We start from the raw sequence: 288,358 nt of genomic DNA on the forward strand, positions 1-288,358 counted from the left end.
CTAAAGATTTGCGTTAGTGGTTTAAGTTTCAGCGACCCCTTCATGTGATTGAAGTCCATCTACAGAGTGAGTGAATTATAAATTTAGTAACAAATTACTACATTTCTCAGTATGAAAAAAAAGTTGTATCAGATGAATGTTCATTGCACAACGAGCATCCAGTTATGCAAGCTATAAAGCTTGGATACTTGTAAAATAGATCAGATATTTAATATTTTCTAAATTTTTCTTATTTCTTACCAAAGAAGGAATTGAGATTAAGTAATTAACGTATCCACACAAAATTAACTCTTAAATTAATTTAAAATCATAAATTCAAAGTCAAAATCAAGTTAATTGAAATTATAAGAACTAAAATGAAACAAGGGTACAAATATATGAACTAGTAGCATAATTTGCCCTATAATATAATTCTATAAGTCATAAGAAACGATAAAAAAAAATTCAATATATCTGGCCATACCAATAGCTTATTTTCTTTTAAAAAATTGCTATGTCATGGTATTGGTATATGTATTCATGCTTCATAGAATGTAAGCCTAAAAAATGAGAGAGCGATAGTACCCATGTGTTGTCCATCTTGTTGGTTATATATCCGCTTTTCCTGACTTGCTTCTCCAATGTTTCCTCTTCTGCATTCCCTTCTTCATGCTCCTCTATCCTACCACAGGCATTCAAGGGCAAGACCAAGTTCTGAAAAAAACAAACCAAAAAAAAAACCTAATTAGGGCAGGCAGAAGTGGTGCATTTTAATGACTTGAACCACCAGTGCAAATATCAGATTTAGCTTCTCACGCTTGATGAAAATATCTGCTGAAAGTCGGAGGCGGACGAGGTCCATGATCGACACAAGAACTCCATGGCATGAGCGGGGATCTTTGAAGCATCCGGGGACTGGTTATAAATTGAAGGAAATGGCTTGCTCTCCACAGTTGAGTTCTTCAAAGCTCTACTCAAACATCTGTTGTCCCACTTCCCATTCTAATGAAAATTCGATTGCAAGAAATTAACAATTAGAAAAGCAAATGTGAAAAATACAGATTTCAATCTACACATTTTATATGCAATACTCACTGTATTAGGTAATTTATGCTGATTTTTAAACGACACTCCTCTTGATTTCAGTTCTGGTACTTCCTCCATGTATGCTTCCATTGTTCCTGCAACATGACACTCTTTCTTTGAGATACTCATTTTGTTTGGTTTCACATTCATAATCTGTTGACGAAAATAAACAGAAAAAAAATATATTTTCACCTCAAAAAAAGAGAATATCATATCAAAATGATGATTTTTTTTTTCCCATTATATTCACCAAACTAGTTTTTAGTTTTTTTTTTTTTTTTAATAGGATTATGAAAACAAAACCAATAAACTAAAATTAGGTTAACACATAGAAAATGAAAATAAAGAAAAGTCACATACCCCTATTCGGATAAATTCTGAGGATCTTCTTGGCCAAGTTTTGGTGAAGTTGATTTGATTAGTTTTGAAACCACTTACTGCAACAAGGATAGAGAAAGCAGTTAATCGTGTCTCAATATCTCATGACCTAACTATGGGTGAATTTTTTATTTTCTTTTTTGTCAAACACAAAGATTATAGAAAGGTTTGATGCCTAAAAAGGGTAATCTAAAGTGTAGCTTTTGAGAAAAGAGGCAAAATTATTTTATTGTGCTGCACAAGAAAATGGGGAACTAAAGCACAAAATCTCCACTTTTTAGTGATCTCGGACCCCTAACTACTTAGCAGAGTGAAGTTGGAAAGGAAAATCTAATGAAGAAAACAATTTCTTAAAAGGGACAGCATATATTTATGGAAGAATGATTTTGGAAAGCATATAATCCAAATTTTTCTGATTGAAGGTGGCGACTAGGTGAACAGACTGAGTTTTGGAAATTAAATTTTTTGGTCTCTAAAAATAAAAATTGTCAAAAAGATATTTAGGAACCAATTTTTATCGTCATGAGGATAATCACTAAAAGGTCGTCCTGAAAAGTCAAAAACAATGCTTTTATATAGCGACAAAATTTTGAAAATGTCACTAATAAATAAATTTTTAGAGGCAAAATAATTTGGTCTCCAAATGATTTATTTTTTTAGACAAAAAATTTGGTCCTAAAAAGATAATAATTCATCACTGATATTCAATTTTAATTACTGAAAATATAATGACATTTTCTGAAATAAAAATATTTAATTTCTAAAAAATAATTTTATCCCTAAATTTTGATCTCCGAAACTTTATTTTTTTTTTTTAGTGAAAAAACCTACCCGAATTACAAAGCTGTTGTCCTGGGCGATTCTCCAGCATATGCTTTTAAAATTTTGGTAAAAAAACTTTCTAAAAGTGGAAGGCATGTGGAGCAAGTCCCACAAAAATAAAATATTGTTTACATTGTGTTATTATTATTAGTTTGGTAATACTCGTACTATTCTCATAGAAAACACTTCTTTTTGGGGCAAGAACTTCAACATCTTGGAGGAATAAGAAACACGCAAGGACAACTAAACAATGATTCTTGATAAAAGTATAATAATCTTGGAAGTACTGACACGCAAACGGAAAATGTATACAAAATTATGTGACGACGTTGTTAGTTTATCATTTTAAACAAAACTCCTCCAAGACACATTTTAATTTTAGAGTGGTGATTAAGACCTCTAATAATAGAGCTCTAATAAGAGTACTAGTGACGTGGCAACTTGAAAAAATAAAAAAAGCAAAGGCCAAAACATCAAATCACACACTGGGACCCACAGATTAGAGCTCTTCTAGAGCTCACAATTTAGAGGTCTAAAACATTTTTCTTAATTTTAATATTGCAACTGATATATTATCTTGGTGAATGATTCTGTATAAAAATTATGGAAGAATAGTATTTTTCTAATCCTAATCTTAAATGATTCTTAATAAATTATAATACTCTTCGAACTACTCTCCTCGTCCTTCAATAAGACGGAAGAATTAGAATTGGGAAATTTAAAGATTTATATTTTAGGATTTCGGAACTCCTAGGGATCACATTAACCAATCTTCTGCATAGTACATGTATATGATCAGGCCACTTGCATTGGGATCTAAGCATCCAATATGAAGTTGTTAGTCAACAATTTTGATGTATTGGAGGCCGGTTTATAACATAAACCATTAGCAAAACCAGTTTGTTTATTAAGAACTTTTTTGATTGCTTTTAATTTGAATTTGGGCAAAAGTGTGAAATTTCACAACAAAAAACAGCTTGTACCACACACATTGCTGTCACTGAATTCTTTGTTTTGTTGGTGAGAAAAGAAGAAGAAAAATAGCATGACCCATACTACTGAAGAAATAAAAAATCAATCTAGTGAATTCATTACATTATCATATGCATATCCTAAAAGTTTCTTCTAGCTTGAATAGGATCATCATCCACAGTATGCCTGTGATCTCATGTCTCCTTTGTTATCGACATCTCTCTCTCTCTGTCTCTCTCTCATTCCCTTAGCCCGCGGCGTCGGTCTGCTGTTGGCAGGATGACGTGTAGTGGTCCAGGATTCCTTCAAGATCAACTTTAGCAACTCCCTCCGCTATCCTAAAATGTCCAATCTTAATTTTTGTCAAGACTCTCTAGTCCCTCCTTTTTTCCGTAGTGTCATGAATCAATCTTGTATGACCTATAAACTTGAATTTTTTTTTTAATTTTTTAAAATTATTATTAGTTTAGCATATAATTGGCATGTTTGAGTGATTTTCTATGTATTGGCATGTTATTCAATCTTGAGTTTGGAGCACCAAAGGCCTTCTGAAACTCCAAACACAGCACCACTGCCTTTTGTAGCATTGTGGCTTCTTGACACAATTCTATGTGACAACGCCATCCAATTGAGTTATTATTTGCTTCGAGATTATTGACTTTTTTTCTTTTTCTTTTTCTTTTTCTTTTTTCCTCTCGTTTTGAATATAAAAAAAATGATTAATTGTGTGATACATAAATAAATCGGATTGAATCTCACATCTGGCTGTGCCAAGTCCGCCATATTGGATCAATTAAAATCAGATTATGTGGCACATGGGGTGAAACCAAAACCATGGGCGTGGAATTTTTAGTCCAGTTTGGTTGGGGGAGAAATAATTAATTAGTTTTTCACTCTCTCTTCCATGGAGTTGTTGCTGTTAGATAATGTCTCAATGGGACCACATAATTAAATGTGGTGTTATCATTTATAAGAAGTCTACAATTTAAGTGATTCAATTTAGTTAATAGGCTTAAGGGTATATGTGTTATGGACCTAATGTGTAGATACTAGTTGTATAATTTCTATTTTTATGAGGGGCAGAAATAGAAATTAAAACATATTGGTTAAAGTTAGTTTTCATTCCTTTTGAACTTCCACAACCTTTCAGTTTTGAAAACCAATAAATAGAAATTAAAACCAATAATGGTTAAAGTTGGTTTTCATTCCTTTTGAACTTCCACAACCTTTCAGTTTTGAAAACCAATTACAACCTTTAAAAGGTTATGGTCCCTATTCCTTCCCAAGTGGAAAAATAAGAACACTGCCATTTTTTTTTCTAAATCCTCTCAAGAAGAAACATAAGGCACCAAAGGGGAAAGGATTAGAAGGCAATAACATAATCAATAACAAAGAGTTCATTGATAATCACGCTTCCGTTTAACCGTTCATCAATGGATTCAGGTATGTCATTTTGTCTTGATTTCTTGATAATACACATGGTAAATGATCCAAAGTGTAAGGTTTATGTTCTGAAATCTATGTTTACAATTGGTATCAGAGCATGCATATCATGTGTCTTATCAGAATTGATATGCTTTATTCATTTTATTTAGTTTCCTGGAATCAGATTCTGAATTTTCTTATGGATGTAAATTCTGTTTTTCCCTGTTTTGTTCTGTGAAAATGGCAATCTGTTTTCTGGAATTGTAAAACGATTCGGTGGGCAGTTTTTTTTTTTTCTCTCAAATGGATGAACATCATGTATTTATATATATATCGATATATCTTGCGATTTGATCGGTTTAATTTGAACATCATAAAAAAAAAAAAAACTATTTTTTTTTGGACCCGTCAATTCTATTTATATATGTATATATATAATTGGAATTGCTGCAGATTATATAACATATACGGGGTCACAAATTTAGAAATCTTTAAATTTAATGTAATTTCATACAACGTCTACAGAAATTTAATTTTCTAACATTCTCAATATAAGTCAATTCAAACAAGATGTCATAAAAGTGATCTCTCTTGTCTAGATTGTTTTATATGGAATGTTTTGAAATTCATATCTGTGTATCTCATGCGGGTATTTATCGGTCCAAAGACATGATTAAGACTTGGCAGAATTACACACACATTTTGTGGTGATAAACATGTGCCAATTGTCAAGAAAACCTAATGTGAATAATAAATCCATCAAAAGATAGATTTGTTATTTGACATAACTTATTGTCAATGTTTGATCATTACAACAAGAATACCACTTACAGTTAATATCACTACCCAAAGGCTTGGTATTAATGTTGTGCTAGGTATCTTGAGATGTTGTCATTAAATTAATTTATTTAGAGATTATCTGTTTGGTAATTTAATGTGAACATGAGGTAATTGCAACATTTTTTGAGGATGTTGAGTTTGGGGGGAGAAATCCAGTTAGAGACATTGTCTTTGAGGAGGAAGCAGGAGTAATCTCACTTCCTACTACTACTTTTGACCAATCACAGGTTCCTATACTTGTCATTGCTCGAGAAGTAATTTCGGATCCTCAACCAGACAATGTTGCTCAAGATAATATAGTTCAAACCCCCATTCAAGATGAGGTAATTGTTCCTGAGGAACAAACTCTACAACCTCAACCTCAAGAATCTGTGTCATTAAGGCGATCCACCAGAGAAAGGAGATTTGCATTTTCAGATGATTATATTGCATATCTCCAAGAACATGAGGTAGAAAATGGAATGTCGAAAGATGATCCAATCAACTTTCGTCAAGCCATGGAAAGTTCCAACTCTCATAAGTGGAGAGTGGACAGATTTCCATAGAGTACATTGGGACAAACTCCATGATACCGGATCCACTTATGAAGGGACTACCACCCAAGGTCTTTCATGAGCACACTGCTTAGATGGGTGTTGTTCTATTTGAGAACATTCTGGTTTAGTGGGAGTTTGTATTTATATTACTGCTTTATGTCAGCCTTGAGTTTTATCTATGTAATTAGATTAATTTCTGCAGAAATGAAATATTCAGTTTATTACGCTCTATTACGTATTGTGAAGTATTGATCTCAATAAAGTTAAGTAGGATCAGTTGGAAGTAGGCATGTATGGATCACATCACATGTAATTTCCATGCTACGTATCCATGATTGATCTATGTCATTTAGTTGTATTAGTATACGTGACCATTGGTGGGTCGAGTTACGATTGATGTAACGAAGACCGCTTTGATCCTATATTAATATAGTTAATGGACAAGATTGTTTGGATACCCTCAAGTTATGATAACAAATTTCTGAGCTCACTAAAGTTAAGCACATTTTTCAGGATACATATGTGGTCCAGTGGGAGATTGTTAGATAATGTCTCAATGGGACCACATAATTAAATGTGGTGTTATCATTTATAAGAAGCCTACAATTTAAGTGATTCAATTTAGTTAATAGGCTTAAGGGTATATGTGTTATGGACCTAATGTGTAGATACTAGTTGTATAATTTCTATTTCTATGAGGGGCAGAAATAGAAATTAAAACATATTAGTTAAAGTTGGTTTTCATTCCTTTTGAACTTCCACAACCTTTTAGTTTTGGAAACCAATAAATAGAAATTAAAACCAATAATGGTTAAAGTTAGTTTTCATTCCTTTTGAACTTCCACAACCTTTCAGTTTTGAAAACCAATTACAACCTTTAAAAGGTTATGGTCCCTATTCCTTCCCAAGTGGAAAAATAAGAACACTGCCATTTTTTTTTCTAAATCCTCTCAAGGAGAAACATAAGGCACCAAAGGGGAAAAGATTAGAAGGCAATAACATAATCAATAACAAAGAGTTCATTGATAATCACGCTTCCGTTTAACCGTTCATCAATGGATTCAGGTATGTCATTTTGTCTTGATTTCTTGATAATACACATGGTAAATGATCCAAAGTGTAAGGTTTATGTTCTGAAATTTATGTTTACAGTTGCATGATAAGATTTTTTTTAAATTAATTTTATTCTCAAATATAAAAGGAAAAGTGCAAGCCAAGCTCTACATTTCACCAGCTTAAGACATCCCATTAGTCCAATAATATTAACTAGAATATGAACATAATTTGACTCTGTATTTGCTTCAAAAATAAATTTAAGAAACTAGTTTTTATGTTTATTTTATTGACTTCTTATTTTTATTTTCAATAAGCATATATGACAATTTTTCGTCTCATTAATATGATTACACTTTTATTAAAATTTCACTTTAATTTTTATATTTTAACTAAAATTTCACTTTAATCCCTTTACTTTTAATTTAAGTTGGCTTTATTAGCATTAGATAACAAAAGGATAATATTGTAATTTGCCTTAAAATATAAGAGATTGAGTGTTACAATTGAAACTGAATAGACGAAAGTGAAATTTTGATAAAAATCTAAAAGTATTAAATGTAATTTACCCTAAAAAATAATAAAAGGCAATTCACGTGGAGCTGCCTATTTTTACTACTATTATTTATTTCTCCATGGTAGTAGGGGCCACAATAATAATTTTTATGTATACACAAACTTATAATGACATGTATTATAATGATAAAAGATAGAGGGGAAAGAGAAGAGAAAAACCAAAAAAAAAAAACTAGTGAAGGTTTGTTGAAAGCGATGAAGCGGGTTCGTGGTGGAAGAGAAGGGAGAGGAAACAAAAATATAAATAAGGGCACTTTGGTGAAAAGTTCAAAATTAGATTTTCTTTGTCCAAAGATTCAGTGTTGATTTTCTTTGTTCATAAGAACAGATTTAGAGGAAATAACCAAAATACCCTTTTATATATATACATGTAAACACGGTTTGACATTCAAACCTTACAACCTGAATGATCAAACATTATTCTCTCGCTCTCTCTCTCTCTCTCTCTTCATCTCTGACTACACCACCACTATCTCCAAGAGCACCACCATCGTTCCGACATCACTCTGCCCCCCTCTCTCCTCATCCATTCTCACTCTCCTCTGCTACTTTCTTTCATGCCCACAATCTGGTCGATGTGATCCTCAGCTTCAAGAGAACGACATCACAGTGATTCTAAATCTATTTCTATGTGACGAGAACATAGAGTTGATAGCCTTGTCTAGAGCAATCATACCTCTCATGAGCAGAGACGGAACTAAGAGAAAACTATCGGGGGTCATGGCCCCCTATTTCTATGAAAAATATGATTTGTCATAGCATTTGGAAAATATATCTCATTTTATACATGAAATGGCCCCCAATATATAAAAAAAATACATATTTCATTTTTCTCCTATCTTGTACTCTCTTTTTATTTTGCACCAAAAAAACTTCATCTTATTAGAAATTACTTCTATGGTATTTGAATTTTTTTGTGTATATACATAATTTATATATCATATTGTACATACATGTGTGCATATACATATGGTGAAAATTTTTTATTTGTCTTTTGGCCCCTCCAGTGATGAAATCTTGGTTCCGTCCCTGCTCATGAGAGCTCTCAAGGTTGGAACATCAACAGAAAAAGAGAACCCGGCTTGTGCTCTACTTCGCCTATCACAAATCGAAGAGAACAAGATTGCAATTGGATAGTCAGAAGCGATTCCTCTACTTGTTTTCCTCCACTCTGTATCGCCGTACGTCTATCGCCGTGAATCTACAATCTCCGGTCTTTGTGGAGGTTGCTGTAGCAACAGACGAAGGTGATATGGAAGTTGTTCTTGTTGATGTGGTTGAGATCATCCATATCCATATCCAAATCAGGCTCTGTTAATTCTGTCGTCTCCGAACACTGAGTTATATTTCTTTTAAAAAGTCAATTATTCTTTTTATTCTTCCTCTTCAATCACCTCAACTTTGTCCATGATCTTTGTTCTCTGTGATAAAGATTTGGGTTTGTGCATGATCTTTGTTCACCGATGCCACTTACACATTTTACTTGAGAGACTCTGTGTGTATGTTTTGTTTCAATAGATAAAAGTCTAAATTTGAATTTGTTTGTGTTTTGTTTCATGTTGTTACTGATATATATATATATATATATATAAAGAAAGATATAGATAGATATATAAGAAGCTGTGATGATAGTGATTTTTCTTTGGGTTAGATATGGATATGTGGAGATTCAGATCAGATCTTTATTTTTAAGTTGTTGATTGTTGTTGTTGATGATAATAATGATGATGATGATGATGATGATGATGATATAAATGTATATGTGATTGTTGTTGTTGATGATGATGAACAGGTAGAAAAAATAGATAAGATCTATGTGTTTTGAATTTAAACAGATAGAGAGAAAAAAATTGAACAGATAATCAATAAAAAGTCAACAAATAAAAAAAATCAATAGATAAATTAAGGGTTAAAATTGGAAAGAACATGTCATTTCCAAAACAATAAAAGGATTTATCACCAAACTATTTCACAAATGGTAAATCTCTTAGCAACAAAAAATATTTACTGGACCTAATGTCTTATACACTCCTTAAATTATATTTAACACCAATTTATTCTATAAGTAAATTTGTAAAAATAATGATGTACAAATAAAATTTATATGCAAAAAGTATATATAATAATTTGGTGATTCTATCACTTTAAAATCAAAATTCATTGAGATGCTTCTTAATAAATGTCATTGACATTATTTTGGTGAATGATTCTGTATAATTTTTTTAATAGAATATAATTTTTCATTTGTGAATAATAAGATATGGTTATTAATATTTTTTAAAATTTAATTGCTAACGTGAGTAAGGGTAATTAGTCGATCTAAGAAGAGAAGCTAAGAAATTAAGTGGGTGTTTGGCATAGATGTAAAACGGATTTCTAGAGCCCATAAAGTCGTTCCATAAAAAACGAATAGGTATGTCTATAAAAATCTAGACTTAATTGTGCATTAAAAGGTGACAAAAACACAACGTTTTTCCATATTATGGTTGCCTCCAGAAACAATAGAAATGTACTGTGCTCATTAAATGTTAATGGGGCTATTAAGGAAGATCCTTAAGAATTAAGAGCAGAAGTTTTACAGCATTTTAGGAACCATTTCACTAAAACATAGTTCAGAAGGCTAAGCTTATTTGGTTCTTTTAAGTCTATTGGGGATGATGAGATTAGGGATGCATTACAAGCTGAGTTCACAGAAGCAGAAATTGTAGCAGCAATCAAAACCTGTGATGGAAGTAAGGCTCCAGGATCTGATGGCTTCAATCTGATGATTTTTCAAAAGTGTTGGCAGACAATTAAAGGTGATGTATTTCAATTCATGAAGGAGTTTCATCAAAACTCTAAGCTGGCTCATGGGATTAATAGTTCTTTTGTTACTTTAATACCTAAAAATGATAATCCTTCTTGCCTTGATGAATATAGGCCTATAAGTCTCATAGGCTCTCTGTTCAAAATTCTTGCAAAGATATTATCAAATAGGATCAAGCAAGTGATACCTATGATTATTAGCGAGTCTTAATTAGCATTCAGATGGGGGAAGAAATATGTTGGATAGAGTATTAATTGCCAATGAAATTGTTGATGGGTGGAAAAAGAATTAGATAAAAGGTTTTGTCTTAAAACTTAACTTTGAGAAAGTCCATGACTCAATTAATTGGGAGTTTATTTTCTCTATGTTGTCAAATTTTGGGATTGGCTCTAAATGGATCAGTTGGATGAAAGAGTGTATATCTTCAGCCAATATCTCTATTTTGGTTAATGGATCACCAGCATCTGAGTTCAGACCCCAGAGAGGGCTTAGATAGGGTGATCCATTATCATCATTGCTCTTTAACATTGTAGTTGAGGGTTTAAACATTTTGTTGGGCAAAGCTTTGCATATGAGGCTAATTAGAGGGGCAACTATTAGATCAAATGATATAAAGATAACTCACCTACAGTTTGCAGATGACACAATATTGTTTTGTGAGGCAGAATGGGAGGAGGTTGTAACCATCCAAAGGATCTTGAGATGTTTTGAAATATTGTCAGGGCTAAAGATTAATTACCTGTAACACCTCACTTCCAGGTTGTTAAATACAATAAAATAGCCAAAAAAATATACAAGTTTTACTCCCAAAAATAATAACTACAAAATTGTCTCCAAATTGTACTGTATTCTCCAAAATATTCTATAGTACATTTATCTCCGAAATAAACAATATTAAAACTATCTCCAAATTTAATAATTACAGTGGTGGGTCCCAAATCTCTATATTAATAAATCTTTCTAATCTCAATTTTGATCTCCGCTAAAATCTGCTCCGCACCTGAAAAATAAATTAATTCAGGAAATATACAATACGACAAGAATACAAGGTTTGGATACAAAATAAATTAACAAAAATCTAATAATTTATGACATTAAATCAACCATACAATAATCAAGCATTTATCAAATTGCACAACAAATCAACCAGATATATGATAATTTATCTAGGACCAAATACCCGGTCCTACTCAGTATATGACCAGTGAACAAATTCATTTATTCACCCACCTCACCCAAACTCCACGCTTATCCGGGCATATTGGTGTAAACAAATTAACAAGATTCACTCGATCTATATACGGAGTATTTCTATGTCATTCAGTCAAACAAATCACCATTTTAACACAGAAATATTTGTAGAGAATTTTACCGAATGATCAAAATATCAACAATTCGACAACAAATGATTTTACAAAATCTATTAATAACCACAATAATCAAGTAGATTACAAATTGAGGATAATTAAAAATAAAGAAATCTTTGCAAAGAAATTTAAATAGAGCATATTGTATACAACCCGAATTTACCTTAAAATAATTAACTCCGTCACCATAAATCTAAAATTGCTCCATAGATCTCCAAAATTAACTCTGATTAAACTTTTAAGCAATAAAGTATGTATGATTTAATAAAATCTATAACTCTCAATTTTTTATTTTTTTTTATTTTATAATATACTCATTTTCCCTCTAAACACTCCCATATCTAAAATTAATATTTCTACTCTACACAATTTATGAGGGGGGAGAGTTGATGCAGAGAATGAATGAAGAAAAAGAAGGAAAAGGAGCTCCCCTCACTCTGTTCGTTTATAGAGGAAATAAAGGAGAGAAAGAAGATTAAAAAATTAAAAATAAATGAATAGATGAAATGATGGAATGGTGGGTTTGGTGTGACTGGTCAGGGAAACTGTGGGTTGTTGCCCATGGTTTGTTTTTTTTTTTAATTTTTTATTTATTTATTTTTTCTCCACGCGATGGGGAAATTTAGAAATTCATTATTAAATGAGAATAAATAACAATGAGACAGATATAAAAGAGATGTGATAAATACAAATAAATACTTTTATTTTTAGATTTCTATCTAAAAATCTCACCACTAAATTATTATAATAAACCACCAATATCACTCACTAAATATTAATACTTCAAAATACGGGATGTTACATTACCATAAAAGTGTGGTCAATGGAATTGGGATCAATGATGATCTTACTGAAGAGTTTGTTGTTAAACTGAATTGTTTGCGTCAAAAATTGCCACTCAAATTTTTGGGACTGCCTTTGGGAGCTAATCCAAGGAGAAAAAGGACTTGGCAACCAATGATTGATAAATGCAAACAAAAATTGGCTTCTTAGAAAAGGAGATTCTTATCATTTGCAGGTAGGCTGACATTGATAAAGTCTGTGTTATCATCTTTAACCAGTATACTACTTATCTTTGTTTAAGATGCCAAAAGGGTTGCAAACGAGCTTGAAAAAATTCAATCTAGATTCTTATGGGGAGGTGATGAGCATAGAAGGAAAATTCACTTGGTTAAATGTGGGGAGATCACTCAAAGTAAAAGTCAAGGAGATTTAGGAATTAGAAAGGTTAGATTTTTGAATAACTGTCTTTTGTTGAAATGGTGGTGGAGATTTGGAACTAAAGATAATGCACTTTGGAAACAAGTGATATGTAGTAAATATAGAGAGGTTGGAAGGGGATGGAGGCCATTACCTATTGAAAATAACAAGTTGTCTATGATCTGGAGAGATATAGTGGGTGTTGTTGGCTTATGTCCTGAGCTGGTGGATTTTTTCAAAAGTAACATAGTTCTTAACATTGGTGATAGGAGGAGAACAAAGTTCTAGACTGACATTTGGGTAGGAAATACTTGCTTAAAAGATGAATTTCCCAGATTAAATTTTGTATCTTTGGACAAATCTGAAACTGTGGAAGTGGTGAGGAGCAGGGGAATTGGTATTGAAGAATGGAGGTTTAACTTCAGAAGAGCTCTGTTTTAGTAGGAAGTGGAGGAGTTGAGGAGGAAGAATATGATTTTACTCAATACACCAGTGCTTAGGCTTGGTAGGTTGGATAGTATAAGATGGAATGCAGACAAATCTGGTTTAGTCACTATTGTCTCTACCTATAAATGGAATGTGCTATCTTCTAAGGATATTAGCAAAGTAGCTGGGTTCATTTCGAAGAATGTGGCTCCACCAAAGGCTCAGTTGTTTGGTTGGTTATCATGGAAAGGAAGGATTAAGACACCCTGCTATCTTCAAAGAATTGGTGTTCTTAGTGGTGGGTCAAATGCAAATTGTTTTTTCTATAATAATGATTAGGAGAGTGTCAATCATGTGTTATTGTTCTGCCCTTTTACCTAGACGATTTGGTCTAAAATTATTGATTGGTGAGGAGTAATATGGGCAATGCCTGGGTCTATAGATAACCTTTTTCTTCGGTGAGCTGGTACTAAGCTTAAAAAACCAGGAGATGGTGATCTGGAAAATTATTCTTTTGGCAGTACTCTGGTCCATTTGGAGGCAGAGAAATGACAGTATCTTTAATGGCTCACTGGTGAACTTTGAAGAGTTATGTGATGTTATCAAGATTAGGATTGCAATGTGGATCAGATCTTCTTGCCCCTCTTTGAATTGCTCTGTGAATGATATTGTGTATAACCTGTAGCAAGTGAAGTTCTGCATCAAGGGCTGATTTGGTTTGCAGATTGCAATATTGTGTTATCGCATGATGTGGTATTGGTGATAGGCTGTTGTGTGGTTTTTTTTTCGTTTTGTTTTTTCTCCTTGGTGTTGTGTTGGTTTCTCACCAACTTTTTGTGGTTGTGCTAGCAGATGATTGGGCGTTCTCCTTGGTGCCAACCTAGTTGGGATTGGGGTAGTTTGCTTTGATACTCTTTGCACTTCCACCGCTTTATTAATGTAATCTCATATGAAATGTATATTTTTGTCATCAATAAAAAAAATTTGCTAATCACACAAAATATATATATATATATATATATATATATATTTTGTTTGGTGGGATTGTTAGAATGGGCTACAACTACAAGTACACTTTGTCAAAGTCCATTCTCTATCAAATAACTTTTGATAGCTTTTCAATCCACTTACGCAACAAATTTTCATCTTTTAAAAATAAAAATAAAAATTCTTGATTTTAACACAAGCCATCACAAATCAAAATCTTCAATTATACATCAAAACCTCTAATTTCAAGACATCGCCATAAAATAAAATTCAGAGTTTCAGCACATCAAAATTCCTAAATTTAGTACAAATAATCACAAATTAAAATCACTGATTGTAATCAATCAAAATATATAATTTTTAGCACAAATAAATTGTAATATAAAAATTTCAAAATGAGGGGCATGCCACGCCTTTAATAATAACTCTGTCATTGGTTCATCTAATCTAATAGCTAACTAATTTGATAAGACAATCTCCATGGAAGAATGTAATTTTCAAATAATCCATGCCAAATTTTCCAACGCTATTATTTATTTTTCACTAATTAGAGTATAAAAAAGAAATACTCTTTATTTTACCTAACTACTTAACTACTTTTTTATTTATGTGCTCCAATACTGCTATTTATTTTATCTATTTATCTACACAAATAATCTAAAAAGTCTCTTAAGACTCTCCAAATGTAGCTAACTTGAATTTTTTAGGAAAACTTACGTATAGGTCCTAATAGGTGGATTTATTATCCAATAGGTACTATGATAATTAATGGTATTTTCATCAAACTCTATTAAAAAAGTCACTAATTGTTAATTTTCAGCAACAGCTTAAAAATTGTCACAAAAAAGTCATTAATTATAAGTTTTAGTGACAGTTAAAAAAAATCGTCACAAAAAAAAATGTTAATAATTTTTAACTTTCAGCGACAGTTTGAAAAATTTGTCACAGAAAAACGTCACTAATTGTAAGTTTTAGTGACAATTTATAAAAATCGTAACAAAAAAACCAGTAATTGTTAATTTTTAGCGACACATGCAAAAAATCATCACAAAAAAAATTATTTTTAGCAATAATTTACAATGACTTAGTTTCAATAGGACTCGATAGAAATTAAGTCCGACTATTAGGACCTATTGGTAGTTTACCTAATATTTTTTATTAAAAATAGGTAGTGTGGTAACTAGCCTGTTGAAGGAGATAAAATAAAACGATGCTAACAATAATAGCTAGCAAGCCTATTTTAAAGAGTCCGTTAGAAGTTTTTGAATGCACAAATTTAATTTTTTTCATTCATCATATCCATTATCAACTTTGTATCTTATAGAAAACTTTGTATGTAACGCCCTCAAAATAAACCCATAAATCATCCAACAATAGCATGCTTAGACACGAGAAAATAAAGCGTAAATATATTCCATCAGAGTAATCATTACAAAATGTATTACATGTTGACAACAAAAGTAAATGCTCTATGGGCTTACAACTTTACAAGCCAACACTTGGTTACAAAAAAAGAGTACTAACTCTATACAAAGAAAGCCCTTGGCTTGATATACATGTAATACATCAAAAGAAAACGAAACAACAAAAACAGTCTGTCTGTCTCTAACCTCCCAAGCTATGTCTTTGGAGGTGGCATGCTACTTGTACCTGAAAATGATGTCCCATAAAGGGTGAGCCACAGCCCAGTAGAAATATACTAAACCAACTATAAACAATGACTAAAATAATAGCATTCAATAGATGGTCGATACTTGTATTCCAACGTATGGCGTATTACCGTTTCACGGCAATCATTGTAACAACCCTCATACTGTTTACTGATTAATGACCGATTGATCACCGATTACTGTTAAACGAGACTGATAATTGAACTGATTAAAAGTGCTGAACTGACTGACTGAAATTGGAAACTGAATTGATGGAGTATATGTTAGTTAAATTACATCCTATCTGTTTGATTGTATGAATATCTGTTCATGCTTATATGTTTAAACTGCTAATTGAAGGCCTTATCGGCGGCCGAATCCGGAATTGGTCAGTGTTATATGATCCTCATAATTAATGTAATTTTATGGTATAATTATCTGAAATTTGATTAGGTATGATTAAATTAGATTAAATAATGAGTTAATTGCAGAGTTGACTTATTTACCGTTTCGCCACTTAGTGGCCACCACTTCACACCTCTTGAGCCTTATTACACTCCACGTGCTTGATCAAAACAAACTCTTCTTCTCCCATTCTTGCACTCAACCGACCCAAGAGGAGAGTTAGAGAGAGAGAGAATTGTTCTAGAGAATTGGCTTGAAAGGCTTGAAGAGATCATAGGAGATTTGCCTAATTGGACTCCTAAACCTTGAATACAAGCTCTAGGTAAGGATTTTATCTTCTCATTCTTGTGTTTGAACTGGTTCTTGTATGGTTCATGTCTAGTTGTAGAGCTAAGTCATGAATTGGTCCATTAATGGTGAACTGAAGCTCAATCTTTGCATGCATGTTTGTATTGTAGATGTTTGAGTTGTTTTCATGGCAAAAGGTTACATGCATGTTCATAATCATGTTTAAGTCCATGATTTCACCATGTTTTGAAAAAGAATTGGCTCCTGAGAGCATCAATTGAAGCTTAAGTGTTGCATGCATGTAAATATATTGAAGTTTTGAGGTGGTAGTTCACCATACCTCACATGCATGTCCATCTTTTGAATATACTCCATGAGTTCATCTTGTTTTTGAAGGCTTGAGCTCTTTTGAAACAGCATTAAAGCTTTGAAAACGATTTAAGATCATGCATGTCATGTTTGAAGATTGTTCTTGAAAATGATTTGAAATTGGTTTGAAATTGGGTTTGAATTAAACACCCTTGGGCTTTGATTTCTTAAAAATTGAGCTTTGAAACATGATATCCTATGTGTTTTTAAGTGTTTTCCAGAAAATGGGCCCAAGAGGATTGGTTTTGATGCTTTTGAGCTTGGTTTTAGACCTGGAGATCGAATCTGGGATTTCCAGATTTCAGTCGTCCGCTCGAGCGGGGGAAGTGCCGCTCGAGCGGGAAAATCGAGCTTCCAGCATCTTGCACTGTTTTACAGTCCGCTCGAGCGGAGGATTGGGCGCTCGAGCGGAGTCATGTCTCAAGCTCGAGCGGGCGTCGAGCGGGGATTTCACCCATCTAGTACCTTTACAGTACGCTCGAGCGGGAAAGTTTGCGCTCGAGCGAGTACCTTTGTTTGCCTGTACGCTCGAGCGGGGAAACCTGAGCTCGAGCGGGACTCTGTTTTTCTGAAAATCCTGAAAATGCTTTTAAATGTGCATTTTTGCATCCTCATCCCATCCTAGGTATTCTTAGGCCTAGTTTAAGGCATTTAGATGAGGATATCGTTGTAGAACACACCAAGGCAAATTAGGGATTAAGTTATGATATTTCCCAACTGTGTAGCTTAGTGTGTGTTCAACCTGTGAACTGTGTAGGGTTGGCAACTGGGGAGACACGCTCTAGCATACTGTAGCCCAGAACTCTATGAGTAACAATTGTGTAAAGATATGTTCAACTGATATCTTTTGAATACTGAACTGAACTGTTTACTGAACTGGTATTATTTACTGAATGAATGTATGTCCTTTATTTCTGAACTGTACTGTGGCATCCTTAGTACTTACTGTTTACTGTTACTGTTACTGCGACAGAATTCTCTGTCGGTTCCCTCGTGGAACCACTACTGTTTACTGACTGATGGCCATCATTACTGTTCGGTCTTTTAAGACCTACTGTTACTGTTATGCTAATGGATGTACCACATATGACTGTTTACTGTACTGAACAACTGAAATACTGATTGAATTGAACTGTTTTCATCACTGTAAGGACATTCATTCTAAACCCCTTTACGCATTATGTTATTCACTGGGCTTTAGCTCACTGCTCATATATATATGTAGGTGTACAGGAACCAGATCGGAGCTAGGAGCGTCAGGGTAACTCCAGTTTTGTCAAGCCAGCCTTTGTGCCTCACTGCGAGGTTCCGAGTTGCCATGCTATGGCTTGGGGGTGTTTTGTTTGTTTTCCCCCGTCTGTCTCCATACTGTTTGGACTACTGTACTGTATAGACTGACTGTTTATCGTACTGCTATCAAGGGATTAGGTCCCCGTACTGTGTGACTGTAAATTTTGTATAGACCGTACTGTTTTGTACAGACAGAATGTTTCTGTACTGTTATGTAGGGTTGAGTCCCTAGTTTGAATGGATGACAATATTGTACATACTGTTCTGTACTGTTTATGTATGAATGCATGAAAAATCTTTTTGGCATACAGACTGTCACAGCTCAATGGACATTATTTATTTACTGTATTGGCTTCCGCCAGGCCCTGTACTCTGTTTTACTGTATTACTGTTAAGCAGGCCTTCGGTAATCTCGGATTACTGGCCGGTTACGGTGCTAAACCCATAGGGCCGAGTTTGGGTCGTGACAGAGTGGTATCAGAGCGATACTTATCACGAGTTATACCGCACCCACGTGTCCAAATGAGCTATAGGGTGTCCTAGAAAAGTTATTAGGGCATCTCATGAACTTGAAAAGTGTGTGGTTATGTTATGACTGAAGATCTGCTAATGTGTTAAACTGGTAAACAAATGACTGCTTATGTTTAAAACTGTTATAACTGCTTATAGTGAAATGGACAATGCAAATGAACCTGAGTCCTCATCTACTGAGGCAAGAATGGAAAGAATGGAAAGAATGATCGAACTGATAACTGCTAGACTTGAACAACAACAGAACCAACCGCCCCCACCTCCTCCTCCTCCGGTTCAGCCGGAACCTAATGTGAATGTGAATGATGGGGATATAATTGCTCTCACCCATAAATTCAGCAAGATGAAACCGCCATCCTTTCAGGGAGGCCTCGAACCGTTAAAGGCTGAAGCTTGGGTGCTTGAAACAGAAAAACTATTTGAAGTGTTTCCGTGCTCAGAAGCAAATAAAGTATTGTTAGCTACCTTCACCCTACAAGAAGAGGCTAGAAGGTGGTGGATGTTGATCCGCGACGCAAATACTGTTATGACATGGGCTCAGTTCAAGGAGTCGTTCTTTGAAAAGTATTTCCCTCAGTGTGTTAGGGATAGGAAAGTGACTGAATTTGAACAGTTGAAGCAGGGCACAATGTCCGTTGCAGAATATGAAACCAAATTTACTGAACTTGCCCGTTATGCACCGCATATGGTGGATACTGAGTATAAGAAGGCCAGAAAATTTGAAGGTGGCCTTAATGTGGCAATACTTGACCGGATAAATGTTTTGAAATTACCGACTTTTGTGGGTGTTCTTGACCGGGCATTGATGGCCGAGTCGAACATTGCAGCGGTGAAACAATCTGAAACACCAACAACTGAATGGCATGGAAAAAGGCAGGGTTTCAAATTCAAGAAAGGCAAGCACAACCCAACCAATAAGAAACAGAACACGGGATCAATGACTAGCCCCAGCCAAGGGAGTGGGTTCATTCCACCCTGCTCTGTATGTGGCAACAGGCACAAAGGGGTTTGTCACAAATTATCTGGAGCCTGTTTCAGGTGTGGCAAGGTGGGCCACATGGTTAAAGATTGCCCTTCTACTCCTCAAGGCAATAGCAAAGCTGCAGCCAGCGGCGCAGCATCAAATGCTCCACCAAAGCCTAACCCTAAAGCTGCCGGGAAAGAGCCTGTGAGGCAAGGCCGAGTGTTCGCACTAGTACCGGGAGACGTGCAAAATACTGAGACCGTTGTGTCAGGTATCCTCTCTATCTGTACACAAAATGCATATGTATTGATTGATTCGGGGTCTACACATTCTTATGTATCGCATGCTTTCTCACGGAAATTGAATAGACCCTTAGAACCTATGAACTATCTGCTAGCCGTATCATCACCTGTAGGGGGATCCATGACATGTTCTTATATGTACCCCGCATGTGAAATTATTGTTGGGGATATGCATCTGTTTATTGATTTACTGCCATTGAACATTGATCATTTTGACGTAATATTGGGGATGGATTGGTTACAAAAATATCATGCCACCATTGACTGTGTAACCAAGCAAGTTGTTTTCCGTCCACCTGGTTTACCTGAATTTGTGTTTAATGGGAGTGGAGTAGTACCTCCTCCGTACTTGATTTCGTCTGTGAAAGCTGTAAAATTGATTAGAAAGGGCTGTAAGGGATATTTGTGTTCCATACTGACTGTATCTACTGATGATAATGCTAATGTGAACTGTATTCCTATAGTCAGAGAATTCCCAGATGTTTTTCCAGATAATCTTCCAGGGGATTTGACTGACAGGGAGATTGAATTTACTGTTGATGTGATTCCCGGAACACAGCCGGTTTCTAAGGCGCCTTACAGAATGGCCCCAACTGAACTGAAAGAATTGAAAGTGCAACTGCAGGAACTGTTGGATAAGAAGTTTATCAGACCTAGCACTTCGCCATGGGGTGCGCCTGTTTTGTTTGTAAAGAAGAAAGATGGCTCACTGAGACTGTGCATTGACTACCGTGAACTGAATAAGGTAACTGTAAAGAACAAATACCCATTACCGCGTATTGATGACCTGTTTGATCAGTTACAGGGTGCTAAAGTATTTTCCAAGATTGATCTCAGATCCGGATACCATCAGTTGAAGGTTAAACCGGAAGACATTGATAAAACTGCTTTTAGAACAAGGTATGGACACTACGAATTTTTGGTTATGCCTTTTGGAGTCACGAATGCCCCTGCTGCTTTTATGGACCTCATGAACAGAATTTTTAAACCATACCTTGATGACTTTATTGTTGTATTTATCGATGACATATTGATTTACTCCAAAAGTATAGAACAGCATGAACATCATCTGAGACTTGCCCTACAAACCTTAAGAGAACAGAAACTGTATGCTAAACTGTCTAAATGTGAATTTTGGCTTGACCATGTTATGTTTCTGGGGCATGTTGTTAGCAAAAATGGAATTTCTGTTGATCCGCAGAAAATTGAAGCTGTAGTGAACTGGCCTAGACCGACCAATGTGACTGAAGTCCGAAGCTTTTTGGGATTGGCTGGATATTACAGAAGATTTGTCAAGGATTTCTCCAAAATTGCCCTACCATTGACTCAGTTAACTCAGAAGGGGACATCATTTGACTGGACTGACCAAAGAGAATCTGCTTTTCAGGAGTTGAAAACTCGATTAGTGACTGCACCAGTTCTTACCTTACCTTCAGGTACGGATGGTTATACTGTATTTAGTGATGCTTCTCATAAGGGTCTGGGGTGTGTTTTAATGCAGAATGGGAGAGTTATTGCTTATGCTTCCCGACAGTTGAGACCACATGAAAAGAACTACCCGACCCATGATCTGGAACTTGCTGCAGTAGTATTTGCACTGAAAATCTGGCGTCACTATCTGTACGGGGTGACATGTGAAGTATACACCGACCACAAGAGTTTAAAGTATTTCTTCACACAGAAAGAACTGAACATGAGACAGCGGAGATGGCTGGAACTGATTAAAGACTATGACCTACAAATTTTGTACCATCCGGGAAAAGCCAATACCGTTGCCGATGCATTGAGCCGGAAATCGATTGGAAACTTAGCCTGTTTGCTTACAGGACAGAAAGAGTTGCTTTGTGACCTTGAAAAATCTGAAATTGAAATTGTTTTACGAGAACAAGGTGGAACCTTAGCTGCTATTTCTGCTCAACCGGCACTGATTGAAGAGATTAAAGAGAAACAGCAACTGGATGACTTCTTGAAGAAGATCATCGAAGGAAGAGAATCTAAACCGAGACCGGGATTCAAATTTGAGAACAATGTACTGAAATTTCATGAAAGACTGTGTGTACCAAATGATACTGAACTGAAAAGAAGAGTTCTGCAAGAAGGCCACAATTCAAAATTGTCTATCCACCCGGGGAATACGAAAATGTACCAAGATCTGAAACAGAATTTCTGGTGGCCGGGAATGAAGAAAGAAATTGCTGATTTTGTATCCAAATGTCTTCATTGCCAACAGGTCAAAGCTGAACATCAACGACCTGCCGGACTATTGCAACCCCTACCCATACCAGAGTGGAAATGGGAGCATATCACGATGGATTTTATCGTTGGATTACCTCGCTCCAGAAAAGGTATGGATTCCATTTGGGTTATTGTTGATAGACTAACCAAATCTGCTCACTTCTTACCTGTCAAGACGATTTATAATGCGGACAAATTGGCTGTCATCTATATTGATGAAATTGTTAGACTGCATGGAGTGTCTGTGTCTATTGTTTCTGACAGGGATTCGAAGTTTACATCGAGGTTTTGGCAAAGCCTACAGACGGCACTGGGTACTGAACTGAGACTGAGTAGTGCCTATCATCCTCAGACAGATGGACAGTCAGAAAGGACCATCCAAACTCTGGAGGATTTACTGAGAATGTGTGTCCTTGATTTTCAGGGAGACTGGGAAAGTCATCTGCCATTAGTTGAATTCGCCTACAACAATAGCTACCATTCGAGTATTGGTATGGCGCCTTTTGAGGCATTGTATGGCAGAAAATGTAGATCTCCAATTTGCTGGGCAGAAGTTGGAGATGGGCCTTTGCTTGAGCCCGAGATTGTGTATGAAACAACTGAAAAAGTGAAACTGATACAGCAAAGACTGAAAACTGCACAGAGTAGACAGAAAAGTTATGCAGATGTCAGAAGACGGGACAGAGAGTATGAAGTGGGTGATCACGTTTTTGTGAAAGTGACACCAATGAAAGGCCAGACTCGTTTTGGAGTCAAAGGCAAGTTAGCACCGAGATACGTCGGACCATATGAGATCATTGAGAAAATCAATCCGGTGGCGTATCAAGTTGCGCTCCCTCCTGAAATGGAGCATATGCATAACGTCTTCCACATCTCTATGTTGAGAGACTATCTTCGGGATCCTTTCCATGTAATAGAGCCTACTCGTGTAGTGCTGAGTGATGACTACACTTACGAGGAACGGCCTATACAGATTGTTAACAGACGGATCAAGAAACTGAGAAACAAAGAGATCCCGCTAGTGAAAGTTGACTGGCAGAACCATGGTGGTGTGTATGCCACTTGGGAAAGGGAAGATGACATGGCCAAAAGATATCCTGAACTGTTTCCACTGAATCCTGTTTTCTTCCAGAATGAAGGTAACTCGAGTTTAGAGGACTAAACTCTTTATAAGGAGGGGAGACTGTAACAACCCTCATACTGTTTACTGATTAATGACCGATTGATCACCGATTACTGTTAAACGAGACTGATAATTGAACTGATTAAAAGTGCTGAACTGACTGACTGAAATTGGAAACTGAATTGATGGAGTATATGTTAGTTAAATTACATCCTATCTGTTTGATTGTATGAATATCTGTTCATGCTTATATGTTTAAACTGCTAATTGAAGGCCTTATCGGCGGCCGAATCCGGAATTGGTCAGTGTTATATGATCCTCATAATTAATGTAATTTTATGGTATAATTATCTGAAATTTGATTAGGTATGATTAAATTAGATTAAATAATGAGTTAATTGCAGAGTTGACTTATTTACCGTTTCGCCACTTAGTGGCCACCACTTCACACCTCTTGAGCCTTATTACACTCCACGTGCTTGATCAAAACAAACTCTTCTTCTCCCATTCTTGCACTCAACCGACCCAAGAGGAGAGTTAGAGAGAGAGAGAATTGTTCTAGAGAATTGGCTTGAAAGGCTTGAAGAGATCATAGGAGATTTGCCTAATTGGACTCCTAAACCTTGAATACAAGCTCTAGGTAAGGATTTTATCTTCTCATTCTTGTGTTTGAACTGGTTCTTGTATGGTTCATGTCTAGTTGTAGAGCTAAGTCATGAATTGGTCCATTAATGGTGAACTGAAGCTCAATCTTTGCATGCATGTTTGTATTGTAGATGTTTGAGTTGTTTTCATGGCAAAAGGTTACATGCATGTTCATAATCATGTTTAAGTCCATGATTTCACCATGTTTTGAAAAAGAATTGGCTCCTGAGAGCATCAATTGAAGCTTAAGTGTTGCATGCATGTAAATATATTGAAGTTTTGAGGTGGTAGTTCACCATACCTCACATGCATGTCCATCTTTTGAATATACTCCATGAGTTCATCTTGTTTTTGAAGGCTTGAGCTCTTTTGAAACAGCATTAAAGCTTTGAAAACGATTTAAGATCATGCATGTCATGTTTGAAGATTGTTCTTGAAAATGATTTGAAATTGGTTTGAAATTGGGTTTGAATTAAACACCCTTGGGCTTTGATTTCTTAAAAATTGAGCTTTGAAACATGATATCCTATGTGTTTTTAAGTGTTTTCCAGAAAATGGGCCCAAGAGGATTGGTTTTGATGCTTTTGAGCTTGGTTTTAGACCTGGAGATCGAATCTGGGATTTCCAGATTTCAGTCGTCCGCTCGAGCGGGGGAAGTGCCGCTCGAGCGGGAAAATCGAGCTTCCAGCATCTTGCACTGTTTTACAGTCCGCTCGAGCGGAGGATTGGGCGCTCGAGCGGAGTCATGTCTCAAGCTCGAGCGGGCGTCGAGCGGGGATTTCACCCATCTAGTACCTTTACAGTACGCTCGAGCGGGAAAGTTTGCGCTCGAGCGAGTACCTTTGTTTGCCTGTACGCTCGAGCGGGGAAACCTGAGCTCGAGCGGGACTCTGTTTTTCTGAAAATCCTGAAAATGCTTTTAAATGTGCATTTTTGCATCCTCATCCCATCCTAGGTATTCTTAGGCCTAGTTTAAGGCATTTAGATGAGGATATCGTTGTAGAACACACCAAGGCAAATTAGGGATTAAGTTATGATATTTCCCAACTGTGTAGCTTAGTGTGTGTTCAACCTGTGAACTGTGTAGGGTTGGCAACTGGGGAGACACGCTCTAGCATACTGTAGCCCAGAACTCTATGAGTAACAATTGTGTAAAGATATGTTCAACTGATATCTTTTGAATACTGAACTGAACTGTTTACTGAACTGGTATTATTTACTGAATGAATGTATGTCCTTTATTTCTGAACTGTACTGTGGCATCCTTAGTACTTACTGTTTACTGTTACTGTTACTGCGACAGAATTCTCTGTCGGTTCCCTCGTGGAACCACTACTGTTTACTGACTGATGGCCATCATTACTGTTCGGTCTTTTAAGACCTACTGTTACTGTTATGCTAATGGATGTACCACATATGACTGTTTACTGTACTGAACAACTGAAATACTGATTGAATTGAACTGTTTTCATCACTGTAAGGACATTCATTCTAAACCCCTTTACGCATTATGTTATTCACTGGGCTTTAGCTCACTGCTCATATATATATGTAGGTGTACAGGCACCAGATCGGAGCTAGGAGCGTCAGGGTAACTCCAGTTTTGTCAAGCCAGCCTTTGTGCCTCACTGCGAGGTTCCGAGTTGCCATGCTATGGCTTGGGGGTGTTTTGTTTGTTTTCCCCCGTCTGTCTCCATACTGTTTGGACTACTGTACTGTATAGACTGACTGTTTATCGTACTGCTATCAAGGGATTAGGTCCCCGTACTGTGTGACTGTAAATTTTGTATAGACCGTACTGTTTTGTACAGACGGAATGTTTCTGTACTGTTATGTAGGGTTGAGTCCCTAGTTTGAATGGATGACAATATTGTACATACTGTTCTGTACTGTTTATGTATGAATGCATGAAAAATCTTTTTGGCATACAGACTGTCACAGCTCAATGGACATTATTTATTTACTGTATTGGCTTCCGCCAGGCCCTGTACTCTGTTTTACTGTATTACTGTTAAGCAGGCCTTCAGTAATCTCGGATTACTGGCCGGTTACGGTGCTAAACCCATAGGGCCGGGTTTGGGTCGTGACAATCATGCCCATGGCACACTTCAGTTTCCATTTCTTATTCAACTTTGAGTTTGAAAGCAAGGCTTAGAATCTAGCCAAATGACTTAATGAGATTAAGGCTCATCTTTAAACACTTTCGAAATTCATGATGGATACACATTTTGGTGTTGTATCAATAACACATAGAAACAATTCTATACTTCACAATTGATAACGATATACATTTTAGTGCTATATCAAATCAATTCAAACACTTCCATAATCCACACTTGATACACATTGTAGTGATGTATCAATGTCACACGTAATCCGGTTTAGAGGTCTATCCCCTATCTTCCCCTAAACCGTGAAGTACATCCCCTATCTCCTCCCACACACAATGTATATAAACATAGATCATATACACAATCAATCAATACATAAAGTTAATGTATTATTCCAACCTCTATACTCGATAGCATACTCAATCGATTAGTTTTAGTTCGCCTAATCATCATACATTGTCTACAACAATCAAGACTATTCTCCACCGATAGCCCAAAGCAGTTATTTCTAAACAGAAAATAAATGCACCAAATGGATAAAATATCAACATTTCAACTAGGTGAGTGATAAATGATCCAACTACACCCTTTAATCCCATATGATCCCAATTTCAACATTTTCAATCCAACTTCTCATCTCTCAAAATTAATTTCACACATTAATTCATCAATGTAATTAGGGCATTTCCCATAATTAACAAAACAACCCTAAGGTTCCATTTCTATCAATAACCCAACATTTATCTCATTTCTCCATGCTAAACATGCAAATAGGCTTATATAAATAAAACTCCATCTTTTGTAAAATTACACAAAGACCCAAACTTTCTCAAAATTACCTAACAATCTCCAACATATTAAAATGTTAAAATTTAAAGACAAAGCTCATAAGGAGGAGTAGGATATCCCTACCTCGAAGTTAGAGCTCAAATGGAGAAGAAGACCAAAACCAAGGTGTTCCAAACTCCAAACTTTTCGGATCAAAACGATGCCCTCGACGATCAACACGCTTTTTACAAAGGCCGAAGGATAGGAGAACACTCTAACTAGATCAAACCCTAGAGAGAAGGGAAATCCTAGAGAGAGAGGCTCTGAAGAGTGTTTTTAGAAAGTAAGTGAGAGAGAGTGAATGTAAAAAGTGATTCAAAAATACCCAGCTGCCCATTGATATACGACACTTCCGCTCGAGCGGGAAATAGAACGCTCAAGCGTCAAACACAAAAATCTGGACACGCACGAGCGCAAGAAGGCCCGCTCGAGCTCCAAGACACAAGAATAAAATACATCCGCTCGAGCGCAAAAACGAGTCCGCTCGAGCATAGATTTCCCCCTCCCAAAACTTTCACAGACAAAGCACTACCCGCTCGAGCGCGACCCGCTCGAGCGTAGGAAACCCGCTCGAGCGTGAAAAACACACCTACAAAAGTTTTGCAAGGACACGAGATACTGGGAGTGTGTAAATCCCGCTCGAGCGCAAAAAGGCCCGCTCGAGCGGACAACCAAAAACCAAACTCCGCTCGAACTCAGAATGATCTGCTCGAGCGTAACACCAAAAACCTGGGCAACTATACTTGAGACCAAAACTCAACCCACCTGTTCAGAACACGCCCAACACATCCTATAACTCAAATACAAAGTACGAAAGGATGTAAATAAGATATAAACAACTGCCAACATCCACGGAACCAAGTCCGGATCACTGTACAACAAGGGGTAAAAACCCGGAATCGCTATATTGTACATATGAATGTATGGTAAAGTTTAGTAAGTAAAATTAAGGACATACAACAATAATTACAAAGCTCAAATGTAATTTACTTTAACTCTAAAATTACAATGTTTTAAGTAATGCTAGGTTCTTGGAGAGAATACCATGTGGCATTGTGACTATTCCATAAATTTTTTGGCGAATTTACAATCCAGTGGCACATTCATAAAATAATTACACATACATGGAAGATTTTATAATTTTAATTATAATATTTATCACTAATCTGTAATTATTTTTTTTTAAAAAAAATACATTAAATTGTAATATCTCCAAATTTGTTTATCATGTGGTATGGTTAAATTCATATGAGATTCATTACATTAAGAATTAATATTCATCTTTCTTGATATTTGGAAAACATATTCTATAAGTTTGATACCATTATGTTAGGCTATTTTAATATTTTAATTCAAATAGCATTTAACTCTCTTTTTATGAGTAATTTGTTAGTTATACGAATGAAAAAGTAATATTGTCATATTTTTTAAACTGAAATGTATATTTTACTTTGTTTATTTATGTGACTTCACATCATCTACATTAATTTTAGTCCTTTTAACCTTGATGAAAGAGAAATCGGTATAATTATGCTAAATTGAGACATGAAATATGGGATCGGAAGCAAGGACAACACAATGGTTCACAGCCACCTAATTCGTTGATAGTGGGAAAGCAGGTAGTGGCGGAGCCAGAAATTTAACATAGAGGGTGGCATACATTAATCACAATATTGATTTTTTTTTCTCCCCATAACAAGCAATAACGAGATTATCAAACATATACATTATTTGAGATATAATATTACAATTATCATGAGTTTTACATCAATGTGACTTATAAATTCACAATCAACAACTAAACTTTATTAACAAACAAACAACTAAATTTACAATCTACAAGTCCGACATTATCAACTCAACTAATGGAAAGAAATAACCAACTAAACGAAGTCCATAATGGGAAAAAAATTATCAATTGATTCAGTTCTTACCCTTACCTATCAACTAAAAGTGTACAAGAATGACCAAAAGAATAGAATAGAATAGAATAGAACATTTCTTAATTTAAAAAATACAAAGAATTTTACATGGTTTAACGAGAGACACTATTACAATTTTATTAGGGATAAACAATTCATAATTTTTAAGAATAGGGGTAATAGTATAATTATCAAAACTTTAGGGGACATGTCCCTTGTCCTTAGATGACTCTATTGCTAAAAGAAGGGATGCTATTGTTCACAAACGACAACAATAGTTGCGGTGTTGTAAAAAAACATAGGAAGGTAAAATTACCCGTCCCGATTGTATTTGATTTTAACCCTATTATATAACTAAAATAGTTGAGTTTAAAACAAAAAAATGAGAGAATTTCAACACAGCGGGATAAATAAAAAATAATTACAAAAACATATGAGGTGCAAGTTATTTTGTGATTGGGTGCAAATGAAAAGTTATGAGAGTGCAAGTGTGCCTTGAACCCTTCCATGTTTGTGCAAAAAACAAAAAATTCTCCCACTAATATGTAATTTTCCCATAAAAAATTCTGTTAGAAATCCAAAAAAAACACTCAATTTGTTGTCATCCCTCCATTAAAATACTATTTTCAAGACAACGTGACTTAAGAAGTAATTGGAATTTTATACATATGTACTACAGACCTCTCTCTCCTTTTGAAGACATGGTACTTAAAGAGAGACGACTACCAATTACTGGCTTTGTTTGGGAAACGATGCAATAGGCTATTGTAGCCTCTTTTTTGAAACAACAATGATTCATCCCCTTTTCCTCTCACTCCCTTTGACCCCCTCTTTCTCATTGGCTACATTTTCTTTTTCTTTTTCTTTTTTTTTCTTACTCCTCCAATCACCACCCACCACGTGACAAATGGGTGAGGGATGACCCCCAAAAGGGAGTCCGAAGAATTATTCTTTTTGAAAATAGCCAAAAAGCCTGTTGCTGCTAAGGTTATGTACAGCTGGATTACACTATAAGGTAAAATTATCGTTTTACCCTTTGAATGTTTGAACTTCTCATAACTCTTCAATCCAACTGTCATAACTCTCCAACCCATCTTCCATCATCTCTCACTTACCGACAGGTAAATGAACTGACCCGATTTTACATCTTTTTCTTGCTTTTACCGACTCAGTTTTGCTAGTTTTTCATTCCGATGTTGAAGATCCTTCTGTTTTGTGCCCCATACTGATGGTATTTGGTGGTAGATTTGCCAATCTGGTCACAAACTTTTTCGCCCAATTTTTTTTCTTTGTAATTCAAACTTTGTTGTTTGACATGTTGTTGCACTGAAAAGTTCAACAAAACATCCCAGAAAAACACATAGTTATCCGTCAAACAAATTGTCATGCTGTTTTTTTTTCTTTTTTTTTTTGGAAATATGATGTGCATATAAGCCTAATTTTGGGTTTTTTTTTTTTTTTTTTTTTTTTTTTAAAGTTCTTCAAAATCTTTTCTTCAAACATTGCTACTTGTGCTATGTTTTTTTTTGTTTGTTTTTTTTTTTTTTCCATAATCTATTCTTGACAATTTGTTCTGCAGACATGGACGGTTCTAGCATTTTAATAATTTTGTTAGGAGTTGAAAATATAAATTAACATTTTTGAAAACTATTCACCTTGCTTGTTTCCACTTTTCAAAAAATACTTTTCAGAAAATTCTACTTTCTTATTTTTCGTGTTTTTTTGTTTTTACTGAATTTTTTTAATATTTTAAGTAATTTTTTTATTTTTTAAACACACGTAACATAAATACACCTAAAAAGTAAAAAAATTTGTAAAAATTTTTTTTTAAAAATTCACTTAATACTAAAAATACAAAAAAAAATACAAGAATTCAGTATATTTTTTATATTTTTATGTATTTATTAATTTTTTAAAATATTTTTTTACATTTTTTTTTATTTTTTAGATACATCTAAGTAAGGTGCATTTAAAAAAATAAAAAAAATGTTTAAAATTTAAAAAATATAAAACAAAAAACACAAAAATCAAAAAAGTCAATTTTCAAAAAATTTAATCCAGAAAACTCAAACTAAACACACTGATTAAATTTCAAAATTTGTTTTTGTTAGTAACGCAGATTTTTGAAATAGGAATTAATTTTTGGTTAAATAGAGTTGTTGAAGTTTTTGCCCAATTTTTTGTTTTCAACACTGTTGTATTAATTTACAAAAAATTAACAACAAAGTTTGACATTTATGTGAAAAGGCACAAATTAATTTGTTCATATTTACTGAATAATAAATCTGTATGTTGTTTAATTTTATTTTATTTTTTTGAAATACCATCCGAAGAGTACAGTATGCAAAGTAATGGTTCGTTGTTGTTAAATGATTGTTACGAATGTTTTTTATTCTTACTTACGAATGCTTGATGCATGAGAAACCATGCCTTTAAATCTGTCCTATTGAACTGTGCATGAGATACCTCCATAACTTGAACTATGCTTCTGATGTTTGAGCTATTTCTGGTTTAATTAATTGTCTGATTTTCTACATCAATACAACTACACTTTTGTTGTATGCATACAAAAAATGATGCAGCCAATGGCCATTTGGGAAGTTGCTATGAAATTTGATTACGGAAGTCTTTATTTTCATTAGTGGAATATCAATCAATTGTTGAGTTTAGAGAATTAATGTCAGAAGGTACTCTGAGGGTGCGATACGTTATGTGTTGGAATTACGACTTTTCAAATGGAATACCCACACACACAACTAAAATTTACACAAAAACCTAAGGAGTTGTGGTATTGTGGTAAGACTTTGGGGTTTAAGCTTCAAGGTCACAAGTTCAATTCCCCCCTCGGGCTAATCTCCTGAGCGAAGCATTGTTGGTTAGGAGGTTGGACCTCAAGGATGCCTAATCAGCTACTTAGTGTGGGTTTAATGCTCCCCCACTGTGCGAGTCCTGACTTACACCCTGGTGATCTCCTCGTAGGGCGCTGCCTTGGACCTGCGGGAGGGTGGGAGGATTTCCCTGTAACAAAAAAAAAAAAAAAAAAAAAATTTACACAAAACTCAATTCCTAAATTATTTTCAAAACCGATAACCAAACAAACAATTCAAAATTCAATTCAAAACTATTTTCAAAACTTACAATCAAACAATTTGTTTCACTGTATTTTTAAACTAAATAAATTGAAGACAACTATTTCTGTATGCTAGTTTTTAAAATTATTTACAAATTTTCTTAATTTTTAAAATTATTTGGATTTATTTTTTAAAAATATTTAACAATTTTTTTAAACATGCAATGTTTCCATGACTACTGACATGAACAACATGGGAACTTTTGTAAACAAGTTTTCATATCTTAATTGCCATTTTTTTATTCTCCGGTTTGCTACCGTGTTTCGAAATAGCAGATGGCTTCCTCTATGTCCACTCGCACATCAACATAGCCACGGCGAATGTGTGCTTGTGACTATGAGCATTGTTTTGTAAAGGTATCCAGATCCCACAAAAATCTTAGTCGTGCATTGTAACACCCTAAATTCCTCGCAAGAACATGCCAAGACAAACATAATTATATACCCAAAAAGTCATATTTGTCATTGAACTAAGAGTTAAGAGATTACAATTCATCATGTACATTCTCACAATATCCCGGATTCGTATTTCAGTTCAATGAACAAGATGGCCTTACAAAATATAAGCCTCTAGGGCATACAACAACAACAAAATAAATTTGATAGTCTTGTTACAAAAATCTCAATTCAGAAAAACAAAACGCACATATATCAACTTTTCCCAAAAAGGAGCTATTGCTTGTTCCAATCCATCAATGAGGTGGTACTTCATCAATTCCTGAAAAATAAAATAGGATTGAACTATATGACCAGTAAGAATACATTTAACCAAGTATTTTATCTTTTAAGTAAGCCTATGGCATTATTGTAATAAGATTGGACGCAAAGAAAAGCTAATATCTATAATAACCATTTATTATAAAAAAGGAACAACCACCATCAAATATTTATTTCACACCAATCATCAAAATTAATAAGAGTCCAAATTAACATACACCTTTTTGTTTAAAAACCATCCCCACATTTGCCGACTATTATACCGTAAGACGTGGGCACTTAAGAAAACTATCCGTTTTTTCACTTTTGCCGACTACAATACGGCAGGGCCAATGGACACCCAAAAATATTTTTTTCACGTTTGTCTAGCAATAAGCCTAGACAGGGCATTTGGGCACCTTTAACTTTCTCCGCGTGGATACCAACACAACTCACACAATTTCAAAAGAAAGCTAACTCTTACCCGAACTCATGTTCAATTCACAATTTCACCAAATTTCCATTCAATCAACCAATAATCAACATAATATGAGATAAAGCGCAACATTATATTTAAGCAAATCAATGGCCAAATCCCAATTCCATGGCTACAACAATACCCATGAATTTCACCATTTCATTATTCATTCTAACATGGACAGGCCCACAAAGGCCATGAACCACTATAAGCAACCCGAGCCCATCATTCGGAGCCCAATGCATAACCCAGCCGATGGAGTCCAAAACAGCTGGAATCCAATATGGCATCAAGAACCAACGGCATTCAGGCACGTGGCGGGTGAAAGACGAGCCACATCAGCAGACAAAGATCTGCAAAGTTATTGCCACTGCACATCACTATTAATGCAGCCCATCACAGTATTTATTACGACAACACCTCTCCGCCGGAACAGGACCCCCTTGCCCTGAGCAAGGTAAGTTACAGCATAGGCTTTCGGCAAGGAAAGCAGGTCAGAAGGGACAGCGAAATGATTGCCAAAGGATATAAGAGAACGTTGTAGACAAGAAAAAGGTTAAGCTTTCTATCTCTAATCTCTCCCTCTACGCATTACTTCTCTTCCTAACTTGCTCGTCGGAGAGTTCACTAGAGGACTACCCCGTTCCCCGTTGAACTTACCTGCAGGTTATCCGGTGGGTTTGATCATTTGGACGCGGGATTGAGGAGCTTGGACCTGCCCAATCCATTCACTGGGACGAACAGCATCAACAGTTGGCGCCGTCTGTGGGAATGCTTTGCTCCTCGCGCTGGTTGTGTTCATTGTCGCCGGAGGCCCCGTTCCAACAACCTTTCTCTCCTACCCGTCAAAGTGCATGGTCACGACTAGATCCATGGCTTCTTACAATAATACTGCCGACCATCAAGTCGACCCCCCCAATCCAAACAACCCACCACAATACTTTATCGAGCTTACCAACAGCATCAACCGCATGGCCGAGCAAAACCAGGCCTTGATAAATGCTTTACTCCAAAGGAACCTTCCGATTCCTCCCCCACCACATCTAGATATTCCCCCCAACCAAGAAAGAACCCCGAGCCATACTGCTCCACAACTCCATTCACCCAACCTGGAAGGTTTGCAACCTCCCCACCCACACATAAATCCACCACCACCACCCCCACCCCCACACCCGTCGGTCGTAGCACCAGCCCCTGAAGGGGAGGCCAGCAGCGTCTAACCTCTATTGACTGACCATGGGGACCACGTTCCACTCTGGAATGCTGAGCTCCAAGCAATGAAGCTCCAACTCCAAGAGGTCATGTAGAACATTTAGCATAAACCCTCTGCCACTGCAAATTCACCATTTATTGCCTCAATCCGGGACAAATCTTTGCCCGCCAAGTTCAAGATGCCCACCATTGACTCCTTTGACGGTACGACAGACCCGGTCGACCATCTGGAGACCTACCGTACCCTCATGATCCTCCATGCCTTCCCAGACAAGATCATGTGTCGGGCTTTCCCCGTGACACTGAAGGGGTCAGCCCGACTGTGGTTCAGTTAGTTACCGGCGGACTCTGTCTCCACTTTCCAACATCTCAGTGACTCCTTCCTCAGTCATTTCATTGGAGCCCAGTGCCAACGCCGCCCCACAACCCAACTCCTCAACATCCGTCAGACCAAGGGGGAGTCGCTACGTAGCTTCGTTACCTGCTTCAACACTGAAGCCCTATAAGTGGCGGAGAATGACGATAAGGTCATCCTCACGCCTTTCATGGCCGGGCTGCGATCGTCCGATTTCCTCTTCTCCCTATCCAAAAACCCCCCGACCTCTATGGCAGCCCTATTATCCAAAGCTCAGAAATATATGAATGCTGAAGATTCACTGGCCGCTCACCAAGATCCAATATCCAAAAACCCGCCCCCCAGAGAAAAGAGAAAAGACTCGGAACCAAGAAACACCCAGTATAACAGCCAAACGCCCCAATATCCCGACCGACCTCCTCGCACTGACCGGTCGACACCAACACGACCCCCCGGTCGGTTCGAGCGGTACACGCCCCTCAATTCTCCTATGGAACAAGTTCTCCACCAAATCCAACGGGATTAACCCCTCAAATGGCCCCTGCCTTCACGGACCCCTTCCAACTGGAAAGACCAGTCCAAATATTGTCGCTTCTGCCAGGACCACGGCCACAACACTGATGATTGCATCAACCTCAAGGATCAGGTCGAGACCCTCATTCGTCAAGGGCGTCTCAGCCGGTTCACGGACACCCGCCCACAACAGAGGCAACGAACCGAGCCCCTCAGGAACAACCGCCGACGTACCCCACCTCGGCAGCCAGCCCAACCTGACCAAGGCCATTACTGTCTCCCACAACAGCCTCGGCCCCCAGGTAATCCCCCTCCGCCAGTTGGTGAAATCCGAGTCATTTCTGGTGGCCTTGCTTGTGGCGGACCGTCCCGCTCCGCTCAGAAAGCAGAGCTCAGGAAAATAAGGCAAGGTTCGGACAAAGTAGTAGACACAGTAGACCGACCTTCCAAGTAGCCCATGAAGTGGACAGAGCCCATCACCTTCACGGACGCCGATTGTACAGGCATCTGTTATCCTCATGATGACCCCCTCGTCATTTCTGCCCTTCTCTCCAACTATAAGGTCAGACGGGTTCTCATCGACAACGGTAGTTCGTCTGACATCATATTCCTCAGTTGCTTCCACCAGCTCAAAATTGGGGAGGAAAGTCTGTCCCCCCTCCAAACCCCCTTGGTCGGTTTCACTGGCGACCGGGTGACCTCCATCGGCTCCATCGACCTCCCCATCACTATTGACGAATACCCACGGCAGACTACCAAGTTATTCACCTTCCTTGTGGTCGACTGTCCCTCTGCCTACAACATCATCCTCGGTCGCACCGCCCTCAACGCTTTCCAAGCTATCACTTCAACCTATCACCTCGCCATAAAGTTTCCCACCGACCAGGGGGTCGGGACAGTACGAGGAGAGAAGACCATCGCCAGGGAATGTTATGTCGCCTCACTCAAGGAAGTCAAGTTGAAGGAGGTCATGATCATTGAAGGACTTGACGCCCGAGATGAGAACGAACTGGTTAGAGGCGAACCATCGATCCCACCAACCCAATGAAAACTGCTAAGATCGGCAGCCAGCTATCCCCCCAAGCTAAGGCCGACCTTACTGCACTTCTGACCGAGCACAATGATGTATTCGTCTGGCCTCATTCAGATATGTCAGGCATCGACCCTTCTTTCATAATCATCGCCTCAGTATTGAACCTCATTTCTGACCTTACCGCCAGAAGCAGCGCATCTTTCATCCGGAGCACAATACTCTTATAGCCGCAGAGGTCGACAAACTCCTTGAGGCCCAATTCATCAAAAACGTCGACTACCCTAAATGGTTGTCAAACGCAGTCCTTGTCCGCAAGAACAATGGCAAATGGCGACTTTGTGTCGATTACTCTGACCTGAACCGAGCTTGCCCCAAAGACAGCTATCCTCTGCCCTGCATAGATCTGCTGGTTGATGCCACGGCCAGTCATCAAATGCTCAGCTTCATGGATGCTTTCTCTGGCTACAACCAAATTCTCATGCACCCGTCCGATCGGGAACATACATCCTTCATCACCGACCGAGGTACCTACCATTACCAAGTAATGCCATTCGGATTGAAGAACGCTGGGGCCACCTACCAACGGTTGGTCAATGCCGTCTTCCATCACCAAATAGGTCGGAATATGGAAGTATACGTCGACGACATGCTAGTTAAGAGCAAACTCTCCAATGATCACCTGATCGACCTGCGGGAGACCTTCGCCACGCTACGCAAGTACCAAATGAAGCTCAACCCAGAGAAATGCGCCTTCGGCGTAGGATTTGGGAAGTTTCTGGGTTTTATGGTCAGTTAGCGGGGCATTGAAGCTAACCCTGAAAAGATCAAGGCCTTGATTGAGATGCAGTCTCCTAGGACGGTCAAGGAGGTTCAAAGACTCACTGGCCGAGTTGCAGCCCTCAACGGTTTCATTTCCCGCGCGACAGATAAGTGCCTACCGTTCTTCAAAGTTCTTCGGCAAACTTTTGAATGGACAACTGAATCTGAAGAGGCTTTTCAGCAGTTAAAGCAATGCATGGCCAATCCACCCCTCCTTTCACAAGCGATTACGGGCGAGTCCCTCTTCCTCTATTTAGCCGTCTCAAGCACCGCAGTCAGTGCAGCTCTTATTAAGGAAGACGACTCTGTCTAACGACCGGTCTACTACATCAGTCGGGCTCTCAGGGGAGCAGAGCAGAATTACCCCCTGTTAGAAAAATTATCCTTAGCCTTGGTCACCGCCTCTAGACGACTCCGTCCGTACTTCCAAGCCCATTCCATAGTGGTCCTCACCGACCAACCCTTGAAGAAGGTCATGCAGCAACCAGAACTTTCCGGCAGACTTATGCAGTGGTCTGTGGAACTCAGCCAGTTTGACATCTCTTACCAGCCTCGAATAGCAATTAAGGGACAGGCTATCGCCGACTTCATCTTGGAATTCACTAATTCTACCCCAACCATTGCCTCTCCACCCTTGCCAGCTCCCATCGAGCCAGAAGACCCTCACTCTTGGACTCTCAACATCGACGGATCATCCCGCAGGCAAGGTCGCGGGGCTGGCCTCATTCTTACCAGCCCTGAGGGTGGTTATTTCAAATGTGCGCTCTGTTTCTTGTTTGAGGCCAGTAACAACGAGGCTGAATATGAGGCACTGATAGCAAGCCTTCGCCTAGCCAGGGACATTGGTGTCAGCCACATCCGAGTGCTCAGCGACTCTCAGCTCATCGTCGGACAGATCACGGACGAATTCGACGCCAAGGAGGGCACAATGCGGACTTACAGGGATCTTGCACTTCCCCTAGTTCGCCTTTTCAACACCTTCCATATCAAGCACATTCCTCAGGCGGAGAATTCTAAGGCAGATGAGATGGCCCAGCTGGCTTCCGCAGACCAGTCCGCCCTCAGCAGTGGTGTCCACTTCGAATACCTATCCCACCCCGCCATTTCCCCCGACCAGCATGAAGTACAATTCCTCCAAAATGAGCCCATCCCTTGGGCGTCGGACATCTTTCGATTTCTGACAGCGGGGGAACTTCCAGATGACCACCAGCACGCCGCCAAAGTCAGGGCACGATCGTCTATTACATCCTCGTCGACGGCATCTTGTACAAACGTGGTTTCTCACGCCCCTATCTGCGGTGCCTCAATCCGACTCAAGCAACTTATGTGATGCAAGAAATTCATGAGGGCATCTGCGGCAATCACTCGGGCGGCAAGTCTCTAGCCCACAAGATACTCCATACCGGCTATTTCTGGCCCACTCTTAATCGAGATGCGACCGATTTCATGCTCAAATGTGATAAGTGTCAACGTTTTGCCAACATCCCCCATGCACCCCCTACAGAGTTGATCACACTTTGCAGCCCTTATCTGTTCGCCAAATGGGGGATCGATTTGGTCGGTCCACTCCCTACTGGCCGAGGCCAGACCAAGTTCGCGATCGTCGCCATTGATTACTTCACCAAGTGGGTAGAGACAGAACCTCTTGCCACCATTACCGAGTGGAACACAACCAAGTTCATCTGGCAGTCGATCGTTTGCAGGTTTGGCATTCCTCAGGCCATCATCTCCGACAACGGTAAACAATTTGACAACGCCAAGTACAGGAAGTTCTGTGCCGACCTCCAGATTCAACCTTGTTTCTCATCCCCTGGTCATCCCCAGGCCAATGGCCAAGTTGAAGTCACCAACCGCTCTCTCCTGAAGATCATCAAAACTAAGCTAGAAGCTGCTAAGGGACTTTGGGCTGCGGAGCTACCGAATGTGCTCTGGGCTTATCGAACTACAGCTCGGATGCCCACTAGGGAAACCCCTTTCCGCTTAACATACGGCGCTGAGGCGGTTATCCCAGTAGAAGTCGGTTTGCCTACTCCCAGGGTTTCACATCCAGATCCAGCACTAACCGAAGAACTCCGTCGGGCTGACCTCGACCTAATTGAAGAACTCAGAGAGACCACCGTTGTCCGACTGGCCTCATACCAACAGAAAATGAGAACACACTATAACCGCAAGGTCCGACCAAGGGAGTTCGCTGTAGAGGATCTTGTCTTGAGAGAAGCAACTCTCGCTACCAAAAATCCGACTGAGGGTAAATTGGCAGCCAAGTGGGAGGGACCTTACATTGTGAAAGCCCGACCCCGACCAGGCACTTACCGACTTCAGGACATGGAAGGTCGAGACCTCCCCCACCCATGGAACGCCGAACACCTTAAACGTTACTTTCAATAAGCTCCTATTTTTGTATTGCTCAGTTATTGTATTTTCTTTTCGGGAAATTCACACATTCTTGATATTTCCCCACGCAATGTAACTTCTTGATTATATATCTCAGTTATCTATATGTTGTCTCGGTAACATTCTTATTTACAGCATTAAAAGCCCCAGCCAGCCTGAGCACTAAAAGCCTCTGCCAAACAGAGCACTTAAAGCCTCAGCCAGATTGAGCACTAAAAGCCTCTGCCAGACAAAGCACTTAAAGCCTCAGCCAGACTGAGCACTTAAAGCCTCAGCCAGACTGAGCATGAGTCACCTCGGGCTGTCCGACCGTTCACACCCTCTGCCGGACCGCGCGCTAAAAGCTCCATCCAAACTGAGCGTAAAGCACTCATCCAGACCTAACATATAGGGCTCGGTCAAAACCACCCATGCAAAACTTTATACTTGTGGAATTCACTAACACACTTAGTCACAATTCCAGGTCCCAGTCTTCACACCACTCTTTGCTTAGTCCAAATTCCAAAGACGTTCCTATCATTTTATTACACTTTAAATTCCACTCTGCATTGTGGAGTTCTTAAATTCCACTATCATTTCATTACATTTAACTTTCTCAGGCCTATCATTTTATTACACTTTAAATTCCACTCTGCATTGCGGAGTTCTTAAATTCCACTATCATTTTATTACATTTAACTTTCTTAGGCCTATCATTTTATTAAGCTTTAAATTCCACTCTGCATTGAGTCCTTATTACAAGCTTTAATTTCACTCTTATTAACGAGGAGTTCTACAAACACTTTGCCCAGGCCTCATTTATCTAAGATCCACAAGCAGAAATAATCAAATAAGAAACACAACTGAAATTTTATTCGTTCACAACTTTGTACAAAAGTTCATTACAGCAATTCATGTACAAAAGTTCATTACAGCAATTAAAAACAAAACAAAAAAAAACAAAAAAACAAAAAAAAACAACAAACCAACAAATTATCTTTTTCTCCTTCCTCCCCAGTTACTCCTCCTCACTGGAGAGGAGGTCTTCTTCTTCAATGCCTTCATCCAGGGGGGTTTAGGCCACATCGTCTTCGCCAATTATTATACTACTAAGGTCTAAGTCTGGGAACAGCTCTTCAGCTCTACGTTTGAACATCTTCCAGCCACTGTCCCAGTACTCAGCCGTTTCGTGCTTATAAAAGTCCGACTGCTGGAAGCTCTCAATAACTTCTGCTTCAGTTCTGCCTCCAGCAGTCGTCCTTGATGGGCCCGCCCCCCCAGATTCCTGCCTAGCTAGGCTACTCGCGACCGTGGCATCAACCGCGTTCTGAAATTCGGCAGACCCTTTGAATTGCTCCACTGCTGTGACGCACAGATCGGGATAAGCCGCCCTTTCAGAGGCTGCCTTTGCCCTCTCTTCGTCCAGCTCTTTCTGCAAGGCCGCCCTTTCCGACGCCGCCTTCGCCTTTTCCGCCTCCAACTCCTTCTTCAAGCTCTCTTTCTCCGCCGCCACCTGCACTCTCTCTGCTTCCAACTCCCTCTGGAGCCTTCCTTTCTCCTCCCTTGCCTTGGCGAGCTCGCCCTCCAGTTCCCTCTGGAGATCGGCCACTTTGCTATCCGCCTCGTCCTTTTGCCTGACCAGCTCCTCATTATTGCTCATAGCCTCTTCATGTCGCTCGACCGCGACGGCGCAGGCTCTTTAGGCCTCGTCCAACTTCTTCTACTCGCCAGTAAGTTGGAACTCGAGCGACACAACCTGGCGGCGTGTGTCCTCCAGCTCCGCCTTAACCGCTTGCAGCTCAGTGTGGGCACTCTCCCAACTTGCACTCTTCTTCTTTAACTTTGCAAGCTGAGCCTTGGCCTCATCTGCCTTGAGTTTGGCAGCCCCCGCCTTCCTCAGCAGGGCCCCTGCTAAGGTGGTTACCTCTATTTGAGCGGAGTATAACGCCCTTAGCAGTTCAGCCTCGTTGAATCTGGAGGCCGAGCGCAAGGCTGCCTCTTCTACAATCCCTACAAGGCGGTCTGCCCCTGCCCTGGCTGGGCCTTCTTCTCCCTCTAGCCGCCCCGCTACCGCACGAGCATGGTAGATCGCCGTGGTCGCACCAACTCCTCCTTCTTGAGGTACAAGACCCCCCTGAGGCTGTCCCTCCCTCTTTGGCCCAGGGCCAGCAGCCTCATCCTCCACTTGCCTTTCGGGGACGGCCTTTGCGACGCCTGCGGCGATCGCCGCCACCACTGGCACCACCTCCATGACCTCTGAGGCAACATCTACCACTTTTGGGCCACCTACCCTTCCTGGGGCCCCCTCCATTTCTCCCCCTTCAGCCCCCTCGGCCACACGATTTTCCTTCACACTCGTCTCCCTCTTCCTCTTCGAGGTAGACACTTCCTCACTCCAACTCACTCTCTCTTCTTCTTACCCACGCCCAACGCCTCCATCTCCTTCAAAGACCTCTCCTTCAAAGGGTCTGTTGGGGGCGGCCGCAGCACAAAATCGCCCAAGTTTTTCTCTCCCAAGGGTTTGGGGCGAGGTCGGATTCTCTCTCTCACAACCGGTTTTGGTGGTTGGTCGGCCTGGGACTCTTTGAATTGTTGGGCTTTAGCAAGAATGGCCTGATCCTCCGCCTCCTGAGCCCTTCTCCTCGCCTTCAACTCCGCTTGGTCGAGATCCCCATTACTTGGCTATGGCCCCAACCCCGCTTCAAACAATGGTGACGGCTGAACGAGCTCGTCCCATTTGGCATTTTCTCTCTCTCTCCACTCTTTCACCCTCTTCACCCTCCCCTCCGCAGCTTTTCCCAATTTCGGCTCCACCGACCTGATGGGTACTTTCCAAACGGTGCGCACGCCAAGCCCTCCATTGGCAGACACGTAGAACCATCGTGGTCGCCACCCCTTAATCGACGACGGTAGCCCCGCCACCAACCCTCTCCCCACTGATGCCTGCAGAGTGACCCATGTTTCCTGCTGCCCTGAGGCCTTACAACATGCAAAGAATTCGTCCACTGTCATGGCCTCCCCTCCATTTGCTTTCGGCCACGCACTTGCGCAGGCCAGCAGGATCTTCCATGCGTTGGGCATTAGTTGCCCCGGTGCTACCTCCAGACGGTTAAGCACATCCACCACCACTTGCGGCAATGGTAACCTCAGTCCACCCTTCAGAGCTTCCTCATAGAGAGAAAACTCTCCTAGCCTGGCGTCAGACGGCCTTTCCGTTGATGTCGGCAGCAATAGCTCCACTTCCCCAGGGATCTGGTATTTTTCGCGGATAGCCTCCAACTCCACCCCAGTAATCGTGGATTTGTCAGCCTTTGTATGCCAATGATCTGGCTTCGCCTGGCTGATTGGCTTTGGAGCTGCTGTCATGGTGGAACCGTGGGGTCGTACCACCAACTCCCCCACCCTATCTGTCCTATACTGCGCCGCTAGCTCCACAGCATCGTCATCTCCAAGCGGGTCCACCCTGACAATCGCACTCCCTTCTTCGGCCATTTCTGTGGTATGTTTGCGAATCGCTTCGGCGGCAGTAACAAGGAAATTGAAAAAATGTTGCAGAGGTGTATTGTGAGCAACAAAGGAATTCACACTTGGAATATTTTGATTTTTCGTACACAAGTAGGTGAATCGAATAATGCCAAAAGCCCACGGTTTGCCTGTATTCCAAAGGTCCCAATTAATTTTCGCCAGTTTGAAAACGTTTCAAAATCATCCGCCAAAACCGTCTTTTCAACACCTATAATGACCTAACGTTTCGTTTCTGATCCAACGCCTAATCTTCCCCCCCCCACGAGATGTTGCCACGAGTACGACCACGATGCACTGTCCACTCCCCTTACCCTGTCTTTTCTACTTGAAATCATCACTGGCCACACCGACCCTTGAGCCCCACGCCAATCTACTCGGCCTACTTGCGCGGTCACCCCTCTTCAGAGTCGGCCCTTTAGCTCGGCCTTCCCACGCGGTCGCATCTCCTTCCGCTCGGCCCTCCGCTCGGCCTTCGCGCGATCAACCCTCCCCACGGTCGGCCTGTCCTTAACGGTCAGCCTTCTCGCGCAGTCACCCCTCTCCACGGTCGGCCCTTTAGCTCGGCCTTTCCGCGCGGTCGCATCTCCTCCCGGTCGGCCCTCCGCTCGGCCTTCGCGCGATCAGCCCTCCCCACGGTCGGCCTGTCCTCAACGATCGGCCTTCTCGCGCAATTGACCCTCTTCATGGTCGGCCCTTTAGCTCGGCCTTCCCGCGCGGTCGCATCTCCTCCTGGTCGGCCCTCTACTCGGCCTTCGCGCGATCAGCCCTCTCCACGGTCGGCCTGTCCTCAACGGTCGGCCTTCTTGCGCGGTCGCCCCTTTCCACGGTCGGCCCTTTAGCTCGGCCTTCCCGCACGGTCGCATCTCCTCCCGGTCGGCCCTCCGCTCGGCCTTCGCGCGATCAGCCCTCCCCACGGTCGGCCTGTGCTCAACGGTTAGCCTTCTCGCGCGGTCGCCCCTCTCCACGATCGGCCCTTTAGCTCGGCTTTCCAGCGCGGTCGCATCTCCTCTCAGTCGGCCCTCCGCTCGGCCTTCGCGCGATCAACCCTCCCCACGGTCGGACCATCTTACGCTTGGCTCACCAACTCGGCCGCCCATCCCGGTCGGACTCGTCTTCCTCATACATATTCCCTTCGCTTGCCTGAAGCTGCACTCGGGAATGAGAGACTACTGACATGGACAGGCCCACAAAGGCCATGAACCACTATAAGCAACCCGAGCCCATCATTTGGGGCCCAATGCATAACCCAGCCGATGGAGTCCAGAACAGCTGGAATCCAATATGGCATCAAGAACCAACGACATTCAGGCACGTGGCGGGTGAAGGACGAGCCATATTAGCAAACAAAGATCTGTAAAGTTATTGCCACTGCACATCACCATTAATGCAGCCCATCACAGCATTTATTACGACCACACCTCTCCGCCGGAACAGGACCCCCTTGCCCTGAGCAAGGTAAGCTACAGCATAGGCTTTCGACAAGGAGAGCAGGTCGGAAGGGACAGCGAAATGATTGCCATAGGATATAAGCGAACGTTGTAGACAAGAAAAAGGTTAAGCTTTCTATCTCTAATCTCTCCCTCTACGCATTACTTCTCTTCCTAACTTGCTCGTCGGAGAGTTCACTGGGGGACTACCCCATTCCCCGTTGAACTTGCCTACAGGTTATCCGGTGGGTTTGATCATTTGGACGCGGGATTGAGGAGCTTGGACCTGCCCGATCCATTCACTAGGACGAACAGCATCAACACATTCCATAATCAAAATCTAGAAAATTCTCAATTAAATTTACTTATTTTTGCTAAATTTTCACATTAGGGTTTTGACTAAATTTGGGGTTTCTTTTCCATTCTTCACATACAATTAATTTCATAATCATAACACACCTATTTAGTAAAAGATTTGAGAAATTTCAAATAAGAGTTGGGTAGAAGGTGTTGTTGATACAAAATAAGAGTTTAAGTCAACCCAATCACCAAATCAAATCTTAATCACACTAATACCATTAATGCCTCTTCAAAACAAGGAAATACTAGGTTAAAAGTAACCCTACCTCAAAGAAGTGAAAAGAAAACTTGGAGAAGCTCAATGTTGATGAAACTACAAAGCTCTTTGATCAAAATAAAGCCCTTGACACGATCTACAACCTTTCTCAAAGAACCTAGGTGAGAAGATACTTCTAGGTGAGTAGATCTAAAGATCTGAGTGGAAAAAAGTTGATTTTAGAGGTAAGGAAGAGAGACTCACGGTTTGAGAGGAAAAAAGAGAAGAAAATAATGAGAGAGAAGTGTTTTGGGCTTATTTATCGTAGTAGAAAAGTAGCCCTAAGGTCATCGAAAAGAATAAGTCCAAAATCCCCCAAAAGTAGGGCCCAATCAAACCCAAAATTCTGGAAATAAACACGCAGGGGCCGACCCTTAAGACTGTGGTGTCGACCCTTAAGAAGAAAAGCTGAAACACTAATATTTGCTGCAGACAAGGGTCAACCCTTAGAACTCCTGGTGTCAACCCTAAATTTCAGCAGCTAGTTCCAGATTCAGCAACACATGAGGGCCGACCCTTGGAACTCCTGATGTTGACCCTAAATTTCAATAAAGACACCAAGAATAGGGCAACGAGGTGGTGTCGACCCCAAGAACCCATGGTGTCGACACCAAAACAGAATTTCTAAGTTCCTAACAAGTCTAAATCAAATTATACTATTCCCAAAATCAAGATACAACAACTCCATAGACTCCCAAAAATGAAACAAATGAATTAAATACACACTCCAATAGATTAAAGCATACAAGTGTTACATGGATATTATATTTGCCCCCAGCCCGTGGTGAGTAGTGTAAAATATGCTAATTCTTACTCCATTGATTAGAAAAATTGAAATTTCATAACTCACCACTGTTACATTTCTTACTCATCAGCAATGTGTAAATTGGATTGGTTGGTGTAATGAATCAGGGAGACGGAGCCCCGACCATGACTCATCCACAAGCGAAGTCATGTAATTACATGCTAATGTCGTGCAAATTATTAATACCTTGCCTGTGATGAAAATAATTATTTGTGTGTTGTGCATAATGGTTATTGAGAGGGTGATTTATGCTCCGGTGCTGGGCCGAGGTGTGGACCGAACAAGTTGAGGGCCCAGCAAAGCATTGGGCCGAAATGATCGACTGTTCACCCGGAGTTGGGCTACCAGAACTTGGGCCGGGCAGATTTTGGATTGTGTGCTGCCCCGGACCGTGCAGAAGGTGCTCGGCCAGGAGGCGACCGGTCAGACCGGGATGCTCGGTCCGAGGATTGTCGAGACCAGACAGACCGAGAGGCCGGCGCTCGGAAAGGCGCGGTCAGCCGAGGTAGTTGATTGACCGGCGGGGAGGCCGACCAAAGGAGGAGCCCGGGTTAAGCTTTGCCGAGATGCCGCCTAGCCCGGTCCTTCATTCGGTTATCCGGCCAGGCGCTTAAGGTATGAAGCATGGTATGACCGAGGTAGGGCAGCTCGGCTGCCGAGCTCCAGCTATGCTGGCAGGCAGTTGAGAGCAGGTGATGAACGGCATGGTTTATGCTGACAGATGGGATAGCAGAGCCACGTGTCAGGAGATGACAGGGAGTGGATATGGGGCACAGAAGGTATGTAAGCATGACTGCGCCCCCCCATACGGGACACACGAACACATCTGTAAGGATTTCTTACACTCAAACACTCTCTCTCTTCTCTCTATTCCCTCTAAGGTGTGTGCTAACTTGACCGTCGGAGGGTTTTTCCGGCCACACACCGCCGGGTAGCTCACCGTTATTTGCTCACAGGTGATCGGATATCGACGGAGCTTGGAAGAAAGGAATACGGGCACGCCGGAATATTTGCTCCCCGTACAATTGGCACCGTCTGTGGGAATCTTGACAGACAAAACCTTGTCTTCCAGGTTCATCTGATCGCCGTCCATGGCGAACAACGACGAGTTCCCGTTGTCCGCCATCGACGGAGCTACCCCGGAGTATACCCGAAGGAGAGAGGGACCACCTGCCGTCCATCCAATGGCTGACTTGGGGACGCCCACTGGAGGACAGTCAGGAGACGCGCGGGATAAGCGCAGAAGGAGTCATGGGCATTCACGGAGCCCAGACGGTCACCGGCGGAGAGACTCACACGCCAGGCGACTGGAAAGCAAGTTAAGGGACCAAGACGCTGTCATCAGGCGGATGGCGGCGGAGATGGAGGATCTTAAACGGCATGTCAAAGGGAAAGGTGTAGCTGGAGTGGGTGACCACAGTGAGCGCACCCTATCCCGCCGTTCAGGCGGACAGAGCCAACGACATACTCAGTCCATATCTATCACCAGAAGTTACCAGGTTGGTGATTCCGACGTGCGTGCAGAAAAGTCCAGCGCGCAAGACAGCACCTACAAACCCTCACGTCCGGCGACGACGTCGAGGTATTCTTATTCAGCTCAGTCAGAGGACTTACGGGCAGTATTAAGGGAGCGGGCTCGCCGGCGCGAAGCTCAGAGAATACCAGTTTTCCAGCGGCTCTCCTATGGGGTTCATGCCAGCGAGGAGGTCGGAATGCCTCCACCCCGCCAAACAGTGCCAGCATTTGAAGATACAGACCTGGCCAGGCTGAGTGCCACCCCTTTTTCCCTGGAAATAGAAACAACGCCGCTTCCGGCAGGCTTCCACCAGCCTAAGTTCACGCTCTACGACGGCAAAACCGATCCTTACATGCATGTGAGCCACTTCCGTCAGGTCATGGCCGGACATAGGCGGAATGACGGACTTATGTGCCTAATCTTCCCGTCCAGTTTAGGTGAGCTGGGCTTAAAGTGGTTTGAGAGGTTGCCGGAAGGGAGCATACAACGGTGGCATCAGTTGGCCGAAGCGTTTGTTACGCGCTTCAAAACCAACACAAAAACACCAAAGGAAGTTGATCACTTGCTGAGTGTCAAGATGGAACCGTGCGACACACTGAAGGCATACAATTCAAGGTATTGGGAGACCTTCAACGAGATCCTGGATTGCCCGGTCAACCTTGCCATCACGCAATATAAGCGAGGTCTCCCGGTCGGACATAGACTGCGGGACTCGCTTACCATGCACCAACCGACCTCCATGGGCCAGCTCATGCAGCGCATCAATGAGCACATCCGAGTGGAGGATGATGCGTCAGCTTCCACCGTGAAGGCCACTCCGGTCGGAGCAGACAAGAAGACAGCAGGCAAAGTGCACGCAGTTGGGCAAGAGTCCAGCCGCTCAAATGACCGGGCAGAGGAATCAGACCGAGGTTCAAATCGTAAAAACCGGGGTAGAGGACGTCGGAATGACCGGGATGACTACCCCCGTGATGACGTTGAGGACGCAAACAGGAGAATGAAGGCAAGGACTGGCATAACCACGGTCTTCAAGATTCCAATCTATCGCATACTTAGCGAAATCCGAGACGAGGAGTATGTCCGGTTTCCTGCTAAGTTGGGCGATGGACAAAAGGGGTACAATCCGCGGTATCGTTGTACGTTTCACCGAGAGAGGGGCCACCGGACTGAGGATTGTTTGCCTCTGCGACAACACTTGGAAGAACTGGTTGCGGCCGGGCATCTGGACCTTTACATTGATGGCGGAGTGAAACCGAATCAGGCTCCGGTCGATCCCAGGGGACAGGGCGACCGAGATGCACCACCTCAGGGAGTAATTAATGTCATCCACAGAATCGTGGAACCGGAGCGTGTTTGCGAACTCCGGGGCATGATTAAGAAGGCAGAGCATATGAGGGAGGTTTTGTCAGTACAGCCTGCCATCAAAAGGGGGAAGACAGAGGAGAAAGACGTGTTCAGTTTCACCTCAAGGGATTTAGAGCGTATCCAGACGCCGCACAACGATGCTCTTGTCGTAACACTACGCGTCAAAGAATTTGATGTTAGACGAATCTTGATCGATCAGGGAAGCTCGGTCGAGATCATGTATTATGATGCGTTCAAACAGCTCAAACTTCGTGAGACAGACTTGGCACCGGCCACTTCGCCACTGGTTGGATTTAACTCGCAGCCGGAGTGGCCATTGGGAAAGATTATCCTGCCGGTCAAAGCGGGATCCGTGGTCAAGCAAGTGGAGTTTTGGGTGCTACAAGTGCCTTCCACATACAACCTTATCCTTGGAAGAGGATGGCTTCACGCCATGCAAGCCGTAGCATCGACCTACCACCAGGTGATGAGATTCCCCTCGGCTATGGGGGCAATCGAGGAGATTTGGGGTGATCAGGTCATGTCCAAGCAGTGCTTCGTGGCGGTCAACGGGAGCCGGGCTGCCAAAGGATTCGTTCAAATGATCGAGGGACCGGAGGACCAGAGTGTCTTGGATGATGTTGGCACCAAAGCAGAAGACAAGGCAGTTGAAGAATTGGTTGAGGTGCGGATTGATGCCGAGCAGCCGGACAGATTCTTCTTGCTCGGTTCGAGTCTCTCGGCCATGGAGAGAACCGAGATGATTGAGTTTTTGATGGCGAATATCGAAGTCTTTGCATGGTCGCCCTACGACATGCCCGGCCTTGACCCAAGTTTTATCTGCCATCACCTCAATGTCTTCCCTGGCGCCAAGCCAGTCATCCAGCGAGCAAGGAGGTCGGCGCTGCATCACGCCGAGGTAGTGGCAGAGGAGGTAAAAAACTTGCTTGAAGCACGAGCAATACGGGAAGTGCACTACCCTCGGTGGATTTCCAACACGGTAGTGGTGCCTAAGAAGAATGGAAAGTGGCGAGTTTGTGTCGACTACAAGACAGTCAACCGAGCTTGTCCAAAAGACAGCTTCCCTTTGCCGCGCATTGACCAGCTAGTGGATTTGACGGCTGGACACAGTCGGCTCAGTTTCTTGGATGCGTACCGCGGCTACCACCAGATTGCCATGCATGGGCCTGACCAAGAGATCACCTCTTTCACGACTCCAAGGGGACTCTTCTGCTATCGAGTTATGCCCTTTGGTTTGAAAAACGCCGGGGCAACTTTTCAGATGATGGTGACCAAAATGTTTGCTCCTTTGCTCGGTCGGACAATGGAGGCTTACATCGACGATATGGTGGTAAAGAGCCGACATGAGGCAAGCCATTTGTCCGACTTAACTGAGATGTTCACCATTCTGAAGAAATACAAGCTGCGCTTGAACGCCTCGAAGTGTGCCTTTGGTGTGGGATCCGGGAAATTTTTGGGATTCTTAGTCACGAACCGAGGCATCGAAGCAGACCCTACTCAGATTAGAGCCGTGCAAGAGTTGAAGCAGCCTAGCTCGGCTAAAGACGTGCAGCATCTGGCCGGGATGGCCGCCGCGCTTAATCGATTTATAAGCCGGTCATCAGATCGCTGCCGCCCTTTCTTTCAAGCATTGAAGTCAAAGTTCTCATGGGATGACGAGTGTGACCGAGCTCTGACCGAGCTCAAAGATTATTTGTCTTCTCCGCCGCTGTTGGTTACACCAGAGCCCGGTGAGGAACTCTACCTTTACCTTGCCGTCTCCCAGCACGCAGTAAGTGCGGTGTTAGTCCGGGCTGAAGGAATCAAGCACCTCCCAATTTTTTACGTAAGTAAGACCTTGCTGCCGGCTGAGACGAGGTACTTGCCGCTGGAAAAGCTTGCGTTGGCACTGATGATGGCTTCGAGGAAGTTGGCACATTATTTTCACGCACATACCATCGTCATACTGACCGAGTTCCCCCTCAAGGCCTTGTTTGAGCGCGCAGACTTTTCAGGCCGAATTTTAAAATGGGCGGTCGAGTTGGGACAGTTCGATGTGAAGTTCCAGCCACGCACCGCGATCAAAGCCCAAACCTTGGCCGATTTTGTTGCCGAGTTCTCACCTGGCACTCATCCGGTATGCCCGGTAGACATTGCCGAGGCAGATGCTGAGACGCAGACAATGCCAACCGAGGCACAACCAGCTGCCGACGGTCGCGCCGCGGAGTTAGCGCGCACCATCGCCGTTCCCTCAGTTTGCACGGTAATACCTCCCGGTGCTGCGATGACAGAGTTGTGTATCACCAACCCATCCACTCTGTCCGGTACCGCATCATCAAGGGGGGAAGGAATGGTTCCTCACCGTTCAGAACTTGGTGATTCGCCTACGGACTTGGGCATTCTGAACCAACTTGCTGAGTCCGGTGCCGAATCCTCAAGGGGGGAAGGAATGGTTCCACACAGCTCAGAACTTGATGATTCGCCTACGGACTTGGGCATTCTGAACCAACTTGCTGAGTCCGGTGCCGAATCCTCAAGGGGGGAAGGAATGGTTCCAGGCAGCTCAGAACCTGCGGCCGGCTTCACACCGCAACCTGGTGTTTCGCCTACGGACTTGGGCATTACGGACCAACTTGCTGAGTCCGGTGTCGAATCACCAAGGGGCACTGACTTTGAACCGGTCAACACCAAACTTGACACCGCACAGCCGAGCAGCTGTGATCCCATTGCCCTTCGCAACTCTCAGGACCCATCTGACTGCTGGAAGCTTTTCGTGGGGGACATGTGGAAGCTTTTTGTTGATGGAGCGTCCAACCGTCATGGTGCCGGCCTTGGTATCGTTCTTATATCCCCGGACGGCCTAACCATTGAGCATTCTATCACACTCGGCTTCCCGGCGTCTAACAACGAGGCTGAGTACGAGGCGCTTCTTGCTGGGCTCAAGAGCGCAATCCAAATGAAGGCTGCCGAGCTTCTGGTATATAGTGATTCCCAGCTTGTGGTTAACCAAGTTTCAGGGATTTATGAAGCAAAGGACGACAGAATGGCGAAGTACCAAGCTCTGGTCAGGGACCATATCAAGCAGTTTGAGGCAATCAGAGTCCAGCAGATTGGTCGGGAAGAAAACAGCCGGGCTGATGAACTCGCCGGCCTCGCTTCCATGATAGATAGCACATCTCCAAACCCCCTGTTGATTGACTTTCTTCCGCGGCCAAGCATTGAAAACGCCGGGCAGACGGATGTACTCTGCGCCGAGCTAGGTCCTTCATGGATGGACCCCTTGATCTCGTTCCTCCGAGACCGGACTCTTCCAGCGGACAAGAAAGAAGCACACAAAATCCGGGTGAAGTCAGAGCGGTTTTGGCTCTCTCCATCAGGCGCGTTGTATAAGAAGTCCTTCACCGGTCCGTATCTCAAGTGCGTGCACCCGAACAGTGTGGAGCCCTTCTTGTCCGAAATTCATGAAGGCATTTGTGGCAGCCACATCGGGGGCAGGTCCTTGGCCTACCGAGCTATTTCGCAGGGGTACTGGTGGCCGTGCATGCAGGCCGACGCACAAAAATATGTCCGCAGGTGCGAGAAATGCCAGAAATTCGCCCATCAGATCCATCAGCCTGCCAGGGAACTTCTTCCCCTCACCAGTCCTTGGCCTTTCGCCATGTGGGGGCTAGATATAGTGGGACCATTGCCAACAGCACCGGGCAACCGGAAATTCTTCATCGCGGCCACAGATTACTTCACAAAGTGGGTTGAAGCTGAGCCCTTGGCAACCATCAAAGAGAAAGACGTGAAGCGATTTGTCTGGCAGAACGTTGTCACACGGTTTGGTGTCCCCAAGATTTTGATCTCTGACAACGGCACCCAGTTTGACGGTCGCCTATTCAGAGGATTTTGTGAAGATCTGAAGATAGAATTCTACAACTCCACCCCGGCCTACCCGCAGTCCAATGGTCAAGCCGAAGCATCAAACAAGACTATACTGGATGGGTTGAAGAAACGGCTGGAAAAGGCTAAGGGAAAGTGGGCTGAGGAATTGCCCAGTGTACTTTGGGCATACCGAACAACCCCGCGACGTTCAACCGGGGAAACTCCATTTGCTTTGGCTTACGGCATGGAGGCGGTCATACCCTTGGAAGTTGAAATGCCCACCCTCAGAACCGAGAGTTTTGAGCCCGAGCTAAATGCCGAGGCTATTGCCTTGGAGCTGGACTTAGCGGAAGAACGCCGGGAGAAAGCCCTCATCCATGTGGCCGCCTACCAACAAGAGCTCTCCAAGAAGTATAACAAGACAGTGCACCCCAGACCGTTCAAAGTTGGGGATTGGGTTTTGAGGAAGATTATGGGCAACACCCTGGTGCCAGGAGAAGGCAAACTAGGGGCAAATTGGGAAGGACCCTACAAGATCACTGGTCTGGCCGGCAAGGGGGCTTACCATTTGGAGGATCTAGAGGGAAGAGCTATACCCCGGCCATAGAATGCAGCCAACTTGAAATTGTATTATTTTTAAGCTTTACTTTCCTCTTTTTGTAAAGAAATTTTTTGGCTTGCAAAGCAGAATGTAATTCTTTTTGTCAAAATTATAGAAGTAATTTTGCTTTAGCACATGGATTCTTGTTTTAATGTTTAGAACCGTGATGGTGTACTCCGGTTGGAAGTGTTGGTGTTTTGTCCAACTTAGGATTCCCAACCGAGATGGTGTACTCCGGCTGGAAGAGTTGGTGTTTTGTCCAACTTAGAATTCCCAACCGAGATGGTGTACTCCGGTTGGAAGAGTTGGTGTTTTGTCCAACTTAGGATTCCCAACCGAGATGGTGTACTCCGGTTGGAAGAGTTGGTGTTTTGTCCAACTTAGGATTCCCAACCGAGATGGTGTACTCCGGTTGGAAGAGTTGGTGTTTTGTCCAACTTAGGATTCCCAACCGAGATGGTGTACTCCGGTTGGAAGAGTTGGTGTTTTGTCCAACTTAGGATTCCCAACCGAGATGGTGTACTCCGGTTGGAAGAGTTGGTGTTCTGTCCAACTTTGGCTTCCCAACCGAGATAGTGTACTCCGGTTGGAAGAGTTGGTGTCTTGTCCAACTTTGGCTTCCCAACCGAGATGATGTACTCCGGTTGGAAGAGTTGGTGTTTTGTCCAACTTAGGATTCCCAACCGAGATGGTGTACTCCGGCTGGAAGAGTTGGTGTTTTGTCCAACTTAGGATTCCCAACCGAGATGGTGTACTCCGGTTGGAAGAGTTGGTGTTTTGTCCAACTTAGGATTCCCAACCGAGATGGTGTACTCCGGTTGGAAGAGATGGTGTTTTGTCCAACTTAGGATTCCCAACCGAGATGGTGTACTCCGGTTGGAAGAGATGGTGTTCTGTCCAACTTGGGATTCCCAACCGTGATGAAGTACTCCGGTTGGAAGAGTTGGCGTCTTGTCCAACATGGTATCTTGTCCAAACTTAGCTACAACCGAGGTGGGTATTTCGGTGCATGAATTTGTTTTGTTATGCTCAAATTGCTTCGACCGTGTTATGGACTCCGGTCGACAAAGTGTTCCAATGATAAGTTATACCGAGATAGTTTGCTGAAGATGGAATGGATTACTACCGGACAAACACTTGGCGAAAATTCAAAATTTTTCATTGATAAAGCAATTCATTACAAGAGGTGGGGACAGAGCCCGGTTACATCAAAAGTATTGAAAGCAAAAATACAAAGAAAAGAAAACTAAATCAAGGGGGATAGATTGGTGAATTCATCCTCGGCAGCCTCAAGGTTGACGGTTGGGCTCGCTTCTTGGGCACCGGGCTCAACTTGGCCGGGCTGCACTTCCACTTCGGCGTCCTCAGCCTCCGAATCTGTCTCATCGCTTCCTTCTTCAAGCCCCTCCTCGGCCTCCGCTTGAAGCGCACTGAATACATCATTTGCGTAAGGCACGAGGTAGACCGGTAACTTGGTGGGAGGAGGATTAGTAAATACATCGGTGTCGGAGCCCTGGCCGAGGTGCTCGCAGGCGGACTTCCAGCCAGCCTTGAAAAAGATGTCTTGTGTTGCAAAGACTTGCTTCTTGTAGTTCTTCTCGGCTTCGTTAAACCCGGCATTGTTGGCAGCCCGGCAAGCTCTCCTCTTTGTCTTCTTAAAAGCGTCCACCTCAATCTGGAGCTCACTTTGTTTTTTCTCGGCCGCCTCTAGCTGACCGAGCAGTCTGTTGTTGTCAGCATTGGCTATCTGGAGGGAAGCCTTAGCCCGGCCCAGCTCGGCTTGAAGGCTCTCAACCTGGCTGGCTGTGTCATTTGCCTTTTGCCTAAGCCGGTGGATGCGCTCCAAAACCAGATGCTGTTTTTGAATGGCCTGCAAAAAACAAAGTTGATGAGAAACGGAACCGGGCAAACACTTAGGAAAATTTTCAGAGCTGCATTGGCTTACCCTGGCCATGGACTTTACTGATGACTTGACTAACCGAGTGTCAGGGACGTGGTCGCTACCAACCACGTCGCTCGGTAGTAGGAATGCTTTGGACAGATCAAAGGCGAGCAGATGCTCTTTGTCAGCCTTGATCGAAGCCGTCGCCGGGATGTCCTGACCCCGGTGCTTCAGATGTGGGCGCCAGGCTGGCACTGGGGCGGGGGCGTCCGTGGGATGCTCGGTGGCGAGCTCGATGACTAGCTCGGCGGACGGATCTGCCCGAGCTCTTTTCCCGGCCCGCCGCGCGGAAGGTTCTCGGCTGGATTGCCCGGCGGATGGAGTGGCTAGGGCAACCACGGCGCCACTGGATTGACCGGCGGTTGGCGACCGGGTTACCACACTCGGCACCTCGGCAGATGTGGCGGTGAGCAGGTTCTTGATTCGACTTCTCTTGGCCATTTCTTGCTCGTCTGTTAACCGGATTAACGGGACGTCGGGAAGGGTTGGATCTGGCGGTGGCGAAGGAGCTCTGAGGAAGTCGGTTACTTTACTCCGGCGGGGAGCGGAATATCTATATGTAGGACTGTAGCCGAGTAGTTGGTTACAGTCACGATCCCGGTAGCGAAGCGCGGTCCTGATCGCCTCTACGTTGGGGAAGTTGTAGTTGGCTTGCAAGGCTTGGATGGCTGCAAAAGAAACAAGAGAATGATTAGACTGCGAAAAACATAAGTATGTAAACCGAGATTATTTGCGCAGCTTACATGTGCTCCCAAAACTTTTGCTCATCATCCAGCCCGGTGTCTCGGCTGTTTCATAGTTACCAGACACCCAGAAGAAATCATCGTCATGAAGATCCTCGTCTGGTGTGCCGGTTACGATTTTTTCTCGGCCCGGTCGAATCTTCAAGTAATAGGCGAGACCGTCGCCGGTGTGGCCAAGTGTGTATTGGCGTAGGATCTCGGCTAAACCTAGGCTTATGCCTAACCGGTTATTTAACTCATGCACGCCATTTATTATCCTGTAAGTGTTGGTGGACACTTGGGTTGGCGCTAGCCCGGTTCGGCGTAAGAACTCGGTAATCAGCGGGTTAAGAGGGAAACGAAGGCCCCCTTCAACAATGGACAGCACGGTGAAGGGGCATTCCTCCCTACCCCAAGGCGTGGTTTCTTCTTCGGCCAGCTCGAGATGGACGTCGGCCGGGACGCCGTAATCCTCTCTGAAAGCGGCTAGCGCGGCCGGAGTGTCCACTAGGAAGCGGAATTTCCCCATTCGAGGCCGACTTACTATAGCCCGGTTGATGGGTTGGGCACGGTGGTAATTGGCTGCAGCTCGGTCCTGAGAGCCTCAGGAATGACGGTGGTCCCCTTGGACTCTGCAGGAAAAGGATGGCAGTGTTAGCGCGGTCGCGCGAAGGTGCTGGATTTAGCTCGGCCATCAAGTGTGCCAAACCACCTCGGTTGTCTACTCTATCTAAGGAGCCCGGTCGCCCAAGCGGACCAGATGTTAGCCCGGTTGAACGGCCGAGTCCTTCTGTTATCTCGGTTTTCGCCTTGGTTGAAACAAACATGTTGTTTGCCCGGTTTGTTTGGTTTTTTGGATCAAAAGAAGGCCCAGAGCCCGGTTCACCCCAGTTCTTCAGTGTTCTTCAGGCAGACGAAGAACACCAAGAACAGTGGAAGGTTTGATGCGGATTCTACGACCTATGCCCTAATAGCTATGTTTTTGTACCCTAATGTGCGTAAAATGAAAGAAAATAGCAACTAGGGGGATCGAAAACCTTACCTTTGGAGGATGGGGGCTGTTCTTCCAAGAATGAGAAATGACAGTCGAAGATAGAGGAGAGGGCTTGAGCTCTGGATCGTCAGATGGTAGAAAGGCAGTAAGGAGGAATGGCGTAGGAAGGCCGTGTGTATATAAGAGTGAAAGGCCGCCCAAATTCAAATTCTGGCAAAAACGGCGGGTTGGCTGCCCGATGACCAATGGCAGACCGCCACGTGTCGCCATTTATGGCTTTGGCAGGACTGAAGCGACGGGTTGAAAAGACGAAGAGCCAACCGAGCTACTTTCAACGAGAATAGGTCAGCCGAGGAATATAACCGGTCAAATCTGCGGACAATTGCGTCAACTAGCTCGGTCGAAGCTTGGCATCTTGACGACCGGAGAAATGTTATCTCGGACGAGGTGAATAATCCCAGTCACGCTTCCGCGGACGGAATTAAGGGGCAATTGAGAGGGTGATTTATGCTCCGGTGCTGGGCCGAGGTGTGGACCGAACAAGTTGAGGGCCCAGCAAAGCATTGGGCCGAAATGATCGACTGTTCACCCGGAGTTGGGCTACCAGAACTTGGGCCGGGCAGAGTTTGGATTGTGTGCTGCCCCGGACCGTGCAGAAGGTGCTCGGCCAGGAGGCGACCGGTCAGACCGGGATGCTCGGTCCGAGGATTGTCGAGACCAGACAGACCGAGAGGCCGGCGCTCGGAAAGGCGCGGTCAGCCGAGGTAGTTGATTGACCGGCGGGGAGGCCGACCAAAGGAGGAGCCCCGGTTAAGCTTTGCCGAGATGCCGCCTAGCCCGGTCCTTCATTCGGTTATCCGGCCAGGCGCTTAAGGTATGAAGCATGGTATGACCGAGGTAGGGCAGCTCGGCTGCCGAGCTCCAGCTATGCTGGCAGGCAGTTGAGAGCAGGTGATGAACGGCATGGTTTATGCTGACAGATGGGATAGCAGAGCCACGTGTCAGGAGATGACAGGGAGTGGATATGGGGCACAGAAGGTATGTAAGCATGACTGCGCCCCCCCATACGGGACACACGAACACATCTGTAAGGATTTCTTACACTCAAACACTCTCTCTCTTCTCTCTATTCCCTCTAAGGTGTGTGCTAACTTGACCGTCGGAGGGTTTTTCCGGCCACACACCGCCGGGTAGCTCACCGTTATTTGCTCACAGGTGATCGGATATCGACGGAGCTTGGAAGAAAGGAATACGGGCACGCCGGAATATTTGCTCCCCGTACAGTTATCATATTGTTACTACGTATGTAAAACGCCATTAATACATCATGTATTTATGAATGTTGTATGCCAGATGTTTGTTTAAGTAGTACATCGGGTGAAGAAACTGGACTACTGTAAATGCTACCTGTTGTTCATTGTTATGTTGTAGTTTTCTCATACGTTTCAGTTTCTTTTTGCATAATTTTTACTTTTCGAATTGGTTGTCAATTTTTACTTTTCGAATTTATACTAATGTATAAAATACTTGGTATCATAAGTAATCCAATGGCTGCAACACGTTCGTCCCTCGAACACTATCTAAAAATGAAGGGGTTGGATAGTTGGCCACTGAAGGCTTTGTTGATGATCTCGATCATGCACATAATGTAACTTGGCACAGCTCATGCATTGTTGGATGCAATGAAGTTGTTCACTGGACAGCATTGTACGCCAACCATAGATCAAAATAATAGGCATCCCTATTTGCGGTCAAGAGGCAAATGCGTATAGTTCAAGGTGAGCATTCACTAATTGCCATTAACAACTGGCCTTTTTTGTAATGCGGTGTACAATGAAACACTTGTATTGTATTGAATTATAGCAGAATTGTATTGGTGTATTGGATGGAACTCATGTACAAGCCGTGTTGCCTGCCCGTGAAGCGGGCAAATATTATGGTCGCAAAGGGTATCCAACACAAAACCTACTAGCAGTATGCGACTTCGACATATGCTTCATTTTTATCTCTTGTGGCTAGAATAGAAGCATGCATGGCAGTCACATCTTTAAGGAAATAATTGAAAACGAGCATATATCGTTCCCGCACCAACAGGAAGGTAACAAATTTTAAATTCAGTACTAGTTAGGGTTTATGTCATATGTATATAAATGTGTTGTTTAAAAAATATAAGTAAATATTACCTTGTAGATGCAGGATATTCAAACAAGAAAGAGTACTTGGCACCATTCAAAGGGTCTCGGTATCACTAAGCACAATTCTGAGAACATGGACGACCCGATAACCCAAGAGAATTGTTTAATGAGGCGCATGCGTCATTGAGGAGTGTAGTGAAAAGGACTTTTGGAGTGTGGAAATCGCAATGGAAGTTCGTGCAAAACATGTCGGACTATGATTTTGCAACGGTGCAGGTACCATTGGTTGGTGCATCAATGGCGTTACACAATTTCATCCATAGACACAAGCTAGCTACCAACGGGCACGACGAACATTATGATGTTTCATTAGTGATGGATACCATGCCCAACGTGGAAGACGGCAGAGAAAATCTTGATGATGGCCTCATGGTTGGGGATACGAATGTTAATATGGGAAGAGTTCGCGTTTACACCTGCGACCATTCATTTTACATACGCAGTCAGAGACTATTGTGATATTATGGTTTTCAATTCAGAAGTTTGTTGTACCCACGTAGCATGACTTTCACTTATGGAAATGTTTGTAATGCGTAATATTCATAACTGAACTTTCATAGACATTTGTAATGTACTCGAAAATTTAAGATTTAAAAGTGAATCTTAGTACAAAATTTTGCTCTTTTTTTTTTTTTTTTTACTTCGTAATTTGTATAATTAACAGGCAAATTTCTTTCAATTTTGAACTTAATAAAAAGTTTGAAATTTGATGCAAAGTCCAATTTCTTACAAAAAAATTGCACTTGTATTTTGTAGTTCGTCATTTGTATAATGCAAAGGTAGATTCTCTGGGCTACATATAATTTATTTGAAATCGCAGCCGAGATAAACATTACCATTTGAATTTCTGACAAAGTTGCAAAAAATTTTAATTCGTAATTTTTAAACGTTAACAGGATCATTTCTTACAAACTAGGAATTAATTTTAATTCGTAATTTTTATAATTAAACGTAAAAGTTCTAGGCAAATTGACTAATAATTATAGTTGTATTTTTAATTTGTGTGAGGACAATTCAAATTTAGGAAAATTTTGTAATTGCATGGGTATTTTACTTTTTTAATTAAGATTCAAATGTTGCTCAAATTTGTAATAATCTCGAATTCATAATTGATAGAATTAACAGTTACATTTGTAAGAAGTTTGTAATTTTTTTTTTTTAATTCTTCTTTATAATTACAAGTTAATTATCAAACAAATAAATAATGGTAAATGCAACAATTGGTATACTTTAGTATATTAACAGATGATTACTAATAATTGTTGAGTTTTTTGAAATTTGTAATTTGTATAATGGGTAAGGTTTAAAATAATGTTAGAAGGTATGTTGGTACACTACGTAGTATGCCAATTATTTACAGGTTATAAAATTTGTTTTTTTTATTGCTCTTTTAAAATTTATTTATAATTCACAAATTGAAGATTTCGAATTTTGTGCCAAAATTGCCTCATTTAGGCCGTTACAAGCTACATCCAAATTCTATTAAAAACAAATAAAAATTAAAAAGTTGGGTCCAAATTCATCCAGTGCCACGTCAGCACACAAACATTCATTTTCCTGTTGGAACAATACATGGACACGTGTAGGGACAGTTTGTTAATTTCATATGAAAACATCATTTAAAACACTTTTCCCAATACAACCATTTCAAAAAAAATTCAACCCATTTTTTCAAACACAAAAATTAAAACAGCCTACTAAAATAGTCAAATAATCAAAAAGCCTAAAAAATAGTCACTTCCCAAACAAGGCCACTATATGAATGTGCATGATCTTTTGGTTTTATTGGAAGGTGACTTGGATTGGAAGAATGATGAGTATGTTTCATTAATTTTCAAAAACAAATAGACTCTTTGGATAGAGTGTTCTAAAACAATGTCGCTTTAAAAAAGAATTTATAATCAAACTTGCATATTGTGTATAAATTTAATTTTAACTAAAGTTGAAATGAGATTAATGTTTGAAGAAGTTAATGAAAAAATAATGTTCATTTACCTATAAAATAAACTTAAGCTCCGTTTGATTAGAAAGAAATAAATGATGGAAAGTGAAAATGATAGAGAGTGGAGTAAAAAATAAAAAAAAGGAAAATAAAAAATTATTTTCTTGTATGAATTTGATTATGATGAAAATTTTACAAGAAAATAGAATTTTTAATTATAACTAACTACTTTTATAACATATTTTAACTTTCTTGTATTTTTTTGTATTTTTTGCAACAAACTATAAGAATTACCATACTATTATGAATTGTACAAGAAAATTAACTTTCATGTAACTTTCATTATTTTTATGCTAACAAACTCAAAAAAAAATATATTATTTTTTTCCATTTCTTTCACTTTCTATCATTTTTATTCTAACCAAACTGAGCCTTAGACAAAATCACGGAATGGTTCAATTTAAAATTTTTAATTATTTTTTCAGTCTTAACCAATGAATTAAACCCTAATGAATGATTCTTAATTTTATAGAATGGAACTAAATCGTCCTCTAAAAATTTTAAATCAAATCATAAAAGTTTGTTGTAATTTTATTTCTTTTTTTAACACTTAGAATGGTTTAAGAATAAATATTTTACATCATTGATCTACCCTATTCCTTTAAAGAAAAAAAGTGAAAATTGGTGAAAAGTCCAATTTAAAGAGAGTGTAAGGTATTAGGTTCACTGGATATTTCTTTTGGTGATTAGTACACTCTTTGTGAAATATTATGCTAAGAAGTACATTTTGTTATTTTGGAAGGCATTTTGTTTTCAATTTTACTCCTTAATCTATCTGTTGAAAAAAAAAATTATTTGTTTAATTGTTTTTGACGATCTGTTTAAATATTTTATCTATTTAATTTTTTTGACTATGCATTCAAATATTTTTTATCTGTTGAATTTTTTAACCAATCTATTGAAATCTTTTCTTATCTGTTGTTTTTCTTATCTATTGAACTTTGTTCAAATCTTTCTCTCTCTCTCTCTCCACAAACCACTATCTGTTCAAATCTGTTTTATTTGTTGAATTTTTTTAATTTTTTTTTCTTATCTGTTTAATACATGTTCAAATCTGAACCATCTCCTTCAAACCCTAGCATATCTCAACTCAAAACCCTAGAGACTTAAACAACAAGTAAAAGTAGTTAAGAAAAAAAAAGTACAGGAAAGAGACTAGCTAGAAGCAGAGATTGTAGAGGGAGAAACAACGGTATGGGTTGCCTTGGGGTTACCAAGCACACCCAACAGTTCAGACTCTCAATCTCTAAACTGATATCACTAGTGCAATGTGAAACAGAAGATGAAAGTCTAGATCCGACAACTTTTATAGAAAATTCATTTTTATTGCAAAACATTTGCTAAGAATGGACTACATCACCAAATTTCAGAATCGCTGCCTAATTTTTGGGGAAAATTAGGAAACCCGTGACTTGTACCAAAGGTCACTATCTATCATAATCAAAGTGTCTCAGCTTGGAACTTAGGTATGAGGGGGGAAGGTCATTAATTGAGCACTCTCGCTCACCCGATCAAAAAGATCGGCCTCTATTAAGTCCTGATGTGGTTTTTATGATCAACATATACTCATGTCCCAGTTATTCTTAATACTAACATCATTATCTGAGGCAATCAAATATAGATTATATCATTGATTTTGGTTATACTTTGATTTCATGCATTTTTGAAAAACCTTTTTGTACAAACTAAGAAGTATAAGAATCAATTACATTCTAATACAAGTAACACAACCTTCATCCACTATCATTGATGCAGATATCTCAATTAAGCATTTCGCCTCATGGTATAGCAATGAGCACGATAAGTAACACGCACATACAGTATGCTAAAAGAAATAAACGCTCACCTACTACTCCAGGGTAAGCTAAAAGAATGGATTAGAATACATGCATGATCCTATATACAAATAACTATTGCAATACGTACATGATATGCATCTATAGGTCTGGATACTAAGATTTGGCATGAATATCATCTTAAGGCATGGAATGGCGCACATAACACATATTCAATTTTAGAAATGATAAATTCCACAAATGTAAATGAGTCAGACCCGAATGCATGAAAAATGGATGCAATACATGGGCGTGATAAATAAGACGTGATGCTATACAGAAAGCTTATAAATAAAATGGTTAGAAAGACATGGGGTTAGAACATTATTACAACAATTCAAATGAGAAATGAGAGGAGAGAGAGAAAGAGATAGAGAGAGAGAGAGATTATTACAATAATCAAATAAATGATAAAAGAAAGGAAGAGGGATTGAAGAAAGTGTTACAACAATGATTGGATTCAGCCAAATTAATATTGAATCTAACAAATCATGTTAACTAAATAGAATAACTCAGCAGCAGCTCCAAAATTACCCAGGAGACCACCCCTCAAAAGTTGTCTGCTCTGTTCGCAAAAAAGTTAGTTGGCTATGCATGATAGTAACTGGCCGAATAGAAAATGGACTGGCTGAACTCTTCTTCCAGATAGAATCTGGGTTAGTGCAAACTTTCCAAAATAGAAGCCAGGGACACTTTCTAAGGGGTGTTCATCTTTTCTACCTCTACCATCCACAGGAACCACTTAAAGGGGAAGTAGATAGGCTGCAACCCTCGACAACGATATAAACAGATATGTACAATTAATATTTTTGCTTTAAATTAACAAGTTAAATGGATTAAAACAAGAATAATCTCAAACCCAAGAAATGGATATGAACCTACATCATCTCTTTGTGAATAAGAGCAACTTAATACCTAAATCCATGCTATTAATTAGAGAAAGTAGATTAATGCAAATGATTTCTTAGTGGAAGCTTTGCTTTTAAAATAAGGGATTCATCAAAGCCACTGAAAACTCATCTTCTATTCATAGAACAAGGATGTTTCCACCTCTTTCTATGTTCACAAATGATTGAAAATGAAGATTTCAATACCCTTTGACCCAAAATCTCTTACTTTGCTTCCAAAATACTCAATGAAAAGAAAAAATGCAACTTTTCCAACATTAAATCCCATGGATCACTTAAGCAATCCTAAGAAACAACCCCTAATACTCACGAACGTTGAGTAGAGTGTTAAGACATATGGATCAAAGTTCTCAGAGGGAGGGATACATGGAGAGAAAGTGTGGAGCAAAAAAAAAAAAAAAAAAACTACTCTACATATTAAACTTGTGAATGGATGGCTAATTGCTACTTCCAAACACATCCACAAGAATCCAAAATAAGCAACAACGAGGGATTATAACTAAGGAAAGCAAGAAAATACAAGAAAAGCTATCAACTCACTCCCTCTACATCTATGAGGACTTACAACAAGTACATGATGGAGAATAGAGTTAGAACTGAAGAAAAAGAAGGAGAAAAGTGATTGAAGTAAGAAAAAATCACCTCTTAGAGAGGGTAAGTCCCTTTGTTCTACAAACTCTCTCTTGGATCCCTCAAGAACTTTTAGATGTGTCCTAGAAGGTCTAAAAGCTTGGCCAGCAGCTTAGAATAAAGCTTCAATGGTGTTTTTGTTGTTAAAGTTAGAAGGTGGTAAGTAGGAATATGAGAGAGAGAGAGAGAGAGAGAGAGAGAGAGAGAGGGGCTAATATCCTTGTATATGCCTTGGGAAATTTTTTTCAACCCTTAGAAACAGGCTGCCGAGCTCTATTTATAGAGCCCAAAGCGTAAATATTTGAGATATTCAAGTAAAATGTGTTGAACAAGCTGAAATTCTCGAAAATACTTTGTATCCAGAACATTCAACCGGTCATTTTCTTTAGTGTCTGTGGGATGCCTTTGGGGTTACCAAGGGCGCCCAACAATTCAAACTTTCAATTTCCGATCTGATATCACCAATGCAATGTGAAACAGAAAATGAGAGTCCAAGTCTAGCAACTTTTATAAAAAAAATCATTTTTATTAGAAAACACTTTCTAGAAATAGACTACATCACTAGATTTCAGATTCACCACTTAATCTTTTAGGAAAAATTAGAATACCAGTGACTCGTGCCAAAGGCCACTATCCGTCATAACTAAAGTGTCTCGACTCGAGAACTTAGGTATGAAAGAGAAAGGTTATTAATTGAGCACCCCACTCACCTAATTAAAAGATCGGCCTCTACTAAGTCATAATGTAGTTTTATAATCAATGTTTATCCATATTCCTATTATTAATAACTCTATGATTACTATTTGAGGCATGCAAATATAGATTGTGCCATTAATTTTGGTTATGCTTTGATTTCATGTGTTTTTGAAAAGGCTTTTCTTGAACAAAATTCACAACATAAGAATCATCTACATTCCAAAATAAACAACGCAACCTCCATTCACCGGCATTCAAACAAATATCTCACTTAGACTCATGATATAACAACAGATATTGTAAGGGACATGCACATGCAAAAAGCTCAAAAATTCTCACCTAGTACTCTAAGGTGGGTCCCGAGAAATGTTTAGATATATACATACATGCATGATCCTATATGTAAACCACGAATGCATTACATACACGATATGCACCTAGAAGATTGGATACTAAGATATGGTATGGATGTCATTTCAAGCCGGGGGGGTTATGCATGTATTCATCTTTGAAGATAGTAAAATTCACAAATGCAGATGAAACAGATTCAAATGCATGAAGAATGGATGCAATATATAGGCATGATAAAGAAAACATGATGTAATACCAAAAGTAGGTAAATAAAGGGTAAGAAAGATGTGGGATTGGAAGTTATTACAACAATTTAAATGAGAAAAGAATGGGAGAGAGAGATTATTACAATAATGAATTGATTCAGCTGAACTACTGCTAAATCAAACAAATCATAATAAATAAAACAATCAAGGAGTCCAGAACCATCCAAGAGAGCATTTCCGAAAAACTGTCTGCTCTATTCTTAGGAGAAATGGCCAGCCAGACACAAAAAGAGCCGGTCACACTATGAATGATGTCCAAGCAATTTCAAAAATCAGAGTTCGTATCGAAAACAGATTCAGATTTACATACTTAATCAGAAGTCACGAGTAATTATATGTGGTACATCCATTAGCTATCATATCAAATTGGTCCTGAGACCCACAAGCATAGTCGGTACCGACGACCCAAACGTCCATATCTTGTACACAAGTAGCCCTAGTATTGTTTCCCCCAAGCGAGGGCCATATAACATAGACCACGGTATTGTTTCCCTCGGGCGAGGGCCATATAAGCATAAGCCATGGTATTGCTTCCCCCGGGTGAGGGCCATATAATCATAAGCCATGGTATTGTTTCCCCCGAGGTGAGAGCCACATGAACTAAGGATACCACAAATACATTTCAGAAAAATTAGACATTCATTCATTATTCACAAAATAGCATTTCATAAACCAAATCATAACTTAACATTCAGAAATTACTTATAATCAAATGTAGCTTTACAGAGTTGTTACTCACAGATAGCTCTAGTAGCAGATTAGACAAATCAAACAAACCAAATGACTAAGGTGCATAACCTACACAGACACACAGCGGATACACATTGAAACACACATTCAGAAAACACTTAACTTGTTTCTTTTCTATCTTGGTGTGTTTCTAATCCTTATCGTCATTGTTATGTCTTAGTTAAGGCTTAGGAATGACTAGGATCTAATGAGGATGCCAAAATATAACTTGAAACACTTAGTCAAATTTTCAAAAAACAGGGCAGTCCGCTCAAGCGCAATATCGATCGCTCAAGCGGTCTGCAAAGTCAGCAAAAGTACTGGTTGCATGATTTTTACGCTCGACAGACACTCGAGCCAAAGACTGAATAAACAGGGTCTCCGCTCTAGCGCAACTTAGGTCGCTCGAGCGATCTGCAAAACTCGGTAAAACTTCTAATAACTCTCATTTTACGCTCAAGTGCATGATCAAAAATAAAGGTAGTCGCTCGAGCACAAGTTCTGCCGCTCGAGCTAACCCCTAAACTCTACAAAAGTACTAGGAGCTCGCATTCTGAGCTCGAGCGCAGACTCCACCACTCGAGCGGAGGACGCAAATTTTGGAATTTTCAGATTGTTGATTCAAGTTCAAAACCCAATTTCAAAGCATCAAAACACATCATTTTGGGTCAAAACTTAGTAAAACATTGAGAAACTCATAGTACATGATGAATTACAAATCATTTCGCAAAATCAAGCCCAAAAGCTTTGCCAATTGTACAAAACCAAGCTTGAAACTTTGAAAACATAACATGCATGTAATGTCATGAATTCCAACCTTCCAAAACATGATCAAATGAGTCATTAAGCTCAAAACATGTTGAATTCTTTTAACAAAACCAAGATATGAACATGCATATGAGAATTCTTATAAAAACAACTTCAAAACTTCATGATTTGCACATGCATGCATGTATTAGCTTCCGATTCTTCTATGTAAACTTAGTTCTTACTTTAATCAACTTAATTCTCTTGTATTCATGTGTTAAGTGACTCATTTACAAAACTAAAGGCTTGAATTCTTACCTTAAGTGTTCAATTGGGCTCTAAGTAACCAATTCTTAGAGTCTCCAAGCTAATTCCTCCAAATTTCCTAACCAAGCTCCCTTCTCTAGCCTTAATCTCAATTTTCTTCCGTCTCTCTCTCTCTCTCTCTCATTCATGTGTATGGGCTCAAAAGGATGAAGAGAAATTGTTATTGAGTCACCATTGGCCTTATATAGGCCTAATTAGAAGGCCTGAATTAATTCTTTAATTAAGCTAAGCAATTGTAATTATTTTATTCTAATTATTTGATTTCGAATTGAATTTTAATTAAACCTATCATAAATTTTCAAAAATTCCAAATAACACATAAATGGAGTCAATTTTGCATTCGGGCGCTGATAAGGCTTTCAATTCACATACTGAATCAGAAATACAGACAGATATTCCTACTATGAATAGATATAAATGCAAAGAACATATAACACATGCAATTAATGTAGAATTTCATCTTAATTACTTATTAAGTAGTCTTAATCAAGGATCATGGACTAATCACAGATCGGGGTTGTTACAATAGGGTAATTTTTCTCATGATTCTTTAATCATCTTGACCCATAAACCACTACCTTCTCATTTTGCATTAACACACTACCTAACCCTTCTTTAAAGGCATCGCAGTAAATTGTGCATCCAATGTCATGTTCGGGTATGATTAGTATAAGAGCGCTTGTTAGTCTCTTCTTGAGTTCTTGAAACGATTGCTCACAAGTTTTGTTTCATTCAAACTTTACTCCTTTTTGTATTAGACGTGTCATCGGCTTGGCTAATTTAGAGAAATCTTGAACGAATCTTTTATAATAACTTGCTAATCCCAAGAAACTATGAATCTCAAATGTATTGTTAGGTTGTTTCCATTCCATTACTGCTTTTACTTTAGCAGGGTCCACTGATATTCCTGATTTGGACACAACATGACCTAAGAATTTTACTTCCTTTAACCAAAATTTGCATTTTCTAGCTTTAGCATACAATTGGTTCTCCTTTAGAACTTACAAAATGACTCTCAGATGTTGCTCATGATCTACCTCTGATCGTGAGTATGTCAAAATATCGTCAATAAATACTACCACAAATTAGTCTAAATAAGGTGTAAAAAATTTATTTATTAAACTCATGAATACCCCTAGGGCATTCGTCAAACCAAATGGCATTACCACAAACTCATAGTGGCCATAACGGGTTTGAACACAAAGTTGGTGATATCCAAATCTAAGGTCAATTTTGGAAAAACATTTTGAAACTCTCAATTAATCAAACAAGTCATCAATTCTTGGTATTGGATATCGATATTTAATATTGACTCAATTTAGTTGTCGGTAATCGATGCATAACCTCAAGGTTCCATCATTCTTCTTTGCGAGAAACTTGTCACGTTTGATGAGCTTTTTATCTAACAATTCTTGCAATTACTCCTTTACTTCCTGAAGTTAAGCTAGCACCATACGATAAGGTGTCATAGAAATTGGTGAAGTCCCAGGTTGGAGCTCAATTGTAAAATCTAAGTCCCGTTTCGGGGGCAATCCCAGTAACTCGTAGGGAAAACATCGGCGTACTCGCACGCCACATGGGGTAATCCTAGATCCTTTTGATCTTCGTCTTCCAAAATTAAGCTTGCCAATCATCCAGTTAGTTGATCATGCCACCGTGATTTGTGGCATGTTTGAGCTAAAGAATCTTGTCTATCTCTTTTAAATTGAAATTGCGTGCCATTAAGAGAGGATGGCGTCATCATTTTACGGTAACAGTCAATAATAGCTTGGTGAACTGATAGCCAATCTATTTCTAGAATGACATCAAAATCAGACATTTTCATAACTCTTAGATCACAAATCAAATGTGAATCGGAGACTTCTAGTTCACAAGATTTACATACTAGATCTACTCAAGTTTGACCTCCTAAAGGTGAAGCAACACTCATAGCTATCTGTAACGTTTCTGGCTCTAAACCCAAACTTGATACATATGCAGTGGATATAAAAGAATGTGAAGCTCTAGAGTCAAACAACACTTTAACCCAAGAATTCATGAGGATTAACATACCTTGAATAATTGATAGGTTACCAACATCTTCTTCTTCTTGAAGAGCGTACATCCTTTATATTGCTTGTTGGTTAGTTCCTCCTGGATTCTTTCCATCTCTAGCTCCTTGTGGCTGTGTTCTTGGCCAACCTGTATTCCTAAAGGCTTGTGGCTGCCCCTTGTTAGTCTGGGAAATTAGAGTAGGTCTAGAACCTTATCCTAGATGCCATTTGTTGTATTGATGTGCCCTTCGTTGATCCATAAAATACTCCTCACCTTGAAGACACTCACTCCGATGATACCCATGTTGACCACATCTGAAACACTTTCATTTCCATTCATTTACAGAGTTTTCTCCTTGCTGGTTCCCTAATTCTACCTTTGTTGCTGCTACAATCCTCCGACATATGGAGCTGGTGCAGGATGGTTTCTAGTGCTTCGAACTAGACCTCATCTTCGTGGTTGGTTATTGTTCCTAGATTACTGATTTTGAATGCGCTCAGAATCTGCTAATCCACATTCCACAATTAAAACTTGATCCACCATTTGAGCATAGGTGCAAAATATCTGTGTCCAAACCCCATTCAACCCGTCTAACCTTATCACCTTCATTTGCTACTATTGTTGAAGCATATCTTGAGAGAGCCTCAAAACAGTTTGCATATTGAGCAACTGACATTTTTCCTTATTTTAGTTGGAGGAACTCTTAAACCATCTCTTGTCTTAGTGAGTTAGGAAAATATTCTTCCATAAATAGGTCTTCAAATTGCCTCCAAGTTAATGGGTCTACTTGTCAGGTACTTCTGATCATTTCCCACTAATGATCTACTTCTCCTTCCATTTGGAACACTGCCATGGTCACCCTATCTTACTCATTTCGGATGTCAGAAGTGTCTAGCAATTTCTTAGTATGTCTTAACCAAACTTTAGCTTCATAGAGGTAATATCTACCAAAGAATTTGCGGGGATATAGCTTTTCAAACTTTGCTATCATTTCAAATTTGCTTTGATCTTGATTTCGATGTGATATATTTCCTACCCTATCGGCAATTCGCGTATAATCCGAGTGACATCGCCATCAGACACTCCATCACCATTACCATTGTTATTATTTCTTGTTCGTCCAGCCATTCTGCATGATGGAATTGTTGGTAATTTGTGAATTCTTTATTTATTTATTTTTATTATTGTTTAATTTTTATTTTGCTATTTTGTAACTTGTCCAATCTTGATGAATGAAGTTTTCTCTTATGGAATTTTTAACTATTATCTTTGCATATATACATATATTTGTGTTTTAAATTGGAATAATTTTTACCTAATTTACTCAATATTGATTTTATTAAATAGTTTAAATAAGATTACATTTATTATTCATATCATATAATGTATTTATAAGAATAATTAAATATAGGTTCTCACAGAACCAAACTGTTAAACACTCTGCCGATTCAGTATGGTTCGGTGATGTCAGTTTGTGCTACAATGAATGATTAGGTTTTTCAGAGATCCTAATTCTAATAAGCAACAACAAATCTCCAATTTTAACATCAATTAAACCAAATTTTACAAAACAAAACAAAACAAAACAAAAAACAAATTTGTGGATGTCGTGCCTTTTTCGAGTCTAAAGCATGTTTCCCACACAAATTGTTATACCAACTCGCCTTAACAACAAAGAGTCGCCACTTAATTTTTTAAGGGTAATTAAGAAACCTTTAACAATTAAAACTAAGATAAGGACTGATTCGTCATAACCGGAAATTTTTTAGGTTCAAGAACTTAAGTACAAAAGATGAAGGTCATTGAATAATAGCACCCCTTTTTGCCCAATCTGAAGATTGGCCTGTACTAACTTTTTGTTTTATGATTTTAGTGGTTAATTATTTCATACAATTCATTTTAAGCCTAAAACCCTTTAACTAACATAGAACTAGATGATTTAAATAAAATAAGTGTTAGTTATTTTAGTTTCAAGGATAAAGCCATATCTTCCATTAAAATAAAGATTTTCCATCAAAAAGAGATTTTAATTAAAACATGGCCATAAACTTGGACTAAAATGAACAACACTCATAAAAACAATTAATTTTTCATAGAAGAGTGTCTAATTGGCAAAATTGAAAAACAATGCAACAAAGATAACTGCGTGCTACAAAGAATAAGGAAACTTACCCGAATGCCTAGGGCTGAGCATAGGGTCATCCGACCTGCGAAAGCCGCCTAATCCAATCTAATTCGCGCATGTGCGGGCGTTTTCGAACCTGCAGTAAGGTCGAATGCGGTTTAAAATATTTCCATGTTTTGGATTGCGAGTTTCACCTGCACCCACACATACCAACCTACACTTATACTCTCTTTTTTTCTTTTCATAAAATTCTGGACAATCTTAACCTTCCATATTAGTAGATGTATATATTATATTTATAGTTGCTATGTATACATATATACACATACATAATATATAATATATAATTCTAGTAAATTGAATTTATTTAATTTATATACATAAATGGAACTTCTTTTTTTTAAGTATGGATAATTAATTTCTGAATCTTTGAGATTAAAATATCATGAATAAAAATGATTCAAAAATAATGATTTTATGATAATAAATATGTGATTTTATGGCCTAAAATAATATTTAGAAAATGAGGAGAAAATGCCCAAAATAAATATTTAGAAAATGGGGAAAAATAGGTCCAAAAATAAATTTTTAAAGGAAAAAGTTCAATCCGCAAACCGCCTACAACCGCCTACAACCGCCTACATATTCCCGAATCCTATCCACACAATCTGCAACCCGTAACCCACACTGTGGGCGGTTGTAGGTTCAATTTTTTTCCAAACCGCAGACATGCGAGCTGGTCCAAACTGCAAATCAAACTGTCAAAAACCGATCCGCGAGCACCCTTACAAATGCCCACTTACGCGTCTTACATGCAGTAAAAGAATTAAACATGACCTAATATGCTTCTAGACATACAAAATATGACTTGAGCCCGGTTTGAGGCTACTAGAATAATGCATACACACAAAAGAGCAAATAACACATAGTGAAAAGATAAGCAATGATATAAGCTATCCACGTGACGATTAAAAATGGGCCTAATATGTAACGCCCCGAAATAAATAACAACTGCTCATCTCATAACATTCCTTACAAATTATCAATAACCTCATATTTTATATACAATTTATAATCTTGATCATACAAAAGATGACAGATACGTACGTGTATACATTCATAAATCCTAGATTCTAAATCTATAGCATATGACATTGATACATGAATTAAAATAAAAGTAAAATCAAGTAATTATATGTCCTAATGGCCACATCTTTCCAAGTCAATGCTTGAGTACATCAAAATGAGTTCAACTCAATACAATTAAAGCCCAACGCTTATACAAAAATAATTACATCAAATAAACAAAAGAAGCTTTGGCTCCAAGTCCTCCTAAGCTATGTCATTGGTGGAGGCATATTATCAGCACCTAAAAGTTATTTTCCACATAGGGTGAGCCAAAGCCCAATAAAGATATTTTAACACAATACATGAATCTTAACAAAGTCATAAGGTAAATGCATATGCATGCCATTTGTCAAACATTTCACATTTTCATCACAAAACTATGCAATGCCAGATTATGTATCAATTCATGAAAATAATCCTTTTATAACAGAAGACAACGCAGTAGATACAAAACACTGTATGTGTCTGCCAGTAGGCTATACAAGCACTACCAAAGCCATTTTACCTGTACTAACCAAAACGCGGGTTTCTGGACTTTCATCAAGGACACACATGCCAACATAATAACCACAACCACACCCCCTAACCAGATTCACCAAGGTTTTCATCCCTTTTTCTCAAAACAATACATTTTCAATGCTTAAGTATGAAACGATGCTCAATGCATATGTTGATGCTCAATAGATAATTTCCAATAAAAGATATAATCTTATAATTTTCAAAAGGGGAGTGATATTACATATCTAACTCCATCATCATCATTAACATATGCATTGTTCTATTCTTACAAAACCCAACCTCATTTCCATTCTTTTTCGCAAACCAATATCCATGATTTTAGAACAAAACCCCCTTTACTTTCAAAAATCAATTTTAAGTAAAGAAATCCACCATTTCAACATATCTCAACCAATAACACATCCCCACAACCTTTCTCAAGAACCCATTTGGAAAACCCCTCTTTTCAATTCAAAATCAAACCCTAGGTTTAACCCAAAATCCCAAATCACTAGATTATATCAATATACAAATAACAAAGGTTACCTTAAGAATAAAAGACAAGAGAGAACAAGGGTTGAAGTTTGGCAGAGCTGAAAATGATAACTTCTCCGATTAAAACAAATCTCTCGATGTGCTCTATCTTTTTCTCTAAACGGTTAGGGTGAAGAAATCAATAGATTGGGAGTATTTGGAGCTTGAATGCATAAACTAGAGAGAGAGTGAAGAAGTAGGGCTTGGAATGTTTTTAGAGAGAGAGAAAGTAAAAAGCGACTTAAAAAACCCTTTTCTCGGGCTACTATATGCGCAGACCGTTCGAGCGACCAAAACACCGCTTGAGCGTCAGACACAATAAGTGACACTGCTCGAGCGCACAATGACCCCTTTCCAGAAATTCAGACCTACAAAAGACCGCTCACCACTCAAGCGAAGATATCTCACCTCTAGAAGTTTTACAGACTATAGAAGACCACTTGAGCGCAAGAAAAACCGCTCGAGCGAACAAACAAAAATCTTGACAACAACTCTTTTGAAAAACTAACCTCCAACTTGTTTCAAACACAACCATAACTCCGAAATAACCAAAATCAACTAACAACAAGATGGAAATGAAATGAACAATAGTTAAGGACATGGATTCTCGAATCTAAGAGCATGAAATAGGTCGGGTCAAAACCGGAACCGTTATATAATACATGACTTCTACATAATTAAATGAACCTAACATGTTGTTTGAATATAAATAAAGATAACATGTGGAATAAAGTGAAAAAGTGGACAAAATGAATAAATTACATGATGCTATGATGGACTAACAACCTAGCATGGATTGACTACAAAAAAATAAGCAGGGAAATAGTACTGAAATAATAAAAAGAAGTGTTTTACCTTTTGGTTTTCAAGAACCGAAGAGCACGCAAAAGAAAAGCAAGAAAAAGTGAACCTTCTTGCATACAATTCTTCCTTAAGCAAAGATTCTGAGTTACGGTTCAAGTTCTTCAACCCTTAGAATGCTTTTAAGTGTTATTAAAGTTGCTATAAGGGTAGGAATTTCAAAGATAAGGCTAGAAAATGAGAGATGAAGAGTGTTTGGCTTTTAAACTCACAAGAGATGGCTCAGGTTCTTAACCCTTTGAAAGGGAGGGGTAGAGGTCCTTTTATAGGCAAATAGGAAGGTTCTGGAACCCTTTTAGGATTTCATTGCTTCCCTCTTGTCGTCTCCCTCTAAAAATGCACCAACATTGAGGGGTGGTTTGGGATGATCTAAATAAGTGCACTTTTTGACTTTTTATGAAATATGGGTTGGGTTGGGTTTGAAGTGATGTAGTAGAGAGGTGATGTGACTTAAATAAGATGATGTGACTTAAATAGGATAGTGACTTTTTTGAATTTTTGGCTTTTTTAGAGTACCCCAAACAAGGCCTGAGTTTCCAAAATTGGCTCTACCACGCTTGGATGCGCGCATATACAATGGTCATGCCCCAAAATTTAGACAATTAAATATTAAATTAGAACTAAACCCCAATCAATATTCCATCATCCAAATCCTAAGGGTGAAACAAAAATCCAAATGTTCTCGTCCCCATAATGTTTAAGTAAATTTCAATGCTCAAAAAAAAAATACAAGAGATAAAAAAAAAATTAACAAAAGCCAACCAAAACATCCATCATAAATTTATAACTATCCAATACCTCCAATATTAAAGAAGCAACAAATAGCCAAAACAACTTAAATGATGTAAAGGTATAAATTAACCCACAATGCCAAATTATCAAAATACTAAGGCCACAAAAAAATAATAAAATAAATAAATAAACTAATATCAACTCCAAACTCTAAAAAACAAAAGAAATCCGAAAGACATGTCCTACAACCGTAGTTATTTCTCATTACCACCATAGTCCCAACTAATCCTGCAAAGCAAGCTCGGATGCGCTCAAACAAAATGCACCCGAGTTGTCAAGAGACAAAACGGGTCAGTATACAAGTATACTGGTATGAGTACAAATATTTGACATCCACATGTCCCCCAGACACAAACAAAAGTACATTTAATTCTTGGTACGGGACAAGATAAGTAGTTCCACCCGCACTGAGATGAATAGGTAGTTTCCCAAGATACTGTGGCATTTAGTTTCTTACCCGTGCACAACTAAATAAAAATTGAGTATAAAATAAACAAAATAAAAATAAAAATATGGTGGTCAGCCCTGCATAAAAGTTAGTAAGATCCACCATTCTGTAAAAAAATAAAGTTAGTATAATTTAATCATAAGTAAATTACTGAAGAAGTATAAAAATGCACTGTTTCATTATTAAATCATTCGCATTGACCAAAACTCAATGAACAAAAGTTGTACAGAATCAAATTTTCTAAAAAGTGAAGTGGAAAGATTTAGTAGAAACTAAACAGGTTGAGAGACAAACTTGATAGAAGAACCTAGATGAAATTTAACCGAAAAATCTGAAACTCAAAACGAAAAGAAACTGCTCTAAGATGATTTTTTTTGGAAAAGTTCAAAACACCAAAAGTGTTTAGAATAATGTTTTACTCCAATTTACAAGAAATCAATCAAAAAGAGCTCATTTCGTGGGTTAAAACAACAACTAAAATCTACATTGCTAAAATGAATAAAAACTATTGTAACCAAGTGTGGATACCACAGTTTTGACCACCCGCAAGGCTCGAGCGCTTTACTCAGAACACTCGATGATGAAAGTGGTATTGTGCATGGTTCGAGGTCTCAACCAAGGAGCCTTGTTTAAGCTTTGAAATAACTCTAAACCTTCCATATTCCCACTGAACAAACTCAAGAAATCCTTTTTTACACCTTGTGCCACCATGTGTTGAGGCTGAAACAGAAAAACAGGAAAATTCATTAAGGGCTGGCCGTGGCTATTAAGGGTCGGCCGGGCTTCAGTAGCGAGAAACACTGTTCTAGGCAGGAAGTCGCCAACTGTCCATTTTTGAAGATATTTATCACCTTTTGTGCTCAAATCCTATAAATACGACCATATACCTCTGTTTTGGGGATTGAACAATTGAGAGAAAGCTTATACACATAGAGAGAGCTCCTTCTTCCTTCTTCTTCCATTGCAAGCTATCTTTAAGTTAACCTACCATCCTTGTGTCATCTATATACACCATACACAGCCTTGACTCATCGCCTTAGAGCCTTGGTTGACCATTGGGAAGCATAATTCAAGCTTGAGAGTATGTCAAGAGTGAGTTTGATCATCAACCAAAGCTTATTCCATTTTGAGAGGTATAAGCTTGTAGCTTTTGTTCTTGCTTTTACTTACTTCATTTCTATCTATTTCTTGCATTCTTGGATTGTTTTGCATCCATTTTAAGTGTTGGAACTTGGGTTTGTATAAGCTATCAAATATGGTAAGGTTAAGACCATTACTTGCACCTATTTTTATAGCTCAACCCTTGGTTCCGTTAAACTCTTTTTGTTTGATTTTTTTGAATTGATTTTCAGAGTTGAACTAAGGCCAAAAAACATGGTTTGAAGTCTTGAAATTGGAGAGGTTAGCCACCCCTCCTTGTTTTTGCTTACATAGCTTTATTGTCCTTAATTTTTGTTTAGCTTTTGAGCTCTTTTCTTACATTTCTGGTCACTGTTTTGGCTTATTAGAGGCCGTTTTAAGGCTGTCCTAATCTATTTAATTTATTCAACCTTTGATTAGTTCCTTTGTTGTAGCATTAGTCTTTGTACATAACTTGTATTGTGTTGTTCTTAGCTTTTCTTTGTCTAACTTTCATCTTAATAGCCTCATTTTAAAAATTAACTTGCCATTCCTTTTCTTTCATTTGAGAGTTGTTTCAATCGGTTGATGGTTATTCAACACATGAACTAGAGATTCATGCTTAATGGCTTAATCTTTATGGAGATTCATTGCCAGCGACATAATCTCTCTTTCATGTTGAGAATTACTTCCCGTTTGACGCTTCTCTCCTTTAGAGGACTTAATCATCACTTTGGACAAATGGACTTGTCACGCCCTCAAAATAAACCCATTATATATATATCATTGGCATGCAATATTAAAAGAAACCAATTCATTATCTCATTCATCAGAGTATTACAAAAAAAAAACATTACATGTAATATCAATTTAAATGCCCTATGGGCTTACATCTTTCCAAGCCAACACTTGGACACAAAAATATGAGTTCTAACCCAAATACAAATAAAGCCCTAGGCTTGAATGTTTATCAAATGAAAACAAATAACTAAAGATAGTCTTCAAAATCCAAATCCTTCCAAGCTAAGTCCTTGGAGATAGCTTATCACCTGGACCTGAAAATGATGTTCCCATAAAGGGTGAGCCACAGCCCAGTAGAAATATACTAAACCAAATATAAGCATTGATTAAAGGAATAGCATTCAATAGATGGTTAACCAAGATAATCAATTACATCATTTTACAGTCTCATGACACTATTGTCTAAGACACGTTTTACATTCCAACTTTATCAATATGGCTCAGAACCTGGCCAAACTTACAACAGTGAACTATATATATCATATTCACATTCTTCCAATTTCAACAAACAGATGAGACTCAGGCTCAAATCAAAACACTTCATACTTCCAGTTTGATACACATTTTAGTGCTGTATCAATAAAAACACTTCAATATAAATAAGCACACATAAAAGTGATGCTAATGGAGTCCATCCCCTATCTCCTCCCAAACAAAATTCGGTTTAGAGGTCCATTCCCTATCTTCCCCTAAACCGTGGAGTACATCCCCTATCTCCTCCCACACAAAACAATGTATGCAAACACATAACATATACAACACACAATCAATACACATAATGTCTGTATTAATTCAGCAGTCAAAATTGATGACTTAATCAATGATTAGTTTCAGTTATCCCTAATCCACATGCAGTGTCTACAACAAGCACGGCTATCCTCCACCGATAGCCCAAAACAGTTATTTCTAAACTGAAAATAAGTATATCAACAATTCAATAGGCGAGTGATTTAAATTATCCAACTACGCCATTTAATCAATGAATTCCCCAATTCCATGAATTTAACCATATTTCCCTAATTCCATGAATTAATTATACCAATTAATTTATTAATACAATTAGGGTTTTTCCCAAAATTACCAAAGTACCCCCAACATATCAAAATACTAAAACTTAGAACAAAACTTATAGGATGGAGTAGGAAATCCCTACCTCGAAGAAAATAACCCGAATGGAGAAGACAGAGATGAATACCCAAATTACAATATGCTCCAAATCACTAAATGTTCAGATTAAATGGAAGCCTTCGACTCACTCTATCTTTTTAATAAAGGATCTAAGGTAGAAACTCACTCTAAGTAGATCAATCCTAAGAGAGAAGGTGTGTAGAGGGAGAGAGAACTCGTAACTAGGGTTTTAGAATCTGAAAGTGTATGAAAAACTGATCTGAAACACGCTGCTGCCTATTTAAACCTGACAGGCTCGCTCGAGCGAAGACTTGGTCGCTCGAGCAACCAGACACACGAAAACCTCGCTCGAGCGAAGAAAAGCTCGCTCGAGCCAAGAATGCAATGCTTCAAGTCTGCAACCCTGGAGCACGCTCGAGCGACAGAATGCTCGCTCGAGCAAGAAACTCGAAAACATACACCTCGCTCGCTCGAGCGAAGAAAATCTCGCTCGAGCGAATAAGCACTGCCCTCAAGTCTATACCAGACGTAGTCGCTCGCTCGAGCGAAGCAAATCTGGATCGAGCCAGAGGACACAAAACAAACCTCGCTCGAGCGACCAAATCCTGGCTCGAGCGACCAAATCCTGGCTCGAGCGACCAATCCAAAAACTGGACAGCAACACTTGGTTTACGAACCCAACCAACCTGAAACAAACCTGCCCAACACATCCTATAACTCCAAATGAGACAATAAAGGACGACAACAACAAATATACAATGACAGAATAAATGGAACCCAAGTCCGGATACAATAATCAAATGGGAAAAGACCGGGGTCGCTATAGGACTAAAGAATGAAAATGACTAAGAAAATTGGCTTAAAAGCAACCAACACACATAAAGAAAATGAGTCATATTGATTGGGCTTGGCCAGTCGTTGTGCCAAGCTTATTGAGTCAAGAGTGGTTATACGCTAATTCATGGCGTTTTGATCATCCTTGAAGCGTCTCTACCTCCCTCTTTGAGTTCACTCTATGACAAGAGGAAATGGTGGTTGTTATTCATTACATTCATTGATTATTGTCCGAAATTGTATCCGGAATCATCAAGCAATCAATTTGCTTATTGATGGTTTTGGAAACGATTCTAACCTTCTCTCGAGGCTTTTGCATGAAAGAGAAGGAAGAAAGGGACAAACAGAGCTTGAACAACTCTGTCTGCACTGTTTTCACTTCAAAACACAAAACAAAGTTTTGCACAAAATTGAGGCACGGCCGGCCTTCTCCAGACCTGGACAGGCTTCATTGAGGGCCAGCCGGTCCTCAATGTTTGGTCAGTAGTGTATTTTTGTAGAAAAGAGAGGGCAGTGGTTGAGGTGAAACAGAGCAAGCCTGGAGCAGACAGAGCTGTTCTTGAACATTGTGTACATGCATACATGCAATCCTTGCGCATCCTCGCCTATATTATGATCATTGTTGTAATTAATTTAATATCGTTTAATGTGATTAGTCTCGTTAATTATTAAGTGTTGTAATTATTATTATTGTCCATTTGTAATTGTTGTAGTTAATTAGTTTAAATAGCAAGTTTATTTATCTTGGTTATCCTTGTTGTAATAGCATAGTTAGCTAGTTAATTAGCCTTGCTTATTTATTCATTCGACTTTGTAATAATTAGTTAAATTCGGACTTTTGAACTTTGATTCGCACCCTCTTGCACGAGGGTAATATTGTAATAATGTGTATATCTTCCAACCCCACGTCTTTCTCTCTTTTACTTACTTGCTTATGATGGTTAGTTTAAGGACATCATGTTTCATTAGCATACTTCATGTTTTGTATCCATTCATCTTGCATGCATATAAGACTCGACTCATCATGCTAACCCGATATCAAATGTTCAAAATTCATTGCTTGACTACGTGCTTTATCACACGTCTTAAATGAAATCCTATGCCATGCTCATAGCCAAACCTTTAAAAATACATAATGTATGCGTTGCATTAGTCATATTGCATTTAATTAGGAATATGCATATTTTTCTAATTATTTTGCTTTGATTTAGCTTGGAGTATGAGGTGAGTTTTTATTGCTTTAGCATGTTGCATCAAATGTTTTTGTTGCTATGTCCAGCATGAATACCATGAGGCTAAGTGCTTAAATGGTATAATTGTTTGAATGTTTGTGGATGAAGGCTAGTTGTTCGAATTGGGATAATTTGAGTAACGTCCATTTTAAGTCCACTTTTTCGAGTGGCAAATTCACAAAACAATTTTAAATAAACACATGAGATCAAGTGTTCCAATTCTTGCAAACTAGTCTATACCTTGTGTGTGCATCACATAGTAAAAATAGCTAATAAATCGGAAAAAGAACATATAATGTAAATAACAAACACATCATGATTAATAGAGGCTAATCTTTGATTGGGCGAGTGGGGTGCTCAATTCATGACCTTCCTCTCTCATACCTAAGCTCTCAAGCCGAGACACTTTGGTAATGACGGACAAATGGCCTTTGGCACGAGTCTCGGGTTTCCTAAATTTCTCAAAAATATTTAGGTGGCGACTCTATAATCTGGCAAAGCAGTCTATTTTTGGCATTTGATTCAAACATCGATTTTCCAAAAAGAATTGCCGGGTTTGAACTTTTTTTGTGTTTCACTTGTGAAATCAAATTCAGAACGACAAGTGGAGTTCGAATTATAGGGCTATTCGCCTTCCGAAAGGAGCGCGGAAAGTCGGGCTACACCAAGATTATCCGATTACATGTTCTAATCGATATTTTTAGTAAAAAGTTAAAATATAAAAGTTGTCTAGAATTACATATACATGCCTCTGCCCAAATTTCGTAATTTATCGAGGCCGTTTACTATTTTTCAAAATGTACAAATCAATACAATTCAAACTATACAAATAAGTTCATATTTAATTATTTGTACCTTAACTCCACCACTTTGGCCCTTCAATTTTGGCCTACACATATATCCCATGTGCCTCCCGTATACCTAACACCGCTCTGAAGCCAAACTTGCACGGGAATATCGTCCTGAGTTTGACCCATACTCCTCGAACGATTAGCATATACGCACTTGCGTAAATCAAAGCACTCGTCTACTCTTGAGAACTAGGCAACAATATATATATAGACAACACCTCATCTGCTCATGAGAACAAACATCACAATGCCAAGCCTGAGACATTCAAATAAATCTCATAATCCTTACTTTTTTTTATATACTCTTTCTCACCAGCACTCAAATAAAACAACAATCCATGGAGTCACGGTGGAGTATTCGAAATTTATCTATGGGTTCCAAGTTTATTTTAATTTTATATATCCATGAGTGTGATTACAATCATAAAATAAATATATATAAAAACCCTCAACCTTGTATACATAACTAATCAAAATAATTAAAATCAATCCATCATCTTCATGCTAATACAATATCAAACCAACATCAAATAAATAAAAACAACGAAATAAACATAAATAAAGGAAAGTGGATTTTGCACTCACAATTATTTTTTGAAGATCAAAGAAATATTTAGAGAATTAATGAAGCTACCAAAATAAAACCCTAACCCCTTTTCCTTCTCCTCTTTCGCTGTGTCTTTGTTTTGATTAATCTCTCTCTCTCTCTCTCTCCCTCTCTCTCTCTCTCTGCTTTCTCATACACAGGGCCCTTTTTTCTTTCAATCTCTCCTCTTTCTCCCGTGGCTGCTCCTCTCTCTCTCTCTCTCTCTCTCTCTCGGCTTTTTCCTTTTTAGTGATCCTATTTGTTTTTTTTTTTTTTGTTAGGCAGCACCCTCTGCTTTTGTTAACCTAATTACTATTATGTTATATTTTATCAATATATAAAACACTTCTTTTTATATAAAAATATAAATATTCAGATTAATTATATATAATTAAATATCACATTAAATTATTTAAACAACATATTAAATTCTCATCTAACCACGCAATTAATAAAGCCAAAAAAATTAAAGTAATAATAATAAATAATGACTTACGAAAAGTTAGGGTCGCTACAATATACATACCTCGAAATCTCGTCCCGAGATTCGTTAGGGGAGAGTATTAAGCAAAAAGTTCCGGGTGCATACGCCGAACTTTCTCTTCCAATTCCCAAGTGATATCGTTCTCATTCTCGCTCCATTGCACTTTCACCAAGTTCACTTTCTTGAGCCGCAATTACTTTACATCCCGATCTAGAATAGTAACCACTCACACCACATACGTGAGATCATCACTAGTCTTCAACACTTCTGATGATACTACTTGGGAAGGGTTTTGCACACACTTCTGCAATAAAGATACATGGAACACATTGTGAATCATAGCTAAAGCAGGTGGTATGGCTAATTTGTAAACCATATTACCAATCTTCTCAGCGATCTCGTATGATCCCACAAATCTAGGTGCCAACTTTCCCTTCTTTCTAAACCGCATGATACCCTTCGTCGGCGAAACCTTCAAAAACACAAAATCTCCAATATTTAACTCAATCCCCTTACGTTTTCTATTAGCGTAACTCTTCTGACGACTCTATGCAGTCTTAATACGTTCCCGAATAATGTTCACCTTCTTTGTGATCTCTCTCACCAATTCTGGCCCTAACAATGGCGCATCTCATACCTCTATCCAGTAAGTAGGTGATCGATATGGCCTCCTATACAAAGCCTCAAAATGTGTCATCCCGATACTGGAGTGATAATTAATATTTTAAGCAAACTTCATCAATGGCAAATGTTCTTCTCAACTACCACCAAGATCGAGGACACAAGCTCTTAACATATCTTCCAAGATCTAATTTACTCGCTCAGTTTGCTCATCCGTCTGAGGATGATAAGCTGTGCTCAAGTCTAACCTAGCACCCTAAGCATGCTGAAAACTCTTCCAAAACTCTGCCACAAATAACGGATCACGATCTGAAATTATAGAAACTGGCACGCCGTGAAGTTACACCATCTCCCGAATACATAGCTTAGCCAGTTTATCCACAGTTCGGTGAACACTGATGAGAATAAAATGAGCAGACTTGGTGAATCAATCCACTATCACCCAAATAGATTCATTGCCTCGCTTAGACCGCGGCAATCCATCCACGAAGTCCATAGAGATGTACTATAGGGATCTCAAGAGGTTGCAAAAATTCAAACGATCGTTGGTGTTCTTCCTTAACCTATTGGCACACATAATATCGAGAAACATACTCTCCTACATCCTTTTTCATACATTTCCACCAAAACATCCTATTCAGGTCATGATACATTTTAATCCCACCAGGGTGAATGGTATATCGGGACCTATGGGCATCATCTATAATCTATTTCCTTAATTCAAAAATATTAGGTACACACAACCTGCCTCTAAATCGAAATCCCCCATCTGAGTCTACAGACCTATCAGTAGGATAATCATCGATCAAATCCACTACAAGGTCATTGAGCTTGCTGACAAGGATCCCGTCTAAATACTGCATCTGATGAACTTTACTCAATAACGTCGGCTGTACGGTCAAACTACCAATGTATGCCCTCTCCCCACTCTCTATTGGTTAAACATTATGCATCGAAATGAACTCCAAGGACTTTCATTCATGAATCATCAAAGAAGCTATAATCCCAAGTTGTCGACTAAGTGCATCTGCGACCACATTTCCTTTTCCCGGATGGTAAAGGATCTCAAAATCATAACAACTAATGAATTCAACCCACTTTTGTTGCGTCATGTTCAACTCTTTTTGAGAAAAAAGATATTCGAGGCTCTTGTGATCTATGTATAACTCAAAGCGCTCCCCAAACAAGTAGTGTCAGCACACTTTCAATGCAATGGAATATGTAAAAATCTCTTTTGTGAAAAAATCATTGTTTTATGGAAACATGACTTTATTTATTGAATCTAAAAAGAATGATATTTATTTTATTCAATCTTATAATTTTAGGTTAGTTAAAGGCTTTAGACTTAAAATGAATTTGTATGAAATAATTAACTATTAAAATCATAAAATAGAAAGTGAGCAGAGGCCAATCTTCAAATTGGGCAAAAGGAGTGCTTTTATTTAATGACCTTCTCTTTTTGTACTTAAGCTCCAAAGTCTAGAAATTTTCTAGTTATGACGGACTGATCCTTAACTTTATTTTCATCGTTTAAGGTTTCTTAATTCTTCTTTAAAAATTAAGTGACAACTCTTTATTGTTTAAGCAAGTTAGTCCAATGTTTGTATGGGAAACGAGTCTTAGACTCGAAAAAGGCACAGTGCCCACACAGGCTTAAAAGTTAGTTTTTAGCTAAAAACAGGTTCAAGGGTAAAACGGTCTTTTTGCAAAAAGTTAATTTTTGGCTAAAACAGGTTTATATAACAACTTCAAACAATTTTAAATATTCCAAAGGTGAAGTAATAACCATTTCATCATCGGGAGGTTTGCAAGTACCTAAAATTTTAGGGTCAGTCAAAATGGGGTGTTTACAAAACTAAACTCTAAAAATTATAAAAACATATCTTAATTTTGTCGATGTTTGATGTTCACAACTCTACCACAAAAAAGTAGCACTAATGTAGACAAAGAGAGTTTGAGAAAGGCATCGCCAACCATGCAAAAGCAAAGACTATGGCATAGGAGGCAAACAACAGTTAGATGGCGTTGTAAACGTCAACCATGGATATGGTAGTGTTTGAAGATGGGCTGATGCCTTTTAGAAATCTGAGAGCTTGAGGATGCTTTAACGAAGGTAAAGGAGATAGACAGAAGAGAAAAAGAACATAACGACTTACGGTTTGTGGCTACGTTGATGGAAAAAATATATATATACAAAAGTGTGAATGGTCCAGATAGTATTTGCATGAACAACTGGGATTAAATACACATTGCATTTTAATTCAGTGTGGTTCGATACATGTGATTTTCATATCAGGGCCCGTTTGTTTTCAGAGGTAGAATGGAGGAGATTGATAGTGAAGGGATTAATAGTGAGAGAATTGTTAATGAGGCGATTGATAGTGAGGGGATTAAGTAAAATTGTATTTGTTTTGATAATAGCTATTAGTGTGGGGATTGTTAAATTATTTTTATATAAAAGAAATATAAAATAATAAAATAAATAAAACTATGATTTTTACTTAACAAAAAATACAAAAACATTAAACATTAATGTTAAAAAAATGCCCAACATGTTAAAAAAAGATTAAAAAAATATAAATAAATTGGATTCATAATTTTTTAATGGGTCTAGCTTGTCTCATGTTTGAAATCAAGACTAGATCGTCCAGTCCGGCCCATGGGTCTATTTTTGGGTCCCTTTTCAATAATCTAAACCGTTCAATGTATAGAACTCGTCGAGTATTATATCCTTATAAAAAATCACTTTGATTGGATATCGATAGCTATTTGATCGAATCAGATTTCTGTCAACCATTTATTTTTTCATCTTTCATTTTTTTATACAAATCTGATTCGATTAAATAGCTACCGATATCCAATCAATATATTTTTTTACAAAGATATAGTATTCGATGAGTTCTACATATTGAACGGTTTGTATTATCAAAATGGGGCCCAAACATGGGCCCATGGGCCGGACTGGACGACCCAATCTTGATCTCCAACGTGAGACAAGTTGGATCCTTTTCTAATACCAAGTTTTTAGACTCCATCTCAATCCCAACCTCTAAGGCCCATCCTAATCTGAAAGACTTATGAATTCTCTCTCCATCTCCTAAAATAAACATAATATTAGTGGATCTCATTTTCATCTCAATCCTATTCCTTCATTCATCTCCCAAAACAAATAGGCCCTCACAATGACCGAAGGCCCTGTTTGTTTTCAGAGGTAAGATGGAGGGGATTGATAGTGAGGGGATTAATAAAATTGTGTTTGTTTTGTTAATGAGGGAATTGATAGTGAGGAGATTGTTAAATTATTTTTATATAAAATAATAAAACAAATAAAATTATGATTTTTACTTAACAAAAAAATTAAATATTAATGTTTAAAAAAAAATGCCCAATAAGTAACAAAAAAAAAATCAGTTGATTAGTTAACCAGTGTGTTGACCGGCCGAATGTCTGGCAACTCACTAAACCGACGGAATATTTTTGTAATACTATCCCTTCACCCGGACTATTAAACCGCTCGCCTAAGGCCCACCTTAATCTAAACTGACTGCCAATTCAAAGGCCACAAACAAAACAAATATAAGCTATATATACTTATTTATCCATTACAGTCCACTCTAAACTATGCTAATACCCAAACAAACGGGGCCGAAAATCAAACTGGACTTCAATTTTTTTATCCTTAATAGAACCGAACAGACGAGGAGAATGAAGAAAACCCACAAAAATCTACCGGTTCAGTCCAGTTTGGTTGGTGCAGATGGCTTTCCGGTTTTTTTTCCAATCCAGTTTTCATGGCCAATTTCCCTCTTTGTGCCGTTTTGAACATTTTAGTCCCATTTTAGGGTGTACTTTTATCTTTATTCCCAAAGTAGGGTAAAACGTGTAACGCCCTCAAATTAAACCCATAATAAACATAACATTAACATGCATTAATAAAAGAAAACGAATCATTTGAATTATTCATCAGAGTACTTTTATTGAAAGACATCACATGTAACATCAAAATAAATGCCCTAAGGGCTTACATCTTTCCAAGCTAACCCTTGGACACAAAAGAATGAGTACTAACTCATTTACAAGTTAAGCCCTTGGCTTGAATGTTTACATGTAATCTCAAATAAAAACAAATAACTAAAGACAAGTCTTCAAAATCCAAAAAAAAGATCGAATTCTTCCAAGCTAAGTCCTTGGAGGTAGCTTATCACCTGAACCTGAAAATGATGTTCCCATAAAGGGTGAGCCACAGCCCAGTAGAAATATACTAAACCAAACATAAGCATTGAATAAAGCAATAGTATTCAATAGATGGTTAACCAAGATAATCAATTATAACTTGTTACAATTTCATAACACTAATGTCTATGATAAGTTTCAATTCCCATGATTATCAATATGGCTCAGAACCTGGCCAAACTTACAACAGTGAACTATATATCACATTCACATTACTTCCAATGTCAACAACACAGATGAGACTCAGGCTCATATCAAAACACTTCATACTTCCAGTTTGATACACATTTTAGTGCTGTATCAATAAAAACACTTCAATATAAATAAGCACACATAAAAGTGATGCTAATGGAGTCCATCCCCTATCTCCTCCCAAACAAAATCCGGTTTAGAGGTCCATCCCCTATCTTCCCCTAAACCGTGGAGTACATCCCCTATCTCCTCCCAAACAATATGCATATGCAATGCTCAATCAATACATGTACATTCTGTATTAATTCAATAGTCTAAATTTATGACTTAAACAATTTGATTAGTTTCAATTTTCCCTAATCCACATACAATGTCTACAACAAACACGACTATCCTCCACCGATAGCCCAAAACAGTTATTTCTAGACTGAAAATAAATACATCAACAATTCAATAGGTGAGTGATTTAAATTATACAACTACACCATTTAATCAATGAATTCCTCAATTCCATGAATTTAACCAAATTCCCCAATTTCCTGAAATTAATTATACAAATTAATTCATTATTACAACTAGGGTTTTTCCCAAAATTACCAAAGCATTCCCAACATATCAAAATACCATAACTTAGAACAAAACTCATAAGATGGAGTAGGAAATCCCTACCTTGAAGAAAAGAACTCGAATGGAGAAGATGGCGAAAACCAAAGTGCTCCAAACCCAAGATTGTTCAGATTAAACGGAAGCCCTTGACCCACTCTATCTTTTTAACAAAGGACTTAGGGTAGAAATACACTCTAAGTAGATCAAACCTAAGAGAGAAGGTGTGTAGGGAGAGGGAGAAGACGGTTCTAGGGTTTTAAAATCAAAAAGGAGATGAAAAATCATCTAGAAAGTCGGATCTCGGATTTTTATACCAGTCGCTCCGCTCGAGCGTGGAAACCCCCGCTCGAGCGCCACTCACAGACTCCCGCTCGAGCGGCCAAACTCCCGCTCGAGCGGCGAATGCACACTCCCAGAAGTTTTAGCAGACAGGTCTCCGCTCGAGCTCCCAACTCCCCGCTCGAGCGTCACTCACGACTTCCCGCTCGAGCGTCCAATCCCCCGCTCGAGCGGCCAACATTACACAGGACATACTGGATGGGTGTATTCCCCGCTCGAGCGTCCAAACCCCCGCTCGAGCGGACAAGCCAAAATCTGGGCAACTAGACTTGGTTCCTAAGCTCAACCAACCTGCTCCAAAACTTCCCAACACAACCCAAGACTCAAAATAAGGATTAAAGGGTGCAAACAACATACTCTCAACAACCAGCTCCACGGAACCTAAGTCTGTATATAACAAATAAAGAAAAGGGAAACCGGGATCGCTATAAAATGGTTTTTCTGATGCCGTTTTTTAGAAACCGGCTTTCACAAAACCGTATTCATCGATTAAAATAATAATAAAATTTGAAAATAGAAACCGGCTTTTCTAAAGCCGTTTTTGATTAAGATTTTAATTATTCTGAATTAATTAAAAACGGTTTTCGTAAAACCGTTTTCCCATTAAATTTTTTTTTAATTTATATTTTCAACATAAAAATTTTTTGTTCTAAAATTTTTTTTAATGAAAACCGGTTTTAGAAAAGCCGGTTTCAACATTAGTTTTTTTTTTATTTATATTTTCAACATAAATACTTTTTGTTCAAAATTTTTTTTTCATGAAAACCGGTTTTAGAAAACCGTTTTTTAACATTAATTTTTTTTTTATTTATATTTTCAACATAAATATTTTTTGTTCAAAATTTTTTTTTTCATGAAAACCGGTTTTAGAAAAGCCGTTTTTTAACATTAATTTTTTTTTTATTTATATTTTCAACATAAATATTTTTTGTTCAAAATTTTTTTTTCATGAAAACCGGTTTTAGAAAAGCCGTTTTTCAACATTAAATTTTTTTTTTTAATTTATATTTTCAACATAAATATTTTTTGTTCAAAATTTTTTTTTAATAAAAACCAGTTTTAGAAAAGCCGTTTTTACATTAATTTTTTTTAAATAAATATGTTATGACAAAAAATATTTTTTAATAAAAAACGGTTTTAGAAAAATCATTTTTCACATTAATTTTTAATTTTTTAAAATTTATACTTTCAACTTAAATATGAAAACTACCAAATTTTTTTTTAATAAAAAGTGGTTTTAAAATATAAAGTTTTTACATTAATTTTTTTAAATTTAAATTTTCAACATAAATATTTTTTGACGACAAATATTTTTAATAAAAAATGGTTTTAGAAATTTTTTTTTTTAATTATGTTTTCTCATGTGGGAAGGTTGGACTTGGGAATGAAAAGATGAGTAAGAGAGCAGCAATTTCAATGTATTCAAAGATTGGTTTCTTTAGAAAATTACAGCACAAATAAAAATAAAAATTAAAACGTAATGCTTGCTTTGAGTTTTCTAAAACATTTTTTAGAAAATTCTATTTTCTTATTTTTCATATTTTTTTGTTTTTGTTGAATTTTTTAATATTTTAAGTTTTTAAACATACCTAGCATAAATACACTAAATGCCAAAAACACAAACAAACAGAAAAAACGAATTTTTGTAGTCAAATTTTTTGAAAAAAAAATTCCAAAATCACTTTTAAAAAATTTTCAAAATTTCAAAGTGTTTACAAAACCCATCCTAGAGTGGGAATAAATATTTTATGTTTTAAATATTTATTTATTTTTTTAATGTGCACTATATTTGGGGGCTTTTCCCATATTAAGCCAAATTATTATCTTAATTCCCAAACTAGACCTAGTTTGGATGGAATTTCCAAATTAGGCTAAAGCGCTATTACAAAACACGCTTTCACTATTTGGGGCCGAAAATTTGATGAACATTGAAAGCTTAATACAAATAAAAGTGTATTTCTCCACAAATAAATTTTGTCAACATTTTTGTAATAAAACTTAATACATAATATAAGAAGTCACTAATTTACTAAATACTCATACATGCGTGAAAACAACATAACTGAAGTTGCAAATCTAACAGTTTTCAGTTACATAGGTAGTACAGACATAAGTCTCCCACAAAAATACATTCTGGACACCATGAACTGAACACACAATACATACATCCTAGACACGATGAACTGAACACACAATACATAAACATAATAGTTAGACAGACAAATATTAGGTAGACAATCTGACAAACTCATTAGGGAAACACTTAGTCTAACACAGACATTACATATTAATGCAAGTTGTTATATTGCCGAAGTGTAGACATTAACACCTAATTCGCGCTTAAATCGGCAGGTGGCTCAGAGTCTGAACAATCCGAAAGCTCAGCGTCAGAGACAAGTTCAGGATCCTCCATGATACCCTTGATAGCCGCAACATTTGGTTCTGTTCTGTTCTTCTGGGCATCCTTCTTAACTATGCGTAGATGCATATCACGGGCTAACCTACGGCCCATTTGAGAAATCTCACGTTGTAGTCTTTCACATAGTCGATCAACATTATCAGGATCTTCCTTTTGGATCTCAACAGAACTTGCTTTTGGCACCTTCAGTTGATTTTCTTGACATAATCTTTCCATTTGCACTCGCTCTATAAATAGTGCGGGCCACTTCAAAATTCTAGCGTTTGCTAAACCATATCCTGTTTGATTAGCTGATGGATCCTCCACCAAACCACATGGATCTCGATAGTACTTGGGCATGACAAAATGTCGCTTCCCAAACCTATCATGATAAGCACAAGAGGCATCTAACGAAGCAAATGGTGCTTCATCTTCAGCATCGCCACTTCCCCTTCCCCCTCCTCGTCGTGAACTGTCACCCCTTTACAAGTTCCTACCACCTCTGCGACTCCCACTCCCTCCCATGAACCATGTAGCCATGCTAATTTTTTAAAACAAATGAATGATAATTTCGTAGGGCGAAATAAGTTGTAAGGTTGTGTCTTCACCTTTAGTTGTTTATATAGTTGGTTATGAACGGCTTTAGGAAGATGCCTCTGCATGGCAGTCCCACATATACGAACAAGGTATGAGTTGTCACTAGAATGGAAAAATAGACTAAATCAAATATTGTGTGCCAAATCATGTGACTTGACAATGCATCTGCACATACTGACAAAGTAAGGGTATGCTCACTGTAAGGTAAATCAGTGAATTCACTGTTGCCATGTGACTTTCTAATTTGAGAATCCCACATATATCAATAAGAGATGAGTTGTCACTGTAATAAAAAAATTGAACAAAAAATCGAGAAAACCAAAACCTGTGCACCAAGTCACGTGACTTGACAATCCATCTGCATATACGGACAAAATAAGGGCACGCTCACTGTAAGGTAAATCAGTGAATTCACTGTTGCCATGTGACTTTCTGAATTCAGAATCTCACATATATCAATAAGTGATGAGTTGTCACTGTAATCAAAAAATTGAGCAAACCAAAGCCTGTGCATCAAGTCACATGACTTGACAATCCATCTGCATATACGAACAAAATAAATGCGTGCTCACTGTAAGGTAAATCAGTGAATTCACTGTTGCCATGCGACTTTTTGAATTGAGAATCCCATATATATCAATAAAAGATGAGTTGCCACTGTAATAAAAAAAAAATCGAGGAAAAAATCGACAAAACCAAATCCTGTGCACCAAGTCACATGACTTGACAATCCATCTGCATATACGGACAAAATAAAGGCATGGTCACTGTATGGTAAATCAGTGAATTCACTGTTGCCATGTGACTTTCTGAATTGAGAATCCCACATATATCAATAAAAGATGAGTTGCCATTGTAATAAAAATAAATCGAGGAAAAAATCCAGAAAACCAAAGCCTGTGCACCAAGTCACATGACTTGACAATCCATCTGCATATACGGACAAAATAAGGGCATGCTCACTGTAAGGTAAATTAGTGAATTCACTGTTGCCATGTGACTTTCTGAATTGAGAATCTCACATATATCAATAAAAGATGAGTTGTCACTGTAATCAAAAAATCGAGTAAAAAATCGAGAAAACCAAAGCCTGTGCACCAAGTCACATGACTTGACAATCCATCTGCATGTACGGACAAAATAAAGGCATGCTCACTGTAAGGTAAATCAGTGAATTCACTGTTGCCATGTGACTTTCTGAATTGAGAATCCCACATATATCAATAAAAGATGAGTTGCCACTGTAATAAAAAAAAATCGAGGCAAAAATCGAGAAAACCCAATCCTGTGCACCAAGTCAGATGACTTGACAATCCATCTGCATATACGGACAAAATAAATGCATGGTCACTGTAAGGTAAATCAGTGAATTCACTGTTGCCATGTGACTTTGTGAATTGAGAATCCCACATATATCAATAAAAGATGAGTTGCCATTGTAATAAAAATAAATCGAGGAAAAAATAGAGAAGACCAAAGCCTGTGCACCAAGTCACATGACTTGACAATCCATCTGCATATACGGACAAAATAAGGGCATACTCACTGTAAGGTAAATTAGTGAATTCACTGTTGCCATGTGACTTTCTGAATTGAGAATCTCACATATATCAATAAAAGATGAGTTGTCACTGTAATCAAAAAATCGAGTAAAAAATCGAGAAAACCAAAGCCTGTGCACCAAGTCACATGACTTGACAATCCATCTGCATATACGGACAAAATAAAGGCATGCTCACTGTAAGGTAAATCAGTGAATTCACTGTTGCCATGTGACTTTCTGAATTGAGAATCCCACATATATCAATAAAAGATGAGTTGCTACTGTAATAAAAAAAAATCGAGGCAAAAATCGAGAAAACCCAATCCTGTGCACCAAGTCAGATGACTTGACAATCCATCTGCATATACAGACAAAATAAATGCATGGTCACTGTAAGGTAAATCAGTGAATTCACTGTTGCCATGTGACTTTCTGAATTGAGAATCCCACATATATCAATAAAAGATGAGTTGCCATTGTAATAAAAATAAATCGAGGAAAAAATAGAGAAGACCAAAGCCTGTGCACCAAGTCACATGACTTGACAATCCATCTGCATATACGGACAAAATAAGGGCATGCTCACTGTAAGGTAAATTAGTGAATTCACTGTTGCCATGTGACTTTCTGAATTGAGAATCTCACATATATCAATAAAAGATGAGTTGTCACTGTAATCAAAAAATCGAGTAAAAAATCGAGAAAACCAAAGCCTGTGCACCAAGTCACATGACTTGACAATCCATCTGCATATACGGACAAAATAAAGGCATGCTCACTGTAAGGTAAATCAGTGAATTCACTGTTGCCATGTGACTTTCTGAATTGAGAATCCCACATATATCAATAAAAGATGAGTTGCCACTGTAATAAAAAAAAATCGAGGCAAAAATCGAGAAAACCCAATCCTGTGCACCAAGTCAGATGACTTGACAATCCATCTGCATATACAGACAAAATAAATGCATGGTCACTGTAAGGTAAATCAGTGAATTCACTGTTGCCATGTGACTTTCTGAATTGAGAATCCCACATATATCAATAAAAGATGAGTTGCCATTGTAATAAAAATAAATCGAGGAAAAAATAGAGAAGACCAAAGCCTGTGCACCAAGTCACATGACTTGACAATCCATCTGCATATACGGACAAAATAAGGGCATGCTCACTGTAAGGTAAATCAATGAATTCACTGTTGCCATGTGACTTTCTGAATTGAGAATCCCACATATATCAATAAAAGATGAGTTGCCATTGTAATAAAAATAAATCGAGGAAAAAATAGAGAAAACCAAAGTCATGAACTACTTGTTCTGTTTTATGTGTTTTAAGTATTCACATAATTCAACATACATTAAAATCCATTCATTAATTCAGAACATTCATTAACTTATTGTAATTTATTAAAGAAAGTCATGAACTAATAAATGTGCAGTTATAAATGTAGTTATTTCATAAACTTTAGGTTCATAAAACAAATACTTGAAATACATCCGTACGTTAGATGAACAACAACATTGTCTTACACTCCAGTAACGAAGATACGAGAGAACATACAAACATATATGAAAGATAAAGGTGTTTGATTTCTCATTCCTCATCTGACATGTAGTAGTCAGAGAGATATTTTTCATTGTTTAAGACATTATTTCGCTCAATCACTGTCAAATCTCTGTTGCTTGCTTCTGCCATTTTGGTGGCTAGCTGAAGCATGAAATGTCGACATCTCTGCATCAACATTCTGTTGTTCTCCTTCTTAATTCTGCTAACTGCTTTTTCATAGTCACTCACATTTCGTCTAGCCATGGTTAATGAACGACGATGAGGTACCAGTGCCCCAAAGTTACGTAGATCATTAAACAATCCTTCTTGCTCTGTTACCCTAAACGCCCATTCTGCTCGGATACCAGCATAATAATCCTTCGGACTCGAGTACTTTTCGCTCTTGTAGTCATAAGTAAATGGAGGTAGCAGCCACACTTTCTGATTTCTTTGTTGGCGTGAACTTCCTGCACCTCTTGAAGACATTGTTCATAAAATGAACAAACAAATAATAATAGTAATTGTAGATATATATTACTATTGTTATGACTTGAACAAACACCATACTAGGGGTATCGGTATTTATAGACATCATAGTGGGGGTTAACTAGAGATGATCTAGTGACGATAATGCATGCTGGGGCACTATAGAAGAAGTGATACCCGTGATATTATGACATGTTATGCATTTCTTGCAATCCTGAGTACTCGTGACGAAGTGTACCTGTGATGTAGTCACGGACGTGGTTGTCAGATAAAATCATATGCATCAAGTGACATGCATCTATGCATCACTGCACAAAGTCACATGCATCACTACACAAAGTCACATGCATCACTGCACAAAGTCACATGCATCACTGCATCGCTGCACAAAGTCACATAGCATCTGAGGAAAAAATAAAGCATCCAAATTATTACGCCTGTTCAAGCCACTGTCGAGCATCACTAAGAAATGTTGGACGTATCACTGCGCCGAAGTACAATTTATTATCGTACCATACCTACTGTGTCCATGTGAATTATGCAATTCATAAAAATTTTGAGGGGGTGTCAGAACAAAATAACAATAAATTAATAAATATTTCAATACACCTAAAAAGTAAACAAATTTTGCTCGTAAAATATTTAAAAAAATTAATAAATACATAAAAGTAAAAAAAAATTGTAGAAAAAGTGGTTTGAACAATGGGTAGAAAAATATATTGTAGAAACATATTGTAAGAAGACAAAAAATACACTTATTTAGATCATCCCAAACAATCTCTTAATTTTCAACTTGCCTTTGAAAGAAGGTAAAGTTACATTTTTACAGTAGCCAGGCTGACACCATCTGCGGTACAACAGCCGATGCTACATGCCTTAGATTCGTTCATGACTTGACAACAGTGGAGTCCTGGCATCCGAATGCACTATATAAGGCCAGCGGCATGCATGTGATCGAACAGGAAATGCTCTATTAATTTTTTGCACTCGCTCTATTAATTTTTTGAAATAATTTTTCACAAATTTTTTACTTTTTGTTTTGAAATAGAAATAAATTATGCAATTCATAAAAGTCGAAGTGACAACTCCTATCAAGTTGATGCATAGTTCTTCTGGTCATAAAAGTTGACATGACAACTCTGATGCATAGTTGTTTACAATAATTTCATACATACAACTACCATGTATATATATATGGTATAAATATCGCATCATACCACAACAAAAGTTTTACAGCTATTTCGAGCGACATCATCATGAGATATACGGTGGTTGATCTATATTCAGCAATGGGTCGCTATTGGGTTGCAGATGGAGATGAATTTCAATACCCATTAAATCCAAATTTGCGTTACTTGCGTGCCACCATCAATACCATGAGAGCTGAGTGGGAATTTCGCATAACTCGAGCAAACGTTCTCGTTGAGTTATGTCGTGAAGTTAATATTAAATTTCCTCGCCGGTTAGCCATGCGTATGCCAACTGACACTCCACAGTTGTTGCAAAGGGCATTGCATCGTATCCGCGACGAAGTTAATCGCATGACCCAACGTTTGCAAAGGTCCTCACTAATGAAGACCGCAAATGAGCGTGCCGAAGATGGGTTAATAGATGATGCACACCAGTACTTCGCCTGGAGCATGGATGTTATGTATGAATCTGATGTTGAGATGTCAGATGATGATGATAATGAATGAAATTGTTTGGATGAATGACCAAACCATTTATCTTGTAATGGATTTGTAATGCTTATTCTCTATGTTATCAATGAAAGGAGATATTTCAATTGTTTTTGAATAGTTCTTGTAATTCTACAAATAGTTCAATGAATGGATTTGTGTACTTATAGATGTAGTTATTTCATAAACTTCAGGTTCATATAACAAATAGTTGAAATACATCCGTACGCTAGATGAACAACAACATTGTCTTACACTCCAGTAATGAAGATATGACACAACATACAACCTAGAAGTCGGACTAAAATATTCAAAATGCCCCAAACAGGGAAATTGGCCAATCAATCCCAACAGCTGCACCATTATCAATCAATCTTCCATCATAAACCCTAACCCTAATTTTCTCTATTCAGCCTAACAAAACTTCTTCAATCCAACACACTTAACCCTACTAGTTCAATAAAATATAAACTACCCTTAACAACAACTACTCAAAACAAAAACCCTATTAAATCGGACTTCAAATTACATGTGCTATATATAGCAATGTTTTCTCAAGGCTGATTTCCTCTTCCTCTTGTAATTCCTAGTATGATCTGAGAATTCAAAAAAAGTTTGAATTTGGAATTGGAAATGAGAGATCGGATTGGATTGGATTGGTCTTACAAAGATTGGATTGGATTGGTCTTACAAAGGATTTGAAAGTCACTGCTCAACATAAAAACCAGAATAAAAGAGCTCAAGATAAATAAGAGGTGCAACCATAAAGAAAGGAACAAGCCTTTATCATTATACACAAAATTGTTAATAGACAATTCTACTTCATCAAGTTATGCTGCACAACCAATAAATTCCTCCGCTTGTTCTTTAAAGGGTTGAGAATCAACAAACAGAGCATCTAACAAAAAATGAAACAGGCCTCTAGGATCATAGACTCATGATCATGAAAATCCTTGGACTTCAAAACATTGAGAAGATCATGCTGAAGGCACACTGCAGCCTGCTTGAATACCTCAACAATTGAATTTGTCATGGTGTTTCCTTGTAAAATTTTGGGGGGAGGGCTGAGACCTGATGGCCCCGAAAGAGAAGAACCTAAAGGCTGACCAAGAGGAGTAAGCAAAGATTATTTGTTAGATTGAGCAGGTGACAGACTCGGCATTGCAATGTTTGCTGCTTCAACATCAAATGTGTCGACATCTTGAGGGACAAAAATGGGATGAAATGCAGGGACAACACCTGAGAAGAAATGCAAAATAAATTTGAAACTTGGTTGCCAAACGTGAAGAAAAAGCTAACTGAAGTGTATATTCATACTTACAACAAAAGAAAGGCTTAGGAGCAGGAAATATCAGGCATTGAGATGGTGAAACACAAGCCGTCCACACCAGCCCTTAACATTAAACCCTAAAATTTGACATATGGTCGTTCCCTTCAAACAATTATCTGTCAGGGCCACTGTGGTCGTAGGCAAGGCAGAATCATTGTGGTAGTAAGTAGAACCTACACAAAGTGAATTCATATAAGAACCACATTAACAAAATTATTTCTCCACAACCATTCATTCATTCAATTATTCATCCAAAATTATTTCTCACCTGTAACCTGTGCATATACAAAATTATTTCATTCAATTATTCATTCAAAATTATTTCATTCAATTATTTGTCACATGTAACCTGTGCATATACAAAATTATTCATCCATCCATTCATTCATTCAATTCTCAACCATTCAATAAAAATATTTCTCCACAACCTGTAGCATTCAATTTTCAATCATATACACAACTTAACTATTAACCGTACATATCAAAGAAAATAAGAATCCATAAATATAGTATAATCTAATACATATACTATCCGAACCAACAATTACAATTCAAACTAAAAAAAAAAACTTAATAACAAAACATATCAGCTGTACATGTTTTCCATAAAAAAAAATATATATATAATGTAAATTGCGCCCATGCAAACATCATCAATCTGGCCCAAAAACATCACTGTATACATGCCAACATTATCAATCTGCAACAAAAACCAGTGAGGTAAGTAATAAAAAATGCAAAGCTTGATTTTTTTTTAAACAGAATATGGTTAAATTTATTTAACAAGTCGAGTTAGCTTATGGAGAAGGAAAAAATTAGATAACTAACTCAAATGATTTTAGATGAATAACACAACGAATATACCAATTGATATACCAAGACTATATTAATAAAAATCAGTCAATGATTCCTTTCAGCTTAACATATTGTTATTTCAACTAAAATAGGCAAATAATGATTTATGAGGATATAACACACAATATCAATTATACAACAACAAAGTGAGTTTATCAATTAGCTTTTTCGCACTGTTAACGCCCTTTTTGCTTTTTCGCACCCTTAACGCCATTTTTCGATTAAGTTTAATGCATTTTCAGCTCTAACTCCCAACCTACTCGTGCTAATTACATTTCGTCTGTTGTCACAGGTCCTATTTGTCACAGGCAATGTAGCCGTGACATCCGTAACGTGGTTCGGGGGCTGTTTCGCAGTTTCGGCCCTTTAACGCCAATTTTCGGTTACGTTTAAGGCGTTTTCGGCTCTAACTCCCAACCTACACGTGCTAATTACAATCCGTCTATTGTCACAGGTCCTATTTATCATGGGGAAGGTGGCCGTGACATCCGAACGGTGGTTCAGGGGCTGTTTTGTATTGTCGCTCTCTTAGCGCCCTTTTTTGGTTAAGTTTAACGCGTTTTCAGCTCTAACTCCCAACCTACACGGACTAATTAAATTCCGTATGTTGTCACAGCTCCTATTTATGATGGGGAAGATGACCGCGACATCCATATGGTAGTTCGGGGGCTGTTTCGTATTTTTGCCCCTTTAACGCCCTTTTTCGGTTAAGTTCAACGCGTTTTCGGCTCAACTCCCAACCTACACGGGCTTATTAAATTCCGTCTGTTGTCACAGCTCGTATTTATGATGGGGAAGGTGACCGTGACATCCATACAGTAGTTCCGTCTGTTGTAAAGTTTTGCAAATCAGAAAGAGCATATATGAGTAAAAGTAGTTCCGAGTACAAAAATATCAAAGGATAGGTTAAGTAGATAAATGATTCCCATCTTTGGTTGGGAAGTTAAATTTTGTTCTTTTGTTCTATTGTTAATATTTACCTAAGTTGAGGGTACGATGGTCATATTGCTATGTTAGGGTTTTGTATATATATTTGACTGATGTAAAGTTGAGGTTAATGCTTATTTCAATATATAAAACTTCTTCTTCTTCTTCCTTCTAAATCTCAACCCTAAATTCCTTCATTTTACGTTATGACTGATGACATCTAAGGAATTTAGGTAAAATTCCCAAAAATTTCTTTTCCACAAGAAACAACTGAATTATTTTTCATATGTGACTGCTAACACCCTCCAAACAGTTGACATTTCATCTCCAAAACCTCACTCTACGAAATCATCACCCTAACCTTGTACCCAAGGAATGAATATGAAACAGTGCACCATAATTAAAACACAACACATGGGATAAAAGCATGGAACTACCTGCATGTCAATGGAAGTGCCAGTAGTAACAAAAAATAACCCAAGCAGCAAGCCTCTAAATGGCCTTATATCAGCTTCAATCTGTGTTCGGAAATTTGTTTCTGCTAATAATGCCCCAGCCAAAAATGTTCCAAGCTGCACAAAGAAAGAAAGAAACGAAGAAAGAAGGGAAATATTAAGCAATACTTGAGCAGTAAAACAGGAAGCACGAAGAAGCTAAATTGATTTTTTACTGATTACAAAAAAGAGTTCAATTAACTTAATGATAGAAATGTAATTTTTGCATAAGCCATGCTGCAAATTCACAAGGCCAATGCTGGCAAACTCTAACCAACTTATTTAATCGACAGAGCAACCTTGAGATACCTACAACAAAATTACCTGCAGGACAAAAGCTGAAGAAGACAATGAAAGAGCAGCACCGATCACTATTGCCTCATCAACACTCCTGATGTTCACCTACAAATTTTTGAAATCAAGACATCAAACAAATACATGAAATTTCAATGTTCAAACATGGATCACCACATGGTAAATATAATTTCTATAAGTTTATCCAAGTGTCAACAAAAAGTTTTGTAGACAATTTGAAATATAGATGAACATAATAAATGATTCAGCAGTAACTAACTCACATACTGATATGGGGATTGACACCTTAAAGTCTATGCTCAGAAAAGGAGAAAGAAAACATCCATATGGGCCCTACCAACGAACCATTGTCTCACCATTGGTATCGCATTATAGGGGGATTGTTTTCAAGGGGTTTGGTTGAACCCAAACAATTTTAGCTACTTCAGATTTGAGAAAACTCAAGACAAATCAGGTGCATTTCAATAAATTGCCTATCAGGGAGTACTTCTGTAATTTGCCCCATCTAAACTAAGCTTGCAAGTAGAATAGGACAAAAAAGTTCAAAGTAGTTGGCAAAATCACAACATGAAAACTCCACAACAATAGTTTTTCAATTGCCAAATTTCCCACCAAAAACAAGGCAGGACACAACAATGGTAGTGCATTTCAGGATTAGATTTACTGACATTAAGGAAAATAAATAAATAAAATTCTCACCAAGTCAGGCCTTGAGTGAAAAAGGAACTCCAATATTCTTGTTCCAATAGCCCCATTAGGGGGAAGCTCAAATGCTGTGAAAGCAAGAGTGGACAACACAACCTGCAACAAGCCATAACACATAAAAGTTAACACAAGAAATATAACATGGACCCAAAATTAATAGAATCATTATTATTTTTCTTGCAGAAGAGCGTTTAGTATAGTTATCATTTTTTTCTTAGAAGACCTAAATTTGCATCCTTCTCCTGTCTGATATCTCAAACATATTGTACAATTTGCATTGGTCAAATCTGGATTTGTTGCTGGAGGAGGAGGTCTGACAGCAATGGATCCACGTCTTGCTTTCAAGGATGCCTTTGTCTTGGTTGTGTTCGATATGTTTTCCTTGTCATCTGTTGAGACAGGGAGAATAGAAGAAATGGGAGTACTGGTCTTGTGATGTGGTGATTCTTCGCAAAGGCAATCTCAATCTTGAGGGACCCAATGGTGGTTTTTTCTCTGCTATGGTCTTCTGTGCTTGGTTTAGAGCTGACAAAGCTGGAGACTGAGCAGAAACAGCAGCCAAAGCTCTAGTTTCTTGTTTTAGTCTGGTTTTTCTCTCCTTAGCTAATTGGTTCTCAAGATCTCGAACCTGTTGAGTAATTCAAAGAACAATTGGCTTAAAACTCGATTCCTATCTTTCAAGCCAATAAATAAAACATCCATTTCCTTTGTTAGAACATCCATCTACAAATTGCCTTAAAACAATACCTTCTATTGAAGACTTCTGCAGAAGTGTTCTGTAGAACCAAGTCGTAATTGCAACGACTGCAAGCTATCCTGCAATTTCTTCATTTCCTTCTCATCATGCTTGGCTTTTTCTGCCTGTTTTAAATTTATAATCATGAGTTGCAACAGCTTTTGACAAAAAATAATAGTTCTTGGAAAAGAAGTTATCTTTCTGCATACCAGTTGCTTATATTTGACAAGCTCTGTGAGGTCTGCCTGTTTACGAGCAGGTCCATGCTCTATCCCTCTCACACGGCTAGCAAAATTAAGTGAGCACAGAGTTTCTCCCAAATCAGCAGCACTTGGGCTGATCTGGACAAACATCAAGGTCTTGCAATCTCCTCCTGCATTTCAAGTTCCAGTAATTTTTACTTGAACAAAAGGCAGTAGATAGAAATTGACTTTCCGTTGCAAAAATTTATATTTTAGATTAGGATCCTATGTAGTTAATTCCCGACAATTAAGTTATAAACAATTGAGCACATCAATTACTCATTCATTTTTCTCATTACGAAAAGTATACTTTCTGAACAACAGCGGCATGGCAGATTATAAGTGGCACTACAGCATTTAAAGTGGATTCTAAAGCACAAAAATCACTTCAACGAAGCAAAATACTAAAAACACCAAAGAACCTCACCTACAGAGCTCTGCAGCATATGAGTAAGCTTGGAATTCCTGGTTTGAACAAAAGTAGAGAAACAATAAGGAGAGTGTGAAGGACATAAAAACATGAGAGATAGACACAGAGAGAGAGAATGAGATGCCTGTATGGAATGTGGGCTATGTTAGATGCAAGAGCCGAATAGAACTTACTTTTTAGCAGATTGGTTGGAGTTCTTCCATTTCTTACCATTTCCATCTCTAGATGACAACATAGATCTATCACTTTTGTTTCCACCCGAATGTATTGGTCTCTGTGCCCTTGGCGACGGCGAATTTGTTTTCTTGTTAGTTGAAGCTGGCAAAGAATGACGCCTACTGAGATTATGATTCTCAATTCCATCTTGGTCCAACCTTGGCGAGCCTTGTGCTTTCAGTTTTGCTTTTGCAGATTCAGTTGCTGCCATGTAACTTGGCACTGCAGGTCTGTTTTGTACCCCATTCTTCGCACGTTCTTGCTTTGCTGCAGAAGAAGCTGTCCGGGCAGATTTCTGACTCTCATTGACAGTTATATCTTCCCTAGATCTTAACTCTCCATTTGTCACAGGAATACCCTCATGTTTTCCACTATTTTCTGGAGGCTGGGATTCTATTGCAGTTTGATCATCACATAACAAATCATTTGCGTCAATCACCACTGGTGGGATTTTGAGCCAGCAACTTTCTTTGTTGAGGGAATTGGTTTCCACAGGAGGGATGCTGACCAGCGTTTGTGGGTTAACCTTCTTCATCTACTGAATTTGGTTCTGTCGAATTATACTGTAGACGTAGAGACTTTGCAGTGGGGGATGAAGCAAGAAGCTATAAAAGACCCCCAAAAAATGAGGTAATCAGTCACCTGCAGATATGAAACAAAAGGGCTACAAAGGAAAAAACCAGAGATCAAGGGACCAATATGCAATTGAAATGGGTACATACTAACAATTAGTTATTACTTACTACTTTTTAAACTTAAACCTCCTCACCATCAACTATGAGGTGTGCAAAAAATTCAAAAGTTAATGAGCTTTCTATAGTTAATTTGATTGAGTTTTGTTTTTTTCCAAGTTATGTCACAGGTTTATCTGTTGCCAAATCATGTCGTCAGAATGGTTTGAACTTCTAAAAGCCTCTGGAGAAGATTTTAAAAATTATGTCTAACTTTGCAACTTCATATGCCCATTTTGCTAGTGAACAATGTTAGCCTAGATCAATTATTAAGACCTTGATCAATCTACAAATGAAGAAGCAGTAGCCAATTATCAGCTATTTTAAGACCAATTATTAAGACATTGACACATCCAAAGCTGTTTTAAGACCATAAAATTCATACCCAGTAGTAGCAACACACAGTCGGCAGCAACCAGAATGAAGAAGCAGCAAGCAACCAGCAACCAGCAACACAGCAAGCAGCTACCCCTTCCTTCAAAACAGTAACAAAAATAGCAGCAGCAGCAGCAGCAGCATCTAGAATCTTATAAAATAAGCGACAATTACAAGATAAGATAAGCCAAAAGCCAGAACTATATAATAAGCCACAACTTAAACAATGTAGACTAATCCACGTGAAAACACCACCTGAACATAATGTTTGAATATACTTACCAATTCTGGTTGTTCCTAATGTCCTAATTTTCCCCCTGTTCCACAACCCCTTCCATGGGTTTGTCTCCTGGGTCTCTTACTATATACTCTCAGTATATCTTGCGCTGCTGCACGTACGACTCCCTCGCCCGCTTCTATAGAAGCTGGCTGCACATCACCAATGGCTGCAGTACAATCATTTGATACCACCTCTGGCACACCTTCACATACGGCACTAAGCTGTGAAACGCCATCATCCGCTGCATTATTGTCGTGGTCTATTGCTTGGCGTCGCCCTCGCCCTCACCCTCGCCCTCGCCCTCGGCCTCTACTTACACCACGACGGCCGCCACAACCTTTACCCCTACGTGTCCCTCTGGTAGGTGCATGGACTTGGCCCTCCCCCTCTCCGTCAATGTGGAAGTCATGGGTAATGAATGGATCAACATGGTAGGTGAAGGATATACGTGGTGTAGGAGATGATGGTGGGATAGGAGATGATGGTATGGTCAAAGGGTCGGGTGCGGTCAATGTCGATGCAGAGGGAATCATAGTAGACAGACATGCAGTAGACAGTGGTGCTAAGGGAGTCACCGGGGTACCAATTGCTGTCCTATATGGGGGTGGTGACCAGGAGGGGTCCAATATATGGCCATGGTGTGTGGAAGTATGTTCAGACATTAGAGGATCTACCTCAGGGGCAAACTGGGATGTGTAATTGGTATATTCAGGTGGGGAAGTCTGCGGTATATGCATTGCTGTAGATGGACCATGAGGGGACAGGACCATGGAAGGTCCCTCACCAAAGTGTTCCATATCGAAATAGTCCGATTGATATGCATGACGTGCGGTAGGATGCGGTGGAGGCATTGATGTCGATGGCTCAGTGGATGGCATATTCGGGTGCGGCATTGATGGCACTGTAATATCTACCCCCATATAAGGATCCTCGCCAAAGTGGCCGAAATCTAGTCGGTCACGTCGGTGTGCCTGTTGCAAACCATCATACAATAACTCCCGTATCTTGGCAATGGCATCAGATTTTTCTCTAGCATCGCGTGTAATATGGGCAGCGTCTGCCATGTGATATGCCCTCGCAACTCTACGAACCTGTAATGTAATAGTAGCTGTGTTACATAACCATCAATGCCAAATAACAAACATATACAAACTTAAGCAAATGTTGTTTTGGAGAATATAAATAACTTACCAATCCCTCTAAACTGCCCCCGACGCCTTGGTATCTGAAGGCAGCAATGTCACTCGGATTACTAAGCACTAGACGTGTATGGCGGCGAAACCATAACATGTATGGGTCCGAAGATGTAAGCACTTCATTGCTCCTCTCAGCATGGACAATGGTGTTACGTCTGTTGTTCCACTCACCAATAAATGACTGGTATTCGTTTGCCCAATCAATGCCCATTTTGCCACGCCTATCCCTAAAATGCATAGCCAAGTGGGCGTCAAAGCGATCAGGCACACTCTGAACTCGCCCAAATTGTCTAAGCACCCGGTTGGGAAGATGCCAGTCAATGATATCGAAGCATATAAGTGGCACTCGCGCCATCCATATGCCTCGACCAACAGTGCAATACGATGGGAAGCTGGCTATGATGTCATCCTCCGTCCCGTAAGGCTCCCATATGAACTGCAATAGCAATGCAATAATTTAGAGATCTATTCGTACAACGGAGGTTGACAAACAAAAAAATGGGTAAATTCACATGAACAAATTACAAACCTCCCCCTCCACCATGCGGTCGAACTGGTCCCGGAAGATGACACCGACATTAGTCGATATCACCTCATGGCTGAAGGGAACCCTCCACCTGCAAGCTCGCGGGCCAGGTGGTAACAGCTGGTCGCCCTCCCCTATGGGACGCTCGCCAGCAGCAATGTTCGATTTCCGACTAGGGGCGATCCTGCTCAATCTCTCCCACGCCCAAACCTACAATGAATGATGCCATTATTAATTTATTACAGTAGGCAATTTAGAAAACATGGCAATTGAGAATATGAGATAAAACTACAAGTCATTGCAACTCACTTGTAACAATACTAGTGGGCCAGCTGTCTCCTTCGTATCAGCCTTAGTTGCCCGACACAACATCCTGTACAAACATGCCAATGTGGCACCACCCCAGCTGTACTCCTGGATACGGTCAAAGTCTCTAAGTAGTGGCAAAAACATCATCTTGACTATATTTTGTGACTTATCGGGGACGAGGACCCCCCCAATAAGCCACAAAATATAGGCTCGAGCATAATGATGAACCGTCTCATCGGATGCATCATGTGGAAGGTGACGGAAATGCTCGGATATCCATTTCAACTTAAGTGATGAGCCTATGAAGTCTTCTTGTGTAGGTGCTGCTCCTAACAACTCCACACATAGTGCTATCAAATCATCCAACATATGTCATGGGTCTTTTCCTGTGACTGCGTGCCCGTCAACCGGTAGGCCAAATAGAATAGCCACATCTTGTAATGTAACTGTGGACTCTCCAACAGGAAAATGAAATGTGCGCGTCTCTATGCGCCACCTCTCTACGAGAGTTGTAACGAGATGGTGGTCCAATCGAATAGGTCCAATCCGATACACCCCGTAGAACCCCGCACGGAGTAGGCAACGTAGGACTCTATGGTTCAAGGCGGTGTCCCATAAGCCTGAATCAGATCGTCGGCATTTCAATTTCGGCTGATCTTTCGCCTGCACAAGACAACGTTGTGTGTAAGAGACATAATGCTTGTACAAATGACAATTGAATTTTCATAATGAACCCATCTTCTATTAACTGAAACAGTGGGTGAGATAACCAACATTTTAGTGGTGCATAGTGCGTAAGTGGTGTAAATGTACAAAGATAAATACATACAGACACAGATTTGCAGTGTCATGACATACAAATAAAAGGCTCCATCAAAACTAATATAAGTTCTAGAATGTTTGGTACACCTGTTAACGAAGTTGGGTTGTTTCCTTTACTGTAGACTGCAATGGGGGTTTATGTGGTTTTTAGTTAAATTAGAAGGGCGTAAAATATAACTAAGCCGTCATTTCATCATTGAGATAAGAATTGAATAAGTTGGGGATCAAATGAATACAATGAAATATTACAGACTAATATAACATATAATGAATATATTTTGAAGAGTTTAAAGTCCTTTATTTTGAAATGAAAAATGTCGCTCGAACTATATTAATGCAAGTTGTTGTAGTATGAAATAAGTTAAAAGTTATTTAAGTAGACGAACAAGCTAAAATAGTCACTTTGTCAATAATTGAAATTGTTTGTGTTCTTATTTTATATAATTTTTAGGACAGTGAAAATATAAAGTAAGAAATCGCTGGCAAGTAGAAGATTATGTTATTCGGAATTGGCAAAACGCTTCACAGATGAATCAACAAATGAGAAATCATAACATATTAAGTGAATTATTTATTATTTCTTAAATTTTAAACAAAAGTGAATCAACATATTTTTCTCCTAGAGTACTACATAATTAGCCAGTTAGTAAGGATAATTATTAAGTCATCCAAGAGTATCATGTGGTGTTATTTATTTCATGTTCCCAACTACTTACGTGATGACAATTTTGACAAGAAATAATGTTGACTCACTTTATTAACTAGGTAGAAGAGAAGGAATGAACAACTGGTCCTTCGTTTGCCATGGCAAAAAGACAAAATAGGCTAAAAAGCCAATAACACAAAATGTTACATCTAAACAATATTCATTTCATTTTATCTTTTATAAAAGCCAAAAAGCCTATCCCAAGTGAGGCTTTTTAGACCCAGGCTAAAATAGCCAAAAAGTTAAAAAGCCAAAGAGTCAACCCACATCCCAAATGAACCCGTTCATGTGTTTATTTGGTACAGTTTATTGTAAGTTAAAGGTTAGCAATAAAAAAGACGCCGAAAGCATTATTTTGCTAACATTATGGTAATTAACTTTTTCAACTTATTTAAAAATAAAAGTTGCAACAATAGGGCAATACGCAACTCTGAAATTATAGTTAAAAAAAAAAACTACAAACAATTCATGTAAATTATTCTGAAAATCGTCTCATAAAAATTGAAAAAGTCAATGTGGGTTAATAGTGTGAAAACAGTTCGTACCATGAATTCCAACAACCAGCGGGTGGTTCTCGCTGTTACAACACTTAACTATTTTTGAAAGGGCAAACTCCACCTAGATTTAAAATTTTTTATTGAAATTTATCAAATGAAATAATGTTGTTCAAGTAAGGAAGTAGACGGATCTACTTTTCCACACTCCGATGGTACTATGAGTCGCTGAAATTGGATTATTTAAAAAAAATTTGAGTAGGTAATGGGTGATGAACTAGGACTTCTGATTTGATGATTATATAATATTATTTTGTGCTATAAGATTATGAATTCAACCTCTATAAAAAAGAATTTTGTTTGTGATATTTATTTCTTCTTTTATTTTAGGAATTGTATTTAAAAGTCCTTTATATTAAAAGTCCTTTGTGATGATTATATAACCAATTTTGATGATTTTTTTTTTTTGGTTAAGCTAGCGGTCCATTTAATATAATCTTCTTCGTTCTCTCTTTATGGACTAACGTTCACACTTGGGGAAATTTGTCTAAGCCATTGAAATGTCCAAATAGGATGATCCATGGACAAACATTTACAGTTTCACATTATATTATGTAACAACTACAGTGTTTGTGTAGTATTCAAATACCGATTATAAGTAAATAATTCATACCGACTGACGCCATATCGTATCAGCTCGATGCTAATGAGTCAATAATGGGATCTCCTCTGCTAAATGAGTCATAGACCTGCACAAGATTTTATATATGAAATGGATATCCGATAACAAGAAGTTTGACAACAGTACATACATATGCTGACAAAATTAGAATACGACCTGACAGTATATCGCAGGTATACAAACTGCAACAAGTTAGGGAAAACAAAAAGAAAGGGTTGCCTGGAAAAATTTCTTGATAACTAAAAAACAGTTCACCACCTAACAAAATATGGCTACGCAATGAATATTACATGCATTTATATTGTTGATTAGTAATTCATTTCACATTATTGTCATAGGATAAGGTACACATGGTACCCGTGAGTTTAAAGATATTGTCAGTGCGTTGTCACGTCAAGCTTTATGACATGAAAACCCATGCTTTAAGTAGATTTCAAATCCACTACTCACACTTTTTAGAACAACTAAGCATTTACCAATATATACTAAATTTAAGACACATGATTGAATTGATAAAATGGTCTTCCCTCACGTAATGAATTTTTGAAAACTAAAAAAAAAATTCACGACGTAACAAAATGTGGCAACGCATTAAATATCACATGCATTTATATTGGTGATTATAGTAATTCATTTCACATTATTGTCATAGGAGATAAGGTTCACATGGTACCTATGTGATTAAAGTTATTGTCAGTGTGTTGTCACGTCAACCTGTAGGACATGAAAAAACGTGCTTTCACTTTAAAGGAGTTGTCATTTGGACAGGAAAGAAGTACGAAAGTTTGAAGAGGGTTTTATGTAGATTTGAAATACATTAGTCAAAGTTTTTACAAGAACTAAGCATATACGAATACGTAGTAAATGTCCGAGAAATGATTGAATTCATAAAATAGGCCTTCACCCACGTAATGGATGTTGGAAAAAAAAAATTAAAAAAAAATTAGTTTCACACATAACAAAATGTGGCAAAACACACATTGAATATAAACTGCATTTATATTGGTGATTATCAAGTCATTCTGTGAATATTTCCATTTTTGTAACATTAGATAAACTGGTGTCCATCAAGGTCAGGACACAATCGACCATCAACGCACCAAAGTCTGCACAATCCAGTGCACAAAGGACACTTGCAACAACTAAAGCAATTAAAGAGATTTGCCGCATTTGACCAAATCTATGTCATTAGTAATTGAAGTCGTAAATACATTATCAATTTACTGAATACTGACTCCAATTCAAAGAAAGTAGCGTGGAACTAATATGTAAAGAAGACAAACAACTACTGTCGAATCGATCGGATTCTCGCTGGACATTTTCTCTTATCATGCCCTCTTTGCAAACACAAACTACAATGGTGCAATCCACTTTGTCTGGAAGTATCCATTTCGTTGTGTATGCGGCTATGTTGAGAACGACCCGTTTTAACTTCATGTTGTCGAGCTGGAATAGCAAGCAAAGTTGGGTAATCATTGTCAGGCCAATATTGCTCGTGCGGCATGGGCCTAAACTTCTGCGCGAAGATATGCTTGTGGACTTCCAACCTATACTCTGGTGCAACGAAAGGAAAAGGGTCCTCGCCCAAGTCTGCTGTCACAGCAAGCATGTGGGAACATGGCAAGTGAAATAATGTGTACTTCCCACATGAACAACTCGGTGGTCGGAGACTAACTATTTGACGAGCACCACCTCCCATCCCATGCGGTGCTGTCCTCACCTCATATTCCCCTATTCCCCTGCAGGAAAAATGTATGTACGTGGATGAATATGCATATATGATAAAATTATGACACAACATCAATGATCGACGAGTGCAAAATGTTAAAGTGTAGTGAATTCGATGCATCCAATAAAAATTACCTATTAATCAGTACCAACATATGCACATTCGCTTTAGCTTGGTGCTCGTCAATCCATCGTTGAACATTAGTCGTGTACAAGTGACCCCGATTACTTGCATTTTCAGCAATGGTCCTGCCCTCGTCAAAATATTTCACGAGCCGATAAAAAGTGATCTCAACTGATGCTGTAATGGGAACACTGCGTGTGCCTTTCAATACACCATTGAAGCCCTCTATATGGTTTGTCGTCAATATGCCCCAACGACAACCACCATCATGGCACAATGTCCAATGAATAGGGTTCATCCGTCTAAACCACCGTTCAGCATTCTTCTCGAGCTTGTAGATATCGTCCATAATCTTATTAAACTTCCGCACTTGCCGTGCAGAACCAGCTCTCCACACAAGATCCTTGGCTACTGTATTGCCGAATTTTTCATTGAAATTGCTACATACGTGTCGCAAGCAATACCTATGGTACCATCTTGGTTGAACTGTTGGGTTGTCCCAAATTCTGGACAGGACACTAAGCAAAGCTGTGTGTCGATCGGATATCAATGTGACCCCCTCTCGGTCACGGCACACATGTCGCCTAAGCAGAGTAATGAACCAACCCCAACTCTCGATCATCTCCTTGTCAACAACGGCAAAGGCAAGAGGTATAATCTTGTCCGCAGCAGTCACTGCAGTGGCCGCAACAATCTTCCCTTCGTATTTCCCGTACAAGTGTGTGCCGTCAATGCATATCACTGGACGACAATACTTGAAGCCTTCTATTGCAGGTTTAAATGCCCAGAACACATAGTTCATGTACATTTCAGTTCCGATTGAGGTAGAGTGCAAATTCGGAATCATGTCCCACATGACAATTGTGCCTGGATTGAATGACTGCAATGCAGCCATATATCTAGGCAACCTTCGGTACGACTCGTCCCAGTCACCAAACACCATTGCAACTGCCTTCGTCCTTGCAAGCCACGCTTTCTTATATGATATAGTGAACTGAAACTTCTCCTTCACGACCTCAATTATGGTAGCAAGAGGCAATTCTGGTGATATCTGCAAATATAAATTATATTTGAATACATTACAGTCATAATGAAATCCTAAAAACAATAATCTATCTACCATGGCACTTACAGCAATTTGTGCCTTGATGAAATAAGCAATGACCTCGGACTTGAGGTTACAATTGTCCCTTTTCATTCTGGGGTACACACACTGATGCGGCGCTTCAAACCTTCTAATTTGAAAGAAATCTTTGTCTTTCAACTTCGTTGCCCGAACCCTCCAGTTGCAGCCGTGCTTGCACTCGGCCACCCAACTGTTTCCTTTGGATTCTACAACCCTGCATTCTCGATTACGCTTCAGGTTATACAACTGAACAGCGTGCACTAGTCTTTTCTTATCAGTAAATATCATTCCTTTCTCCAAATGAGCAGTTTCGACGTCCCACAATGGCCAACGTTCGACAACATCACGGCTAGTGATGGAACCATCATTGTCCAAATGCAAATTATGGTAGAAAGGGATATGGACATTTGTGTGTACCTCCTGCATATCATGATGCCCTCCAACTTCATCATCGCCGGAGTCATTGTCCGCACCTTCCCATGCGACATCCAAATCTTCCACGGAATCTTCATCACTTACTCCAACCTCGTCAAACAATGGCACTGTATCATCGGAGTATGCATAATTTTGGACAGCCGTCTCCGGTGTACGTTGAACATTACAAACCGGTGGACATTCTTCATTCCAGTGGGGATATGGGGTTGTAAGAACCATCGGATTATACGTTGTCGGAGCACTTGGACCTGCTCCGGCACTGTAATAACCATCTACGTTCTGTGATGCATTTAATTCATTGTAACTCTGAGAATGATTGAATAGAGGGTAATCTGCAGGGAACATGTGTGCAGACTGTGTAAGTGTATTGTCAGGGGATTGCAATTGTGTCAACATTTGAGTGAATGTCCCACCCACCGGAAATGGCATCCCTGTGCTACCAAAATTGCTCTCCTTCTCCACATAGATTTCCAAAAAATAATCAGGGCCTAATTTATGTGGGAGGTCTAAGACATTACTTAAGGTCTCATTATCATTGATTGGCAACAACCTATACTGCCCCCGACATGGGAGTCTACATTTAAACTCTAATCGCATTATTTCCCCATGCGTACCAACCTTCGGCACCATCATAGCCTCCAATTCGGACAATGTTATCCCCCTGTACACATTATACAACCCCTGAGGTTTGATGTCGTAGGACACACCTTCATCGCGATTGCTCAAAATCTTTCCACCCCAATAGAACATAATGCTCACAACTTCCATACCTACACTTTGCATTCAAAGTAACTCAATTATTTCAAAATAATGAAGTAAGCACATTTGAGACCAAACACCACATATATTACACAAGAGTGCCTTTAGGCATGGGTCTTTTGGCTAAAAATCACCACAACAATTAAGACCAACCAAAAAAGATTTTTTGAGACTTTATTGTGAGAACAAATTAGCTACCAATTGTGCTCGTAGTATAAAATCCATTAAGGAGCAATGCACCGATTGTTTATTTTTCCATGCCTACTGTTACAAGAATTTCGCAATTTATTTAAATATACTTTTCTTAAAATGGGAAACCCCTTTATCCAACTAAGCATGCATAACACTCAACATGTTCAAGTAATTAACTATTGAGAATTTATTAACATCAATCAAAGTTTTTGTTTTTTTTCCTAAATATTTTCAGACACTTTCAAATCCTTTTGTTGTTTTTTAAACTTTTCGAAAAGTTTAAAAAGTTTCCAATTCTATTTTCATTTCCAACCTAACCGAAAGAACGTAGGGAAACAAAATTTTGATCCTATTAGAGAAGACGGGAAAATTATCACATTTTAATAACAACATTTGATTTCTTTAACATCAATTTATAACCCAAGTTTGACATCACATAAGCACACCCATACAGTACCACCGAACAAAGTACTAGCCAAAATTAACAACAAACAAACAAAAAAAGAAAAAAAAAGCTTAGTGGGTTGGGCTAGGCTGTGGGCTCGATTTAGATCTGTTGTTATTGCATACGATGTAATGGGTTGGGCTAGGCTGTGGGCTCATACAAGAAAATTGTGGGCTTATTGTAGGGCTTGGCCCAAACGGGCCAGACTTCTATATCTAGAGGCTCTGAATTATAGAATTTTCCTTTCTTCAAAAAAGGTTTGATTCCCTTTGTAGATGTGGGCTTTTTCTTTTTATATGTGTTTTGAGGATCTTTCTTGCACATATTTATAATTTTCTTTTTATGTACTAACAAAAAAGTAATTAAAATACAAGGAAAAATATGTTAAGTTTGTTGTGAAGTTTTCTCAAACCTATTATATTATTATTTGAAGGCATTTGTTATTCCCAAACTTGTAGAATTATGAATTTTTTTATCTTGTTTTTTCTTTTTTTTCTTGCCATTTCTATTGACAAATTTAAAATCCAAATGTAGAAATTAAAATTAAATCTTCTAAAATATAGCCCTCCATTCCTCGGTCATTTGGCATATTAATTCCATGTTGATCACTCAACAGGTAAAGTCTTAGAAAATTATGAAGTCCAAGTGTCCATCAATGGCCGTAGGGGGTTCGAGGACAACAATGTGATGTTCAATCACCAAAAACTCCAAGCAACTCATTGTTGTCCTTTGTTTTTAATCTTTCCTCAACCCACTTACAAAAAAATATATATTTTTTGATTGGTATCCGACCGTAATGACTGACTAATATGATCTCAAAAATACATATATATATATATATATATTTGGATTGATATCCGGCCGTATTGACTAACTAATATGAGAGATCAATCCCAACGCAGGATTTATACAAAAAATTACTTAGTAGTTAACCTAACTCTGATACTATATTAGAATATGTAAGAGAGAGAGAGAAAGAGAAATTTGTATCATATTAAATGTTGTAATAATGTATACAAGATTGCTTCATATAGAAGGAGATAAATCTAAGTATAGTAATGAATATAATATGGTATGTATAATAGATGAAATATATAGTTACTATATTTAACAAGTAGAATATTGACGATGTTAACTTTGATAAGTAAATTACTCTATTGCCCTTCATGATGTAAAATTAATTACTTAACTACCCTTACCCTGTCTTTCCCTTGACAGCAATACAGCCACCATAGGCCCCTTACGGTAATTGGTCTCAGAGGTATTGATGCAGGGAAGGTAATGAGATGAACATTCGAACACAAACAACAACAACAAATTTAATAAAAAGATATTCTCTTTGGTAATAATACTAATTCTCCAAAATAAATTGGTTTTTTTTTTTTTCTAAAGTTTACAATAGTTATTTATAATAGAATGAGGTTCTAATTAAGCTAAAAGATAAATTGAAAAAAACAATATGTGCTCATCAATCTTAAATCAAAGGAATTATAAAAATTATCAAAAATGAAAATATTTGCATTAAGCTCAAATCTAAAAATTACAATGAAAAATACATGTTATGAACAAAAAAAAATCTAGTCCCAATTGGATTCGTTTAAATTGAGTTATATGTGAATCAATTATTTTCAAAACTAGCAAAATTACAAAATTGAAGACATAAACGTTAAAAATTGTTCAAAATTCATCGTATGCCATGACGAAGCAATGAATATTGTTGGCCATGTCATTTTTCATATTTCGATCAAATTTCACATGATTCTAAAGACATGCCGTATTACGTCTATTAATGTTTTAACATTTATCTTGTTTTTCCTAAATTTCAAAAATTCTATAGCAAGCATGTATCCGATATGCATCAAATTCTCAAGTTAAGAATTGTATTTGCCGTGTATATCAATTGATGAGAGAGAGAGAGACGTGCGATATACGTAAGTTCTAGAGAGAGAGAGAGAGAGATTGGAGACATATTTGCATGGGGAGTGTTTCTTACCATATCCGGAAGTTGGGCAGAAACATAAGAGAAATATTTGTGTAATGATAGGGTAGGGATGCATGTGTGAATAGCTAAGAAACAAATAAAGAGTTGAATGAATCAATATAAAACGTGGCCGATAATACTCTTTTGACTATTTTGTATCTATCTATATCTCTATAGGTTTGTATGTGCACTTGTCCCTCTTTAACACCCCTACCTCTTTTCTACAAAAACCAATCTCTACCATCTATTTCTTTCTCTTCTTTTATCATCGTAATCCACCTCACTTTCCTTTCACATGGATTCTCTCTCTCTCTCTCTAATTATATGTTTGTATGTGCACTTGTCCCTCTTTGACACCCTAACCTGACTTTTCAACTAGAGCAAATCATTACCAATCATTCCTTTCCATTCTATTTAAGCTAATCCACCACACTCTCATTGACAATCCCCAACTCAGCAATTCTCTCTCTGTCTCTCAAATTAATTAGAAAAACTGTCATTTGTTGTTGATTATCTTGAGCTTTGTTCTAAAAGAGAGAGAGAACTGAAGAATCATCTTTGCACTTCTCTCTCCTATATTGGTTGTGAGCTTATCTTTGCTTCGCTTCTCACACCAATTTGTATCTGTGAGAGAGCTTTCTCTTTCTTTGGGTTTCTCTTTTGCAGCTCTTATTCTTGATACATTTATATAACTACATGAGAGGGTAATTTTTGGGAAAAATTGGGCCGAGCTGCGAGTTGGGCTTTGAGGCCCAAAACGCGAAGGACTAAGTAAAAAGGCTGCAATGTTACTCCAGCCCAGGAGAAGTGTAGTTACTCCGGCTCAAGAAGGGATAGTTGCTTTGGCCCAAGGAAGAGTGAAGCTACTCCGGTCCGGAGGCAACTTGGAGTTAGGCCGGTCTCAGAGTTAGTCCGGTCACAGTATGTTCTGGGTAGGCTGGTTTCAGAATTAGTCCGGTGGCAGTTTGAAGTAAGTCCGACCTTGCATTTAGTCCGGTCGTGACATACTATGGTTAGGTCGGTCAGAGCTTGCTACTTGGAAGTTTGATCTAAACACACCAAGGTTGAACAGGGGCAGCCGAGGTAAGAAGTTAGAGGAGAAGACCGAGCTAAGGACAGTTCGGCCCTTTGTGGCTCGGCATAGCCAGTTTTACTTCGGTCATGTAATAGTTCGGCCAAAGTGAAAACCATCCCACTTGGTTTAAGCAGTGGGGGAGGGTGTAAAAGGATAAGCATTATCCTTAGGAGTATGAATCCTAGGAGGACTCTGCATGGAGAAATACAAGTCCTACCAGGATTGTGCCACGGGAAACTTATAAAAGCCCATAAACATCACCTTGGAGGAGGTAATTGAACACAATTCATTCTGAGAACTTAGAGCTTTGTCTATTTGTCAAGTTTTCTGACTTAGGCATCGGAGAGGTTTCCGGCACACACCCGCCGGCTAGCTTACGTTTGTGTTTTCAGGTGATAAAGTGACGTCGTACGGAGGAGCGTGGACTTGGTCAACAGGATTATACGAGGAGAATTATTTCCTCCCCGTACAATTGGCGCCGTCTGTGGGAAGAACAGACAAGAACAAAAACCTCTTGACTAAGCTTCTCCTTTCTCTCAAATCAATGGCACACATTGAAGAACTACCGCAGTCCGCCGTCGACGGACTAACTCCAGACGGGGGCGCAAGGCGTGAAGGATTACCCTCTGTCCCTCCTATGGCAGATCTGGAGCCCCAACAACATAACTCCAGGAGGAGTGGCAGGGGAAGGCGGAATAGCAGCCCTCGTCACTCTCAAAGTCCTAACAGGCAAAGGAGGAGGATTGATCCTCAAGCCCTGGAAGATCGCGTAAAGGAACAAGATGAACTAATTCGGAAGATGGCGGCAGACATGGAAGCATTAAAACGCCAGATGAAGACTAAAGATGTGGCGACAGGAGAGGGGCGCAAGCACAAGACGCCCCCTCGCCACTCAGAGAATCGTAGTAGGAATACTACACCCTCCCAAGGAGAGAGCAGAAGCCTCAGGACAGGCGACACTCACTCCTTATCTTCAAGGACTCGTCACTCCAGGTCTGAGAGGACGAGATCCGAAAGATCATACACTGAAGGAAGCACGTATTGGCCTTCACATTCACACCAAACCAGATCTAGACAAACGGAGCTGCCCAGGTCATCCGACTTACGAACCGTACTCGAAGAAAAAGCACGATGCAAGGAGGACGCCAGGGCAAGGGATCCACACCGAGTTTCGGCCTTACAACGGTTGGCTCCTCGGACGCATGGAAGCGTCGAGGTTGGAATGCCAATACCGCGACCGGCCTACGAACCAACGGACAAGGCATTGGCAAGACTACAGACTTCGCCGTTTGTCCCAGCGATCGAAAACGCGCCCCTGCCATCAGGCTTCCTTCAGCCGAAATTCAATACATATGTGTAGACACCCCATTTTTGACCGATCTTGAGACTCAGACGTCACCAGTTGAGCACTTGGTGATATTGCATAATGTGCTCGTTCAGAAGTTTCAGAGTCTTGGCTGCGAGCCCCGTCTCCGGATTTTCGAACCCTCTTCTGTGCCTTGTCTCGGTTTGCGAACCAGACTCGGTTTTCTCTGTTTCTTTTCCTGAGGGAAGGGAGAGGTCCCGTAGACTATCTCTCAGTGCCCGTGGGCTACATTTGGTGGCCGTAGGCCATTTTTCCCATTTCGGAGCCCGGTTTCCGGTTTTCGGAGCCGTCAGGCCGTGTGCCTCGGTTCGGGACCGCCTAACCACCTCCGTTTGCTCTGATTTTTGGCATACATCTTATTTTCTCCCTTTTGAGGGACACTGGGGTCTGAGAAACCCACTTCGTGGCCGAACGCCACTTTCGGTGTTTAACGGGCAGTTTCCGGGGCCCCGAACTGCGTGTCTTGGCCCCCGAACATTCGTTTTGCATCGGTTTTCGTTCATTTTTGGCAGGTACCTCTGTTTTATCACCAGGAAGGTCACTGAAGGGTGGGAGGCCAGCAATTGTTGCAACAACCAGTTATCTCTCCTCCGGAGCCTCCCGACGCCCGTTTTTCGCACTTCCGGGCTAATGTTGAATACCCTAGGGTTAGTGTTGCCAACTTTCAACCACATATATGTGATCTACACACCTGGGAGGCTCCTAAAAACCCATGGCCGACCACTAATTTTTCTTTCCATTTTTGCCCCTCCTCTTTAACTGCAATGTTGAACACCTTGGGCCCATTTTCTCGAACTTTCAACCACATATTTGTGATGTACACACATGGGAGGCCACTAAAAAGTGGTGGCCGGCCATTAATGTTGATTGACCCTTTTGAACCCCTCTTTCCGAGCCAATGTTGAACCCCTTGGACCCATTTTCTTGGACTTTGAACCACATGGTTGTGATGAGGAGACCTAGGGGAACATCACCATGTGGTGGCCGGCCACCAAATTTGATTGAACCTTTTGACCCCTAGCCGGCCGGCTAGGGGAGGTGGCCGGCCAGCCACCTGCAGCAAAAGCAAAGGGCCGGCCTTGATCCTTGTGCCAGGGACTTTACAGCTGTGCAGCTCTTTCCCCCGGAAAATATCCCAATCCGGGGGATATTTTGGAGGGGAATTTTGCCCTCCATTTTGCCCCACCTTTACACCATCTTCTTGTCCATATAACCAGCTGCCATTGTTGGTTTGAGGGGTTAGAAAATTTGATCTTAAGAACTCCATAGCCAACTCCATCTTGATCTTCTTCAATTCTTCAAAAACCCTAAGTCCATTAACCTCCATTCCTTCTATACCACCAAACTCTACCACCACTATCTCATTTCCAGCAGCTAGGAAGGGTTCTTGAAGGCCAAAGGAGCAGTAAATCCATCCAAGAAGCAACCAAAGTCTAGATCTTCAAGGGTAAGTTCCACTTTGATCCTTTTGACCCTTTCCTTTGATCTATTTCTAAGCCTCATTTATTTTTGGTTTCAAGCTTCGGTCCTAACTGAAAAGGACCATATTTTGAGCTCATCATCACTTCTCATCAAGGGCTCAACCCTGTTTGAGCCCTCCATAATACACTTGCTTCTTTGACCATCTTGTATGTCATAATTTTGCATGCTATTTTTGACCCATGAGTAATTTATTTTCGAGCATGTGGTAAACTGATTTAGGGCTTATTTTGAGCCCCTATTCAACATTGGAGAAGGGCTCAACATTGTTTGGTGTTTCCATATGTCACTTGTAGTTATATCCCCTATTTGGCCCCTTTTTTGCATAAATTAGTAGCCCTCTTTGTTTCTGTTTTTGGACCTTGGTCCGAACTGAAAGTGGTCTTATTTTGGCCTATACTTCATGTTTCATTCACACTTTTTTTCTGTTTGGTGATTATTTTATACACTTCATGTTTTAGCACCTTTTGAGCCTTATTTTGCATCATATTTTTAGCATGTTTGTATACTGATTTTGAGGCTGCCATATGCTGTAAATGTTCATATTTTTGGTCCATCTTCAGTGTTGTAGAAGGAATTTTTTCAATTTGGGTTTAGCTTATACCACTTGCTTCATTACCCCTATCTTGGCCCCTATTCTTGTATGCTATTTTTGCCATACCTATATTTGCTGTTTGGCCATGTTTATAACTGGAAAAGTGCTTATTTTGGGACTGTCTAGCTTCTGTCTTTGTATTGCATGTCCATGTTGTGCATGTTTAGTATGGCTATAGGCCATTTCGGATGCCTAATGTTGCATTTCGGGACATTTCCTTGCATTTCATGTCATTTCGCTTCATTTCGGGACTGTTTTCCCTCATATTTTGTTGCTGAAATTCCATTAGTATGCTTGCATATCATTTCCATGTCATTTCATATCATTTTATCATTGCCTCGGTTTGCGTGCCCGTGTGCACGCATTTCGAGGCACTTCATTTTCTGCCATCGACATCCGATGTGAGTGTGGCTGAGGCTCACTCATGTTAGCATAAGTCCATTTGTCATTTTCCATGTCATTTGCATTGCGTATGCATTGCCTCGGTTTGCGTGCCCGTGTGCACGTATTTCGAGGCACTTCATTTTCTGCCATCGGCATCTTATGTGAGTGTGGCTGAGGCTCACTCATGTTAGTATAAGTCCATTTGTCATTTTCCATGTCATTTGCATTGCGTATGCATTGCCTCGGTTTGCGTGCCCGTGTGCACGCATTTCGAGGCACTTCATTTTCTGCCATCGGCATCTTATGTGAGTGTGGCTGAGGCTCTCTCATGTTAGTATAAGTCCATTTGTCATTTTCCATGTCATTTGCATTACGTATGCATTGCCTCGGTTTGCGTGCCCGTGTGCATGTACTTCGAGGCATCTCATTTTCATTGTATCTGTCATCGCCTCGGTTTGCGTGCCCGTGTGCACGTACTTCGAGGCATCTCATTTTCATTGTATCTGTCATCGCCTCGGTTTGCGTGCCCGTGTGCACGTATTTCGAGGCATCTCATTTTCATTGTATCTGTCATCGCCTCGGTTTGCGTGCCCGTGTGCACGTATTTCGAGGCATCTCATTTTCATTGTATCTGTCATCGCCTCGGTTTGCGTGCCCGTGTGCACGTACTTCGAGGCATCTCATTTTCATTGTATCTGTCATCGCCTCGGTTTGCGTGCCCGTGTGCACGTATTTCGAGGCATCTCATTTTCATTGCATCTGTCATCGCCTCGGTTTGCGTGCCGTGTGCACGTACTTCGAGGCATCTCATTTTCATTGTATCTGCCATCGCCTCGGTTTGCGTGCCCGTGTGCACGTACTTCGAGGCATCTCATTTTCCTTGTATCTGTCATCGCCTCGGTTTGCGTGCCTGTGTGCACGTACTTCGAGGCATCTCATTTTCATCATTCTGTCATCGCCTCGGTTTGCGTGCCCGTGTGCACGTACTTCGAGGCATCTCATTTTTATTTTCATTATATCTGTCATCGCCTCGGTTTGCGTGCCCACGCGCACGTACTTCGAGGCGTCTCATTTTCATTACATTCCGTCATTTTCTCGGTTTGCGTGCCCGAGTGCACGCATTTCGAGGCATCTCTTTTTCATGGCATTGAGTATGTTAGGATTGTATCTTAGTTGCATTTCACGCATATCATGCATATTGCATCGTGTCCGGAATATGAGTTAGTCCGGGCACGGGAATCGAGGTACATTTCGTACTCCGAGTGACGGAATGTGTCTCAATTCCCCAGTCACCGACACTCCGGATTATCCATGATGGAGTTAGGTTTTAGTTGTAGTTTCATGTGCATTTATCCTATATTGAGTTGCGCATTTCGGCTCCTCGGCCATCATGCCTCGGTATGCGTGATTGGTGGCACGAGGATCGAGACATGCATATATTTGTGCAAATACATTGCTATGCCCCTTTCCTGCTCTCTGTTGCAGCAAAACGCAGAATCAGCAACTTTTCGAGGCTTGGCACGCATTTCAAGAAACAGGTGTAAACAGAGGCTAATTGGGGCATTCCGGTGGATTTCCGCGCAAGACGATCCGGACATGCATCATCCATCAGAAGCAAGGCAGTCCCTGGCCTGCACGCCAGTTTTATTTGCTTTCTTAGTTAATTCTTTAATTAATTAGAATTTTGTAATATTTTTGGACTGTAATATTCTTTTATTTGGGGACTGTAATATTTGGACTGTATTATTTATTTGGACCCTCCGAGTGAGGGCACAACTGTAATAAGTGTGGGTGAGTGTGATGTATGTCTTCCAACCCCACGTCTTTCTCCCTTTTATTTATCCGCTTTTGATGGTTAGATTAGGGCATATTTCAATTAGCATAAAGTATGACAGCATGTTTGCATCATTCATCTGTATTGCATGCATCGGGCTCGGCGCATCATACTAACTGCATTGTACTTTCAATTCCAAATTGAATACATGGTAGTTATAACATTTCATATGCCATCTTAGAATAGCCGAGCCTGCTATAGTTGCATTTTGCATGTGTTGCATTAGGCATTTCTGTATAGTTAGGATCATGCATGATTTCTAATGAATTCCTATTTTGGCTTGGAGTACTCGGTGAGTTTTATGCTTTAGCATCCTTGCATGTGTGTGAGTGAACGCCATGATAGCATGCTTACCATGAGGCTATGTGCTTATCTGATATATCTGCCTGAATGCCTGTGGGTGAAGGTTGGGTTATCTGAATTGGAATAAATCATCAAATGTTTTAAAGCCTACCTGCGGGTAGCAAACCATTTTCAAAAAAACGAACATGAAATGTTTTGTTCCAATTCAGGCGATCCAGTCTATACTTGTATGCTGTGAGCATCACATAGTAATCTAGGCTAATAACCGGAATAAGAACTCACAATGTTTTCAAAAATTGATATCATGGTTAGTAGAGGCCGGTCTATGACCGGGCGAGCGGGGGTGCTCACGAAGTGACCTTCCCCAATCGTACCCAAGTTCCCGAGCCGAGGCAACTTTGGTGATGACGGACACGTGGCCTGTTGGCACCGAGTCAGGGTTTCCTAAATTTCCCAAAATAAAATATTTAGGTGGCGACTCTGTATCTGGCAAAGCAGTCCATGTTTGGCACTTCTTTCAAAAATCAGTTTTCCTAAAACGATTTGCCGGATTTGGACTCTTTGGTTCAGATTTAGAACCGTGACTACGAAAAGTCGAGTCCGAGCTGTAGCGAGGTCCCCCCGCGGGCTTGTTACAATATGAAGGGAAGACGGACCCGTATTCACACCTGAGCCACTTTCGCCAAGTCATGGCTATGTACAGGCGAAACGAGGCCTTAATGTGCATACTCTTCCCGTCAAGTCTTGGCGACCTAGGCTTGACTTGGTTCGAAAAGCTCCCAGAGGGCAGCATAGCCTCCTGGGCCCAATTGGCAGAAGCGTTCGTAACAAGGTTTTGAACAAACACTAAAACACCGGTGGAGATAGACCAGTTACTCTCCATCGACATGGGTGAAAAAGAGACCCTCAAATCTTACAACAGTCGCTACTGGGAGACATTCAACCAGATTGGAGACTGCCCCACCAATCTAGCCATTGCGCAATATAAAAGAGGCCTACCAGTAGGGAACAGACTAAGGGATTCGATTACTATGATGCCACCCCTCACCATGGAGGCCCTGATGGAAAGAGTGCATCAGCACATCAGGGTAGAAGAGGATGGCGCACGTGCAAAAGCAAAATCTAGTGCAACCACGGTACCAGAAAAGAAGGCCTCAGCAAAGGTCAATACAGTAGATAGGCAGAACAAAAACGGGCGTGGCAGACGAGATAACGGAGAAGACCCAGACAAAAGATGGTTGAGAATCCGCACTGCTATAACAACGGTGTTCAAAAAACCAATATATCGGATTCTGAGCGAAATAAAAGACAAGCCTTTTGTCAAGTGGCCAGCCAAGCTAGGGGAAGGTCAGAAAAATTACGATGACAGATCACGGTGCACCTTCCACAAAGAAAAGGGGCACCAAACTGAGAATTGCACGCCACTGAGACAGCACTTGGAAGAATTGGTGGCAGCAGGCCACTTGGACGAATACATTGAAGGAGGGACGCAACCAGCCCCCCAAGATCATAATAATCATCCCAACAGAATGCCAATTGACGCCCCACCACAAGGCATCATCAATGTAATACATGGAGTCTTTGAACCTGAGCATGTATGCGAGCTCAGGGGATCGATAAAGAAGGCTGAGCACTTTAGGGAAATGTTAAATGCCCAACCTGCCGCCAAGAAGGGGAAGACAGAGGCAACAAATGTCATGTCCTTTTCAGATAAGGACTTGGATCGAATATACTGTCCTCACAATGATGCACTGGTCGTCACTCTCCGAGTCAAGGATTTTGACGTCAAGCGGATCCTGATTGACCAGGGTAGTTCATGTGAGATCATGTACTACGACACATTCAAACAACTGAAGCTGCAAGACAAAGACTTGGCACCTACAGTTTCTCCCCTGATTGATTCAACTCCATGCCAGAGTGGCCTGTCGGCAAAATAATCTTCCAGTCAGAGCAGGGAGTGTAACAAAACAAGTGGAGTTCTGGGTATTGAAGGTCCCCTCCACATACAACATCATCTTGGGCAGAACATGGCTGCATGCCATGCGTTCAGTAGCGTCATCTTACCATCAGGTAATGCGGTTCCCCAACGACACCGGCATAATTGAAGAAGTCTATGGCGATCAGATCATGTCAAAACAATGCTTCGCCACAGCGAATGGAAGCCGAGCTGCCAAAGGATACGTTCATTCGGTGGAAGAACCAGAAAGTAATGAACTATTCGCGGACGTTGGCAAAGAGGCTGATCAGAAAGCGGTAGAGGACTTGGTGGAGGTAAAAATAGATGAGAAGAACCCGGATAAGTTCTTCTTGCTTGGCTCATCGTTGTCCAGTACTGAAAGATTAGAGGTCTTGGAATTCTTGACCTCTAATATCGAAGTGTTTGCCTGGACGCCCTACGACATGCCAGGTATTGACCCAAACTTCATCAGTCACCAACTCAATGTCCACCCATCCGCCAGACCAGTCATCCAACGCACACGCAGATCGGCACTCCACCACGCCGAAATAGTGGCAGAAGAGGTAGGCAACCTACTGGAGGCAGGAGCAATAAGAGAAGTGCACTACCCAAGATGGATCTCCAACACAGTTGTAGTGCCAAAAAAGAATGGTAAATGGGGTGTCTGCTTCAACTACAAAACAGTCAACAAGGCGTGCCCGAAAGATAGCTTTCCTCTACCAAGGATAGATCAACTGGTGGACTTAACGGCAGGGCATAACCGACTTAGCTTTCTGGATGCATACAGAGGCTACCACCAGATCGCCATGCACGAACCAGACCAGGAGGTCACATCCTTCACAACACCAAGGGGGTTATATTGCTACAAGGTCATGCCCTTTGGCCTAAAGAACGCAGGGGCGACATTCCAAAGGATGGTCACCAAGATGTTTGAACCATTGTTAGGCAGAACAATGGAGGCTTACATCGACGACGTGGTGGTCAAAAGCAAGGATGAGAATGACCATCTTAAAGATCTAGGCGAGATGTTCCAGATCCTGAAGAAACACAAGTTGCGCCTCAATGCGTCCAAATGTGCATTCGGAGTTGGATCTGGCAAATTCTTGGGCTTCCTGGTGACCAACCGAGGTATAGAAGCAGACCCCACTCAGATCAAAGCAATCCAGGAGTTGGAGAGACCAAACTCAGTCAAAGAAGTACAGCATCTCACTGGTATGGCGGCTGCACTCAACCGGTTCATAAGCAGGTCGTCAGACAGACTACGACCATTCTTCCAAGCTTTAAAAGCCAAGTTTGAGTGGGATGAAGAATGCGACCGAGCTCTGGAAAGCTTGAAGGAGTACATGTCTTCCCCACCACTACTTGTTACACCAGTACCTGGTGAAGAACTCTTTTTGTACCTGGCAGTCTCTCAGCACGCAGTCAGCGCAGTGTTGGTTCGTGCAGAAGGAATACAACACCTGCCCATCTTTTATGTCAGCAAGACATTGTTGGGAGCCGAAACAAGGTACTTGCCCTTGGAGAAACTAGCATTAGCATTAATGATGGCATCCAGAAAATTGGCGCACTACTTTCACGCCCACACCATAGTCATCCTCACAGCCTTTCCACTAAAAGCTCTGTTCGAAAGGGCAAACTTTAGTGGGCGAATTTTGAAGTGGGCAGTAGAGTTGGGACAATTCGACATCAGGTTCCAACCCAAGACCGCAATAAAAGCCCAATCTTTGGCAGATTTCGTCGCAGAGTTTACTCCTGGAAGTCATCATATCTGCCCAGTCGACCTAACTGACACAACCGAACTAGGGACGGAAGTTGACGCCGGAATAGCGCAACCCCTAGTAGAAGGTAGTCAATCAAGCACCAAGGCAGACCATACTAAGGACAACAAGGCAGAGACAAACAAAGGCTCACCAGCAGTTCAAACAGAGGACGAAGGGCAGACAGCCAACATGGACCTTGAAGAAAACACCATTCTTGACCTCACGACATCATCTGATCCTTCCACTTGCTGGAAACTATTCGTTGGAGAGATGTGGAAGCTCTTTGTGGATGGAGCATCCAACCGACATGGTGCAGGGCTTGGCATAGTCCTCATCTCTCCAGACGGCCTGGTTATAGAGCAAGCAATCAACCTTGGCTTCCCAGCATCCAACAACGAAGCGGAGTATGAGGCGCTTCTCGCAGGACTCAAGTCAGCACACTTCATGAAGGCAACCGAACTAATGGTATACAGTGACTCTCTGCTGGTGGTAAACCAAATTTCTGGCGAATACGAAGCAAAGGACGACAGAATGGCCAAGTACCAAGAGTTAGTCAGAACAGAGATCAAGAAGTTTGATGTAGTAAGGATAGAACAAATTGGCAGAGAGGAAAACTGCCGAGCGGACGAACTAGCAGGCCTGGCCTCAATGGCAGACACATCAATCCCTCATCCATTACTCATCGACTTCTTACCAAGACCAAGTATAGAAGACCCAGAAGCAGAAGAAGTATGTTGCGCAGAATTAGGCCCTTCTTGGATGGATCCCATCATCCTGTTCCTGAAAGACGGCATCCTACCAGAAGAGGAAAAAGAAGCCAACAAAATAAGGGCAAAGTCGCAGCGATTTTGGCTATCTCCATCTTTGGCATTATACAAGAAGTCGTTCTCTGGGCCTTACCTCAAGTGCGTTCATCCCAGCAAAGTAGAAGCATTCCTGTTCGAAATACACGAAGGGGTGTGTGGAAGTCATCAAGGGGGAAGGTCGCTCGCTTACAGGGCTATTTCGCAAGGATATTGGTGGCCATATATGCAAGCAGACTCAGAGAAATATGTGAAGAAGTGTGAAAAATGCCAGAAATTCGCACACCAAATACATCAACCAGCAAGAGAACTCCTACCCTTAACTAGCCCATGGCCTTTCGCAATGTGGGGCTTGGACATAGTAGGACCACTTCCAACAGCACCCGGCGGCAGAAAATTCTTTCTCGCAGCAACAGACTACTTCACAAAGTGGGTGGAAGCAGAAGCATTGGCGTCAATCAAAGAAAAAGATGTGAAGAAGTTTGTTTGGCAAAATATCATCACTCGGTTTGGCATACCAAAAGCACTAATCTCAGACAATGGTACTCAGTTCGACGGTAGAATCTTCAGAAGCTTTTGTGAAGAGTACAAGATAGAGTTCTACAATTCCACACCGGCATATCCTCAAGCAAATGGGCAAGCTGAAGCATCAAATAAAGTCGTCTTGGATGGACTAAAGAAAAGGCTAGAGAAAGCAAAAGGCAAGTGGGCAGATGAACTTCCTCACGTCTTATGGGCTTACCGCACCATGCCCCGGCGATCAACTGGAGAAACACCATTCTCCTTAGCCTATGGAATGGAAGCAGTGATCCCACTAGAAGTTGACCTCCCCACAATTCGAAGCGAAAATTTTGATCCAAACTTAAATGGAGAAGCCATAGCCTTAGAACTCGGCCTTGCAGAAGAAAGAAGAGAAAGAGCACTAGTCCACATCGCCTCATACCAACAAGAGTTAATCAGAAAATACAGCAAAAAGGTTCATCCACGACAATTCAAGATTGGGGATTGGGTACTACGCAAAGTAATGGGAAACACCTTAATCCCAGGAGACGGCAAGTTAGGCCCAAATTGGGAAGGTCCTTATAAGGTGGTTGGGTTAGCAGGCAAAGGGGCATACCACCTAGAAGACAAGGATGGCAAGGCAATCCCTAGGCCATGGAATACGGCCAATCTCAAGTTATTTTACTTTTAGCTTTTCTTTTTCAAACATATGTAATTTTCTCTTCCTTCAATAAAATGAGAAATTCTTTTTAGCACAAGTTGTTCCTTATAAAAGTTAGCTTTAGTAAAGATTAGGCGCATTGCAAGCATTTTATTCTAAGTTAGCCGGAAAAACTAACTTAGGGGTTGGCTGGAATAAACCAACACCCTTCCTAAGCCCAGGATAAGGATCCAGGCTGCAGGACATTTGGTCGGAATAACCAAATACTATAAGTTAGCTGGAAAAACTAACTTCGATGGTTGGCTGGAATAAACCAACTCTTGTTATTCTTCAGCCGAAGTAAGTGCATGGCTGAAGAGTGGTTGGCTGGAATAAACCAACACTTGTTACTCTTCAGCCGAAGTAAGTGTATGGCTGAAGAGTGGTTGGCTGGAATAAACCAACACTTGTTACTCTTCAGCCAAAGTAAGTGCATGGCTGAAGAGTGGTTGGCTGGAATAAACCAACACTTGTTACTCTTCAGCCGAAGTAAGTGTATGGCTGAAGAGTGGTTGGCTGGAATAAACCAACACTTGTTACTCTTCAGCCAAAGTAAGTGCAAGGCTGAAGAATGGTTGGCTGGAATAAACCAACACTTGTTACTCTTCAGCCGAAGTAAGTGTATGGCTGAAGAGTGGTTGGCTGGAATAAACCAACTCTTGTTACTCTTCAGCCAAAGTAAGGGTAAGGCTGAAGAGTGGTTGGCTGGAATAAACCAACTCTTGTTACTCTTCAGCCGAAGTAAGTACAAGGCTGAAGAGTGGTTGGCTGGAATAAACCAACTCTTGTTACTCTTCAGCCGAAGTAAGTGCATGGCTGAAGAGTGGTTGGCTGGAATAAACCAACACTTGGTACTCCTCAGCCGAAGTAAGCATATTGGCTAAAGAGTGGTTGGCTAGTAAGCATATTTTAACCAGCCAAAACCGTAATAACAGTTGAAGTAATTAGAAGACATTACAAAGCACAGGCATACATATCACAACCGGAATAAGAGTTGAAGCAAATTTTTCATTCACTAAAAAGTCATTACAGAAGGGCACAACCCGGTTACAAAGACAAGGTAACAAAAAATAGAGAAAAAAGTACAAAGTCAAGAAAAAAGATCTTCGATCTCGGCGTCGAAGGCAGCATCGGCGTCAACCCGAAGACCGGTTTCGGGCGCAAGGACGTTTTCAGAAGGAAGAATGGTTTCGGCCGGAGCCACGGTTTCACTTGGTTGATCAATAGTTAGATCTTCCACCATGGGCTCCGACCGAACTACCTGATCTGCATTCACAACCGAAGTATCCTCAGGGGCAGAGTCTTCATCAGAGTCTTCATCGTCTGAGCCCTCAAGGAAGTGCTGTTGCATGGCTTTGGCATATTCCATCAGGGAGTTCGGTATAAAGTAGGCTGGAGGGTTGAAAACCTCGGTCTGAGGATCATGACCGAGCTTCTCAACGGCTCCCCTCCAGCCGCACTTAAAGAACAGCTCCTTGGCAGCATTGCATTGTTGGGCATAAGCATCCTCTGCCCTCTTGAAGCCTTGTTTGTCAGCTTCCTTTACCTTCTCCTTTATTTCAGCATCCTTCTTTCTTTCGAGCTTCACCAGCTCGCGCAGGTATTTGTCCTTAAGAGCTATGGCAGTCTTCTGCCTTTCTGCCTCAGCCGAACTAACTAGTCCGGTCAGCCTGCTGTTCTCAGCTTGAAGCTCGGCCATTTGCTTCTTGATTTCTTCTACTTCGGCCAACTTCACTTCGGCTTCTGCAACAGCATCCCTTGCAGTTTTTCTGAGTTCCAGCACCTTCTTGTGAGTATTGTAGTTTTTTTGAATTGCCTGGCAAAAAAACGAGGACTTCCCATGAGCCGAGATAAAAGTTAACAAAATTAGACAGAAAAATGGACAGAGCGGCATACCAGGATCATGGACTTCGTTGCAGACCGAATGGACTTTAATTCGGTGTTTAGCTGCTTTCTGTGGTGCTCCATATCCTTGGAGAGGCACACTCCCTTAGCTAGATTAAAGGCCAACTCGTGATCTTTTTCGGCAACAACCGATTCAGCATCCTCGACATCTCGGTTTTTAAAAGTCAATTTTGGTACCCAAGTGGTGGTAGTTCGGTCGGTAGGTTCCGGTTGGGGGCTCGGTGGCAAGATTGGTGGAGTAACAGTCTCATCTTCATCAACCAAACTTGGTTCGGACTCGCTGGTTCGGGCGCGCTTGGTTCGGCGCGATGAAGACGGTTGTTGAGAGGGGAGGGCCACAACGGCAGGCTGCGTTTGGCTTGGTGACGGTACTTCGGCCCTGCTTGTTTCGGTCAGAAGCGCCCTTACTCTGCTCTTCTTGGCCATTTCCTCTTCGGCAGTTAAAGGAATTAATCTTATTTGCGGCAAGTTTGGGTCCGGCTCTGGGGCTTCTTCAAGAAGAAAGTCAGTTACTCTTGCTTTTCGGCGACCGCTGTACCGGTAGGTCGGCTCAAAGTTCAGAAGCTTAGCCCAACTTCTTTCTTTAATCCGTAGCGCGGCTCGCAAAATTGCAAGGTTTGGATAACTATATAAGGAATGAATATGGGCGAAATCTGCGAAAAAAAGAGAAGTGTTAGTTCGGTCAATAGACTAAAAAACCGAGATAACATACAAGAAAGAAGACCGAAGTTAAATTACCAGGTTCTCCCTTCTTCCAATTTATAGGTCGGCCAGGAATTTGGGCTTGAAAATCCTCAAAATTCCCAGAGACCCAGAAGAAGTCATCATCATTAAGGTCTTTGTCCGGTGTGTACTTAACTATCTTCTCTCGGCGGCGGCGGATCCTAAGGTAATAGACCCACCCAGCATCTTTCGAGCCGATGGAATATTTCGGCAAGGCCAAGGTTTAAACCGGTTTGGTGGTTTAGTGCGGTTATTCCCATAATAATACGGTATGTATTGGTGGACAGTTGGGTGGGGCATAACCTAGTCTGCCTAAGGAACTCACAGATCAATGGTTGGACAGGAAACCGTAGTCCGGTTTCTATTATGGATTGAAGAGTAAAAGGGACGAAACCTTCATTTTCCCACGGAATAACATCTTTTTTGGCCAACGTCAGATGGACGTCATCTGGAATTTGGTAGTCCTTCCTAAATTCGGCCATGCCACCTGGGGTCTCAACTAGATACCTATACTTACCCATCTGATGTATAATTTACTTATAAGTTATATCGGTGCAAAAATCGTGCTCAGTAGCTCGGTTGAGCGCACACAGGAGTGCCTGGGTAACCTAAGTCTGCAAAGTAAAAAAACAGAGGGGGGTTAAAGCACTGATCAACGGACCGTGCTACAATTTAAAAGCAAGGTATAAAAGCCCTACTTCGACCTCAAAAAACTGGTTCTATCTCGGTTCATCAAAAGGTTGGGTAGCTCGGTTTGAGCAGTTTGCTCGGTAGACCGGTTTAACGTCTAGGGGCAGCTTTCTGAGTTCGGTCTAAAAAACTAAGAAAGCTGGTTTAGCCCCAAGGTCTAAATCGGTTGCAGTATGAATAGAGTTACTTCGGTTAAGCCTCTAGGGGCGGCTTTCTGAGATCGGTTTAGGAACCAAGAAAGCCGGCTTGGCCCCAAAAGCTTAGTTCAGTTGACAACCGAGGTTACTAGTTTGCTATATTCAAAACTCGGTGATCTTACTTCGGCTAAAGTGAGTCAGACTCTGGTAACCCTTTGAAACTTTCAAGCTCTAGTTCGGCTATTGACTACAGAGATCTACGTATTTGGGGCAAACAGGATCCTAGTTCGGTTGCTATGTGATTTTGGATCTAAGACTGGTTTTTCTACATAACAGTTCATACACGTACAAGTTCTACGGTTTTTTTCATGAAAATACAGAAGCAAACCAGAAATGGACAAAATGTTTGCAAAAAGCACACGAAACAAGATATACAGATGCATAAAACAAATGTGAAAGCAAAAATACATGAAGGGAAAGTGGATTTGCTTACCAGGTTAAAGAAGAAGAGACTGAAGTTGAAAATCTGTTGCAGTAAAAAGAAGAACACGAACAGCAAGAGAGCGGAGAGAGAAGATGAAGAAATGGCAAAAGTGAAAAGACCTAGCCTTAGGGATGGGTTTTGCCCAAAATTTGGGCGGGACTGTTCAAAATTCGCGAAGTACGAAAGACGGCGTGACAGCCGTCCTCAGCCTATCAGAATCTGCCACGTGTCATTGGAAGGGGAAGCGTTACAGTCGCTGTGATTGAAGAGACGTTTTGACCGGACATAGTGAAGCCCGAAGTAAAATTAGCTCGGTTGGAGAGCCCGAGGGTTTTTCGCTCGGCTGGAGAGGCTAAAGGGTTTTTAACTCGGCTAGAAAGGCTTAATAAACTCTAGCTCGGCCAGTAGACTGGTAATCCCAATCATGTTGCGCAGATGGAATTAAGGGGCAATTGAGAGGGTAATTTTTGGGAAAAATTGGGCCGAGCTGCGAGTTGGGCTTTGAGGCCCAAAACGCGAAGGACTAAGTAAAAAGGCTGCAATGTTACTCCAGCCCAGGAGAAGTGTAGTTACTCCAGCTCAAGAAGGGATAGTTGCTTTGGCCCAAGGAAGAGTGAAGCTACTCCGGTCCGGAGGCAACTTGGAGTTAGGCCGGTCTCAGAGTTAGTCCGGTCACAGTATGTTCTGGGTAGGCTGGTTTCAGAATTAGTCCGGTGGCAGTTTGAAGTAAGTCCGACCTTGCATTTAGTCCGGTCGTGACATACTATGGTTAGGTCGGTCAGAGCTTGCTACTTGGAAGTTTGATCTAAACACACCAAGGTTGAACAGGGGCAGCCGAGGTAAGAAGTTAGAGGAGAAGACCGAGCTAAGGACAGTTCGGCTCTTTGTGGCTCGGTATAGCCAGTTTTACTTCGGTCATGTAATAGTTCGGCCAAAGTGAAAACCATCCCACTTGGTTTAAGCAGTGGGGGAGGGTGTAAAAGGATAAGCATTATCCTTAGGAGTATGAATCCTAGGAGGACTCTGCATGGAGAAATACAAGTCCTACCAGGATTGTGCCACGGGAAACTTATAAAAGCCCATAAACATCACCTTGGAGGAGGTAATTGAACACAATTCATTCTGAGAACTTAGAGCTTTGTCTATTTGTCAAGTTTTCTGACTTAGGCATCGGAGAGGTTTCCGGCACACACCCGCCGGCTAGCTTACGTTTGTGTTTTCAGGTGATAAAGCGACGTCGTACGGAGGAGCGTGGACTTGGTCAACAGGATTATACGAGGAGAATTATTTCCTCCCCGTACACTACATTTGCACATGTAAGCTCTCTCTCACTTTCTTTTCCTTGAATCTCTATTTCAATCACATTCTGTATGATAAATCTCAAGACATACTTCATTTTGAAGGTGGTTGTTAGGTCTTCAATAAGATATTGGCTTGTTATTAGGAAGAAATGGTTGGAATCATCATGCTATTCATCTAAATATAGGCATTTGATTGATTTATTCATCATTACAGCTCCTAATATTAACTAAGTTTTCGTCAATCTTACAAAATTCTTTAAAATATCATGGAAACTATTTTCATATATATGATCACAACCTATCAAATTAATTTGAAAAATTATTCACAAATATCATTTTTATATCATGGAATTGACGAGAAAAGGGGTTTGTAACCAACTCAGGATTTATACAAAAAATTTTGGCGTTGTTGAATGAAAAGTTTACAACCCTAATTTCGAAATTTAAAATCCCAAATCTGAATCCCTAATTTCAAAATTTAAAATCCCAAATCTGAATCCCTAATTTCGAAATTTAAAATCCCAAATCTGAAACCCTAATTTCAAAATTTAAAATCCCAAATCTGAAACCCTAATTTCAAAATTTAAAATCCCAAATCTAAAATGAAATCCCTCATTTATGCGATACAAACCTGAAGTGGGTGTTTGATGAAGGTGTTCCGCCGGTGGTGTGCTTCCTCTTCGTCGCCGGTCTTGTTCGGCTGAGAGAGGGAGAAGAAGATGGGTTGGATCAAACACGGCCTCTTCGTCGTCGGTCTTGTTCGGCTGAGAGAGGGAGAAGAAGATGGGTTGGATCAAACACGGCCTCTTCGTCGTCGGTCTTGTTCGGCTGAGAGAGAGAGAAGAAAATGGTTTGGATCAAACACGGCTTTCGTAAGGGAGAAGAAGGAATGAAATGGCTTTTCTAAAACCGGTTTTTATTAAAAATATTTTTGGTCAAAAAACGACTTTTGTAAAACCGTTTTTTTAAAAAAATTTTTTCTCAAAAACGACTTTTCTAAAACCGTTTTTTATTAAAAAAAAATTTTGGTCATAAAATATTTATTTAAAAAAAATTAATGCAAAAACAGTTTTTCTAAAACCGGTTTTTATTAAAAAAAATTTTTGACCAAAAAATATTTATGTTGAAAATATAAATTAAAAAAAAATTAATTGGAAAACGGTTTTACGAAAACCGTTTTTAATTAATTCAAAATAATTAAAATCTTAATCAAAAATGACTTTAAAAAAGTCGGTTTCTATTTTCAAATTTTATTATTATTTTAATCGATAAATACGATTTTGTGAAAATCGATTTTTAAAAAACGACATTAGAAAAATCGTTTTTACCTTACTTTAAAAATAAAGAAAAAAAGACACCCTAAAATGGGATAAAATGTTCAAAATGACACAAAGAGGGAAATTGGCCCAGTTTTCATCCCTACTTAAAAATATGACAAAACCCTAAAACCTAGTCGGCTGTGGTGATGACATATTTTAAAGACGGCTCTTTTAGAACCAAAAACCCTAGCTGCGCGCATTGCATTATCTTCGTCTTCATCTTGTGAGCTGTAGAGAGAGACGACGCACGAAGCCACAATGGGGATACCTGCATTCTATCGTTGGCTGGTCGATAAATACCCACTTGCTGTCGCCGACGTCATCGAAGAAGCTCCGATCATCGTCAATGGCGTTTCAATGCCCCTAGATTCAAGTCGACCAAACCCTAATGACATTGAATTCGACAATCTTTACCTTGATATGAATGGAATCATCCATCCCTGTTTCCACCCTGAAGGCCTCGTATTGATTCTTCTACTCATGAATTTCATTCTTTTCTAGTTTTACATATAAATGTATATTTATAGTTTATTTCTTAACCGTATGTATGTATGTATGTATGTATGGATTTTGTACAGCCTGCTCCGAAGACGTATGAGGAGGTATTCGAGGCAGTGTTCAAGTACATAGATCGAGTTTTCTCGATCGTTAGACCTCGAAAACTTCTTTATATGGCAATTGGTGAGTGGACTAGTTTGGTAGAGGAACCATTATTGAAAACAAAAGTTGTGTATATATATATATATATATATTTTCCCCTTTCCCTTTTTCAAGAGTTTGTACTCTGTTATGTTTTATTCATTGAAATATAGAATTATATTTGTGCTCTATTCTGCTCTGAGAGTCCATTTGGTTGCAATGAAATATTTGGATTAGAATAGAAAATGGAATTTTGAATCTTTCTGTTTTGCTGAAGGCATTCAATTGAACTAAACAGATTGCTTCTATTGAGCTCAATTGAGAAGATGTTTTAGCCAAAATTTAAAAAAAAAAAAAAAATGTTTCAATCCTTTTTACGTGTTTTCAACAAAAATCTTCCTGAAAAGTCAATTTGAGTTTCCCATCTTTTTTGTTTTTCTCTTGTTTAATTCCCATTTGAAGTAGTTGTTCTGCAATACTTTTTATTTCATCTTGTGTTTCCCCTTTAACTGATGGGAGTGATTTTCATTGCAACAATGTGCATTGAAGGAACTTGCTTTTGCGGTAAACCAGCTCTGAAAATTTCAGGAAAAATACATCCTGAAGTATCACCAAAAGTTTTTTATGTTCTCCTGGTGTATAGGGCTCTACACAGAATCAAGTGGAGAAAAGTATATAGCCAAACAGAGTAGCTGGATTAAGGCTTTGTTGAGTTGGCTTTTTTTTTCTGCTGATGGATGTTTCCAAACTTTGAGAAGTGGGCCATCTAATGTGTGCACAATTTTTTAGAAAATCTTTTCACATTTGGTCATGCATGGATCTTCAAATGTAGAGTTTTTCTGATCATTTATCATGCCTCAAATAGAGATTTGTATTGTTCATGCATTCACTTTGTACTATACTGAGACTTTGCCTTTATTCGGTTGCCAAGGAGTCAAAGATACTATGGGAGTAGATGAGACTAAAATTCTTCTTCTTTTATTTTTATTTTTTAAAAATAAGTAAAAGTGAAAAAAGAGAGTTCCCTTGACCTAAGCCATATATTGAAATACGAGCAGTTCATAAGAAGCTTTTGTTTCTTCATGCTAAACCCTAAAAATTTATGAGATTTGAGGTTTTGATGTCTTTTCCTTATTGCTATATATTGCAACAGGACAGAGCATTCAGGCTCCTGACTGATTGCAAAACTATTCTGCAACCTAGTGACCTAGTTAGGAATTGACTTTCTCTTGAACTAGAAACATGGAACATCATCTTACTTGTAGGGCTTGGATGCCTAGAGACATCCTTGGAAATGTCTTATTTTTGGGAATATTGCATGACTTACTGCTTGTTCTGATTGTTAGTGTCATTGTCATTGTGCACAGATGGTGTTGCACCACGTGCTAAGATGAATCAACAACGAGCAAGACGTTTCAGAGCTGCTAAGGATGCAGCTGATGAAGTAAGTTTTATGGCTTCCATAACCTTAATAAATTTACGTGATAAGTAATTAAGTGATCTTCTTGATTTTTGTTAGTTTTATACTCTTGTTACTAGTACCCTCTTCCAAAAGGAAAAAAAAACTGAAATTTTGACTATTATCAGGCCTCTAGAACAGAGGGGCTGAGTGGAGTTCATGGAGCAGAAGGGGAAGACTTGGCTCTTTTGGAGCAAACTAAAAAGCTGGATTCAAATGTTATTACACCTGGAACTGAATTCATGTCATTACTGTCATCAGCTCTTCAATATTATGTACACTTGAGGATGAATATGGATCCTGGGTGGAGGGGAGTCAAGGTAAACTTGAAGTTTTGGGGTAGTTGGGTCTGTCTCCTTTTCTTTTAATTTTTTTCTCCTTGTTATCTGACTGTGAGGGTTGTGTCCTCTCAGCATGTTCTCAAATAGATTTTTTTTTTTTACTTTGTTTTGTTGCTGATTAAAAAAAAAAGAAAGTAAAAATTCAAGTTTTGAGGTTCAAGGCAGAACATTCTTTCTGTTAAGATCGACAAAGAATTAGTTTCTTTTCCTGTTAAAATGATCTGAATTTGCTGGGGATCTTTCAGGTAATTCTCTCTGATGCCAATGTGCCTGGTGAGGGGGAGCATAAGATAATGTCTTACATCCGCTTACAAAGAAATCTTCCAGGATTTGATCCAAACACGAGGCATTGTTTGTATGGATTGGTATTTGCCTTATTTTTTATTTTTTTATTTCTTTTTCCTTATAAGCGAATTCAACTGCAGATTGTACTTGGTTGAGTTATCTATATTTACATTTTTTATGTTGTCATTCTAGGATGCAGATTTGATCATGCTTGCATTGGCTACCCATGAAATCCATTTCTCAATTCTAAGAGAGGTCTGTGCATGAGGCAGTTTCCTGGTCTTCTCTTTGCAATGACTATTTAAGTCAATGACAGTTTTTCTTTTAAAGCAACTGCAATCTGAATTTTTTTTTTCCTTTTTTTTTTTCTTTCCATGATATAGGATGTCCGCAAAGAAAACACAAATGATAATAGTCGAAGAGATAGGAAGAAGATGAGTAGACAGAAACAAAGGGAGGAGTCGGAGCAGGGGGGTTCTGGCAAGTACATACAAGACTATTCCATGAGGCTGAAATTTCAGGTTGGTTTTTTCTTAATTTTTTATCATTACACTATACAAACACTTAATTTAATTGTTTTTTTTTGGTGCAAAAATCACAGCTGATCAAGCATGAGTATGATGAATTTGACCTAGTATTACAAAGAAACAAAAGTAGAAAGAACTTGCAACTGGTGTGGCTTAGAGACTAAATGGTATCAGAGCAACATATGAAGCAGGGTACTCCAAAAATGGTGCTGTATGAGTACCGAGCACTTACTAGGTGCGGGTACACATACCGGTACGGTAGTACGCGTACCGGGTATGCTGAATACATTCTGGGTATTGCAGATACATTTGGGTACGGGCTGGGTACGGCGGGATTTTGTTTTGTTTTTTTTTTTTGTTGTGTGCAGTTGCTAGAATTTGTTGCAACTTTTATTATTCTTTTTTCAACTTCAAAAATCATTAGGTAATTTGTTTCCAACACCCTTTACCCATGAGTCATGGCTTTGCTTTACTTTGTATCCTCTTTTAGACTATCAAAAAAGTAAAAGAAAGAATTATATTATTTTTTTGACAAGCTGTTCTCCTTTTAGTTTTGATAATATAACTTTGATTTGTATGTTGGATGTTTAGCTATAAATTTAAAATTAAAAAAAAAATGGCGTATCCCAGCCTTATCCATACCCTATTTTTTAAAGAATTTGCCGTATCGATGTACCCTGTATCGCACCCGCACCCATGCTTCCTAGAGAGCAACATTAGAGCCTTGTTGAATGTTATGATACTTCTTCTACATAATATCTGTTCTGTTAAGTTTTCTTATTTTGTATAATAAAGTGATGAGTTAGATAAATCTATGAACTAGATTCTCTTGCAGATACATTATTTTTCTATGGTTTATTTTTGGGCCTCGTTTGGAAACTTGTCTATTTTGGTTTGCTTTTTGCTATTTGGCTATTTTAGCTTGGCTAAAAAAGTTGTGTTTGGGATGATAGTTGGTTTTTTTTGGTAGTGATTTGATAGTTGTAAGAGAAAAAGTGAAATAATTATGGTTTGGATGTGACATTTTGTCTTATTAGCTATTTTAGCCTATTTTGTCTTTATTGGCTATTTTAGCCAAAAAGGCCATATCCCAAACAGGGCCTTTGTGTTGGGATCTTTATTTTTGTTTGGCCATTTTGTAAAAGAATTATTTATTATTATTATTATTTATTTTTTTTGTAGATTCGAAGGTTAAGATACATTATTTTAGTGTGTGTGTGTGTATATATATATTGGCATTAATTTTATTTATTTAATTTTGCAACGTTTTTTAAACTGAAGGAGAATGTTACAAAAATGTTAAATTTTTTTTTAAAACATTCTCCATATTGTATGTCATGAATAGTATGTGAAGAATAATGTGTAAATGCTACTTGGTCATTTTTGTGTTGGCAATTCTCATTGTCTACCATGGAAATGCAAAAACTTATGCATTGCATTTACATCATATAGAGTTTTTTTATGTTGATTGTGTTTGGGTTGGGTTTATTTTTAGTGGACGACCTTACTTTAGTATTGGATTGTGGATTAGATTGGGCTTGCCTTATAGGACCCTTGGACTTAGTTATTTGGACCATGTACATATGTGTGGTGTACTTATCAACACATGAGAAATCACTTTCGCTTTTGAATGAACGAATGTACCGTCATACAAAAATGTTGTTTTAAGTGACGTTTATTTATTTATTTATTTTCCAAAGCGATGATTGTTCGAATACTCAAGGTGTTCATTCCAATGCTAAGCTTACTGGAATTGATTTCCTCTTACTAACGAAACCATTATTGTTTTCGTTCCAATTTTGAACAATGATTCTTCGGTTTATTAACGCATGGAGCTTTGTTTTGCAACCAAAGCTTATCCATTCGAACACAAAGGTAATCATGTAAACACTTGATATATGCATAATATTATGCGTTAGGAACTGATTTCTTTGAAAATGTAACTTCTTAGTGTCTTAGGATTTTCGATTACTATATATTAAGACTTATACATCGTTGCCTGGGTTACACTCCTGCTTATTTTATTTTTCATAGGCTTAAGAGAAGGGTTTGCAAAGATTGAGTTGATCTTCTAAATCGTTTGAGTGAGGGAGTGTAATTGTTTCCTTTGTTTGCTCTGCATTCATATATATATATATATTTAGGTTGTACCATCATTTCTAGGGGTAGCACATAGAAGACTTTGTGGATCTAGAAGGTTGAATGCTTGATTATGATTGCGTGGTAGCATGTAGATTGATTGTGTTCTTGGAGCATTGTGTATGTGTGGTTGACATGGCTAGTAAAGACATGTGTGCTTGAAGGTACAAGTATTGGAGATTAGTTGGTATGGATAGCATCTAGGTATTGTGTAGGTAAGATCTGTGCATCTAGATCTTGATAAGTTGTACTTACATTCTTTTACTAGTGGAGGTTTTTTCCTTGATAAAAAAAGGGAAGTGAAGAAAGAGGGGGCAACAAACTGTAACAATCCTACATAGGCGACCAAAGGAGCCCTTTACTTGCTAGAGAGCCAAAAAGGATGGGCTTAGATGGGCCTAGAAAAATGAGGTTACAACATATGGGGGAAAACTCATGGCTTGATCCTAGCTCTATATACCAAGGTCCTTCCTAGCGAGTAGAGGTGGATGGGAACCATGGTGCCCCATGGGGACGGAGCCATTTAATGCCTAAGAGAGGCACATGCCCCTCAACTTATTGAAAATTACACTTAAAAGGTTTTAATTTTAAAAATATCTTTCAATTTTCCCCCTCTAAAATTATATATATCCTTTAAATTTGTTAAAATTTTAGCCTATTTCTTTTATCTTTTTCAACAAATCCTTACAATTTATCTATTTAATTTTTTGTTGTATGCTTAAATAAAATATGGTCAATTGTAGGAAAATGGTATTAACACAAAATGATCGCAATATAATGGAAGTACAAGCAATTTATGCATTAAATTGCACCAGTCTATCTTGTACTTTCATCATTTTGCAATTATTTTGAGTTGATACTATTTTTCTGCAATTATCCCTATAAAATATGACTTTTATGTTATTAATAAGATCATTTGTGATGTTAAAATTATTGAGATTTTGTTAAACAATGGATTAGTTGTTTGAATTATTAAGTTAAAATTGTTCCCCATTGTTCTTTCAATGAACTTGAGACACCATTGACTTGAACACAAATATATATTGATTCTTTATTTGCTTCATGAGGAAATCTAAGAAAACATCTTGTTTATTATATTTATGTTATTTGTAATTTGTATTTTTATTTTCGTACTCTTGTTGGCTGATAGTTTGTATAATATTACCCTATTTTTTATGAAACTGAACCAAACTATATCAATATGACCCAATACCAATATTTTGTCGTAATATCCCGCCTAAGCAAAAATTCTTGCTCTGTCACTAGTTGCTCTCATGGAGACTAGAACCCAAAGCCAATTGCTCACCAAATCCAAAAGAAGTGAGCTCCCACCCAATGAAGTAACACTTCAAAATAAGTGGTGTAGCTATGTTGGATACATATGAGACACCGACATTTGGGGACGTCTGTTATTAGAATCTTTACATTTTATGATTCAATTCACGATTTGATTCACAACTTATCAGTAATGGATATGAATCTATACGTGAATCACATGATTCACGATTTTATGATGGAATTCTTAAAACTATTGTGTCCAATGTATTTTTACTTATTTTTAAATGAAAACAACATAAAACTATTTCTAAGTGTTTGGTACAAAAATATCTAATATTTATACTTGATTTGTTTTTATTTTGGTGATCTAAGAGTTTTTAATTGGATCCAATTAGATCCAACACATACTTTGTCTTTTTCTCATTTTTTTCCCTCCAAAAAATGTCATATTACTTATTCTAAATATTTTGTGACTTACACACATAAATTATCCATTGCCATTTTAGTGAAATAAATATGGTTCAATATTACATTGGTCAAGTCAGTCAGACCTAATGATTTGACAATTTTTTTAAAAACTCTTTAAAAGTGTTATAGGTTTCAAAATAAAAGGTTTTACTTAAATTCTTTTTCATATTATACTCTATATAAGGTTCCTAGGTCCATTTTTTTGAACATGAAGAGATATTATATTATGGTTGTTGAATAATTATATTTGGTAGGATTTGGGCTCACATCTCTTGATTTGAAGACACAGTCTTCCCCATTAGATAGTATAACCATGTCCGTGTATAAGAATCACTTTATAACATATGCCAAAATCAATTTATTTCATTCTTTTTCATATATATGATGTGTAACATTGTTTTTTATAGTTTGTATGGAATCTTAACGATTCACAAAATTAGGACTTTGATTCATGATACGATTCTTGATTTGATAACTATGGCAACGACATGTATGAGGCACAACATGTGGTATGTTTGTTTAATAAATTTTCTTTTTTTCCAAGGGACACAATGGGAGACATGCAGGGACATGCTTTTGACATGATGGGGTCTTATTTTAATTTTTCAAAGATAATTTCGAAGGTCGTATTATAATATTTAAAAATATGAGGGTTGAATTTAAAAATATAGGACCATATCAAACCATCTACAAAGCAACACATATGTAACCACAATTGTGAAGTTGAGACTGACTTTTTTTTAACTATCCCTGGTGCCTGACGCAACACATATCCAGCCTCTGACATATTTAAATCGGTTTGTTTTTTTATGTTAAATTAGTGTTAGCTTTCAATATTTTTTATTGTTTATGGATATAATATTTATATAAATAGCAAATAAATTTGTTTTTGGTTGTATCCCCGCAGTGTCCATATTTGTCTCATTTTTGAAATATATTTGTCTGTTTTTGTATTTGTGTCCATGCTTCCTAACTACCACCCTCAATTTCATCTATTGTTTTTTTCCCCGAGTTTGGAGTTTTTCCTTGTAAAATGTGGTTTCTCTTTGGTGTGGTTGATATTATTCTTGTGGTTATTTACCATTCAAAAAATCTGTCTAATCACTTGAATTAAAATAAAAAAATTCATGTCAGTTTTTAACTGAAAAAATATCTGACTTTAACCTGAAAAACATGGTTGAAAAATTTTCAAACCTTTTTTTTGCGAAGTACATGTATTTGTTATGAACTATTCGCTAGTCTTTTTTTTTTTTTAAGAAAAATATTTTAAGGAGGGGGAGGGTTGTCATTTATAAGTAAGAAGTGAAGTAAATATATTTGAATTTTTTTTTCATTAAAGTGATGTTAGAATCTTCCATTGAACCCATCTCATTGTTCGTTTCTCTTAGTGGTGTTTTATAATATTTTAATCGTTTATTGGTAAAAATATAATGACAGAATGGTAATGATACATTGAACTGCTTTGAATAAATTTTCTTCTTTTTTGCTTTATTTTGGTATTAATTTGTGTATATCAGTGTATTTATGCATGCCTTCATGTGCTACTCTGTTGAAACCCATCTCATCGTTCATTTCTGCTAGTTTTTTCTAAGTTGTTCCCATAAAATTGTGTTGTACAAATATAATTATGGATTCCTGCTATTTAAGATGGTAATGGTACCTCTTTTTCAGTGCCCTATAATTAAATTTTTTTACTGTGTTGCTCTGTTTCAGTTTCTACATGTATGGATACTCAGAGACTATCTAGTCCATGACTTAAGAATACCAGATCCAACAGCAAAGGCAGACTTGGAACGTTTAATTGATGATTTTGTCTTCATGTGCTTGTTTGTTGGAAATGACTTTCTACCTCATGTGCCATCATTGGAGATATCTGAGGTGGGCATTCTTGAGAATCTTAATGCATTTGCGTTAATTCAATTTATCTATTCTAAAAGTAAATTGTGGTACTTTTCACTTGTTTGCAATGTATCAAGTTTGATTTACTACACTTCATTTGTACTCATCATTTTGTATTTTTATTTGGTAGTTTGTGCTAAATGTTTCCCATATGATCCATTTTTTATAGGGGGCTATTGATCTACTAATGGTTGTCTACAAGAAGGAATTTATTCAAATGGGTGGCTATCTGACTAATTCTGTTGAGGTATTTAACTAGATTTTGTGGCAATTTCATTCTTCTCGATCTTATGACAATGGCATACATGTTTGAATTGGCATGCACACAAACTTTGTTCTTGCTTTTCTTCTAGCACATGTTGTCTAATTTGTTTGTCTTGTTTTTATGAATTATTTCCCCTATTTTCCTTGTGTTCTGCTTTTGAACTTAAAATTATTGGTGAAATAATTTTTTAACATTTTGAAAATTTGGTTGTTTGACTAATCACTTATATAGCAGAACAAGATTTTCAATTAAAGTCTTCTCACATGACCTTTCATTAGTTAAATACCTTAACGAACATTAAATCAGGAAGTTGACTGGAGATTCTTCCGTCACTTTGTGTTTAATCAGCTAGTCTAGTCTGTTTCATCCCACTAATGAAGATTGACTGGTTTATTTTTTTTCTTATTTAGCTTGTCTCCTCACAGAAATTTTGCTCAGGAATCTGTAATATTGTCAATATCCTTGAGTGCCCTTTTTCACATTAATTTACTCTCATCTTGATTTGCCTTTTGCCTTGAAGTTGGAACTCCTCACATGATTAAAGTAGCGTTTACTTTTGAAGTAAAAACTTAAATTTCTGAACCATATGGTCAAAAAAGATACAGTCAGGTCTTTCTCAGTTACTGGCTGCAGGATGAACAAAGTTACTTGAATTTGGATCAAGATTGGATTACTTAGATGTTTGAGGTCTCGTGTGTGATAAAGTTGCTGAGCTCAGTCTGTCTTTGAAGTTTGTAAAGCTTTCAATTTTCTGAGCTTCATCACCCGAATAGTGCAAAGTCAACCAAGGTACTCAAGATTGGATCAAGATTGGTTCAATTATAAGCTAATTCAAGATTGTTCAGGATATTATGGTCACTATATCCTGGAAAAAAGAGATTCTTAACTTTTCAAGCCTAGCTCAAGCAGCCTAAATACTTTTGATTTAGAGACTTAAAAAGGTTAATATCAAGCAGGATGTTCAGATTCATAACCTAGAGCATCTTGATCATACGATTGAGCAAAGAAATACTTAATCATTCTCATATTATGGTATTTTGAAGCAATACAACTATTATCTGACTTTGGGCCTACCCATTGGCTATGCATTTTGAACTAATACAATAGCTTCATTTTTCATTCCAGTATTTCATCACTATCTTCTAATCAATTTCCATAATAAAATATCATAGACCGTTAATGTCAGTTATGAACTCCTTATAGTGGTCTATAATATTGTCTCCCAATTGGTGTTTCATGTGTTAAGGATACAACAAGGCTGTCACCTTGTCCTTCATTGCAAGGTACAAAAGAATTAGTGTACCTCTTCTTTGGGCTTCGTTTGGGAACTTGGCTATTTTAATTGGCTTTTTGGCTATTTTATGAGATGAAAAAAAGTTGTGTTTGGGATGATTTGTGATTTTTTTTGTAGTTGAATAGGAGGTTGTGAGAGAAAAAGTGATTGATTGATGTGTAGGATGTGACATTTTGTCTTACTGGCTATTTTAGCCAAAGTCCTTGTTTCTTTGGCTGGGAACTCTACATGGAGTAAGTATGAGATTTTTTTGATTGGCAACAAAAGAAATATTATTAGGAAAGAAAAGTACAAGAGAAATGGGAAACAAAGATTATCACTTATCTTGTCCGATAAAGACTTGCACGAGAAGAGGCCCCAGAAATGAAGTGACCGTATCCTTGACTCACTAACATTATGTCTCAAAGAGAGGTTATCAAGGACGGTTAACAAGGAAAATAATTCAACTGCTTTATGATCATTCAGATTTCTAAAAACAGTTAAAGTTCTATAAAAGAAAGGTGCTGAATGGGACAAAGCCAAGAAAGTAATGAAGACATTACGAGAATGATCCAAATGTTACAAATTTTAGAACATAACATAAGAACAAGACTAGCCTGCCTGAACATCTTCTCAAAACTGAATTCTTTCCCATTACCCATTTTCAAGGACAATAATCAGGAAAAGAGAGGAAGGATACGAGAGAATCATTTCCATGGAGACCGGCAATTCCCTCTATTAACCACAAGAGAATCCCTACAACTAGCTTGAACTCCATATTTACTCTTAATAATGGAATGCCATAAGGAGTCACAGTCAATGGGAAATCTCCATAACCATTTTCTTAGCAGAGCATTATTCCTTGCCATAATGTTGCCTATTGTAAGACTTCCTTTATCTTTGGGTAGAGACACCACCTCCTAATTCACCACATGATTCTTTCTCTCTTCGCCGATGACTTCCCACAAGAAATCCTTCATCATTTTCTTGATTTTATTTTCTCAAAATTGCAATCCTATGTTCGATTATTGTAAAGGTTATATAGGATTGGATCGAGGGTCTTCTTTGACATTATTTATTAGATTTTCTTATTTGATGGAATATATGAAAATAGGAATGGAGTCCATGAGTTTGTTTTTTTATTTTATTTTTTATTTGTGAATCTTGAGAACTTTCGGCAGCATACATTTACTTCTCAACTTATGTTCTCTCTTTTTTTGTTCAATTTGTAGGTAAATTTGGAACGCGTGGAGCACTTTGTACAAGCTGTTGGTTGTCATGAGGATGCAATTTTCAGGAAACGTAGCCAGGTTTCAAATGCAAATTTATGCATATTATTTTGCTTAAATCTCTAATTGAAATTTGTTAGTTGATTGGTTTCCATTTTGATTGTGGCAATCCTATGCACTTCATCCTTTTCTACACTTGTTTTTGTTAAGCAAAAGATGATCTTGCAGATGAACTTGTTAACTTAAAAGTCCAAAACATGAGGGTAGAATACATCTTCTAATGCGGATTCCCCTTTTTTCAAACAAAATAGAAATTGAGGAAAAGATGGTGAAGGGACCCACTTCAAGGGGATAGACATCTAATTGATTCCCCTTGAGGATAACTGGACCTCAAAAACTTCAAGAAGTTGGTAAAAACTATCAATTACCTCTCTATTGTAATACATTGTTAAATACAAGATTAATGTGTTGCAGATAGGAAAAAAAGATGGGTGTATAATTAATTGACTCAAACCATGATCCTATAAAGTAGATATCTACCTTAGAAACCAACTTAAATTACAACATCCATGACTCCTACTACTCAATAATTCATAAATTACAACTTACTAAATATAGAATGAAAGCAGAGGAGAAGTGAAGATTGAGAATCAAGAACTACTTTAGATTGAACATTTCGTTATTTATGATCGATTATCACAACGTTTGAAGAGATTGGAGCGGATGTGGTCCACAGAATTAAGGCGGGGTGGCTTAAGTGGAGGAGCGCGTCTGGAGTACTGTGCGATAAAGGAGTATCCATTAGACTAAAAGGGAAGTTTTATAGAACGACTATTAGATTAGCGATGTTGTATGGGACGGAATGTTGTGCAACTAAGAAACAACATGTCAATAAAATGAGTGTTGCTGAGATGAGGATGCTGAGATGAGTGTGGCAAGATTAGAAAAGACAGAGTTATAAATGAGTATAATCGAAAGTGGGTAGGAGTAGTACCGATAGAAAAGATAAGTTGAGAGAGAATAGATTGAGATGGTTTGGTCATATGCAACGGAGACTAACAGAGGTAGCAGTGAAGAGATGCAATAGAGTGACGGTAGATGGTAGTGTCAGGAGAAGGGGTAGACCTAGATTGGCGTGGATTAGTGTAATAAATAGAGATATGAATCTTCTTAATTTGGCTAACGAAATGGCCTTGGATAGAGTCGAGTGGAAAAGAAGGATTCATGCAGTCGACCCGATTTGATGGGACTTGAGGCTTGGTTTGGTAAATATAGAATAAATTTTATGAAAATGTAGAACGTTTCATTGCAACCTCCTCAAGATCAAGCTTGAGGGCAAGACATATCTCTGTAAGTAGAAAATCATTGTGATTTTGTTCTTTAAAAGACTTCAAACCAATGGAGTTGGTAAAGCACTCTTTTATTTCATCTTACTCCAAGAAAAGAATTTTGAAAAGAAAAATTGTAGTCTTCATTAATACTCACATGTCATTGGAGAACAACATCAACATTGTGAGAATTACTTTTCTTCTTTCATCTTACTATTTGTTTCCATTACATTCAACAAAGGTGCCTTGGTCTCTTGTAAATCTTTTTGCATGGACTCTAGGATGTCAAGTGGTGTAGCCATCAGCAAGGAACAAAAGCTCTAATGTCAATTGATGCGTATCCTTTCTTCAAACAAAATAAAAATAGAAGAGAAGATGGTAGAGAGACCCAGTTCGAAGTGGGTAGACCTATGATGCCATGACGACGACTACTGCTACTATTAAATACCTCCTTAAAACTAACTAAACTAGGCTAATAATTTTTTTATTGAATTAAATATAAAACATATCATCTTCAAATTGAAATGTTTCTCTACAATCAAATGGGTTCTCCACTCATTCCCTCTTACGTAGTTGGAGAGACTTTTTTTTTTCCTTTTTTCTTTTTTGTGATAAGTAATGACCTCAAATGCATAGTTTCCAAAAAATAAGGGGCACAATTCAAATGAAGACAAAAATCTCTACTTCTACAAATATTCTATAGATCTACAGGGATGTACAAATCCGCCAAAAGATCAACAAAAGAGATTAAAGAAAAAGTTTCCTTAGCCAAAAATACATGGAAATAAGCACTGTTCTGTTCAAGCACCGAATCAAAGTCTCAACACCTTCAAAAGATCTCTTATTTCCAAGTCAGGCCTTGACTGTGTTGGGCCCTAAGCGAACTCCTAAGGTGGATCCCTCTATATATGTGAACAAAGAAAAAAGAGAGTTTGTGGGTCTAATATTAAGTACCCACAAGTTGTTGACCCACTAATTTTTTTATTTGCTAGTACCCACACAAAGCTTATTCTTAAAAATTTAGGTTTTAGAAAGTGACATATAGCATATATGCATAATATGGAAGTTCTATGAATTGTTTTATCGTAAAATGAATTAATAAAAATGCTTATTGGGTGCATAATGAACTAGACCTGTCAGAAAAATATCCAATATCCTATATCCTTACACACAGGGAGTTTGTGACACGGGTATTTAACACATTTAACAGAGCCCATCTGACAAAGAACACAACATAGTGGACTGCCACAATAATCAGGCAGTTGTAATTATCATTGTTAGTGCCCATAGACTGAGGTGTAACGTACTTAGTAGCTTTATTTCTTGGCTTGGCAACTAGAATGTCATTTAGTGATGTTCTCTATGCAGGTGCAAAAAGAAAGGGAGATTTGGTTTCGACGTTCTTCAAGACCTGTGAGCATCTTTTATTCTACTTTTCAAGTTCTGATTTCTGTTTCTTTGATAGAAAATGACTTTTATCTATTGAAATTCTGTCCTGTGATTGCCATCGAATCAGTCCAGCAGTTGTTATATTATCATTGTTAGTGCCCATAGAATAAGGTCTAATTTACACAATATCTTTATTTCCTGGCTTGGCTAAGAGAATATCATTTACTGCTGTTCTTTATTCAGGTGCTCGAAGAAAGGAAGACTTGGTCTCAACATGGACGTTCTAGTCGTGTGAGCATCTTCTATTCAAATTTTGAAGTCCTGATTTCTGATTTTTGATGGAAAATGACTTTGATCTATCGAAATTCTTTGTCCTATAATTGCTATTGAATCAGTCCTGTGTTAAGAAGATGCAAAGCTCAGTAAACTGTGCAACTGATGATGCAAATCCTGTAATCGACCAGGTTGCTTAAAGTTCCTCTTCTTTTTGTTAAAATTTTTATTGGGTTATTTACTCTTACTATGACAATTAATTCTTTTGCCTTGTTTGCGTGGCAAAATGGAAAATAAGAAATGTATATCTCATCACCAGGAATCCCATTACAAGTATTGAGATTTCTATCATTGATGCTATTCTAGCATTTTGACTAGTTAAGAATTGAATATGGAAAAGTGAAGGCAATCTGAATATTGTGGGCCTACCTTTTTTTTATGCTTAAGTTTGGCAATAGGCTATTTTAGCCAAAAAGCCACTACCAAAAAGTCAACTCTTCTCTTTACTTTTCTGCACATCTTTTCGTACAAAGCTAAAAAGCCTATTAAAATAGCTGGTTCCCAAAACAACAGTTAGTCTAAAAATTTGAGATTCCTATTTAGTTTGGTAAACTTATTCTTCTTTGGGTACTTAACCCTGAATCACTTCCATGTCTTGAATACATCCATGATGCAAACCCTAGAATCAGGTTTTGATTCTGCTTCCCATTCCTGTCATCCAGACATAGCTTCTGCATTCCTGTAAGTCCTCTCTCTTGCTTTGTCAGGTTAAACTAGGAGAAGAGGGATGGAAGGAGAGATTCTATGCTGAAAAGTTTGAGGCTAAAACAGATGATGATCGTGAGAAAATTCGTAGACATTCGGTAAGGAATTTTAAATGCTCGCTGTATGATTTTGAAATTGCAGTTTCCTATTACATGTTTTTCTCTTTCTTGATGTATCATTTGATTGAACTAGAAAAGTTGCTCATGGCCCTTGCTTGAACATGAAAGCCTTGTGTTTTCTGTTTTATAATAAATATTTTAGGTGGATGTTTTTAGGTTTCATTTCACTTGTACTAATTAAATTTTTATTTATTTTTTTACTTTGTAAATTTTCCTGATATTTTTCTTTTTCTTTTTTCACTCTTCTGCTGGGTCTTGAATATGTGATTGCCCACTTCTGTTGAATTAATTCCTTGCAGTCTTGTTTTTTTTATTATATTTTCTCCTTGTGTTTCCTTTGTGAACTTATGTTACATGTTATGTAGGTCCTGAAATACATAGAAGGGATTTGTTGGGTCATGCATTATTACTACGAAGGAGTATGCTCTTGGCAATGGTATGTGCTGCATTCTCATCCTTCTTGGTTAAGATTCTGCTACTGTGCTCTGGAACCTGGATAACTGAGAGTAGAAAAGATTATTATTATTTTTAAATAAAACATATTATAGATGATTGGCAACTCGAACTTTGCAATATTGCCTGACATTTGTGGAGTGTGATTGGGATTTTGAATGATGTGGAATTAGGAAGAAATCTTTCTCTTCACCAGTGATGCTGGTTTTTTTTTTTCAACGAAAATTTTGTCACACAATTCTTATAATCATTCGCTCATACTTCTTGGAAAGAAAGAGAACATACATGCTCTTTCACTCATATGTGATTGCTCAAAGGGTGGTTCAATTGGATGACACAAGGATCTAAAAAAAAGCAATTGGTGAAAGTCCATTCTTTTGGGCAAGGAAATATTTTTTTCACCCCTTCATTTATATACACAACAAACTTGTAGTGAGCCAACAGTGTCATGATGTAGGATGGAGACTTATGTAGGCTGTGCCACATTCAGATCTGGTGGATTAGGGATTTAAAAGATAGTCTAAGGCCTGTTTGGTAACGTTTACGTTTTTAGTTTATATTTACAAAAATTTTATAAGCTGATTTTTGTTTATTTTTAGAAAAACATAAACTACAAACCCGTTTGGTTTAGACAAAATGTTTAAAAAAATTTAAAAATATAAAAAAGAGTGACAAATGGCAAGTGGTGGCGGGTGGTGATGAGTGGCGGCGGCGGAAGACGGTGGTGGAAAATGATGGCGGGTGGTGGTGGAAAATGGTGGCAAGTAGTGGGTGATGGTGGCAGAAGATGGTGGTGGAGAGTGGTGGCAAGTGGCGGGTTCGTGGGCGGCGGCGGCAGAAGACGGTGGTGAAAAGTGGTGGCAAGTGGCGGGTGGTGGCGGCGGAAGACGGTGGTGGAAAGCGGTGACGTGTGGGTGGATGGTGGTGGCAGATGGGTGGTGGATGGCGGGTGGCGGGTGATGGGTGGTGGCGGCGGGTGGGTGGTGGTGGTGGTGGTGGTGGTGGCGGGTGGTGGCGGCAAGTGGGTGGGTGGTGGTGGCGGCAGGTGGATGACGGGTGGCAGGGGGTGGGGGTCGTGGTGGCGAGTGGGTGGTAGGTGGTGGTGGTGGTGGTGGTGGTGGCAGGCGGGTGGTGGTGGGTGGTGGGTGGTGGGTGGGGGTGGGGGTGGTGGTGGTGGTGGTGGTGGCGGCGGCGGCGGAAGACGGTGGTGGAAAATGTTGGCGGGTGGTGACTAGTGTTGGGTGGTTAAAAAAAAATTGAAAACTCAAAACGGAAACACATTTTTTGAGTTTACAATTTTTGGCCAAATTTATAAACTGAGACCACTGATTTATAAATTAAAAATTTGCCAAACAAGTTTTTATTTGAGTTTTTAAAATTTTTGTAAATATAAACTGAAAAACGTAAGTGTTACCAAACGGCACCCTAATGATTGGAAAGTTAAGATTAGAGTTTAAGGATGCTATATAGGACCAAATGCCAAGAGTTTGAGGCTGTTTTAGGTTTGAAATTATAGGGAATTGCTTACTGATGCAGGACAATTAGGGACTGCAGCAAATCTAGGCTTTTGGAGCTGATTTTAATTAGATTTTATGGCTGCAATTGCAAGAAGAATATAGGGGACAAGTAGGGTTTGTTTAGGGTAATAAATAGGTAAGAGTTTAAGCATGAAAGGATGGGATTGTAGCACTGTTTAGGGGCTGTTACAAGGCTGTGAACAGTAACTAAAACAAAAAAGAAGAAGAAAGAAGAGAAGAAGATAGGTCTAGGTATCACACTTAAAATCCATAGGCATCACACCCAAGGTCAAAGTTGCATCACACAATCCATAAGAAGCTTCAATAACTCTGAAAAATTATCTAAAATATAAGCTCTATTAAATTATACGCATTACATGGCTTTATATAGAACTAGGGGACTTCTTAAACCAACTACAACCAAAAAATGAAACTATTATAATATCTTTTGACTTCTAAAACTAATCTAAGACTAAATAAGAAACAAAACAAAGACGAATTAAATAACTTAACCCATAAGACAACCCATGGGTGACCCACACAACCCATATTCAGAATTTTTGCAAATTACAAAAATACCCCTAAGCTTAAAATCCTAGAAAACATACATATAATTATAAAATAACTCTCTAATAATATTAGAAAAATAGTTATAGAAGATTCTATCAATTTCTCTATGAAATCATGCCAATGTCCAAATATCATCGTTGCTTTAAATTTAGTCTTCCTTGAGCTTCTTATACTCAGCAGTTACTGGATTTTTTGGACAATTCAGAATTGATGGTTATAGCCCTATAGGGCTTGAATGGTGTGGTAAGTTAGGGTTAGGGTTGAAGATCAAAAGTTGAGGATATAGGTATTTAGTTAGGGTGAAACCAGGCTATTTCGTGGATGTGAGTTATGCACAGCAGTGCTGTAACTAAAAAACCTATGAAGCACAAATGCTTCAAAAAGGGAGACGTATCGGTATCGGATACTTATCAGATACCCATACTCCTTGGATACTCGCGGATACGTATCGGATACTTCTTAAAAGTATCAGATACTTAATTAATTTTTTATTAATTTTGGAGTATCGGATACTTAATTTTGAAATATTGGATACGTGTAGTCACATATTACTTCTAATACTTTGTTTAGTTCTTTGATAAGAGGAATATAGTGAGATAAGTAATAGAATTTGTCAAATTGATGTATTCTTATTGTCTCTCTCACTTCTCTCGCGCTCTCACTCTCTCATGTTTCTTCTCTCTGCGGTCGTTCTTTTTTTGGTGTTGGCATGTAAGGATGATGTTTAATTTGCATTTGATCTACCTTCTAGTTTTGGATGTTTTATGAATGTTTGAAGACTTCTCTTTATTTATTAATTTGCTTTAGGTTTTATTTTCATGCGAATACATTATTAAAATTATAATTTATTTATTTATTTTTTTACGAACGCATCCCCACCATACCCGTATCCTACTTTTTCTGATTTTGGCATATTGCTGTATCCATATTCCTGTATCCGGTGTCCGTATCCGTGCTTCCTAGTAAAACTATAAGGGTGTTCTAGGAATCTTCCCTATAAACAATGAGTCTCACCATTGAAAGAGCAAAAATTGGCAGAATTGATTGTCTCTGCAAGCTTGCTTTTACAGAAGTATGGGACTTCTACTAGACAAAGGATTTTATTAACTCTTCGAAGGAAAAAAACCAAGAATTGAACATATTTCCAATTAAGAAATGACTAGGTGAATTTTCTCTACAAACACTAACATGATCTGTGCACTAAAAATGTCAAAATTACCAAATAACCCTGATCTGGATAGTTACCAAAATGCCTCTCGTTTGATTATGAAAGACCTATGTTCTCATAATGGAAAGGTGTTAGAACCATTTAGGCTGGCTCCAAACCCGGCAGAGAATACTTTCCAGCCTTGTGACACCAATAGTGCATAGATCCATTGATGGGGTCCACGTGAGTGTTCCTTTTTTCCCGCCTTTTCCAAGCATGTACTTTACTTGGGCAATACCCTTCACGTGAATTCCCCTTTCACTCACAAGTGGAATGCAATAAACAGAAAGTGGGTTCAAGTTGTGCTGCCTGCATATAATTATGTAGAAACCCATATGTTGGAACCATCTTTCATCATTTTGTCTTGAGGAAATTAACTCTGGCGTTTTAGGGGGGGCACAAAGTTTTTATGGGTTTGTGATGCACAATATCCGTAGGAACTGTTTTTTGACGGATTTGTTTATATGTTAAATCATTAATGTAAAACTACAGTGGTTCTTTATGTCATTCTTACACAATCCTAATACTGCAGGTTCTATCCTTACCATTACGCCCCATTTGCTTCAGATTTTTATGGTCTTGATCAGTTGGAAATTTACTTCACCCTTGGGAAGCCCTTTAAGCCATTTGATCAGTTAATGGGTGTATTGCCTGCTGCGAGGTTTCTTATTGAATTTGTCTGCTTCTTTGGCTTGTTTAATTAAATCTTACTGGGAACTGACCCATAGGTTCCATTTAGTGCACATGCACTTCCTTTCTTTTACAGGAAATTGATGACAGATTCATCATCACCTATTTTGGACTTCTATCCTGATGGTAGGGTTCTTTCTGAGAAAATTGTTGTTCTGTTAGACAATTTTAACTAATTATTTTTTCTTTTGTGGTATGTAATCCTGAAATTTGCTCGCAGATTTTGCGTTGGACATGGATGGAAAACGTTTTGCTTGGCAGGTATTGATTAAGTTTGAGCTTCTGTATTTGTGTTTTGGATACGTTAGCTATTTCAAAACTGCAATTATTTAGTTTTGTGGATGCTGTATAATGCTTTGGATTGATATTTTTTGTTGCATGCAAATCAATCATGCTTTTTTGGGTAAATTTTTTATTCCAACTTTTACCCCCACTTACTTCAGCCTGTTTGATGCTCTTAAGATTTTCATTGCAATATTTGTAGGCATCCTTTTGATTCTGCCTTTTGTCTTAGCTGCATATCACCAAAGGCTTGTCCTATCAGTTTTTGATTTATTTGCATTTGCTATTATCTATGCCTTTAAGAAATATATAATTGCCTTAATTGATGCATTGTCTTGCCTTTACTCTTCTTTTGTACAGACCTTTAAAATGTCAGTGCTCTCTTTTTTGCTATGATAGGACTAGTACCAGTGGTTCTATTCTGCACAAAGTTAAATCATTTTTACTAATCTTGTTAATATATTCACCTTACATAGTAATGCCTAGAGTATGCTATTGCACTAAGTTAATTATTTTTCTTTTTATCGTCTCGTACATAACTAATCCAATCAAGAGGTGCCATTGTCGCCTATGCTCCTTTTGTTGCATGATGTCATAATATAAATGTTTTAATGCAAAACCACAAAAGGAAAAGGCTTACCTCCTTCAATTTGATGTTCAAGCTTTTTGATATTTGTTTTTATGTTAAAAAAATATTGGTAACTGAATGAAATTAACTAAAAAGAATACAAACTTTGTTTTGACACTTGAGGACATATTAGCATTGTGAAAATTTTAATTTCTAAAGTCATCACGTGTATGATTTGAGCATTTCGTCCACTAAAATATTAAAAAAATTGGTAATCAGTGGACAAGGCTCACACTTATAATATGGTCTGTGCAAGGTAGTAGGTAGGTGGCATTCCTCTGCCTTTTTAGTGGAGAGGCTGATTCTTATGGCTCAAACCCTCACCACTTGGTTGGGGGTGGATAACCTTTGACGTCACACTGGGTCATGGCCTCTACCTCCACTAAATCTATTATCAATAAATTCCTTGATTCAATGTTTGTTATATTCTAGTCAACGAAATAAGTTAAATTGTCATTCTCATCGAGATAATTGAGATTGATAAGAGCTTGTCGCCTACAACTAGTAAGAAGTATTTGAGTGTTTGGTTTGTGTTTTGAGATAAATTTTCAAAAAAAATTTGGGGAGGTTAGAATTTTTTTTTTTAGTTTGTTTGGTTGTATATTTTGAAAATAGTTTTGGAGTTTGGGATGATTTGATATTTTGTTGTAGTTGAGTAGATGTGTGTGGGAGAAAAAGTGATTGAGAATGAGAGAGGAGAGAGAAAAAGTGATTGATTGATGTGTAGGAGAGCGAAAGTGGTTTTGAAATTTTTTTTTTTAAAAATTTGAACCAAAGAAAATTTTGAAAATTTCTCAAAAATTGTACCTTGAGATACAAACCGAACAAGCCCTTTATTTTACTAATAAAAAACTAGTAAGAAGTGTAACAAAGTTTCTTTTTAATGCCAAAACTATATGAATCAACAGAATTCACTGACACCATTGTGCAAGTATAACTAGGTGCTTGTATCTCTGCTTTCATGTAGCTTAGGGTATTGGACAAATCTTTTCGGCGAAGTTTGAAAATGTTTAGCAAATAGTTTAATTTTCATGTTATTTTCCTCTACAAAGCTGTGGATGCTTGTTTTAAAACATTTTTCTCTGGTTGGGCAGGCTATTTGCAAATTACCATTTATTAAGGAGTCCCGCCTTCTCTCAGAAATTGTAAAGGTGGAGCACACATTGACGGTAATGCTTGATATTATAGACATATTTTCATACATTGAAATTACTAGTTCATGTCCTTTTTTTCTCTCTTAATATACCATATGAATGGTATTTATTACAATATAGGATGAAGAAAAACGAAGAAACGGTTTGGGCATGGATGTACTCTTTATTCACAAATCTCATTCTTTAGCATTGAAGATCTTTTCTTTCTATGAGAAAAATAAAGATCATCCAAAGTTGCTCGAGGCTAAAGTCAAACGAAAGATCGACCCTGAACTAAGGTGCGTTCCATCATGGAGAAGTGCTTGTCAAGGAGAGACTATCTTTTATTGTTTTGAAAATTTGAGATACTTTCATATATTATCTTCCATGCTTGTGTTTGTGCGGGGTTGGCCTAGTGGACACAACTTGAAGCCTGGGTGTGTGTTCCCTACAAGTCTCAGGTTCAATACTCACTAGCTGCGAAGCTCCTTGGGGCCAGCTCATACAGAGTGTTTGCTTTAGCTTTAAATGGGGCACCTACAAATGGGCGGTGGGATTGGTCCCTAAATATATATATATATATATATCCTAGAGATTGAAGTCATTCGCATAAAAAAACATTTGAATGGATAAAAACTTGCATAGATGTGACCTTGATTTGATTTTGTTGGATTTTGAAAGGAGTCTGACATGAAGTTGGAGTTTGCAGAAAAACTAGTAAAGTTCTAGAATTTGGTAGGGTTCAATTTGTAAACAAAAGTGAAGCTTCACAGTAGTAGTCAAAGTCTAAGAAACATGAGCACGTGACATGACACGACACGACATGGATACAACATGAACACACTGACACGAAACATGGGGACACACAAAAGTATGGTTTTATATATTTATTATGTGGCATATAATGGTTTTATATATTTATTATGTGGCATATATATGAATATATTATTTAAAGATAAAATTATGCAATATAACACTAATTTCTATAAAATTACGTTGTTTTTCTCTTATCATTGTATCCTATGTCAAATTGTTCTAACCTATAATTAGTTTATGGGTGTTTAAGCAATGATTATCCTCCAAGTGTCCAAAGAGTATCTTGGTCTTAAAAAAATGACATGTGCTGAGTAGTGTCCGATGAGTATTGGTGTCCGTGTTGACATGGACCAACATGGACATGCCATCTTCTTACAAGTGTCCATGCTTCTTACGTCAAAGTATACCAGAAACACTCAAGCTATGTATATTTTAAAATTGATTTCCTTGAGTTGAGGCTATTGTGCTAATGTTTCCTTTTCTTTAATTTTTATTGGTTTGTTTCTCTCCATAAAATTTGCTTTTGGATTAGTGAGACTTAAGCCGTCAATGTTGTCTCTTATGGGAGTTATGGTGGTGTCAAGAGAGGGAGATGGGAGGAGGAGGGACAAGAAGCAAAGAATGCCGGCCATTGTTTGCGCATTTGTTTAATGCTGGTGGTCATTCTCTACTTTGATTTTTTGTTTTCCAAATTTTGAAACAAACTGATGATAATATATATATATATATATATATATATATGATAAATGAAACAAACTGATGATAATATGAGGAGAAGTCGGTTAAGATGGTTTGGCCATGTGCAACATAGACCAAGTAATGGCTCAGTGAAGAGTGAATTTATCCAGGTGGAAGGTCCTGATACGATAAGAGGAAGGTTAAAGACATGGTTTTAGTCAGCGAGAAAGAGTATGATTGGCTTGGATTTGATTAAGGATATGGCTTCGAATAGTGTCAATTGAGAGAACAGATCCATGCTCCCAATCTCAAGTAAATTGGACTAAAGTTTAGTTGATTTTTTTTAATTTTGTAGTTTGGGAATGCTCAGTAAATGAAAGAACTCGACTTTGGATGTAACCATCAATTAGAGGATAGTTTTGGAATGTTGAGAGGTAACAAACTGTTTAGAAAGTGAAGCTAGACCTGACATTACTGTGGGCTTGGTGTACTTTCTTTGGCATGTTTTCAAATAGTTTAAACTTTTGAGAAAGTGGTTGTCTAACTTAGTATTAGAGTTTTGATTCTAGGAGTTCTTGGGTTCAAGTATTTCTAGTTGAATTGTTCTCCCTTTTGGCTGTCTGGTTGTACTCCATATTGTCTGTCCATCCATCTCTGTGTGCCAAGTGTTTCTCATGTCAAAGAAGGTGTGAGAACTTGATATAAATAGTTTGGTCTGTTCTCTAATAGGGCTTTTGGACAGCCATTGTATGACAACCACCATGACTAGCTGAGGTGACTTACCGCCTTACGTTTAGTTTGAGCATTTCTCTTCTTGCCTCTGAAGGATTTGTCTCATGCTTGACATGTTTCACATTTCATCAATGATTGACTTGCTGGTGCACTAGTAGTTTGGTTTGTATGCACAGTGATGCAGACCTTATAGAGGCTCCATGACGCAAACTCAGCATGGTATTACTAGTCGTATTCTAGTTAACGCAATGGCCCCGTTTGTTTTGGGGTTAAATAGATGGGAGGGGATTAGGATGGAGGTGGGGTTATTTAGTTTTTTGTTTGTTTGTAGAGTTGGGGAGGGGATTAGGATGGAGGAGGTGATATAGATGGAGGAGGTGGAGGTGGTATTAGAAAAATAGTGAGGGGTTCAGAAATTTTTTTTTTATTTATTTTTTATATATTGGAATTTTTTTTTTAAATATTAATGTTTAATTTTTTATATTTTTTTATTTGTTTTATTATTTTATATAAAAATAATTTAACAATTCCTACACTAACAACTATTATCAAAACAAATACAATTTTACTTAATCTCCTCACTATCAATCCCTTCACTAACAATCCCCTCACTATTAATCCCCTCTATTTTACCTTTGAAAACAAATGGGGCCTATGCTTATAGCCCTGGTTATGCACATCTTTGAATATGTGGGGACTGTTGACAATGTAGTATCCAGAGTCTTTCAATATACACCGTACTTTTTGTGCCAAAACTGCACCTGAATAAAATCCATTTATTCTCTGGGCTTCCTAGAATTGGTCTTCTCTTCAATTTAAGTAGATTGAACATTGGAGCTCCCAGATGCGGTATCCCAGATTACTCATCCAATTTTTGTTTCTCCAAAATCTCTCTCCCCCCCTTTTGTTCTCTGCTATTGACAATCTTTCTGGTTTCTCTTTCTAATCCTTTTTGATACTCAGTTATGTGCATGAGTGAGCTGCACAGCCGTCTGCTTATTGATATGTGCACATGTGTATTTCTATGTATGTTTTAAAATCACTAGCTGATCACTGTTGGGGCTTCTCATGGGATGCTGCTGTTCCTTTCCTGAAGTCTGTCATAGAGCACTTTGTTTCCCATGTCAGTTTCAGTTTCCCCCCAGCTGAACTATGTAGATGCAGCCTGCGTCCTAAAAAGTAAATTTATGTCCATTTGATTCCACCAATATGGGACACAGTGCCCTAGGAGAGCCTTCAATTGGCTAATGACCTAGTAACTCTTGAAGTGGTATCCAAGCTTGATAGTTCATAAATTCACATGTTTCACCACTCTCATCTGGTGTGTCAGAGACTATGATCACCCCCTGGTGTTGTCCACCTCACAAAGAAACCTTGTCGCAATTACCTGAGTTTGTTGTGGACCATTGGAGAACAATCTGTGTTGACATCTATTCCTTGTTCAACCTTATGAAATTTTAAACCTTTGGTAGTGCATGGTTACTTGTTTTGCAAGCTTCACGTGATTTTTTGTCATGTTATGCTCTCTGGAATATAAGATGATCTTATTCTATTATTTGCTCCTTAGGAGTGCTAATTGAAGTTTGCCTTTCAGTTGAAGTAATTTTTAAAAAATGACTATATTCCAGTTTTTTTTTTTACCGTTCTGCTGCTAACTGAAACTTTCACGCAGCGGTGGGATGAATGGATACATTTATATTTCTGATAAACCTGTGTGTCCTCTGGAGATCAATCCACCGATTGGTGACATGGCGATGATTATGAAGAATGAAGTCCTGTATGTTTCTGGGGATGGTTATGTTTGCTTCGAACATAGACTGTACCAAGTGGTACATCACCAGTTCCTTGTCAACTATTAATTGTTCACTTTATTCGTCTTTTGCAGATCTGTCTTCTACAAATACCCTTCATTTCATTCTCACATCCCAAAACCACCAGAAGGAGTGACTGTGCCTGAGAAGGTATGTAACGTTTATACATTGTTGCGAGTTTGAAATCCAACCAGTCAAGTAATGTTCAAAAGTCTAAAAAGATTTTGTTTTATTCATGTATTGTGCAAAATCTACTCAATCATGGTTAAGTTAGATTATGCCATGTTTCCTTGATTGGCATATTGTGAATAATATCATATCTATTTCATTCTTATTGAATGAATATATCGGTGTTTAATCCTTTATTCATGATAGTTGCATTGAGCCTTATTTCAGTCTTCATTTTGCTTGTCATACATCTTGTACTTGTCTTGTATCAGGCTGTCAAAAAGCGAGATGTCCTACCTTCACCTGTTCTATGGCATGAGAAATCGTCCCTTCTTGGACGCATAGTTCCTAAAAGGTGAGAGCTTCCAGATTTGTCCTTTTCTTTTGTAGTAATTACGTGTTGGATCCATGTGTCTGCTTGCAACCAAAAGCTAGTTCATTTTATGCGAAGGCTCGAGCCAAATAGATAAGGCTTCCACTCCTTTTAATATGAGTTAGCTAGAGTAATTTAAACACCCGTTTCCTATATAGTTGAATGCATGTCCTGATTATTTGCATAAAATGGTTGCCTTTAACCCACATGCTTGTGCTTATAGGCTGAAGCTTAACCACTGGTCCATTGCAGAAGGCATTGGTTCCATGATTCAAATAGCATCATTAAATGAAAGTTTGTTGATCCCTACTTGAACTATACAAGTATTAAGCAGATATTTCAAAACTTGAAAAGTTTTTTAAAATCAAGCTTGAGCAACCAAATACTTGGTTAGAATTGGATCATTTACAGCTCCATGTACAAAAAAAACATGATCTCTTACCCAATTAGGCAATGATTCAGGTCACTTGACTCTGTTGATGTTACTTGGTCTATGTTTTGTTAGAAATCATTCCTTGTATTTGTTCTCATGTCTTCTGCTACACTTTGTGAACCTTTCCAGGCCACCCATCCCCGAGTCTGTCTCTGGTCATTCTCTTGCAAAACTGGCTCATCAGCTTGTTTGTAAGTATTATCTTGCAAAGCAACCAGTAAGCCATGGATACATGAAAGTTGGCAACCATGGAGGTGTGGATGACCCGACTTGCCAATCAAACTTGAAGGCTACAGTTTGTGGGAAGGAACTGGATGGAGGCAGTGAAAACTGCATTACTACTGAATCTAGAAAAAGGAAACGGAATAGAGGTAGTCGTCGGAGTAATAAACTCGGCAACCAAATAGGTGTGGATGACCCGACTTGCCAGTCAAACTTGAAAGCAACAGTTTGTGGGAAGGAACTAGATGGAGGCAGTGAAAACTGCACTGCTATTGATTCTAAAAAAAGGAAACGGAACAGAGATCGCCGACTTCGCCGAATCAAAAAGCGAAAGTTAATGTCGACGACAAATATAGAAGTAAAAAGAGAACTTAATGGTGGCTCAAATAATGGATCATTGACAAATTTAGAAGTAAAAGGAGAAGAATTTAATGGTGAAGAAGTTGGCAACCATATAGGTGTAGATGGCCCGAGTTGCCAATCAAACTTGAAAGCAACAGTTTGTGGGAAGGAACTGGATGGAGGCAGTGAAAACTGCATTATTGCTGAATCTAGAAAAAGGAAACGGAAAAGAGGTAGTCGTCGCCGTAATAAACTGGGCAACCAAATAGGTGTGGATGACCCGACTTGTCAGTCAAACATGAAAGCAACAGTTTGTGGGAAGGAACTAGATGGAGAAGTCAAAAACAACCATGTAGGTGTGGTTGACCCGACTTGTCAGTCAAACATGAAAGCAACAGTTTGTGGGAAGGAACTAGATGGAGAAGTCAAAAACAACCATGTAGGTGTGGATGACCCGACTTGCCAGTCAAACTTGAAAGCAACGGTTTGTGGGAAGGAACTAGATGGAGAAGTTGAAAACAACCATGTAGGTGTGGATGACCGGACTTGTCAGTCAAACATGAAAGCAACGGTTTGTGGGAAGGAACTAGATGGAGAAGTCAAAAACAACCATGTAGGTGTGGATGACCCGACTTGCCAGTCAAACTTGAAAGCAACGGTTTGTGGGAAGGAACTAGATGGAGGCATTGAAAACTGCACTGCTATGATTCTAAAAACAAGTTACAGAACAGAAATCACCGACTTCGCCTAATCAAGAAGCAAAAGTTAATGTTGATGACAAATTTAGAAGTAAAAGGAAAACTTAATGGTGGCTCAAATAATGGATCGATGACAAATTTAGAAGTAAAAGAACTTCATGGTGGCTCAAATAGTGGATCCTAGAGAGCTACAATTCTGTTGACCGGTATACATTTATAACATGCCCACTGTTGGTGATTTATAGAATTTTACCCCTGCATAAGCACGATTCCCTCTGCTCCATATTTGCCTTGAAAAGGTATTTTTTTCTTCGAAGATGGTTAATTGTTATTTTCCATCACCTGACTTGGGAAAAGAAAATGGAGAAAAGGTTATTGTAGCTCTGGTGATAGTTCAACAGTTCTATTTACATCAATTTTACGAGGGTGAAGAGTGTAAAGTCAACAGTTGCGGAACCAACAAAGCAGCATAGGAGGTAGGGTACCTATTGTTGTATCATGCGGTTAAGACCTACCGAGGGTTGGTTAGTATTCCCTCCAAGTTTTTTAAGAGTAAGAATATACAATTTGTTTATGAACTACTAGAAGTGAATTCACTTGTCAAGTGCTTTGGTTTGGAATGTCATAATTTAAATTTAGGTTTATTTTAACCATTATACTGGTGTTTGTTTTGTTGAAGTTTTGCATACCTTTGTGTTTCAAATTCTATGCTTTACTGTTGTCGTTGGTTCGAAGGAGAAGGTATTGAACTCTTTGGTTTGTCTATTCGTTTGTTTTGTTTGTTTTTTTTTGAAAGTGTTGTGGTTGGAATTAGGGGAAGTAAACGAGCTGAAATTGTTTATACTTCGAAATTTTTTAAAGAAATGACAATAAAATTTTGAGCATACGATCACACAATATATCTATTCTACTAATTGAACTAAAATGTAGTAACATGATAATATTCGTAATAAGTATTTTAGTTAGTCTTATTGAAAAGCGTTTTAAGAATAATAGTTAACAAAGTTTAAAATAATTGTACATTTTATAAAAATAAACTAACTCTTGTACTTATTAGCAAGTATTTTCGAGCATTTATTAACAAATCCTTTGATGACTATGAAATTGTAATTGTCCCTTGCTTGGGCAATGCTATCATCTCTTTCTTTCACACACAAATGTTTGATGTCACCATAGTATTTGTTAGTTATGCTTCCACCGCAACTCCCCCAATGCCGTCAACCCTTTACATCACTGTTTGAACTTGGCGGCCATGCATAGCGAAAGGTTTTGTAACGAGGCTTGTGAGTTTCTAAGCAAGTGCCCTATGTTCTTATAAACCAATTGCAATGCTGATTACACATTCCTTGTCTGTAGATGTCAAAAGCATTGTTTCCCTGCTGTGATTGAAGATAGCAATGAAAATGCGTAGTCCCACAGATGTTGTGAAATTTCCATTCGAAATATTGTTGATATTGGAGCACATGGATACCTAGATCATTGTATTTGAGCTTACAATGCAGAGTCACATTAAATCCTTGCCCTAGTTGATTTGTGACCCGTACGTGAAATATAGTAAGATTAGCTTTCCCAACATCAAGAGCAACGCAAACAGTACTAGCAGTAGTAGTGTAGTGTGAATGCATGAACTCATCTTTATAAAATCGAAGCTATAAAATAATTTTGTTGGTGGTAGGGAATAAGTTTGTTTGTCTTTGGATTTGGATCTCTTTTGGTTTTATAAGGGCTGAAGGAAGTTACTCTCTAAAAATTTAGGGTAAATTACATTTTGGTTTTATAAGGGCTGAAGGAAGTTACTCTCTAAAAATTTAGGGTAAATGACATTTATCTCTCGAAATTAAGTCCCATGAGTTTAGCATAATTATATTAATATCCTTTTTATCAAGACTAACAATCAAAACTAATGTAAATGATGGATAGATACTAAAATAGTAGAGATAAATATACATTTTAGTATAAAAGAAATAACAATATTATTTTTTTATTCATACAACTAATGAATTATTAATAAAAAATATGAGAATTAAAACTTCAAAGAAATTGATATAAATATGTAAAAATTATAAGATTAATTGTATTTCGTGAAATTTCAAAGTAGGTGCAAAAATCAAAAGGATGGGCATGGGATTATTATTGTCTTCATATGTCTTTTTGGCCATGTTTGTTTCGTGATTTGAGTGGCCGGATTGGATTACCATGGTTGTGGATCCCACCCACAACATGTTTAGTAGCGAAATAGGAGAGTGGATAGATAATCCAAGGGGCTTTGTAATCCCCTTCAGTAAGAGGATTAACTTGGCTGGGTTTTGGGTGGAATTAGGAAAATAATAAGGGGATTGAGTCTTTTATATATAAAAAAAAAAAAAAAAAAATTTACCAAGTGCACCTGTTTGTTTTAATTTTTTTTTAATATGAAAATAATTTTAAAATCCCATCACTAACCATCTCCCGTACTATCATCAAAACAAACACACTTTTACTTAATCTCCTCACTAACAATCTCCATATTAACAATCTTTTCACTAATCATCCTCTGACTAACAATCACATCCAACCTAATCTACCAAACAAACGTGGCTTATGGTGATTACCCATTTTATAACATGCTAAGGCCATGTATGGATGATCTTTTTTTTTATTATTTTTAATTTGACTTTTTGTAAAATCTAAACAAAAAAGAAGTAAAAAAACAAGTTTTTTTTTTTAGGTAATAAGGAAAGTTAAACAACAGAAAAGAAAAAAAAAGAGAGGGTTAATCCCTCTCATACACAATTCCAACCATATCAACTACTAGAATGGGCCTTAACAAAATAGGGGGGGGGTCTTCATAGATCTTCAAATCTTCCACTTGGTTTTCTCCCATATGAGCAAGGGCATCTGCGCACTAATTGGCTTCTCGAAAAACATGTTTGATAATGCAGTCCATACGAGAAGTAAGGAATTTATTGTCTTCCACAAGAGCACGGTAAAGGCAGTTTGGATGAGCTCCTTCATTGATGAAGTTGATAGCATCTTGACAGTCTGTTTTAATTATCACATTTCTCCAACCTTTTTCATGAATGATGGTTGTTCCACGATAAATAGCCCATATTTTTTCTTCGAGGCTTGTTGCTACATCCAACTTTCTAGAGTATCCCAGAATCCAAGAACTTTTTGCATCTCTAAAGAGTTCTCCAATACCAACTTTTCCCAAACCTTTCTTGGCACATCCATCAACATTTAGCTTGATATTACCTATAGGAGGAGGCAACCAATTGATTAGTTTAATTCTTTGATGATCAGAGCTTAGGCGGCATTGGAAGGCCTTATGGATCTCTTGAGTATACTGGAACACTAGGTGTAAGCTGCCCTTAATGTGAACATCACAGTTATCAAAAACAGTTTTATTCCTACCTTTCCAAATGAACCAAAGGGTGACGGTGAACCATATGTTCCAGTTGATACTTGCAAGTTTAGTTTTATCGCAAAGATTAAAAGAAAGCCAAACATCCAGAGGCTTATGAATGCCATCCCTAATCCATTGATCATTTTTCAAATTTGTCCACAACTCCCTTGAGTAATAGCAATCTCTAAGGAGGTGGCTCATGCTTTCCGCATTAGAATGGCATCTAGGACAAAGATCATTGCTGTCAAAACCTCTGTTGACTCTGAGTTGGTTTGTGAGGAGTTTACTATGCATAACAAGCCATAAGAAGCCTTTGAGTTTTTCAGGAATTTTTAATTTCCAAATCCAATTCCAACACAAGTTATGATCTTCAACATTAATGATGAGGTCATAAGCAGATTTGGAAGAGAATCCACCTTAGGAAGAACTTGTCCAGTGGGGTTTATCAGGAAAAGTCACAAATTGGGGAAATTTGACTTTATGAATGTTAGCAATATCAGTAGGTGAAATGTGACTAGTAATCGGGTTCAAATTCCAGTCCCCCTCCTCATTAATGATAGTGTTGACAGTGCTATGAGTGTTAGTGTGAGGGCCAGTAGAAGTATTAGCTAAAGGTTGGGTTCCGTACCACCAGTCATTCCAAAGAGAAGCTTTTTTGCCATCCCCAATAGTCCATTTGGTACCTAGTCTAAGAGTATCTCTAGTTTTGACAATGCTTTTCCACAAGAGAGAGCCTCCCTTACCCAAAGGCCAGTCAAAAAGGGAGTGTTTATGGAGGTACTTCTATTTCAAGATATCAGTCCACAAGCTATGATCATCATTAAGGATCTTTCAACCTAGTTTGGCAATGAGGGCATGATTATGGTGGCTAGCCTTTCTAATGCCAAGCCCCCCTTTATTTTTAGGTAAGCAAACTTGGTCCCAATTAATGAGGTGAACTTTTTTCTTGAAAGTAAAGTCGCCCCAAAAAAAGTTTGTTTAATTTGTCAATGCTATTGGAAAGGTTTTTGGGGAGCTCAATGGTTTGCATAGCATAGGAGGGCATGGCTGAGGTGATAGATTGGATGAGGGTTGCTCTACCAGGCAAGGAGAGTGTATTGGTTTTCCAACAAGAGAGCTTTTTGTGCATTTTTTCAATGATGAATTGGAATTGAGCTCTATTGACACAGTTGTGAAGAAGAGGAATGCCAAGGTATTTACCAAGATCTTGAGTGAGAGGATTACCACAATGGTGGCTAAGATTTCGAGCCTTATTCCTAGAGACATTAGAAGAGATAAAAAGCTTGGACTTGTAAAAATTGATTTTTTGGCCATAAATATCACAAAAATCATTCAAAACTTCCATCATCACATCACAATTAACCATATTCGCTTAAGCAAAAAGAATGAGGTCATCAGTAAACAAAAGGCGATTTAGAGGAGGGCAGTTATTGGAGGCTTTAATCCCTCTCCAATCACTAGAATCAACCTTAAGATTGATCATGTTAGAGAGCCTTTCCACGCAAAGGACAAAAATATAAGGAGAAAGGGGATCACCCTGTCTGATGCCTCTACTAGTGTGAAAAGCTGGCAAGGCTTCACCATTCCATAAAATAGTAGTGTTCACAGAAGAGATAAAACTCATAATAAGATCAATCAAGTCTTTATTAAAATTAAATTCAACAAGGGTATTAAAAATAAAGTCCCAAGAGATCCTATCAAAAGCTTTTTCAAGGTCAATTTTAAGATCATACCGTCAAGTTTGCCTTTTTTATGTCTCAAAGTGTGCAGAATTTCTTGGGTAATGATGATGTTATCAGTGGTTGATCTACCAGAAATAAAACTACTTTGATTGGGGTTGATAATCTGATCAAGGAGAGGTCTAATTCTGTTAACAATAATTTTAGTGATTATTTTGTAGCTAGCATTCCAAAGGCTGACAGGCCTAAATTGCTTGATATTCTCAGGGTTATCAATTTTGGAAATCAACGTGATCAAGGTTTCATTAGCCTCAATAAGAATTTCCTTATTGGCAAAATAGTTTTTAACAAACATACAAACAGATGGACCAACAATGTCCCAAAATTTATGATAAAAGATGCCCTGAACACCATCAAAGCCAGGGCTTTAAAGGCCCCAATGTTCTTAACAGCGCCCCAGATCTCTTTATCACTTATAGGTTGCTTAAGATGATGATTCTCTTTGTCACTGATTTTAACTTTGGCAATGTTATTGTAATGCTCAGGAGTTTAGATATCTTCATGACTAAAGAGATTGCGAAAATAATTAATATATCAAGGGATTTCAAGTCATTGGAGTTGTTAATCCAGATACCATTATCATCACAAAGCATGCAGATTCTAAGTTTTCTTCTTCTAGTGATGGTAGCCATGTGAAAATACTTGGCATTTCTCTCTCATTAGGTGAGCCACTTAACTCTAGATTTTTGATACCAAAGGATTTCCTCTTGGCGACGAACAAGATTGAATTCTTTTATGAGGCCTTTTTCAAGGAGAAACATGTTGTGAGTAAACATAGAGTCTTGGGCTTTTTGAATGCCTTCAATGCGAGATAAAAGTCTTTTTTTTTTTTTATGAAAAATGTTGCGAAAAATGTCTTTGTTCCAGATTTTAGCTTTAGACATCATGAAGTTGGTTTTATCAATCAAGGAAGAGTCACATTCATTCCAAGCATTTTGAATAACTTCTTTAAAATTAGGATGGGTAATCCAAGAAGCTTCAAATCTAAAAGGTCTATTTACTGGAGTAGGGGTAGAGTTCATACCTTCAATGTAGAACACCAACGGAGCATGGTCTGAGTATGTTTGGGGAAGATTCCGGACACAACTTTCAAGGAATGCGTTCATCCATTGAGTGTTGCAAAGAGCACGATCAAGTCTTTCTTTGGTATTGGCTAATCCTTGACGGTTATTGGTCCAAGTGAGTTTTGGACCAGAACAGCCCATGTCCATGAGGTTGCAGTTACTAAGGCTTTCAAGAAATTTCGAATTCCTACTTGTATTAGTGTTGGGGATGAAACTTCTTCTTTCCCCTTGATTAGCAAAATCATTAAAGTCACCTGCCACTAGCCATGGGCTTTGAATGTCTTCAGAGATAGCTTCAATGCCTTCCCATAGAGCATCTCTATTTCTGGGATTAGGACTAGCATACACGGTTGAAGGAACCCATTCCTTGTAATCCACTCTATTGATTCTGGCATGTATTACTTGGTGGTTGGCTTCAAATACATTAATACTGACCTGTGAGGGCTCCCATAAAAGCCAAATTCCTCCAGCTCTACCATTCAGATCAACATTAGACGAGGCAGTGAAGCCCAAGTTGTTGAAGAACGTGCCCATATAACTAAATGTGATTTTGGTTTCCATGAGAATTATCATATCAGGTTTGTGATTTCGGATGAGATCCCGCATGTTTCTCTTGAAGGTGTTTTTGCCGACCCCCCGGCAGTTCCAGATAAGCAAATTCATTGATCCCTTATAGGGAAGTTCTGGGGGAGTGTTGAAGTCTGGTTGACCCATGATGTGATTAACTCTCTTGTAATCGTCCAGAGTGGACTTCATTGATGCTAGTTTCACCAAGTGTTGAATGTGGCCTGAGAGGCATTTCTATCTTGGTTCGATACTCATCCTTGCTTGTTCTACCCATCATTCTATGACGATTAGGTGAGTTTAAACCCCATAAAAAGTAATTTTTTTAATTGAAAAAAAGTACATAAATAACTAACAATTAATTAAAAAGTTGATCCAAACAAATGCTTGCATCTAAATAGTGAATATTTTTCATCGTTTAAATACAGTATAAATAATATCTCATTCCATATTAGATCAAGAAAGGAATAAAATTTAGGACGCTCGGGCAAAAAATCGAATATTAAAATTTTCTTATCCAAAGGTCCATACACTAATTTATTATGTGCATAAGGATAAGCTATCATAAAATGACCAAACTACTCTCAAAATTGGGGGCTTGGAACCACTCACTTATATGTTCAAATTTACACTTTTCAAAACCCTTCTCTCTCTCTCTCTCTCTCTCTCTCTCTCTCTCTCTCCATTGGTGTTAGGGTTTTCAATCTTCGATGGTTCTGTAGCCATCCAAGCACCGAAAACCGCCTCCTCCGACGCTGGTCTTCTATGGCCCTCACGACCCTCGTTTCTCTCATTGCGTCGTTTCTCTGATGACTCTTTAGTCGATTTTTGTCGTCGTTCTCCTCCTCCGCTCTACATCTGGTTCGTCAACAAGATCTGTCCCTAGATCTGGTTCGTCAACAACGGCGAGCATCGGTTCGTTGGCGTCATTGCTTTCCCTATTGTGTAGTCCCTTTCTCTTTATGATTTTTATTCTCTCTCTGTTTCTCTCTCTCTCTCTCTCATTAGATCTTTGTCTCTCTCACTCCTTAGATCTATTTTTCTCTCTCATTCTCTGGTTGGCGTCATCCTCCATCTTCTCTCTCTCTCTCTCTCTCTCTCTCTCTCTCTCCTAAACACCATGTTTCTCTAAAAGCTTCTAGATCTGTATAGCATTCTAAGGCCTCGTCTGTTTTCAGAGGTAGAATGGAGAGGATTGTTAATGAGGGGACTACTAGTGAGGGGATTAAGAACAATAGTGTTTGTTTGATAATCAATGGACTAATAATAGTTCATGTTTGTTTTGAGAGATAAGGATGTGATTAACCATGTGAAATTTCACAAATATCTTTTTTGCATTATTATCAAATTTAGACTTATACCAACTAAAGAATAAATAAATTTTTACTCAATGCTATTCTTCTTCTTTTTATTATTTTTTTAAAATATTAAAGAATCCAACTATCAAAATTTTTTTAGTCAATGTCATTTATTTATTTAATATTAATGAATCTAACTATCAATAAATTTTTAGTCAATGTTATTCTCTCTTCTTCTTTTTTTCTTCTTCTTCTTCTTCTCTTTTTTTTTTGTGTGTAAATATTAAAGAATCCAACAATCAATAAACTTTTACTCAATTATTTGTGTTTAATAATTACATGAGCCATATTATGAGCCTCATTCCAAGTATTAGGACCCCTATTCCATGAGTCATATTTTTTCATAAATAATCCCAAAAAATCTAATAACCTTTTTTTGGGTAAATAAGTCATAAGTTAAAAGACAAAATATATAACGATTACAATGGGTATACCTCAGGAAACTAGCCACTATACAAACCACAACCATCAAACTAAACCAAAAACAAACAAAACAAAACAAAAACACTAACTATGGCAGCCCAACCTGTTCAAGCACCATATAACAAAATTGTTACCCAAAAAGCAACCTAAGAGGGGGTGAATTAGGTTTTTACAAATTAAAATAAATAATTCCCAATAAAAATTACAAACTAATACAATAATTAGAACAGTAGGCAAATTAGATAATTATCATACAGAGTCGTCGTCCACCTAGATGTTTGGCCGGTCGTCGCCGTGGCTAAAAGATCTGTCATTGCCTGGCCAAAAACTTGTCCAGCCGACCAAAAGACTTGTACGGCTGGCCAAAAGCCTTTGTAGCTTGCCAACTTTTTTCTGGCAATTTTGGAGCTGTTTTGGGCCTGTTTTGGTCTTGGAATATATTTGTTTAGCATCGTTTGAGCCTCCAAAGAGATAGATTAAATTGATATAGATAAAACATAATATATTTCTCAATTTAATTTATCAAGAACAAAATCAAAACGTAATCAAATAATCATCAAAATACAATATGGCTAACAAAAATGATCAGCCTAAACAAGGGACATAACTTGCCAAAAACCCAAGACAGCAAAATCTAAGTCCAAATAACAATATCAACTTGACATCCTTAATTTAAAAAAAGTTCCAAGCTACAACAAATTTATAATATACTACAATATACAATCCACATGGATAGGCCAAAACCAAATATACTAGTAGAACAAAATAAAAGCCGGCCCATAACAGACAATTCCAGCACCCAAGCAGCAACCACAATAACCTCTGGTCTTGGACACCATCACAGCAGAGGCATTAGAACAGAACAACTTGAAGTGGAAACCTTGACTACAAAAATCAGTCTTAACCAGCCCATCACAGCAGCATCATATAAACAGATTGCAGCAGTAGATTAAACCAATATAGCAGAGAGCAGTAGTAGCTCAACAAAAAGACCATCATACAATATATTGCAGTAGATAAACAGATTATAGCAGCAGGCAATACCCAAGCTATAATATTTATGCATCACATTATATATTACAAGTCATGTGGCAAATAAGAAGAGCATCATACAATAGATGCCACATTCAAATATGACCTTTCAATAGCAAAGAAACCCACTCCATCTTGTCATTCTCATCTAAACTGAAGAACAAGTCAACTTTGTCTTCATCTTTCACTATTATAGATGCTGCCATCAATCTTTGGGTATTACTCATTGGCAACTTCAGAAGTTCTGCATTAACCAACCTCCTTTGTTGGGATAGGTCAAGTGAATATCCTATCCTATGAGCAATCTCCACTATCGTAATATTAGTATTCTCAATTAATGATCCAAGATTTTTTGCCATCTCTAATAGTTCAATAGGAATCCCCTTAGCAGGTCGAGTCCCTTTTTTTCCCAGTTTTAGTAGAGTCAGCATGGTTGGGAACATTACTTGCAGTAGACATTGAGTAGTCTGTATCACCCATGTTCATACTAAATTGTTCAACAGGAGACTGTTCTCCTTATTTTGTAGTTGCATTTGCATCCTCTTTTTCCATGGCCGCAACTGGATCAACAGGATCCTCAGCCAGTTTACCAGTCATCCTATCCTTTCCAAATAGAATAAGCCAATGGGAATGGCCCGTTTCACATCCTTTTTACATCTGACACCCTCTACACAAGTGATTATCCAATTATTAAAAAGAACAGATTGATTCATAAGTAAAGAATGATGCATATAACAAAATAAAAATGAGATATACCTTGACATAGTTTAGCCATACGTCGTCACTATCAACTGGGACCATCATTTGTTCATCATCCTAACCAAAACCACTTATCTTTAACATATCTGATTATTATCAAGCTTTCGCCTGGGATTACTTGTGGTTACATCTTTCATGGTTGTAATGAGGAAGACTTCATTACGATTATTCCAAAACCTTTGAAGTTTCCCCTTCTTATGAGAACTAGTGGTACCTGTGTCATTGTAACGCCCTCAAAATAATAACATTAAACCCATCAAATAAGACATGCATTGATATGTAAAAGTTCCCCATTCTTCCATATATCAGAATTCCAATACATAAGTATTACATGTTAACAACAAAAGCAAATGCCCTATGGGCTTACAGCTTTCCAAGTTAACACTTGGTTACAACAAAAGAGTACTAACTCATTACACATTAAGCCCTTGGCTTGAATTTACATGTAATACATCAAAAAGTAAAACGACAAAAGTATGCCCGCCTCTAGCCTTCCAAGCTATGTCCTTGGAGGTGGCATGCTACCTGTACCTGAAAATGATATTCCCATATAGGGTGAGCCACAGCCCAGTAGAAATACACTAAACCAACCATGAACAATGACTAAAAGATTAGCAATTGATAGATGGCCAACACTGATACATTCACATAAATCACATATTTATGTCATACGACTTATGAGTCCAAGTTACTTTTCATTTTCCCCTTTTTCAACAGATAGACATATAAGCTCTATCCACATTCCCAACAGATATATATATATAAACTATATCCCACATTCACAGATAAGCATATAAGCTATATCCACATTCTCAACAGATATGTATAACAACAATATCCCATATTCACAGATAAGCATATGAGCTATATCCACACTTCACAAAGATAAGCATATAAGCTCTATCTTCACTTCTCTAGACAAGCATATGAGCTGTATTTACGGAGTTCATCCCCCATCTTCTCCAAATACTATCCGGTTTAGAGGTACATCCCTCATCTTCCCCTAAACCGCGGAGTACATCCCCCATCTCCTCCTCTACACATAACGTATACAAACACATTGGTTCTATATACAATCACTCAATACATACAATTAATGGATTCTATCAACCGTCAAATTTCATGACACATTCCATTGATTAGTTTCCGTTTGCCTAATCATCATGCATTGTCTACAACAATCACGACTATCCTCCACCGATAGCCCAAAGCAGTTATCTCTAAACAGAAAATAAATGCACAATGGATATTCAATCAACATTTCATTTCCTCATTTCTCACAATTAATTATCCCAATTAATCAAACAATGTAATTAGGTTGTTATCCATAATTACCATCCCATTTTCATCAATGATTCAACATTTAGTCCATTTCTCTATGCCAAACATGCATCTAGGTTTATTATGAATAAAACCCCAACTTTTATAAAATTGCACAAAAGCCCCAAACTTTCACCAAATTACCAAACCAACCCCAACATCTCAAAATACTAAAATTTAAAGACAAAATCCATAGAGAGGAGTAGGATATCCCTACCTCGAAGTTTGAGCCAAAAAGGAGATGAAGACTCGAAGATCAACGTGTTCCAAATCTAAACTTTTTCAGATTAAATCAAAGCTCTCAACGCCCTCTATCTTTTTAACAAAGGCCCTAGGCTAGATTTACACTCTAGGGAGATCAAATCTTAGAGAGAGTGTAAGTTTAGAGAGAGAGAGTCTCGGATCTAGGGTTTGATCAAAAAAGAAAGTGAAAAAGTGATGTTCAAAAACGCTACTGTCCGCTGATATAAAACACGTTCGCTCGAGCGAAGCCTTCGTCGCTCGAGCGACCAGACACAGAAAACTCTCGCTCGAGCCAAGAAGTTCTCGCTCGAGCCAAAAACTCAGAAGTGCGCTCGAGCGAAAGAATGCTCGCTCGAGCCAACAACTCAAACCCTCAAGTCTGCCACCAGCACGCTCGAGCGACAGACTTCTCGCTCGAGCGAAGAACAACCAGACCGCTCGAGCGAAGAAAGCTCGCTCGAGCCAAGAAATACAACTCTCAGGTCCAGAACCAGACGCAATCGCTCGCTCGAGCGAAGCCACTCTGGCTCGATCCACCAGACACAAACTCAACTCTAGCTCGAGCGACCAACTCCTCGCTCGAGCGAAGGTCCAAAAATCTGGGCAGCTGTACTAGGCTCCCAAACACAACCAACCTGTAACAAACCTGCCCGACACATCCTATAACTCAATATACAAAGTAAAGAGGATGCAAACAAGATAATAAACAACTACCAACATCCACGGACACATGTCCGGATCACTGTACAACAAGGGTAAACCCGGGATCGCTATAACCTCCTCCCCTTAAAGAATTTCGTCCCCGAAATTAAGCACAAGTTTTCAAAAACAAGTTTTCCTCCATTTTAAACAATGTTACATTTTAACATTCAACAATTCGACCCATTACCGGTCATCCCATCCCTTAACAAGAGGCATTTCACAATATGTAAACAACATATGTACTTTCAACATGCATCAACATTATGCATTATCTTTCCAATTTCAACAATATATTCAACATATATAGTGTTACTTTCAACTTCCATATGAGGCAAGTTCCAAAACATACTTCCAATAAACCAAAACATTTTCAATGTTTCACAACTTAAGACATATAAAAGCTCTTAAGTTCAACAATAGTTCAAAATTTAAATATAAGATTACATATCAACAAACAAGTCCGGATATTTTTCGCGGACTTCCAACTCACGTTCCCAAGTGGCTTCCTCCACTCCGTGATGTTTCCACAAGACTTTCACCAAAGGAATGGTCTTGCCACGCAGGACCTGATCCCGCCTATCCAAGACCCGAACCGGTCTCTCCTCATACGAGGCATCCTCATCTACCTCTAAATCGGTCCAATCCAACACATGTGATGGATCTGGCTCATACTTCCGAAGCATACTTACATGAAACACGTCATGCACTCCGGACAACTGCGGCGGTAAGGCTAACCGATAAGCAACCTCGCTAATCCTCTCAAGGATCTCAAAAGGACCAATAAACCGAGGGGATAACTTCCCACTCTTCCCAAATCTCATCAAGCCTCGCCTAGGTGATATCTTCAGAAAGACAAGGTCACCTACCTCAAACGCCAAAGGCCTCCTTCTACGGTCGGCATAACTCTTTTGTCGACTCTGGGCTGTAACAAGCCTCCTACGGATAAGCTCAACTTTCTCCGTCGTCTCCCTAACCAACTCCGGACCCAACAAAGGTGTATCACCCACCTCGGCCCAACAAACTGGAGACCTACACGGTCGGCCATACAAGGCCTCAAACGGTGCCATACCGATGCTAGACTGAAAACTGTTGTTGTAGGCAAACTCTACCAATGGCAAGTGCCTCTCCTACGTCCCACTGAAGTCCAAGACACAACCCCGAAGCATATCCTCGAGGATCTGAATAGTACGCTCGGACTGCCCGTCAGTCTGAGGATGATAGGCCGTACTAAAGGTCAACTTAGTGCCCAAGGCACCCTGCAAACTCTGCCACAACCTAGCAGTAAAACGAGGATCTCTATCTGAGACGATTGTCACTGGGACCCCGTGCAATCTTACTATGTCCCGAATATACAAGTCGGCAAGATGATCTACCGAATCTCTCACGCGCATAGGAATGAAGTGCGCCGACTTAGTCAACCGGTCTACAACCACCCAAATAGCATCACTACCCCGCTGAGTCCTCGGAAGACCTACAACGAAGTCCATAGTGACATGCTCCCACTTCCACTCGGCAATAGATAAGGGTTGCAACAAACCCGCTGGCCTCTGATGCTCGGCCTTCACTTGCTGGCAAGTAAGGCACTTCGATACGAAAACAGCCACATCCCTCGTCATACCCCGCCACCAAAACTGGCGACTCAAATCCTGATACATCTTAGTACCTCCCGGATGCACCACAAGGCGCGAATGATGAAACTCTCGGAGTACCTCCTCATGGCAAGACTCCGGTACAAACAAACGGTCTCGGTATCTCACACTCAGGTCGGGATACACCGTCAAACCCTTCTCAACTTTCCCACTGGAGATCTTCTCTCGGAGGGATTCTACCTCAAGGTCACCTCTCTGTGCCTCTAACACTCTAGTCATAAGTGTAGGCTGCGCAACTACAGAAAACAAGGCCGCAACCTCAACAGATTCGCCCAGTAGCAAATCAAACTCACCAAGTGCTCTCAACATCTCCCATTCCCAGATGGCTATACAAGCTACATCACTAATGGTCTTCCTACTAAGGGCATCGGCCACCACATTGGCCTTTCACGGATGATAGTGCAACTCAAAATCATAATCCTCGATAAACTCCATCCATCTCCTCTGCCTCAGATTCAAGTCTCTCTGGGTAAACAGATACTTCAAACTCTTATGATCCGAGAATACCTCGAACCTCTCACCATAAAGGTAGTGCCTCCAAATTTTCAAGGCAAAGATCACAGCTGCTAACTCTAGGTCGTGTGTGGGGTAATTCTTCTCGTGTATTTTCAACTGACGTGAGCCATAAGCTACCACTTTCCCCTCTTGCATCAACACACAACCCAAACCCTCTCGTGAGGCATCACAATAAACCGCATAACCCAACCCTCTCTCCGAAATAATCAACACCGGAGTGGTGGTCAATCTAACTTTCAGTTCTTGGAACGACTTTTCACAAGTCTCACTCCACACAAACTTGACTCCCTTCCGAGTCAGTCTAGTCAACGGTGACGCTAACCTGGAGAAATCTTTCACAAACCGACGGTAATACCCAGCTAAACCCAGAAAATTGCGGATCTCAAACACACTCTTAGGCTGTGCCCAATCTTGCACTGCCTCAACCTTGGATGTATCGACAGACACTCCTTTCCCGGATACCACGTGGCCTAAGAATTTGACTTCCCTCAGCCAGAACTCACACTTCCCAAACTTGGCATACAGCCTATGGGCTCTAAGTAACTCAAGCACCACTCTTAAGTGTTCCTCGTGCTCCTCCTCAGAAGGCGAATAGATAAGAATGTCGTCTACAAAAACGACTACAAACCGATCCAAGAATTCCCGGAAGATCCGGTTCATCAAGTCCATAAAGACTGCCGGTGCATTGGTAAGCCCGAATGGCATCACCAGAAACTCGTAATGGCCATACCGCGTACGGAATGCCGTCTTAGGAACATCCTCCTCCCTGACCCTCAACTGGTGGTAACCCGATCTCAAGTCTATCTTAGAGAAACAACGGGAATCCTTCAACTGGTCAAACAGGTCATCTATACGGGGCATAGAATACTTATTCTTAACCGTAGCCCGATTCAACTTCCGGTAATCAATACACAATCTCAAGGCACCATCTTTCTTTTTAACAAAGAGGGTCGGTGCTCCCCACGGCGAAACACTAGGGCGAACAAAGCCCTTATCTAGCAATTCCTGGAGCTGAACTTTCAACTCAACCAACTCTGCTGGAGCAAAACGGTAAGGTGCCATAGAAATCGGCGCCGTGCCGGACACTAAATCAATAGAGAACTCTATCTCTCGGTAAGGTGGCAAACTAACAAGATCTTCGGGAAAGACATCCGAATACTCACAAACCACCCTCGGCAATACAAGCTGGGTCTCACCACTCTCACCATTCTCAAAGCTGGCAAGTAGACTACTAAGCTCACTTCGCCCTCGCGAATCATACCTCGGTGGCAAAACACTACCAACCCGGTCTCCCAAGAAATGGAACCACTCCCCGCTCAAGGTACATAACGTGACCCTTTGGCGGTAGCAATCGATAACAGCCCGGTATGACGATAGCCAGTCCATACCCAAAATAACATCAAAACCCTTCATGGGCATGACAACAAACGGAAAAGGAAGCCTATAGTCGGCGACCTCTATATCACATCCTCTAACACCCTGTTTCAGGATCAACTCACCACCCAAAGGCGATACCACACAAATAGGAGATGCTAACTGTGCTAACTCCAATTCCAAAACAGATGCAAATGCAGCAGTTACAAAAGAATGAGATGCACCCGTGTCTATCAACACACTAGCAACCGAGTTACAAAACAGAAAAGTACCTCTCACTACCGACGGAGCCGGTACTAAATCCTGCGCGGTAACAGCATACACGCGCCCCGTAGGCCCCTGGTCTACCTGCTCACCTCTCGGAGCAAAAGACTGCTGCACAGTCTGGGATGACGAAGCTCCCGGATTGGCCCTCGAGGCCTGCACAGACTGAGCTGGCTGAAAACCCTGCGTCTGCCTAGAACCAGACGCTCCCGAAGTGGCACTCAACTGCGGGCAAAACCTCTTCAGGTGCCCAGGCTGTCCACACTGATAACAAGATAAGGGCTGCCCCCTGCCCAAACTCTGACTCTGCGGTCTAGCTGAAGAAGAAGCAGCTCTCTGACCTCCACCCTTCTGCGGGCAAACAGAAACCTTGTGACCCAGCTGGCCACACTTGTAACAAGCAAACTCCCCCTAATTGCCTCTCCCCGAGCCTGCACTCGGCACTGGAAAGGTCGATCTAGAAACTGCTCCCTGAGACTGCTGAGGGTTATAACCCCTCTGCTTCCTGCCATCACCCTGACCATCCTGGCTCCTCTTGGAGCCCCTCTGTTCTTCCTCCTCTTCCTGCATCATAATTTCCATATGAGCAGCAGCATCTACCAGGTGTCTATACTCTCGGATATAAGACCCACCAACTCTCAACTTGAGGCCCCGCCTCAACTTCCGCTCAAACTCATAGCAACGGCGTTCCTCAGACGCCACCAGTTCCGGTGCAAACCTGGACAGACTGGTAAAAGTAGCCTCAAACTCGGCCACTGACAAGCCCTGCTGTTTAAGCCGGCTAAACTGATCCCTCAACTTCTCCCTAGCTGCTGCAGACAAAAACCTCTCCTGAAAAGCATTCACAAACGCCTCCCAAGTACTACCAACACGAGCCTTCTCGTACTTCCACCATTGACCCGCATCTCCCTTCAGTTGGAAGGATGCCAAGGTCACTTTCAGTGCTCCGTCCTCGATGCCAAGCATCTCGAACGTCTTACTCATTTGCTCTAGCCACTCATCTGCCTTCAGTGGCTCCTTCGGATCCCCGATAAACTCATCCGGATTAGACCGGAAAAACTCCCTCTTCAAGAAAGAAGGCCCTGCCTCAGCTGCCTGATTCCCAGCTCTAAGAATACCCAAAGCTCCTGCTATCTCTCTGGCCAAGGCACCCATGGCCTGCTGACCCACTGGCTCGGCCACATTGGCCTGACCAACTCCCTCTTGCACTGCCGGGACCTCCTCCGGTAACGGTACTTCCTGCCTCGCAGGTCTACCACGCCTAGCACCTCTTCCTCGCCCTGACATCCTAATAAAGGTAACATAGAACATTAGCACATTCACAAATGTGCCGAAACTAAACACTCACGTCCTAATGCATGGACAACGGTAATTCACTCCACGTAAGCACATAAACACATAAGCACTTACGAATTTCATTTCCGGATAATGATAGTCCCGAGGCGTTACTAGAGTTCTGGTTAGAAATAGCATTGATCAAGTGCTTTTCCAACAAGACTCCCAGAAACCCAAGGATCCAATCAACATCCAAGAAACTAAATCCCATACCCACATAGTCACATAAACATGTTATCAATTAAGCATATAGCATATGATACTACATCTAAGTCTCTATCAAGCGAGACAAACCCATTGTGATACTAATCACTTCCCATGTACCCAAAGTATTCGAACCCGGTACGCTCTGATACCAAGTTGTAACGCCCTCAAAATAATAACATTAAACCCATCAAATAAGACATGCATTGATATGTAAAAGTTCCCCATTCTTCCATATATCAGAATTCCAATACATAAGTATTACATGTTAACAACAAAAGCAAATGCCCTATGGGCTTACAGCTTTCCAAGTTAACACTTGGTTACAACAAAAGAGTATTAACTCATTACACATTAAGCCCTTGGCTTGAATTTACATGTAATACATCAAAAAGTAAAACGACAAAAGTATGCCCGCCTCTAGCCTTCCAAGCTATGTCCTTGGAGGTGGCATGCTACCTGTACCTGAAAATGATATTCCCATATAGGGTGAGCCACAGCCCAGTAGAAATACACTAAACCAACCATGAACAATGACTAAAAGATTAGCAATTGATAGATGGCCAACACTGATACATTCACATAAATCACATATTTATGTCATACGACTTATGAGTCCAAGTTACTTTTCATTTTCCCCTTTTTCAACAGATAGACATATAAGCTCTATCCACATTCCCAACATATATATATATATAAAAACTATATCCCACATTCACAGATAAGCATATAAGCTATATCCACATTCTCAACAGATATGTATAACAATAATATCCCATATTCACAGATAAGCATATGAGCTATATCCACACTTCACAAAGATAAGCATATAAGCTCTATCTTCACTTCTCTAGACAAGCATATGAGCTGTATCTACGGAGTTCATCCCCCATCTTCTCCCAATACTATCCGGTTTAGAGGTACATCCCTCATCTTCCCCTAAACCGCGGAGTACATCCCCCATCTCCTCCTCTACACATAACGTATACAAACACATTGGTTCTATATACAATCACTCAATACATACAATTAATGTATTCTATCAACCGTCAAATTTCATGACACATTCCATTGATTAGTTTCCGTTTGCCTAATCATCATGCATTGTCTACAACAATCACGACTATCCTCCACCGATAGCCCAAAGCAGTTATCTCTAAACAGAAAATAAATGCACAATGGATATTCAATCAACATTTCATTTCCTCATTTCTCACAATTAATTATCCCAATTAATCAAACAATGTAATTAGGTTGTTATCCATAATTACCATTTCAACCCTTAGGTCCTATTTTCATCAATGATTCAACATTTAGTCCATTTCTCTATGCCAAACATGCATCTAGATTTATTATGAATAAAACCCCAACTTTTGTAAAATTGCACAAAAGCCCCAAACTTTCACCAAATTACCAAACCAACCCCAACATCTCAAAATACTAAAATTTAAAGACAAAATCCATAGAGAGGAGTAGGATATCCCTACCTCGAAGTTTGAGCAAAAAAGGAGATGAAGACTCGAAGATCAACGTGTTCCAAATCCAAACTTTTTCAGATTAAATCAAAGCTCTCAACGCCCTCTATCTTTTTAACAAAGGCCCTAGGCTAGATTCACACTCTAGGGAGATCAAATCTTAGAGAGAGTGTAAGTTTAGAGAGAGAGAGAGTCTCGGATCTAGGGTTTGATCAAAAAAGAAAGTGAAAAAGTGATGTTCAAAAACGCTACTGTCCGCTGATATAAAACACGCTCGCTCGAGCGAAGCCTTCGTCGCTCGAGCGACCAGACACAGAAAACTCTCGCTCGAGCCAAGAAGTTCTCGCTCGAGCCAAAAACTCAGAAGTGCGCTCGAGCGAAAGAATGCTCGCTCGAGCCAACAACTCAAACCCTCAGGTCTGCCACCAGCACACTCGAGCGACAGACTTCTCGCTCGAGCGAAGAACAACCAGACCGCTCGAGTGAAGAAAGCTCGCTCGAGCCAAGAAATACAACTCTCAGGTCCAGAACCAGACGCAATCGCTCGCTCGAGCGAAGCCACTCTGGCTCGATCCACCAGACACAAACTCAACTCTAGCTCGAGCGACCAACTCCTCGCTCGAGCGAAGGTCCAAAAATCTGGGCAGCTGCACTAGGCTCCCAAACACAACCAACCTGTAACAAACCTGCCCAACACATCCTATAACTCAATATACAAAGTAAAGAGGATGCAAACAAGATAATAAACAACTACCAACATCCACGGACACATGTCCGGATCACTGTACAACAAGGGTAAACCCGGGATCGCTATAGTCATCCATACCTATATATATGTATATCATAAGTTCAAATCATAACACACACATCAATCATAAATAACAAATCATTTTACACAATATTTGTTACAAATACCACACAAAAACTCAACAAATATGGTTTGAATTACATGCCATAATAAACTCTCACTATTACATAAAAATCATTATATAACACTAATTTATTGACCTCTGCTTGCTTGCCATTCATTAAACATTTGAGTTGACAAGGATGTTCTCCATTCACTCCATTGATCAGATGCTTCAACAACATCAATCATTTCATCTCCTAATTCAGTAGCTGGAGAAAGAGGATTCATTTCCTCATTCTCATCATTATCAAGATCCATAGGCATTTCATGTTGTATGAGATTGTGAAGAAGGCAACATGTAGTGATAATACGAAATTGAGTCTTGATTGGAACATAAGAATAAGTCCTAAATATTGCCCACCTCATTTTAAGTAGCCAAAAAAACCTCTCAATGACGTTACAAGCAAAAGAGTGCCTCATGTTAAAAAAATCTTATGGAGTTGTTGGGGCATCCCCTTCTCTCCATGTGGAAAGATGGTAACGTTGTCCTCTATATGGTGCAAGAAATCCCCCCTCCCAATTTGTGTGACCCGCATCTATGAGATAGTAGTGGCCTGTAATTATGTAAGATGGTTTCACTATGTATACAAGAAAATAATTGTTTAATATAGATATAGTGTACTTATATATATAACAATATATAATTATCATACCAGTAAGGACTTTCAACCCATTGGGTCTCCTGACAGCATCTCTAAGTACCCTAGAGTCAGAAGCAGATCCTTCCTATCTAGGCAAGACATATATGAATTGCATGTCTTGGGAGCACACACCCATTACATTTGTGGCAATTTCTTCCTTTCTTGTTCTATACCTTGGTTTGTCTATTGCAGGAGCAAGAACCTTAACATAGGTTCCATCTAAAGCACCAAGACAATTCTAAAAATAAAACAATATTATAAAATTAATAAAGGCAATACAAAAATTTAATATGCTAATTAAGCGAAGTTGTAAATATATTGTACCTGAAAACAACTCCATCTATCATTTGTACAATTAGCAATTATTGGTTTAGGCTTCTTAAGGAGGAGACCATGGAGGCACAACATGGCCTTGAGAACATTATTGAAGTGCTTACTAACTGTTTGACCACTCCGCATGAAATTAAATTAAATTTTGCTGTTCTTAGTATGATGTGCAAGCACATTCAAAGACATTGCTACTTGCTCCTCTAAGATGACATACTTTGAATTAGACAATCCAACACTTTGCACCAACCCAAAAGCATGAAAGTATGCCTATTTATCCGAAGTTGGTCATGACAATTTATGTCACTATCGCTGACCAATCTATTCAAATAGTCAATTTGTTTTCCATAGGGATGAGGTGATCTAGGTAGTTGCAACCTAATTTCTTTCTTCTTGAATGCAGTATGTAAAATCACTATATACATAGCACATGCATAATTAATGGATGAAACTACATGTTGGAGGGTTACAAATTCCTCCATGAGGTCCTTTCTCCATTTCTTAGTGACATAATTATTATCTATCTACAAAAAAATGAATAAATAATAAGCGGCTTAAGTTAGCACAAAAAGTAAAACAAATAATAGATAATATAAAGCGTTTAATATGATAAAACAAAGTGCAACTGCCAACAAGCCATAGCATGGTGAGTTTAAAGTATAGTCGAATAGCAAATTCAAAAATGATAAAATTTAATCACCTTCATTTGTACGTAATTTCTAGAGCCTTTCTTAGTTCATATGAACACAGCTTAGTGAAAACATCATGATACTTCAAACCTATTCTATGACTTGACAAGCCACTAAGATTAAAATAAAAAGACAAGCAAAAAAGAAAAGTAATAACAAAAAATATTCAACCTGCTTAAGACTAACATTTGAAACTTAATGGGATGGAGTCTTTTACTCAACACTTGACAGGTCATTTTGTCAGTATTTGATAATTATCAAGCAGTTGCAACAAATCACCACAATAAAAGGAGTATTCTCTCTGATCAGAAATTTAAGCTGTGGACGTTGTGGAAGGTCTAACCACATCAATTTCAAGCCCCTAAGCAGAGTCCAACAAAGGTACATGCTTAAGTTGACTTTTGCAAAATTTTATGGGTTCCCCACAACCCCACTTGAAATTCACATAATAATTTAAAAAATAAAATAAAATTGTAGGGAAAAAAAATGAATTGCAAACACAAAAACAAAAAAGAAACCAAACAGAAAAAGTTATGAAAAAGGGAAAGAAAAATGAGAAGAGAAAAGAAACAAGAAAGGAAGAAACAAAGAACAAACTTACATAGGAATAGTAAAATGGGGATTTAATAGAATTGGGTTGTTTTAAGCTATTCAGTAGGTTAGTGTTGGATAATAGGTAAGAATCAATACCTTTGAAACCTTTGTTGGGACCTCATATTGCTAAATATGCTTATAACTCTTTCTTACTCAAGCAGTTGCCCTGACAACTCTCCAAATCATTGATTGATTGAATTTTCCATCTAAATATCTATGAACATGAAAAATCCTACTTCAAACATAAGTTGCTGATAAATCCTAAATATGCTTATGCCTTCTAGTTGTTGAAAATTCTTTAACTTCAGTTGCATCAATAAGTTATTCTTATTCTTGGTTTTAAATCTGAAGAAAATTACAGCAGTAGACAGAGAAGAATTTGATAAGGAGGTGAATTGAGCTAGATTTTTCATAACATCTGCCGAGGGGCATTATGCAGCAACACAAGCAACTGTGGGGCTGCCCTTGTAACATATGTTATAAATAATGCATTACAAAGAGGGGAAAAGAAAATAAAATAAAACACAAATGATCTCTCTTCCATTCCATGATAATAGAAATGGCCAAAACAGAGCATCATTTCTAATTCATCTCTTTCATTTATTTATTTTTTGTTTTCACAACATATCCCACCCATAGAATAATAATAATAATAATAATAATAATAATAATAATAATAATAATAAGAAAAAGAAGAAGAAGAAGAAGAAGAAGAATGATGAAGAACAAATCTGAACAGAGAAGAGCTGGTGTGGGATATGTTATTAATAAAATCTTGTAATCAAAAATAAAAATCTGAATAAATTGATAACTTGATTGAAGAAAATGTTTCAACTTGCTTGAAACCCAAAAAAGATAGATCAAATCATAGATGATAAACCCAAAAATAATGGGGGAAAAAAAAAAGGAAACCCATTTACAAATCATAAACAACAGAAAAACAGGGGAAATTTTGGGGTAGAGAAACTAACAAATCAAAACTCATTCACAAATACACAAAACATACCAAATAAATTCATAGCTTGCTTAACAAAGAAAAAAAAAATAGCAATGCAGCAGATGCTCAGCTGAATCTGTGAAGATTGAAAATCTAAAGATGAGAGAGAGCTTTACTGTCGTACTTGAGCTTCTCTTCAGATCGAAAATCTGAAGAAGAGAGAGCTTCTCTTTCCCTCTTCTTCCTGCTAATGCTGCTTCTACTTAAGGATGAGCTAGGGCAACGATGGGTAAACAAGTAAATCACTCTTCTAATACCAACAGATTAATTTTCAATACCAAGTGTTGGGGCAGACTGTGAATCCCATATGCAAGGCCCATCTTATGCCCTTCGGTTTATGAATCTCTTTCCCAAATCTACAAACAAACATAACATTAAATGGGTCCACCTCTATCCTAATCTCATCCCTATCTCTATACTCTAAAACAAACATGGTTTAAATGTTTAGTTAATTTTAATATCCTGTTAATATCAACTAATCATGAAAAAAAAATAATAATAAAAATAAAATAAAATATTTAATTTTATAGTTGTATGTGTTAAAATATAATTTAATAATTTAAATTAGGGGTCATTATGTTCTTAAAAACAAAAAAACAAAAAGAGAAAAAAAGATGATGCTGCAATCAGTTTAGTATTTGGGCCATACAATAATTAGCCATTTATTTTTGGATAAACTTTGCCTAGCGGATTAAGGATAAAAACAATGAGAGGCGTCAAATAAGGCAATGTGTCGGTGCTTAGAATCTTGGCACCCAAGTCTTGAATGGAAGCCAAAAAAAAAAAAGAAAAAAATGAGAAGTATAGTCAGCCAAGTAAAGGAAGAGAGTTTCTGAACGATGAAGTAAAAATTGGAGATTAATGTTGACGTGTGTTTATTATATTTTGAGCTATTATAAATTATTTTATGTAAATTATGTTTCGTAAATTGTATTAATGTTTAAAATGTATTATTTGTTTAATGAATCGTATTCGTTTAAAAAGGAAAACACATATATATAACTGTTTATTAAATATATTTTTGGGGACAACTTATAATTAGTAATGTGAATAATTATTTCGTAAGTACCATTATGGAAGTCTCATGCCTTTGAAGGCTTAAACAACTATTGACCCTCTAATTAGTCACTTAGTGATTCCCTGTTTGTTACGGATCCATTGACCCTATGTTTTGTTTTGTGTCGTGGTTATGATTATTTTGATTATACATTTTCTGAATTACATTTCTATTATTTAAAATAATTTATTTGTTCGAACTGAATTATCCATTATTTAGCCTAAATAATTATCTATGCTGATTTTGTACCCTCAAGTTCTCAGTATAATATTTCTCACTTTACCATGTACTTATAGTTATTAAATTCTTTCAAGTGATGAGACTTACGAAAAGATTTTTAACCTTGTACTCGTAAGTTTTGGGCGTAGTAAGGCTATAACTTAGAGTAAACATAGCGCACTTTTTAATATAGAGTAACTCCATATATTTTGTAAGCCAGATAGCTTTAACACCTAATGGTTTTTATAAATAAATAAAGTTCCGATGTATGTTTGAAATTATATAATTATTTAGGTACACCTTTTATTTTACTCTACTACGTTATTAATCTGTTAAATTTAGGATTGACCTTTGGTAACCTTAGTTATTAACTAGTTGCGACACTTAACCTCTAGTTACCGGGGTTAGGTTATGACAATCTAAATAAGAGATAAGCTAGGGTTAGGGTTATGGTGATGGCACTGAAGCAAAAAGGACAGATCCAAATAAGGGTGGTGAAGTCAACGCAGTAGATGTTGGAACAATCTTCTGTGTAAATAAAATAAATTGAAACTAATTCAAACAAAATAAATAAATAACGTATCGAAATTATTTATCGAACCGAATTAAAAATAAAAGACCAAGTCGAGTGTGAGACACTCTGTCCTTAAGATAGATTCGCCTCGCTACGGTACTTACAGTTATATGGCGTCTATCTCCCAGGATACAACGATCTTCACAAATTGTAGTAGCACTCCAAACAATTTGTTCGGTGAACCAAACCTGTATTCTAACTCTCTGAATTTTATTCTAAAACTAAAATGAAGAATAATGTACCAAAGATAAAAGTTTGGACAGCAAAAGAATTATTTTCAGACTATTTTTTCGATGCCCAAGACTGCTGGAAATGGTCTGAATTTATAGGCAAAAAATTCTGTCCCAACAGGTGTGTAAACCGCAAAACAGATATGACACTGTTTTAGGACAGATTCAAATTAGGAATTGAACAGATCTACAACTGTGCAGATTTGAATCTGTCCGAATTTCAACAAATTAAAACTTGTCTTGACAAAATTTTCTGGATGTTGTTATCATCCATAATCTGTAGGAACAAGTCTACAATATATAGACCCAAATAGGTACAAATTTGAAGTGAACACGTGTAAATTATTTTTGAACAGATGCAGTTATAAAACAAACAGATTTGCAGCCAGATTTTTGAATCTGTTCGGTAGTTACAAATCAGTAACTGCTGGGCAGTTATTTAGCACTGTTCAAACAGTTTAAAAAACAGAATTCGGACTGGAAGAGGCATAAAACATGAACAGAAAATTTAAATTCAAATTGAATTAAATTTCATTTAGATTTTTCTACAAAAAATTCAAATAAATTTTGTCTAAAAAATTAATATTAGAACTAGCCCGACCCACATCCGTGCCCGGCACGGCTAAACGGATGGCGGCGGTCGAGCGTGCGCGCGCGCGCGTGGTGGTTTGGGCTAAGGTTCACTTTGTCCATAACTCCTCATTTCTACAAACTTGGGGTGCCCTTTGGGGCCCAACCCAAGTGTTATAGGCTAGAGCTTATATACTTAACAAAACTCTCTTAAAGTTTCAATGTGGGACAAGCCTCACAAGGAAACCCACATTAAAAACTTTAAATGTCCATTTCACGAACCCGAAAACGACGTCATGTTTCTATTCACTCATAAATGGTTTTGACGAACCGTCTTCACCGTGTGACTTGCCACACGGCAAGGAACACTTCACCTCTTTGGATTCACCCCAAAAGACGTTCGGGGCCCACTCAATTTTGGGCTCAAAGTCGGTCCAAGATAAGCCTAATAAACCAATTTTTTCAACAGTAGAAGGGGTTGAGGATGACAAAACAAATTTTGTAACGTAGAAATGGTAGGTCACAATGATGAAGAGTTGTGCTTCTGATTCTTCTTCGTCCCGCCGCCACCCCCTATAATGGCGCCGTCGTATTGCGAAGCCTATGAAGTCCCGATCAAATCCTCACTATCGCTGAAGTCCTTCTTGTCGTCCCCGAGGTCCTTTTCTCATTTTTATTTCTCTCTTTGCCTCAGTCGATCTCTAGGGTTTCTCTATCTCTCTCTCTTTCTCTCTGTTTTTTTTTTTTAGTGGATTGTTGTTGATTTTGTTGTTGTTGTTGTTGATGAAATAGATTGCAACAAATTATTATTATTATTATTATTATTATTTTGACAAATAAGTTAGATTTGGTTCAAATTTTGAACAGATAATAATAGTTTGTGAATTTTTGTGTAATATTTGAGTGTTGGTGGTGGATAATTCCAACTGATAGAAAAATTAGTTTGTAGATTTCAAGCAGATACAAAAAATGAGCTTCCAAATTTGAGTTATAGATAAGGAATCATTATTTTAACAAATAAGAAAAATGCAACAGATAGTAGAGAAAATAAAGATTTGAACCAAAACAAAATAGGAAAATATTTGAACAGAGGGTTAAAAAAATTAAACAGATAGTTAAAAAATTGAACAGATAATAAAATTTGGACAAATATTTGAATAGATAAGGAGAAGAAAATTGAACAGATAGATATAAATTTGAATAGATAGTAAAAAAAAACAACAGATAAAAAAAGTCAACATATAAATTAAGGGAAAAAATTGAAAACAAAATGTCTTTCAAAAAAAAAAAACTCCTCACCAAATTATTTCACAAAAGGTGGACCTTTCACCAACAAAAAAATATCTACTGGACCTAATGCCTTATACCATCCTTAGGTTGGATTTTTTAATAGTTTTCTCTAAAATTTTATAGCTACATACCATAGTATATATGAATTTAATGTATCGAGTTTTTTTTTTTTTTTTTTGAATAATTGGGTATCCAAGTCAATTTATGCACACTCCGACTAAAATTTATAACTACATGCCATAGTATATATGAACTTAATGTATCAAGTGTTTTTTTTTTTTTTTTTTGGTTAGATAACCGAACGTTTGGACCAGCTCGCGTGCACCTTGACTAATTCTAGAAAGGCAGAGCAAACGCCTTGAATGGAATGGCTGCAAGAAGCTTATTTTAGCTAGTGAATATTGAACTTAAGAGATGAAGGGAGCACACTCTTAAACATCAAGTTATGCCCCTCAGATTAATTAATGTATGAAGTTGGATTATACTTTATGCCATTAATATTTGAAGTATGCACCCTTATTCTTAATTTAATTGAGACTATTTTTTTTTACCTTATTTTTATTTTTATTTTATTTTTATTTTTCATTGTATTAGCCTTTAATATATCAAGTTAGATCCTACTTGATGCCACAAATTAATTAATATTAAATGTATGCACCCTAATTCCAATTGAGATTAAATTTTTTCTACCCTTTCTCTTTGCTCGAATGCTAGAAATAAGACAGTTAATATATTTTTTTTATATTAGATGCTTTGAGAATACTTTTCAAGGTTTTACATATTGATCGCCCAATTGAAATGAAATCTTATAAATATTTCATTTTTCAAACCGTTATTTTTTTACAATGGCCATTATTTCTGTTAGCTGTTATCTATTCCTATTATAGATATTCCTATTTTACTTAGGATTCTTGTATTCTGGTACACCTAGGTTTTTTGGCCTATATATACAGGCTTCTCTTGTTGTATTGAATTGATTGAATATATACAATACATATTATTTTTTCTCTCTCTACTCTTTTAACATGGTATCAGAGCCCAGGATTCTCTCATAGCCTCTTTTTCTTCTACTTCATCCCGTGTTTTTTTTTCTTTCTTTCTCTGGCAGATTGTTTCTGTCTCCCATTGCTTTCTGCTGGTTTCTGCATATCTAGTCCATCCCTGTTTCCACGTTTAGCTTATACCAGCCTCTTCGTCTCTTCAAGACGAAGCTAACGCCTCCAAAATCACCTCTATCTGATGCCTTACGCGCCCTCAAATGCTCAGCGTGTTGGTTTCCGTCGTTGCCACTCTCAGCACGCGCGTGCACGTCCCATCCCAGCTTTATTCTTAGCCACTTAGCTCTTGGCTTCCATTCGGCTTTCGCCTCAGCCGTGTGCAGCCATCGGCTTCCGTTTCAGTCGTTGAGCCATCTGCTTCCACCCGACTTTCCTTAGTCGTGTGCTGCCCATCAGCTTCCATCCGACTTTCCTTAGCCACGTGCCACCGTCATCAGCTTCCTTAGCCGTGTGTTGCCTTAGCCGCTAATGTCAACCCTACTCAGCCATTGACGTCAACCCTTCTCCCCTGACTCAGTTGTTGTTGTCATCACAGCCATAGTGCTAACGTCAGCCCTACTAGTCCCTAAGGTTTTTCAGCCTTCTAAAGCTATTGGTGACCTCCGTTTTGGAAAATTCTGCCTATTTTCCCTTATTTTCTCCTTATGGATCGTACCGAGCATATCTACCTTGTTTCTATTACACTTGATGAGTCAAATTATGTTAGTTGGGCCCAAGCTCTCTGTAGCTTCATCAAAGGGAAACAACTTTGGCGGATCATTACCGATGCTCTTCCTAAACCTAACCAGAAGGATGATGAGACTAACTCTGCATTCGATGACTGTCTTGAGGAATGAGAAAGTAAGAATTATCAAATTATGACATGGTTCTAGGCTGTAACGCCCTCGAATATTATATAAATCAATCATACATAAGATCCATACGCAAAAAGAAATATTATATTTTCATTCATCAGAGTCTTCTTTACAAAATGTATTACATGCTTTACATTTTCATAAATACACATCCCGAAACTAAAACATGTAGTTCTAACAACAAAGTAAATGCCCTACAGGCTTACAGCTTTCCAAGTTATCACTTGGTTACAACAAAAGAAGAGTCCTAACTCTTTTACATATAAAGCCCTTGGCTTGAATTTACACTTAACACACAACAAAATAACAAAACGGAGCCTTCAGCCCCTTGACCTCCCAAGCTATTCCCTTGGAGGCGGCATGTCACCTGTACCTGAAAATGGTGTCCCAAGTAGGGTTAGCCAAAGCCCAGTAGAGATATGGTAAACAATATATGAGAATTAACTAAAATATGAGCATTAGACAAATGTGCAACATTCTTAACCAACACTCATTCTTTTCAAGGTCATTCAATATAGATTACCAATTTCTCAATTCATTTCCATTCTACCATCTCGTGTAAATCAATTAACCACATTCATCATTATCAAGCAACCAATATGAGACTGCAACTCAATGGTTCACAATTCAATTCATTCATCAAATCCAACACTTTTATTTCTTGCCATTTTACAGAACTACTTTCGAGGGAACCGGCACCCATAAATAAATAAGATTTCGGGACTTTCACCTTGGATACTCCGACCAACTTAATTATCAATGGAGTCCATCCTCTATCTCCTCTCAAACAATGGAGTACATCCCCTATCTCTTTCCAAACAAAGATACATATATAATGTATTTAAAAGCATGTCATATACAATGACTACCAAAATTCAAATATTAACAATTTAATCAAACCGTCATATTCAATGACATAATTCAATGGATTAGTTTCGATCTTTCAAATCCTCATGTAGTTTCTACAACAATCATGGCTATCCTTCGCCGATAGCCCAAAATAAATATTTCTAAACAGATAAATAAATCTATCAACAGATAATTTATCAAATTTTCCATAGGTGAGTGATTTATCAATCAAACTACACCATTTAATCACAATTTCCCCCAACTTCATAATTCCTAAACCAATTTCATAATTCCATATTGATTTCATCATTTATACAAAGTAGTTTATTTAATTCCAATTTAGGGCATTTTTTCTCATTTCCCAAATATTACACCCAAAGCTAAATTTCACCCATTATACACAAATAACCCCATTTTCAAAACTTCACATACACATATGGAGCTCAAAGTAGAAAACCACTCTTTCACAAATTCAAACCCAAACCCTAACTTCACCCAAGCTTCCCAAATCCCACAATTTATACCAAATGACAAATATCAAGGTTAAAACTCATATTAAAGAGTAGATTATCCCTACCTCAAATGGAGAAGCTCAAAGAGGAAGAAGGAGAAACCTGAAGATGCTCCAAACTTGAACTTTCTAGAATCAAAGGAAAGCCCACGCGATACTCTACCCTTTCTACAAAGGAAGTGGGGTAGAAGAACTCTAGATCAATGAGTATTTGGAGAGAGAGAGACAGCTATCTCAATTCCCTACATTCATCTCCAGTTTGGCTGGTTCCAAGATGATGATCAAATTGCTTCCCCTGCCAAAGCAATTTGGGATTTCTTAAGGGACCGTTATCATACCACTAGCCATGCTTATCAATATCAACTATTACAGACTCTTCATCACATGCGCTAGGTACCCGATCAGTCCATCAATGAATTATTATCCCAGATGTTGTTTGTTTGGGACCAGCTAGCTCTTTCTGAGCCTACATGGGCATATTCTAAAGATGCACAGCTGTTTATTACTTATCAGAATCATCAGCACTATTACAGTTCTTTATGGCTCTTCATAGCACTTTTGAGCCTGTGCATGCTTCATTGCTCTATCGTTTGCCGTTGCCCACTTTAGAGCAAGCCATTAGTGAACTATTATCAGAGAAGACTCGTTTTGGGACTCTCAAATCTCAGAATATAGGTTCTGTTCTTGCTACGCCATCATCACTGAGTTCTTCATCTTCACAGCTCGCTAGTTCATGCTAGTATTGTCACAACCGTGGCCTGCCAGCCACTCATTCTTTTGTTCAGTGCTAAGTTCGTGAATGTTTTACTTGCCACGAGACTGCTTTCGATCATCTCCAACGCAATTGTCCTCGAGCCCCCTTCAATACTTCATCCAGGAAAGGGTCTTCTCATTTTAGGTATCAACCTAAAACTAGTCAAGGTTCTCGCTCTGCTGCTGTTGCCTCTGAGGGTTCTTCTACTCACCACTCCACTAATTACACTACTCCTTCCTTCTCTATGGATGATGTTGAGTCCATCATCCAACTGGTGCTCGCCAAATCCGGTACTCCTCCCTCTACTGCTCTTTCAGTGACTTCAGGTAATTCTCCATGGTATTTTGATTCCACGTGCTGTAATCATATGACTTCTGACTCCACTATGTTTTCTTCTATATCATCATTATCTTCTATCCCCATTATACATACTTCTGATGGTTCTCATATGACTATTCGTCACATTGGTCAAATTTCTACTTCCACTCTGTCTCTTTCTGATGCTTATCACATTCATGTTCTTCAATTGAACCTTATCTATGTTGGTTAGGTATGTGAACTTGGTCTAACTGTTACCTTTTCTACTAATGGTTGTTTGGTGCAGGACTCTCAGACGAGACAGATTCTTAGGATAGGCCGTAAGCATGGACATCTGTTCGAGCTTACCCATCTTCGCATTCTCCATAAATCATCTACTGATGCTCTCCACACATCATCTACTGCTGCCCCCATTGCTTCCTCTGCTGCATCTACTTCTGCCATGTCTTCTTTTCACCTTTGGCATTGTCGCTTAGGACATATCTCTTTTAGTCATTTGAAAACTTTAGTTTCTAGTGGTCAGTTATATTGTGTCCGTCTGGAAGATGTCGATTGTTTATCTTGTCAAATTGCTAAACAACCTGTCTTATCTTTTAATAACAGTACTTCTATGTCTACTGTTCCTTTTGATGTTGTGCATTCAGATATTTGGGGACCTTCCCCCACACCGACCATTTGGGGGGGGGGTTTAAGATATTTTGTTATTTTTGTTGATAATTTTTCTAGTTATACTTGGTTTTTTCTCCTCAAAAATCGATCTGAACTTAAACAAATTTATTATAATTTCTTTGCCATGGTCCGTACTTAGTTTTCTCGTACTATTAAAATCTTTCGTTCTTATAATGCTAAAGAGTACTTTGATTCTGAATTTCTTTCTTTTGTTCGGGCTAATAGTACATTATCTCATTGATCTTCTGGAGGCACATCTCAACAAAATGGACGAGCCGAAAGGAAGCACCGTTATATTTTAGACACTACCTGGACTCTTCGCATCTCATCTTCTTGTCCTGAACAGTTTTGGAAAGAAGCTGCCCTCACTGCCAGCCACACCATAAATCGTGTACCTACACCTGTCATAGCTAATACTTCCCCTTACGAGCGCTTGTATGGTTCTCCTCCTGACTACACCACTCTTAAAGTTTTTTTGTTCTACTTGTTTTGTTCTACTTCAGTCTCATGAACACACTAAACTAGAACCTCGCTCTTATCTTTGCTGTTTTCTGAGGTATGGTATAGAACATAAAGGGTATCGTTGTTGGGATCCTATCTCCAAGCAACTTCGTATTTTCCATCATGTGGTCTTCTAGGAACACAAAATGTTCTCAAATCTTTCCAAGTTTCACCTATCATAGTCCACCCACTCACCGATCTTTACTGATCTCTCTATAGGCCTGTTTTCTGATGACTTTGATGCAGATTCTAACTCCATGATTCCACAGCCGCCCATGCCTATTGTCCATCCTGAGGATCCTGTGTCTGCTGATGGCCCTATACCTTCTCCTGTTGAGGTTCCTCCTCCACTAAAGCGTCATTCCACGCGGGTAAGGCAACCTTTTGTTCTTCTTCGTGATTATATTGTTAATTCCACTGCCTTTTCCTCTCATGAACCTACTTCCTATCAAGAAACTTATTCTAACCCTCTTTGGCAACAAGTTACGACTGATGAACTGCAAGCTTTCAATAAAACTCATACCTGAAATATGGTTGATCTTCCTCTTGGCAAAAGTATTGTTACTTATAAATGGGTTTACAAGATCAAAACTCATTCTAATGGTTCCATTAAGCGTTACAAAGCTCGCCTTGTCACCCAAGGGTTAACTCAAGAGTATGGTATTAACTATGAAGAAATATTTGCTCATGTTGCTCGTCTTACTTCTGTTCCCATCTTACTTGCAGTGGTTGCTGCTCGCCACTGGAGTCTTTACAAGATAGATGTCAAGAATGCATTCTTCAATGGTGATCTCACTGAGGAAGTTTATATGCAACCTCCTCCTGGTTTTTCTGTTCCATCAAACAAAGTCTACAAACTTCGTCGTGCTTTGTATGGTTTGAAACAAGCTCCACATGCCTGGTTTGCCAAGTTCAACTCTATCATTTGTGACTTTGGCTTTTCCTCTAGTGCCTATGATTCTACCTTGTTTATACATAAGACGGAGTGTGGTGCTATTCTCCGTCTCCTCTATGTGGATGATATGATTATCACTGGAGATGACCCTACGGGTATTTCTAGTCTCCAATAGTTTCTCTGTCACCAATTAGAGATGAAAAATTTGGGTTTGCTTAGCTACTTCATAGGCTTGGAAATTTCTTAAGATTCATCTGGTTACTTTCTTACCCAGGCTAAGTATACTTCTGATCTCTTGGCTCATGATGGCCTTACCAATTACAAGACTACCATTACTCCCGTTGATCCTTAGACTTATCTTACACCTCTTGAAGGTTCCCTATTGTTTGATGCCACTTTATATCGTCAGCTAGTTGGCAGTCTTGTCTATCTTACGGTTACTCGGCCATATATTGCTTATGGTGTTCACATTGTCAGTTAATTTATTGTTGCACCCCGCTCTTCACACTATGATGCTCTGATTCGCATTTTGCGCTATCTCAAAGGAACTCAATTTCATGGTCTTCATTACTCTGCCCAATCTTCTCTATAGCTCCATGCCTTTTCTGATACAGATTGGGCAGGGGATCCTACTAATCGTCATTCCACTACTGGGTTTTGCTTCTTCTTGGGCAACTTTCTCATTGCTTAGTGTAGCAAGAAGCAAACTCTTGTTGCTCATTCTAGTACCGAAGCTGAGTATCGTGCTCTTGCTGACACTACTCAGAAGCTTATGTGGCTTCATTGGTTTCTTTCTGATATGGGAGTTTCTCATTCTGCTGCCATCAATCGTTATTGTGACAACCAGAGTGCTATTCAAATTGCACATAACGATGTCTTCCATGATCGCACCAAGCATATTGAGATAGATTGCCACTTCATACGCTAGCATGTTACTAGGGGCACTGTTCGTCTTCTTTTTGTTACCTCTGCTGATCAAACCGCCAACACTCTCCTCGTCAAGCTCCAGTTGATATCTGCCTTACCACCTTGAGCTTGAGGGGGGTGTTAGCTGTTATCTATTCCTATTATACCTATTTCTATAATACTTAAGATTCTTGTATTCTGGTATACCTAGGTTTCTTGTACACCTAGGTTTCTCGGCCTATATATACAGGCTTCTCTTATTGTATTGAATTGATTAAATATATACAATACATATTAGTTTCTCTCTCTCTCTCTCTCTCTAGTATTCTAACAATTTCGAATATTGAACACTCACAAAATTGCTCTTAAACAACCTCACTTAACTCACTATAATCTCACACAATAACGTCATAAACCCTTAGCATAACCCATAATCTTACTAGCAAAGATTAGAAGAAGAGAAATCAAAGAGTGAGAGAGGCAGGATGGCACAATTTCAGAGAGGGAAGAGTGAAGAAAATATGAAATTTTCTCTCTAAAACCCTAAAACAAAGCTATAAGCTCCCTCACTAATTCTTCAATAAGCTAACTAATCTTTCATCCAATGGCTCACATTTCATCTTACAAAAGACAATAATCAGGACATTTCATTCAAATTCAACCATCATTAGATAGATTATACATACAAAAGTACACTTAGTACAAAGATTAAATTCACTTATCTTAAGCATGAAAAGTGTAAATGCGTAAAAAATGATCTAAGAAATATTTGTCGACCAAGGTTTTAATTAAAGGAAAAAAACTTCTTAGGGGCTTAAGATTAACTAACCTTCTAATACAATAATTAAAAGTTAAAATTTGTTCGGTCATTACAATTCTAATTATATTAATTAATAGAATTTAAAATAATTATACCATTCTTACAATATGTACTTTTAATAAAAAAAAAAAGAAAAGAAAAAGGGATAACTCCTTTAAACTTAATAAGAAGTATTCTTAGAGTACTCTTAATCATGGTTATTAGAATTTCAATTTGGGTCACACTAAGATTTTAAATTTAGAAGGATTTTAAAATGATTATGATTCTGGTCATAAAATTATGTAGGTTCAATGTCACTATAATTCCAATTCTACTTCTCAATGCTACAAAAAAAAAAAAAAAATCTTATTATTTATTTTTCTTAGACCATCTTCGACCCAGACTCAAATTTTTCATCAAAATTAAATTTGATGAAAATTTGGTGAAAATGGTGTTTCAACCGTTTCACCAAATTGGTATCAAATGATGGGAGTCATACTTTTTTCATCAAATCGAGGGAATGTTTAATCTTTCATCAAATCTTGCTGGTGAGTGTTGGTAGATGATCGGATGGATGACCGGCGGGTCAACTAGGTGGACAACTAGCCGGACAACCGGGTGGACAACCGAATTGGAAAAATTTGAAAAAGATTTATACTAAGTCAGTCGACCACCCGGATATCCTCCCGGTCGACCAGTTGTTAGATGAAAATTGAAAATTTAGCTTTAAAATACTAAGTATCAGATGAAACTTTTAACCCAAATCTTTACTCAAATTTGATAAATAAAAAAAATAAAATAAGCGTTGGAGATGGAGATGCTCTTAGATATGTATGTATGTGTATATCTATATAAGAACTTTGATTAGAAATTTCTTCTCCAAACATCTCTTTTAATTTATGTTAATATAAAAGATGTATTATATCAAATTTATCATTTTTTAATGATATTAAAATTATTTAACATACATTACTATTATGGAAAAGTTCTCATTTTATTTTACATTGAAAGTAAAATGTTTCAATTCTCAATCTGATTCTAAGATTTGATTTATAAATTCCTTCAAACTTCTACTTAAAATCTCAATTTTAGTAACCTTGTCCTTGACAAAATTCTTATAATTATTATGAAACTGCAATTGTCTCACCCTTGTGCAGCGTTATTCTCTCTTTCACACACACACACACACACACACACACACACACACACACACACAAATAGTTTGCACCACCATAATATTTGTTAGCTACGCTTCCACCACAACTCCCCAAGCTTCATTGACAGCCATGGATAGCAAAAAGATTTATAAGGCTTATGACACTACTAGAAATATGACTTTTTGCGTCTATTTTTTTGCCACTGATCGTTTAGCGGTCGCAAAAAATCACTTTTTATATCAAAATCTCATTCTACTTGACCCAATCGTGTTCTTAAAAATAAAATAAAAATAAAACCCAAATCATGAAAAACTTGACTTGTCCCTTCTTTTTTTTTTTTCTTATTTCCCAAATCTGAACTCTCTCTCTCTCAAAATCTGTCTCTCGCTCGAATCTCACTATCTCTCTCGCTCGACTCTCACTTTGATGAATTTGAAAATTTTAATCGATTGTTGATAAAGATTTGAAGATTTCAATCTGCTGTTGATAAAAATTTTGATCGATTCATAATCGAGATTCATAATCGATAAGCCTAAACACTTCTCTTTGTCTCTCTCTGTGTAATGTTTGACACATCTTCATCGATTCATCTTAATCGCTCGAATCTTACTCTCTGTAATGTTTGACACATCTTCATCGATTAATCTGTAATGTGTAAATTGAAACATTAATCGATTCAACTGTATGTCTCTCTCTGTAGTCTTGCTCTCGTCTCTGTTCTTCGGTGCTCTCTCTCTCTCTCTCTATATATATATATATCCATGTAATGTATCACTGGTATGTGTTGTTCAATTACAACAGTGTGTAAATTACAATAGTATCACCATCTCACAGTGGTGTAAATTACATCTCACAACACATATATCACTATAATCGACTGAATGAGGCATTTTTTGGTTCAAGAAATATTTTAGCTCGTAACAGATCCACTTGCTCGTAATCTCTCTCTCTCTCTCTCTCTCTCTCTCTCCGATTTTGTTTGCACGTTTTTATATGTATCTAATTTTTTTTGTCTGTATGTATATATATATACAAATGCATATATGTAAGATGTAAAGTGTTGTATAGGTTTGACTTTTGTAATTTTTGGAACAATTTTGCAATATGCTCCTTGGAAATTTTGGTTTGCAAAAGATTAAGCTCCTTTTTTTTTCTTTTTTTTTTTAAATTTATAATTTTTAAGGGTTTTCTGATTGAATTGAATCCATATTTAGTACAAAGTTCATTTTTGTTGGGTAGAAATGCTTTACTGTTTGATAAATTGCATAGGAATTCATATTATGGAAACTCTGGGGAAGCCATTACGAATAACCAGTTCTATCAACAATGTTGCAGACTATGCTACACAGGCTCATCTAAATTTGTTTTATTTTATACACTGACAGAATGTGAATAATAAATTTATTCAATTCTACTACCACCATATAAGGGCAATAAACCAAGAAAAAAGATGCCAATTCAATCGCCATTTATCAAACAGTAAGGTCATGTTTGATTCAAAAGACTAATAGTGAAGTATTAATAATCCTATTAAATTAATGTAGCATTCACTATCCAGTTGGATTAATATCCATTGGATTAATAATCCTACCCCTACCCCATTACTAATAATCCTACAAATTTGTTGGATTAATTATCCATTGGATTAATAATCCTAAATCAAAATGTTAAAACAAACATGGGATAATTGGGTCCACAGATTAATAATCCCAATCTCATGCTTTAATCCACCCAATCAAACATGCCCTAAAGGTCTTAACTTGAGTGGTTGATACATATGTAAACATGTAATTGTATTGTATTTCTGTTCGTATAAATATATCTAATATAGGCTTGTACACTAGAAGAGGTGCAAAGTTGTGGTAGATTGCCTAGATTAATAGAAATGACACTTTGCTTCACATGTAATATTGAAGCTATCCCTCAACCCTAGTTCATATCAGTTTTGTTTAACACAAATTAATTATGACTAATATGTGCGTAATTCATTTTTATGTGAATTTGTTTGAGTCAATGACACTGCTAATTCTCCTAGAGATTGTCTCAGGTGTTATGTTAAGGGTTAGCTAGAAATTGTGTGGATTTTATATTTGAATCTTGCTTGGCAAAATTGAAGACTGAAATGCTAGTTATAACTTTTTTTTATCAATGAAACCACCTGCAACTGTTAGGAAGTGTTTTTAAACATAAAAGCTTGTTTTGCAAATTCTTTTTGAAAGAAACATCATAACGTTTGCAAATATAAAATTACACATTACGCTGATATTGGGGTGGTGATATATGTTAACAATTTTTTGGAGATGATTTATGCCAAAATAGTCTAACCTTATTAGCCATAGGTACCTAGTGTACTAAACTTTGTGTTGGAACAATCTTCTGTGTAAAATAAATAACTTGAAACAAATCAAACAAAAATAAATAAATTACTTACAGAATTTATTACCGATACACCTTTTAGATCAAGTCCAGCGTGTGACACTCTGTCTTTAAGACAAACTCGCCCTGTTACGGTGCTTACAGATAAATGGCGTCTATCTCCCAAGATACAATGATCTTTACAAATTGTTTGAGTAGCACTCCAAACAATTTATACGGTGAACCAAACCTGTGTTCTATACTCTCAAATATTTCTCTAAAAAATTACAATTAAGAATAATGTAAAGAGATAGCAAAATCGGGAAGACAAAATGAAATTTTTGGATCCAAAATCAGCTGGAATGTTGTAGTATTTATAGGCAGATTGCTGACTTTCAGATCTATTCGAACAGGTGCAAAAAGAACTGAACTGATCTGTTATTTGAACTGAATAGGTAGGCTTTTTTAATTGAACAGATACAAATTGTTTTAAACAGATAACTGCTGCAGTTTTAAATCTATGTAACTGCTGGTAGTTTTAAGTAGTTTCAAACAGTTAATCTATTGGAAATTTCGGACTAAAGGAGGCACACATTTGGACAGAAAAATTTGAATTCAAATTTGGCACAAAATTTGAATTAATTTTACTTAGAAAAATTAATTTTCCTGTAAGAATTTTTGAAAAAATTCAAAATAAATTTTGTCAAAAAATTAATATTAGAACTGACCTACAACCCGTCACGGCACTACTTGGCTCGGCCGGCCGGTCGGACTGCGGCGGCGCTCGCGTACACGCTTGTGTGATAGTTTGAGCTAAGGTTTACTTTGTCTATAACTTCTCCCTTCTACAAACTTGGGGTGCCCCTTGGGGCCCAACCTAAGTGTTGCCACCTAGAACTTATATACACATATAAATTCTCTTAAGTTTCCAATATAGGATAACCATTTCAAGGAAACCCATATTTTACTTCTTCAATTTCCTATTCCACGAACCCGAAAATGACATCAACTTCCCATTCACTCATAAATGGTTTTGACGAACCCTCTTTACTGTATGACTTGCCATACGGCAAAGAACACGTCACCTCTTTGGATCCATCCCAAAAGACGTGTGGGACCCACTCAATTTTGGGCTCAAAGTATGCCCAAAATAAGCCAATAAAAGCCCTGTTTGGTAGAGCTGTGGGAAAGTGCTTATAGCTTATACCTTAATAGCTTATAGCTTATAACTGTGAACATAAGCTGATTTCTGACTTATAAATTAAGCTTCTCCTGCCCCACTCAAAGAATAAGTTGATTTCTGACTTACAAAAAGCTATAAGCTGTATTGTTAAGCTACACCAAACACATCAAAATAGCTTAAATTAAGCAGAAAGCTGAAATAAGCTGAAATTAAGCTGTACCAAACAGGGCCAAAAATCATAATTTTCCAACAATCCCCCACATGAATGGAATTTGACAGAGAGAAAATGCAACAACATGATCTAACTATAGAGAGTACAGAAATTAGTAATATTCTGTAAAGGATAGGTAGCTTTTGGCTTTGAACCTTCCCTTGTGAGACACTATCGGATTTACTAGCTAATTAGTGAACACGATGTCTTGAACTGTTCAGCCATTTGTGCAAACCAGAACAATAGAACTCACACAGTATATCACCAGACACAGTTTAGTTCTCACTATTGTGTTCATTTTGGCCTTGAAAACCCTGGTCTTTCATGAGTGCTCTAGAGAATTGTAACTCTTCACAAATCTCATAAAACCGGCCCAGTTCACACTCATATAGGTGATTCTTATGAAGAGTATCCTGCCATACTCCACTAGGTATACCTAGATATAAGAATTATTAAAAGTATTACTTAACCTAAAACATTGCAGACATCACTATTTTATCATAGAAATAGGTAGGAGTTTAACTCCCCAGTGATCCTTATGAGTCATACACAACTCGGTTGTCCCCTTGAAGCTAGATCTTGGGATCTCCAGTCAACTAGGTTGGGTTACTATTGTGGTAACACTTATTTAATAGGCTTAAGTCCCATTCCTCTCGATGAATTCTCAACTAACTCTCTTGCTAACCCTTTGGTTAATGGATCCGCTATGTTGTCTTTAGACTTCACATATTCAATGGAAATAATTCCATTAGAGAATAGTTATCTCATGGTGTTATGTCAACGATGAATGTGTCGTAACTTACCGTTATACGTATGACTCTGTGCTCTACCAATTGCTGATTGACTATCATAATGTATGCATATAGCAGGCACCGGTTTTGGCCACATTAGAATATCTTCGAGGAAGTGACGAAGCCATTTTGCTTCTTCTCCAGCTTTATCTAAAGCTATGAATTCTGATTCCATAGTAGACCTAGCAATGCAAGTTTGTTTGGAAGATTTTCAAGATACAGCCGCCCCACCAAGAGTAAAGACATACCCACTAGTCGACTTTGAGTCTCTAGTATCCAATATCCAGTTTGCATCACAGTATCCTTCAAGTACTACGAGATATCTAGTATAATTTAGCCCAATGCTACGAGTAAATCAGAGATATCGATGAACCCTTATAACAGCTTTCCAGTGTTCTACTCTTGGATTACTCGTATATCTACTCAATTTATTTACTACATAAGCTATATCCGAGTGAGTGCAGTTTATCAAGTACATTAAGCTTCCAATAATTTGAGCATACTCTAATTGAGAAATACTTTCCTGTATATTCTTAGAAAGAAACAAATTAACATCCACAGGTGTTCTAGCAAGATGATCACCATCTTTGCTAAACCTATCAAGTATTTTCTCAATATAATGTGATTGTGATAAAGCATATCATTCTGATGTCTTGGTAATTTTCATACCAAGTATTACATCAACAATTTCCATGTCCTTCATGTCAAAATGTTTATTCAACAATTTCTTAGTAGCTTTAATCATACCATTATTACTACCTATGATGAGTATATCATCCACATAAAAACATACAATGACATAACCTTTGTCTGTATTTTTAGTATAAACACATTTGTCATATTCATTAATCTTAAAACTATTTGACATCATTGCCTTGTCAAATTTCTAATGCCATTGTTTTGGCGCTTGTTTTAAACCATATAATGATTTAACTAATTTACACACTTTCTTTTCTTTTCCTGGAACAGAAAATCTTTCTGGTTGTTCCATGTAAATTTCTTTATCTAACTCACCATTTAAGAAAGCGATTTTCACATCCATTTGATGAATTTCTAGATTGTACAACGATGCTATAGCAATTAGCATTCTAATGGATGTTATTCTAGTAACCGGTGAGTATGTGTCACAGTAATCAAAACCTTCTTTTTGTCTAAAATCTTTGACCACAAGTCTTGCATTTTATTTGTCAATTAATCCATCTGCCTTCATTTTTCTCTCGAAAATCCACGTGTACCCAAGAGGTTTACAACCTGGTGGCAAATCCACCAGTTCCCAAGTGTAATTTTGTAGGATGGATTCAACTTCGTTGTTTACAGCTTTTTTCCATAACGGAGCTTCAAGACTGGACATAGTTTCTTTAAAATTAAAGGCTCATTTTCTAACAAAAATGTTAGAAAATCTGGACCAAAAGATTTTGAGGTTTTAGCACGTTTACTATGCCTAGGTTTCTCTTCATCATTTTGATCTATGTCTTGCTCTTGCTCTTGATCATGTTCTTGATCTTGACTAGTAATAGCATCATGAGTTCTTTTGTTAGTACTAGTCTCTTGTCCAGTTTTATTTGGAAATACATGTTCAAAGAATGATGCATTCCGAGATTCAATAATAGTTTTTACATGCATTTCGAAATGTTTTGACTTATGTGGCATAACCAATGAAAATGCAATCAATAGTTTTAAGACCTATCTTAGTCTTTTTAGGACTAGGAATAGTCACTTTAGCCAAACACCCCCACACTTTTAAGTATTTGTAGGATAGTACTCTCCTATGCCACAATTCATAAGGTGTTTGATTAACTTTCTTTCGGGGTACTTTATTTAAAATAGAATTAGCAAAAAGTATTGCTTCCCCCCACAAGTTCTGAGGTAATCCAGAACTTATTAATATGGCATTCAACATTTCTTTTAAAGTCTTATTTTTTCTTTTAGCAATCTCATTTTGTTGAGGTGAGTAAGGAGCGGTGGTTTGATGAATTATTCCATGTTCTCTACAAAGCTCACCAAAAGGTGATTCATATTCACCACCTCTATCACTTCTTAGGTTTTTAATTTTCTTACCAAGTTGATTTTCAATTTCATTCTTAAATTGAACGAAAGTTTTCAAAGCTTCATCCTTGGTTCGAATTAAATAAACATAACTATATCTAGTATATTCATCTATGAAAGTGATAAAATATTTTTTCTCACCTCTAGTTTGAATTGATTTAAAATCACAAATGTCACTATGAATTAATTCAAGTGGTTCCGAACTTTTTTCAATTGAATGAAAAAGAGTTTTGGTTAATTTTGCCTCAACACAAGTTTCACATTTATGATTTGGATCAATTTCAAATTTAGGTAAACATTCCATATTAATTAATCTACACAAAGATCCATAATTAACATGTTGTAGTCAACTGTGCCATAAATTTGAAGACTCAAGCAAGTAAGAAGAAGATGTATTTTTATTAATAACAAATGGTACAACAGTCATTACATTCATTTTGAAAAGGCCATCAGACATGTAACATTTTCCTACATACATCCCGTTTTTGGTAAATGTAAACTTGTCACTTTCAAAAACTAGTCTAAACCCATTTTTACTTAACAAAGATCCAGAAACAAGGTTCTTGCTAATGTCCGATACATGCAGCACAATGTTGAGACTGAGTTCTTTTTCAGATGTCATCTTTAGAATAATCTTTCCTTGTCCTTCAAATTTGGAAGTTGAGGAGCTGCCCATAAAAAGTTGTTCACCGTTGTCCACTTTAGAATAAGATGTGAACATCTTTTTGTCGGCACAGATGTGGCGAGTAGCACCAGTGTCCACTCACCATTCTTTAGGATTTCCGACAAGGTTTGCCTCGGAAACAACTATAGAAAGATTTATGTCATCTACACCATTGGAAATTTTGTCCACTTCGGTCATATTGGCTTGAGCAGGCTTCTTGCTTGATCTTCCTTTGCCTTTGAGCTTGCTACAACAATCTTTGGCCTGATGTCCCTCTTTATCACAGATGTAACATCTGCCATTGAACTTGTACTTTTTAGTTTCCCCACCTTTAGAGCCTTGTGCGGAACTTTCTCCAGAAAACTTTCATTTCTTTGCTTTTGAAGCATGTTCCACCACATTTGCCTTAGACTCCATGGGATGCTTACCAGCCCGCTTCTTAGAATTGTGGTTGTCCTCCTCAATCCTCAAAAGCACAATCAATTCCTCTAAAGTCATTTCTTTGCGCTTGTGTTTGAGGTAGTTCTTGAATTCCTTCCAGCCTTGTGGTAATTTCTCAATTGAGGCAGCAACTTGGAAGGATTCACTGAGAGACATGCCTTCTGCATTGTAACGCCCTCAAAATAACAACATTAAACCCATCAGATAAGACATGCATTTACATATAAACTAACCACATTCTTTTATTCAACAGAGTTCCATTACATAAGTATTACATGTTAACATCAAAACAAAATGCCCTACGGGCTTACAGCTTTCCAAGTTAACACTTGGTTACAACAAAAGAGTACTAACTCGTTTACACATTAAGCCCTTGGCTTGAAGTTACATGTAATACATCAAAAGTTAAGCGACAAAAGTATGTCCGCCTCTAGCCTCCCAGCTATGTCCTTGGAGGTGGCATGCTTCCTGCACCTGAAAATGATATTCCCATATAGGGTGAGTCACAGCCCAGTAGAAATATACTAAACCAACTATGAACAATGACTAAAAGATTAGCAATTGATAGATGGCCAACACTGATACATTCACATAAATCACATATTTATGTCATACGACTTACGAGTCCAAGTTACTTTTCATTTTCCCTTTTCAACAGATAGACATATAAGTTCTATCCACATTCTCATCAGATATGTATAACAACAATATCCACATTCACAGATAAGCATATAAGCTATATCCACATTCTACAACAGATATGTATAACCACAATATCCACAGATAAGCATATAAGCTATATCCACACTTCACAAAGATAAGCATATGAGCTCTATCTTCACTTTACTAGACAAGCATATGAGCTGTATCTACGGAGTTCATCCCCTATCTTCTCCCAACACTATCCGGTTTAGAGGTACATCCCCTATCTTCCCCTAAACCGCGGAGTACATCCCCCATCTCCTCCTCTACACATAACGTATACAAACACATGGGTTCTATATACAATCACTCAATACATATAGTTAATGTATTCTATCAACCGTCAAGCTCCATGACACACTTCATTGATTAGTTTCAGTTTGCCTAATCATCATGCATTGTCTACAACAATCACGACTATCCTCCACCGATAGCCCAAAGCAGTTATTTCTAAACAGAAAATAAATGCACAATGGATATTCAATCAACATTTCATTTCCTCATTCTTCTCAATCAATTATCCCAATTAATTAAACAATGTAATTAGGTCAATTCCCATAATTAACATTTCAACCCTTAGGTCCCATTTTCATCAATGATTTAACATTCATTCCATTTCTCTATGCCAAACATGCATCTAGGTTTATTATGAATAAAACCCCAACTTTTGTAAAATTACACAAAAGCCCCAAACTTTCACAAAATTACCAAACCAACCCCAACATCTCAAAATACCAAAATTTAAAGACAAAATCCATAGAGAGGAGTAGGGTATCCCTACCTCGAAGTTTAAGCCAAAAAGGAGATGAAGACTCGAAGATCAACTTGCTCCAAATCCAAACTTTTTCAGATTAAAACAAAGCTCTCAATGCCCTCTATCTTTTTAACAAAAGCCCTAGGCTAGATTCACACTCTAGGGAGATCAATTCTTAGAGAGAATATAAGTGTAGAGAGAGAGAGTGTGTCGGATCTAGGTTTTGAAAGAAAAAGGGAGTGAAAAAGTGATGTTCAAAAACGCTACTGTCCGCTGATATAAAACACGCTCGCTCGAGCGAAGCCTTTGTCGCTCGAGCGACCAGACACAGAAACTCTCGCTCGAGCCAAAAACTCAAAAGTGCGCTCGAGCGAAGGAATGCTCGCTCGAGCCAACAACTCGAACCCTCAGGTCTGCAACCACAAGCACGCTCGAGCGGCAGACCTCTCGCTTGAGCGAAGAACAAACCAGACCGCTCGAGCCAAGAAAAGCTCGCTCGAGCCAAGAAAGGCAACTCTCAGGTCCAGAACCAGACGTAACACTCGCTCGAGCAAAGCCACCCTGGCTCGACCCACCAGACACGAACCTCACTCTCGCTCGAGCGACAAACTCCTGGCTCGAGCGAAGGGCCAAAAATCTGGGCAGCAACACTAGGCTCCCAAACACAACTAACCTGTAACAAACCTGCCCAACACATCCCATACTCAATATACAAAGTAAAAAGGATGCAAACAAGATAATAAACAACAACCAACATCCACGGACACATGTCCGGATCACTGTTCAACAAGGGTAAACCCGGGATCGCTATATGCATGAATGTCATGCAGAATGATTTGGAGATCTTGAACTTGGCTGATCATAGTTTTAGAATCAACCATCACAAAGTCCAGGAATTTGCCAACCACAAATTTCTTTGAGCCAGCATATTTTGTTTTGTACTTTTTCTCCAAAGACTCCCAAAGTTCCTTTGCCATTTTGATAGGACTGTAGACGTTGTATAATGTGTTGTCAAGTCCGTTCAAGATGTCATTTCGGCAAAGGAAATCAGTATGTTTTCAGGCATCGACCACAGCAACCACTTGCCGGTCGATTTCATCCTCTTTCAGAGTAGGAGCATCCTCACGGAGGAAACGTGCTAGGTTGAGAGTAGTAAGATAAAATAGCATTTTCTGCTACCATCTTTTAAAATCAATTCCTAAGAACTTCTCTGGCTTTTCACCATGATTCACTGGCACGGTCACAACAGGCGGAGGGGTTGGAGCAATTGCAGCCACCACTCTAGTACTTGTTTGAGCATTAGTCTAACCAGTTTCAGTAGCCATAAATTCTAAATTATAAAACAAAATTATAATTAGAATTTAATACTACATAGAAAATTAAACCATAAACACAGAATTTTAAATTCTGTAAAATAAAATAAACAAGAATTGTAACTTTTATTTTCAATTAATTTGCAAATAAAAAATTATTTAAACAAATTAATTCCACAGAGAAAAATATTTCTGTAACACTTCAAAAATTAAAATACTGAAAACAAAATTTTAATTAATGAAAACTCAAGAAAAAAAATTCTGAAAACCAAAATTAATTTATGACAAACTTCACAAATAAATATTCTAAATTGTTAATGACACTAGTATATTACTACTAGTTGTCAAAGAAAATAAACAGTATATTACTACTATTTTTCAAACAGTATATTACTACTATTTGTTTTTCCAACCAGAATATTATTTGTAAAACCACAGAAAATAATTTCTGTAAGAAGAAGAAAAGAAGAAAGGAAACAAATGAAAAATTCTATTTAAACAGAATAATTCGAATTTGTCTTAAGATTGTTAGAACAATCTTCTGTGTAAAATAAATAACTTGAAACAAATCAAACAAAAATAAATAAATTACTTATAGAATTTATTACCGATACACCTTTTAGATCAAGTCAAGTGTGTGACACTCTGTCCTTAAGACAGATTCGCCCCTCTACGGTGCTTACGGATAAATGGTGTATATCTCCTAGGATACAATGATCTTCACAAATTGTAGTAGCACTCCAAACAATTTGTACGGCAAACCAAACCTATGTTCTATACTCTCAAATATTTCTCTAAAAATGAAGAATAATGTAAAGAGAGAGCAAAACCGGGAAGACAAAATGAAATTTCTGGATCCAAAATCTGCCGGAATGTTGTAGTATTTATAGGCAGATTGGTAACTTTCAGATCTATCCGAACAGGTACAAGAAGAACTGAACAGATCTGTTATTTGAATTGAACAGGTAAGTCTTTTTGAATTGAAAAGATACAAACTATTTTAAACAGATAACTGCTGCAAGTTTAAATCTGTGTAACTGCTAGCAGTTTTGAGCAGTTTCAAATAGTTAATCTATTGGAAATTTCGGACTAGAGGAGGCACACATTTAGATAGAAAATTTTGAATTAATTTCACTTAGAAAAATTAATTTTCCTGCAAGAATTTTTGGAAAAATTCAAAATAAATTAATATTAAAACTGACCCACAACCGCCTCTGGTCGGATGGACAGACGACGACGGCGGCGGCGTGTGTGTGGTGGTTTGAGCCAAGGTTCACCTTGTCCATAATTCCTCCATTCTACAAACTTGGAGTGCCCCTTGGGGCCCAACCCAAGTGTTGCCACCTAGAACTTATATACATACGTAAGTTCTCTTAAGTTTTCAATGTGAGATAACCCTTTCAAGGAAACCCACATTTTGCTTCTATAATTTCCTATTCCACGAACCCGAAAATAACGTCAACTTCCCATTCACTCATAACTGGTTTTGATGAGCCGTCTTCACCGGGTGACTTGCCATGCGGCAAGGAACACGTCACCTCTTTGAACCCACCCCAATAGACGTATGGGACCCACTCAATTTTGGGCTCAAAGTTTGCCCAAAATAAGCCTATAAAAACCATAGTTTTCCAACACTTTCCCCATTTTTTGGGTTTATGTCCATTTTATACTCCTGGAAGTTTCAAGAAACTGCATTGTTTAATTTCCACAATGAGCAATTTTTTGGAGAAATTCATCAAAATGTGGAAGATTGCAAATTTTGTGTTTTTCCTTTGGTGTCTAGAAAATGTTATATAGATTTTCTGTGTAGTGTGAAAGTTATAGATACTCATTTCTCTTGAACAGGTGAGGAAAAATTTGTTTGGATTCACGGAAGCCACAGATTCAGGCTACACTTGTTACATTAGTATTACAGATTTTGTGCCTGCTGATATTGAGACCGTTGGGTATGTTAATATTTCATTATTTTGTTGCTTTATAGGTTTATTTATTTATTTATTTTTTATCTTCGTAGACTTCTTTATTCAGTACCTTACGTCTTAAGGGGAGAGGCTCATATTTAAAATTTCTCATTGAAAATCCTAAGTGATTCGTGATTAGATCAAGATTAAAACATTTTAATTCTCAATCATTTAAAACACACAATCTAAATCATCAAGTACTTACGAACGTGATTTAGATTGTTGTTTTCAAAATAAACAATAAATCGACATAAACGATTTTTACGTGAAAAAACCACAATTGAAGAACCTTCAATTGTGATCAAAAACCACGGGCGAAACGCCACTAATCAATCCACTACTGAAGAAAGAAAGATTACAAAGACAACAAACAAATTACCCAACTCATCCAATTTGTCTTCAAACCTTCTGTAACTCTTTCACTAAGCCTTCGTCTCGGAACTGATTAATCTGAAGTTGCATCCACAACTTCACTTGTCGAATCAACGACTACGTACAGAATCAAACTCCTTTGAAACTCCACATTTGAATCTTCGAAATCCACCGAAGAAGACTACTCTTGTATGTAATCAATCAACCTCCTTGATATGTGCTTGTCAATTCATGAGTTTAATACTCACTCAATTTATCAAGGAAAACTCACCAAAAACTTCAGAAGAAAACCTCAAACAAAACCCTAAGACCCTTAAACAAGATCTAGGAAAAGTAACCCTAGAATAGAACCAACATGCGAATATATAGAAACAGAGATCGCGCAGTCCGCTCGAGCGTGGGAATTGACGCTCGAGTGGGGACTCTATATTGCTTATTCTATACAGGGTTCACGCTCGAGCGGAAGATCCCACGCTCGAGCGTCCAAACACATCACCCAGCATTTTTGCAGACGAACCAGATGCTATGAGAGTGAAAACCCCGCTCGAGTGGGATGACAAAAACTGGAAAACTGGAAAATTACAATTTGAATACAACCATAGTTTTTTCCATGGAATTTGACAACAAAGGGTCCTAACACTCTTTTTGAAGGTACTGAGTATTTTTGAGACACAAACAATACTTTGTGTCTTCAGATGTTGGTGCAGGAAAGATGTAGTGGTATGCATTTCACAATGAACCACCCAGTGTTGTAGATGGTTCCACTGGTAGATATTCCACTATTGATATTTTTGTTATCTACTGTATTTATTTTTTGGATTCTAAACATGCAATTTTGACAGAGGATTGGACATTTAGAATAACTAGTATTTGGAAAGTTTTTATGTAAGCACTCTCAAATAGTCAGGACAAAGATATTGATGATGGTGAGGATGTTCTGTATCATATTTAAATATTCTGTGCTTGTGTCAGGTAAAAAGAAAAGGTTGCTGAAGATATTTGAGGGTTGGTGTGATAATGTGATAGATCTGTTGCTTGCCACTGATGAAGATGCAATTCTTCGACGGGACATATATGACTGTGCACCCACTTTTAACTGGGGAAAGGGTCGTGTAACCTTGCTTGGGGACTCTGTCCATGCAATACAGCCCAATTTGGGTCAAGGTGGATGCATGGCCATTGAGGTACAAATTGCTTTGCTGTATATTGTTTGCCTAAATTATAGTTATTGTTTGATCTACGTTATGTTTGCTAGATCTTTGCCTCACTGGGGATTCTGTGATGTCACAAGTACTTAATTTTCTATTTACTAAGTCAGAAATATATTTACCTCCAAGACTTGTATTATTCTTATATTACTCTGGTGGTGAATGTCCAGACTTATCTCATTATTATATAGTTTCTTGCATGAATTATTTTATTGTTTTGTACAAAATTCATCTTTCTAAGAAGCAAATAAACATTACAATTTCTATAACATTACAATCTTTGCTGAAATATTTCATTCATAATTTCAGGATAGCTATCAGTTGGCAATGGAGCTTGATAAGGCTTGGGAGCGAAGCATTGAGTCAGGAAGTCCTATAGATGTTGTCCCTTCTCTGATGAGGTAAATGCAATTTTTCCTTGTTAAAAAATCCAAGTAAAATTTTATTTATATGAGCATTCACCCTAGAATATAATAACCTTACAAATGAAATCAAATTTTAAAAAGTATACTCCTCTTAAAATGCCAAAGCACATTCATGCATGTAAGGGGAAGGATTGAACCATTTTATGAGTCTTTCAATGAGAGGTTGTGTGACCATGTGAATGACATGTCTTGTGTAAAATATCTAGTTTTAATACAGTACAAGGAGTGTTCCAAATTTTTCATTTTGTAAGGTTGTAAATGGTAATAACTTTAACCAATATCAAATGTCTGTGTCATTACTTTGGCTGACATGGAGATTCATAGATCAAAATACTATCTTGGTGACTAACTATCTTCTTCTTCTTCTTCTTTCTTTTTTCTTTTTTTTTTTAATTTTTAAATTTCCCTAGCTTTGAGGATGCAAGAAGGCTACGGGTTACTGTTATCCATGGACTGGCACGAATGGCTGCGATCATGGTCTCAACTTACAAGGCATATTTGGGTGTAGGCCTTGGCCCATTATCGGTAGGAGTGTGATAAGCACATGTTGTTGTCTAATTAAAATAAACTCGAGCTTTCCGTGGAGTTCTGCATGTATTTCATAACAGCTTATGTTCTGTTTTACAGTTTTTGACAAAGTTTAGGATACCACATCCAGGAAGAGTTGGAGGGAGATTTTTTTATCGACCTTGCAATGCCTATAATGTTGAGTTGGGTCCTCGGTGGTAATGGGTCATTGGTGCCGTTCACCTGTCTTATAGTCATAGGTTATGCTTAATGAGTTTAGCTGCTTAATTAAAATAATAGAATAATTAAATGATTTTTTTCTTCTCCAACATGGTTTTGCAGTTAATGATTAGAAATTTTGGTAATTTCCTTTGATGCAAGTTCAATGGATGCACATCTTTTTTGTCCACAAAATCATGTGAGTTTTTGAAGTGCCATCATTGTGAAAATAAAATTACTTTTTCGTATAATTCAGTGTCCCTCAAATGTCTATTATAGTTAGAATGTTGTTTTCTTAAGGGATATTTGTGCTTGACCTTGAACTCAACAACAATGAGCTAATAAGAACCTATGATGCAATTCCAGATAAATCTCTATATTCTTTGTGTAGCAGTTTGAAATTTTTGTATAGTATTAAAATTAATATCCAGTAATCTTCTATTCTTTTGGAAAAAAAGGTTTTGGCATCCGAGTTAGTCAACTAATATATTGATGTGTATTTTTGTAGGTAGTGTTGAGGGAGTGGTTGATATGATTGAGTGGGTGATATTGAGAGCTAAACTGAGATTTTTTATTTTTTTATTTTTGAGTACTTGAATCTATTAGTATTTTGTATAAATACTATTAAGGATGGTTTATGGATATTTGTTTTGCATGTATAGAAGTTTATATTTTTTATGCACACTTTTTTTTTTAAATTTTAAAAAAAGATAATTTTGTTGAGGGAAGTGATAGAAAATAATACGAGTATTAGAATTTTTGCAAATATCACTTTACATTTATTGTATATAATATTGGAATATATATATATATATATATATATGAGAATATAGGTTGCTAAAACATTGTAGGTATTGTTTAAAATTTTTTTTGTGATGGTAACAAGATGATAGCTAATACATTATAGGCATTTTTTAAAAAATTTTTGTGACTGCAAAACATTGGTCACTATAAGTAGATTAGGCGGTCGCAAATTTGTGACTGTTATTTTCCGGTCACAAAAAGTATTTGCCACCCCTACATTCACGACCCCTATTTGCTGTCGCATAGGCCGTTGCAAAAGGTCTTTTGCGACTATATTTTTATTATTTGCGACGGTTTCACTACAAGAAATTCCACTTTTGCCGACCACTTTTGCCTACTAAAAAAATTTTGGTCACAAAAAAATCACTTTTGTCGACTAATAAAAAAATTGGTAGCTAAAATTTCTTACTTTTACCGACTAAAGTGATTTAGTCGCACAAAAGTGATTTTTTGCAACTAATTTGAAATATTAGTCGCCAAAAATTTATGTCATAAGGTGAAAAATTAGGTAGGAGACTAAAATCTTTTAGCGACTAATGAGATTTGGTCGCAGATGTAAAAACGACATCGTTTTTCTCTACAGTGTAATTTTGGCCAACCAATGTTTCTGTTGTAGGGAAAACTTTTTAAAACAAATTCAAAGTATATTTCACCAAAATCGTGCCTAATCACAATTGGCCCTATGAATCGCGCCACTCACCTCGCCTTCACCGTTAGTACCGTTGCTTGCTGTCCTCTCCTCTTCACCGTCAACATCGCCGTCCGTCTTCACCTCGCCACCATCCGTCTTTACCTCGCCACCATAATCTAGGTAAGGGTTTTGTATATTTCTATCTCTCTATCTGTCTGTCTCTGTCTCTCTGTCTCTTACCTTTTCTTCACCTCGCTCCTCGTCTTTCTCATATTATTCTTATTGTACAATGTCTCACCCACCAGGACCCTCGCCCTCTCCATTTTTCGGAGCATCTTCAACTCTCCCTAAAATCAATTTGAGGTATAAACCCTCTCTCTCTCTCTCTCTCTCTCTCAAAGTTTATGTTCATGAATGATTTCTTCTCTTTGATTCCTAATTTTTCAAAACCCTATCAATCATCAATTTTGCATATTAATATATGAGGTTTAGTTTAGTTGCTTATCATAATCTAACATGCATTTTCTTGATCCAATCTTGCTAACTATTGGTTATTGTTGAGCCCAATATATATGTGATTATGAAATTTGACACTATTGGCTATTGCTGAGCCCCATATGCATTTTTTTGATCCGATCTTGTTGACTTCTTGGTTATTCAATTCTTTTGGTTTCATGTTCTTCCATAAATATAATGTGTGTGTGTGTGTGTGTGTATGTTGGGAGATTTTCTTGTTTGGATGATCTGAGGACTGAGGTTCTAGTTTTTGGTTTTTTTTTTTTTTTTTTTTATAGATGTTGGCTTTGTGGCTAGTCTAGTTTTGGGATTTATCATGTTTTCCTTACATAGCAAATATATTGATCATTGTTTTGTTGTGTTTTCTAGCTTGAAATTCTTATATATTTGTGCTTTATGCAAACCCAACTGAAAGATGTATCCATTTTTTGAGTGATCAATCTGTTATTTGCAGTTTGTTTAATTTTTTATGGGTACATAAATCTTTGATAGATTATGGTTTATGGAGGCATATAATCCAAATCTTAATGTTCTGTTTGTTTTTATTTTCATTTGTTTATAACTAATTTATTTGGGTTGTAAAAAATACAAATACAGATAATGAAATTTTCTAGTTGAGAGACACTTTTCTAGGGATGAATATGTTTTTAAATTTTTTCTGCATTTACATTTTCACACAAATCTCAATTTTAAACAATAACTAAGAGGCACTTTTAACCATTTGTTTGCCTAATTGTATTACCAAATAGCTTTCTAAGATTTTAAAATAATTTTGTGAATATTAATACTCACATAAACATATCTACACAAAATTAAATTGCAAAAATGTCACAGGGAGCAGGGCTTATTGTGTAAACACACACACGATAAGATTCGCACCATTTTAAGTGTTTTGTGATCCATTTTGTAGAAGTAATGAAAAAGGAATAGACCTGGACTTTGTAACAAGTTCTGTTGCATTTTTTTGAGAGCCAACCAGCTAAAACAAATCTTCACATGCTTTGAATGGTCATATGAACATAAAGCTTGTTGGCTAATAAATTATTAGCATTTGTTGAGGAAAGAAGTTGTTCATTCTAGATAAGTCAAATTTTAGACCTACATTAAAATGTTGTTGTGAATTAGTTGTATGACCAAAAAAAAATTGCAAAGTCATGAATTTTTTTTATAATTTCAATTATTAAAGTTGATAAGATATGGCATTAATTTGAATTTATTTTGAAAATATGAACTTAATTGTAATTTCTCCTAAAATGTTTGGAATACAAAATAAGTACAAAGAATGAATCTTCTGATATCATTTGATTTTTGTTTTCAAACTCTATTTTGCAGCGCCTATTTATTTCCTACATTTTTTAAAACAAAAACAAAAACAGAAACAAAAAACCAAAACAATTTCAGGGTTGTACTCAACCATGTTGCCAGAAGACTGTGTATCCACAATTCTCTCTAACACCTCACCTTTGGATGCATGCAGGTCTTTGTCAGTATCGTCTTCGTTTTATTCTGCAGCAAATTCTGACATTGTTTGGGAGAGGTTCTTGCCCTCTGATTATGAAGACATTGTTTCAAGATCAGTAACTCCTTTGAAATTCTCTTCAAAGAAAGGGATATTTGTTTGTCTTTGTGATCCCATTCTCATAGATGGTGGAAATAAGGTAGGCTTCATTTCCTTTTAGACTTCTCATCACTTTTGATATGAGGCTTACAACTATGAGGCTTACATCATTCACATGCTTTCATGTGTGTTAACTTGATATATATTGTTCAACTTAATTTTTAACAATAGTTTTCTGGTCCACAATGGGTAGTAAAGGTTTGTGTTTCATTTCTGTGCTTGCTACCATGTAGAGCTTTGCATTGGAAAAATCAACTGGGTTAAAATCATACATACTCTCTGCAAGGGAACTTTCCATTGCATTGGGCTATCAACCAATGTATTGGAGCCGGAAGTTCATGTATGGATCAAGGTTGATAGTATTGGTATTCTCTTTCCATTTCAATTTCCAATCAATTGTGTATCTCTCATCAATGGTTTTAAATAGCAGTATCAGTAGAAAACTTGGAAATGATATGGGAACTATAAAGTGATAGGTGTTGGAAAATTTGGTTTTTTATAGGCTTATTTTGGGCTAACTTTGAGCCAAATTTAAGTGGGGTCCACACGTCTTTTGAAGTGGGTCCAAAGAGGTGACGTGTTCCTTGCAGCGTAGCAAGTCACACGGTGCAAACAGTTCATTCAAACCATTTATGAGTGAATGGGAACTTGACGTCATTTTTAGGTTTGTGGAATGGACAATTCAAAAATTAAATGTGGGTTTCCTTGTAAGGCTTGTCCCACATTGGAAACTTAACGGAACTTATATGTGTATATAAGTTCTAGCTGGCAACACTTGGGTTGGGCTTCAAGGGGCACCCTAAGTTTGTAGAAGGGAGGAGTTATGGACAAATGAAACCTTGGCTCAAACCACCACACACGTGCGTTGCTACCGACTGGCTGTGCCAGGTGTGGGTTGTGGGTCGGGTCGGTTCTAACATTAATTTTTTGGACAAAATTTATTTGAATTTTTTCAAATTCTTGCGGGAAAAATTAATTTAAATCTTGCACCAATTTTCTCTATCCAAATTGTACCCGTTTTCAGTCTACTTTACAGTAGATTCAATAGGTTCAAAATGTTCAAATAGATCAGAAAACTGTCCAGCAGTTCTGGATAATTTTATAACTATAGCAGTTAGCATATCTGTTCAGTTTCAATTCTGTATCTGTTTGGCAGTTTTCGCACATGTTCGGATTTTCTGGACAGCTATTGTTTGCCTATAAATACCAGCCATTTCAGCAGTCTTTTGGATCTGAAAGGAGACTGAAAAAATTCATTTTTGCTGTCCAGATTTTGCTTAGTTGTATATATATTCTTCATATAATTTTAGGAAATATTAAGAGAGTATAGAACATAGGTTTGGTTCGCCGTACAAATTGTTTGAAGTGCTACTATAATTTGTGAAGATCATTGTATCCTGAGAGATAGACGACTTTTATCCGTAAGCACCGTAGCAAGGTGAATCTGTCTTAAGGATAGAGTGTCACACACTCGACTTGATCTTTTAAATATTTATTTGGCTCGATAAAATAAATTCGGTAAGTAATTTATTTTATTTGTTTGATTTGTTTCAATTTATTTATTTTACACAGAAGATTGTTCCAACAATCTTAAGACAGACTCGAATTATTCTGTTTATACAGATTTTTTTCATTTGTTTCCTTTAATCTTTCTTCTTCTTACAGAAATTATGTTATGTGGTTTTACAAAGAAATATTCTGGTTGGAAAAACAAATAGTAGTAATATACTGTCTATTTTCTTTGACAACTAGTAGTAATATACTGGTGTCATTAACAATTCAAAATATTTATTTGTGAAGTTTGTCAGAAATTAATTTTGATTTTTAGAAATAATTTCTGAGTGTTCATTAATTAAAATTATGTTTTCAGTATTTTAATTTTTGAAGTGCTATAGAAATATTTTACTGTATGGAATTAATTTGTTTAAATAATTTTTTATTTGCAAATTAATTGAAAATAAAAGTTACAATTCTTGTTTCTTTTATTTTACAGAATTTAAAATTCTGTGTTTATAGTTTAATTTTCTGTGTAATATAAAATTCTAATTATAATTATGTTTTATAATTTAAAACTCATGGCTACTGAAACTGGACAAACTAATGTTCAAACCAGTACTGGTATGGTGGCAGCAATAGCGCCAACCCCTTCTCCTATTGTGATTGTACAAATCAATCATGGTGGAAAACCAAAGAAGTTCTTAGGAACTGATTTTAAAAGATGGCAGAAGAAAATGCTATATAAAGGAGGGGAAACTAAGAAGTACAAGTTTAATAGCAAGTGTTATATTTCTGACAAAGAGGGACATCGGGCCAAAGATTACCGTTGCAAATGCAAAGGTAAAGGAAGATCAAGCAAAAAGCTTGCTCAAGCTAATATGACCGAAGTGGACAAAATTTCCAATGGTATTGATGACATAAATCCTTCTGCAGTTCTTTTCGAGGCAAACCTTGTTGGAAATCCTAAAGAATGGTGGGTGGACACTGGTGCTACTCACCACATCTGTGCTGACAAAAAGGTGTTTACATCTTATTCAGCGGTGGACAACGATGAACAACTTTTTATGGGCAACTCCTCAACTTCTAAAGTTGAAGGGCAAGGAAAGATTATTCTGAAGATGATATATGGAAAGGAACTCACTCTCAACAATGTGCTGCATGTACCGGACATTCGCAAGAACCTTGTTTCCGGATCATTGTTGAGTAAAAATGGGTTTAAGCTAGTTTTTGAAAGTGACAAGTTTGTACTTACAAAAAACAAGATGTATGTAGGAAAATGTTACATGTCTGATGGCCTTTTCAAAATGAATGTAATGACTGTTATACCCTCTGTTATTAATAAAAATATATCTTCTTCTTACTTGCTTGAGTCTTCAAATTTATGACATGGTAGACTTGGACATGTTAATTATGGATCTTTGCGTAGATAAATTAACATGGAATGTTTACCTAAATTTGACATTGATTTAAATCATAAATGTGAAATTTGTGTTGAGGCAAAATTCTCCAAATCTCATTTTCATACAATTGAAAGAAGTACGAAACCACTTGAATTAATTCATAATGACATTTGTGATTTTAAATCAATTCAAACTAGAGGTGGAAAAAAGTATTTTATCACTTTTATAGATGACTATACTAGATATAGTTATGTTTATTTAATTCGAACTAAGGATGAAGCTTTAGAAACTTTCATTCAATATAAGAATGAAGTTGAAAATCAACTTAGTAAGAAAATTAAGAAACTTAGAAGTGATAAAAGTGGTGAATTATGAATCACCTTTTGGTGAGTTTTGTAAAAAACATGGAATAATTCATCAAACCACCGCTCCTTCTTAACCTCAGCAAAATGGAATTGCTGAAAGGAAAAATAGGACTTTAAAAAAAAATGATGAATGCCATGTTAATAAGTTTTGGATTACCTTAGAACTTGTGGGGAGAAGCAATACTTTCTGCTAATTATATACTTAATAAAGTACTCCGAAAGAAAGTGAATCAAACACCTTATGAATTGTGGCATGGGAGAATACCATCCTACAAATACTTAAAAATGTGGGGACGTTTCGCTACAGTGGCTATTCGTAGTCCAAAAAAGACTAAGATAGGTCCTAAAACTGTTGATTGCCATTTCATTGGCTATGCCATGAATAGTAGTGTATATTAATTTTTGATTCATAAGTCAGAACATTTCGAAATGCATGTAAATACTATTATTGAATCTCGGAATGCGTCTTTCTTTAAACATGTGTTTCCAAATAAAACTAGACAAGAGACTAGTACTAACAAAAGATCTTATGATGCTATTACTAGTCATGATCAAGAACAAGAGCAAGAGATAGATCAACATGAGGAAGAGGAACCTAGGCGTAGTAAACATGCTAGAACCTCAAAATCTTTTGGTCCAGATTTTCTAACATTTTTTAGAAAATGAGCCTTTAACTTTTAAAGAGGCTATGTCCAGTCCTAAAGCTCCTTTATGGAAAGAAGCTGTAAATAGTGAAGTTGAATCCATCCTGCAAAATCACACTGCGGAATTGGTGGATCTGCCACCACGTTGTAAATCTCTTGGGTACAAGTGGATTTTCAAGAGAAAAATAAAAGCGGATGGATTAATTGACAAATACAAGGCAAGACTTGTGGTCCAAGCTTTTAGACAAAAAAAAAGTCTTGATTACTTTGACACATATTCACCGGTTACTAGAATAACATCCATTAGAATGCTAATTGTTATTGCATCGTTGTACAATCTAAAAATTCATCAAATGGATGTGAAAACCATTTTCTTAAAAGGTGAGTTAGATAAAGAAATTTACATGGAACAACCAGAAGGATTTTCTATTCCATGAAAAGAAAAGAAAGTGTCTAAATTGGTTAAATCATTATATGGTTTAAAACAAGCACCAAAACAATGGCATGAGAAATTTGACAAGGCAATGATGTCAAATAGTTTTAAAATTAATGAATGTGACAAATGTGTTTATATTAAAAACACAGACAAAGGTTATGTCATTGTATGTCTTTACGTGGATGATATGCTTATCAGAGGTAGTAATAATGATATGATTAAAGCTACCAAGAAAATGTTGAATAAATACTTTGACATGAAGGACATGGGAATTGTTGATGTAATACTTGGTATGAAAATTACCAAGACATCAGAAGGATATGCTTTGTCACAATCACATTACATTGAGAAAATACTTGACAGGTTTAGTAAAGATGATGATCATCTTGTTAGAACACCTATGGATGTTAATTTGTTTATTTCTAAGAATGTACAGGAAAGTATTTCTCAATTAGAGTATGCCCAGATTATTGGAAACTTAATGTACTTGATGAACTGCACTTGCCCAAATATAGCTTATGTAGTAAGTAAATTAAGTAGATATACAAGTAATCCAGGAGTAGAACACTGGAAAACAATTATAAGAGTTCTAAAATATCTCTGATTTACTCGTAATATTGGGTTGAATTATACTAGATATCTAGCAATACTTGAAGGATACTGTGATGCAAACTGGATATCGGATACTAGAGACTCAAAGTCTACCAGTGGGTATGTCTTTACTCTTGGTGGTGCAGCTGTGTCTTAGAAATCTTCCAAACAGACTTGCATTGCTAGGTCTATTATGGAATCAGAATTCATAGCTTTGGATATAGCTGGGGAAGAAGCAGAATGGCTTCATCACTTCTTTGAAGATATTCCAATGTGGCCAAAATCGGTGCGTGCTATATGCATATATTGTGATAGTCAATCAGCAATAGGTAGAGCACAGAGTCATATGTATAACGGTAAGTCACGACACATTCGTCGTCGACATAACACCGTAAGACAACTACTCTCTAATGGAATTATTTTCATTGAATATGTGAAGTCTAAAGACAACATAGTGGATTCACTAACCAAAGGGTTAGCAAGAGAGTTAGTTGAGAATTCATCAAGAGGAATGAGACTTAAGTCTATTAAGTAAGAGTTACCACAACGGCAACCCAACCTAGTTGACTGGAGATCCCAAGATCTAGGTTCAAAGGGACAACCAAGTTGTGTATGACTCAGAAGGATCACTGGGGAGTCAAACTCCTACCCATTTCTATGATAAATTAGTGATGTCTGCAGTGTTTTAGGTTAAGCAATACTTTTAATGATTCTTATATCTAGGTATACCTAGTGGAGTATGGCAGAATACTCTTCATAAGAATCACCTATATGAGTGTGAACTAGGCCGGTTCTATAAGATTTGTGAACGGCTACAAGTCTCTATAGCACTCATGAAAGACCAAGTTGTTCAGGGCCAAAATGAACACAATAGTGAGAACTAAACTGTGTCTGGTGATATACTATGTGAGTTCTATTGTCTTGGTTTACACAAACGGCTGAACAGTTCAAGACATCATGTTCACTGGTTAGCTAGTAAATCCGATAGTGTCTCACAAGGGAAAGTTCAAAGCCAAAAGCTACCTATCCTTTGCAGAATATTTTCAATTTCTGTACTCTCTGCAATTAGATCATGTTGTTGCATTTTCTCTCTGTCAAATTTCATTCATGTGGGGGATTGTTGGAAAATTTGATTTTTTATAGGCGGCCAACTTTGAGCCCAAATTTGAGTGGGGTCCAGACGTCTTTTGAAGTGGGTCTAAAGAGGTGACGTGTTCCTTGTCGCGTGACAAGTCACACGGTGAAAATGGTTCGTCAAAACCATTTATGAGTGAATGGGAACTTGACGTCGTTTTCGGGTTCGTGGAATGGACAATTCAAGAATTAAATGTAGGTTTTCTTGTAAGGCTTGTCCCACATTGGAAACTTAAGAGAACTTATGTGTGTATATAAGTTCTAGGTGGTAATACTTAGGTTGGGCCCCAAGAGGCACCCCAAGTTTGTAGAAGGAAGGAGTTATGGACAAATGAAACCTTGGCTCGGGCACAGGTTGTGGTTCGGGTCGGTTCTAGCATTAATTTTTTGGACAAAATTTATTTTAATTTTTTCAAATTCTTGCGAGAAAAATTAATTTAAATTTTGCGTCAATTTTCTCTGTCCAAATTGTACCAGTTTTCAATCCATTTTCCAGCAAATTCAACAGGTTCAAAATGTTCAAATAGATCAGAAAACTACCCAACAGTTCTAGACAATTTTATAACTATAGCAGTTAGAATATCTGTTCAGTTTCAAATCTATATCTATTCGGCAGTTTTCACACATGTTCAAATTTTATAGACAGCCACTGTTTGCCTATAGATACCAGCCATTTCAGTAGTCTTTTGGATCCGAAAAGACACTGAAAAAATTTATTTTTTGCTGTTCAAATTTTGCTCAGTTGCACATGTATTCTTCATATAATTTTAGGAAATATTAAGAGAGTATAGAACACAGGTTTGGTTCACCGTACAAATTGTTTGGAGTACTACTACAATTTGTGAAGATCATTGTATCCTGGGAGATAGACACTTTTTATCCGTAAGCACCGTAGCGGGGCGAATCTATCTTAAGGACAGAATGTCACACACTCAACTTGATCTTTTAAATATTTATTTGGCTCGGTAAAACAAATTTGGTAAGTAATTTATTTTATTTTTTTGATTTATTTCAATTTATTTATTTTACACAGAAGATTGTTCTAATAATAAGTGTCAAAAATCAAGTCTCACAATTGTGAATTTCTTAAAATCACCAGCCAGTAAAAAGTGTTTTAAAACGGTTAAACCGGTCGTATCAATTGTAAATAGATTATGTACTGATGCATATCAATAATCTACTAGTAAAACCATGCTCGCATATGATTGATTAAAAACTAAAAAATAAAAAACTTTAGAGCTAAATATTTCTCTAAAAAATCATATTTTCTTCCAATATTGTCCACGGGTTTTCAGAGGTGGCTGAGCTCAGGACAATTTAGTGGTTAGAAATACATGGGAAAATTAGAACACAAACACTATCACCAAACACAACATATGGAGCTTATCTCATCATGAAAATCTCTCATCGTGCTTACAGGCTTGATTCAATGCCATCAGAGGTATCGATTAGCGTAGGAGATTGTGTATTAGACTTATGGCTGGTGATTCATACTGCTGTTTTCCACTTGCAACTCATTGATGAACTAATTTAGTGTGATATATTTCCTTGCAATGCATTGTAGCTACAACAATGAATCACAGCCACAGCTGCTGATTATAGCAATGTTCTCTCTGTGTTTGCATGGACTTAGAATAACATAGTCATAGAAATTGATTACTCATGAAAGTAGAATAACATAGTCATAGAATTTCCCAAACCTTTTATAGTCATATATCGTTTATTTCCTTTCCTAATATGGATAGTTGTGTTTTATATTATTAACATCTTTGGGATTACTCATGAAGTGAGTTATTTCTATGTCCAATATGGAAACTTTTTCACTTTATCTTTTTTTCCAGTTTAAACACTCCTGAGGATGCTGAGCTTGCAGCATATTGACAAAAATATATTTCCTATGTACAATTGGTAATGGTAATTAGTCGGGATTTTATCTTGCTTCAGGTATTGAGAGGGAAATCACCACCTTACAATTGGAAGTATGTTAAAGATTTTATAGGTAATGTTTCTGTTGTAAGTTTTTGGTGTTTGATCTAATTATAAATTATTTGTTGAAACATAATAAACAATAGATCAAACAAAACATCAATATGCAATATATCTTCTCAAGTTAAATTTCAAGAGTAGATATAAGGATCCACACAAATAGAAGTAATCAGCCTTAAGTAGATATAAAAAGAGGTTTTCCATAGGGAAATTGTTAAGATAGAGTTGAATAATAAATCAAAGTTTAAGAAGAGCAATCAGCATAGGAGTTGAAGCTTTACTTGATCTTAGGATTGTAGGTTTGATGGCTACCTTTGTTCTTGTTTATCATTTAGATTTAGTCTTCTTTTCTTTTCTTTTTTTTTTTTTTTTTTTTTGTTGTTGATGCTTCTGTTGTATTTTGCTGCTTCATTTGATCATTCGTTTGAAAATCTGATGTAAGTGTAGGTAGGTAGTGGGCAAGATCCAAGCACACGTGGCAGCTACCTTGGTGTTATTGAGATGGTAATTACTTATTTATTGAATTGAATACATTCTAAAAATTGTTACGAGCACCCACTCTTATAACAATTTCAAGTAATTATCTTGAAAAAGGTTCTAGCAATTCGTTCCTTTTAACATTGGTAAATGATTATTGAATGACTAATAGATGCTTAAATTAATATGGTGTAATTCTCTTCTTGGATGATTTGCTTATATAAACAAGTAGTCTTATTCCTAAAACTGAATCCACATTTAGCCAACTTTGTCCAATTCTAGATAAGTGCTTGGGAAAACATAGGGATCTACTCTTTCAGAGGTTGGCTGAATGGGCACCAAAATCATTTTAGGATAGGATCACTGTAAGAGTTTCTAGGACATGTTTGTGCTTACTTTCAGTTGAGCACTGTTATATTGGTGATCAAAATAGAGAATTGACATATACACATTTGTGGTTGGAGATCAAAAGAAAAATAATTAGCATGATTAATCCTAATAATAATTGTATTTGGTAGGGAAGAATAAGGAAATTGTAGTAGGAAATCCAAATTGAAGAGAGCAATCTCAATTATAGTTGGTTAATTGTTATGATGATTGGAATGATAGTTTTAATCTATCACTTTGGTAATATTAGCGAATTGAGGATGTTTCTTAAGCTATATAGGTTTTGATCATAGAATTGTCGCATATTAATTTTATATACTGTTTTAAATTTCTGGTTTTCAGTTTCCTTTCTTGTTAAGCTATCCCTGCTGGAAAATTTTCTTATTACAGTCTGTGTTAACAGCACTTGGTTTGAAGTAAACATTGACCACTTTAAGCCACATGCAAGATTGAGAAACCTTGTAGCTTCTTGTTTCACTGCTGAGGCTATCTGTGCGTCATTGGTTTGGATACCCAATGTGCTTTGCTACATATTCTTTTTTATTGATTTTTATTCTTTGAAGCACAAATACAATGTTCCTTTATTGACTTGGTTTGCAAGATCAGTGAATATTTCTAGATCTCTATTTCCTATCAGGGTGGCTTAGATCACCTTTTTTTTTTTTTTTTTTTTTTTTTTTTTTTTTTTGAGGATTTGGAATACCACACATTGATCAATCAAATAGAAATTCAACAACTACAGAGTTGGACAAAAAAATGTAAGAAAAAGGCGAACACGAGCCGTTTGGGGGCAACAATTGGAAACAACCCCAAGATCATCACGGTCACTTCGAAATAGATTAAACAAACCTGTGAGAGCAAATGGCATGTCGATAGGACGCACGGTTAGAGATTTTGACCCAAAAAAATGTAAGAAAAAGGCGAAAATAGGCCGTTTGGGGGGGGGAGAATTGGAAACAGCCTCCAAACCGTCCCGAGATCATAACGATCACCTCGGCCTAGATTAAACAAACTTGAGAGAGCAAGCGGCGCATCGATAGGACACACAATTAGAGATTTAGACGAAAAAAAAATGTGAGAGAAAAAGGCAAAAACGGGCTATATGGGGGCAAACGTTGGAAACAGTCTCGAGAACATAACGGTCACCTTGGCCTAGATTAAAAAAACTTGTGAGAGCAAGCGGCACATTGATAAGACACACGGTTAGAGATTTAGACAAAAAAATGTGAGAGAAAAAGGCGAAAACGGGTCGTATGGGGGCGAACATTGGAAACAGCCCCTAAACTGCCTCGAGATCATAACGGTCACCTTGGCCTAGTTTAAACAAACTTGTGAAAGCAAGTGGCGCATCGATAGGACACACGGTTAGAGATTTAGACCCATAAAAAATGTGAGAGAAAAAGACAAAAAGGGGCTGTTTGGGGGCACAAATTGGAAATAGCCCCTAAACAGCCCCGAGATCATCACACATCAGCATAGATTAAACAAACTTGTGAGAGCAACAAAACACCACCTTTTCCACATAGTTCCTGAAACAGTAACAAAATAGACATTTCCTTAAAGAACAATAAAAAGAAGCCTTATTTGAGTACATACCACAAATCAAAAAGTCCGAGGATGAGGCCAATGCGGTTGGTATTAAAACAAGACGACAAACAACATAGAAAATGATGATATTGATAAAATTGTAATGTTGATTGGATGTATACATATGAATGTTGTTGTTTTATTCACAAAAAGGTATTAATAGTCATTTAATTTGTTCATGTTACCTTTACTTTCTATTGACATTTTTTTTCATTTTTTGTCCAATTTTATAATCATTTGATGTGCAAATCTTTTCATAAAGAAATTAACTGACAATGTTTCTCTTTTTCTTTGGTACAGATGGATGAACTCGTGCACGAAGTTGAATTGTACAAGACTAGTTGGCATTTGTTATATTTTTTGAAGGATTATATATTTTTGGATAGATGTGTATGGAAAATATTTGGATAGACTATTAGTTATATTTTTTAATAGAAGTGTATGGATAAAAATTTAAACCATAATTACAAGTACTTGTTATGTTTTAAATTTTTATGCTAGATGGATGTGAATTGGATGATTATATAGATTACATGACTTTTAATTGGACGATTATGTAGTTTGAAATTATTTGTGAATGAAAACATATAATAGTTGATGACCTTAATTATATAGGTTAAGGATTGAATAATTTATGTATTTTGTTAGATGTTCATGATTCAATTGATTTTGTTTATTTAAATGATTCTTGCAAATTACAGGTTATATTGAATGGATTTGATGGATTATTATATTTTGATAAACAAAAAAAATTGAATTGGCAACCAAAAATTGGTTTTGTTTTTTCTCTTTTGGCGACCAAGTGATTAGTCAGGAAAGATAAGTAATACTTTTGCCGACTAAAGTTGTTAGTCGGTATATCAACACTCACATTTGGCGACCAAAATGTTGGTAGGCGAAAGGGTACATTTGACGACTAAATAATTAGTCGGTAAAATTATTAATTTTGGTAACCAAAGAGTTTGGTCGCGAATAGGTCTATTGTCGACTAAGTTTTAGTCACACAAACATTACTTGTGGCGACTAATGGATTTGGTTGGGGAATGTTACTTTTGGCGACTAATATGTTTGGTCAAGGAATGGTACAATTAGCGACTAACATATTTGGTCGGGAAAATATCAGTTTTGGCGACTAAAGTGTTTTAGCTACAAAAGGGTTTAGTCGTAGTAAATATATTTTTAGCGATCAAAAATGTAGTCGACAAGTAGAATCTTTTCCCGACTAAAAAGATTTTTTAGTCGCTAATTACTTTTCCCGACCCTCCATTGGCAACCAAAGTGGCGACCAAAAAATTTAGTCACGAAAAACTTTTGCCGACCAAAAATAGACTTTTGCCGACTAAATATTTGGTCTGAATAAGTGTAATTTCCTGTAGTAAGAGTTTTTATGTGTTACATTGATTGGAGTGTTACATTTGGTAAAAGCACACTAATGTTGTGTTTAGTTGGGGGGGTTTGGGAAGGAATTTGGAAAAGAAAAGGGAAAATGTATGTGAAATGAAACTATGTGAAATGCAGGTATATTTTATTCACATTTCACTCTTTTTTCATTTGCCTTTCCAAATCCTTCCTCAAATGCCCCAACCAAATACAACATAAGGAATTTTTTTAGAATATTACGTTGTTACGTTTGAGAATAATATACTAAGAAGTTTTTTGGTGTGTTATATTAGAGTGTTACATTTTAGAATGTTATATTGAAATGTTTCGTTCGGAAAATGTACACTAAATTTTATTTTATTTTTTTGAAATGTTACATTTAGTAATTTCAACATTATGAGAAAACTTATATTTATCTCTTAACACATAACACACGTGCGTTTATACTTGGCCCTTTATGTAATTCATACTAGAATGAGACAATTGAAGCCATAAGAAAAAAAAAGAGGACCAAACAGTTTATAAGATCACTATTTAAAATTTATTGGTGTTCCACCCAACAAAAAATTACTAGACATGTTCAATTTTTATTACAGCTTGAAAAAAAATTATGTGAAACAATTTTATTCTAATTTTTTAAAAAAATTAAGTGAATAATCTAAAAAATCATAATTTAGAAAGTTAATTTTTGCCGAGTGAGGCTATGCATCTAAGATGGCTGGGTGTAGGTGACTGGGTGTGGTGGTCTGCTATTGTTCCTGCTCTGTTTTTAGTTTTCTTTATGGTTGGTTTCTCACCAGTTTTGGGTGTGTTGTCAAATGATTGTGTTTATTCCTTGATGTCAACCTAGTTAGGATTGAAAAGTCGAGCTATGATGATGTTTGCACCATCCTCCTCTTCCTTTATTAATGTAATGCTTTTACTTTGTATTGATTGTTTCATCAATAAAGATTCTCTTTTGATTGATCAAAAAAAAATTTGACCTTTTTTTAATTGATAGAAATTTTATTTATAAGTATAAGATGGATTATATCAAACTGAATAATTATAATCCGACAATACTTATCTACAAATCCAACAACCAATACAAGAAAAACTCATACTGAGAAGAAATAAACTCAATTAATAATGTCAAACGATCTAATAAACATACCAATTAACTATAATAACCAATATGCTCCATGTCAAATGATGAGACTTACATGTGCAAACTTAATTTAGTTATACATTTGTTGGTAGGGGCACACATGGGTTGGTTTAGTTCGGATTAACATTAAATTTAAATGTAACTCGACTATGATCGGTTTAAATTTTTGTATTTAAGACCGAATCAATCACGCATTAGAACAAAACCAACTCAACCCACCCACCCAATGTACGTTGGGTGGGGTTGAAACTGTGATTCTACTATACTAAAAATAAGTGAATTAATCAACAATAAGTTGTTAGAATAATCAAGTCTTGAACATTCAAAATAAGTAGAATAAAATTAATTTTGAACATTTTAACCTTACATAAAAAAAATAAAAATAAAAATAAATAAAATAATATTATTATATAAAAAAAAGTCAAGTTGGATATATACAAGTTATAACCAAACATATAAAAGATGAGTAATTAGATGGACCAAGTAGTAAATTAAAGATGAATCTAATAATATATAGTTCTAACGTTTCTCTAATATATATGAAATGATGAGATCAATCAAGTCCATCTTTGTAATTGTAATAGACCAATTATATTAAAATATGTCAATATAAATAAAATTTTATGCAATATATATAGTTTTGGATCTCAATCCAAAACTAAACAAATGTATTGAGAAAACTGAATCAAAACGATCAAATCTATAGAGGTTCAGTTTGTTTGGTTCTCTGGTCTTTTACTATTTTGTGCACCCTCTATTTGTTAGTATATTGGTTATGGGTAAGTTAGTATATTGGTTACGAGTAAAAGTATCTAACATCATAAGAAAGTATTTTACATAACATGTATGTCACGTGGTCGAGTGACATAGTATATTTTTTTTATTTATTATTTATTATATGGTAAATACTCAATAAGTTACTTTATGCTCAGTCAAAAGCGTTGAATATTTAATTACATTAAACTCCAGTCCTATTTTTTATCTTACGATAAATAATAAATATAAGAATAAACAAAGTTAGCTTAACCATTTGACCTACCAGTTAGATAAAATATATTTTTTTCTAATCTGATTATGAGGAAATAAGAAATAAAAAATAAAAAATTTGGTTTTGAATTTCAAAAATTGTCTGTTTTTTTTTAGTAAACTTTTTAATATTTTAGTCAAATTTTATTAATGTTTTTAGATGCAACTAATTTAGATATATTTCAAAAGTAAAATATTTGTAAAAAAATTGATAAATACAAAAAAAAAAAAAAAAAAAGAAGAAGAAAATGTATTGAATTTTTTGTACTTATACTATTTAGTGAATTTTTAAAAGTTTTTTTCATATTTTTTTACGTTTTAGGAAAAATTACACCGATAGTCCTTATATTTTATCTCTTGTATCATTTTGATGTTTACATTCATTTTGATGTTTACATTTCAATTAACTTAATTTTTAATTTTAATTTTAGATTTTTGTATCAATTTGGTCAAATTGACAATGCTATTAGAGTTTTTGACAAAAAATTATTACTAAATTGGTTGAGATTTATAAATTTATAATTTTGTTCTTAAAAACATGAAGCATCACTTATGTTCGTATTTTTTGTTAAAAAATACTAACAATTATAATAAATTAGACAAAATTAAGACAAAGTCTTAAATTCAAGATCAAAATCAAATAAAATAAAATTACAAAAACAAAAATATAAGAATCAAAATATAAGAACTACCAACATAATTTATTCTACTTTTTGAGTTCCCCTTTCCTGCAGCATCAATTGGTTTTCGAATGGTTACCGAAGAGTCAATGGGTTACCAAAGTTAGATATGGTGGGCAATATATCTAAACTAAATAAATTTAAAATATAATTTTATTTTTTAAAAATATTTAAAAATTTACTAAAAAATCAACATAAACATAGTTGAATTTTACTAATTGATGTCCACCATCCTAATTAGAAATTTTAAGTGTGGTTGGCAATGAAGGAGATAGGATTTTAGTTCAGAGTGATAATAATAAAATATTATATATATAATAGTGTTCTCACTTTACCTTACTTCAACTCTAACAAACTTAACTCCCATTTTTAACCAAAACATCGACTTAGACTGTGATGATTGTCTCTAAAAAAAAAAGCAAGTATTTTATTAAGGAATAGAAATTTCATCAAACAAGAAGTAATCTTTTACATATTTGTACATATATTCATCTCAGAAGAAGAAGAAAAATACCAATAAGAATAAATTAAAAAACATTATAAAAAAGAATAGAAAATAAACATTTATTGATAGACTTTATAATATTATAAAAGTAATTTTGTTGTTTGGTAAATTTTTATTTATAAATCAGTTGTCTCAGTTTATAAATTTGGCCAAAAAAATGTAAACTCAAAAAATGTGTTTCCATTTTGAGTTTTGAGTTTTTTTTTTTTACCACCCAACACTAGCCACCACCCGCCACCATTTTCCACCACCATCTTCCGCCATCACCACCCATCACCCACCCCCCATCCCCACCTATTACCACCACTCACCACCCACCTGCCACTACCATCCACCACCCGCCACCACCACCCACTTGCCACCCACACGCCACCGCCACCGCCACCACCACCACCACCCACCTGCCATCCACCCGCCACCACCCACCACCCGCCGCCACCACTCACCAGCCACCTGCCACCGCCATCCACCACTCGCTACCACCAGCCACCTGCCACCCACCCGCCACCACCACCACCACCAACCACCCACCATAGCATAACCACCACCACTATCACCCACCACCCACCCGCCACCCACTTGCTACCGCCACCCGCCTGCCACCACCACCCGCCATGTCACCCACCCACCCGCCATCCGTCACCCACCCACCACCCGTCACCACCACCACCACCACCACCACTCACTCACTACCACCCACCACCATCGCTTACCCACCCACCACTAGGGGTGAGCAGCGGATATACCGATCCGCCAAAACCGACCGAACTGAACCGATCCGCCGCATTTTGGACGGATGTGTGATGACGAGTGGGCAGTTGCGGATTCATTTTCTCCAATCCGCCAATCTGGCGGACGGATGGCGGATTTGAAATTCCTTTGGCCGCAACCGAACTGCCAAACCGCAAACACCCCTAGTAATTTATAAGATTTTGTATTTTCAGTTTGTTTAAATATTCTGTTTGTATTTTCAATTAAAAAAGAGTTTAAATATTCTGTTGAAAAAAAATTTCTAACTTGAATATCTTTTTTGAATTGAAAAAAATAAACATATTATTTATCTATATTTTTTTGTTTTTTAATCTACTTCTAAAAATAATAAATAAAAAATATGATACATGCTGGTTAGTTTTTGTTTTAAAAAATAGATATCGATATAACAATACAGAGACATACAATCTCTACTACTGCTCTGTTCATGATTTTAGTGGTTTGCATTGTTTTTATATTTTAAGAACACAGATTGTAATACTTTATGTGGATGAGGCATGCTGTGATTGTAGTATGTGGATAATGCATGCAGTGATTGTGATATTCTAAAGTTTCAAATTTTCTTACTTTGGATGAGGCATGCAGTGATTGTAATATTTTTTTAAGTCATTAAATGTAATACTTTCTTTTTCTTCTTTTTTTGAGGAAGTGCACAAGTTGAATTATGTTGAAAATTTATAAAATTTTAAACCGCCAAACCGATTCGCATCCATCCGCCAAACAGCTAATCCGCTCGATCCACATCCGCCGAATTGGCGGACGGATGCAGATTGATTTTCTCCAATCCGCTAATGTGGCGGACGGATGGCGGATTGGAGGTTCCGTGGCCGCAACCAACCCGCGCCCACCCCTACCCACCACCATCACCCGCTACCCACCACCTACCGTCACCACTTTCCACCCCCGTCTTCCGCCGCCACTTTCCACCACTTGCCATTTCTCACTTTTTTTTATATTTTTAAAATTTTTTAAACATTTTGTTAATTACCAAACGCGTTTGTAGTTTATGTTTTTCTAAAAATAAATAAAAATCAGTTTATAAAATTTTTGTAAATATAAACTGAAAACGTAAACGTTACCGAACAGATATTTGAATAATACAAATTATAGAACTATTAAAAAATTTTTAAAAAAAATATGAGTGTATGTTAAAATTTAAAAGGAACAAAGTGCAAAATAATTTATTAATCCATATTAAAACATAAATTTTATGTGCCCCTCCTGGGCGCATGGGCCAAATGCTCCCTCCGCCACTGGTTGTTGGTTGGATGGAGAGAAAAGTAGTAATTTCAGCAGACAAGCAAAAGTCAACATTTGCGATTATATTATTAGTGCTCATCGATTACGTCACTAAACCCCAACCTCAGAGGATCTGGATCCTTCCTTCACTACTGCCATATAAACTTCATCTAGCAAGAATTCTCAAGAGGTTGGGGGTGATTTGAGACAAGGGACAGGAATATTTGGGGACAGGGATCCTTGGCAAACCCTATCGTCCAACTTTCACTCCTCAAAAACATTTTCCTCTCTCTGTGCTTTGTGTATTTTTGCTTTATAGTTTTTGAAAACAAAAAAAACAAAAAAATGGGAAAAACCCCAGAGGAAGAGCACCTAGTGAAGGCTTTCGGATGGGCAGGCAGAGATACATCTGGGGTCCTCTCTCCCTTCAATTTCTCTCGATGGTATCTAACTATCAGTCATTACGTATTAAAATTTTAAATTTAAAATACTGTTATTTATCAGTATGATAATATATCGCTCAAACTGATAATATAATACTGTTATTTAAAACCATGACATGCATCCTCACCCAAAATTCTACTATTCATGCAAAGATTTTAATATTTTTTCTTTTTTCCTTTTCGTTTCTATTAGTTATAAATGTTCTGAAATATCAATCCCTATATTTAAAGGAGAACTGTGAATTAGTGGGGAAAAATAAATACAAAAATATAGAATGTAAATGAATTTGTGTTTTGATTCAAATGAAATGTGATATTATTTGTACCATAATATAGGCTCTACTTACACTATTATAAATTTATAATTATTTTATAATCTTCTCGTTACTTTATAATTCCTCTTATATATTTATGTGCCATTAGAATTGATATTTCAGAGAAAATAAAGAATATGACGTGACATTAAAAGTATTGTATTGTGAAATTTGTCATTCCGACCTTCACTTCCTCAAGGATGAATGGGGCATGTCGATATGTTTAATTGCACCCCCTCTCTCTCTCTCTCTCATGCACATATGAATACACAATGCATGATGTAGGAGATATTTATGTCATCGAACTTTTAGAAAATCAGTTCAAAAGAAAAAAAACTTCTACAAAATCTATGCAAGATACATTTTCCAACATCTTAATTATACAGTGCACTTTCTGTGTATTTTTTTAAATTGTATATATTTATTTCTATGCACCTAGTAGTTTTTTTTTTTTTTTTTTTAAATTTTCCTTTATTATCTGCATTATTTTGTTGACTTTCCTTGCTGATATATTTAATTTCACTTTCTTCTATTATCTCTGTTTGTAAATTCCACTCAACACAAGTTTCACCCTTCACCCAGAGCACACATCAGCCCATCGCAAGGAGAGTTTCCAAAGAGATGGAGAGACAAATACTTTTTTAGTAGTTTTTATTTTTATTTAAAAAAAAAAATTATGATAAAGTTGTTGGGCTTGACAAATGTTAAAAAAATTATTTATTTGTTATTCAAAAAGTTTAAGTGGGGTTGCGCAATTTTTTTCTTTAATGAACTTTTTTTGAATGTTTTTTACTTGAAAAAGTCTTAAAATAAATCACTAAAGACAACAATTTTTATTTTTTTTTGGTTTTACTAGTTACCAAATGGGGAATTTTTTTTTTTTATAATATTAAGATTTTATAAGATAAAAGATAAAGGACATGTAATATTTTTATAGTAGTTGGAGTCTCTCAATATTTTCACACAAAAAAATTCGACACAAAAAATTTTAATTTTTATAGAAAAATTTCTCTGATATTTTGAATTTATCTAATATGATCACAAAGAAATTTTATTGAAGGATCTTAGCCAATAAAAATAAATAAATAAATAAATATTGGATCTCTCCTACTATCCAAAGTTGAAAAGAGATGTTTTACTAATTTTTCCTTACCAAATCGGGTAAATTTTGTTTAACAAGTTTTTTCCCTCTCAATTGTCAAGTAAATGGGCTGAAACCAAACGGCCAAAAACTAGCTCTTTTTATTATTATTATTATTATTATTATTATTATTATTATTATTATTTTATTGAAACAAATAGAACCTAAAAATCGATATTATTTCAATTTCTCACACTAGTAGTTGAAATGCACGGTATACAAACCAATATCAATCCCATTGAATTCCACATTGCAGCCATGAGATTGCAGGCATAGTGACAAAGGTTGGCAGCAAGGTGCAAAAGGTTAAAGCACATACATAAACTAGACATGGAAAATAGTATAGTTTTTGCTACGGTTAAATAGACGGTCGTAAAAAAATAGACGCAAAAAGAAGTGCGTACTTGATGCTGGTGCTCCTGTCCTGTGTGCTGGGATCACAGTCTATAATAGCCATTGAAGTACTTTGGACTAGACAAACCTGGTATGCATGTGGATGTGGGTGTGGTTGGACTAGGTGGTCTTGGTCACATGGTCGTGAAAGTTGCAAAGGCTTTTGGGGTTAAAGTTACAGTTATTAGTACCTCTCCTAGCAAAAAGAAGGAAGCCATTGAACATCTCGAAGCTGACTCATTCTTGGTCAGCCGTGACGTTGACTAGATGGAGGTAACTTCTTTCTTTTTTTTTGGGACCAATTACACTGATGGTCCTTAAAATATGCATTTTGTTGTACTTCAATTCTTAATATTTTAATTTTGTTGATTTGATTCTCAAGTTATTATTACTTACACCGTCTTAATTGATCAACGGAATCTGGGTGTTTTTTTGTAATTTTACATGAAAACTCATGAAAATCAAAAAAATACGTATATAATTTATATTTGTGATTGACATCGGTGACACACTATATGCTACCTAAAAAGAGGCCCTTCTGGCTAATAATAATTGAACTTTTGTTCCTTTGAGGATGTGTCAAAGCCAACTGTTTTGCAAGTTAAATTGTGTATCTTCTGAGAGAGTCTTCATTCAAAGGTTGATGTGTTAAATGATGTTGTTCAATGGGTTAATAATGTGTGTTATGCGTAATGAATTCAACAAAAAAAATGTCATATGTATAATTGTAGAAAGCTCCAATGTTTAGCACAGACTCAAATTGCTTTGTGTTGAAAATTTAAAATAAGATAAAAGAAAATATCTTTTCTATTTCAAATATATTCTTTTTTCTTCTTTCTTCTTTTTTCTTTTTTTTTTTTTTTTTTTTAAAAAAAAAAAAAACCTAATCACATATTCATAGATACCTACCTGCCTTTGACTAATGGAGAAGAACAGACCTAACGAAAAATATGAAATCATTTTTTTACCCCTATATTTTTATTTAAAATGAACAATAATAATCCAACGCCACATCTACAAGCTCAATAATCAACAAGAGAGATAACCCATAATGGAAAAACAAACCACACGACCAAGATCCAAAAACACATATCTTGTAGTTCAACAATCATCACAAGAAATAGCTAATGAAAAAAATAATCAACTAAAAACAATGAATAACCCAAAATGAAAAATAAATAACCGATCTTTGCCTTTAATTAATAAAAAGAAACTCCTAACCTCCCAGTTAAAATTTTATATGACTGACAAACTAAATTATCTTTGTTGATTGATTTTCGGAATTTGTTTTGATATAAAATGTGTGAATTGTGATTAATTTCCAGTCTTCTAGCACCGGAGATTGTAAATCAATCACAACTTAAAATCTTCAGATTGTTTCAAAAATAAACATTACATAAGAAGAAAAAAATGATTAATTACAATTTTAAGGCAGTGAAACAATACTAAACACTTAAAAAAGACCCAACATATTATTATCCTCACGGTACAAAAGCAAATGCACCACCTTGCAAAAAGAGGCACTAACCCAAAAAATAAAAATAAAATATAATTTAAATAAATAGAAACCAAAAAAGTGCTTTGCAAGATGCCTAGATATAGAATCAAAACCATAAAATTTCACTCTGTAGAACCAAAAAACTACTGAATTGTGTTGTTTTAAGCACTTTATGCATCCACTTGTTGACTTTCTCTGTTCTCTCTGGCAATGTGTACGAGCATTTCGAATTCGCTCACTAGTTCGAATCTGCACATGTCTCCTTCTTTAACACGGTTATCACGAACAAAGGCAGGCCAGCCCGCACAAAAAGAACCACAAGTGGCTCGACGAATAAGCTTGACAATCCATTGATTACCTTCTTGATTACGGAGAATGATTTGCCTGTTTTCGTACCTTGGAAAATGTTCCATTACAAATGAAGGCGGGAGGTACTGCATCAGCAATAATCACTTAATAAATTAAGTGCAGTTTAACAGTAGGACAAAGTAAAAATGGAACAAACCACCTGTTCTGTTTTCATTTTTCATGTTTTCATAAACAAAAACAATGTAATTTCAAAAAGGCCCATTGAACTTTATATTTGCTGACGTAAAGGGCAGTCCCAATGCATGAGACTAAAATGGGGCCAATAAAGTTTTGGAACATCCAACGGGAAAATAGAGGAAGTATGTTGCCTATTCAGTCCTGTAACACGCATATACACTCAAAATCCAAATATAAATCTCTGCTCTACCAGAGTAACCCTAGTCAAGATTAATTGATGTCTTTAACAAGGTCAAGATTATTCATGAGTCGAAGCCAGTTTGTTAATAAGCGAAACTCAATTTTTTTTACTACCTACTAAATTATTCCAACGGATTCATGTAGTGATTATAAATTCTGAATATACTCCAAAATGTAAATTAATTTATTACCATCATATATTCGCTTTACGCCACTTTCTTGCGCTCAACTTTCAAGTGTTCTGTTTTGACAAGTTTTATAATCTTTTTATGGAATTCATCTTAACCTCTGCATACAATAAATGGAAGGTGATCCATAATCCAATCTAAGAAAACAAAAACAAATTAAAATGCAAAGCAATACTCCATAAATCTCAACAAAAAAAAAAAAAATAGTAGAATAAACTCACCAAAATAAATACTTGCTTAACATTGCCCTTCGTCATACGGCTAACAAAAAAAGGGCGGTGAGTAGCTTTTTTCTCATGAGTTCCTTCCCACATTGACAATTCGTGTCCACCGTCCTCTGTTTCAAATAAATAAATACATAAAATTGATGTCTATAATTGTCACTTTTTGCTCAAACTATTTCTCATGATTTTCTATTATTCACCTTAATTTATTCTTCATTTTTCCTAATTCACAAGATTCAAAAAAAAAAAAAAAAAAAAAAGAGGACTATATAGCTCAAGCCATTACCATTCTTTCTGTATGTAGCTTTTGACTGAGTGTTCGTCCTGCTCTTTGGCACACCTTCAAAAGGTTCGTGTGAAGCATTTTCTTGCAATTTCACTCTCTTCTTTCCCTTATTTTTAACGAAGTTACTAATGTCTTGAGTACATTTTGCATGAAATGCAGCTTCTTTCTCACATGCACTTTTGTCGAACACCATCACAATGAAATCAAAATCACCGTTGTATTTGAAAACAAAGAAATCTCCGTATTCTGCAAAGTGATCTTTCGCAAATGCAGACCATCCTTCGTGAAAAAATAGACCATCTTTTTTCTGAATAAAATTAACTTGCCAAGTATTCCCACTTGGACCAGTCAAGAAAACTGACCCTGATGTCTTGCCTTCCAAGTGTTCAACAAATCCTGAAGGAACATGCTTCAATGAAAGTAATGAATTTTAGTCAACAACTCAATGGCCATAAACTAACAGAAGGTTGGTCCATCAAACATTTCATTGAACAAGATTGCAAAGAAAAAGGAAAAAGAAAAAGAAAAAGAAAAAGAAAAAGAAAAAAAATGACACTTAAAATTTCAATCTTAAATACAAATTATGCAAATGTGAAAACAAAACAAAACATAACATGGTTGAAAGCTATAAAAGATGGGACACTCAAGATCTCTATAAAGGTTTTGAGTATAAGTCATGTAAAAATAACAGATTATGACAAATTTAAAGCAGAATTCGAATGATCATAACAAATTTATGATCCATTGTCCAATTTATGTCAAAAGCAAAAGCACAAAACGAAAAACAAAAAACGAAAAGGCTAAAAAGCATAAAAGGGCTGCAAATATCATAGCTTCTATGATTGAAATTTGAACATCTATATCAATACAAGACATTGAAAAGCACTAGTTAATGAACATAAAAATTAAAATTATATTAATACAGAATAAATCTCAACCTAAAAAAATTAATAGCAGAGCGGTATGAATATATATGATTACCAGACATTCAGAGTTGACATGAGGAAGAAACACCTTAAAGAAGTGAGGCTGTCTCGCACCCAATTTGTCGTCTTTGATCACAAGCGGCGCCATTTGTTTGCTTGTTTGTAGAAACCTCTTCATCCAAAAAATACAACCCATCACAAGGACCCCTCCCCAAAAAAAAAGAAAAAAATAACTCACTATATTTTTTCTTTAGGTTTTTTATTGATAAATCTCATTTAGAGGTGTTCTAATCCAATAAGTTTATAAAGGAAATTTATAACCTACACTACTAAAAAAAGTATTTTTTGCGACCATTACAAGCCGTAGCAAATACTAGAAATACAGTCGCAAAAGACTTTTTGTGACGGCAAATGGGGGTCACAAGTATGGGAGTGGCAAATACTTTTTGCGTACGCAAAACAGCAATCGCAAACTATTAGCGACTGCCTAACCTACTTATGGTGACTGATGTTTTGCCGTCGCAAAAAAAAAAAAAAAAAAGCTTACAATGTATTAGCAACCATCTTGTTACTGTTGCAAATAAATTTCAATAATATTTTATAAATAGTACAATAATAGCTTCTAGCAACGAATATTTTGAAACAAATCTACCATATAAGATCTGAAAATAATAGCACCAAACCATTTATTTGAAGACAAATTTGGCAAAACTATCTTTAATTTTAGGCTTTAAAAAATGCTATTCAAGCTGCAATTTTCGTTGGAGAAGCAAAAGCAAGTTCTAGATGGGCAATCATTGGCTTTTGAGGGTCTTCAATCACTAACTAAATTTCAGTTGCAGGCTCTAGAAGAGAACAGGTAAAACAAAAAAAAAAAAGAACATCAAATTCAAAAAAGTTCCATCAAGGTCCTCCCTAAGAAAATTTTATTTTCTTTTCGGTATTTACAGGGGTACTCTGCAAGAATTTGCTGAACTTAGGAATAGACAACAAGAGGAGCTTCTTAGAAGACAAGAACTGCTTCAACAAGCCCATGATCATTTGGTTGAAAGTTCAAAAACAATATTGGCAGCTCTGGTTGTTGTTTCTATAAACCACTTATTCTTACATTCAAATACCTGAATTACTAGTGCATATTACTTAAAAAAGAGGTTTTTTTCTATCGAAACCTCCATGTCTACTTACAGGAAGCTTTTGAATCAAAGCAAGCAAGCAAGCATGTTTGTGGCCTTAGATAAGCTCTTCGCCTTGCACAATGCCATGCTGCTTGAATCCCGATTTATTAAAGCTCTATCTCAATCTTCATCCTCTACATGTTCACTAGTACAAAGCAAACCTATGCTGTGAGACCCAGGCTTTATATAGGTATCACATCCAGGTTACTGATTTCTATTTTTTCTATTTTTCTTAAATTTAAATAAATTAGAACTATTGGTTTTGGGTATTTTCATTTGTAGGGCTTTGTGTCACGTTCTTGATAGAATTTGCAACAATAAGGTATGCACCGGATGATATTGAACAACAGGCTTGGATAATAAGTGTGGTTAGGTCACTCGCTGTGGTTCTTGCATCAATCCAGCTTCTAGCTATTTGTACATACAGGTATGTAGAATCAGATGTACTTTGGGTAATAAAGAATGCATTCACGGATCTTAATTCCCATAATTATGGCTTGAATATTATGCAGGGATTATGAACTGTTAAACTACCAGATGCTACTAAAACTAAATGAGAATCTCACTGAGCAGTTTTATGGCAAGCAAAGAAATAAAGAGTTGTGGGATGTGGGCATGGATAGTGAAATGAACTGGTCTTCTTGGGTTGACACTGAGTTACCAGAAGATCTAGACAATCTTGAAGACCCTGACTACATACTTCTAGAGGAAGTTGAGGATAATTCAGTTGCAACAACCATAACAACAATAAAGTACAATCTTCGTCGTCAGCAATATCATCTGTAATCTTATCAGTAATTTCACTAATTTCCCTCAAAAGTCTTGACCTATTTTGTATCTATTTATCACTTGATCTCATTTGTATGCACCAGTAATTTAACATTTTATGAGTTCACATTAAACGAATTCTGCTCATCTATTATACTCTTTTTTAGTTATTTTTTTAATGCGTGGGATTCTTGAAATCTAGGAAGAATATAACATTATTTTCTCAGTTAATTCATACTATCATGGATTATTACAGTTCTGGGGGTTGCCACAGCCAAACTAGGTCCATTAACTAGGATATCATTTCGTACCATACACAAGCATTCCAATTACATTTGAAGTCAAGAAAAGGGTACAAAGAATTTAACGATTTTCAATTCGTTTTCAAGTATAACACAAAAGTCAAGAAAAGGGCACAATGTACTCAATTGCAGTGATGAACATAGCACCAATTAAAGCACATAAGAGAATATCAAACTTCAACAAGGATATACATATTTTTTCACATGGTAGCTATGGCTAATTATCATATGCACTAGCATCATTTGTACCTCCTAAAAGGAACCTAGGTTCTTAAATTACATGTCTGATATATCATATGCCTTTTCCAAATAATATCTATAAAATGCTAACTGGACTTACATGTAGAAGAGCATTTGCAATCATAGGCCTCAATACATTACGCTCAAAATGGAAATTTCATCCACCCACTATAGTGACAACATGTTTTCTCACTACTGAGTTCTCCAAAAGAATAAATCTAAATTTAAAGAGTAACCAAAAAACATGAAATGAAAATCCACATGAAATGAATAACCTAAAAACATGAAATGAAAATCCACATGAAACAAGCTCCTTCAAGCCCATTTCAACTAAAAGCATACTCTCTATATTTCCTTCTCTAGCTACACATCCGATCATCAAGAGCAATTGCATGAATAAGAATGATGTGATGAGAAGAGGAAGATATAATGATACATAGGTAGTTTGACCATATCCAAGCTTATCTATAGCAGATTTATTAATAACTTTTAGGGACTAGATTGTTAATAGTAGTAGTTCAAAGTGCTTTAGAGAAAAACTTTGAAAAACCTAAAGCATAGCACAACCATCAAGTTGTCAATATCAAATTCATAAATATTCTGGATCTGCTCTTGTTGCTTCTCCAAAGGCTAACCTTACAATTCAAATCACAATCAATTAACATCACAAAGATTATAAAACATACAGGGAACTTTGAAAATGTTTAATCTCAGAGAAAATCAAATTCAAATCTAACTTGTAATGAAAAGCACTACACAGATTGAAATTGTAATCAACATATACAAATTATAATGAAATCAAAACATACATTCATGTTGTATACTGTACTGAAATCAGAAAGCTTAGCAGAACGAAAATTATAATTGATTCTTTGCAAATTATACCCGAATCAGAAGAAGAATAAAAGAGAGAAGGGGAAAACCTTGGCCCAAATCCACTGCTCTCAGAGAATCACTCAATAAAACACAATCTAAAGGAATTCAATTGCAATCCACAGCAACAACTATAGGTATATCAATGAAATTAATCAAAGGTCCACAATTCTATATATATCACCATTGACCTATATATGTAGCAATTTTTGCATATGTCGAAAAAAGTATTGATGCTCAGAAATCACGATAAAAATTATCAAGAATTGAAATATAAAAATGGCCTCGATGAACAACAATGGAAATATAAGAAGTAGATAGAAAGAGGAAACACAATGATCGAAGAGAAGAAGAGAGTGCGAACAGAGCGATTATCTGCTGGAAATTGAAACTACATGAAATGAAATAGCGAAAAACAGAAATCATGTACCATTGAAGAAATCACGAAGAAAACAGTTTCAATGATATTGAAGGCATCGATCATGAGAAGAAATCGCAAAGAACATAAATTGAAGAATAGAAATCGCGAAGGGCAGATGAATGTATCGATCTAAACCCTAGCAAATATATATACAGAGAGAGAGAGAGAGTGGTTCATACCTGTGTTTGGCCGAGCTAGAGAAACAGAGGGATGTCGTGAGTTTGAGCAAGGCTGACTAGGGCAAATCTACCCAAAACCCAATAGGAACTTTGGTGTCCACAAACCTCCCTTACAAATTTTTTTCCATTTCTCTTATGACTTGTTTGGATGTCTAAATAAATATACATTTTATTTTTTTAAATTAAAAAATTGAGAAAAAAAAATATAGATATTTGGGTTAATTTTTTGACTTTTTATAAAAAAAAAATGTGTATTAAAAAATTGTATAAATTAGTGTGTAGGAAAAAATTAAGATTAGAAGTTGTGCAGTCGTAATTTTTGACTTTTGCTAAATAGTGATAATTTTTCAACTTTTTGAATAACTTTTGAACTTTTTTTCAACTTGCCAAATTTGGCCTTAAATGGTCATAACTTCTTAAATAATTATATTATTTTTATACTAATATCAATTTGTTGTTAAGGGTAACATGATAAATTCAAACCAATCAATTCCACCACCCCACGTTTCCAAATTGCACAGCAGTTCTAAATCAGGCCTCGTTTGAAAACAGGCTATTTTAGTACATTTTTTACTAAAATATGAGTTAAAAAAAACTAGTATGTTTAGAATGACTTTTTGATTTTTTACGAAAAGATGTGCAAAAAGTAAAGAAAAAAAAAATCTTTAACTTTTTTATATAGGTTATAGATTTTTTTATTTTTTTAGTAACTTTTTGACTTTTAGGCTAAAATAAACACTTGCCAAATGAGTCAGTTTCAACATCTTCAAATTCTGTTTTGAACGATTGAAACCTCGTGAGAGAGAGAAAGAGATCAGATCTGGTGAATCAGAGATTGGAGAATGAAAGGTTTCATCAACAATGGAGATTTCATAAAATCATCAACATTTCTAAAGACCTCAGGTCTCATTTTCATATCACTTGTTTTTTTCTACTTGGCCAAGCACTGGTCCAATGGTTCTCACTAACTCATATTCTTCAACTCTCGCCAAACCCCTCTCTCCTCTTCCAAAACCCCTTCCACCATCTCTCTCTCCCCCAATTTGAACAATACCTTCGATCTCAACTCCTTCATCAACAACACTACCCAAACCCAACCCCTCTCCGATCCAATCCTACCTTCAATTCCACCTACATCCCATCCAAAACCACTTCTTCCGCCGCCACACGAGAGGTTCGGGATCGTGGACGAGAACGGAACGATGGCGGATGATTTTGAGGTCGGAGACTTTGACCCGGGTGTTGTGGATAATTGGGGCAGTGATATCGAAGCGGAGGTGGTGAAAGATGGTTGTGGTGGGTCTAGGGTTGTTGTTAAGAAGTTTGGGCTTTGTACGGACAGTATGAGAGAGTATATACCGTGTTTGGACAATACCGAGGCGATTCGGCATTTTAATTCGACGAAAAAAGGTGAGAGATTCGAGCGGCATTGTCCCGAAGAAGGTAACGGCTTGAATTGCTTGGTTCCGACACCCAAGGATTGCAGAGCCCCAATCCCCTGGCCCAGAAGTCATGATGAGGTACAATTGTTTTGATGTTTATTCAATTTGATACGATACTACTAAGCAATTTGATATGCTATTTAGGTTGCTTTGTGAAGTTTTGTGAATGAAATGTAAAATAATTGTCAAATTCTTAAAATTTGGGTTGCTTGTCTGGTTGGGTACTGAATTAGTGATTAGAAACATTAAAAAGAATTGTATAGATTTTTTATATATATTATCTTTATGAGTATATTTTTATTTAATTTGAGATAATGCAGAAATATATAAGAATGTGTGTATATATATCATATTAAATTTAGAAAAAAAAATTATGCAATTGAATATATAAATTAAAAAAAAAACAAATTGAATGAGGATGTATTAAAATTTTTATCAATTGAGTTTCCAAATGAGTTTGAACACGCATCGCGTGTGCCCGGCTGCTAATATGAATAAAAGAAAATAAGTGAAATAAAGCACATACATAAACTAGACTTGGAAAATAGTATTTTTTTTGCTACGGTTAAATAGACGGTCGCAAAAAAATAGACGCACAAAGCCCATTGAAGTGCTTAGGACTAGAAAAACCTGTATGCATGTGGGTGTGGCTGGACTAGGTGGTCTTGGTCACATGGCTGTGGAATTTGCAAAGGCTCTCGGGGTTAAAGTTACAGTTATTAGTACCTCTACTAGCAAAAAGAAGGAAGCCACCAAGCATCTCGAAGCTGACTCATTCTTAGCCAGCCGTGACGTTGACCAGATGGAGGTAACTTTTTCTTTTTTTTTTTGGTGACTAATTATACTAATTGTCCTTAAAATATGTGTTTTGTTGTACCTCAATTCTTAATATTTTAATTTTGTTGATTTGATTCTCATGTTATTATTACTTACACCGTCTTAATTGATCAACTGGAGTTGGCAATTTTTTTGTAATTTTGCATGAAAACTCATGAAAATCAAAAAACACGTATATAATTTACATTTTGGTTTCTGTTTTGTTACATTTTAGTCTCAAATCTTTTAATTTTTAATTTTTTTTTTATCGTAGGTTTCAAAAATATTGTTCACTCTCTTTATACAATTTAGGTGGTTTGAGCGTTAGGACCATTTCATCTTACATTTTGTAGTTTGTGGATGAAATTGACAAAATTAAAGTGCCTAAAGCCTCTCTTAGAATTTTTTTTCCATTTTTCCTAAAATGGCCATAACTTCTTAAATAATTATATTATTTTTGCACTAATATCAATTTGTAGTTAAGGGTAACATGATAAATTCAAACCAATCAATTCCATTACTCCCACGTTTTCAAACTGCACAGCAGTTCTAAATCAGTTTCAACATCTTCGAATTCTGTTCTGAATGATTGAAACCTCGGGAGAGAGAGAGAGACAAAGAGAGATCAAATCTGGTGAATCAGAGATTGGAGAATGAAAGGCATCATCAACAATGGAGATTTCATAAAATCATCAAGATTCCTAAAGATCTCAGGTCTCATTTTCATATCACTCGTTTTTTTCTACTTGGGCAAGCACTGGTCCGATGGTTCTCACCAACTCATCTTCTTCAACTCTCGCCAAACCCCGCTCTCCTCTTCCAAAACCCCTTCCACCGTCTCTCTCTCCCACAATTTGAACAAAACCTTCGATATCAACTGCCTCATCAACAACACTACCCAAACCCAACCCCTCTCCAATCCAACCCTACCTTTAATTCCACCCACATCCCATCCAAAACCACTTCCTCCGCCGCCACACGAGAGGTTCAGGATCGTGGACGAGAATAGAACGATAGCGGATGATTTTGAGGTCGGAGACTTTGACCCGGGTGTTGTGGATAATTGGGGCAATGATATCGAAGCGGAGGTGGTGGAAGAAGGTTGTGGTGGGTCTAGGGTTGTTGTTAAGAAGTTTGGGCTTTGTACGGACAGTATGAGAGAGTATATACCGTGTTTGGACAATACCGAGGCGATTCGGCGTTTTAATTCGACGAAGAAATGTGAGAGATTCGAGCGGCATTGTCTCGAAGAAGGTAACGGCTTGAATTGCTTGGTTCCAACACCCAAGGGTTGCAGAGCCCCAATCCCCTGGCCCAGAAGTCGTGATGAGGTACAATTGTTTTGATGTTTATTCAATTTGATACGATACTACTAAGCAATTTGATATGCTATTTAGGTTTCTTTGTGAAGCTTTGTGAATGAAATGTAAAATAATTGTCAAATTCTTAAAATTTGGGTTGCTTGTCTGGTTGGGTACTGAATTAGTGATTAGAAACATTAAAAAGAATTGTATAGATTTTTTATATATGTTATCTTTGTGAGTATATTTTTATTTAATTTGAGATAATGCAGAAATATATAAGAATGTGTGTATATATATCATATTAAATTTAGAAAAAAAAATTATGCAATTGAATCTATAAATTAAAAAAAAAACAAATTGAATGAGGATGTGTTAAAATTTTTATCAATTGAGTTTCCAAATGAGTTTGCACACGCATCGCGTGTGCCCAACTGCTAGTATGAATAAAAGAAAATAAGTGAAATAAAGCACATACATAAACTAGACTTGGAAAATAGTATTTTTTTTGCTACGGTTAAATACATGGTCGCAAAAAAATAGACGCAAAAAGCCCATTGAAGTACTTTGGACTAGAAAAACCTGTATGCATGTGGGTGTGGCTGGACTAGGTGGTCTTGGTCACATGGTCGTGAAATTTGCAAAGGCTTTTGGGGTTAAAGTTACAGTTATTAGTACCTCTCCTAGCAAAAAGAAGGAAGCCACTGAGCATCTCAAAGCTGACTCATTCTTGGTCAGCCGTGACATTCACCAGATAGAGGTAACTTTTTTCTTCTTTTTTTTTTTGTGACTAATTACACTAGTGGTCCTTAAAATATGTGTTTTGTTGTACCTCAATTCTTAATATTTTAATTTTGTTGATTTGATTCTCATGTTATTATTACTTACACCGTCTTAATTGATCAACGGGAGTGGGAAATTTTTTTGTAATTTTACATGAAAACTCATGAAAATCAAAAAACACGTATATAATTTATATTTTGGTTTCTATTTTGTTATATTTTAGTCTCAAATCTTTTAATTTTTAATTTTTTTTTTATCGTAGGTTTCAAAAATACTCTTCACTCTATTTATACAATTTAGGTGGTTTGAGCGTTGGGACCATTTCATCTTACATTTTGTAGTTTGCGGATGAAATTGACAAAATTAAAGTGCCTGAAGCCTCTCTTAGAATTTTTTTTTTTCCATTTTTCCTAAAATGGCCATAACTTCTTAAATAATTATATTAGTTTTACACTAATATCAATTTGTAGTTAAGGGTAACATGATAAATTCAAACCAATCAATTCCACTACTCCTACGTTTTCAAACTGCACAGCAGTTCTAAATCAGTTTCAACATCTTCGAATTCTGTTCTGAATGATTGAAACCTCGGGAGAGAGAGAGAGACAAAGAGAGATCAAATCTGGTGAATCAGAGATTGGAGAATGAAAGGCTTCATCAACAATGGAGATTTCATAAAATCATCAAGATTCCTAAAGATCTCAGGTCTCATTTTCATATCACTCGTTTTCTTCTACTTGGGCAAGCACTGGTCCGATGGTTCTCACCAACTCATCTTCTTCAACTCTCGCCAAACCCCGCTCTCCTCTTCCAAAACCCCTTCCACCGTCTCTCTCTCCCACAATTTGAACAAAACCTTCGATATCAACTGCCTCATCAACAACACTACCCAAACCCAACCCCTCTCCAATCCAACCCTACCTTTAATTCCACCCACATCCCATCCAAAACCACTTCCTCCGCCGCCACACGAGAGGTTCAGGATCGTGGACGAGAATAGAACGATAGTGGATGATTTTGAGGTCGGAGACTTTGACCAGGGTGTTGTGGATAATTGGGGCAATGATATCGAAGCGGAGGTGGTGGAAGAAGGTTGTGGTGGGTCTAGGGTTGTTGTTAAGAAGTTTGGGCTTTGTACAGACAGTATGAGAGAGTATATACCATGTTTGGACAATATCGAGGCGATTCAGCGTTTTAATTCGACGGAGAAAGGTGAGAGATTCGAGCAGCATTGTCCCCAAGAAGGTAACGGCTTGAATTGCTTGGTTCCTGCACCCAAGGGTTATAGAGCCTCAATCCCCTGGCCCAAAAGTCGTGATATGGTACAATTGCTTTGATGTTTATTCAATTGGATATGATACTACTAAACAATTTGATATGCTATTTAGGTTGCTTTGTGAAGATTTGTGAATGAAATGTAAAATAATTGTCAAATTCTTAAAATTTGGGTTAATTGTCTAGTTGGGTACTGAATTAGTGATTAAAAACATTAAAAAGAATTGTATAGATTTTTTATATATATTATCTTTGTGACGATATTTTTATTTAATTTGAGATAACACAGAAATATATGAGAATGTGTGTATATATATCATATTAAATTCAAAAAAAAAAAAAACTATGCAATTCAATATGTAAATTAAAAAAAAAAATTGAATGGGGATGTATTAAAATTTTTATCAATTGAGTTTCCAAATAAGTTTGAACACGCATCGTGTGTGTCCGGCTGCTAGTATGAATAAAAGAAAAATAAGTGAAATAAAGCACATACATAAACTAGACTTGGAAAATAGTATTTTCTTGCTACGGTTAAATACACGGTCGCAAAAAAAAAGACGTAAAAAGCCCATTGAAGTACTTTGGACTAGAAAAACCTGTATGCATGTGGGTGTGGCTGGACTTGGTGGTCTTGGTCACATGGCCGTGAAATTTGCAAAGGCTTTTGGGGTTAAAGTTATAGTTATTAGTACCTCTCCTAGCAAAAAGAAGGAAGCCACTGAGCATCTCGAAGCTGACTCATTCTTGGTCAGCCGTGATGTTGACCAGATGGAGGTAACAATTTTTTTTTTTTTTTTGTGTGTGTGACTAATTACACTAATGGTCCTTAAAATATGTGTTTTGTTGTACCTCAATTCTTAATATTTTAATTTTGTTGATTTGATTCTCATGTTATTATTACTTACACTGTCTTAATTGATCAACGGGAGTGGGAAATTTTTTTGTAATTTTACATGAAAACTCATGAAAATCAAAAAACACGTATATAATTTACATTTTGGTTTCTGTTTTGTTACATTTTAGTCTCAAATCTTTTAATTTTTAATTTTTTTTTTATCGTAGGTTTCAAAAATACTCTTCACTCTATTTATACAAGTTAGGTGGTTTGAGCGTTAGGACCATTTCATCTTACATTTTGTAGTTTGCAAATGAAATTGACAAAATTAAAGTGCCTGAAGCCTCTCTTAGAATTTTTTTTCCATTTTTCCTAAATAATTATATTATTTTTGCACTAATATCAATTTGTAGTTAAGGGTAACATGATAAATTCAAACCAATCAATTCCACCACCCCCACGTTTCCAAACTGCACAGTAGTTCTAAATCAGTTTCAACATCTTCGAATTCTGTTTTGAACGATTGAAACCTCGGGAGAGAGAGAGAGAGAGAGAGAGAGAGAGATCAAATCTGTTGAAGCAGAGATTGGAGAATGAAAAGCTTCATCAACAATGGAGATTTCATAAAATCATCAACATTCCTAAAGATCTCAGGTCTCATTTTCATATCACTCGCTTTCTTCTGCTTGGCCAAGCATTGGTCCGATGGTTCTCACCAACTCATCTTCTTCAACTCTCGTCAAACCCCTCTCTCCTCTTCCAAAACCCCTTCCCCCATCTCTTTCTCCTCCAATTTGAACAAAACCTTCGATATCAACTCCCTCACCAACAATACTACCCAAACCCAACCCCTCTCCGATCCAACCTTATCTTCAATTCCACCCACATCCCATCCAAAACCACTTCCTCCGCCGCCACACGAGAGGTTCGGGATCGTGGACGAGAACGGAACGATGGTGGATGGTTTTGAGGTCAGAGACTTCGACTCAGGTGTTGTGGATAATTGGGGCAGTGATATCGAAGCAGAGGTGGTGGAAGATGGTTGTGGTGGGTCTAGGGTTGTTGTTAAGAAGTTTGGGCTTTTTATGGACAGTATGAGAGAGTATATACTGTGTTTGGACAATACCGAGGCGATTCGGCATTTTAATTCGATGGAGAAAGGTGAGAGATTCGAGCGGCATTGTCTCGAAGAAGGTAAGGGCTTAAATTGCTTGGTTCCAGCACCCAAGGGTTACGGGGCCCCAATCCCCTGGCCCAGAAGTCATGATGAGGTACAATTGTTTTGATGTTTATTCAATTTGATACGATACTACTAAACAATTTGATATGCTATTTAGGTTGCTTTGTGAAGCTTTGTGAATGAAATGTAAAATAATTGTCAAATTCTTAAAATTTGGGTTAATTGTCTGGTTGGGTACTGAATTAGTGATTAGAAACATTAAAAAGAATTGTATAGATTTTTTATATATATTATCTTTGTGACTATATTTTTATTTAATTTGAGATAATGCAGAAATTTATGAGAATGTGTGTATATATATCATATTAAATTCAGAAAAAAAAAAACTATGCAATTCAATATGTAAATTAAAAAAAAATTTGAATGGGGATGTATTAAAATTTTTATCAATTGAGTTTCCAAATAAGTTTGCACACGCATCGCGTGTGCCCGGCTGCTAGTATGAATAAAAGAAAATAAGTGAAATAAAGCACATACATAAACTAGACTTGGAAAATAGTATTTTTTTTTGCTACAGTTAAATAGACGGTCGCAAAAAAATAGACGCAAAAAGCCCATTGAAGTACTTTGGACAAGACAAACCTGTATGCATGTGGGTGTGGCTGGACTAGGTGGTCTTGGTCACATGGCTGTGAAATTTGCAAAGGCTTTTGGGGTTAAAGTTACAGTTATTAGTACCTCTCCTAGCAAAAAAAAGGAAGCCGCTGAGCATCTCGAAGCTAACTCATTCTTGGTCAGTTGTGACATTGACCAAATGGAGGTAACTTTTTTTTTTTTTTTTTTTTGTGACTAATTACACTAATGGTCCTTAAAATATGTGTTTTGTTGTACCTCAATTCTTAATATTTTAATTTTGTTGATTTGATTCTCATGTTATTATTACTTACACCGTCTTGATTGATCAACGGGAGTTGGAAAGTTTTTTGTAATTTTACATGAAAACTCATGAAAATCAAAAAACACGTATATAATTTACATTTTGGTTTCTGTTTTGTTACATTTTAGTCTCAAATCTTTTGATTTTTAATTTATTTTTTTTTATCGTAGGTTTCAAAAATACTCTTCACTCTCTTTAATCAATTTAGGTGGTTTGAGCATTAGGACCATTTCATCTTACATTTTGTAGTTTGCGGATGAAATTGACAAAATTAAAGTGCAACAAGTGTGTACTTTGTGGACTATAAGTATAATTAGTCCCTTTTTTTTCCCTCTTTTAGTATGTAGTAAAAGTTCTCATTTTGGAATTTCGAATGTTTTTAGGCTGCAATTGGCACAATCGATGGTATCATTGATACAGTCTCTGCAATTCATCATCTCCTACCATTACTTAACCTCTTAAAATCACACGGAAAGCTCATTATGGTTGGTGCACCAGAAAAGCCACTTGAGCTCCCAGTCTTCCCTTTGCTTATGGGTAAGCAAATATTACTTCTTCTTTCAATGGATTAAAGAAAAAAGATCCAAGGCATTTTAGATTTATTTGACAGAATCAAAATTGATATAAATAATTATTTATCACCGTCGTGTATGTATACATTTGTTTCAAGTAAAAATGTTGTTGATAAGAAATGGAAAATGATAGGGAGAAAGACAATAGCTGGGAGTGCCGCTGGAGATTTGAAGGAAACTAAAGGAATGATTGATTTTGCAGCAAAGCACAACATTACATCGGGCATAGAAGTTATTCCAATGGACTATGTGAACACTACCCTAGAACGTCTACTAAAAGGCGATGTTAGATACCGATTTGTGATTAACATCGTGTCACAACCCAAACCTGCCCCTATCGGTTTAGCATCATTACCGGCCAGTAATCCCTGGATTACCAAAGGCCTCGTAACAGAATATCATATAGTTAGGGGCCACGGAAGCAAATATACGAAATATACGTCGTCCAATGAGCTGTGATGACATACATGGGACAGAATTTAAAACTTTATACTCGTATATGTGACATTGTAAAAGCATCAGTCTTATGTCACTTGAGCCATTTATACAAAACTTTCAAACATATGCTCAGTCCAGACATAAACACTTAGAAGGCACAAAAGTTCCAAAACACAAAAACTTAGGCAGATCTCAAAAAGGAACCTCCACGGGAGGCACGATAGTTGGCTGACACCAAAACATCCAAGCGGCAGCTTAGGCCTGGTCATGCGCCTACTCACCAATATGCATAATATAAATAGTGAGCGGAAACCCAATAAATAATAACGGAGTAAAGGATTTTAATAAATGATGTCCATACAGATTCAGAAATCATATTTCAAATTCATAACATATTCATATTCATATTCTTGTTCAGATCATATACAGAAATCAGAGTTCATGCTTAATCATACATGGTACATCTATTAGCGCTAACAGAACAAATACAGAACAGATGCAGAACATGTGGTGGTTATGAATAACCAGTTCCAAAAAGGAACCTCCAGATCCGGGTAACAGAGAATAAACATGCTGAGCCCCATGATGGAGCCTCCGATACAGGTAATAGAGTGCAGACATATTAAGTTCCATAATGGAACCTCTGATACCGGGTAACAGTTAACAGATATCACATAATGCTAAGGATACAACGAATACATTGTCAGAAATTGGACAATTGTAGACGCACCCGAGAGCCTCATGCTACAGTTCAGACTCAAATGTCACGGTTCTTAATCTGATCTCACAATGTGCGATGTGAGATTGATAAATCACCAAAGAGTCCAAATCCGGCAAATCGTTTTGGAAAACTGATTTTTAAGAAAGAAGTGCCAAACATGGACTGCTTTGCCAGATACAGAGTCGCCACCTAAATATTTTAATTTAGAGGAATTTAGGAAACCCTGACTCATGCCTAAGGCCACGTGTCCGTCATCACCAAAGTTGCCTTGGCTCGGGAACTTGGGTACGATTGGGGAAGGTCATCTATGAGCACCCCCACTCCCCCGATCAAAGATCGGCCTGTACTAAGCATGATATTTTGTTTTTGAAAACACATGTGTTCTTATTCCGATTAATTAGCTAGAATTACTATGTGATGCGCACAACACACAAGTATAGACTAGATCGCCTAATTTGGAATAAAGCATCGCATGTTTGTTTGAAAATGGTTTGAAGGTGCTACTCGTAAGTAGGCTAAGACGTGGATTTGCCACCCTCGAGTGGGCTTAGGAAAACATGATTTTTCCACTCCGCAAAGTGGGCTTAAAACTCGCATTTCGATGAATTGTTCCAATTCAAGTAATCCAGCCTTCACCTACAGGCATTCAGGCAGTTATATCACATAAGCAAATAGCCTCATGGCAAGCATGCTATCGTGGTAACACTCACACTCATGCAAGGATGCTAAAGCATAAACACTCACCGAGTACTTCGGGCCAAAACAATAGCTAGTTAATAATCAATACATGATCCTAACTATGTTAAGATGGCTAATGCAACACATGCAAAATGCAACTAGAAATAGGCTCGGCTATTCTAAGATGGCATATGAGATGCAACAATTCAATACGTGTATTCAAGTTGGTATTGAAATACAATGCAGTTTGTATGATGCACCAAGCCCGGTGCATGTAATACGAATGAATGGATGCAAACATGCGCAGCATAAAGATGCTAATCGAAACATGCCCTAATCTAACCACTGAAAGCGGGTAAATAAAAAGGAGAAAGACGTGGGATTGGAAGACATTCACACACTCACGCACACTTATTACAAATTTCGCCCTCTCGACGGAGGGTCCGAAAGAATAATACAAATTGACTAATTAACTAACTAACTAGCTAATTAATTATTACACAACACTTAACTAATTAAACAAATTAATTAAGCTACTAAAGCGGTAAAGAGGCCTCGGAAAGAGGGACAAATGCATGCATGCTCGGCTCCGCTCAAAAATCTATCGCCATGCTCATGCTGCCTCTGTTTACACTGCTCTGCACCTCTGGAAACTGTGCAAGTCTCAAGGATGTTTCTTAATCACCTTCTAGGTGCTGTGAGAGGCCATCGACCAAGTGGAAAGGCCATCGACCAAGGGTAACTGTTCATCGACCAATAATGGGGCTCTCAGCCAGACACATTTAGCCGATCGGCACTGAATATGGTCGACCGACCATCTATTCCTGCAAAATGCTCCTGCTGCAGCAGAGGACAAACAGAGCATGACAATGCATTTTTCATGACAATGTTTGCACAACCACCCTCCCTATCATGTTATGAACTCAAAAGAGTGTAGTCCTCGACCCTCGGGCTATCAATCAAGCATTTCAACGCATGATGGCCAAAGGAGCCAAGTGTGCAAATGAATATGGAATGAATGCACAAAACGCATGAAGGCCTCACACTCTATCATGTTGGATCAAGAGCGTCGACGACTAAGGATTGATGCACGTTTCGTCACTTCAAGTATGAACGTTCCTCGCTCCTCGTGTTTGGTTTGACATCCCAAACCAAACACAATGCAATGCATGCAAGTATGCCAAATACAATGCAACATGGAAATGTAATGTTATGCAACCTAAGCATGCACAAGGCTAAGGTAACAAGCATGCCAAATGCAATGCAACCTAATCAAGCATGTGACGAAATGCAAACTAGCAAGCATGCAAGATGCAATCTAAACATACAAACATGCAATGTAATAGGCATGCGACAACGATACCAATAACAAGGATGTGACAACATGCAACGCGATAAGCATGCAACAACACACAAATTGCATGATCCATGGACTTACATTGAAAATGGATAGGCCTCAACCACGCCAAAAAACAGTGGCCAAGGTAATGAAGTGATAGAATGAAATGCACAATGAGCATGCACATATAATGGTCCAAGAGTTAAGGCATAAGGTCACAACACCCAAACATGAGCGATGGGTGACAATCATGGTAGTATGGTGACACCATAAGCTCTGAAATTATGTTAAGAGTGATGCCAACTCAAACACATAACACAAGCAAGGCATGCTAATGGACTTCAAGTTCAAAGCTAGCTAAGGTACTTGAACCATGGCCATGTCAACCAAGGCCCAAAGGACCAAGGTGACCCAAAACAGTCCCAAGGAAGTCCAAAATAAGGCTAGAACATGCATGGGATGAGGCCAAAACATGCTAGAAAGGTGAGCACAAAACAAGACGCATACAAGGCCAAAAGGGGCGATTGCACTACACCTATTACAACCAAACATGGCATGACTTGGGCCAATAAAATCAGAGTTATGGCATGTTAGAAAGAGCCCAAAAACCCACTTAGATGGCATCCCAAAGGCCTAAGTATGATGGCATGCACAATGACCTATTCTTAAGGCATGAAACACAAACTATCCAAAGCATGGAATAGGTGATAAATGCAAGTGTGTAACCATGAAACATGGACTGAAATTACATTTCACATTATGCCAAATCATGAAAATACTTCAAGTAACACATGCTAATGAACTCAAAGCACAAAGCTTACAAGCTAGAATGAACCAATGCTATACAAAACAATGCATGCATAACCAAGACAACACCGAACAAAGTTTAATCATGGTAAAACATGAGGGAAAGCTCCTTGGAGTCGAGCCAAAACATGCAAGGATAATGGTCTAAACACAAGATGAATGTTATGCAAACATGCAAGATTACTCTACAAGTATGTGAAGCATGCAAAATGCCATCAAATCAACATGGAATAGAGTTAAGGCAGGTCCTAAAAGCCACTAAAAAGTGCTGAAATAGAACCAAGACATGCTAAGTAAACATGCTACTCTTATAAGCCAACAACACAAGCATATGAGACATAAGGAGAGAGGGGTATCCCCCTCTTATACAAGACTCCAAAACCACTTCTCCACCACTGAAAATCCTCTGGATTTCAGTGGTGGGAAGGTCAAAATAAGATGATCCCAAAGCTCAAAAGTAAAGGCACAAAACAAGGCCAAACAAGGCCTAAGAGGGGATAGACAACCCCCAACCAAAAAGTGACCTTAAGAAACCATAACAAGCATACAAAATCAGAACTTTTTATAGTTTAGAGTTAAGCTTAAAACAATATAGAAGTATGTGTAAAAGCTTAAGCCAAAATGGGGTATCAAAAGCAAGTTGACTCATCCTTGAAGAACAACTTCAAGAACACAACTCCAACAATCTTCTTGGATCAAAAATAGCCCAAGAACTCTAATATCAACCTTCTAGTGCCTCAGTAACCAAGGATAGTGTAACTCTAGGTGTTTGTGTGCATTAATAAGAACAAAACACACTTTTGAGCTCAAATACACAAACAAATCTAGAGAGAGGGAGACATAGAGAGAGATATATATATCTAACTTGTATATCAGATTTCTAGAACCCCTAGAAAGGGAGAGGAGGCTCTCCTTTTATAGAAAACCAATTTTGCAAAGCTTCTTGGAGAAGCTAAGCAAGGCTCAAATCCCTTCATACACGTGTATGGAGGGGGGAAATTGTGCGTGCCAGCTGTTCCAGCTGGCACAAAATATCTTCCAAAAGCAGATAAAAAGGGGTCGGCTGGAAAATATGGCCGATTGACCAACAAGGGTGGCCGACCGACCAAAAATAGTGCCGATCGGCCAGCACCTTTGGCCGATGGCAAGAAAAAGGAGCCGATGGCTTCAAGCCTTGGCCGATGGGTTGAGGGGATGGCTAACAAGCCACCCTCTTCCCTCAAAAGCAAAAACACAAGTCTTTGGTCCATAACCAAGTACAAGACAGACAAGTTGAGAGATCTTGAGGCAAGGCGCGCAGCCGAGACCTCCGGGAACTCAAAACAAACACGAGCATGGATGATCATCGAGTGTTCAGACGATGAAGCCCAAGTCTTGAGGACGGTCAAAAATGGGGTGTCTACAAAAATCATTCATTGTACAGAACATATCATTCCAGAAAACAGATCTGAATTCATCATACAGAAAATAAATAAAGCTGAATATAGCTTTACTAAGTTATTACTCACAGTTGGCTTCGGGTGCAGACAGACAGAGCAGGCTAATCAAACGGTCTACGGCACGTGACCTACATTAACACATAACAAATACACATTTGAAACACACGTTGGAATGCATCTAACCCATTACATTTTTGTTCTTAGTGTGTCCCTACCCTTATTCTTATTATGGTGTCTTGACCATGGCCTAGGATGGAATGAGGATGCAAAAATTGCACTCGAAATCATTTTTCAAAATTTGCTGAAAACAGGGTCCACACTCGAGCGTGGCTTTCTTTGCTCGAGTGGACATGCAAAAAGTGAAGGTTCGCTCGAGCATGACTTCCTTAGCTCGAGTGGGCTGTAAACTCTTGAAAAAGTTCTGGTTGCTTATTTTTCACGCTCGACGGACGCTCGATCTCCACTCAAGCGTGAGACTCAGGCCCTTGCTCGAGCGTGACTTCTATCGCTCGAGCGTGCTACAAGACATATGAACTTCTGGATACATGCATTTCACGCTCGAGCGGGTATCATGTCACTTGAGCGGAAGTGTACGTATTTAGAGTGCTTCGCTCGAGCGCGAACTCCTACGCTCGAGCATAGAGTCAAATTCTGAAATTTCTACATTTGATCTCCAAGCTTCAAACTCAAACCAAACACTTCAAAACTCATCATCTTGGGCCAAAATTCTGGAAAACATTTAGAAACTCATAAAACATCACACTTTGAAGATCATTTCATGAAATCAAGGCCCAAAAGCATGCCAATTGTTTAAAAATGCAACTTAAACTTCATGAACTCTCCAAAAACATGACATGCATGAAATGATTGAGCTTCAAGTTTCCAAATCATGATCAAATGAAATGAGAGGATGTAAAACATGATGAATTCTTACAACTAAGCTCAATTTAAGACATGCATGAGAGAATTCCTAGTAAACATGCTCCAAATGTAATGAAATGTACATGTATGTATGAATTGGTCTTCTTTTCTAAGCTTGGTTCTTATATCTTCTAGCTCAATTCACTTAAATTCTTGGGTGAATTAACTCCACTTCAAGGTTGTAAGGTTGAGCTCTTACCTAGGCTACTCAATTGAGCTCCACTGAAGCAAAATCTTGAGCAATTCACTAAATTTCCTAGCAATTCTTCCCTTTGCTTCTTGAGATCAACTCTCACTCTCTAATTCTCTCTTTCTCTCACGTTTGGAGCTTTAAGATGGGAAATAAGAGTGTTAAAAACATGTATAAGGGAAATAAAAGTGGTCTTGTATAAGCCCACTTAGTGGCATTTAATTAATTGGCCTAAGCTAAGTTAAGTATCATTAATTATTATAATTTAATCATTCCGAATCGAATTTTAATTAAACCTATCATAAAATTCTATAAATTCCACATAACACATATACCAAATCAATTTCGTGATCGGATGCCGATAAGGCCTTCGATTCACAAAAGGTAACAGAAATTTCAAACAGATACTCATACAATGAATAGATAAAACATAAATAGTGCACCACATTTGCAATTAATTCAAAATTTGATCTTAATAACTTATTAGGCATATTAAATCGTGGATTATCGTTAATCTTGAGTTTGGGTTGTTACACATCAGTAACACATTACATGCTTACCTAAAAAGAGGCCCTTCTTGCTAATAATAATTAAACTTTTGTTCATTTGAGGATGTGTCAAAGCCAACTGTTTTGCAAGTTAAATTGTGTATTTTCTCAGAGAGTCTTCACTCAGAAGTTGATGTGTTAAAAGATGTTGTTCAATGGGTGAATAATGTGTGTTATGAGTAATGAATTCAACGAAAAATTGTTATATGTATAATTATAGAAAGCTCCAATATTTAGCACTGACTTGAATTGCATTGTGTTGAAAATTTTGAATTGCATTATGTTGAAAATTTAAAATAAGATAAAAGAAAATATCTTATTTATTTGAAACAAGTTAAAATGTGTTCTTTCATCTTCTTCTTTTTTTTGGTGTAAAAAACTAATCACATAATTATAGATACCTACCTTTGACTAATGGAGAAGAAAAAACCTAACGAAAAATATAAAATTATTTTTTTTACCCCTATATTTTTATTAAAAATGAACAATAATAGTCGAACACCACATCTACAAGCTCAATAATCAACACGAGAGATAACCCATAATGAAAAAACAAACCACACAACCAAGATCCAAAAACACATATCTAGTAGTTCAACAATCAACACAAGAAATAGCTCATAATGACAAAAAATAATCAACTAAAAATAATGAATAACCCAAAATGAGAAATAAATAATCGATCTTTACCTCTAATTAATAAAAAGAAACTCCTAACCTCCCAGTTAAAATTTTATATGACTGACTAACTGAACTATCTTTGTTGATTGATTTTCGAAATTTGTTTTGGTATAAAATGTGTGAATTGTGATTAATTTCCAGTCTTTTAGCATCGGAGATTGTAAATCAATCACAACTTAAAATCTTCAGATTGTTTCAAAAATAAACATTACATAAGAAGAAGAAGAAAAAATGATTAATTACAATTTTAAGGCAGTGGAACAATACGAAACACTTAAAAAAGACCCAACATATTATTATCCTTAAGGTACAAAAGCAAATGCACCACCTTGCAAAAAGAGGCATAAACCCAAGAAATAAAAATAAAATATAATTTAAATAAACAGAAACCGAAAAAGTGATTTTCAAGATGCCTAGATATAGAATCAAAACCATAAAATTTCACTTTGTGGAACCAAAAAACTACTGAATTGTGTTGTTTTAAGCACTTTATGCAACCACTTGTTGACTTTCTCTGTTCTTTCTGGCAATGTGTACGAGCATTTCCAATTCGCTCACTAGTTCGAATCTGCACGTGTCTCCTTCTTTAACACGATTGTCATGAACAAAGGCATGCCAGCCCGCACAAAAAGAACCGCAAGTGGCTCGATGAATATGCTTGACGATCCATTGATTACCATCTTGATTACGGAGAACGATTTGCCTGTTTTCGTGGCATGCAAAATGTTCCATTACAAATGGAGGCGGGATATACTACATCAGCAATAATCACTTAATAAATTAAGTGCAGTTTAACAGTAGGACAAAGTAAAAATGGAACAAACTACCTGTTCTGTTTTCGTTTTTCATGTTTTCATAAACAAAAACAATGTAAGTTCAAAAAGGCCCATTGAACTATGTTTGTTGACGTAAAGGGCAGTCCCAATGCATGAGACCAAAATGGGGTCAACAAAGTTTTGGAACATCTAACGGAAAAATAGAGAAAGTATGTTGCCTATTCAGTCCTGTAACACGCATATACACTCAAAATCCAAATATAAATCTCTGCTCTAGTCAAGATTAATTGATGTCTTTAACAAGGTCAAGATTGTTCATGAGTCGAAGCCAGTTTGTTAATGAGCGAAACTCAATTTTTCTTACTACCTACTGGAGACACCCCATTTTTGACCGACCTTAAGACTCAGACGTCACCAGTTGAGCGCTCGGTGATGTTGCATTTTGTGCTCGACCTGAGGTTTCAGAGTCTAGGCTGCGAGCCTTGCCTCCAGACTTCGGGGCTCTTTTTGTGCCTTGCCTTGGTTTGTGAACCGGGTCCTATTTCCTCTGTTTTCTCTTCCCGAAGGGAGGGAGAGGCCTCGTAGATCATCTCTTTGTGGCCGCAGGCTACGTTTCGTGGTCGTAGGCCATTTTTCCCGTTTGGAGCCCGATTTTCGATTTTCGGAGCCGTCGGCCGGGTGCCTCGGTTCGGGACCGCTTAACTACCTCCGTTTGCTCTGGTTTTTGGCACACACCTTATTTCCTCCCTTTAGAGGAACATTGTGGCCCGAGAGACCACCTTCGTGGTCATACACCACTTCCGGTGCCTAACAGCCTGTTTTCGGGGCCCCGAACCGCGCGTTTTGGCCCCCGAACCTTCGTTTTACATCCGTTTTGGTCCATTTTTGGTAGGGACCCTATTTTCACTGTTAGGGAAGTGGTAGGATGGTGGCCGGCCATCTATTCCCCTGAAAAGCCAGTTTTCTCATTTTCTCTCTCTAAAAGCTGATTTTTCTAACAGAAAGTTGGCTTTTCCCACTTTTGAGCCACATTTTCTGGCTTTTCATACCACAATGGTGATCTACTCACCTGGGAGGCCACCAATATGGGTAGGCCGACCAGTAATTCACTTTGACCCTTTTGAACCTGGCTTAAAAGCTAGCTTTTCTCTCTCCTAGGTCACATTTTATGGTTTTTCTCCACAGGGCTGTGTTCTACTCATCTGGGAGGCCACCTTTCTGGGTAGGCCGACCAGCATTTGTTCTTGAACCTTTTGACCCCTGGTCGGCCGACCAAGGGGAGTGGCCGGCTGGCCACTTGAACTGGCCAGCCTGCTTATTGCTTTTCCTCTCTTTGAGTGTAATCCAGCTGTGCCAGCTGGAGATCATTTGGGGCATCCTCCATACACGTGTATGGAGGATCTTTCAAGCTTCCAAGGAAAGCTTTGTCCTCTCTTCTCTATAAGAGAGGGCCTCCTCTTTGTGTCAAAAGGTTAGACACTCTTGACCAAGGCATATACACCTCTCCCTCTATTGCTACCATTCCAAGCTCCAAAACCCTAACTTCCTTGGTCCATTTACACTACAACCCATAGCACCACACCACCATCATCCATTCCAACTCTTTGGAAGTCATTTGCAAAGGTTGAAAGCTCCTTTCCTTGGACCAAAGGCTGCTGGAAAGTTAGGCTACAAGGGTAAGCTCCTATTCTCCCCATTTTTGCAATATTTTGTTCCATATCTTAGCCCCTTTTGCTTACATTTTTGGGCTTCGGCCTGAACTAAAAAAAGTCTTATTTTGAGCTCATATTCATGTTTGATTAAGTACTTTTCTCTGTTTGAAGTCTTCTACTCCCCCTTTGTGCTTTATCCCTCTTTTGGGGCTTATTTTGCATGATCTATTAACCCTATTTTTGAGCATTTCTGGGCTTCGAGACAAACTGTGAAGTACCTTATTTTGAGCCCCTCTTCAACTTTGCAGAAGGACTCTTTACTGTTTGAGGCCATCTACTGCCCCTTTCCCTTTATCTCTCTTTTAGGGCTATTTTTGCATCATACTTTAGCCTTACTTGTGAGCATATTAGAGATTTTCCATAAATTGTAAAGTATCTTGTTTTGAGCCCCTCTTCAATTTTGTTGAAGGGCTCTGTGCTGTTTGAGGCCTTTTGCTGCCCTGTTTGTTCAATCTCTCTTTTAGGGCTGTTTTTTTGCATGATACATTAGCCTTATTTGTGAGCCATTTTAGACCTCGACCTAAAATAAAAAAAATATTGTTTTGATATCATCTTTATGTTTGATTTAGGTCTATTCTCTGTTTGGGGTCATCTTCCCCTATGCATGCTTCATTCCTTCATGATTAGGGCTATGCATTAGAGCACTTGCATTGGCCATGGTTTGGCCTCTTAGCCACTAGAATCCAGTGAATTTTCAGTGGCTTTGATGCATGTTTGAGGGCCAAAATTAGAGGGGGGTGACCCCCTCTCTCCTTGTTTTGTTTGGGGATCTTTTGGGCCTCCCAAAGGGACCCCATTTTTCATGCATCGAAATTTGATTTCAGGCCTCATTCTAAGGGTTTTGAGGTCTGCCTTAGCTCTATCCAAGTCCCATTTCGCCATATTTTAGGTCTATGTTGCATGTGTAGACCAATCCCATTCAAGGCCCTTCAAAGAGGCCTTTCTTTGCATGTTCCCTAGACTAATTTCAGGGTCAATTTGGTGAGTTTTAGGGCTGTCATATTTGATTTCCAGAGTTTGTTATGCCATGCTAAGTGTCTATCTTGTATGTGCTTAACAACCCCTTGAATGGCCTTCCAAAGAAGCCCCTCATTTTTGCACATGTTGGCTGCATTTCAGTGATTATTTGGACATATTTTGGCATGTTTTATTCACTGATTTTTTCTGGTTTGGTGAGATTTCATATGCTTCATATGCATGCCATGTAAACCATGTTTGCTAGTCAAAGTTGCATGCTATTTTAGTCCATCATGCTAGCATCTTTTGGTCATACTTTGAACTAGAAATGTTCATGTTTTGGGACTGCCTTGGCTCTGTCTTTGTGCTTCATGGTCAAATAATGCATGCTTTGCATAGCTACAAGTCAATATATGTGCCTAGTTTTGAGTTTCGGGGCTTATTCCATGCATCGGGTGCCATATTTCCATGATTCGGGACCATTTAGCGTTATGTTTCAGTGCTGAAATTTACATGTTTGAATGCCATGTTGCATGCCTTGCCATGCCGTTGTTAGAGTTGCACGTTGTGCCTTAGGTTCGGTCCTCGGTTTGCGTGCATGTGTGCACACATTTCGGTGGTCTCATTTTCATCTTATGGCCATTGATGTGAGTGTGGCTGAGGTCCACTCATTTTGGTGTAAGTCCATTATGCATTGTGTATGCCTTTTCAATTCATAGCATTGCGTATGCTAGGTTGCCTGTTAGAGCTCTGTGTCTGCCATGTTACATCGAGCATTGTGTATGCCATTTCATAGCATTACGTATGCTAGGTTGTATGTTAGTCGCATTGTGTATGCCATCTCATTTGCATTGTGTTTGGGATAGGAGTTAGCCCGAGCACGGGAAACGAGGGACGTTTCGTACTCCGAGTGATGGAACGTGTCTCAATTCCCTGTCGCCGACACTCTGGATTACCCATGATGGAGTTTAGGTCTTGTTGTGTTTTCATGTGCATTCATCTCATATTGAGTCGAGCAATTCGGCTCCTCGGCCATCATGCATCGATATGCGTGATTGGTGGCACGAGGATCGAGGACTACACTCCCTGAAGAGTAGTCATGCATACATATGTAAAATACTTTGCCATGCCCCTTTGTTGCTCTCTGTTGTTGTAAATCAGAAATCAGCGGCCTTCTGGAGCATTGCGCAATATTCTGAAAATAATTGCAAACAGAGGCAAACCGGGGCATCGTAATGGATTTCTACGCAAGGCAACTCGAGCATGCATCATTCATCATTTGGAACAGAGCTGAGGCAGTCCATGGATTTGCGTGCCAATTTACCTGCTTTCTTAGATTAATTTGTTAATTAATTAGGGTTTTGTAATATTTAATTCTTCATTTCGGACCCTCCGAGCGAGGGCACAATTGTAATAAGTGTGCGTGAGTGTGATGTATGTCTTCCGACCCCACGTCTTTCTCCCTTTTATTTACCAGCTTATGATGGTTAGATTAGGGCATGTTTCAATTAGCATACGGTATGGTAGCATGTTTGCATCATTCATCTGTCTTACATGCACCGGGCTCGGCGCACCATACTAACTGCATCGTATTTCAATTTCGAGTTGAATACTTGTTAGTTGTAGCATTGCACATGCCATCTGTAGAATAGTCGAGCCTATCTTAGTTGCATTTTGCATGTGTTGCATTAGACATTTCTGTATAGTTAGGATCATGCATAGATTTCTAACATAGCTTCTGTTTTGGCTTGGTGTACTCGGTAAGTTTTATGCTTTAGCATCCTTGCATGTGTGTGAGTGACTACCATGATAGCATGCTTACCATGAGGCTAAGTGCTTATATGATATAACTGCCTGAATGCCTGTGGGTGAAGGTTGGGTTATTTGGATTGGAACAATTCATCAATTGTGAGCTTTAAGCCCACTTGATAGTGGCAAAATCATTTTTTGAAAGCCCACCCGAGGGTGGCAAATCCATGTCTTAGCCTACTTGCGAGTAGCACCATCGAACCATTTTTCAAATAAACAAACATGAAATGTTTTGTCCCAATTCAGGCAACCCAGTCTATACTTGTATGCTGTGTGCATCACATAGTAAATTTTGGCTAATAACCGGAATAAGAACGCATAATGTTTTCAAAACTAGATATCATGGTTAGTAGAGGCCGATCTTTGATCAGGCGAGCGGGGGTGCTCACGAAGTGACCTTCCCCAATCGTACCCAAGTTCCCGGGCCAAGGCAACTTTGGTGATGACGGACACGTGGTCTTAGGCAATGAGTCAGGATTTCCTAAATTCTCCCAAAATAAATATTTAGGTGGCGACTCTGTATCTGGCAAAGCAGTCCATGTTTGGCACTTCTTTCAAAAAAAAATCTATTTTCAAAAACGATTTGTCGGATTTGGACTCTTTGATGATTTCATCGGTCTTGCATTGCACTCTGCGAGATTAGATACAGGACCGTGACATTGAGTCCTGAACTGTGGTGAGCCCAATGAACAAACGGGGGGGATTTCCCTCCCGGGACGTTCGGGGACGTCTACACCTACTAAATTATTCCAACAGATTCATGTTAGTGATTATAAATTCTAAATATACTCCAAAATGTAATTTAATTCATTACCATCATATATTCATTTTACGCCACTTTCTTGCGCTCAACTTTCAAGTGTTCTGTTTCAACAAGTTTTATAATCTTTTTATGGAATTCATCTTAACCTCTACATACAATAAATGGAAGGTGATCCATAATCCAACCTAAGAAAATAAAAACAAATTAAAATGCAAAGCAATACTCCATAAATCTCAAAAACAAAAAAAAAAAATAGTAGAATAAACTCACCAAAATAAATACTTGCTTAACGTTGCCCTTTGTCATACAGTTGACAAAAAAAGGGCGGTGAGTAGCTTTTTTCTCATGAGTTCCTTTCCACATTGACAATTTGCGTCCACCGTCCTCTATTTCAAATAAATAAATACATAAAATTGATGTCTATTATAATTGTCACTTTTTGCTAGAACTATTTCTCATGATTTTATATTATTCACCTTAATTTATTCTTCATTTTTCCTAATTCACAAGATTCAAAAAAAGAAAAAGAAAAAAAGAACTATATAGTTCAAGCCATTACCATTCTTTCTATATGTAGCTTTTGACTGAGTGTTCATCCTTCTCTTTGGCGCACCTTCAAAAGCTTCATGTGAAGAAGCATTTTCTTGCAATTTCACTCTCTTCTTTCCCTTATTTTTAACAAAGTTACTAATGTCTTGAGTACATTTTGCATGAAATGCAGCTTCTTTCTCACATGCACTTTTGTCGAACACCGTCACAATGAAATCAAAATCGCCGTTGTATTTGTAAACAAAGAAATCTCCATATTCTACAAAGTGATCTTTCGCAAATGCAGACCATCCTTCGTGAAAAATATAGACCATCTTTTTTCTGAATAAAATTAACTTGCCAAGTATTCCCACTTGGACCAGTCAAGAAAACCGACCTTGATGTCTTGCCTTTCAAGTGTTTAACAAATCCTGAAGGAACATGCTTCAGTGAAAGTAATGAATTTTAGTCAACAATTCAATGGTCATAAAATAACAGAAGGTCGATCCATCAAATATTTCATTGAACAAGATTGCGAAGAAAAAAGAAAAGAAAAAAAAATGACACTTAAAATTTCAATCTTAAATACAAATTATGCAAATGTGAAGACAAAACAAAACATAACATGGTTGAAAGCTATAAAAGATGGGACACTCAAGATCACTGCAAAGGTTTAGAGTATAAGTCATTTAAAAAATAACAGATTATGAAAAATTTAAAGCAGAATTTGAATGATCATAGCAAATTTATGATCCACTGTCCAATTTAACAAAATGAAAAACGAAAAGGCCAAAAAGCATAAAAGAGCTGCAAATATCATAGCTTCTATGATTGAAATTTGAACATCTATATCAATACAAGACATTGAAAAGCAATAGTTATTGAACATAAAAATTAAAATTTTATTAATACAGAATAAATCTCGACCTAAGAAATTAATAGCAGAGCGGTATGAATATATATGATTACCAAACATTGGGAGTTGACGTGAGGAAGAAACACCTTAAAGAAGTGAGGTTGTCTTGCACCCAATTTGTCGTCTTTGATCACAAGCGACGCCATTTGTTTGTTTGTTTGTATAAACCTCTTCATCCAAAGAATACAACCCATTACAAGGACCTCCCTCCCCCTCCCCAAAAAAAAAAAAAAAAAAGCCACTCTATATTTTTTCTTTAGTTTTTTTTATTGATAAATCCCATTTAGAGGTGTTTTAACCTAATAAGTAGAAAGTAAATTTATAACCTAATTCATCCCACATATTTGTACTTTTATTCCATGAAGTTCTTTTTTCCTAATTTTATATTTTTTTTGGACTGTTATACCCTTATATATTATGTTGATACATAATATACACAAAAAAGGAAATACATCTTTCTGTTTTGTTTGTCAGTGTTATTCACGTTGATGATTCTGATTCAGTTAATCAATGTTGATCGTTTATGGTAGGGTTTCATTGTGGTAGGGTTTCACGTTAATTCACGTTATTCAATGACCATTTTGTTTAAGGGTGAGCATGGTCCAGATTGGGAGAAAACCAGACCCAATCCGTTATCTACGGTTCCTGAAAAATTAGAACCAATCTAATCCGTTTAAATCGTGGAACAAATCCGAATCAATCCGTTTAAACACGGATTTAATCGGTTTATAACCACGGATTCACATAATTAAATAACAATATATATATATAGAACATTTAAAGCAAACAACATTCTTTGTGTGGGTCTATTTGTGTGTTACTGTTAAGTAATAACTGTACCACCATTCTAATGCTAGGAATTGATAAGATCATGCATAATTCTTTGGTGATGTATTTGTTTTGTACCAAATTAGCTAATATTGCTGATAAATCAGTTTGCTGCCGAATAAGCTAGATGGCTCATCAATGGATGGTTTTAGTGTGATGAATGTTTTTGTCAATATAAAATACATGCATATATATATATATATATATATATAGTATATGGTTAACTTATTGCAATATATTTATATTTATTTTTCTCATGTTACTTCAGGAATGAGCCCAACTTTCAATCTTTATGGATGCACCTTAATTGGTAACATGCAGACTAAGTCTTCTACTTTTTGTCTTACTTCCTTAACATAATGAATAACACTATACCAGAAATCACAGAAAAAAATACACTATAGATGGTATAAATATAGATTATTTCTAGACGGTCCAGATCGGTTCCAATCTGAAACAGTGGGGTTCAATCTGAAACCGATTCGTGGCCTACGGATTATGAAATTTCCAATCCGGAACCGAACCACGGATTCAAAAAACCAATCCAAACCTATCAGATTGGACTGGACCGGATCAGATTACGGATTTTGCGGATTCCTTGCTCAGCCCTAATTTTGTTTATTTAGACATAAACATGATGTGAATATTCACAATACAATAAATAAATGTGAAGATTCACATTAATTTTGATATATTTGTTCATGGGTCGTACACTTAATTAATGTATAATGTGAATATTAACATTTGTAGTCAACCGCAATATGATGTGAATATTCACACTGCAATAAATAGATGTGAAGATTTACATTAATTCTAATATGATCATACACCTAATTATTGTATAATGTGAATATTAACTTCTGTAGTCAACCACAGTAAACATAGGACATAATTTGAACATTCACATTTATTGAACATAAATCAAGATGTGAACATTCACACAAACTTCAACATAAGAAAACAGATGCGAATATTCACAGTTTATGTTGTTTAGCACACGTAACGCATCAACACCAAACACATTGGTGTATGAAAAGTATATCATTGATTTATATATATGTGGTCAAGTGTTTTCAACTACAAGTTATCAAAGTTACATAAAAAAACAAAAAACAAAAGTAAAAAAAACTAGCACAGTATTCTGGTATAGCTAGTGTATGGTGGACGATCCCAAACATCAAACAATGGAGTTTGCCTCAAGTTGTCCAGCTGAAGATCCAAGAACTTAGTGCTTCTCATCAGTTTTACTAAGCCTGTAATGTTTGATCAATAATTGACATGCCGCATGTCGATGTGGGTGTTGCTCTCTAGAGGCATGCTCTTTTCTTTGACATTATACTCCTCTCTCTTTCTCTTTGTGCAAAATTTAGATGCAACGTCTGTGACATGGGCATAAACAAATAGCGAGTGTTTATATGAACATTAAATTTGATTTCAATAGAATTGGTAGGGTAGGTATGCACATTAACATCAGCACATCATTAGTCAGTGTGGATGTTCACATTCAACGATATTTATATAAGCAAAAGCAACAAAGTGCTATTTAGGTGACAAACATAGTAATGTGAACATTCACATCATTGGAGATGTGAATATTCACATTACTGCTAGGGTACAAATAGTAGTGGTCACACCAAATGTTAATAGTTACACATCCATATAATATTAGGTATGTCTATGTATATAGAATGGAATGTTAAAGTTCACATCAACATTTGGTTACAACAATTCATAATAAGACAATGATTATATGTACACATTTATAAGCAAATAGCATCAATATGAATATTCATAGTGGCTATAAACAACCAAATAACATGACAACATCACCTATTCATTGACCACAAATCACATATTTTCAATGTACACAATTGTGATGTGAATATTAAGTGGGCAAATATGAACAACATTAATGTTCACTATGTCAAGGTTCATATCAAAATTGAACTACAAGTAGAAGACACATTTTTATTTGGGGATTTGCTTGACACAAAGTTCACAATCATATAACAAATTTATTCAGGATATGTTCCCCATGTGAATGTTGACATCATGTGAACAACGACAACAACAATATCCGAAACGATGACAATTTTCTGCTTTCTAGGAAGAACAATAAATTTGGTAGTTTACATTCTTTCAACAATACCAACAACAACAAAAAGAGAGAAAACAACAACAAAATCATGATCAACAAGAACCAAAAATAACAATGGCAACATGCGAGAAAGTTTGCATTAGGACAAAAAAAATGTAATTTGATTACACAAAAAAGGGAAAAAAAAAAAAAAAAAGGTGCTTACATTTGGTTCCCATGTCAAGTTGATACACTTTGATATATGCGAATCTTCACAGCATTGTTTCTTCTTTGTTGGAGTATGGTTCCAGTAGCTGACAACACTTCGATGACGGTGGAACGGTGGGAGAACGGTAAAACGCAAACAATGGGTCGATTTCGTAATGGCAATCGTGAATCAATGTGAACTTCCAATCGCCGGCGACGGTGGGAGGATGGTAGGATGGTGGACGAAATAATGTAAAACCTAGGATTAAGACAAGGTTCATGTGATTAAAATAATGGCACAAATGTGAACATTCACAACATTAGTATAGATATGAATGTTCACAGTTGTGTACATGGATGTGAATGTTCACAGTTGTGTGCATGGATGTGGATGTTCACTGTGTCAGCAAAAACACAACGTAAATAGATTTCAATACAATATAATGGCAACTGTAATGTTTTTGCATAGATGTCAACACACAAAAACACAATGTGCATAGATTTCATGTGAATGTTCACTACAATTAACAACAATAATTTGATTAGCCAAACATTTTCAATCCATGTAGATGTTCACAGCTTTCAACAACAACTACAACATCTGAAACAATTTGATTGACCAAACATTTGTCAATCTATGTGAATGTTCACATCTTTCAACAACAACAACATCTGAAACAATTTGATTAGCCAAACATTTTTCAATCCATGTGAATGTTCACATCTGTCAACAACAACAACAACAACTGAAACAATTTGTTTGACCAATAGTTTTCAATTTCATGTGAATGTTCACAGTTGTGTGCATGGGTGTGAATGTCCACAATTGTATGCATAGATGTGAATATCCACATCTGTCCATGGATGTAGATGTTCACTATGTTAGCAAAAACACAATGTAAATAGATTTCAACACAACATAATGGCAATTGTAATGTTTTTGCATAGATGTCAACACAAAAATACAATGTGCATAGATTTCATGTGAATGTTTACTATGGTTAACAACAACAATTTGACTGGCCAAATATTTTCAATCCATGTGAATGTTCATAGCTTTCAACAACAACAACAATAGCATCTGAAACAATTTGATTAGGTCTAACATTTTTCAATCTATGTGAATGTTCACATCTTTCAACAATAACAACAACAACTGAAACAATTTGCTTGCCAACAATTTTCATTTTCATGTGAATGTTTACATCTTTCAACAACAACAACAATAACATCTGAAATAATTTGATTGGCTCAACATTTTTCAATCCATGTGAATGTTCATATCTTTCAACAACAATAACTGGAACAATTTGCTTATCCAACAATTTTTAATTTTATGTGAATGTTCACATCTTTCAACAACAACAACAATAACATCTAAAATAATTTGATTGCCTCAACATCTTTCAATTCATTTGAATGTTCGTAGATTTCAACACAATATAATGGCAACTGTAATATTTTTGGGTGAAAAAACTCATATAATTGGGGATTGGGATTAAGGGGTTTAGATTAACGATTAGGGCATGAACAATAATAATATGAAGTTCCATATATTGTATGAATAGAAATAGGAGATATTTGTGAAAGTTCATATTGTTGTTTGTTGAAAAAGAGATTTAGGGTTTACATACAATAATGATTAGATTACTTACGTTTTTTGCCCATTTTGACGGTTGCGTTGTCACAAATGGTCGTCGATGGTGATTTTGGAGAAAATGGAACTTATGGATGTTCAACAATGATGATTTTCACGACTTCGACGACCAGCAGCATAGGGATGACAAAAAAGACGATGAGACAATGCGACAATGAGAGTCTTCTGGGCGTTGTGATGACCGGTACGTAATTCACCTCATTCTCTTAAGTTATGTTGGATTTACTTTCGTTAGAGTGTTGGGTTTTTAGTGTGGTCCTGTCAAAAATCGTTGGGTTCGTTGTTTGTTTCGAAAACTTCCTCCAAAAAATCTATCATTCGTATTTATTTCGATCCCGAAAATTTCACTTGTTTCGGAGGGTGCGAGGTCAGGTCCGGAGTGTCTGAAGTTGCATCGAGGATTTCTTGGGCTGGAGGGCCAGGGTTGCACGTGCGGGGCCTTGGGCTGCACATGCGGTAGGTGAGGTCATACGTGCAGAAAATATGGGAGGCTTGAGAGCATACTGTAATAAATGCAGGTGTAGGAGTGCAAGTGCAGGAGAAGGGCCGCACATACAAGGACGAAGGCCGCACATGTGGAAGGCACACTCCGTATGTGCGGGAATAGGTGCCGCACCTATGGTGGTAGTTGGATCCAAAAATTTTGCTTTTTTTTTTTTCTCTCTTTGGGCTGAGTGTATCTCACATTTTACATCCCTCTCTCTCTCTAACAAAGTCATTTCCTCTCCCTTCTCTATAAAAACCTCCACCAAACATAAAAAACTCTTGATCTCTTCCAATCCAATGGGGTTATGATCCTACATCCTTCACGAATCTTGGAAAGCTAAGTGAGGGCTTCGTTGTCTGCGATGAAGATTGAGTTGCGACACCACTGATTTTAGGGGTTTCATCTTTTCTTCTTCAAAACTTGAGGTAGGGATTTTTTTAGAGTTATATATATGTTTTTGCAAGATCTAGATGATTTTCGAAGTCCTCCTTTGATAGTTTTGAAATTTGATTGTTGGCTTGAAAAGATGAGCGATTTTGAAAGTGGGTTTACCCCTTATTCCTTTTTAAATAATCACTTGAGGGTTTTGAACTATATTGATTGAAGAAAGATGTTTTTGGTGAGATTCTTTCAAATGTTTTGGAGGTGTATGGTTGTGGTGAGAAAACATAGAAATTGGGGGGTTTTAAAAGATCTTTAGAATCCAAGGATGTCATGGCCATGTTTCTTTTGTGAGCCAAAATGAATGAATGTTTTGGAAAGTTTCTTATTTATATTTATATAAATGATGAGTTTCATGAAATATGAGAATTGTGATTTTGGAAGTTGTTGTTCAAAATAATGGTATAGTCTTGAAAAGACTAAATTGTTGAGAATGCTCGAAATGTGGGAAATGTGTTATCCCTTGGATGAATTTGAATAAAAGTATATATATTCATCTTGTGAAATTGCATTGAAAAGATGATTGGGAATTTTGATCATAATGGTAATATTGTGTGGAAGAATTGAAAATGGAAGAAATGTTGCATTGCATTATTAATTGATACATTGGCATATCAATTCATTTGATTATGTTAAGCTTTGAATTTAAATTTGGAAATTTTTGCATTGAGAAATGAATGTTGTGAAATAAGTATTTTATGAAAATGTTTTGGGGTAAATACGTTGGTAAGTCCGGATAAGAGGTGTAGATGAAATTGATTAAGTTGGCCTGAGTGCCCGGGGTGAAAGACCAAAAACATGCGTGGAGGAGGTACCACTTCCCTTCCGATGAGAGACTGGTAAAGTGGGGTTTTGGTAGTGCTAGTTATGCCTACTTGCAGACACCAACCTAGGTACCAGAGTCGTATTTACCAACCCTTGAATTAAATTGATAAATTTTGAATAATTGAAATTGTAAAAGATGAAGATGTGATTTATTTTCAAAAAGGCATAGCATGAATAATTGAGCATGATGGTTTTCAAAAGATGAAGATGTGATTTATTTTCAAAAAGGCATAGCATGGCATATGCATTTCATCTCTTGAGACTTGTATAAAATACATATACTTTGTTAAAAATTTCCTATTGGGCTTTATGCTCACCCTATGAGATTTTTGTGCAGGAAAAGATGTGGTGATTCCGTCTAACTAAGGGCGTGGAAGTGTGTGTTGAGAGCACAATGTTCTCATTTTGTTGTGACTCTGTTTGTAAGCCAAGAGCTATATTTGTGTGGGTTCGAGTAACCATTTTGTGTAACCAGACTTAAGCCTTGAAAATTGTAAATCCTTTAGGGTGTTTATTTATTTGGTTTTGGATTAAATGTTCTACATGCTATAAATTCATGTATTAGAAATCATCGAATGTATAATCACATGAGGAACTATTTACATGAACCCCATGATCATGTAATGCAAGTGTGGGGAATTTATTTTGTTTACCTCAAGGAGTAATTGTTGTATTATTATTATTATGCTGAAAATTTAGGGCGTTACAGGCGTTGAGACGATATGGAATACAGCTTTGGATTTTTGGAATGGTGGAGATACTATGTCATGACCCGCTCCCCGTACCCAAGAGTTAAATATCGTGATGGCCAGTAACTAAGGTTACCTCCGGCCAATTCTTAAACAAATTGATAAACGCGAGTGAAAGTAACATTTAAGTGAGGGTACCAAAATAATCATTGGAGCTTCTATTTTTATTACAAAATTTATTGACCAAAAAGACTGATATTTACATATAAAAATATCATAAAAGTGTTGTGTTGTGTCTATTCCGCAGCCCTGCATCTAAGACTTTTCAAAAGCTATTTCTGAATTGTATTGTTTTCTGAAAATTGGTAAACAGCTATAAGCACTTGGCAGAGTGAGAAATATTATACCAAGAGTATAAGGGACACGAAATAACCATGGATAGTTAGTTAGGTCAAAATATTTACATAACTCAGTTTGGTAAATAAATCATTGGTAAACAAATCATTTAAATGACAGAAACTGAAATACAAAAATTATATAAATAAATAACCATACAGACTCAAGAGGTCACAAAAGTGACAGTCAGAACAGAGATACAGACTCAAGAGGTGGCTCGTACGGACTATAGAGGTGGCTCCCATAATAGTGTAGCACTTATCTCCACACAGCACTTTACTCCGCACAGAACAGAGATCAATGGATTCATGGCAAACAGAGGGCCACAAAGTGACCAAATAAAGGCCAATGGTTATTTAAGTCCTCCAAGGCGTGGGACTCCCGTGGTGGTACTTACAAAACATAATTGTTTATAAGGTCATAGTCAAATATTCTTTAAAATATAAACAAATATATCTATGGGTTTCATTTTAACAAATAGAGTTCAAAAATTAATCCACGTAATCGAAATATTAATATAATTTAAAATAATTTATAAAACATAATTTATATAAAATAAATTATGATAAGTCAAAACATACGTAAAACATATAATAGTAACTCAAGGTATAATATAACTCACCTTAAGAATAATACCTTACTCTTTCTTTTCACTATCAAAGACCCTTGCGCCTTCCACTACTTTTTCTTTCCTTCTCTCTTTCTTTCCCTTTCTTTTCCCCAGATCACCTCTCCCTATTTATAGAGAGGTGAACGCATCATCCGGCCAACAGGTGGCCCGCGTATCCCTCTCTTAGATTCGGCCATTAATATATAGATTCATATTTATCTTTTATAAATATTTAAGATAATTACATTTTGACCTAATTTTTTAATATAATTATATAAATAATTATATTTCTAATTAAATTACACTCTATTGTATACTAATAGAAAATTAATTATATATTTTACTACCACATCCATTATTATTATTATTATTATTATTATTATTATTATTATTTTGACCCTTAAACTTTTAATAATTATATTGTTCTACAAAATTACACATAATAATATATAATAAATTATATATTTTCCTAATTGTGATTAAATAATATTAGTATAAATTCTACAGAATATTTAAAAATCTGAGTTGTTACATACTATGCGTGATTTTTTGCAAGAAGAGAGGGGAACAGAGAAACGATTATTTGATTCAAAGGATAGGCGCGTGTTTATTTGAGGGTCTTTCGGTCTTTTAGTATGAAATGGGACCTAACAGAATATTACAAAACACTATGGGTCTGATGGAGTAGGACTCTTAGAGAGTGGATTTACTAAAAAAGCTCTCTATTTTTTATTCTGTAACTGATTTGCATTTTTTTCCCACTTAATAGAATTTAAAAACAAAATTGATGCCCAAAATTTCTAAAGACAAGGGAGCTACGGTTTTGGAATGAAACATATCCATAATTTATGTTGTTTGTTACCATTTATATAATCCTATGTGTGTGTACGCGTCGATACTCAATTCCAAATCGAATCTCACAAAATAAAAAATAAAAAAATCTTAGTAATTATAATAAGACCTAAAAAATTGTTGCACAAAATCGAGAACCCAAAAAGGGTTCATATTCTTATTATTGATCGAATAAGTGAAAAGGAATTCACATATAAACAATACAAAAGACCCAATTTTCAATTCCACGATCAATCAAGTACATGTTCTTTGTAAATTACTTATTCACACTTTTTGATTCCTATCTTTGCTTCTTTCTCATTCTCTACTCATTTTTTTGTTTTGTTTTCATTTCAAGTCTTTTTTTGTTTTGTTTTTCTTTGGGTTTATTTAGAGGTTTTAGTGTTTCAATATGTGTGTGTTTTTTGTGTGGTTGGATGTATTTTGTGTTTGTGTTTGTGATTGTGAATGCTTTAATATTTTGGTTAATTACATTAAATTTTCCTTAACTATTAGTGAATATCATTTTATTCCATGAACTATTTTGATCACTCAATTATAAAATTTGTACAATTGTCATCCTTTGGAAGGGTGGAAGTGATTCATTTTTATAATTAAATAATCAAAATATACTGATATTCGTTAATAATTATGAGAAACTTAGTTCAATTAACACTTTATATTATGTACTCTTTTTTTCCTTTAGTGTTTATTCCAAAGTTCTAAAGTGGAAAACAAATCGGTATCGGTCAAAAATATAATAGTATTAAAATATCAAACAATATGTATATATATATATATCAGGAATCAACTGCAAAAAAGAATTTTATAGCAGTTGAATTGACTATATCCACCATGAAGTAACAGTATCTATAATTTAAATCCGTACAAATCATGAATGAGTCAATATATATGTGATTTTCATTTTCATCAATACATTGGGGTGTATTGATATTGGAAGAGCAAAAATATGAAAGTATCTACTCATATTTAAAACTATGCTTAATTCCATCCAAAAAGAAAAAAATGGAGCTTTTTTAGTAAATCCACTCTGTAAGAGTCTTATTCCATCAGACCCATAGTGTTTTGTAATATTCCATTAGGTCCCATTTTATACTAAAAGACCGAAAGACTCTCAAACAAACACGCGCCAATCCTTTGAATCAAATAACCATCTCTCTCTTTCCCTCTCTTCTTGCAAAAAATCACGCACAGTATCTCTCCCATTCCAAAAATCCAAAGCTGTATTCCATATCGTCTCAACGCCTAGAAGACTCTCATTATCGCATCGTTGCATCATCTCATCATCTTCTTCGTTATCCCTACATCGTCGGTCGCCGAAATCGTGGAAATCACCATTGTTGAACATTCGTAAGTTCCATCTTCATCAAAATCACCATTGACGACTATTTGTGGCAACGCAACCGTCGAAATGGGCAAAAAACATATGTAATCTAATCATTCTTGTATGTAAACCCTAAATCTCTTCTTCAACAAATAACAATGTGAACTATCACAAATATCTTCTGTTTCTATTCATACAATATATGGAACTTCATATTGTTATTATTCATGCCCTAATCGTTAATATAAACCCCTCAATCCCAATCCCCAATTATATGGGTTTTTTCACCCAAAAACATTACAGTTGCCATTATATTGTGTTGAAATCTGTGAACATTCAAATGAATTGAAAGATGTTAGGGCAATCAAATTATTTCAGATGTTATTGTTGTTGTTATTGAAAAATGTGAACATACACATGGATTGAAAAATGTTGGGCCAATCAAATTATTTCAGATATTATTGTTGTTGTTATTGAAAGATGTGAACATTCACATGAAAATGAAAATTATTGGGCAAGCAAATTGTTTCAGTTGTTGTTCTTATCGTTGTTGTTGTTGAAAGATGTGAACATTCACATAGATTGAAAAGTATTGGACCAATCAAATTGTTTCAGATGTTATTGTTGTTGTTGTTGAAAGCTGTGAACATTCACATGAATTGAAAATGTTTGGCCAAACAAATTGTTATTGTTAATCGTAGTAAACATTCACATGAAATCTATGCATATTGTGTTTTTGTGTTGACATCTATGTAAAAACATTATAGTTGCCATTATGTTGTGTTGAAATCTATTTATATTGTGTTTTTGCTAAGACAGTGAACATCCACATCTATGGACAGATGTGGATATTCACATCCATGCACACAACTGTGGACATTCACACCCATGCATACAACTGTGAACATTCACATGAAATTGAAAATTGTTAAGCAAACAAATTGTTTCAGATGTTGTTGTTGTTATTGTTGTTACTGAAAGATGTGAACATTCACATGGATTGAAAAATGTTTGGCCAATCAAATTGTTTCAGATGTTGTTGTTGTTGTTGAAAGATGTGAACATTCACATGGATTGAAAAATGTTTGGCCAATCAAATTATTTCAGATGTTATTGTTGTTATTCTTGAAAGATGTGAACATTCACATGAAAATGAAAATTGTTAGGCAAGCAAATTGTTTCAGTTGTTGTTGTTGTTGTTGAAAGATGTGAACATTTATGGATTGAAAAATGTTGGGTCAATCAAATTGTTTCAGATATAATTGTTGTTGTTGAAAGATGTGAACATTTACATGAAAATGAAAATTGTTAGGCAAGCAATTTGTTTCAGTTGTTGTTGTTGTTGATATTAAAAGATGTGAACATTCATATGAATTGAACAATATTGAGCCAATCAAATTGATGCAGATGTTGTTGTTGAAAGATATGAACATTCACATGGATTGAAAAATGTTTGGCCAATCAAATTGTTTCAGATGTTATTGTTATTGTTGTTGAAAGCTGTAAACATCCACATGGATTAAAAATATTTGGCCAATCAAATTGTCGTTGTTAACCATAGTGAACATTCATATGAAATCTATGCACGTTATGTTTTTGTGTTGACATCTATGAAAAAATATTACAGTTGCCATTATGTTGTGTTGAAATCTGTTTATATTGTGTTTTTGCTGACATAATGAACATCCACATCTATACACACAACTGTGGACATTCACACCCATGCACACAACTGTGAACATTCACATCTATATCAATGTTGTGAATGTTCACATTTGTGCTACTATTCTAATCACATGAACCTTGTCTTAATCCTAAGTTTCGCGTTGCTTCGTCCACCATCCTCCTACAGTTTGCATCTTTCCGTTCTCTCATCGTTCTACCGTCATCGAAGTTTGTCGGCTACTGGAACCATACCCCAACGAAGAAGAAACAACGCTGTGAACATTGCATATATCAGAGTGCATTAACTCGACATGAGGACCAAATGTCAGCACCTTTTTTTCCCTTTTTTTGTGTAATCAAATTATATATATATATATATATATATATATATATATATATATATATTTTTGTCCTAATACAAACTTTCTCACATGTTGTTGTTGTTATTTTTGGTCCTTATTGTTTATGATTTTGCTGTTATTTTCTCTGTTTTTGTTGTTGTTGGTATTGTTGAAAGGATATAAACTCTTAAATTTGTTGCTTTTTCTAGAAAGCAGAAAATTGTCGTTTTGGATATTGTCGTTGTTATTCACATGATGTCAACATTCATATAGGGAACATGTCCTGAATAAATTTGTTACATAATTGTGAATATTGTGTCAAGCAAATCCCCAAATAAAAACGTTTCTTCTATTTGTAGTTCGATTTTGATATGAACCTTGACATTGTGAACATTAATGTTGTTCATATTTGTTCACTTAATATTCACAAAACAGTTGTGTACATTGGAAATATGTGGTTTGTGGTTAATGAATAGGTGATCTTGTCATGTTATTTGGTTGTTTATAGTCACTATAAATATTCACATTGGTGCTATTTGTGGATAAATGTATACATATAATCATTGTCTTATTGGGAATTGTTGTAACCAAATGTTGATATGAACTTTAACATTCCCTTCTATACACATAAACATACCTAATATTATAGGGATGTGTAGGTATTAACATTTGGTGTGACCATTATTATTTGTACCCTAGTAGTAATGTGAATTTTCACATCTCCAATGATGTGAACGTTCACATTACTATGTTTGTCACCTAAATAGTACTTTGTTGCTTTTGCTTATATGAATATCGTTGACTGTGAACATCCACACTGACTAATGATGTGCTAATGTCAATGTGTATGCCTACCCTATCAATTCTATTGAAATCAAATTTAATATTCATATAAACACTCCCTATTTGTGCACGTCCATTTAACAGATGTTGCATCTAAATTTTGCACAAAGAGGAAGATAGAGGAGTATCATGTCAAAGAAGAGAGCATGCCTCTAAAGAGCAACACCCACATTGACATGTGGCGTGTCAATTATTGATCAAACATTATAGGCTTAGTAAAACTGATGAGAAGCACCAAGTTCTCGGATCTTCAACTGGACTACTTGGGGCAAACTTTATTGTTCAATCGTTGGGGTTGTCCACCATACACTAGTTATACCATAATACAGTGCTAGTTTTTTTTTTTTTTTTTTTTTATGTAACTTTGATATCTTGTAGTTGAAAACACTTGACAACATATATATAAATCAATGATATACTTCTCACACACCTATATGTTTGGTGTTGATGTGTTGAGTGTGCTAAACAATATAAACTATGAACATTCACATTTGTTTTCTTATGTTGAAGTTTGTGTGAATGTTCACATCTTGATTTATGTTTAATAAATGTGAATATTCAAATTATGTCCTATGTTTACTGTAGTTGACTACAAATGTTAATATTCATATTATACAATAATTAGGTGTATGATCATATTAGAATTAACGTAAATCTTCACATCTATTTATTGCATTGTGAATATTCACACCATAATGTGATTGACTACAAATATTAATATTCACATTACACATTAATTAGGTGTATGACCCATGAACAAACATATCAAAATTAATGTAAATCTTCACATTTATTTATTGCATTGTGAACATTCACATCATGTTTGTGTCTAAATAAACAAAATGGTCATTGAATAATGTGAATTAACGTGAATTTTCACATCTATTTATTGCATTGTGAATATTCACATCATACTGTGATTGACTACAAATGTTAAAATTCACATTATACATTAATTAGGTATTTGACCCATGAACAAACATATCAAAATTAATGTGAATCCTCTAATTTATTTATTGCATTGTGAATATTCACATCATCAATATTGCATAATGGTAATGAACACAACAAAAATATATATACCATTCAATATTATATGAATATGCAAATATTAACATTAATTGACAATACATATGACAAAATTATAGTAAAAAAAACCAGAAATCCAGAAACAAAAAACCAATAAAATCTCAAACTATCCAAAAACAAAAAACCCATCACCCACATTCTCATCTTCATCATCTTCATTATTATCACTACCTATGCAATTCCAACATTACACCAATCCAACAACAACCTCTGCATGTTGAACCCCCATTGATTTGGCAAGCAAAAACATACTTTGAAGCTCATCATCACTGTCCAAATTACACCTATTAATCCCAAGTAGCCGATAAAACAATGAAACACAATCAGTAGATAACTAGCTCTATTTTTCACACGCACACTCCATGAAACGTGAATAAGACAGCGCTTGCACAACATTTATTACAGTAGTATTACACCCATATGAACACACCAACAACATGAATGTATCCATCTGCTACAAAAATACAGAAACAATGAAGTGAATAACCACATTATAGCTAATGATATGTGAATATTTACATTGTTCACATAATCTGAATTATCTAACCAAACAGAGATAAAACAGAACAAGGAAATGAATATTCACATCATTTTTGTATCCAAATAAACATTGTGGCTTGTGATTATATGATTGAATGCAACGGTCTGATGTGAACTTTAACATTTTACATATTGATAATTAACACAGTGAAAATATAGACACTATTCTATATTATATGGATGTCACACTGATTGATAAAACAAATGACAAATTTCCATTACAGATAATGTGAATATTAGCATTGATTAATGATGTGATAAGGTTAACAAAAAATCAAAAACAATTGCAGCAATAGAACTAGAACTTTAACAAATCTCAGTCTCTTCAAAAATAAAAAACCATCATTCACATCCTCATCTTTCCACACGTAGCGGCCTAAAGCTACTAGACTGACCAACTTCACTTTTCAATTCAACAACAACTTCTACATGTTGAACCCCCATTGATTTGGCAAGCAAGAACATACTTTGAAGCTCATCACTATTGTCCAAATTACACCTATTAATCCTAGATAGCTAATAGAACATGGAAACACAATCAATAGATAACTCGCTCCATTTTTCACACACACACACACACACTCCACGAAACGTGAATAAGACAGCTCTAGCACCACATTTATTATAGTAGTACTACACCCATATGAGCACACTAGCAACATAAATGTATCCATCTGCTGTAAAAATACAAAAACACGGAAGTGAACGACCATATTATAGCCAAGGATATGTGAACATTTACATTGTTCACATAATCTGAAATATCTATCCGAACAGAGATGACACACCAAATACAACAAAAACAGTATGAAAACAATTACAAAACAATAAGAAAAAATAAATCAATCAACCAAAAACAACCTTTCACCAATGATCCACCACAGTCAATTTGTTCAAACAACTGTATTTGTATCTCTGTCAAATATTCAAAACTCAAACAACAAAAATATACATGCATTACTAGTAAAAAATCAGAACCTCATTCATCAAGCATACACTTACATTACCTATATATTCTAGCAAATGTACATGAATAAAAAACTAGTATGCAATCCTTCACATAAGTGAACATGTATTCATAAACAAAATGATACTAACCTTGAGAAAGAAATTTTGTAATCATTCTCCACCTCTGATTAACGACTGATCTCCAATAATTACGTAACAAACCAAAGCACACACAAGCACCAAACTACAAAAACGAACACACCTATGGACAGAAATCCGTCGTCTTCGTCTTCTCCTACGGCACAAAAACCCATCGTCGTCTTCTCCCCACTACACTGAAACCCTACCACAATGAAATCCTACCATAAACGATCGACATTGATTAACTGAATCAGAATCATCAACGTGAATAACGCTGACAAACAAAACAGAAACATGTATTTTCTTTTTTGTGTATATTATGTATCAACATAATATATAAGGGTATAATAGTCCAATAAAATATAAAATTAGGAAAAAAGGACTTCATGGAATAAAAGTACAAACACATAGGACTAATTAGGTTGTAAATTTCCTTTCTAGACTTATTGGATTCGAACACCTCTAAATGGGATTTATCAATAAAAAAATCCTGAAAAATAGTTTAAAAAGATATGGAAGCTTAAAAAACAATTGCAAGCTAGAAAAATTAGGCTAATTCTATTTGCACATTACAATTCACACTATTTGTGTCACTACCCCAAATGGAGCTTTAAATGGAAACTCCATTAAATTAAACCATTATGTCTATTAGAGCAGTGCATAAGTAGGTACGAAACAAAATATACAATTTTCATTGCTTAACTTTTAAATAATTTACATCATGTATATAAATACAAAAAATATAAATATTTACAATTACAAGTATAAAAACCTATTAACTATTACATAACTCATCAAAAACTCGCCTTTTAAAAGTACA

General features: G+C 37.4%; 8 protein-coding genes, 2 long non-coding RNA genes and 3 pseudogenes across 19 annotated transcripts in view; 5 read left to right on the forward strand and 8 right to left on the reverse strand.

Annotated features, from left to right (window-relative positions):
- LOC114323147 (VAN3-binding protein) overlaps positions 1 to 1,160 on the reverse strand; it is a 3,575-nt gene extending 2,415 nt beyond the window's left edge. Inside the window, exons 1-3 of the mRNA XM_082914866.1 lie at positions 1,075 to 1,160; positions 796 to 981; positions 1 to 693 (exon numbers count right to left, since the gene is read on the reverse strand). The exon at positions 1 to 693 is cut by the window's left edge and continues 359 nt beyond it. Coding sequence (XP_082770992.1) covers positions 1 to 59 — 59 coding nt within the window. The 5' untranslated portion in view covers positions 60 to 693; positions 796 to 981; positions 1,075 to 1,160. The remainder of the gene's footprint in view (positions 694 to 795; positions 982 to 1,074) is intronic.
- A 94,023-nt stretch (positions 1,161 to 95,183) lies between these two features.
- Positions 95,184 to 96,104, reverse strand: LOC145790016 (uncharacterized). The gene is made up of 2 exons (XM_082867824.1): positions 96,020 to 96,104; positions 95,184 to 95,762 (listed from the first exon to the last, which is right to left on the reverse strand). Exons 1-2 carry the CDS (start codon positions 96,063 to 96,065, stop codon positions 95,344 to 95,346), a joined length of 465 nt encoding a protein of 154 aa, XP_082723950.1. The 5' UTR covers positions 96,066 to 96,104; the 3' UTR covers positions 95,184 to 95,343.
- Positions 96,105 to 100,218: 4,114 nt separating this feature from the next.
- On the reverse strand, positions 100,219 to 103,747 carry LOC145798081 (K(+) efflux antiporter 3, chloroplastic-like). 2 transcript variants are annotated; one of them, XR_014339203.1, is made up of 7 exons: positions 103,492 to 103,729; positions 103,032 to 103,195; positions 102,834 to 102,947; positions 102,310 to 102,714; positions 102,081 to 102,182; positions 101,391 to 101,468; positions 100,981 to 101,144 (listed from the first exon to the last, which is right to left on the reverse strand). XR_014339203.1 is itself a non-coding variant. In XM_082885548.1 (6 exons), the coding sequence occupies exons 4-6, from the start codon at positions 102,201 to 102,203 to the stop codon at positions 100,929 to 100,931; spliced, it is 417 nt and encodes a 138-aa protein (XP_082741674.1). In that variant the 5' UTR covers positions 102,204 to 102,714; positions 102,834 to 102,947; positions 103,032 to 103,195; positions 103,492 to 103,747; the 3' UTR covers positions 100,219 to 100,928. The 2 variants fall into 2 exon arrangements, 1 of the variants encoding a protein (XP_082741674.1); XM_082885548.1 differs by having other exon boundaries at positions 100,219 to 101,144; positions 102,081 to 102,714; positions 103,492 to 103,747.
- Positions 103,748 to 103,751: 4 nt separating this feature from the next.
- On the reverse strand, positions 103,752 to 105,383 carry LOC145798088 (uncharacterized). Its single transcript, XR_014339204.1, has 3 exons — positions 105,099 to 105,383; positions 104,827 to 104,916; positions 103,752 to 104,315 (listed from the first exon to the last, which is right to left on the reverse strand). It is a non-coding gene; the product is annotated as an uncharacterized LOC145798088 (long non-coding RNA).
- LOC114310599 (serine/threonine-protein phosphatase 7 long form homolog) lies at positions 105,381 to 135,391 on the reverse strand. The gene is made up of 6 exons (XM_082914867.1): positions 135,250 to 135,391; positions 109,823 to 109,898; positions 107,128 to 107,790; positions 106,822 to 107,028; positions 106,288 to 106,728; positions 105,381 to 106,187 (listed from the first exon to the last, which is right to left on the reverse strand). Exons 3-6 carry the CDS (start codon positions 107,494 to 107,496, stop codon positions 105,381 to 105,383), a joined length of 1,824 nt encoding a protein of 607 aa, XP_082770993.1. The 5' UTR covers positions 107,497 to 107,790; positions 109,823 to 109,898; positions 135,250 to 135,391.
- Positions 135,392 to 136,024: 633 nt separating this feature from the next.
- On the forward strand, positions 136,025 to 165,131 carry LOC114290536 (5'-3' exoribonuclease 4). The gene is made up of 24 exons (XM_082885557.1): positions 136,025 to 136,399; positions 136,516 to 136,618; positions 137,944 to 138,020; positions 138,164 to 138,355; positions 138,622 to 138,741; positions 138,854 to 138,916; positions 139,045 to 139,182; positions 144,787 to 144,951; positions 145,142 to 145,219; positions 147,743 to 147,820; positions 150,436 to 150,480; positions 150,700 to 150,747; positions 150,852 to 150,920; positions 151,497 to 151,592; positions 151,979 to 152,049; positions 155,893 to 156,021; positions 156,100 to 156,176; positions 156,271 to 156,311; positions 158,055 to 158,129; positions 158,235 to 158,392; positions 161,992 to 162,096; positions 162,205 to 162,280; positions 162,571 to 162,653; positions 163,234 to 165,131. Exons 1-24 carry the CDS (start codon positions 136,196 to 136,198, stop codon positions 164,417 to 164,419), a joined length of 3,477 nt encoding a protein of 1,158 aa, XP_082741683.1. The 5' UTR covers positions 136,025 to 136,195; the 3' UTR covers positions 164,420 to 165,131.
- A 5,018-nt stretch (positions 165,132 to 170,149) lies between these two features.
- LOC114290537 (uncharacterized) lies at positions 170,150 to 188,258 on the reverse strand. Its single transcript, XM_082914873.1, has 3 exons — positions 187,030 to 188,258; positions 174,688 to 174,904; positions 170,150 to 174,598 (listed from the first exon to the last, which is right to left on the reverse strand). Exon 3 carries the CDS (start codon positions 171,308 to 171,310, stop codon positions 170,150 to 170,152), a length of 1,161 nt encoding a protein of 386 aa, XP_082770999.1. The 5' UTR covers positions 171,311 to 174,598; positions 174,688 to 174,904; positions 187,030 to 188,258.
- On the reverse strand, positions 184,773 to 185,782 carry LOC145820133 (uncharacterized). The gene is made up of 3 exons (XM_082914881.1): positions 185,648 to 185,782; positions 185,497 to 185,561; positions 184,773 to 185,028 (listed from the first exon to the last, which is right to left on the reverse strand). Exons 1-3 carry the CDS (start codon positions 185,780 to 185,782, stop codon positions 184,773 to 184,775), a joined length of 456 nt encoding a protein of 151 aa, XP_082771007.1.
- Positions 188,259 to 197,914: 9,656 nt separating the features above from the next.
- Positions 197,915 to 216,345, forward strand: LOC114313425 (uncharacterized; annotated as a pseudogene).
- Positions 216,346 to 219,659: 3,314 nt separating this feature from the next.
- On the forward strand, positions 219,660 to 230,936 carry LOC114313403 (F-box protein PP2-B15-like; annotated as a pseudogene).
- A 6,365-nt stretch (positions 230,937 to 237,301) lies between these two features.
- LOC114313426 (uncharacterized) lies at positions 237,302 to 239,343 on the forward strand. The gene is made up of 2 exons (XR_014339207.1): positions 237,302 to 237,557; positions 239,269 to 239,343. It is a non-coding gene; the product is annotated as an uncharacterized LOC114313426 (long non-coding RNA).
- Positions 239,344 to 240,779: 1,436 nt separating this feature from the next.
- LOC114313408 (B3 domain-containing protein Os01g0723500) lies at positions 240,780 to 247,331 on the reverse strand. 8 transcript variants are annotated; one of them, XR_014339205.1, is made up of 6 exons: positions 247,042 to 247,274; positions 243,309 to 243,425; positions 242,328 to 242,736; positions 242,039 to 242,154; positions 241,821 to 241,917; positions 241,102 to 241,337 (listed from the first exon to the last, which is right to left on the reverse strand). XR_014339205.1 is itself a non-coding variant. In XM_082885586.1 (5 exons), exons 2-5 carry the CDS (start codon positions 243,399 to 243,401, stop codon positions 241,074 to 241,076), a joined length of 849 nt encoding a protein of 282 aa, XP_082741712.1. In that variant the 5' UTR covers positions 243,402 to 243,425; positions 247,212 to 247,331; the 3' UTR covers positions 240,780 to 241,073. The 8 variants fall into 8 exon arrangements, 7 of the variants coding, with proteins under 7 accessions (XP_082741712.1, XP_028115596.2, XP_082741695.1 ...); XM_082885586.1 differs by lacking the exon at positions 241,821 to 241,917 and having other exon boundaries at positions 240,780 to 241,337; positions 243,342 to 243,425; positions 247,212 to 247,331; XM_028259795.2 differs by lacking the exon at positions 241,821 to 241,917 and having other exon boundaries at positions 240,780 to 241,337; positions 247,212 to 247,330.
- Positions 243,848 to 245,343, forward strand: LOC114276477 (protein GAMETE EXPRESSED 1-like; annotated as a pseudogene). Its single transcript, XR_014339206.1, has 5 exons — positions 243,848 to 244,112; positions 244,204 to 244,330; positions 244,445 to 244,618; positions 244,711 to 244,855; positions 244,941 to 245,343. The product of XR_014339206.1 is annotated as a protein GAMETE EXPRESSED 1-like (transcript).
- Positions 247,332 to 288,358: the final 41,027 nt, after the last annotated feature.

Source organism: Camellia sinensis, chromosome 1, assembly GCF_055761805.1.
Source record: "Camellia sinensis isolate YWXY chromosome 1, ASM5576180v1, whole genome shotgun sequence".
In the NCBI taxonomy this organism is placed as follows: domain Eukaryota; kingdom Viridiplantae; phylum Streptophyta; class Magnoliopsida; order Ericales; family Theaceae; genus Camellia; species Camellia sinensis.

What these genes read in the sequence shown, in the direction of transcription:
- LOC145790016 (XM_082867824.1), bottom strand. Translation starts at nt 96,065, where the DNA reads ATGCATATGATTTTATCTGACAACCACGTCCGTGACTACATCACAG. An exon ending in CGTCCGTGACTACATCACAG is followed by an intron (nt 95,763 to 96,019) that starts GTACACTTCGTC and finishes CAAGAGGTGCAG; the next exon opens with GAAGTTCACGCCAACAAAGA.
- LOC145798081 (XM_082885548.1), bottom strand. Translation starts at nt 102,203, where the DNA reads ATGTGTTATGGCTTGTTGCAGGTTGTGTTGTCCACTCTTGCTTTCACA. An exon ending in TTCACTCAAGGCCTGACTTG is followed by an intron (nt 101,469 to 102,080) that starts GTGAGAATTTTA and finishes AAAAATTTGTAG; the next exon opens with GTGAACATCAGGAGTGTTGA. An exon ending in CTTCAGCTTTTGTCCTGCAG is followed by an intron (nt 101,145 to 101,390) that starts GTAATTTTGTTG and finishes TTCTTTGTGCAG; the next exon opens with CTTGGAACATTTTTGGCTGG.
- LOC114310599 (XM_082914867.1), bottom strand. Translation starts at nt 107,496, where the DNA reads ATGTTGGATGATTTGATAGCACTATGTGTGGAGTTGTTAGGAGCAGCA. An exon ending in ACCGCATGGTGGAGGGGGAG is followed by an intron (nt 106,729 to 106,821) that starts GTTTGTAATTTG and finishes TTGCTATTGCAG; the next exon opens with TTCATATGGGAGCCTTACGG. An exon ending in GGGGCAGTTTAGAGGGATTG is followed by an intron (nt 106,188 to 106,287) that starts GTAAGTTATTTA and finishes ATTACATTACAG; the next exon opens with GTTCGTAGAGTTGCGAGGGC.
- LOC114290536 (XM_082885557.1), top strand. Translation starts at nt 136,196, where the DNA reads ATGGGGATACCTGCATTCTATCGTTGGCTGGTCGATAAATACCCACTT. An exon ending in ATCTGACTAATTCTGTTGAG is followed by an intron (nt 145,220 to 147,742) that starts GTATTTAACTAG and finishes TTCAATTTGTAG; the next exon opens with GTAAATTTGGAACGCGTGGA. An exon ending in TTCGACGTTCTTCAAGACCT is followed by an intron (nt 150,481 to 150,699) that starts GTGAGCATCTTT and finishes TTCTTTATTCAG; the next exon opens with GTGCTCGAAGAAAGGAAGAC.
- LOC114290537 (XM_082914873.1), bottom strand. Translation starts at nt 171,310, where the DNA reads ATGAAGTCCACTCTGGACGATTACAAGAGAGTTAATCACATCATGGGT.
- LOC145820133 (XM_082914881.1), bottom strand. Translation starts at nt 185,782, where the DNA reads ATGCGGAGTGGTCAAACAGTTAGTAAGCACTTCAATAATGTTCTCAAG. An exon ending in ATAGATGGAGTTGTTTTCAG is followed by an intron (nt 185,562 to 185,647) that starts GTACAATATATT and finishes TTTTATTTTTAG; the next exon opens with AATTGTCTTGGTGCTTTAGA. An exon ending in CCTGCAATAGACAAACCAAG is followed by an intron (nt 185,029 to 185,496) that starts GTATAGAACAAG and finishes GGCAATATTTAG; the next exon opens with GACTTATTCTTATGTTCCAA.
- LOC114313408 (XM_082885569.1), bottom strand. Translation starts at nt 247,095, where the DNA reads ATGATCGATGCCTTCAATATCATTGAAACTGTTTTCTTCGTGATTTCT. An exon ending in AGCTACATACAGAAAGAATG is followed by an intron (nt 242,155 to 242,327) that starts GTAATGGCTTGA and finishes TATTTGAAACAG; the next exon opens with AGGACGGTGGACACGAATTG. An exon ending in TTAAGCAAGTATTTATTTTG is followed by an intron (nt 241,338 to 242,038) that starts GTGAGTTTATTC and finishes TTGCTGATGCAG; the next exon opens with TACCTCCCGCCTTCATTTGT.